Raw genomic sequence first — 288,358 nt, 5'->3', positions numbered from 1 at the left:
AAAAATATTGCTGGCAGTAAAACCAATACATATAGATTACTCAACCTCAAAATTGCATCTCAGAATGGACTTACCATAAAAATGATGAATTGGACAATATTATCAAGAACTCAAAAGACATAAATGTTTTACTTTTTATGAAAAAAACCAAACCGATATTTAAAATGCAGCAGACTCTTCTTCATTAGCTTAATTTAGTCTGAGTCATCAAAAATGTGGGTGGGGCAATTAGGACTAGTTATGAAATATTGTGGTTGAGATATTGTATGGAAGCCCAAACCTATAGTCCTAACCTTCGTTTCCACTTTCAATTTGGGTTGTTGTCTTCCAGGGTTAGAAATTTATGAAATTATAGTACCCTGCTATAGGACAACCAGATCCTATAGTACCTGGAGAGTTTCCAGTACTCTTACCAATCTCGGCTATGGGAAGGAGAGTCGAGCAGAGGCATGTCCATTCCATTCCTAGCTTGGGAAGTACCTAGCGAGTGGAAGGCAATCTGCTACAAGTCAAAACTCACCAGTGCTGGGCAGCAGTGACATGGGACAGAGTAGAGGGTAGAGATTCAGTTTACTGTGTGGAAGAAGAAACCAAGTCCATGTTTTTACCAAGAAAACTCTATGGAGACACTACCAGAATGATTGTAGATGGTGGTGGGGCACTCTGGGAGACGTGTGTCCATGGAATCGCTATGGGTCGGAAACTACTCAACAGCATAAAACATGACAAGACCCTACTAAAAGAGCAAAACCATCACATTACTTCTCTATTACGTACCTCACATTCTGTAGAATATTGAGCCAGGATCTAGACCAGATTGCCCATCCTTTTTGTTTGTTTGTTGTTTGTTAATGGCGTTTATTGAGCACTTACTATGTGCAAAGCACTGTTCTAAGCACTGAGGAGGTTACAAGGTGATCAGGTTGTCCCACGGGGGGCTCACAATCTTAATCCCCATTTTACAGATGAGGGAACTGAGGCAAAAAGAAGTGAAGTGACTTACCCGAAGTCACACAGCTGACAATTGGTGGAGCTGGGGTTTGAATCCATGACCTCTGACTCCAAAGCCTGTACTCTTTCCACTGAGCCACGCTGGTACATTTGGAGATTTGGGCAAATTCCCCTCACCACCTGCTATGAATCCTCTATCGCTTCCTACAAATTACTTGTAAAATAATGTGGTATATAAATTTTGGGCTTCTAATTCTGGCTTGAGGAATAGAGCAACATTAGGCCCAATGTGAAAAGAAAATTTAGGACTGGGGAAGAACTTCTGAGTAAACTGGCACCACTTCCCATGCCACACGAAAACTGAAATCTCATAAGCCATGAGTGTCAAATTATTTAGTGGTATATCTGATTATTTCAATTCAAAATGATGATTGTCAAGAAGGATACAAATTATGCAATATTTGCTGATAAATCAAAGATGGCTTTAAATATAGTAATATTATTTTTAAAACTTCCTGCATTTTATAATGAGAAACATCATTTATTATAAAGTCATAGCTGTGGTCAGCTGATTCCCATCTCTGTTGACGGCACTACCATCCTTCCCGTCTCACAAGCCCGCAACCTTGGTGTCATCCTCGACTCCGCTCTCTCATTCACCCCTCACATCCAAGCCGTCACCAAAACCTGCCAGTCTCAGCTCCACAACATTGCCAAGATCCGCCCTTTCCTCTCCATCCATACCGCTACCCTGCTCATTCAAGCTCTCATCCTATCCCGTCTGGACTACTGCATCAGCCTTCTCTCTCATCTCCCATCCTCGTGTCTCTTTCCACTTCAATCCATACTTCATGATGCTGCCCAGACTATCTTTGTCCAGAATCACTCTGGGCATATTACTCCCCTCCTCAAAAATCTCCAGTGGCTACCAATCAATCTGCGCATCAGGCAGAAACTCCTCACCCTGGGCTTCAGGGCTGTCCATCACCTCGCCCCCTCCTACCTCACCTCCCTTCTCTCCTTCTACAGCCCAGCCCGCTCCCTCCGCTCCTCCGCCACTAATCTCCTCACCTTACCTCGTTCTCGTCTGTCCCGCCATCATACCCCGGCCCACGTCATCCCCCGGGCCTGGAATGCCCTCCCTCTGCCCATCCGCCAAGCTAGCTCTCTTCCTCCCTTCAAGGCCCTGCTGAGAGCTCACCTTCTCCATGAGGCCTTCCCAGACTGAGCCCCTTCCTTCCTCTCCCCCTCATCCCCCTCTCCATCCCCCCATCTTACCTCCTTCCCTTCCCCATATCACCTGTATATATATGTATATATATATATATATATGTTTGTACACATTTATTTCTCTATTTATTTATTTATTTATTTTACTTGTGCATATCTATTCTATTTATTTTATTTTGTTAGTATGTTTGGTTTTGTTCTCTGTCTTCCCCTTTTAGACTGTGAGCCCAATGTTGGGTAGGGACTGTCTCTATATGTTGCCAATTTGTACTTCCCAAGCACTTAGTACAGTGCTTTGTACATAGTAAGCGCTCAATAAATATGATTGATGATGATTATGATGATGATTAAAACCCCATATGTCTAATACTGTAGTAAAGGGTAGTGATGTTATCCTGATAATTCATTCACAAATAACCACTGCTTAAGCTCAATATTTGATGTTATGTTATCCTACAATACCTCTAAAAGGCACCATATAAAATAATGAAATCATAATACAAGCTGTTTGGCTAAAGTAAATTTGACATAGCAGAGGTAGTAATTTAAGAAAACATCAGTTCTTAGATGACGTTTAGTGGATTTCAGTGGTGACTGCAAATAAGGTGAGTAGTCAAATGGAAATTGGAGCTTAAAAGCTTAACATGTGTGAGTAGACTGAGCATGTAATATTCTGGCAGCTAAAACTATGTGAAAGGCAATCCAAGCACAGTCAGACAGTCATCTGAACATGTTATAGAAGATGTAAATGGAGGTAAAACTTTCCTGCTCCCTTCCCTTTTACTCTCTCCTCTTCCTCTCCTGCTCTACAGTCTGTTTAAACTGATGCCACCAAAATAAGAATAGGAAACATGCAAGGTATGTTAACTCTGGATATGTGATTATGTCACTGATGATAAAATCCTGATTTTAAAAAAAATTCCCCCAATTGAGAATACTCAGTCATTTTATGTTGACAAAGTAATGTTAATTAATAACTGGTTGCCTAGAAAAAAGGAACCTACAAAGCATGGCATTTACTGGTTTAAAAAAATCTATACCTTTTAAGTGAAGTTGGTTGGTGGTTATAATTCCGGCTCTTTTAAAACAAATTTCTGATTTCATTCGGACCTATGGAAAAAAACCCTATATCCTGTGAGATTTTACAAATTATAAATATCACTTTGCTAATATAAGCACGACACTTTCAATTTTAATAATTTTCAACTACTTTGAATTCTTACCACATTAACATCAATAGTTCTCTTTTGCCACTGAGAGTGAGTAGAATATTTTATAGTTACATTCTTCATTGGAAAAAATGTTTAAAGACATCCCACAATTGTTAGAGACAAGTTTCTGCAGGGAAACACAGGCCTTTTCTAAAATCAAAGACATGAACTGCTATTACTGAACATAAGGACTGGATGTTAAGATGGAAAAGAGATAACAGTTAAGTTCTCTGTAGCAACATAAACCCACTCACTTTGAATACCAAGCATACATTTTAAAATCCAAGAAGTATGGGAAAATATATTCAGTCAATAGATCAACCAAAGAACAGCAGTCAAATTCATACGGTATTGCATTTTAGCTTGCCATTTGCTAGCATAATAACAATTATAGATTGGAAACGTATCCTTCAGCTGGTCTCATTTAACAAACTAGACATATTATAGACACAGCATGGCCTATGGGACAGAGCACAAGAATGGGAACCAGAAGGACTTGAGTTCTAATTCTGACTCCACCAGTTGTCTGCTGTGTGACCTTGGATAAATCACCTAACTTCTCTGTGCCTCAGACACTTCATCTGTAAAATAAGGATCAAGATTGTGAGCCTCAGAGCTTAGGGCAGATCCTGCTGCATAGTAAGCACTGTAACATACCACAGAAAAATATATTAATGTCTACATTCCCAATTTATATTTAAAAAATGTGAATGTGTATGCATACTGGTAGTAGAAAAAAGATAGTACTTCATGTCAGACCATTAGGTCATGGGAACTCATAAGCACTTTTTCCCCAACCAATAATTGAGAAAAAAAATCTCCTCTGAGTGTACATAAAATTGTTTCTTCATCTGTGGAAAAATCTAATCTTAAAATTAACAGAATGTTGTGTGTTTCCTACAGAACAAAACAAAAACATGATGAATTTGGCTGAAAAAATATTCATTTGAACATAATGTTTACTGTTTGAGCTACAGGCTCATTAATCCAAATACAAAAATACATATTATTAGTGAGGCTAGCATTTTAAAATATTTTAAAAAAGACTATTTTATGATGAATTTCAATTAAATTATCTAACATTTTTCAGAGTTTTTTTAATGTCTGTTTTTCATCTTATTTCAGTGGTTTAAATTTTCAAATATTTATCTGTGGTTAATATTACAACTTGTGGTTTTAACTTCACAGAAGTGAGAGTAAGACGTGTATTCAAAAATACATACATACAGAGTTCTAGGTGTGGCTATTTGTTTAATGTGAGTGTCTTTCTAAATTGTCACAGACTTTATGGCCACAAGTAAAAAAGCAACTGATTGTGACATAATAATAGATTTCCTATAAGCAGAGACTGTGAGAGCTCCCAGCAGTAAACAACAACTGGTTAGGGAAGTAGGGGGTAATGACTCCAAAGATCAAAACAATTTACAGTGAAATGAGCATTACGTCAACAGGTTCAACAAGGAATGCTGAGGCAGAAGGGACATTTGACTACTCATGCAGAAGTCAAACCAAGAAGTGCTACACATCTCTAAAGAATGTATCCCAAGCGCTTAGTACAGTGCTCTGCACACAGTAAGCACTCAATAAATACGATTGATTGAATGAATGAATGAATATGGACCCAAACACTTGCACAGTATCACGGAAGACTAGAGCTGGCTTATCCCTCATTACAGACCAAGGGAGAATTTTAAAGAGAGAGAAACAATGCTTCAAACATTCTCCTTAACATATTTTGCCACAACAACGAGGATATTTATTCAGGGTAGTTTGCCTGACAATATTCAAAGATACAGCTTCTCTTCCTACTCTAAAGTCACCATTGCCGTAAGAACCATGAAGACTGAATCCTGGATTTAATAGCCTACCAATTTTACCTATTTTCTCCACCAACTCTCCCCATCCTACATATCAGCTATCTTCATTATCATCATCAATCATATTTATTGATTCCCTCAGTACTCCCAGCTTGTATTCCCTACTTGCATTATTCTTACTTCCTAACATAGACTTCATCCCCTTGCTCACACTGTATCCCCTGCATCAAAATTCTTCCCGTCTTCCCAGGAATCTGATGGACTGCAGCTTTTTACAAATTCAGCATCCCTCTAAAATCCCATCTCTTCTAATAAGCTTTCCCAAATCAACTTTCAACACCCTGAGTCATATCAGCCAGGCAGACTCTTCTATCACTTACAGCTATATTTATATCCTTTTCCAGCAGATATGAGCTTGTGTATATAAGCTTAACCAATTGTAGGAACTATCATTTACTCTGATTCCTCATTTGTATAAATACTAATTATTTCTTTATATATCTCCAAAACTAAATGGTAAGCATTTTTGTGGGATGGAAACTTCTCTCGCCTATCAGTTTTACTTTCAGTACACTGCACCCAATGAGAGCTCAATCCATATCATTAATACTACTGCTACTACAGTGTGGCTCAGTGGAAAGAGCATGACCTTGAGAGTCAGAGGTCATGGGTTTGAATCCCGGCTCCGTCACTTGTCAGCTGTGTGACCTTGGGCAAGCGACAACTTATCTGTGCCTCAGTTACCTCATCTGTAAAATGGGGATGAAGACTGTGAGCCCCACGTGGGACAACCTGATCATCTTGTATCCCCCCAGTGCTTAGAACAGTGCTTCACACATAGTAAGTGCCTAACAAATACCATTATTATTATTATTACTACTATTACTGTCAGTCAGAATCTACAAATGGGGGAGTGCTCTACATTATCTCTTCTTTGATACATGGAATACTGAATACATTCTAAATGCCATGGGATTCCCCAACACATCAAACCCAGATTTCCCAGCAGAAGTGACAGTAACTACAGAAGTTCTATGAAACCAATATCTCTCCCTTCTAATACAATTCATGGCTACAAAATGCCTGACACTCAGCTAGTTTCCTTGTCTATAGGCCCAAAAGTAGCTATATTAAATAGTTAGTTAAATATTTAAGATCAGTAAAGAGAAAATGGAAGACGAATCCATTCATAACTATCTTCAATTATCATGATTAATAATAATTATTATTATTATTATTGGAGTCAGAGGTCATGGGTTCAAATCCTGGCTCTGCCAGTTGTCAGCTGTGTGACCTTGGGCAAGTAAGTTAACTTATCTGTGCCTCAGTTCCCTCATCTGCAAAATGGATGTAACATATGTATGGAATGGATAAAATGGATGTAATGTAAAAAATGTATAAAATGGATGTAATGTAAACTGTGAACCCCACGTGGGACATCTTGTCACCTTGTAACCTTCCCAGCACTTAGAACAGTGCTTTGCACACAGTAAGCACTCAACAAATGCCATTATTTATTATTATTATTATTATTATTATTATTATGCATTTACTACATCCCAAGCACTGTTCTAAGCACTGACATGGATAGGATAATTGTTTGACACTGCCCCTGTCCCTCATTGGACTTACAGTTGAAGGAGGGACAACAGATGAGGGACCTGAGATACTGAGAAGTTAAATGTCTTGCCCAAGGTCACATAGCAGTCAACTGGCATGCCAGGATTAGAACCCAGGTCATCTGACATCCCAGGACTGTGCTTTTTCCAATAGGCCATATTGCTTCTTCAAGAGATTAAAACCAGGAGATAACTCTAGTTAAGAAATTTAATGTGCATGGAGTATCTCCTTTCTGTCAAACAGAATAGTTTGATATCCAACAGTGACAAAAATGTGTTTATAAGTAAAACTGTTACCTTTATTGTAATTAACAATTGCTAAAATATATTTATCTTTCAGAAAAGTTCTTATTTCTTTGTTTAATGTCCACAAGATTAAAAGGCAAGGGAAGGTAGGCTGTTTTCTGAAACAATTACAAGAATCTCTAAGATTCAGTAAAGGTCTGCAGGGCACTGCTGTTTGACCAGTGCACTTATAAAAAAAAACCCAGGCAGGTAGAATCAATGAGTTAGTATCACTTTTATTTTGAGGCTAGCCATATACCAAATTACTTGGTGTTTCAACATAAGACATTCTTAAACTTTGCAAATGAGAACAAAGTTGAAAAAAATGTTTGCCTTGGGTAATGGAATTATGAAACATGCTAGTTTTGACATGTAGTTGGGGCGTGCTGGTAGTTGCTCAGAGGTGCTTTGCTCCTGGCTTCTTTTGTCCCATTTTTATTTTATAAATAGTAGGAATGCTCAGCTTATGTTAGTGATTGAGTACTATTAAATTAAGAAGAGTTAGGAGGAGTTCAACAAATCTTTACTGGTGGCAAATCTTTAAGTCTGAATGTTTATTGTAATAAAGGCATTTTAGAATCATGGCTGAGAACTGTTTGCCTCATAACTTTTCTCTTCTTTTGGGCTTTTACCTGGTTCGGTTGATTAAATGAGGATTCGTTTATTTGAGATGAAAAAAGGAAAACATGGAGGAAGAGACAAGGCAGAATAATCATAAATAGGAGAGAAACTGTGGGCATTAGTAGATTAGTGGAAATTTTAAAATGTTGAACCAAAGAGATAATAGAGGCCATTTTTTTTTTTCTTTAGTTAATTGCTGTCGTAGAAGTTTCCTTTATACTGTTGGAAATGTTTCCTTTAAATAATAATGGACAGCCTTGGCCCTGAGATTTCAAGAACAGAAACTTATACAAAGGAAATGATTACTTTGATAGTGGTTTGCCCAGTGCCATCTTGTTATCTTTCCAGTTAGCTGTGTTCCCGCTGGGTGCATGGAGGGCACTGAGCTAGTAGGTGCATGTTCTTGGTGGTTTTCTGTACTCTCATCCATTGCTCTTAAGCAATCACCAAAAGTTGAGGTTTGTTGAGTATATTGCTTATCTGAGGGGAACATGCTTCTTCATCTATGAAATGTTAACTAATTGCAAAATGACACTAGATAACTAGTCAAAATGTGACAAGTACACAGTTTTCAGAGATCATTTTCAGCAGTTTCAGAAATGAACAATTCTGCACATGAACCATAATATACTTTCTCTTATAGTTAGGACAGATAAGTATGATTTCGGTGATCACTTCTGAAAATGTTCTATTTATAATTTCTGCTTAGCTGCTGCAAGGCTCAGAGTGAGGTGGTAAAGTCAGTGAAGTAAATAGATTTCCATCAGGGATATGTTCTGTTTTATAGAGCCATGACATAGAGTGTAAGCTCCTTGTTTGCCGTGAACGTATTTCATGCTTCTGTTGTATTTCCGCAAGGATTTAGTACAGTGAAAAGCATCCAGGAGTTGCTATTTTATAGTTTCACCTGATCTGTTTAAATAGTAATAGTAATAATAACGATGGTACTTGTTAAGCACTTACTATGTGCCAAGCACTGTTCCAAGTGCTGGGGTTGACACAAGGTAATCAGGTTGTCCCACGTGGGGCTCAGTCTTAATCCCCATTTTACAGATGAGGTAACTGAGGGACAGAGAAGCTAAGTGACTTGCCCAAAGTCACACAGCTGACAAGTGGAAGAGCCGGGATTAGAGCCTATGATCTCTGACTTCCAAGCCCATGCTCTTTCCATTAAGCCACGCTGCTTCTAAATGAAATCATTACCCATTCACATTGTTCATAAAAACTTGGTACCAGGTCTTATAAGTACCAAAAATAATAGTCAAAACATTTCTTCCAGAGACAAACAATAAAACTGTGGCATCTGTCAACCACTATGTCCAAACACTGTACTATGTGCTGGGGTGTATATAAAATAATCAGGTCACACTGTACTGGTCCCATAGGATCTCAGAGTCTAAGTATGATGGAGAATTCCCATTTTACAGATGGAAACAGTGAGGCACAGAGAAGTCAAATGACTTTCCCAGTGTTATACAGCAGGCAAATGGCAGAACTGAGATTAGAGTTCAGGTTCTCTGATTCCCAAAACCATGCTCTGGTCACTTGGCCACACTGTTTCTCACTTCTCAAAGCAAGCACCCATCTGTTGTATTCTTCCAGCTGGTTCTTTCTATTTTGTCTCTTGCTTAGTTTTTAGGGCTAGACAAACTTATTAGTGGACAATTCCAGAAAACAGGGCCCTTAAATAACTGGACCAGACCACTGGTTCTTAATGGGGAGTGTGTTGAACAATGTTAATGTTAGTCTGGTTGGAAATCCCAACCACTTTAACAATCTCTACTCCCCTGTTTAGGGTGTTCAATCTGGGATGGATGGTGGAGTCTTCTGAAGTCAATAGGAACTGGGGAGCTGCTGCATTGTTCCATTGTCTTATATGTGTAATTTCCCTTATGGCATGCACATGTGGCAGCATTCTATGCATTTTCATTTCAGTCTGAATTCACCCTGGAACGTTAGGGACTGAGAATTTCTTTGAAGTGGGGAAAAGTCATGATTTGTTTGCATTGTTGGGCCATATTGTTGAGTTGGGAATTTTTAGATGGGATCAGGTCCATTTAATCAAAACAATTATTAGTAATGTAAGGACATTTATAGCATTTTTATTTTTCCTAAGCACTTTTCCATAATGTAGCATATGCTAAATATGTCGTGACAACCCAGGGTGTTAGGGAGAAATCTATAGGACCTATTTTTTTTTTCCTCGAATGAAGGATCTTATCCTTAGTTTAGTAAACAACATTCAGTGATGTTAGAGGAAGCTATTTTCTGTTCATTACTACTGAGAGAGGAAATTATGAAGAAATAAGGAGCACTCAGAGGAGCTTTCTTTAATATAGTTCATAGCAGAATAGTATTTTTCATCTGCTTCAGAAAAAATCCAAAGGGGTAGCTTTATTATTATCATTGCTAAAGTTCTACTCTGCTCTATGCCAAATGCTTTGGAAAAATCATAGAGATGGCCTTGGTTATTGCTGTGTATCAGAATTGCAAGTGGTGATAAGATGACAGAATTCCCATCTGCTCTCACTTCATGGAAAATGTTAAAATATAACTCTGAAGATAGTATTAGTGGGATATGGAGTTTTTCTTGATTCTCTATAGGTGAAAAAAGGAAACATAAAATTACATTAATTCAACCATTTTTCTTTGCCATGGGAAATTAAGAAAATTTCAGGACTGGAAGACCCAAAGCGTAATGTTTCTATTTTCAAAATGCATAGGAGAATCTGTCTGAATCTAGTCCATTGTTTTTCTGCACATCAATTAAAATAAAGACCATTTACAGTATTGTAGATTTGAGAATTGAAGTGAGAATTCAGACCCTGAATTCTAGGTAGCTGACATATAACAAAAATCAAAGGTAGTTATAAGTATATTTGGCTTGTGGTCAAGCCATTGACTGGATAAAATCATAAGAAGATAAGAATGATTCATACCATCCAGCATTCTGTCTTTGGCAGTACAGCAGGATGCTTGGAGACAATAATGATTGACCTCCTAAATTCCAAATCTAACCCACAGCCCCAAAGTAAAAGTTTGTAAACAAGCTCTTGTCTTCTGCTTTGGAAGGAAAAACAGAATGGAATAGGTAAATAAATTGGCCTTTCTATTCTTAAATATAGATATTGACCTTCACTGAAGAGAATGATAGAAGAGCTCAAATTGTCAGTGACAGTAGCCCACCTAATCTATGGGCAAACAAGGAATTTGCAAGCCAGTGCTGTCCCAAACTGAATTTGATTATTTTTTTTTTAATGCTACAGTGAGTGAAGTGTGAGTGCAGGACTTTTTTTAAAGTTATTAAAAATATGTTGTACTATCATTTTAAGCTGTCATGCTTTCCAATGGTCTTTCCAATTTAAATTTAAACCCAAAGTCTTTAATACCCATTTTGCACAAAACCCATTAGTTTCCCATATGCTATTATTTGAATGATTGGAGCATTACAAATATCATTAAAAATAATTGAAAAAGTTATTACAGCACTGCTGCACCGAGTATGTTTATAAACGATTAAAACTTTTTCATGAAATGAAGCCAATCTGAAATATAGGATTTTCTTTTTGTTTTGGAAACCACGTTGCTTTTAGCCATGCTAAGACCTGACAGACCTGAAGTAATAACACCATCAGTCAATTGTGCTAGCTTTTTAGTTTTTGTGTGTTTGTTATGTCTATAACTTATCAAAATGATTTATTATGAAATCACCCATTTTTATGGCATTTGTTAAGCTTACAATGCGTCAGTCATCATTTGAAACTCTTGGGTAGATATCACTTTACAGACTGGAAACTGTCCCTGTTTCTCATGAAGCTCAATCTAAATTGGAAGGAGGGGGATTTAATCCCCATTTTACAGATGAGGTAACTGAGGCACAGAGAAGTTAAATGACTTGCCCCAAGAAACACAGCAAACAATTGACAGAGCTGGGATTAGAACCCAGGCCTTCTGATTTAAGGCCCACCTCTTTCCACTAGGCCATGTGTCTTTATTTTTTGAAGTCTGCTATTGTGAGCTCCTCCATGGACTATTTAATATGTGGCCTAATGGAAAGAGCACATGCCTGGAAGTCAGAAGACCTGGGTTCTAATCTCATTCAATCACATTTATTGAGCACTTACTGTGTGCAGAGCACCATACTAAGCACTTAATAATTATGGTATTTGTTTAGCACTTACTATGTGCCAAGCACTGTTCTAAGCACTGGGGTAGATATAAGGTAATCAGGTTGCCCCACGTGGGGCTCACAGTCTTAATCCCCATTTTAAAGATGAGGTAACTGAGGCACAGAGAAGCTAAGTGACTTGCTCAAAGTCACACAGGTGACATGTGGTGGAGCCGGGTTTGAACCCACAACCTCTGACTCCCAAGCCTGGGCTCTTTCCACTAAGCCACGCTGTTTTGAATCTGCCATTTGCCTGCTTGTGACCTAGGGTAAGTCACTTAATTTCTCTGTGCCTCATTTCCCTCATCTGTAAAATTGGGATTAAGATCATGAAACCCACATAGGATATGCACTGTGTCCAACCTGGTTATCTTGTATCTACCCCAACACTTAGTATATCTATAATTCTACTTATATTAATACCTGCTTACTTGCTTTGATGTCTGTCTCCCCCCTGTAGACTGTAAACCCACTGTGGGCAGGAATTGTCTCTCTTTATTGTTGTATTGCACTTTCCAAGTGCTTAGTACAGTGCTCTGCACACAGTAAGTGCTAAATAAAAATGATTGAATTAATGAATGTCTGGCACAGAGTAAGCACTCAACAAATACCATTTTCCCTCTAGACTGGAAACTTGTGAACAACAACATGTCTATAAACTCTGCTAAATTGTACCCTTTCAAGTGCTCAGTGTAGTGTTCCAAACACAGTACGTGCTCAATAAATATGTTATTATTATTATCAATAATAAATATTGTTTGAATGACTAATATTCATTGTACCCAGGTAAAACCAATGAGTTATGTGGTTTAGTAGTATTAGTAAGAGTATTTATTAAGGTCCTACTCGAGGCAATATATTGTCCTGAAAACTTGAAAAAGTATAACAGAAGCTCACAAGTTTAAGTAATCTTGCAGAGAGCTTCCCAACTAGAGGGTGTAACAGGAGTTTTATTATTTCGAAGAACCTTTTCTAATTTGGATCCTCTAGATGAAACAAATTTGAAAGGTGAGGAGGTTCATCAGATTTTGAATTGCAAAAGGCATTCATTTCAATATTTCAATCTCTATGCAAATCCTTTTTTAAATGATTGGAATATGATAAATCAATGCCAATTAAAAGAGAGTGCATAGAGGGATTCCAAGTCCAGAAAAAATGGACATAAAAAGATTCTCTGCATTTCTTCCTGTATCTAAAATATCTCTACTTTTATACTTCACAGGCACCTCTAGATCAATATGTCCAAATATGAACTCATAACAATTGTGATATTGTTAAGGACTTATTATGTAACAAATGTATAAGGTGGTCAGTTTGGATATAATCCCTCTCCCAAATGGGGTTTACAATATAAGTAGGAGAGAGAACAGCTTTTGAATCACCATTTTAGAGATGTGGAAACTGATACACAGAGAAGGTAAGTGACTTGTCCATAGTCACACAGCAGGCAAGTGAAACAGTGAGGCCTAGACAAAAGAATACAGGCCTGGGAATCAGAAGACCTGTATTCTAATCCATGCTCCATAATTGTCTGGGTTACATAATTGTACTGGGTTACCTTGGGCAAGTCATTTAACTTCTCTGTGCCTTAATTGTAATGATATTTACTGAGTGCTTACAATGTGCAGAGTACCGTAAAAAAAGTGGTAGAGATGGGACTAGAATCCAGATCCTCTGACCCCAGGCCCAAGCTCTTTCCACTAGACTATCCTGCTTCCTGAATAATAATAATGATGATGAAAATAACAATAGTAGTAATAATAATGATACTAATGGAATGAATGGGAGTGAAACCAGATTGTAGTGGGTCAAGAAGTGAGGTAGAAGAAAGGGTGTGGAAACAGCACCTGCCCACAGCAGCAGATAAACAAAGAGTCCTTTACCACAGGAAGTTGGAGGTTGAAGTTATCAGTAGATTCAAGAAATTTTTGGATTAACCTTGGAAAAATAGGAAGTAATATATTACCAAAGGAAAAGATTGAATATATCCAATCATAATACATCCCTAATCATTAGAATTGATGTCAAGAAGGGCAACCAACTAACACTTCCTTCAAACATCATTCTGGTATCAGAGATGAAATCCAGAGAAGGATTAAACAGCGGCCTAATAGTAATGAGAAATCTCATGATCTTTTGAGTGTCTTGCTTAGGTTAATGGGAGAGATGGTGGTGGAAATCACAAAGCCAAGGGACCCAGTGCTATCCCAAATCCCTTAGAGAGCAACTACGGAGACACTGGCTGTGGTGGCATAGGATGATCAGAGGAAACAGGTTGCAATCTAAGAGCAGGATGGGGAAAGAGCTATCTCAAATCTACCACTAGATCCAAATTTATTTAAAGAAAGTTTCCATCACTGTCAACAACACCACTATCCTCGTGCCTCACAAGCCCATAACCTTGGCATTATCCTTGACTGATCTCTCTCATTCAACCCACATAGTCAATCTGTCACCAAATCCTGTCAGTTCACAACATTTCTAAAATCTTTTCTCTCTTCTCCATCCAAACTGCTGCTCTGCACTTGGATCATCAAGCACTTACATTTTGCTTTGATTACTGCATCAGTTTCCTCCCTGGATTCCCTGCGTCTTGTCTCCCCTACTCCAGTCCTTTACTTCACTGTTGCCCACATCATTTATCTGAAAAACATGCAATTCACATTTCCCCACCCCTCAAAAATCTCCAAATGTAGCTCACCCAGTTCTACTTCATAAGAAAACTACTTGAAGCACTCAGTGTGTTCTCTTCCTCCTATTTTAGCTATCTTAATTCTTATAACCCTGCTTTACTCCTCTAATGTCCCCTATTCACTAAAACTCGATATAATCAATCTTGCAAACAACCCCTTGTCCACATCTTCCTTCTGGCCTGGAACTCCCTCCCCTTTCATATGAAATTGACCACCACTTTTCCTACCTCTAAAGTCTTATTGAAATTACATCTTTTCCAACAGACCTTCTTCAACTAAGCTCTCAATTTCCCTACTCCTCCACTCTTCTAGGTCACCTATGCACTTGTATCCATACCCTTCTATTCATCCCACCCTCAACCCCATAGCGTTTATGCAGATATCTATAATGTAATTTAATATCTGTCTCTAAACTGTAAGCTCTCTGTGGGCAGGGAACATGTCACTACCAAATTTTTTGTATTATACAAGCTCTTAGTAAAGTGCTCTGCACACAGTAAATGCTCGATAAATGTCATTAATTAGTTGACTGATTGAATTGTCAAATACAGCGATTGTTTTCTTTCAGCCGATAAAGTGTATCATTTGAAACATACACAAATTGTCAATTTAATCAATCTGTTCATGATCCCCAAGTTAACTTAGAACTAAATGGAATGATTTAAATAATTTCAGAATGGTTTTTCAGTCTGTACACAAAATAATTTATTTTCCAGAATTTTTAAGGGTAAAAATGAAATGTCCACAGGTGGGGGTTTATCAGAAATCATAGAATGTAAAACTGAAACAGCTATCAGTGAGATCCTGATCATAAACTGGTGCTTGGAAAGTTGTTACACCTGATATTTGGGTGAACTCAAAAGGTTCCCAATTAAAATTCTGGGAAACTAACAAGAAAAGATAGAGGTCTAAAAGGAGAAATAAAAAGCTTGGGGTCAATTTGGATTTTTCACAAGTTGGTTCTCTGCTTTAGAGGCACGTGACTTGATTTTAGCTGAATCTGGGCTTCAGCTTCCTCAAAGTATAGCTGGGGAAGTTAATGAGATAACCTGTGTCTGAGGACAGAGACCCCCATAGTTGTGCTAAAAGAATATGCAGAGACATTTTTCTATGAGCACAGAGTGTTTGTCATACCATAATAAGAAATAATAAAAACATTATAATCGTTCATGCATTCAATCTCATTTATTGAGCACTTACTGTGTGCAGAGCACTGTACTAAGCACTTGGGAAGTACAACATATAGAGATGGTCCCTACCCAACAGTGGGCTCACAGTCTAGAAGGGGGAGACAGAGAACAAAACAAAACATATTAACATAATAAAATAAATAGAATAAACAGGTCCAAACAAAATAGAGTAATAAATACATACAAACATATATACAGGTGCTGTGGGGAGGGGAAGGAGGTAAGGTGGGGGGGATGGGGAGGGGAAGGAGGGGTGGGGAGGAGGGGAATCCATTCATTCATTCAATCTCATTTATTGAGCGCTTACTGTGTGCACAGCACTGTACTAAGTGCTTGGAAAGTACAAGTTGGCAACATATAAAGACTGTCCCTACCCAACAACAGGCTCACATCATGATACCAAGGGATTCGTTCATTCATTCAATCGTATTTATAGAGCACTTATTGTGTGCAGAGCACTGTACTAAGAGCTTGGGAAGTATAATTTGGCAACATATAGAGACGGTCCCTACACAACAGTGGGCTCACAGTCTAGAAGCGGGGGGGATTTACTATAAGCCATGTGTTACGGTAGATTCAAGATAATCTGGTCAGACATAGTCCCTTTCCCAATCTAAATAGGATGGAGAACAAGTATTGAATGCCCATTTCACAGATGAGGAAATGGAGGCACAGGGAAGTTGTGACTTGTCCAAGGTCAGCCATTGCAGGCAAGCGGCAGAGCTGGCAATAGAACACAGATCTGCGGATTCCCAGGCCAGTGCACTTTCCATGAGGCCACACTGCTTCTCAACATGGGACTCCATTTGAAATTATGCATGCCGAGTGAAAATAATATCATATGAATTTAATTATAACAGTTGAAAAAGGTTTTAAAACTTACCTAGGAGAAATAAAAGGGGCCTTGCTCAATTTCTGTTCAGTAGCGTTGATGGCAATTGGCCCATATTAAAAGTCTTTTCCATGAAACTCTCAAAAGTGCCTTGACTCTGAAAAAGAAGGCATTCCTATTGCAGGAGGAGATGGTTTTCTCCTGACTGGCATTTCAAATGCCTGCTGAGATGTATTGAGTTTTAACTCCTTGTTAATGACCAGAAATCTACCTTTGGATTCCCAATGAATCAAAAAGTTGCCACAGCTTTCTCAACTCCAGAAGCCTCTAGTCATCAATGACCCAAGTAGAACCTTGCACCTGGCATCCCAAGCTCTACCAGATATAAGCATGTTCTAGAGAAATGCAGAAGTAGCCTAGACTCACAAGCTTTAGGTCAATGTATTTATGATACTTTTTAAAAATAAATCACCCCAACCTACCAAGGATTTCTAGAAATACTAAGTGAGATTGATGTTTGTTAAAGCTTTCTATCAGCTGCAGGTAAATCCTTTCATTATTACCATTATTATTATTAATTATATTTGTTAAGAACCTACTATGTGTTCAAAGTCCTGGGATAGATACAAGTCAATCAGGTAGCACATAGTCCTTGTCCCACTTGGGACTCTCAGTCTAAGTAGCAGACTGGTCTGCTAAATCCCCACTTTACAACTGAGGAAACTGAGATACAGGGAAGTTAATTGCCCAAGGACACACAACAAACATTTGACAGAGCTACATTAGAATCCAGGTCCTCTCATAATCGGACCATCCTTCTCACTAGGCCATACTAGAACTGGGAATTGAGAAAAATCCAGCCCACAGTTGTTCATATCTCAGGTTCAGGTCTACTGCATGGACATATTTTATTGCTTCAATGATCAATGCAAGGTACCACATTGATATCTGAGTTTATCTCAAATATTGTTAAACAGCCCCTGAATTCTATTGAATATTTGTCTTTACTCTTTATGCAGCCAAACCCTGAATAAGGTGAAATGTTTAAATGTAATGGATCAGAAAGGATATTCAACTCCTGAGCTATAAGTAATCATGAATGAATTAGGAAGTAGCATGTCCTACTGGAAATGTCACAGGCTTGGGAGTCAGAGAACTTAAGTTCTAATTGGGCATTGACACTAGACTGCTGTGTGACCTTGGGAAAATCACTTTACTTCTCTGTTCCTCAGTTCCTTTACCTGTAAAACAGGGATTAAGATTCTGAGCTCTATATAAGACATAGGTTGTGTCCAATATGATTAGTTTGTATCTACCCCACTGCTTAATATGGTACCTAGCATATAATAAGTGCTTAACACACAAAAAAAACTTGGAGCCAGGAATTGTTAGCCCATTGGTGAATGTTGGAAGTTGATCATATTGAGCCATAGTTTCTCTGAGAACCAGCATGTTCTAGGAAATCTTCCTGGGTTTGAGCACCAATCAGATACCAACCTGGTTTGAGCCAGAGCTCACTGGAATTCCTCCAGTTTGAAAGGATAATCCTGGAAGATTCCGGGCCAACAAGCCCCATATCTAGATCAGGCAACCCTGGTACAATAAACCACCAGCTATGATCCCTTATGCACCACAGTAGCAAGCTAAAGGAATTTAGCCATTTGTATAAAATATTTTTTGTCTTCAGTCATGGACCAAAAAGCTCTTGTTATGTTTAGGAGTGCTTGTGTGTGTGTCTGTATGTGCATGCATGCATGTTCAAATGTGGTTTGTATCGGATGGCAAAACGTCAAACTCCTGGAGCATAAAGGCATCTGAAAAATGCTTTGTGCCAACGATGAAGCAGCTCCATTGCACAAAAAAAATCGCTTTTACATCTACAAATGTGACTAATGACAGGTTTTCTCTGGGAAATATTATTCAACAAGCAACTTTTAAGAAAGTGGACACCATCAGATCCGATGTAACCAGTATGACTCTGATATTAGAAATCTCTTTGCAGCAAAGCAAGCAATGCATTACCAAAATCTTAGCGCTCCTTATAATTCTACAAGAGGAGATGGCTATAAAAGCTTCGTCTTATGTTATCCAGTTGTCTCCAACCCATAGTGATGCTATGGACACATCTCTCCCAGAATGCCCCACCTCCATCAGCAATCGTCCTGGTAGTGTATCCATAGAGTTTTCTTGGTAAAAATATGGAAGTGGTTTACCACTGCTTCCTTCCGTATAGTAAACTTGAGTCTCTTCCCTTGAGTCTCTTCTGTACCACTGCTGCCCAGCATAGCTGAGTTTTGACTTGTAGCAGATTGCCTCCCACTCACTGGCCACTACCCAAGCTGGGAATGGAATGGATATGGATCTGCTTGACTCTCCCTCCCATAGCTGAGACTAGCAGGATACTGGAAACTCTCCAGGTGTGATTCTGAGAGGGATATGGTCCTGGAATATAGAAAAAAGCCTAAGTCCTGGAATACAGAAACAATATTAGTAAGCATGTATGGCAACTAGTGGGAAGGAAGTAATACCTAAATCATCTCCCGAAAATACCTTCCACCACTGAGTCTTTAATCTGTGAAAGACAGTTAACCTATTAACATGTGAAAACATGATTTTTCCCAGAGTCCATATGTACTACTGCCTGCACACTCTGAGTGCTCAATAAATATGAATGAATGAATTGGAGCCTGGCTGCAGAATCCCCTTCTAGACTGTGAGCCCACCGTTGGGTAGGGACCGTCTCTGTATGTTGCCAACTTGTACTTCCCAAGCGCTTAGTCCAGTGCTCTGCACACTGTAAGCGCCCAATAAGTACGATTGAATGAATGAATTGGAGCCTGGCTGCAGATTCCCCCTTCTAGACTGTGAGTCCGCCGTTGGGTGGGGACTGTCTCTGTAATGTTGCCAACTTGTACTTCCCAAGCACTTAGTCCAGTGCTCTGCACACTGTAAGCGCCCAATAAGTACAATTGAATGAATGAACAATTACTACGTGCTTCAAGAATTGCAAAATAGTTTGACCCATATTTAGACACTGGTGGTGTAATCTTTGCAGCATGTCAGATTCAGGAGAAGCACAGAGAACATTGTCCAAACCTCTATGTGATGTTCATAGAAATTTCTTATGTCACAGATATATTTTATTTGTCAATTTGTGTTCCAAATTATTTTTTCAGTTATTTCATACTCAAGCCTTTATATTATTTATTGTTTTACTATATTTCTTCCTGTTCCGTTATTTGTATCTTTTTCTCTGTACACTCAAATTGTAAAGAACGTCCTCAAATACTGTTGCTGCTCTTGTTGATAGTGATGAAGATGATGGCTTCAAACGTTTTATATTATTCTAAGAGCTTAGTACAGAGCTCTGCATGCACTAAGCACTCAATAAATATGATTTACTGATTGATCGATTCACATCATCAACAGCCCTGAGGTCCGGTAACTAATAAGGTAATTTGGCTTTTCTGGAAAGTTGTTTGTTCTGTTGACTGCTTTTAGTTAGACCCAGGGTGAAATTGCCAGAAACCTCAAGTTAGAAAAGAGCAGTTTTTCTCCATTATACTGCTGCTCTCCAGCACCTTGGCATATGCTGACCCTGGCCACATCAACCAAATGCCTGAAGCTGCTCATTTCAGAGATTCCGACAGACCCTGCAGGTGTATTGCTTCTGCTCTGCTACCATCCTTGGGAATGGCAGAGAACTTTTGTTTTAGAGAAGAGTCCTATAGCTGGTAATAATAATTACGGTACTTTTAAGTGCTTACTATGCGCCAAACACTGTTCTAAGCACTGGAGTAGATACAAGTTAATCAGGTTGGACACAGTTCCCGTCCCATAGTGGGCTCACACTCTTAATCCCCACTTTACAGATGAGGTAACTGAGGCCCAGAGAAGTAAAGTGATTTGAACCAGGTCACACAGCAGACATGTGGCAGAGCTGGGATTAGAACCCAGGTCCCTCTGACTTCCAGGACCATGCTCTATTACAGGAAAAGAAGCATGCACTATTACACTAGAATTCAACTGAATAAAGATGAAGGACTTAAATGCCTTCAGAGAGATGTAAGGTCTGTGCACAATTCTCTATGTACACAACAGAGTTAAGAGTCATTTTAAGATTCACTAAAATATCATTCAATCCCCATGATCCCATCAAAAATGTGAATGACTAGGTAAAATGCATATAGACTGAGAACCCATTGTTGGATAGGGACTGTCTCTATATGTTGCCAAATTGTACTTTCCAAGCGCTTAGTACAGTGCTCCGCACACAGTAAGCGCTCAGTAAATATGGTTGAATGAATGAATTACCTTGTAGTAACAATGGCTGCAATATGAAGGAATGTCTATGAAAATGTCACAGTTGAAATTCAGAACATCTGTCCCTACTAACCTCCTGAAAAAACTCTTTCAGAGTGATTGGTAACAGGGATCCTATAAAACCAAAGGACATTCAAAAAAATAAGAACAAGTTTTGTCCTAGCTAATTAACTCACTCCAAGTTCCATTAAAAAGCACCAACTGAATTATTGTTAAGCATTTACTGAACCACATTGTATGACCCAAATGTATTTGATATTTCTACGCCCACAACTACTGGATAGTAACTCTGGACTAGCCCTTTCTTAGAATGTCACATTGTCTCTGGGCTACATTCTCTTGTTTTCTAAATATTTCTCTTTTCATTCTCCACTTCAGTGGGATGTTGAGAGTGTAAATAACTTACTTTGGTAAAATGCTTTGTAATTTACAGACAAAAACCATTATAAAAATGGAATTTTTTTTCTACTATCAATCACCTTTGGATGCTTCAAATATAAATGGTACCAATTTAAAAATCAAATTACAGTCCATTGTTTATTTCAAACTCTTGATTCAAATAGCATCTGGACCAGCAGGCTCTCAACTAACATCCCACTTGTATATGTTTCCTTCTACATAATCTTTTGCAGAGACAAAAGGTTAATTGCCAGTTGTTCTAATGATTTGTTGTTATTGATTTAAATGTGTTATTGCCACAATTTGTAGATTTACTGTTAAATAAAATTCCACTAACCCTTTAAAGAGAATGCAACACTTATGAAACATTCCAAGGTAATAAAAACAGTCTACTCAACTGTGGGCAAGAATTATGTCTGTTTACAGTTATATTATACTTTCCCAAGTACTTACTACTGTTGCGAGTCCCTCTGGCTCCTACCAACCAGGGCCTTCCTGGACCTTGGGAGCCTCAGTGACAGTGAAACCACACCTCTGATCACCAAGGTTACTGGGGCAAGTTTTTTACTTACTTTTGCCAATGTGCAAGGGAGAGACACATACACACTCTCACACACTCCATCACTCCACTTAGAGAAGCAGTATGGCTCACTGGAAAGAGCACGGGCTTTGGAGTCAGGGGTCGTGGGTTCAAATCCCAGCTCCACCATTTGTCAGCTGTGTGACTTTGGGTAAGTCACTTAACTTCTCTGTGCCTCAGTTACCTCATCTGTAAAATGGAGATTAAGACTGCGAGCCCCCTGTGGGACAACCTGATCACCTTGTAACCTCCCCAGTGCTTAGAACAGTATTTTGCACATAGTAGTAAGCACTTAATAAATGCCACCATCATCATCCAACAAGGGTCTAATACCCATCTGCCGGTCAAGGGAGCCTGTTCTGTCAATTCTTCTTCTTTCTGCTTCCAAGTGCTGCTGCTTTCTGTTGGTTCGGCTGTTCTCTTCTTCAAAGCTTGCTTCTGCTCCAGGTGTTTCCCTCTGCTTCTCTGCGTGCCTTCTATGTGTGCCTCCTTGTGATTCAAAACAACTGCCTTCCATCTACCTTAGGTGATGCAGCTGGGGCTCTACTTGACAGTCATTTATTGGTCCAGGCCTGTTACTGGGTAGAACAGGAAGGGAAGGCCACGTCTCCCTCCATGCTCTGCCCCCACAGGCCACCTGTCCCAGGTAGCGCCCATCAGTGCCACTAATAATAATAATAATAATAATAATAATAATAATGATGGTGATGGAATTTATTAAGTGCTTACTATGTGTAAAGCACTGTCCCAAGTGCTGGGGAGGTTACAAGGTGATCAGGTTGTCCCACAGGGGGCTCATGGTCTTAATCCCCATTTTACGGATGAAGTAACTGAGGCACAGAGAAATGAAGTGACTTGCCCAAAGTCACACAGCTGACAATTGGCAGAGTCGAGATCTGAACCCATGACCTCTGACTCCAAAGCCCATGCTCTTTCCACTGAGACACGCTGCTTCTCATAGGGCAGGAAATAAGGCAGCTTGTTGTGGGTTCACAAATAAGCACTCAACAAATACAATTGAATGAATGAAGGAATACAAGAAAATGCTCCCATGGACAGTGCTATAAATGCTCCTGAAATAGCACACACAAAAGCAACCTCTACTGGGAAATCAATGGACCATGCAAGGAAAGGTTACTAGTAAACTCATTTTATTCTACGGTTAATATTTTGAAAGGCAGTTGAATCCAGAGTGGGAAGAATTCTTCTTTTGAGCAACGAATGTAATGAGATAATTTTCAGTGAACAAGAGAAAGAGCAGAAATCCTAGTGGAATGTTTCAATAGGCTCAAACACTTTTGAATCATTCCCCAATCCAGCTGAAATGAAGCTCAAACCAACAGTAAAAAATGGGAGTCAACTCTACAGGAGTCCTGTAATGGAGAATACGTAGAAATGTTTCCTACAGACAATGCCGCTTAGCAATGGAACATTTTCTTCTAAGTACTTAAGAAAAAATGGATCCTCAATTACTCTTCAGGCATAATTAAGAGAAGTCAAAGCATGGAAAAGGAAGCGTATTTGCATTTCTTTTATTTTAAAAAGGAAGCAATAAAAGCCACAACACCTAGTCATAAAAATATAAAGAATGTAAATTAAGTTTTGATTCCAAATGGAATTCCATGCTTCAACAAATCCAGAGTTTAGAATTGTGGGCCTAAGTGACTATGATGAAGAAATTATGAGTTGACTACAATTTGAAATAATCAAATGAAGAATGAAAATATTTTCAGACAAGAAGTCAAACCAAAGAGGGATTAAGACACTTGAGTATTTAAAGTGTGACTTCAGCCACATAGAAAATTCTTTGAAATGAGAAAAATGAAAGTTTACTAACCAATCTTAGAGATTTAGAAAACTCCTAAAAATGTCAAACTCTTTAATAGCCTTCTGTACAGAGAACACCCTGGCTCTTTAAGTGAACTAAGAAGACCTTCAAAGCCTTTATGAAATGATTGTTCCAGTGTGGATTGACAGAAACAAATGCTGTAAAATAAACAATTGGAGATAATTTGGTGAAAATGGAGATTTGCTTTTAAAAAGACTTTTGCTTTTACCATTAAACTTTGTCCTGTAATTAAATGATTCATTTCACAAGATAAAGCTCTTCCAGAAACTATTACATTTGCATTTCAATTAATTATTCTGATTGCAGTTATCTTGAAAACACTCCACCTAAATTATTGAGGCTGTTTTTCCTGTTCATTTCAGCTTTTTCATCAGAACAGTGATTGTTCCAAGCCTAAAATTACAGAAGTCTGTTAAAACAAAAAATAATAATTAAGGTGTTTTACACTCTTCTTCCTTAAGTTTCAAATACAGATTCTATTTCTTTCACTTTATTAGTATTCACATTTTATTGTTTGAGGGCTTGAAGGGCTAATGCCCTTCACATCTGAAATTCCCAGAAAAGGAAGCATGTGTTCTTCCTCTTTCTGTTTCAAATATGACCCTAAAGAGACCTTGGTATGGAAATCGCCTGCTGCTTTTTGATAATTACTACCCTAAGCAGATTTTGATTATTATTGTTGAAAACCACCTGAGGTACTTTAGTAGACTGATATCAATATATGTCATCTAGTTTCAGTTTTGGTACACAGATCCATAAAGATAATTTTCATATTGAATTTGGATAAAACATTATTTTCCTAATATGCCCCCAAAGGAATAGAACTTTTTTCATAATGAGTGTTCTTTTTCAAAAGTCCCAGAACAGATTAATTCTTTGCTCCAAATTCCTGACTCCACACCCATCTGTTTGACCAGTTGGTTGAGGGTAAAGTAAGATTTCTCATTAAAGTCATCCAAAAGACCAGTACTGGAGATTTAGAACAGTTGTTCGTAATAAAGCAGGCCAACACACCTCTTTGTTCATTCATTCAATCTTATTTATGGAGCACTTACTGTGTGCAGAGCGCTGTACTAAATGCTTGGGAAGTACAAGTCGGCAACATACAGAGACGGTCCCTACCCAACAACGGGCTCTTTAAAAAACCCTATTCCTTCAAATTATTTTTTCTCAGTCTGAAGGGGCTTGGTGTCTTGTGACTATTGATTATTTATTAAGAACCTATCTGTTTTTCATTTAATCCATTAATAGCTTAAAAAATAAGGTACTGCCAACTACTTTTTAATGATATTTGTTATGTGCTTATTATGTGCCAGGCTCTGTACTAAACTCTGGCATAGATACAAGTTAATCAGGTTGGTCGCAGTCCATGTCCCACATAGGGCTCACAATCATAATCCCCATTTGACAGATGAGGTAACTGAGGCACAGAGAAGTTAAGTGACTTACTTGCCCAAATTCACAAAGCAGATAAGTGCCAAACAGGATTAGAACCCATGTCCTTCGGACTCCCAAATCCACCAAGTTACTGGTGTCTCACTGACCTACTGCCCATTTAATTAATTAATTCACTCATTCAATTGTATTTTTCAAGCACTTACTGGGTGCAGTGCACTGTACTTAGTGCTTGGAAAAATACATTACAACAATAAACAGTGACAGTCCCTTCCCACAACAAGCTCACAGCCTAGAGGGGGAAGACAGACATCAATAAAAATAAATAAAATTACAGATAAATACACATGTGCTGTGGGACTGGGAGGGGGATAAAGAGCAAAAGGAGCAAGTCAAGGCAACACGGAAGGCAGTGGGAGATGAGAAAAAGTGGGGCTGAGTCTGGGAAGGTCACTTGGGGAAGACATGCCTTCAGTAAGGCTTTGAATAGGGGGAGAGTAATTGTCTGTCAGATTTGAGGAGGGAGGGCATTTCAGGCCATAGGCAGGATGTGGGTCAGGGGTCGGTGACAGGCAAGATCAGGCACAGTGAGAAGGTTAGCACTGGAGAAGTAACATAGTCAGGTTAGGTTGTATTTCCTTCCTCTGGCCTGGAATTCCCTCCCACTTTATATTCTAAAGACCATTATTACCCCTCCTTAAAAGCTCTTCTAAAATCACGTCTCCTCCAAGACATCCTTCCCTGACTAAGCCCTCATTTTCCTATGTACCATCCCTTCTGTATCACCGACCCATTTTGGTCTGTACCACTAAGAACCTACCCCATTCCCATGGCATTTATAAACATATCTTTATACTCTTCCATTTCCCCTGTCCGTAATATATTGTAATATCTGTCTCCTCCTCTATATTATAAACTCTTTGTGGGCATGGCAGGCAAATATTGAATTTTTCCAAGCAGTTAGTACGTTCTCTTTTAGACTGTGAGCCCACCTTTTAGACTGTGAGCCCACTGTTGGGTAGGGACTGTCTCTATATGTTGCCAATTTGTACTTCCCAAGCGCTTAATACAGTACTCTGCACACAGTAAGCACTCAATAAATACGATTGATGATGATGATGATTCTCTGCACACAGAAAGCCCTCAATAAATACCATTGATTGATTGATTAATTGATTTTTTATCATATGTGTGAGGCTAGGTTTTTTTTTTCTGAGAAAAAAATGGCACTATAAATCCCCAGAGTAACTTATCATATCCATAGCCTATTACCTACCATAAGTCCTTATTATGCGAAAGGAGAAAAATTTACTATACATCTATAGACGGAAGCATCCAGGAATAAAAAGAGACAGAGCTTCAGAATTTGAGCAGTTCTTTAAAAAATCTTACCTCTGCCCCAGATGTAGGTGTAGTGCAATATAGGCAATCAGTCCCTTTCTTTCCTGTGATATGCATTTTTTTTTTCTGTTTATTCCTTTTCCTTCCTTACCTGACTTTCAACCATGCCTCTTATGTGAAGACTGACTGTGAACTAGGAGTGGGATAGGTGGTACAGTAAGAATGCATTCGAGCTTGTTAAAACCAAAGCAGAATAGTGCTTGGCACGTAGTAAGCACTTAACAAATGCAATTGTTATTATTATTATTATTGGTCTGAAGTGTTAGAATTCATTGGAAAGTGAAATAAAAATAAATGTAAATGTTTCTCTTTTCTGCTTAATTTATCCACTGCCCATTGGAAAATTATTGGGTTGGCCAATTTTATTTCACTTGATCTTAACGCCGTTAAAGCTTCCTCTACAATGTAAGCTCCTTGTGTGCAGGGAATGTTCCTACCCACTCTATTTTATTGTACCCTCCACAGTGCTTAGTGCTCTACACACCATAAGTTCTCAATAAGGACCAGTGATTGATTCTGATTCCTTTATGTGGAATTTCTCTCATGGCCTATTCCCCAAGCATTCCTTTGACTCGGTATCTCTTTCTAACCTCTACCTTTTGTTTCCTTTTCTCAGTGTGCCTCTTATTGACTCAGAAATTCCTAAACTCTCAAGTTCTTGACTACCATTTATCTTAACTGGAAAAACTCCTATATTTTTCCAGTTTCCCTTCAATGGAACATACTATTTACAAGAAGCTATATTTTAAACCTCCTCATATTTCATACTTGATTCTTCTTCCCAATAGTTCTATATTATGAGAGAAACCACTATAAATTTGTAATGCATCCTCTTTTATGTAGTTATTGCTCATAGTGCAGAATTTGAGACTGTTTATGGTATATGGTAAGTGCCAGGCACTGTACTAAGTGCTGGGTTAGATACAAGTTAAGCAGGTTGCAGACAGTCCCTGTCCCACATGGAGCTCACAACCTTAATCCCAATTTTATTATGAGGTAACTAAGGCAGAGAAGTGAATTGACTTGGCCATGACCATCCAGCAGACAAGTGGTAAAATTGGGCTTATTCATTCAATCGTATTTATTGAGCACTTACTGTGTGCGGAGCACTGTACTAAGCACTTGGGAAGTACAAGTCAGCGACGTATAGAGACGGTCCCTACCCAACAACGGGCTCACAGTCTAGAAGGGGGAGACAGACAACAAAACAAAACATGTGGTCAGGTGTCAAGTCATCAATCAATCAATCAATCTTATTTATTGAGCACTTACTGTGTGCAGAGCACTGTACTAAGCACTTGGGAAGTACAAGTTGGCAACATATAGAGAACCCAGAGGATTAGAACCCAGATCCCCTGACTCCCAGACTTGTGTTCTTCCTTTAGGCTATGCTGCCTCTCAAAACTGAAGAGTAATTCAAGCCAGAATTAAACCAGCCATTTGAGGATATTTAAGGACATACAACTAAAGTTCTCTGCTCTACCAGCTGAGCTATTGAAGGCGCCAATATTTTAGAAAGATAAAAATAAATTATCTTGACAAAGATGAAAGGAAGTACTATCAATTTTGAGTGCAAGACTAGCAGAAAAAAGAATCCCTCATTTCTTGCTTTAAAACCAGAAATGAAATAAAAGAAGATCAGGAAATACCAGTGGTAATAAGTTTGAAATGTTCACAGGATTTCCTAACTTGATGTTTTTAAAATCTTTTTAAATATCTGAGTTACATGAAGTCTCTGCCTTATTAAACTCTATTAAAGTATTTTTAAAATAAAGCTATTTTATTTTGTTTCCTGTAATGGGATTGAATTCCCCAATGGAACTTCACCTTGTATGAATTCCTAAACTCTATTTTACTAGTTTACTAGGGTCACTTGTAAGTAGTAGTAATAATGACAATAATAATAATAATAATGGGATTTATTAAGTGCTTACTATGTGCAAAGCACTGTTCTAAGCACTGGGGAGGTTACAAGGTGATCAGGTTGTCCCACTGGGGGCTCACAGTCTTAATCCTCATTTTACAGATGAGGTAACTGAGGCCCAGAGAAGTTAAGTGACTTGTCCAAAGTCACACAGCTGACAATTGGCAGAGCCAAGATTTGAACCCATGGCCTCTGACTCCAAGCCCGTGCTCTTTCCATTGAGCCATGCATGGGCTTGGGAGTCAGAAAGACCTGGGTGCTAAACCCAGATGTGTCACTTGTCTCTTGTGTGACCTTGGGCAAGTCACTTGACATCTCTTAGTTAATCAGTTAATATTGGCCTCTAAATTTCCTCATCTGTATAATGGGGATTAAGATTCTGTCTCCCGTGTGGGACAGGGACTGAATGCAAATAATTAGCTTATTTCTACCCCACTACTTAGAACAGTGATGATAATGATTGCATTTGTTGAGCACTAACTATATGCCAAGTACTGTTCTAAGCGCTGGGGTAGATATAAGGTAATCAAGGTGTCCCACGTGAGTCTCACAGTTTTAATCTCCATTTTGCAGATGAGGTAAGTGAGGCACAGAGAAGTTAAATGACTTGCCCAAAGTCACCCAGCTGACAAGTGGTGGAGGTAGGATTAGAACCCAGTACCTCTGACTCCCAAGCCCTTTCCCTTTCCACTAAGCCACTTACTTCTCTAGCAAGTGCTTAACAAATGCTACAAGAAAGAATAAAAATAGAGGCCCAAATCATCTTCCTTGCCCACAGAGGGCTTACACAGTAATGGGGAAAACAGATAACAATGGTATCTACAAATAGAGAAAGTCAGAATAAATATTTGGTTATACAATTGAATATACAATATGTACCTGAAGAAGGGTGTAAATAAATGTGTAAATAAATAGTCTAGCTCTTGAGCTAACCTGAAGAGAGCTACAGTTTATTGGGTCAGTGGGGTGGAGGTAGCTCCGGTATATGGGAGCCTTAAGGACATCTACTCCATGAGGGCTCCCTGATTAAGTCCTTTTTTCCCTAGCTCTCTCTTCTTTTTGCATCATCTATGTACTTGGTTCTGTGATACTGTCATTCCCATGTCAGACATGGACTGTATTCAACCTGATTACCATGTAACTACCCCAGTGCTTAGTACAGCGTCTGGCATGTAGTAAGCATTCAAGTATCATTAAAAAAGAAAAGACAGGTGAGATCAACATACACTGAGAAGGTTGGAGTTAGAAGAGCTAAGTGATGGATAATTTGAGTTGTAATAGGAGATAAGTGAGGTAAGAAATAGGAGAGCTGATTGAGTGCCATAAAACCACTGTTCAGAAGTTTCTGTTTTATGTGAAGATGGATGGGCAACCATTATAGGTTTTTGAAGAGTGAGATGTGAATGGAATACGTTTTTTATGAAACTGGTCCAGGCAGCAGAGTGAAATATGGACTGGGCAAAGAAGAGAAATGTCAGGGAGTCAGCAAGGTGTAATCAAGGTGGAATATTCATTCATTTGATCATATTTATTGAGCACCTACTTTTTGCAAATCACTGTACTAAGTACAACAAACAGACACAGTCCCTGCCCCTAAGGAGCCAACATGAAAGGAGCCAACATGATGAAGTGATTGGATCAGTTTGCTAGTAGTTTGCTTGGAGAGGAAAACCAGGATTTTAGAAATGCTGTAAAGGTACAACCAACAGGATTTGTTCACAGACTAAACATGTAGACTAAATGGGAGAGATGAGGATAGTGCCAAGGTTATGTGACTTGTAGTACTTGGGTAATGGTATTGTCTACAATTGTGGGGAAGACAGGGGAAGACAGGGTCTGGGTGTGAGGAGGTGAGTTCTCTTTAGGACATGTTTAAATTTTAGTTGTCAACTGGACATCCTAATAGATATGTCCTGAAAGTAGGAGAAAATACGAAGCTGCAGAGGAGGGAGGCTGCGGAGGTAGATTTGGGAATCACCCATTTAGAAATGGTAGTTGAAGCTGTGGGAGTGAATGGATGCAGATGGGGTACAGAAAGGGAACCAGAACTGAACCTGGAGGGACTCTCATAGTTTAGGATTGGAAGGCATAGAAAGTGCCAGAGTGATGAGGAGAACCAGGAGAGGACAGTGAGAGTGAAGCCAAGTTTAGAGATAAAAAGTTGTCCACTGTGTCCACTGTGACCAGCTTAGCAGTCAAGGAGGATTAGGTGGAAGAGACCATTGGATTTGGCAAGAAGAAGGCCATCCTCAGAGGTGCAATTAAAATCTCTGTATGTGACATTCATTTTAATCTCTCCTTATGTTCTTTTTTACAATTTTAAAAAATATATTTCCTTAGCCAATGTGTAGCAAGAGTTTTATCGCTCTTAAAAATAATTAGAGTTTTTTTAGGCCTTGAGCAAATTCCATGTCTCCCTTATTCTTTCTAATGTCCTTAGTCTAGCACTGTTTGTTTTTTTTACAGTATTTGTTAAGTGCTTACTATGTGACAAGCACAGTAGTAAGTGTTGGGGTAGATATAAGACAATCAGGTTGGACTTAGTACCTGTCCCAGAAGGGGCTGAAAGTCTTAATCCCTATTTTACAGATAAGGTAACTGAGGCACAAAAAAATTAAGTGACTTGCCCAAGATCACACAGAATACAAGTGGTGGAGCTGTGATTAGAACCCAGATCCTTTTGATTCCCAGGCCCATACTCTACCCACTAGGCCACACCAATTACTTATGCTAATAATAATAGTGACATTTGTTAAATTCTTATATGTGCCAACCCCTGGATAGGTAAAATACAATCATATCAGATACATGTTCTGTCCCACATAGAACTCACATTATAAGGAAGAGAGTAGCATGTTAATCCTCAAATGAGGGAACTGAGGCATAAAGAAGTTAGTTGACTTGAGCATGTCTAACTACTCCCAATCCTGGGTTCTTTCCAATAGGCCACGCTTTCCCACATAGAGCTCACAGTATAAGGGAGAAGGAGAATAAGCATGGCTCAGTGGAAAGAGTGCAGGCTTGGGAGTCAGAGGTCATGGGTTCGAATCCCACTTCCCCCACATGTCTGCTGTGTGACCTTGGGCAAGTCACTTCACTTCTCTGTGCCTCAGTTCCCTCATCTGTAAAATGGGGATTAAGACTGTGAGCCCCACATGGTACAACCTCATCTTCTTGTATTCACCCCAGCGCTTAGAACAGTGCTTTGCACATAGTAAGCGCTTAACAAATACCAACATTATTATTATTATTATTATTATTAATAAGCATTTTAATCTTCAAATGAGAGAACTGAGGCACAAAGAACTTAACTGATTTGGACAGGTCTACCTACTCCCAAACCTCCGTTCTTTCCACAATGCATATGCATTTAAGGTAATCAAGGGAAAAGGGGTAATTCCGCCCAATATCTCTCAACTTCAACCTCTTGACATCTCCGAGAAGTTGGGGCCACTGCATCTTAGAACGTTAATGAGATTCTTCTTAAACCCTATGCTCCAATACAAAAATCAGTGGAGTAGTTCTGATCCTGCTTTAATGGAGATAAACTTTCCATTTTGGGCTATCAATCAAATCCATTTTGTAAGATCCCTTTTCTCTACCCTTAGTGGTCTCAAAAATTGAATACATCCTCTGAGTGGAGTGATTTACTTTCCTCTCCCAGGCAATATATATCTAGAAATAGGTTAAAGATGAGCATGAGGTTAAGCAAGTCTCCTGACACCAGTAGAAAGAACCTGATTTAATAGGCCCAGTGTTCCAACACTCCAACATTTGAAAGAGATAAGTGAATGATTCTTTAAGGACTTTACAATGCCTTTGTATCAATTGGTGAATCCATTACTTAAACTAGGACAATCACTACAGTGCTTAAATGTTGAATTCTGCTCCGGGAGTCAGGCTCCTTGCCAAATCTGCCTGAGTAAAGTGCAATAACTTATAAAAGGCCATTAACTTGTAAAATGTTACTGCCTTATTTGAACTCTCTTCAGAGTAAAACAATAACAATAACTTTAAAAAGTGAAGTACTACGCCGCAGGAAAAGGCTTGGGGTCAGGTTCTCTTGAAGGAATGGCTGTGAATCTGTTTCCCTAAAAAGACAAAAGCTTTTCAAAGGTTTTCATTCAAGTCTGAACACTATCAGAATGTCCACTGAATTCTATATAGCCCTTTTTTTCCTTGCTTCCTGACTTGGAAGCAGCATGGCCAAGTGGAAAGAGCACAGGCTGGGAGTCAGAGTACCTGTGTTCTAATCCTAGCTTTGACATTTGCCTGCTGTGTGATCTTTGATACATCACTTATGTGAGCATCAGTTACCTCATCTCTAAAATATGGAAGAACCCCTGTTTTCCAGCCTATTTAGATTGTGGGTCCCATGTTGGACGGGGACTTTTATCTGACCTAATTATCTTGTATCTTTCCTAGCCCTTACTATAGTTCTTGGCACATAGGAAGCTCTTAACAAATATTATTATAAAGTGAATAGAGAATTCAAATGACTTTCTGCTTAGCTGTTCAGAACAAAAAGGTAAAATGGCCTGGAGTTGAAACCAGAGATGAGCATGAAGTCACGGGCTCAAACATGGTTAAGCTATTTCACTAATTTTTAAATAATTTTTAAGGACTTCATTTTTAAGATGACCCTATTGCTACTGAGATTTTATCTGTTCTTTCTGGTGTGGCTGAATAAATGAATACAAATCCAACAATGCATTGCTTGAGGAAGGGACATATCAAAAAGTCTCTGGATGTTTGATTGTCCTTGCCTCTTGCCTCACCTGTTATTGCTCTTTGGTCAGCCTTTTGGTGTTCCAATCTTTCCAAACCTGTTGCTGTAGAGAGTGCTCTCTCTTCTATTTGCCACATTCCAGACTCTTCTATAAACTACTATGTCTCCCACCAGTCAGCTGCCTTGCCATGTTGTTTGAAATAGCTTGACTATGTCCATTTACTCTGCCTTCCTTTCATACTCTGCATAGAGCAACTGTTAAAGTCTCTACAGAGGGCAGAAGTGGCAGGAGGACTGGAGAGAAGCCTTTAGCTCAACCTGCCTGTCCCTAGTCCAACAGGACCAGGTGTATATTTTTTTATTGTATTTGTTAAGTGCTTGTTATGAATCAATCACCGTTCCAAGCACTGGGATAGATACAAATTAATCAGGCCAGATATAGTCCCTATTCTAAACGGAGCTCACAGCCTAAGAAGCAGAGAAAAAGGCACTAAATTTCTATTTTGCAGTTGAGAAAACTTAGGCACAGATAAATTAAGTAACTTGCCCAAGGTCACATAATAATCCAGGTCACATAATCCAGAGCCTGGATTAGGACCCAGGTTCTCTGGCTCCCAGGCTACTGCTTCATCTATTAGGCCATGTTGTTTCTCCATAGATTTCTCCACGAACCCATCTCCCTATTCTTTGAAACTCTTCAAGGCTAGTATTTCTCAAACACCTCTGCAGTTCTTTGATAGGAATGGAGAGGTGAGGGCAATGACAAGACAGATGTCAATAGGCCTGAACACCGCAAGGCAATCAATCAATCAATCAGTGATGTTTACTGAGCACTTACTCTGTGCAGAACTCCTTACTAGGCATGTTGAAGAGTATAATAAAGTTGGTTACACCCATTCAGAATCCTTACTTTGTAAATGCAATAAACTGCTTTCCTTTGGGGTTTGAAAGTAACAATATTGCTGAAGCAATTTTTATTCATGTGCATGAATGAGGTTCAAAAGAATGATGCATAACTGAAAAAATCTATTTTGTGTCAAAGGCAGGAAATGAAGCAGTAGTCCTTTATTGTGCCATTTTACATATGTTCTTGGTGTTTCAACCTCAAAGATTGCTGCTCCAAGGAAATTCACTGTAATTCCTATTTCCCATAGCCTCAGCAAACATGCCTTGGTGCTGCTATCTCCCAGTTTTCCAGTTTTCCACAGCTGTGGCATAGAATCTGAAGTTTTGGTTCACTGGGTCTTGAAACATTTATTTTGTTCTTCTTGATTATGGACCCAGTTTACTACCTGAGAAGCAGCATGGTGTATTTGATAGAGCCCGGGCCTGGGATTCAGAAAGTCATGGGTTCTAATCCCAGCTCCATCACTTGCCTGCTGTGTGACCTTGGGCAAGTCATTTTATTTCTCTGGGCCTCAGTTACCTCATCTGTAAAATGGGGATTGAGACTGTGAGCCACACGTGGGACAGGGACTGTGTCCAACACAATTTGCTTGTATCCACCCCAAGGCTCAGTGCAGTGCCTGACACGTAGTAAGTGCTTAACAAATACCACAATTATTACTATTACTGCGTGCAGCAGCTCTTTGAGTGACTGTTTTGGGTGACTGATTCCTGGGATGACCAGTCCCAGAATCATTCTGTTGGTCTGCCTCACCTCCGCCCTTGGAAGTCTCAGGTTTGTTCACCATTCTGATCTCAGAGATAATCAAGAACCACCCACCATCATCACAGGGTACATTTTATTGGAGATCCATTCTCGATATCCAGTAGGCACTGTGGAAGAGCGCATGGGGAAGGTGCAGCACATGCACTCGAAGGATTTAAGATTGGGGTTATAGTTAGGGTTAGGGGAGCATGGACCCTTCAGAAGCCAAGGACTCCTGTGTGAACAGCCAACAGTCTTTCCACGGGCAAAAAGAGCCCCAGAGTTATACCTTGGGAAGGTCATTCCTTGGGTCCATATTTCTACAATTCTTTATCCTTATCACCTCTTATCCTATTTCTTTGGTCAATTTCACACCTTTTTCTCCTTTGTCCCTTCTACCCAAAGAGGACCCCCTAGCAGCTTTGCAGTTATCTCTTCTGTTTTAGGTCTTAGTGCTGTAAACTCACGCTGATTCATTTGGCCCCTTGACTTCCACAGAAGTCCAAGAATCCTGAGCCTAGTGTCTTCAGTGGTCAAAACTTTACAACTTCCCCAATAACCAGTACAACTGTTTTGTCACAGTTAAAACATTCTTCATTTCCAATTATTGCTATAACATAGAATTTACACATACTTGCACAGTTTTTCCACAAAGACTTTCAGGGATCAAAACATCATAACTTCCTCCAGTAACCAGGGTAAGTGTTTAGCGTTCTTCTTCATTTCCAATTATTGTTGTAATACAGAATTTTTCAGAAAACAAGCATACCTCCCTATCATAAGGAATTCAAAATATTGTAAATGCTGATCCTACCCTTACCTATTTTAGTTTTTATGTTCTCAAGCTACGTATAACTTAGTGGCCCTCATTCCTCTTAACTTAAGTAGCATCCTGGGAAATAGACAATCTGATTCATTTAGTATACATATGCACATCTGTGAATACTTTTGAGGACCAGCAGGTTTATATACCATTTCTTCCAAAGAAAAACTGTTTTTTTATCTGATCAAAGACTAAACACATGATTTCACAAGGATTTGTCTCAGAATGGTAACAAGGTGCTTACTATGCTGAATCTTTGTGTTCTCAAACACCTTGAGAAATGTAATATGCAAAGTTACTACTTATGAATACATTTTATAAAAGACTAGTCTTATTTGCATTTTCTGTTAGTTCAGAGACAGATTTTACATTTACAGTCTTGAAAAACCTTTGAATATGAAATCTTTAGATTTTTTTTCAGCTGTACTGGAAGAATAGGCACACAATAGATTATATTTCCATAAGAATGAATGTTATAGCTTTATTATTCCAAGCATAATTTCCACAAGAAACAGATTTAACACATAAGCACATTATCAGCAGTGGTTCTTCGAGCACCACATAGTTTAGAAACAAATTTGGCTTAATGGGTTGAATGAAAAATGGCATTGGAAGCATTTTTCACCCTGTAAGGGTATTAGTGAAATTTAGGACTATTCAAAATGCTGGCAGTCACCAAATGCTATTACATTTAAAAATTCATTTTGAAACAAAGGAAACTGGCTGAAAAACAAAAGCAGATATATACTGAGTCTTTTTCTAATTAGTTTATTTTACTTTATAAGTGGGTACTTCTAAAGGTTAACATGTGCCGCCTCACAAATTATATAGTTTTACCCTTAAAAATCATCATAATCAGCAACATCATCATCGTCATCAATCACTTTTTTTGAGTACCCACTGTGTTCTGAGCACTTTACTAAGTGCTTGGGAAGGTACAAGGGCTAGAATATTTTCTGGCCTTAAGTGCTTGGGATAGTACAACGATTTAGAAGATCATTTAGAAGACCAATTCCCAAATCTACCTTTTTAGCTCTGGACTCTCCTCGAATTTAAAATACCATATTCCTCTGAAATCCAGAAGAAGTTGTTCAATGGTCCCATGATGGATTGGCACATTTTTCACTACTACCCACTCATCAGAAGTAACCCTGATGAGGAAACAGCGTGGCATAGTGGATGGAGCACACACTTGTCATTCGAATGAATGACATTCATTTATTCATTCATATTTATTAAGCGCTTACTGTGTGCGGACCACTGTACTAAGTGCTTGGAAAGTACAATAAAGAGAGACAATCCCTGCCCACTACGGGCTTACAGCCTAAAGGGGGAAGACAGACCACAAAACAAGTAAACTGGCAACAATATAAATAGAATTATAGATTATATTCATAAGTGATGTGGGGCAGGGAGGGGACGAAGAGCAAAGTGAGTGAGTCGAGGTGACACAGAAGGGAGGGGGAGCTGAAGAAAAGGGGCCTAGTCTGGGAAGGCCTCCCGGTGGAGGTGTGCTTCAGCAGGGCTTCTGAGGGGGCAGAGTGATTGTTTGGCTGATTTGAGGAAATAGGATATTCCAGACCAGAGCTTCGAGCCCCGCAGGACACTCAGCTAAGAGCACTGAGGGGGAGCTGACAGGGCAGGCGTGGGGACAGGCAGTGGCTTGTCTTGCGGCGGACTGCCAGCTCAGAAGGCCTGGGTTCTAATCCTGGTTCTGCCATTTGTTTGCTGTGTGGCCTTAGGCAAGTCACTTCACTTCTCTGTGCCTCAGTTCCCTCACTTGTAAAATGGGGATTAAGACTGTGAGCCCCATGCAGAACAGGGACTGTGTCCAATCCAATTTGCCTCTATCCACCCCAGTGCTTAGTATAGTGTCTGGCACATAGTTAGTGCTTAACAAATACCACAATCATTATTATTATTATGTTATTACTATCATTTAAGAAGATATGATAAAGACATGCTTAACAATTTATAGTGACTACTGATCTATCATCTTCATAGTTTGAATTACTAAGTCACCAGATCTTCTGACTGAGGGGCAATGCCAGGAAAGAGGGAGGTGGGACTTTCTGTGGAAATCCTTAGGAGGAAGGGACTCAGGCTTGCTACATGTGTTTGTGCATCGAGGAGGGGCTGTGCACGTAGGGAGCAAACAGTCCACTGGGAAGGTAGGGGTAGATAATCCGGTCAGACACAGTTCAAATCCCACATGGGGCTCATTCTCTAAGTAGGAGGGAGAACAGGTGTTGAATTCCCATTTTACAGATGGGGAAACTGAAGTCCAGAGATATTAAGTGAATTATCCATGGTCACACAGAGTTGGCAAATGGCAGATACAGGATTAGATCCCAAGGCTACTGACTCCCAGGCCTGTGGCCTTTCAAGCAGGTTATGCTGTTCTTCAAAATTGTTGAGCACATGTGTTGGCAATATCTTTTGAGGCATGCATACTACAAGGCAATTTTCATAACTCAGGGTTCACTGATAAAGTAACATTCCCATGCTATTAGACAACTGACTGTATCCATTTTTGAGTATTTTTCATTTTGAAAAAACCTCATACATTGTAATCTTTTTGAGGCAAGAGATGATCTAATTATTAATACAATTAATACACACCCCAAGAGTGTAGTAGAATATTTGCCCTATGAGCAATTGTTGAATTTTTGTTGGCTGATTGTCAAACTGTTCCCTAGTCATTTTCCCTCCTAAGGGAAACTCTTAATCCAACATAATGCATTTGAGGGAATTTGCATGCTGTGACATACTCTTAAGCCATGTTAAGAAGGGAGAATAACATATTGAAATTTCCTTTCCCAGGTTTCTTTCCACACCCTGTACCCTTGAATTATATTTTTTCCAATTCCTTTTCAGGAAGTCTCCTACTGCTGCTGAGCCCACCTGCTCTGACAATATGCTAAATCAACATTTCTGGCACCGATACTACTTTGGACAGCTGGTTGCATTTGCATTTGTTCCAGTCAAATACAGGGTGCCTGGGTTGGGGGTCAAGCAGACAAGGCCAGTTTTGGTGTCAGGAAAACCCTGTCCCATACAACCGAATGTTATGAATAGGTCAAAATCAAAGGATTTCAAAGTTCTGCCATGCCTTTCAAGAGACCAAATGAGGAGCTTGTGTTCTAGCCCTCACCAACAAAGTACCTTATCATCATCCTTCATTCTCCATTTTTCTGGCCTATTAATTAAAAATTACATTATCCTCTGCACTATCATTTATGGAAGAGTATCTTTCCAATGACTAAATCTTGGCAAATTATCCAACAGAGGGCTTCCTTGACTCACATACTGCCCAAGACAACTGTTGCATTGTCAGTGGCAAATGGTTTTCCTGCAGTAATTTTCTTTAAATGGGTTTGGAATGGGGATACAGTCTTGTTTCTGTGGAGTCTAAAAATCAAGTCTTGTAACTACACACCTGGTTATGCTAAGAATTCAGATATGGTAGTTCCATGTTATGTCTTCAGTGCTCTGGATTCACTACTCATGCATTACCAAATAAAAAGAAAAATCCCTTTAAAATTCTGTACATACTCTTATTTAATTATGCACTATTTAAATAGAGTAAACTTTTCATAAGTGCTAGTACTGACTGCAAGAGTCTTGGTGATGTGAGGTATTTGGGAAGATTCCGTGTTGTAATACTAATAATGATCATAATCACAATCATGATCATATTTGTTAAGCGCTTACTATGTGCCAAGCACTGTTCTAAGTGCTGGGGTAGATACAAGGTAATCAAGTTATTCCACTTGAGGCTCATGGTCTTAATCCCCATTTTACAGATGAGGTAACTGAGGAACAGAGAAGTTAAGTGACTTGCCCAAAGCTGAGATGTGATTAGCAATCCCAGCTATATACGGGTGCATTGTTATCAGTTAAAATGCATTTAATTATGTTTTCAAATCTAGCCATTTATTTATCACTTTAATGTCCATTGAGAAAAGCTCTCTCTGTCCAGAATTTCTTTATCCATTCAGTTCACTCTGTTAAAATCAGTTTTCAATAGTTTTTCATTGTCATTGAATTTTTCTCTGTAAATGCTACAAGAAAGACACATGAAAATACTACCTGAGATTAAGTTTTTGTGTCTGAAATTCCAGACCTCTCATATTAGAGGTATGCTAACCCTCAGTTATTCAGGAGGATAGTTTTTCCATTTTTTAACCTTTCTAGGCTTTAATTTGCTTCACTTTCTTTCCAGGGTTACTGTATTATTTGTTTGCACCTTGCCACAGGTAAACAGTAAAGGGGGCACGTAAAAAATCAGACCTTTTGCTACTCTTTAGCTAACTGTTCCAGTAAGATCTTTGGGAAAGTTTTTATTGGGATTCTGGGATTACCTGTGGGTTCAAGTATCCCAGCATTTAATTTTCTCCATTGCTATGAGTAGTTGAGAGGTTGCGGTATTATGAATCATAAAATTCCCTTTTTCCAAACTACCAGTATGCTCCCTTTCATTTTCATTGTTTTATACTGTTTCTTTCTCAGTCTTTCTGTTTTCCCCTGTTCCTATAGTGCCAAAGGGAGGGGACAGTTTCATTGTCATTAATGAGTCATAATGAGTCATCAACATCTAGACTGTGAGCCCACTGTTGGGTAGGGACTGTCTCTATATGTTGCCAACTTGTACTTACCAAGCACTTAGTACAGTGCTCTGCACACAGTAAGCGCTCAATAAACACGATGGATTGATTGATTGATCAACCCTTTCACTCAAGTGGAGGAGGATTCATACGAAGGACCCAGGAAGGCCTGTCCAATGTAATGCATTTGAGGGAATTTGCTTGCTGTGACATACCTTTGTACCTTATCAATCATTCACTTATAATTTATTTTCTTTATTACTCAAATATGCCATAAGTTTTCTGATCCTTTCTAAATAACCACCTCAAAACTATTGATTAGCAACTCAATTTTGATCTTCTTCTTTCCTCCTAAACCCTGACCCTCAACTTCTCTCTCCATACCGACATTTTCACTCCAATCCATACATATGGATATAGTTTACCATTCATTCATTCATTCATTCATTCAATCACATTTATTGAGCTCTTACTGTGTGCAGAGCACTGTACTAAGTGCTTGGGATGTACAAGTTGGCAACATATAGAGACAGTACCTACACAACAGCGGGCTCACAGTCTAGAAGGGGGAGACAGACAACAAAACAAAACATATTAACAAAATAAAATAAATAGAATAGTAAATGTGTACAAGTAAAATAGAGTGATAAATCTGTACAAACATATATACAGGTGCTGTGGGGAGGGGAAGGAGGTAGGGTGGGGGGAATGGGGAGGGGAAGGGGAAGGAGGGGGCTCAGTCTGGGAAGGCCTCCTGGAGGAGGTGAGCTCTCAATAGGGCTTTGAAGGGAGGAAGAGAGCTAGCTTGGCAGATGTGCAGAGGGAGGGCTTTCCAGGCTAGGGGAAGGATGTGGGCCGGGGGTCGACAGCGGGACAGGCGAGAACCAGGCCCAGTGAGGAGGTTAGTGACAGAGGAGCGGAGGGTGCGGGCTGGGCTGTAGAAGGAAAGAAGGGAGTTGGGGGAGGAGGGGGAGAGGTGATGGACAGCCTTGAAGCCAAGAGTGAGGAGTTTTTGCCTGATGTGTAGGTTGACTGGCAGCCACTGGGGATTTTTGATGAGGGGAGTAACATGCCCAGAGCATTTCTGCACAAAGATGATCCAGGCAGTGGCATGAAGTATAGATTGAAGTGGGGCGAGACAGGAGGATGGGAGATCACAGAGGAGGCAGATGCAGTAATCCAGTCGGGATAGGATGAGGGATTGAACCAGCAGGGTAGCGGTTTGGATGGAGAGGAAAGGGTGGATCTTGCTGATGTTGCGAAGGTGAGACCGGCAGTTTTTGGTGACGGATTGGATGTGAGGGGTGAATGAGAGAGCAGAGTTGAGGATGACACCAAGGTTGCAGGCTTGTGAGATGGGAAGGATGGTAGTGTCATCTACAGTGATAGGAAAATCAGGGAGAGGGCAGGGTTTGGGAGGGAAGATAAGGAGTTCAGTCTTGGACATATTGAGTTTTAGATGGTGGGCAGACATCCAGATGGAGATGTCTTGAAGGCAAGAGGAGACACGAGTCTGAAGGGAGAGAGAGAGAGCAGGGGCAGAGATGTAGATTTGGGTGTCATCAGCGTAGAGATGATAGTTGAAGCTGTGGGAGCGAATGAGGTCACCAAGGGAGTGAGTGTAGATAGAGAACAGAAGGGGACCAAGAACTGATCCTTGAGGAACCCTTACAGTAAGGGGATGGGAGGGGGAGGAGGAGCCCACAAAGGATACTGAGAATGAACAGCCAGAGAGATAAGAGGAGAACCAGGAGAGGATGGAGTCTGTGAAGCCAAGGTTGGATAATGTGTTGAGGAGAAGGGGGTGGTCCACAGTGTTGAAGGCAGCTGAGAGGTCGAGGAGGATTAAGATAGAGTAGGAGCCATTGGATTTGCAAGAGGAGGTCGTTGGTGACCTTTGAGAGGGCAGTTTCCATGGAATGTAGGGGATGGAAGCCAGATTGGAGGGGGTCGAGGAGAGAGTTGGTGTTGAGGAATTCGAGGCAGCGGGTGTTGACGACTCATTCAAGGAGTTTGGAAAGGAATGGTAGGAGGGAGATAGGGTGATAACTTAGAAGGGGAGGTGGGGTCAAGAGAGGGTTTTTTTAGGATGGGGGAGATGTGGGCATGTTTGAAGGCAGAGGGGAAGGAACCAGTGGAAAGTGAGTGGTTGAAGATGGAAGTTAAGAAGGGGAGGAGGGACAGGGTGCGAGATGTCATAACATGAAAGGGAATGGGGTCAGAAGCACAAGTGGCCGGAGTAGCACTTGAGAGGAGGGAGGAGAGTTCCTCTGAGGATACTGCTGGGAAGGATGGGAGAGTAGTGGATAATAGTTGCATCTCCAAAGAAAATTAATACTAATATATATGTATATGTGAATGCTTCAGTGAAGGACTAACTTTCATCCACCCTTGTCCTGTTGCCAGTTTTAGCAACAAGCCTGGGTGCCATATCAGCAAAATTCTCTCTGACTAAAGCCGAGAGCCATGACACACATCAAAATATTTCCGTTGGCATACATTTACAAGAAGAGGAAGCAATGTATTTCCAAATAAGAACTATATAAGTGCATTTTTGTCATTTCTTTGGGTCTCTTCTAAGGAACTTACATCTCCTAGACCAAACCCTTTAGGTTCAGATGATTTCATGAATACTGCAGCAGACATAGCTGGGAGTTAGGAGAACTGGGTTCTAAGACCAGCTCCACAACTTGTCTATTCTGTTTCCATGGGAAAGACACTTAACTTCTCTGTGCCTCAGTTACCTTATCTGTAAAATGGGCATTAAATCCTCCTTCCTCTGACTTAGACTGTAAGCCATATGTGGGACAGGAACTGTGTCCACTTGATTAGCTTTTATCTACCCCAGTGCTTAGAACAGTGCGTTACACATAGTAAGTGCTTAACAAATGCCATAAAAAAGTTTTTGTAAGGCCTTATACAATCAGATGAGGGCAAGAGATCAATATTCTCACTCTGATTGGATTCCTCATTACAAGGGCTGCCCTGAATAATAATGATGGTATTTGCTAAGTGCTTATTATGTGCCAAGCACTCTTCTAAGCGCTGGGAAAACACTGCTTGTTCCACTTGCCTAAATACTAGAAAAAATTTAGACATATTACTGGTCCATCTGTTCCAGAAAATCCGTTTAAACCTTCTGAAGTCAGTAACATTTAACACTTGCTTAGTTTAAACCACCCACTGGTTTCAGTGGGCTAGGTTTGAATCAATTAGTTAGAGACCCATTTTTGCTACAGACTCACAGCCTTAACCAGACAGAGTCCTCAGAATTCTCCCAAAAGGTGTGGGAGGGAAGGAGAGGGGGAGTTTTGTTGCATTTCATGTGGTTCTGGTTGCTTGGGAACCCACTTTCTAGACAAGTGCCAAACATATTCAGGACATCCTTTTACTTATCTGTGTCTTAAACTGATAAAAAAAAAGACATGCAGGAAGAAAGAAACAGCTACCCTAGAGGAAAGTAAGAATAAAGCAAATTCTGACAGAAATTATAATAAAAACTACAATGCTGCTCCCAAATTCTGATTATTATTGATAAAAATGTTGTTTCCAGGGAGAGAGTGGCTGTTTGTGTGTGAAAGAGAGAGAGAATGAGAGAGCTTTTGTGTATGATTGTGAGCTGTTAGTGTATCTGTTGGTGGCATTGAGTCCTAGTAGAATCAACCTATCAAAATCAAAAGAAAATGCTGGATAAGTACAGGATCAGGACACCTTCAATATGTAACATTAGATTTTGTGAGTCATTGGTCTCATGTTTTCAATAAAGTCTGCCAATGTCGAGCCCATTCTTGAGGCTTAGATTCAGTGGCACGGAAAGAAATGTTCCTTTGAGCAACGGAGTGTAGAATGAAGCCTATTATGTTTTCTCTTCCCTCTGGTGATCATTTTTTTCATTTTATTGAATTGCATATGCATACCTTTGTGTTCGTATATACTTTCCAGAATCCTAATTTTCAGTTTTTAGAGATGATGTTCTCAGTAAAAACATAAGTAGAAATGCTGAATGAGTATTGATCCCCATAGATGCCTTTGGCACACAAAAAATGAGAAATGAAATAGCTTGGTTGTCAAGCAGGTTCCCTACATTTTTTGACAGATGTTGCTACCTAAATTCCAAATGCCCTTTATCATGTTTTTATCTGAATTATCACTGAGACAACCCATTATCCACAAATCGCTGCTCTTCTCTCTCCTGTTTTCCCAAACAACTGCCAACTCTGTTCCTTTGTTTTTCATAAGAACCTTCCTTTGCCCTCTATTTCAGATTCTGTTTTTGACTGCTGCAGCAGAATGTTCTGGGCAAGGCATCCCAAAATCTACATATATCATTTGGCGGCAATCAGAATTTAGACAATCCAGAGAGAGGTAGAGAAATGATGTTCAGAACGTGTTAGATGGAAAGATCACAAGCAAAGTGATGTCTTTCAAAATCCTTTGAAACAGGTCTGACAGAAGAATTACAGGTAAGAGAAGACAGTAAAATACAAACCCTATAGTGGGTCTACCTGTGAGCTCGTTATGGGCATGGAATGTGTCTGTTGTTGTTATGGACTCTCCCAAGTGCTTAGTACAGTGCTTTGCACACAGTAAGTGCTCAATAAACATAATCGAATGAATATAGGTTGATTTTGCCTACTCTTCCCTGGAGCTATTGGGCCACAGGCAGAACTTTGGTTTCTATACCAATATTGGGAAAGCTCCAGCTCCATCCTCCTGTGAGTTTGGTACTATTCTCCAGTAGGGATTTGGGGAAAAAAAAAAATCTTATTTTTCTAGGATAAGATGCTTTTCAGCTTTGGATCTGCTTCTGGTTGGGATCAACCAGAATAAGACTCCCATGTAAAAGTGTATTTCACTATTTTTAAACTATATCTGCTTTATTTGGAGCTATTTTAGCCTAAATTCTATTCCATCCATTCCCTCAAGCAAAGCTCACATGACTAAGCATAATATGAGTGCTTTCGTAGACAGGCAATCAAGAACAACATTTACAGTTTTACCTCAATGGGTAAAATGTTATTTTAAGCCAGTTTTATATCTGCTCTTGTGATTCTTCCCAATTTGTAATTTTAAGTAAATTTTGGCTTTGGATATTTTTCGGTTTGGGAATCTGATTCTGTGATGATTACTCCTTCAACTTAGGCTGTGAGTCCCATATAAGACCTGATTATCTTGTATCAGTGCTTAGTACAGTGTCTGGCACATAGTAAGCTCTTCACAAATATCACAATTATTATTATTATTGTTTGGGCTTTAACAGAGCTATCAACTGGATCTTGATAGAGTTTCTAACCCACTACTTACTTGGATTGTTCTGAATACAAGGTTGAAAAACTTTCATCTACTTCAGTATTAAACAGTTGAATGGAAAATCGCAAGTTCAAGCTTTTGAGTCTAAAAGAAGGAGGGAATGTTTTTTCCCCTTAGTCATATTGTCAAAATCAGTCCTCCAGGTATTACTTTGTATCGATGCAAAGTAATAAATGGATAATACTTGGCAATCATAAAATCAGCACCATCACAATTATATATACAATTTCCAGAACATTGCATTTTGGATAGACTGTTAGTGGGTTGCAGTGACACCCTCTTCAGCAAACCATAAATCCCTCTTGCCTCCCCGCGCTTGCACCTGTGATGATGTTTCTGAAAGTGGGCAAGAATGATTGGTGGCACTTTTAGGATTGGCAAGGACTTGAAGAGAAGACTGCACTGGAACTGCTTCGTTCGATAGTCTAATAAATGAAGCTATTTGGTATGATTTTTCTGGAGGTTTTTATAATTGGAGTCATTCCTTAGAAGTGATTAAAAGAGCCATTTTGTTAAAAATCAGATCTCACTCCTTTTGATTACATTGGCAATTATAATGTATTAATTGTGCCGCTGTAAAAGCAGGAGATACATATGCTTCTGATGCAAGAAAGCAATTGTTGAAGCAATAAGCTTAATGATTGAGCTCCTACTGCAGTTCAGTGCTAATTAGACTGCGTTTCTGTACAATCATCCATGAAATATAAAAGGGGCAAAGGAGGTCAGATTAAAACATGTCACAGGAACAGAGGTCCCCATGATGACCTTACTTTTCCTGGTAGACAAGTCATTTTTCTACATCCATTTACCATCGTGGAATATGATCTCACGTTACTTGAGCAAAACCTTTAGGAAGACCAGGCTCTTGAGACAGATTTTAAAACAGTGCTTGATGCTGAAAGTGGTGATTGTATCATGACAAAGAACATTTTTACATGCCCTCAGCAAGATACGGATTTGCAGTCACGCATCGGTCTTCTCATCTCTGCTCAGTAGCATGGATAGAATCACAGCAGCAGTGGCATCATCTTTAAAAACAAAGAACAACTATTCTCGTTCCCCAGGGTGTTGAAGAAACCATCAAAAAATCCTCAAACATGAACCTGTAGTAGTAGTAGTAGAAGTAGTAGTAGTAATAGTATTTATTAAGTGCTTACTGCATGCAGAGCACTGTTCTAAGTGCTGGGAAATAATATGCACAAGTGGGAATTAGATACAGTCACTGATCCTCAGAAGGCTCATAATCTAAAAATTTAAAGGAGGAGAGGGTACTGGTGACAGACAAACTAGGGTAGATAAAGCAAAACACTAACACAACAGAAAGAGAAAGAACAAAGATATTTGTGATTTTTCGAGCTCCTTGCTCCAAGGATTGCATTGTCCCAAGGATACACTCTGTTCTCAGGTTAGATGTACGAAATTAAGAGGTCTGGTTGAAAACTAGGACTTCATCTTTCGTTAGAGTTTGTGTCACACTCCCTACTTCTGTATTTAAATTTAAAAGTCTGATAATAAAAACAATGTTGTGTTTTTTGATTAACAGAGCCAATTTAGTAAACTCATACTTCCCAAGGAAAGCAGCATCATCTGCAATCTATTCAGTACATCCCTACCCCTAATCTTTCCATTATTGAATTCATTTTAGTTCTTTCCATAGTAACAGGCTTTCTTTCAATGGGGTTTAGGACTCCAGTAAACTGAGGCACCAAAGGAAAAAGCAAAGGTATAACAAAAGTTGCCATCCAAGCATAACTTGATAGGTGTGTTTGAGCCTTAAAAAACTATCATTTCCAGATTAGCTGGAAGCAAAGATGAACCCACATCTTTGAGCCTTAAAAACATCATTTCCAGATTAGCTGGAAGTAAAAATGAACCCACATTTTCATTCCCTCAGAGGACATGGCTGTATTTAAGGTATCCCTAACCTTTCCTCCTCCTTGTCAAGCCTAATGTGAGGTACTGCAGACATCCTCTGGAGTCCTCAAACACTTTCCATTATTGGAAGCTGTTGACTATGTATGAACTTAGATAAGAGTTTATCATTCTGGGTTTTTTTAGTCCACAAGACCAAGAGAAAGTCTAACTTTGGTTTTATGATTCTTCTGTTCAGCAAACCACTCGTCTCTATATACCCTCCAGACTTTTGGCATTTCCTCTAAGATCATTGAAAGTATAGGGATACTGTTATAATGAATCACACTTAGCTCTTCTCTTCAATAACATCCGAAGAAATGAATGGATCACTGTGGAAAGTCATCACTTGAAAAACTGAAAGGGAAATGGTAAAAGACTTTAAAAGTGTTTGCCAATGTGCCATCCAATAATCTAGTTGTTCTGCAGAAATATCTGCACTGAGCCTGATCTTAAATGAGTTTTGTAATCCTTGAGTTTTAAAAAACTGGGAAACTGTACATGACCCCTTGACGATTTTATCAAACCTTACAATGATAATAATGACATTTATTGTTGTTAAGGACACTGTACTAAGTGCTGGGAAAAGTTAAAAAAGGACACTGATTTAAACATGTTTCCTGGCCTGTAGGATACCATAAATTAAAGGAGAATGGAAACAGAAGTGAAAGAAGAGAGATACACAGGGAGAGAATAATGTTATATTCAGCAAAAAAAAAATAAGCTAGAACAACAATAAGACATGGTACATTAATGGAACACTAATGCTGTGATGGAATAGTTTCTGCTTCTGACTGCAACTGATAGCCCATAAAACTTAGTAAAAAGGGAATATATATAGAGGAAGCACAAATTAAATCTTTTAAATTCATTCTGTCAGGAGTTCCATACTGATTTCATTCAACACTGAACTTGATAGAAAGTTCTTTACTTTCTTTACTGATCTAAACTATTTTATTATTAGAGATCACTTGAGATTTCCACTCAAGAACTTACCTGGGAAACCTGCTTATTTTACTGTAAAAAAATTCCTTTTAATCTTCTCTAAGAGCCTGAAAGGATAAAATTCTAATATTGTATTTATTATTTTAAAATCCATCAATAAAAAAGTTGGAAATCTTCCTTACAACCCCACCATAACTCCTGCTCATTATAAAGAAAGGTAAAGCTTCGAGGAAGACATCTCAGAACTACAAAAATATCAACTAAACAATCAGGTACAATTTTCTGCAATACAATGGATCCATATTCAGCATTGCCATTAAGGGGCCATGGCATAAGGAAAATTGGTTTTCTGATGACCTGGTTTACCTGCCCTTCTCTATTATACAAGTTCAGGAAAAGTTTACATTTTTCACCTTCCTATAATATGTTGATCTCTGCTCAGGGGAGGAATTGTTACTCCTTTTTCTCTGAGTCAGCATGTCTCAAGGCAGGGTGAGGCATGAACCTTCATTAGCTCAGCTGGTAGAGTGGACTGTAGTGTACTTAGACATCCTTAGGTCACTGGGCGATTCTGGCTTGAAAGAGTCTGTGCTTTTCCTTGAACGAGTTGTCTACACACGCTGCCTAGAATTCCTCAACAACAACTCTCTCCTCGATCCCCTCCAGTCTGGCTTCCGTCCCCTTCATTCCACGGAAACTGCCCTCTCAAAGGTCACCAATGACCTCCTGCTTGCCAAATCCAACGGCTCATATTCTGTCCTAATCCTCCTCGACCTCTCAGCTGCCTTTGACACTGTGGGCCACCCCCTTCTCCTCAACACGCTATCTGACCTTGGCTTCACAGACTCCGTCCTCTCCTGGTTCTCCTCTTATCTCTCCGGTCGTTCTTTCTCAGTCTCTTTTGCAGGCTCCTCCTCCCCCTCCCATCCTCTTACTGTGGGGGTTCCCCAAGGTTCAGTGCTTGGTCCCTTTCTGTTCTCAATCTACACTCACTCCCTTGGTGACCTCATTCGCTCCCACAGCTTCAACTATCATCTCTATGCTGATGACACCCAGATCTCCATCTCTGCCCCTGCTCTCTCCCCCTCCCTCCAGGCTCGCATCTCCTCCTGCCTTCAGGACATCTCCATCTGGATGTCCGCCCGCCACCTAAAGCTCAACATGTCGAAGACTGAGCTCCTTGTCTTCCCTCCCAAACCTTGTCCTCTCCCTGACTTTCCCATCTCGGTTGACGGCACTACCATCCTTCCCGTCTCACAAGCCCGCAACCTTGGTGTCATCCTCGACTCCGCTCTCTCATTCACCCCTCACATCCAAGCCGTCACCAAAACCTGCCGGTCTCAGCTCCGCAACATTGCCAAGATCCGCCCTTTCCTCTCCATCCAAACTGCTACCCTGCTCATTCAAGCTCTCATCCTATCCTGTCTGGACTACTGCACCAGCCTTCTCTCTGATCTCCCATCCTCGTGTCTCTCTCCACTTCAATCCATACTTCATGCTGCTGCCCAGATTATCTTTGTCCAGAAACGCTCTGGGCATATTACTCCCCTCCTCAAAAATCTCCAGTGGCTACCAATCAATCTGCACATCAGGCAGAAACTCCTCACCCTGGGCTTCAAGGCTCTCCATCACCTCGCCCCCTCCTACCTCACCTCCCTTCTCTCCTTCTACTGCCCAGCCCGCAACCTCCGCTCCTCCACCGCTAATCTCCTCACTGTACCTCGTTCTCGCCTGTCCCGCCGTCGACCCCCGGTCCACGTCATCCCCCGGGCCTGGAATGCCCTCCCTCTGCCCCTCCGCCAAGCTAGCTCTCTTCCTCCCTTCAAGGCCCTGCTGAGAGCTCACCTCCTCCAGGAGGCCTTCCCAGACTGAGCCCGTTCCTTCCTCTCCCCCTCGTCCCCCTCTCCATCCCCCCATCTTACCTCCTTCCCTTCCCCACAGCACCTGTATATATGTATATATGGTTGTACATATTTATTACTCTATTTATTTATTTATTTATTTATTTATTTATTTATTTATTTATTTATTTATTTTACTTGTACATTTCTATCCTATTTATTTTATTTTGTTGGTATGTTTGGTTCTGTTCTCTGTCTCCCCCTTTTAGACTGTGAGCCCACTGTTGGGTAGGGACTGTCTCTATGTGTTGCCAATTTGTACTTCCCAAGCGCTTAGTACAGTGCTCTGCACATAGTAAGCGCTCAATAAATACGATTGATTGATTGATTGATTTTCCAGCGCTTTGTACATAGTAAGCACTTAACAAATACCATTATTATTATTATTATTATACAATTCACAGTGCCTTGAGTACCTTAGGTTTACCTCCCTCATCATGCACAGCATTCTAAATATCCACCATTATCTTGTGTGCATAATAAATTACATTATAATGCCTTGAAACTCCTTGTGGGGGTGGTGGTGATGGAACAACGAGATAGTAAAGTGATGTGAAAATCGTGCCATGGATTTCAATCTTCTTCAAAGTACAGTGGAAGCATATCACTACTATCCCTTGAATTATCTTAAATCTTATCTGATGATCAGAAAGTATTATCTAAGGTTGTGTAATGAGAACTTAGTTTGTGATCTTTGTGATTCCTCCGATGAGTGGAGGAGCTTCTCTCTTGCCTGCTGTAGACCAATCTGGTCTCTTTATTGTAGTGGTTTCCCAACAGGTACACTGTTGTCAAACTGTCTGAAGCTGTGATTCACTAGCCTCTAAGTCATTTTAATGTGCTCCCTGCTTGTGTGCATTTTTTTCAGTTCACCAAGAGCAGTTGCTTGAATAGCCTGCTGTCATACATTCCACAGTTAATTCTTGTCCAGCTGAGCAGTGTTGCTGTGAGCAACACTCCTGGCGAATGCACTGCATTTTGGAACCTTATTTTAGGTAATCTTGTTAGTCTGAGTTTTAGTTTGAGTTGCATGTAAGTCTGGCAAAATTGTATAAGGAAACTGCATATATATATATATATATATCACCATCCACCTCCGCACACTAAAGCAACACCATCATAATGATTTATTAATCTCTGCAATATGCCAATCACTTTATTTGCTCTGGAGAAAATAATCAAGTAAACCAGTAAGTTAGGTCTCTTGCCCTCTAAGAGTTCACACTCTGAAATGAATTGGGGTCAAGGAGGACAGAGACAGATACATACCGAAAATATCTAATTCTCAAAAATGAACAAAGTCAATAACTAACAAATAAGAAACTTCTGTAGGTTTTCTAGGTGTCATAGAACCACTCCAGGTCATATAGAAGGGAAGTCTGGACATCTGCCTTATAGACTTTCAATTTGGTATAGATCAAATGCTCCATTGTTGCCATACTCTAGTCATGTAGTCTTCTGAAAGGCAAACTGGGCGTTCTGATTTCATTTTCCATCTCAATTCATGAGTCACTGGGCAATGTGTTGTCTAGGTGTCAGAATTGGGGGCCTGCTTTATGTTCTTCATTGCCCAAGGAAAGTTTTGATTCCATGTAGGTGTTTCCTAGGTATAAGCTTAAATTTGCCCTATGTAACTACAGTCTGGTTTGCAATCTGCCAGTATAGTACTGCCACTAGTGTACTCACTAGAGTTCAAATGACTGACACCCTAGACTTCTTTGGACTTGAATGCTCTGGGAGTGTGACTGTGTTAAACCTACTATACTTGTTTCAATGAGAAGGAAAAAGGAATGTATGAAAAGAGGTAGAAAATCCCTTAAGAGGTCAAGTGTCCTGTTCCTCTGCTTCCAAGAAGGTCAGTAACTAAGCCATTCAGGGCAGATGGCAGGTGGATATCTGTGATACCTTTGGTGATGGTGTTTGGCTTAGAGTTTCCAAAATCTCTTTTGGGTGGTTATTCCACTCTTTGGTAACCCTGACAAATTATTTCTTATGTCCAGTTGCCTCTTTCCCACTTTAAACTCACTTTCTTATATTAAGTCTTTCAACCCTAATAAAATCCAGCTAAAGAATTTGATGTAAATTCAGGATTTTCCTTGGTTCTTTGCTGCTAACAGGTATAGTGGTCCACTAACCAACCAATACGATATTTGAGCAGAATTGCTTGTCTTAAAATGAAAGAAAAAATTCCTGAATATTTTAAAGTCCTGCTTATGCTTACATTTCTGAAAAAAAATGTGGGAACAGATTCTCTCTAAAAATGTGATGCCTTAGCTAGTTTATCCTCCCTAAAGCAAATTTAAACTTATGAAAGTTCAGAAGGCATAGCTCAAAGTTCTTAAAGAAATGCTGACTCTATTACATCAATCATTAACTTTATGTAGGGATACTATTCAAGTTACAAAATAAACAACATAAGCTTGGAAATACTTTCTAGAACTAACTAGTTCTTTTGTTTGCTTTTCTGATTAAGCTTTAAGCTTCTCTTTCTCTATTGTAAGCTCCTTGGATGCAGGTGCAGTGTTTATCAACTCTGCAGTACACAGTAAGTACTCTGCACACAGAAAGTGCTCAATAAATACCATTGATTTATTGTTTGTGCATACTCTAAATGCTCTGTACCTTTTTAACTTCTTGGAAGTGATGCATCATGCAAGCTTATTTGGTTCCTTATGCTAGCATAATTTTAGGGTTGAAAAAAGAGCGAAGTTCTATTCTAGTCTTATTGCCTCTTTCTACCTAAAATGGAGCGGAAAGGCTTAGGTGTGCTTCCTCTCTCTTTAAAAGAGGTTGAAAGATATTGTTCTTTGACCCATCTTCCCTGGAAGCATTGTCCCGGCTCTGCCACATATCTGCTGGATGACCTTGGGCAGTCACTAAGCTTCTCTGTGCCTCAGTTACCTCCTCTGTAAAAAGGAGGATTAAGACGATGAACCCTGTATGGGATACGGACTGTAACCAACCTGATAAACTCGTATCTATCCTAGGGCTTAGTGCACATTGCCAAGCATATAGTAAATGCTTGACAAATTCCATTAGAAAACTTGTGCCTTGAAGAAGGTTGTCCATTGGTACATTCAGAGTAAGAATATCAAATAATGCCAATAGCATTTGCCCAAATTTGCCCCAAGTAGCTATTAACTTTACAAGAGCAATTAAACCAGGGATCTTTCTTTTTTTGTGTTAGGGAGATGTTGGAGGCATATTGTACTCTTCCAAGCATTTAGTACAGTGTTCTGCAAACAGTAAGTGCTCTATAAATAAAATTAACTGCCTGCCTGACTGAATGGGGAAGGGAGCAAGTATGCAGAACAAGAGAGAAAAAAATGCATTAATATGTCCTAGAACAATGTAAAAGGGCTTAGAAAAGGGATCACTTTGTGATCACAGTCCACCTCCATACACTATCACAATGTTGGGTAGGGATCGTCTCTATCTGTTGCCGAATTGCACTTTCCAAATGCTTAGTACAGTGATCTGCACAGAGTAAGCACTCAATAAATACGATTGAATGAAAGTAAGCACTGCAGTTTGTCAGGCACCTTACTTAGTTCTGAGAAAATATAAAGTAAACAGGTTCCTGCCTTCAATGAGCTCACACTTTGAAATGAGTAGGGAGAGAAAGACAGCAGCCACAGGTAAACACTGAAAACATCCAATTCTCAAAAATTGGCAAAGTCCCAAAATAAGAAACTAAAAATGCTAAATCACACTTCCTGGCCATTGTCTCAAAGTGCTCCATTTTTTTCCAAAATTGTGCTGGCCCCAAATTACCTGTTTCTCATCTCCTCCTCTTCCAGGTCATAGCGGAAGGACCCATAATCAAAACTTTACTTCCAGGCCTCAATGTTATGGCCCCATAGCTCCATTGTCAGGGGTAAATATAATGATGATGATGATGATAATAATAATAATAATAATAATGATAATAATAATAATAATAATAATAATATTTGTTCTGAGTTTACTATGTGCCAAGCAATGTACTAAACGCTGGGGTAGATACAAGGTAATCTAGTGCTATATAGGGCTCACAGTCTAAGGCAGAGCAGATGTGTTGAATCCCCATTTTACAGATAAAGAAAATGAGGTACAGAGAAGTCAAGTGACTGACCCAAGGTCACACACCAGCTAAGTGATTGAGTCTGGATTTGAACCCAGGCCCATGATCTTTCTACTAAATCATGCTGCTTCCTTTTATTTCTATGGAAAACTATGATAGCTGCTTCTGAGCGGGGATTGGAAAGCAAGAGTAAAGATGGCTCATATAATAATAATAATAATGTTGGTATTTGTTAAGCACTTACTATGTGCCAAACACTGTTCTAAGTGCTGGGAGAGATACAAGGTAATCAAGGTTGACCCACATGGGGCTCACAGTCTTAATCCCCATTTTATAGGTGAGGGAACTGAGGCACAGAGAAGTGAAGTGACTTGCCCAAAGTCACACAGCTGACAAGCAGCGGAGCTGGGATTAGAACCCATGACCTCTGACTCCCAAGCCCGGGCTCTTGCCACTGAGCAACAGTAAGCTCTCCTATGATTTTTCTTAGCCATTGAAATGATTATTACAATGGCTTTCAGCTACTGACTCAGTAATAAAGGATAAAAGTTTAAAACATGGCCTACTGGAAAGAGCATGGGCCTGCAAGTCAAAGGGCCTGCGTTCTAATCCCATTTGCCTGGTGTGTGATCTTGGGCAAATCATTTAATTTCTCTGTGCCTCAGTTGCCTAATCTGTGACATGGAGATTAATACTGGGAGCCCCATGGGTGACAAGTTTTTATCCCAGTTGTTTATCTACCCCAGTGCTTAGTACAGTGACTAGCTCATAGTAAGCACTTAAATACCATAAAAATACAAAAAAACTCACAATAAAACAAAATATAAGAACATATAAAAACGACTCTTTACTCTCCAGACAACATTCATTGAAAAGGGCTTTAGCAAACCCAATCAATGGTACTTACTGCACACCTACTATCTGCAGAGCACTCCAGCCCAATTAATAATAATAAATATTATTATGATTATTATTATGGTATTAAGTGATTACTATGTGCAAGGCACTGTACTAATCTTTGGAGTAGATACAAGCAAATTGGGTTGGACACAGTGCTTGTCCCACATGGGGCTGACAGTTTTAATTCATTCATTCATTCATTCATTCAATCGTATTTATTGAACAATTTGTACTTCCCAAGCGCTTAGTACAGTGCTCTGCACATAGTAAGCGCTCAATAAATACGATTGATGATGATGATGATGATTGAACACTTACTGTGTGCAGAGCACTGTACTAAGTGCTTGGGAAGTACAAGTCGGCAACATATAGAGATGGTCCCTACCCAATAACGGGCTCACAGTCTAGAAGGGGGAGACAGACAACAAAACAAAACGTGTAGACAGGTGTCAAAATCATCAGAACAAATACAGTTAAAGCTACATGCACATCATTAACAAAATAAATAGAATAGTAAATATGTACAAGTAAAATAAATAGAGTAATAAATCTGTACAAATATATATATATATATAAGTGCTGTGGGGAGGGGAAGGAGGTAGGGTGGTGGGGATGGGGAGGAGGAGAGGAAAAAGGGGGCTCAGTCTAGGAAGGCCTCCTGGAGGAGTTGAGCTCTCAGTAGGGCTTTGAAAGGAGGAAGAAAGCGAGCTTGATGGATGCGTGGAGGGAGGGCATTGCAGGCCAGGGGAAGGACGTGGGCCAGGGGACGACAGTGGGACAGGCTACAACGAGGTACAGTGAGGAAGTTGGAGGCAGAGGAGCGGAGGGTGTGGGCTGGGCTGGAGAAGGAGAGAAGGGAGTTGAGGAAGGAGGGGGTGAGGTGACGGACAGCCTTGAAGCTGAGAGTGAGGAGCTTTTGCTTGATTAGTGAGGAGTTTTTGTGAGAGTATAATCATTATCCAAACAGAGCTGCTTGCAGCCATCCTGGTGTCAGAAAATTTAGGATGTTTTCTTTTTCCTCTTTATCAGGGAGAAATATCCTTCCCTTCCATTCTTACCTTTTTTAAATGGTATTTTTAAAGTACTTACTATGTGTCAGGCATATGTGCCCCACTCTAGACTGTAAGTTTGTTTTGGGCAGGAAATATGTCTGTGTATTATTGTATTGTATATTCCCAAGTGTTTAATACAGTGCTCTGCACACAATAAGCGTGCAATAAAAACGACTGAATGAATGAAAGATTTAACAGAATCCATGTCCCACATGGGGTTCACAGATCAGTTAACTGAGGCCCAGAGAAGTAAAGTGATTTGCCTAAGGTCACACAGCAAATAGATGGCAGAGCTGGGATTAGAATTCAGGTTCTCAACTCCCAGACCTATGCTCAGTTATCTACTAGAATACTGCTAGTGCATCTCAACCACCTAGGACTTCAAAATAGTGTCACACTGGACATTATGAAACAGTGCAGCTGAGCTCTGTTAACCTTTGTGTCAGGACTACTAATTCTTTACCCATTAAAGCATTTCTAATGATTTTCTTACCACCTGTTGTTCCAAATGCCTATTGATGTGAGGACTCTCAGAACCATAATATTTCTCTGACTCTGAAGTCTGCTGAGCTTTACATGGTGACAAGAAAATTGCAAGACCACCTCCCTTCCCACCTCCCTGTGCCTGATCTATGTTAAAGTAACAGACCATAGAGAGAGAAAATTGGCAGAAAACTGACAGATACCAACTAGGAAGGAGCTAAGTTTTCCTTTATAGTTCATGAGCTAAATGCAGAAACATTCAGGGGAGTGTTATTCAAAAACTTCAAAGTTCAAGTGAGTCAGAGCAAAGTACTGGCCTGTGTGCCTGAGGAAAATTTAGCATCTTTCACAGTATTATGTATGATAGCAATCTTATGATATTTCAGACCCAGAATGCCCCAGGAGAAAGACAATAATTTATAATAACCTAGGGGGAATAAATCATAGTCAACAGAAAATGAAGTATTTCAAAGAAATGAGGTCCATTGATTTGTCATGGTGGGAGAGTTAGGGTGGGCTAGTGGAAAGAACACAGACCTGAGATTCAGAAGACTTGAGTTCTCATCCTTCCTCTGCCAGATGCCTGTTGTGTAACCTTGGGCAAGTCACTTAACTTTTCTGTGGCTCAGTTTCCTCTTCTGTAAAATGGAGATTCGATGCCTGTTCTACCGCATTCTTAGACTGGGAGTCCCATGTGGGAAAGGGACTGTGTCTGACCTGATTAACTTGTATCTATCCCAGTACATAAAACGGTGCTTGAAATGTCGTAAGGATTTAACAAACAACATAATTATGATGAAAGTCCTATTGAAGCCACTTCTTGTATAATTTTACAAGGACATAGTAAAAGCAACCTAAAATGCTATTTTTTTCCTTCCCCAAGAACTTGCCACTTTTTTTCTCAGTAATTAAATTAAAACAAACAATAAGGATGCCAAATTCAAAATTCCGCAACACCCTTTGGTAAGAGGCCCATACACAGAGCACTTTCCTCTTACCCTCACTAGGACTATATTGTTATTAGTAGTAGCCAAAGTGGTGCCTAACCATACCAACTTCAGCATTTAGAGAAAAAGAAGAATTATCCAGATTTGTTTTAGCTTTCATGGTTTCAAAGGAAAGTTGTACTCTTTGATGGGCAGATTTCATCAGGTCAGCAGAGGACACCTGCACTTATTTGCAAGATAAACTTCCCACTTTCCGTTATCTGTACTACTCCTTTCTGACTGTGCTATATAAAACAAGGTGTCTCCTTGGAACAGTGAATCCTGAAATGCTGCCTGTAAGCAGAGAAGCAGCATGGCTCAGTGGAAAGATCCCAGGCTTGGGAGTCAGAGGTCATGGGTACTAATCCTGGCACCGCCATTTATCAGCTGTGTGACTTTGGGCAAGTCACTTAACTTCTCTGTGCCTCAGTTACCTCATCTGTAAAATGGCAATTGAGATTGTGAGCCCCACGTGGGACAACCTTTTATCCCCCCAGTGCTTAGAACAGTGCTTTGCACATAGTAAGTGCTTAAAAATTCCATTAAAAAAAAAAGCAATAGAAGAAGATGGAGTGTTGATTCCTGTGCTCAACCTCTGGATGGAAAAGAGAGGGGAATTTCACTGCCTCTTTAGCAATAATAATAATAATGTTGGTATTTGTTAAGCACTTACTATGTGCAAAGCACTGTTCTAAGTGCTGGTTTTAAAATTTGGAGAATGTGGGCACTGCCTGTGGACAGTTCACCTCCCTGGAAAAAGAGATCATTGCCCCTAAAGATCTATGACAATTGTCTACACCACCTCCTGAAAAGAGCTCTTCATAATGATCGCCTATAGCACAAATGCACAGCACATGTGATGTGGCCCCTTTGCAATGACCATAGCTTAATATCACGAGGATTCAAAGACTGGAAATTTTATTTTTCCACATTCTCCCTTTGTTGTATGTAGGACTGCATTTAAATGATCCATTGGATGTGTATTTCTTGCCTGCTTTTAAAGACCTACCAGTTGTTGTCCTAGAATTGAAATGAAGCTCTCCTTAGATAGCTTCTCTGTATTGAATAAAAAGCATCTCTGGATCCCACTACATCCTACAGCTATCACCCATTTACCCACTCTCATTCCCGAAAAAATAACTGTGGGAAGCAACACGGCCTAGAGAATAAAGCATTGGCCTGGAAGACAGAGGTTCTAAATACACTTGGGCAAGTCCCTAAACTTGGGTCGGTCACAACCTTGGGCAAGTCGCTAAACTTCTCTGTGCCTCAGTTTCCTCAACTGCAAAATCAGGATTCAATACCTGTTCTTCCTCCTACTGTGAGGCCCATGTGAGACAGAGACTATGCCCGACCTAATTAACTTGTGAACACTAGAGCTTAGAACTCTGCTTGACACATAAGTGCTTAACAAATACCATAAAAAGGAAAGGTATCCATCTATATATATATATATATGCATACCTACCATCTGCCTTCACTTCCACCCCCAGCAACTCTCTTCACACACTGCATTTAAGTTTTCACCCACTCCACACTGTTGAAACTGCACTCACCAAATTCTCCAATGACCTCCTCATGACCAAGATTAATGGGCTCTACTTTGTTTCCAATGTCTCTCCCCACAAGGCCTGTTCCACAGCACACTGTTGGGGGATCTTATCGAGGTACAGAGAGTAGGTTGGTGTTCGAAGAACGTACCTTATCTCATACTGCATCGCCTTCTTCACTGGTGTACCTGTATCCAGATTCTCCACTCTTCAGTTTATATCACACTCAATACCATCCTTCTTAAACATTGTTCAGCAAATGTCTTTCTCCACTCCTTTAAAACCAGCATCAAGTCAGACAGTGGAATGTCATCCTCCTTTCTTAATTGGGATAAGTAGGTCCAGCTGCTGGGTTGCAATTCCAAACATCTCGTTTAGCTTTCTACATGGCACTACACCTTTTTTAGGTATGGAATAGTTGCTACTAAGTTGCCCCAGTTATATAATAATAATAATTATGGAATTTGTTAAGCACATACTATGTGCCAAGCACTGTTCTAAGCACTGGGGTAAATACAAGGTTATCAGGTTGTCCCATGTGGGCCTCACAGTCTTAATTCCCATTTTACAGATGAGGTTACTGAGGCCACAGAGAAGTGAAGTGACTTGCCCAAAGTCACACAGCTGACAAGTGGTAGTCGGGATTAGTACCCACGACCTCTGACCCCCAAGACCATACTCTTTCCACTATGCCACGCTGCTCCTCTAAAAGTTACAGCAACCTAAAGCTTAGGATTTAAAAGAATAGAGATCAGGCAAAGAAATTAACAAGGATTCTAAATCATGTTTGTAGCAGAGGAGAGAGAAAAGGCTTGTAACAGCTCTTTCATAAAGGATGAAAATATGAGTGGCTAAAAATTGATTCATTCCTTTGATTCCAATTACACCCATAAGCAAAAAATGACCCACCACATTGCAGCTTAACTAAATGGCAAATCTGGAGTCCTTGAGATACCTGCAAATGGAGTTATGTGAAAAACTGGTCTAATTCCCATCTGACTTTCAGGGTATCTCTTGAAGATAGAGGAGGTGATTGTTGTAAAACAACTGGCTGTTACCCTTTCATCTGACCCATCCCTAATATCCCTGGACAAGTGATATTTTTCATCATGTAATGAAGAGTATATGATGTAAGGGCAGCAGTACTGAAAATGATTCAATTACCTAATGTAGTCCATTGCTGATGCCTTGATTTCCCATGTTAGCACTTACATTTGTCTTTATGTTCCTGTATTTTCATTATTTTTTCATTTGTTTGGTAATTTCTCAATGCAGTTATACCCAGAAGGACAATTATCAGGGTAGTCATTTACAGTGAAACGAGCTGTTTCCTAATGCAAGTAAATCCATCATGTTCCCTTTGTTTGGTGATGCTTTGGTTTCTATTTACACCTCCATGCCCGGTCCCTGTAGGGTTCCCATCAAGCAGTATCTAAAAGATCTTCCACATACTGGCATGTGTACAGAGGGCTCCATTATGTTGCAACATGTTCACAAATACTAATGCCTTGTGGTGGGGGAAATGCCTGTCTAAATCTGGATCAAGGAAATAGAAACCTAAGTCTCAAGAGTCTGTCTCCACACATCAATCTCTTAAATTTCTGTACTCTTGAGAGATTGCATTCTTTACCAGGCATAAGAAACCTTGATCATCAAAATGTATGACCTTGGCAATAGCATTTTCCTAAATACTATCAGGAATTTAAGTCAATGATATACAGAAAGTTGTTATTATCATACTTAAGTGCTTTCTAACTACTAGTACTAGTGTCCTAGCACTGGGGTAGACACAAGTTAAACAGGTTTGACACAGCTCCTATACAACATTGGGATCATGATCTAAGTAGGAGAGTAGGATTCAATCCCCATCTTGCAGATGAAGTAACTGAGGCACAGAGAAGTTAAGTGACTGCAGACATGTGGCAGAACTGGGATTAGAACCCAGGCCCCTGACACTCAGGCCCATGCTCTTTCCACTAGGCCACGTTGCTTCTCAACGATGATCTGGTGCAGTTTCAAATACTCATTGTCACAGAACTACAAACTCCAGAATAATTCATTTACTTGCTTTCCTTTGTAGCAAGGAACAAGAAACTGTCCTGTGACATTTTAGCAGCTGGAGGACAAATATGGTTGTACTCTGTAGACCCAGAAAGCTTCAGTGGGAAGAAACGCTCATCTCATTTGAAAATTTTTTATGATAGAATCATTGTGAGCATCAAATTCATAAGAATTAGAGAAGCAGCGTGGCTCAGTGCAAAAAGCCCGGCCTGGGGATCAGAGGTCATGGGTTCTAATCCCAGCTCCCCCAATTGTCAGCTGTGTGACTTTGGGCAAGCCACTTAACTCATCTGGGCCTCAGTTACCTCATCTGTAAAATGGGGATTAAGATTGTGAGCCCCCCCGTGGGACAACCTGATCACCTTGTAACCTCCCCAGCTCTTAGAACAGTGCTTTGCATATAGTAAGTGCTTAATAAATGCCATGTGTTATAAGGAAAACACATTATTGATAAAGCTTCAAAGACAAAAAACATGAAAGCAAATCCCTTTTCTTTAAAAACAGCTCATTCTTTGGAGCAGTTTCTTGGGGAATTTAATGTGGCTGCCATGCAGTATAGTTAGGCCACAGAAGTGTTGCACCGAGTTTCAATTAAAACCTGTTGTTTTCCTTGAATGTAAATAAATGATTCGGCCTAATGGGATAATTAAAAGTGTGATGTTTTGAGTATGTTAGTTAATGAAGTTCAGAATACACATGCTAATTGTGCAGTTATAAACTTAAATAACATTTCACTGGTTATCACTGCACGATTGCTCTCATAAACATCAATGTAAGGAATAAGTCTTCCTAACCCAATGAAACTCCATAAAAATTATTTTATGGTTCTTTATTCATGTTTTTTAGATCAAGAATTACACACTAGCCAACATTATTATATATTTACATGCGGAAACTGGCTGCAATAAGTTTCAATTCAAGAAAATATCTCTTATGTGCTACTCATTTACAATCATCATTTTTACTCCCTCATTTATCCCAGAGGTTAGCAGTCCTTTTGAGAAATACATGAAAATCTGATGCAATGATATCCACTAGTATTTTGCATTTTCTAGCCATTGGAAAATGTGCATTATGTGCATATAAGAAAGGCTACAAGGTAATTAGTAAGGCTGATGATTACTACATTGTGAAGTAAATAGTACCAAGTAAAAAAGAGACAAATCAGAACTGTGCAGAGACAGTACTAACAGAACCATTTAAACACCCATGCAAAGAAAAAAAAAGATTAAATCATTCAAATCAGATGTAGCTTTGTAGAATTAATCAAAAAGGCCACATTTTAACTCAACCCATTGAACTAACCTTAAAAAATACAAGCAGATGAAACTGTTAATGCCAACAACAGTGCAAACATAGAGAGATGAATATTAAATCAGAATAGATGACCACATGAGAGCAAAACAACAATTTATTTGGGGGAAAAACAGAAATATAAATGTTTCCCATCATATTCACTTTTTGTCATGAAAAAATTATGAAAAACTTTATGTTATGAAAAAACGATTACAATTTTGCATATATCTGCAGTTGATCTATTTCAATTTATCAATCGCTAATCGATATTTAAAAGTTTTCCTATTTTTTTTTTACAAAGTAGAATAGGGCAGTATTTTGATTGGCATTCCATTTGCTCCTAAAATTTGAGACAAAGTTCCTAGTGCATTTTAAAAAGCTTTACCTTTGGTGTTAAGCAGTGACTCGTTAGTTTTCCCTTTTTAACAATTCTGATGTCTTTGGCTTTGGGGGGACTATATAATCTAAGGACAGTAATAAAGTGTCATCCTTTAAAAATGCTTTAAATCTACTAGTACATACTGTTTATAGCTGATTTCTGTGGCAGGCATGAAAAACAATCTTTTTCTTTAGTGAAATCAATACAAGCCTAGGTTTCTCTGAGTATCAGCAAGTGTTGAATTAAAATCCTGTTTCACGAACTCTCTGCCACACAAGAGTTTGAAGGTCCAGACCAAAGACTCCTTCTTGTTTCCTGCAAGCTGATGTGGCTTTAATATCTTAGCCGTTTAACGGAGTATTGTAACACTACGGCATTTCCCATGGATTTTTATAACAAATTGAAACTCTATTATCTGGAACTCCAAACCATTTATGCAAAAGGGTGTTTAAATTTCTCTGCTAGAGCACAGCAATTATTGTACTTAGTAAAAAGAAAATCACTAAACAATTACTGTATCTACTGACCGCTCATTTACAGCTTATTGAATTATTTACATGATTTTAGGACACATTGACCTAAACCATAAAGAGAATCAGCATTTTGCCTTACCATAAAATACAAATTAGAAGTTAAAAATGTTTAAGAAATTCGATAATATTTACACGCTCAGCTGAAATTATGATTGCTCACATTATATGTTCCATATACATACAGCAAAATGGTATCCTTAAGACTGTTTTTTTTTTCTTAATTACTAGTGGACAATCTGTTTTAAAATAAAATGGGAAAAAATAGGTAAGCAATGAGAGGACTAATCTAATTTCAGACGCTAAGAGGTACAGTACTATCATAGTGTCAGACTGTGCAATGTTTTTTTTAAAGAACTGTATGCACTGGTTTGCTGATATAGAAATGCCCAGTTACCCTGTATAGTTAGTTATTTTAATATATTGATTTGCTTTTTCCAAAGTAAAAATATCATACACTGTTTAAATGAGAGAAACAAAATTTATTAGCTTATTCCTTTTCCTATTCAACATATGTAGTATGTGTGTATACATCTATATTGATACATCTACACACACATATGCACATGGATAAGTTGTTTAGATTTTCAGTTTACTTTTCAGTTTAGTACTGCAAATTAAAGGACTGGAACCCAGGTAGATATAGAAATTTATATTTCAATGCAAATTTGGCCTAAAATAAAGAGGATTCATTTCCCAGTTATAGATTCACCCTCACACTCTCCATTCATTGTGCTTTTGTACCTGACAGATTTTGTGTTCTTTGTACTAGGATGTTAAATCTCTTGGAAATGTTCCTAAACACATTTTTCACTTAGAGCTACTTTTAAAGGAATGAGAAGAAAATGGTCTAAATGACACCGCTGGAGTCTTTTCTCAGTTATTAAACTGCAGTAGAAACATAACATTCCTTATGTGAATACAGAAATGTGGCATGAATTTTCAATTCTGAAAATGCATATCATACTTACTAGCGGTCATATACAATGTTTATTTACAGATTGAGATCATAGATTTCATTAAAACTGTGCCATTATAGTCAGAATTTGCCCATGAATTTCACAAAGATGAAAAACACCTTAATTGCTGGCTGTTTGGCTTTTGTATAGTTAAAACAAAATATATACTAATAGTACCGACAGTAACTTATCATTATTACCTCGGACAGAACTTTTTGCAAGTCATCAAACTTAATCTTAAGAAATAAGCATGAATAGCTTTGCAATCGATTATTTGTTTAGGTCCAGGATAAATGCACATTTGAATTGTTGCATTTCTATTCAGTCAAACTGAAAAAAGCAGTTCAAGATAAAGCTCAAACCTACCAACTCTGGGCAGGAGGGCTAGTTTGCTCTCAGGTGAGGCATTAACATGCCATTGAACCTTACTCGGGCTTCAGGTTTTCTCTTACTGACTCTTGATTTTTCTCTTTCCCAATGGTTTTACTCCTCTATGAGCAAAAGGGTGATGACCCATACATAGGACCCATATATCTCACCTAACTTGTTTCCCGATCCCTCCCATCATCTCACCTGGCATCAGGCATTTGATTATTGCACCTACAGAACGGCAATATCAAGGATTAGGTATGGCTTGTAAGCTGGTATAAGAAAACAATCCAACTTCAGAGTTCCGGGATCTAGAATCACCTCGTTAGAATTCAGTACATTTCTGTTCTTCTGAGCCATGGGATTGGAATATGAGGATGCATTCCACCTTACTTATTCAAATTTGACATCCATGCCACAGGTAAAGGAAAGGTTATTTGCGAGAAGAAATTGCTTAAGGATAAGATATCATGGAGAATTCCAAGAACGTTCTTCATCTGGAAATGGTAGCTCTGAAAAAAATAGCCTTCAAATGGATTTTTCTTGGAGGTATAAAAGTGAGTCTGCATGCACTATCCACAAATAAAAACTCTGTCTCCTCAGGCATGGACCCAAATTTTCCCTACTTATTGCTCACATTCAAAACTTTGATGTGAGAATGAAGAACCACTACTGCTCCCAGGTTACCAAGAAAAAAAAATCCTGACCAGAATTGTGGATATAGTGCTCCATCACAAATCACATTCCATTCTGAAGCTTCAGGAAATGAAAAATGAAAGAGAATCAATGCAAAATAAACACAGGCAGGCACTGGCATACTGTCTCTCTTCTTCTAAATGGTTTTGTTTTCTTTGCTTTTTGTAAAACTGAAATGCTACTTTGTAGAAATAAAGAGAAATATTTGAAATCACTCAAAGAAAGCATTTCAAAATCAAGTTTAAAGGAAAACGTTGTTGCTTACATTTGTTCTATATTAAATGACAAAATGAGGTCCCCTAGGTGAAACAGCCCGTGTTTCAAACACAGTTATGAAATTTAGAGGTAGAATCATTACAATGCAACGAGGTCGTGGCTGGCAACTATTTTCTCCTCAGTGATGGAATAGAAAGTCCCATGAAATGCGTCATATGAGTATTATTTTGCTGTTATCCTTTGCCAATTTTCATTTTCCCTTGAACAGACAGTTTTCCCCCCACACACCATGAGTGTTGCCTTTTTTCATTAATATCTTATTCTCTATATGTAGAGAATCTATACGTAGAGAATGTAGAGAAAAATCTTCATATGCTTCACAGGAACGGTGTTCTAAAGGTGAATTAGAATTTAATTAAATATATGGCAGAACAACTTGCTGAATTTAAAAATAGCCAATTTATGAAGGAAATGCTTTACTTTGTGTTCTAGGAAGGTAATCAGGCCTTCAGAAGCAGAAAAGACTGAAGAGAATAGTTAATCTCTTAAAGCAATGAAAAAAACCCTTCCCTCTGAAAACCCCCTATTAAATGCAGTAAATAAACATATTCAGTAAATATGCAGCATGGCTACTATTGCCTAAGAAAAATAAGCAGTTTGTAAACTTTTCTGCTGCAATATTTGACACTGGTGACATTCCAAAACGGAATTCTTGAACAAATATCATAGGAGCCAAATAAATCCCATAATTCTACTGGAATTACAGATTGCTTGTGTCAGCTCTCTGATCTCAGGGTTACTATTCAAAACCTTCAAACCTGAAAGCAAATCCCATTCACATTGCCATTCTACACAGCATCCAATATATAAAGGCCTGATGCTAAACAGGCCCTATCAGAGATACGAATAATTTTATCTACTACAATAGCTTTTTTGGATTTCCCTCTCTGTTCTTTTAGGTCAATCCCTGTTCTACCTGAAAGAACAGGGCGAAGACTCTCAGACATCTATATAGCTTCTCATTAGCAATATAGCCTGGACAGTTATCTCAACAATGCAGATCCCCCTCAAAACTGAAGCTCCACAATTTCCTGTATACCCTGGTATGGGGTAAAATAGTTACAATGCTGTGCAAAACATTTGCCAATAAAAGAAAAGGCTAATATTGGTTGCTTTCTTTTCTCTTATTCCTATTAGTGACAGGAGCATTTCATGCAAAATGCATTTAGTTCTGCCTCAGGAAGAACCACAAAAGGACAGGAATCACTGGACCATCGATATCATCACTGCAGCAGATGATAGGCACTGACGAATTTCAGGTTCCCACATTTTAAATGTACCATGTATATGTTTCATAAGCATGATAGCATCTTAACATATTTTCTTCCTTTGGAAATAAGATGTGTGTTGACCGGATGCGCCGTTTCATAAGAAATTGACTCAAAATGCTAGAAAACTCCAGAAGACTGTCTCCCATATTATTCCCTTTCACGCAGGGTGAGCACGTTTTAAGAAGATCAAACTAAATTGGTTGTCAGAACCTAATTTTGCCTCTGAATATCAAATGCACTTGTCATTTTACTGGGAAATTGCACATATTGTAATTTAAGGAAGTGTATACTGTGTAGCTCGAGTAACCCAAATGGTATAAAATAGACCGTAGAGTGGGCCAGCAACTAAGGTGTTTTAAAATCATTTTTGTCCTGAATATAATTTTTTCTAAGTCCCACTTTTGGCTGTACAACCGATTTGAAGAGCAATCCAGTCCTTGCTTTCTGTGTGACTCCAGGATTTAGTTCACATAGTAAAGCCAATAGACAATATTGAAGAAGGAAAAAACAACGGGAAAGAATATGCGGGACCATCGATCTATGGCATTTACATCAGTCAAGTCAGGGATAGTGATTTTCAGCTGGGAGGCACGTCTCCGTAGCCGGCTTTTCTTCTGTGCCACGTGTCGCTCCAGGGCATTCCGGCCAAAGCTGTGCCGGGGCAAGCCAGGCTTTCGGTACTGGATACTTGATGTGTCGTAGGACAACATGGTGCTCCTCGGATCCCCGAGTCCCATCACGGCCTCGGAGGTGGCCATTTCATTTTTGATCTCGAGCGTGCTCAACAAGATATTTTCATGGGGATCCATCTGGAAGAAATAAGGAGCTGGTCTTAAAGCAGAGAACAAATAACACATGTGAACTAAGGACACTTGAGCTAATTCATTGAACTTTATAAAATAACAGTGATAATATGAAGCTTCTTTTAATGTGGGTAATGTTAATAATAAAAATGGATGATCGGCCCTGCAAATAATTCACTTGACTTCATCCTGGCAGTTATCATGGTGTTTAGCAACCATTATATCCACTATACTCATTATCTGAATTTCGGACATGGAGAAACTGAGGTGTACTCTCCTCGTGGGTTAGGATCAGGTCTTCCAACTCTACTGTATTGTACTCTCCCAAAGATTTAGTCCCAGTGTTCTGCACCCAGTAAGCACTCAATAAATACCATTGGTTGGTTGACTGACCAGCAACTTGCAGAATGGCCACCTAAAGAAGTGAAAGAAGGAAGATAATCCTGAATCCTAATTCACAGAGTAGTGCTAAATCAGGGATACATCTCCCTAAATTTCCTTCCTATCTGGAACTAACAATAATAATAATAATGATGATGATGGCATGTATTAAGCGCTTATTATGTGAAAAGCACTGTTCTAAGCGCTGGGGAGGTTACAAGGTGATCAGGTTGTCCCATGGGGGCCTCACACTCTTCATCCCTATTTTACAGATGAGGTAACTGAGGCCCAGAGAAGTGAAGTGACTTGCCCAAAGTCACACAGCAGAGATGTGGTGGAGCAGGGATTTGAACCCATGACCTCTGAATCCAAAGCCCTTGCTCTTTCCACTGAGCCACGCTGCTGGCACTGACCTTCCTCTCAATCATTTTTTAGAATAAATGCTTCTGAAAGTGCCATCACCTGCAGGTCAGGTCACAAATATAAACCAAGGTTTCTCTTTAAATGTGCTTCTCTTCTGAACAACAATTGGCATTCCTAGAGACAGGACAAACTAACACCATAAAGACTCTCAGCCTCTAATTGCTGAAGCCTACTTGGGTGAGGGGTGTTCAATAGAAAATACTATTCTGTTTCTGGCCTGGATATCACTTTAGAAGCACAGATGTGTAGACAGCGAGTGGCAATCAGTATGGGATGGGATGATCTACTGGAATGATATGATCTTCTTTGATGTGATCCTTTAACATGAAGAATTGGGAATCCTGAGATCGGGAAACTATATTATCCTCATCTAAAGCAGGGTATTTGGGTGACCCTAAAAGCCATGTTGGATTCAGGCAAGATCTTTCAAGGCTACCCATTCTGGGCTATAATCCAACCGATTTACGAATGACGTACTTGTTTTCCTGTTTTTATGGGTTTATGGGTGCTGGATAGAGAAAAGACTTTTAAGAAGTCTTTATTAGTGAAATTACTCAGACTGAGGAAATATTTTCCTTTTCCATAAATGGTTAAGATACTACTGCATTACTTGGCCAAAACATCCAAGAGAGAATAGGTATATAATCTTTAAACTCCCTTAATGGAGATCTGGAAGTTATCCATATCCAGCTTCAAGTTGATGAGTGAGTGGATTGATCTCACAGCCAAAGAAATTTAAAGGAGAAATCAACTAGTACACTCAGTCCTTTCTGCGCAATCAATGAGAGAAAGAAAAAAAAAACCTGTTTCTGACTGAATTACTAGGAGTGGCTATGTGGATTACCTCCAACTCAGTCCAAATTATTTAACCTGCTTCCCGAGCCCACTGTTGGGTAGGGACCGTCTCTATATGTTGCCAACTTGTACTTCCCAAGTGCTTAGTACAGTGCTCTGCACACAGTAAGCGCTCAATAAATACTACTGAATGAATGAATGAATGAATTTATGCTGTATAATTATAATATAGCTTTGGGATGTCTACTATGGAGTTTCTTTTCATAAATCAATTGGGTAAGTAGATACTATGATTATAAAAGGAGACCACTAAATTGTACTTTCACTTCTGCCCAAGCCCATCTATGAAAATTGTTGGTGGGTTTTTCCCAAAACAATCTGGTGTTGGATGAAATATTCTTTGGAATTAAAATATTTCATGAATACACCTAAAAATACAATTCCTCACTCTCCTTAATTCTTCCCTTCTCTTCCCGAATTTCCCATCACTATTAACATCACCATCTTCCGTGTTTCAGAAATCTTGGGCCATGCTATCACCTTTGATTCCTCTCTCATTTCTTCCGCACACATTTAGCCCGCTTTCCAATCATGCCTGTATGTTCTTTAGAATATTTCACTCATCTACCCCTTCTTCTCAACCTTAACAGTTAAACAATAACTTCATCAACTGGCTCTTTCTTAGTCAACTCTTTCCTCTTCCTTCCCACCATGTCCTAGCTTGTGTCTGACTCTCCCTCTTTGCAAACCTCATTCCTTAATCTCCCAGCTCTTGCCTTGTCCTGTCTTATGCTGTTGAGTCACCTCCGACCCATAGCGACACTATGGCCACATCTCTCCCAGAACACCCCACCTCCATCTGCAATTGTTCTTGTAGTAGATCCAGAGAGTTTTCTTGGTTTTTTTTTTACCAAGTGGAAGTGGTTTCCACTCAATAAATTTAAGTCTCCTCCTTGACTCTCTCTCCCATGCCACTGCTGCCCAGCATGGATGAGTTTTGACTTGTAGCATATTGCCTTCCACTTGCTAGCCACTGTCCAAGCTAGGAATGGGTAGGCTCCTGCTTGACTTTCCCTCCCATAGTTAAGACTGGTAGAGAACTGGAAACTCTCCAGGTGTGTCCCTGAGAGGGAGCTCCCAGCTCTACCCACTATTTATGCATACCCCCACTGTCTGGAACATGCTTCCTGATCAGCTTAATCAAATCACATCCCTTTCTTCCTTCAAATCAGTTATTTAATCAGTAAATAATAACACACATTAAGTGCTTAAAATATATGTGGTATGAAGACTTGCTTCCTTTGTTCCCCCCCCCCAACACAGCCTCACAGCGCTCATGTAAATAACTGCAATTTATTTCTTTTTATTAATGTCTGTCTTCCCCCCTCTAGATTGCAAGCTCATTGTGGGCAAGGAATGTGTCTGTTTATTGTGGTATCGTACCCTCTCAAGTGCTTAGAACAGTGATCAGCCCACAGTAAGTGCTCAATAAGTATGACTGAATGAATGAATGAAGTTCTGGGACAAAATACATGGTCTGCCCCTCAGAGAGTTCACAGTCTAAATGGAAGGAAGACTGACACACATAAAAACACATATAACACGTTTTAAATGCTGAGTATGCAGGTTGGCTCCCGTGACTTTGGCCAGGAGTGCTCTCAAAGAAGATCACACAGTCCTTCTACAAAGCCATTTCATCCATGGAAACCTTCTTGATTACTTCTCTCTTGGTCATGCCATCCATTATTTACATCAGTATTCTCATCTTATCTGTTAATACTTTCAGGTTATGCAGACTGAAATAAGACTAAGATTTCCATGCAATCCTGAAGGGTGTTTGCCTCCCTAACTCCAACACACACAGAGACACACACACACACCCCACTACAGCAAAACTACAGAGTAGTAACAGCTCTGTCCTGATAGTAGACAAAGAAGGCATTGTAAAGGGACAGTAACAACAATTTGCTTATATTCTTGATTCAGCTACTACAACTACTAAGGTTGATGCTTCACTAAGAATTGTGCGCCTTCCAACATGCATAGCTAAGACCTTTATTTCAACCCTTGATGAAATTTCCACTGTAGTCAGAGGCATAAAGAATGTCAAAGCTCCTGGATTGATTCTATACCAATTGAAGTCTACAAGCAAATAATTCATCTTATTTGCCTTCTCAGAGTCTTCCTTACGTTATGAAACACTGAAAGAATGCTAGAGGATTTCAAAGATGCCACAGTCTTTCTATCTTAAAGAATAAAGGGGAGAGCAGTAACTGTGGAAGGTACTGTAGTATCTCACTGCTCTTCAAGATAATATCACCTGCCATGTCAGAACTGGAGGAATCTTGTCAGATACTTTCCCCTTTACCTCAAAGTAAAGTAGGGCTATGTCTTACTCCTAACCTTGTTCAACATATTCCATGAAGTAATGTTCAACTATGCCATGACTGATCAGCAAGCTGATGTCAGAATATGATTTCAGATACCAGATTTCTCTTCAACTCCACAGGCTGAGAGTATCATCAAATGTCATAGAATGGAGGTTTTGGGAAGATAATAAAACCAGGAGGAAGAATAGAAAACATCAGGCACTGTGACTAACAATGGAACAATGCAGCTAGAGGCTTCACACACCAATAAAATCTCATTGCCAGCGGTATTCCCTTCAAACTTGAAGGATAATATATATGTGTGTGTGTATGTGTGTGTATGTTAATACTTAGTCCAGTGTTCTGCACACAGTAGGTGCTCAATAAATATCAGTGAATGTCATATATATATATATGTGTGTGTTATCTGAACTATTGTTATCAAAAGTCACGCCAGAACATTCAGTGCTGAATTAGATGATCTCTGGAACATTGTCAGTTTTAGGAAGAAAAGGTCCAGTTTCCTCATGTTTAATTGGCAATATTTAGCTATACATCCTTGTTGACTTAGTTCTCTTGTAACATGGGGGTTATAATCCTAATCAAGTCGAGGCTTAGGAGGTTTATATATGTATGTTTGTGTGTGTATGTATGTATATATACATACACATATGTATACACACACACATATATACATACATACACACACAAACATACATAGACATATATATCCCCACCTGAGTTTAGCTCTTTGTGAGCAGGAATGTATCTTCCAACACTGTTGTACTGTTTCTACCAAGCACTTAGTATAGTGCTGTGCACATAGTAACCACTCAATAAATCCCACTGACTGACTGATCACATAGCAATTTTCTGTTGTATTTTCACAGATCTGTATATTTGTCTGTCCCCCTAGATCATAAGCTCCTCCAAGGAAGTCTCACGTTTTAAAATTATTTTGTGTTAGCCTAGTAGAATTCTCTCCATACAGAAGACAAATACCCTCAGTTCCCCCATAAAATGGGTCTTCATTATATGTTTCTGTTACAGTGTTGTTAGAAAATTAGGGATTGTTCTTACCTAAATGAATGAATGCCTATATAGAATGCCTACATAGAATGGCTCTAGTCTTGCTATAGTATGAGTTCTCCTAAACCTCGACTTGATTAGAATTATAACTCCCATGTTACAAGAAAACTAGGTCAACAAGGATGTATAGCTAAAAATTGCCAATTAAACATGAGGAAACTGGACCTTTTCTTCCTAAAACTGGCAATGTTCCAGAGATCATCTAATTCAGCACTAAATGTTCTGGCATGGCTTCTGATAACAATAGGCCAGTTGCATCCAATGGGGAAGAACAGCAAATTCCAGACCTTGAACAATGCCCCCTTTTCCCAGGTATGAGTCATGAGGTTGCTGAATACACATTTTTTTTCAATCCACAAACAATTGCTTTTTAAACCAGAAGTTTTCCATCTTCACTAGCTCCTCTCTTTTTTGAAGGAGAAAGGAGTTTATTGGACCATTTCCCATTTTATTTAAATGGGTGAATGCATATCCTTAATACATTTTTGTTATTAAATAATGTGATTTAGAAATATTGTAAAGAGGAATGGATTATCTCAACCAAAGAAATTACTTGTCTAAAACTTTAAGCAAACCTCAGGTTTGTTGAGATTTAGTTTAAATTATGACAAAGATAGGGCTGAATGGAAAGTCTTATTTTACTGGATTGATGCATTAGTTATCCGAGCATTTCTGTGCCTCAGTTTCCTGTGTAAAATGGGGATTAAATACTGTTCTCCCTCATGCTTAACCTGTAATCCCTGTATGAGACAGTGAAGTGAAGAGCTATCCTAATTTAAATGATACTGATTTTCTCAGGTAATGGATTATTTTTCACTTGAGGATTTTCAGAGTGCTTTTTCAGTGGCAAAAAGATGCTACTGGTGGTGAATCTGTTGAATGGAAGGAGAAGGAAATTCTATTCCACTCAATTCACAATAAAGATTATTGTTACACAATATATGTGCATGTGCATTTTAGCCCATTCAACCCTTCCTATTTTGGATCATTGACCTGCCAATTAAATCTTGACATGTTTATGTCACTCTTAAGGTCATCAAGCAAATGATGTGTTAGATCAAGGTTCATGGGATTTCGTTAGGCAAAGTTACTGTAAATTGGATTGTAGGGGGTACTTTGGGAATACTCGCTACTCTGGGTATTTTGGGAATAGTCTCTCCTTTTTGGAGAAAATTCTTCCAGAACTGAAAGCAGCTAGGGCTATTGGAAGAAACACAGGACTGGAAGCAAGGAAATCTGGGTTTTAATCCCAGATCTGCCATTTTGCCTTCTGGTGACCCAAGCATTTCTGTGCCTCAGTTTCCTGTGTAAAATGGGGATAGTGTAAATACTGTTCTCCCTCATGCTTAACCTGTAATCCCTGTATGAGACAGGGACCATGTCTGATCTGATTATCTTGCACCTACTCCAAGACATACCCCAGTGCTTGGCACATAGTAAGCACTTAACAAATACCACAATGATTATTATAAACTGAGCTTGGAAACTCTTCCAATCAGAGCATCAATATCATTAAATCTGGGCAATTTATCAGTTAAAGATAGGGAGATAGGCATTCAGGGGTCCAAAATTATAGAACCTTGGGCCACTTAAGTCAAAAAAAATGTTCAGGCAGTCAAACAGTAAGAGAGTATAGGGGCCCTCTTCCCAAGGGAGGCTATTTGCTGAAAGAAAGCAAAGTTTGAAAAAATGATCCATTCTCTGTTTCGTTTTTGGGGCCAGATAACAATGACTGATTATTGCAAGTACAGTTGCCAGATATTTTGAACATTTGCTATTCAAAACACACCATTTGATATATTTTGGATTAAAATGAACCATTGTTTTTTATCCACACAACTGAGAGCTCTGTAATTATAAAATGCTCATTTTATACATAGAATAGTGTAGGAAGTTTTATTTAAGCATTGATATTTCTGGCTGGGAATTCTGGAGCAACAGAGCTCCTGAGAAAATAATGGATTTAGAATCAGAGCCTGCTGTTATTCCCTGTGCTAGAATCTCACTGGGCCTAATTTTGCAGCATACGTTCGTGCCTGAATTTCCTGAACAGCTACATTTAACTGTTCGTGTCTGAGTCATGCCTTTTCCATTCTCTCTCACTGCATCTAATCAATTTCTCTCTGAGTAGCAGTCCATTTTATCCAGATGAAATGAGATTAATTAGTCTTTGTACAAAAGGTGCTTGTTTTAGGGCCAATCAGCTCTAAAATATTAAGGCAAAATGAATGTTTAGGGTTTTTGTTAAAAGTAGTTTGTAATTAATACTATTAGCATGAATAATACAATTATATTATGTAAGAAAGCTTGGTAGTTTGATCATATAAAGCAGAGGGAGGCCCAAGAAGATTTTTTTGTTTTGTTTTCTGTTCAGAAGACTCAACTTAAATTTCTAAAGCCAAAATAAGTTGATTCAATTCAGCTGGAAAAGTCAAAAACTACTTTTCTTTCTTCCCTTTATTTTAAAGCTGGATTCAGAGACATGGTTGGTATTGAACCTCCCCGGAGGAATAAACAGTTTACCACTATTTATTTTATTTGAAAACAGATTGCTATATTTACCCATGAAGCCAGTGCCGTAACTTTTCATAGATCCTGCAGAAGCCTAGAGTGAACACACTTTTAATGAAATGAGTTTGCCTAAGACCAAATCTATTTCTCACAACTTCCAGGGATAGATAGAGGTGTGACGTGAGTCCACAATGCCAATAACCCAAAAAGCATTTAAAACCTGAGAAACATATAAAAAAAATACAAGACCAATTTTAATCTGACACTGACTCAAATCTAATGTCAATAACCCAAAAATCTTTCAAAGCCTGAGAAACTTAAATCAAGAATAATACAAGACCAATTTTAATCTGACTGACTCAAATCTCATATTAGATATAGGTGTCTGAGCTAATCATTTCAATATCTAATTCCGACAACTCAGTGTATTATGGGTGATGACTATCTAAATAGTTTTATATAGATCATCTCCTATTTCCCAAATCATTTCCCCACACTGGACATTACATTCTGAATGACTTTGTTTGAAAAGCTCAAATGTCTACACTGGATTTTAATTAGCAATAGAGTATAATCAATCAATCAATCAATCGTATTTATTGATCGCTTACTGTGTGCAGAGCACTGTACTAAGTGCATGGGAAGTACAAGTTGGCAACATAAGAAGGTATTATTCTCCTAAATTTTAAAGTCACAATCTGAGAGTCGGGCTCTCTGAAAACTAAAATGACATGTGATTGACACATTCTATTCATATCCTGGAGAATCATTAAAAGTGGAGGGAATTTGAATATTGAGTGAGGCACGGGCGTAAAACAATTAGCTCTCTAAAATAAGATCAATTGGCTGGAAGCCATTGTTTACACTGTGAATCTCATATAGAACAGGGATTTGTGTTGTACAGGATGATGATAATGTTATTTATTATGCACTTACTGTGTGCCAACCACTGATCTAAGCGCTAGGGTAGATCAGATTGGACATAGTTCCTGTTCCTCACAAAGCTCACAGTCTAAGGATTATCTTGTATTCCATCATATTTATTGATCGCTTATTCTGTGCAGAGCACTGTACTAAGCGATTGGGAAGTACAAGTTTGCAACATATAGAGACGGTCCCTACCCAACAGCAGGTTCACGGTCTAGAAAGGGGACTAGACTGAAATGAGATGAATTTCATCTACACTAGACTGTATCTACCTGAGGGTTGAATACTGTGCTTGGTACATAGCATGTGCTTAGCAAATACCACCATTATGATGATGATGATGATAATGATGATGAAGAAATCTAGGTTATTTATTCCTCAGCCTCCCAAGGTTTGCCTTTAAGAAATATGCTGCAGCTTTCTCTGTTGTCTGGTACCCACACAAAATCCACCTCTCAGGGAAATTGAAAAGATTGATCTAGCCTTGCAGATTGATCTAAAAATGATGGTTTTTTAATGGTATTTGTTCTAGGGGCTGGGATAGATAGATTATAGTGTTGGACACAGTCCCTGATCTGTATAGGGCTCACAGTCTTTATTCTCATTTTACAGATGAGGTAACTGAGGCAGAGACATTAAGTGACTTGCCCAAGGTCACACAGTAGACAAGTGAAGAAGCAGGAATGAGAATCCAGGTTCTTCTGATTTCCAGGCCCATGCTCTTTCTAGAAGTCCACACTGCTTTTAGAAACATATAGGTTCATCAAAGAGTTTACCTACTGGGATTGTGTCTCACTTCCATGTATCAATGTCACCCTTTTCAACATATAGCCCACTCATCTTCTACCCATAACAAATACAGTCAGATTTCTCCTATAAGCACAAAATTCCAGGAACACTTAACAAAAGTTGTCATGAACTATAAACAATTACATTTCTTTTAGGCCTTAGGTAATTTGAAAATCTGCATGAGCAGTTCATATCTGGCTTGCTAAATCATCCAGTACAGTGTCTGGCACATAGTAAGCACTTAAATACCATAATTATTATCCTTTTGCTGTCCTGGAGAACCACAGCTTGAAAAGAAGAATGGTCTAGTGGCAGAGCAAAGGGCTGGCAATCAATCAATCAATCAATCAGTGGCATAAATAAATAAATTTATTTATTTTACTTGTACATATCTATTCTATTTATTTTATTTTGTTAATATGTTTTGTTTTGTTCTCTGTCTCCCCCTTCTAGACTGTGAGCCCACTGTTGGGTAGGGACTGTCTCTATATGTTGCCAACTTGTAATTCCCAAGTGCTTAGTACAGTGCTCTGCACACAGTAAGCGCTCAATAAATATGATTGATTGATTGATTGATTGGTATTTGATCAATCAGTGGTATTCATTGAGCATTTACTGTGTGCCTCACACTGTATTAAGTGACTGAGAGAGTCAGAAGACCTAAGGTCTAATACTGGTTCTGGCTTTGACATTTACGATCCTAGACAAGTTACATAACTTCTCAGAGCCTCAGTTTTCTTATTTGTAAAATTGGGATTAAATACTTTTCTTTCTCTCTTCAGATGGTGAATCCCATGTTGGATAGGGACTGTGTCTGATCTGATTGCATTTTATCTATCACATGGCTTAGCATACTGTTTGGTACATAGCAAATGCTTTCTAAATATGATCATTCTCACTAGCATAGGAAATGACACAAAATTATTTAATGAATATGAATCTCCTTGGGGGCCTTACAATATACTACCACATCTTTTTAGGCTAGGTATAGTACATGTGTATGCAAAGACACTCCCTCCCCAACACACACACACACACACACACACACACACACACACACACACACACATTCCCACCCCCACCCCAAACATACATGGAGATAGATAAGGTACTAAAGTTATACCAAAGTTATCCTGCTGATCAGAAATGTATATTTGCATATTTTTGTTTGGTAAATATGCATGTATTCACACACTTTTAAAAATAACTAAAAATAGTTATTGCTATTATAAAAATTATAAAAATAGTTATAAAAATAACTATTGCTTGTTGCATAGTCTATTGAGTCATAGTCTATTTGAGTCTATTGCATAGACTCAGCCAGCTAGGAGTAAGCTTAGAAGATCATCTGATCCAGTGCTCTGATTCAATGCAGATGAAAACTGAACGCTCTCCAAGAAAGAGAACTCTACAACTTTCTTTGATTACCTCTTCCAGGGTTCTATCACTTAGAAATCCAGAATCTCTCCCTTTATATACTGGAAGGCAGTTATGGTTAGCATGAACAGAAATCTATCCTTTCCTTACATATTCTCTATCCTTCTGGCTTCAACTGAAGGACCCGGTGATACTTGGCTTGATATTATGGGTGAGATGTTAGAGAAGTTACTTTGCTAGCAGAAAGAGTGCTGATCCTGAAGAAAATGTTACTGAACAGATCTTGGAAGGGTAATGTGGAAAGGATGAGATACAACACATTGGAGAGGAGGGAAGTAGAGGTGATTGCTGTTGCGGACCAACTGCAACAGTTCACAAATGAACATTCAGATTCTGGCTTCAAAATCAGCAAAGGAATTTTAGCTTAATATATGAATAAGTTTCAGAAGAAAATTAAGATGAACTACAATGGTCTATTTGGGAACTATATTACTGTGGATGTTTTAATTTTGGTGTATTCCCGTGAGAGACTTTCTTGGGAAATAGCTTAAATACTGATTAGAATTTCATGAATAAATTTAATAGAACTGTGGCATGGGGGGAGGGAAGGGTGGGGAGAGAGGGTTAAAGGGTTAAAACAAACGACTAATTACAAAGACTGTTGGGCAGTGATCCCTTTCTGGAAGTCTGAGAAGCAAGGGTCTGGAAGAGAAACCCAGGTCAGGTCTTGAACACCACTGAGATTAGAGGTAAAACTAGCACCTCACTTCAAATTACAATGGAAGATTTACTGGCCTTAAACATAGCCCTGTAGAGAAGCAGCGTAGCTCAGTGGAAAAGAGCCCGGGCTTTGGAGTCAGAGGTCATGGGTTCAAATCCCGGCTCCACCAACTGTCAGCTGTGTGACTTTGGGCAAGTCACTTCACTTCTCTGTGCCTCAGTTCTCTCATCTGTAAAATGGGGATGAAGACTGTGAGCCCCCAGTGGGACAACCTGATCACCTTGTAACCTCCCCAGCGCTAAGAACAGTGCTTTGCACATAGTAAGCACTTAATAAATGCCATTATAAAATGGAGAGACAGGAGCTGGGAAAAGGGATTTAGGACTGAGGAACGGCAGCAGCAGCAATGTGCGTGTATGTATGTGTGTGTGTCTGCCCATCTTTCTTATCCTTTGTTTCTTCTTCTTTTCTTGCTATTCCAGGCTTCCCCTTAACAAACAGCTGGAAAGCAGTCAGGTTCACATATGGCCCTTTTCTGTACATTGACCAAGTATTTTCTGACAGATGCAGGTCTAGTGGAAAGCATATAGGCCTGGGGGTCAGAGGACATGTATTCTAATCTCAGCTTTGCCACATGTCTGTTGTTTGACCTTGGACAAGTCACTTCACTTCTGTGCCTCGGTTATCTCATTTGTAAAATGGAGATTAAGACTGTGAGTGCCATGTGTTTGGCACATAGTAAATGCTTAATAAATACCACATTTATTACTAAAGTGTCCCCTGCACCCATGAGGTTTAAATGCAGCCTCTCTTGAATTACAAAACCAAAGCAGGCGGCAGGGTAAAGAGAGGGCCTATACACCTGTTTAATCATTGCATCAATCTGTCATATTCATTGAGTTTACTGTTTGCAGGGCACTGTACTAAGTGCTTGAGAGAGTACAAAACTAAAATATAACAGACACATTCCCTCTCCACAATGAACTTACTCTAGATTCTATTAGCCAAAGCAGAATATCATTAAATCATATTTATTGAGCGCTTACTGTGTGCAGAGCAAGGTGGTAATAGCAGTCATCTCATAAATTTTCATCTTGGGACCTGATTTGACTGCATTTTTTTTAACGGTATTTAAGTATTTAGTATTTTCCAGGCACTGTAAAAACCCCTGGGTAGATACAAGCTAATCATGTTAAGTACAGTCCATGTTCCACGTGGAGTTCAGAGTCTGAATCCTGATGAGTTAGCTAACTTTAATGATGAGTTAACTGAGGCACAGGCAAGTTAAATGACTTGCCCGAGGTTACGCAGCAGATAAGTGGTGGAGCAGAATTAGAACCCAGGTCCTTTTGATTCCCAGACCCATGTGCTTGAAATCCATTAGACCACGCTGCCTTTCACATCTGTGTGCATGTGAGTGTGTTCATCTTGTGTGTTTTCCAAGGTTGTTTTTGTAGGAATATTCCTACTTAACACCCCTTGGCTATATATGAACCTCACTGCTTTCCAGCTGTTTGTTAATGGGAAGACTGGGATAGCAAGAAAAGAAGAGGAAACAAAGGATAAGAAAGATGGGCAGACACACACACACACATACACACACATCAAGCAGGGATACACCTGATAAGGATTCAAATCAGGGCTCAAGAAAACTCTAAAACAGATCAGGGAGAAGAAAGAAAGGAAGAAGCGGGGATAGAAATGAAATTTCCTCACAGTTCATTATAACACTTTAAGAATGTGTGGCAACAATCCTCTGATTTCTTCTCCTGTTCACTTTTTTCATTGTGGAAACACCTCAGAGGGAAGGCAAGAGAATAGTAATCAGTCCATTTGGTTCCTAGGGATAGCTCTGGATATGATTGTTCAGGGGAAAAAGGAGAAACTCCAGGAAGAAACCTGACACTAGATATATGAAAACCTATCCATCAGTGGCAATCTCAGGTCCCTGGGGGCTGCCCCCATACCTTCTATCTCATGAATTGCCAGGACAGCCCAGAGGAAACAGCTTTTAAAATGTAGAGAAGATGGTGATAGTTTGCATACGACACCCCAGTGAGGAGACAAGTAATACATTGCTGTCTTTCACTGTTGTTAATTTGGATTTTTGATTTTGTTTAAATTTTAGTTGTTATTTATTTTTTCCCTGAGTACAGCCCTTCCCATTTTGAATTATGAGGTCCTTGTGGGCCAGAAACTGTGCCTGAAATTAAATAGGTGCATTCATAGTAGAGTGAATCAATCAGTGGTATTAACTGTGTGCACTCCAATACAACAGAGTTGGTAGGTGTGATCCCTGCCCACAAAGGTAGGGAAGTAGTGTGGCCCAGTGGATAGATCACAGATCTGAGAGTCAGAAGGACTTGGGTTCTTATCTCAGATCTACCACTTGTATGTTCAATGACTTCACATATTCTCTGTGCCTGAGTTATCTCATCTGTAAAATGGGGAATAAGCCCTTAGTGAGTCATAAGTGGTTCACGGACTGTGTTCAACCTGATTAGCTTATATGTGCCCCAGCTCTTAGTACAGTGCGGGACACGTAATAGTTGCTTAACAAATATTATTTAAAAAAAGGTGAGGTTTGGAGATTTTCTGAAGTTTTTCTCTGTTCATTTTTTTTCTACATCTGATCCCCATAGCTTTAGCTAACTGACACATTTTGAAGGTGGGGGTTTCATTATCACCATTATTATGAAGCCACGGATTTGGGGGTTGGCCAAATGCTATCCCACCTATTTTCAAATCCATCTGGAAAAAAATGATAAAAATTCAATCCTAACACTGGCAAGATGTACAAGCCAATTATTGCTTCAAAGTCTCCAGAGCAAAACCAGTTACTATGAGCACAGCATTTTGTCTGTTGATTTCAGGAGAAGCCCACACTGTTATTTGTTGTCTTAATTTTTCCATTAGTGAACATGATGAAGGAGCATTTCAAACTGCTATTCTCTTGGGGAAGAAGATTAAAGTGGCTAACAATGCCTAGCACAAGCTGCACAAGTGTAGAAAGATAACTGCAAAGAAAACTTAGAATTTCAGGATTCCAGACATGCAATAGTATGTCTGATCTCTGAAAAGAGTCAAACGTTCCTCTAGGCCTGACGCCCTGAAGTCACCTTTCCTTTTGACATCAGACCTTGTCTTGCTCTCCTCACCATGGCAGAGTGAAGACACAGAAAGAGCCTGAGGCTGTGCATAATGTTTAAAATGGTGGGGTTGGGGTTCTTATGGCAGTGGCTGTAGTGACTGAAGAACCCTACCTCAAGGGAGTGGAATGTGAAACATATTCATTGTTGTTGTATTCTATTTATGTCATTCTCTTTTTATTTTGTTGCACTTTTCATGTTAGTCTGTTTCCAACACCCAGCTTCTGACTCTCCCCGGACCTTAGTTTTAGATTATAAATTCCTTTAGGGCTAGGGCCTCAGTCTTAATCAGTGTAACTTTTCCATTATTTAGCTTAGTGTTTTGTACATAAGTAAGCAGTTAATAAATACTACATGTGCAACTATAACTCTAACTATTAATACTACAGGGTTCATCCACAGACTATGTACTTCTAATTATTTATTTTTTAAATTCCCTGAATTTTCTTCCTTGTTTGGGTCCATTTAAAGCACCCACAAGGAATCAAGAGCTTTCAACAACTGAAAATGAAAAAACTTAAATGGCAGATCTTAATCATCGCAGTTATAATTCAGCCTAAGTCTATGAAATGACAAATATGTTTCCCCAGTACCTATTGAAGGCTGGAAGGTTTTCTTTTAGATTAGACTGTTTGGATTAAAAAAGGACCTAACTAACCCCTAAACACAAACCACTCAGATAAAGAGGCTGTCTTGATAACTGTAGAACTCAGACCATGGAAATAGGAAATGTCCTTTAGGAAGATCAAAGGCAATTTCCCAGATATATTAATACTTGGTTTCCTTAGAGCATCATTCATTTAAAAACTTCAAAGTGAAACATACTTTCACATACTTTGGAAATACATATGTCTTTCCAACATCCCCATAATTTAGGAAAATGCAACATAGTCAAACCATCATTAAACCATCATTAAAGTAGCTATTCAGACTGTCATTATTACAGTCAAATCAAAGTAACTCCTACAGGGTAAGGTTAGACAATTTAGGATGGTGGCAGAGTAATAAACTGAAATGCCCCTAGATGAGGTATTGAATATGCTACATATGGTATTGTATCTGTCTTATGCAGTTGCAGCCAATGCAGAATCGGTTGTAGCAAATGCAAGATTAATGACCATGAATTCTTTGTATGGCAGCATTGCTCGTATTCTAATAAAGGTTCTTAATTTGTCAGGGATATATTTTAATCAAGACTTCGGCTAATCTGAAGCACATGGCAGTATGTAAAATCATGGGATGCCCACAACTGCAATATTGACTCATTTTCTAAGCCGTGGAGACATAATGGAACTAGACAGGGAAGTCTCACAAAATGGTCAAAGGCATAGATCAATTTCCAAATAGGGATAGTTACAAAGGATTGGGAATATTCCAAATGGAAATATGAAGATTGATAGAGAACATGATGCATCTTTTAATTTTACATGGCAATGGAGTTTGATCTTACCTTCACTGAAGACTGTCTACTCATCACTAATTTTTCTAAGGGTTATTGAGGGAATAGACTGGAGCAATCAATCAATGGCATACATTGAGTGCTTACTGTGAGCAGAACATTGTCCTAGGCACTTGGGGAATATAATACAATAGAGTTTCTAGGCAAGACCCTCGTCTTACATGAAGAGCTTACACTCTAATGTGAAAAGAACCTAATATAAAGCTATTGCTATCAGCTTCAGGAACATTAGCCAGGAAGTTTCCAAATACATGCTCATGCAGACAAGGAAAGCCGTTAAATTCTACTGTACCACCTCCACGTCCAGGACGGTATCTTCCTTCCAGTTATAACTACATTTAGATAAGGGAAGAATCTGGGCAAGTAATAGCAAAATCTAAGTTCTCAATGCCAACTGACATAACCTTTTCACCTTGATGTCTGTTAAGGTTAACCTTTTACTAATGTTTCTCTATCTAAACTCAGTGTCATTTATTTAGTAAACATGTGACCAAAATTACCCAGATCAAAAGACACTAAGGATCTGAGAAAATTGAAGATATCTTTGGTCCCGGAAGAAACCTAATATGAATGTACCATCTGAGTAATCCAAGAGCTATTCCAAGGTTTGGGAAAGTCAAGTGAATGAATATGTTCCCAGGGAAGGGCAAGTTATAAATTCTGTCTTCTATCTGCCCCAGGCAGGTTGTGGAAAGTTACAATGATAAATCGAGGTATGATAATTATATTCCAACCACATGGACACTGTTTACTGAAGGGGTGGTCAGTCTTTCTGAGGGATTATGAGATCCAAATGTTTGGGGAAGTGGTGGCCAACTCTGGGTTCTATGAATTTAAATCAGCTTTCTTCCCCATCTCATGGAAACTTCTCTGCTTTTTTCCAACCTACCTTGTAAAATGGTATGATACCTAGAGGAAATTTACTTGTATTTTAGGTTGGTTTGCACTGGAGCAATTATGGGTGTATAGAGGATGTGAGAATTGCTTTTGGATATCACTGCGGTGAGCCACTGAACTGGAGCCCCTTTGCTGGATTAGTTGGAAAATTACAGTGGGTCATTGGGACCTCCATGCAAATGTCTCTTTAATTTCACAATACACATACAGTGGCTTCTCATGAGTGGGGACAGGCATGAAAATAGTCACACAGCCTGTGACCCCTAAGACCAACTAAAGAGTGGCATGCCAGAACAGGAGGCTTTCTCAACAATAGAGTCTGAATACAGCTCTATAGTACTAAAACTGGAAATTTAGTCCTGGCATAGACATCCAGGAGAATACTCTCCACCTAAACAATATGCAAGTGTGACAAGAAGTTTATTAGAAGGACACTGAATACTCGTGATAGTGGGTACTCTTGCAAGGACACCAGAAAAGTTAGGAAGAACTTATTTACCCAGAGCAGTGAAAAAAAATCTAAGTGCCTATCTGAGTTATTTCTTATAAGATGCCCTTCACAAAAATTAAATAAGCATTACAGACTCTAGTAGACATCCATTCTGTCAGCCTGTTAAAAAATTTCTAATTCATTAGCGTTACTAGACTTGATTTCTTATTAAATATTTTATCATGAATAAAAAGATGCTTAATAGAAATTTAATACCAACTTTCAATTCCCAACACTACCTATTAAAAGGAGAACATTTTTCACACACCTCATTAACTTTCATGGGCCCATTTTCTACATAGCCAGCTTGCAGGACTCCTTTCCATAATCACAATCTCCAGGCAGTGTGATTCACTTTCAGTATCCCTCGGAGGTGTTTGCTTTTCTCAAGTCCTCTCTCAGTACCTCTATTTTGGGCTCTTTCTCTTTCACATTCTCAATACCTCCTATCCAGGTGAGAATCCTCTTAGATGTTCAGAGCTAAAGCGAACCCTGGTCAATTTCCTATTTTTTCCTATTTTCTGAGCTTCTCAAATGTTTACCATCACTCTTCTCGCTCTGATCCTTTCCACTTCCATAGAATCCAGAAATTTTCCAAAATCTGACAGGTGAAGGTAAATGATCTGAAGCTCAAATCCTCAGTCCAAAAACTAACACTTCTAGTAGAAATCTAGTAGCCTCCTAAAAGGAAGGCCTAAAAAGGGTGATTTTTGCATTCCTGGGCCCATAGCCCCATAAATAGGAGATGCTCTTCCTTCTTACAAATTGTGAACTACTACATGAGAATCTGAACTTTCAATATATGGTGCTCATATGCCATTTTGTTACTTGTACTTCTTCCTATATTATAATAATGTGACAAATCACATAAAACCAACTTTGGAGGAATCAAAGGCACAAATCTAGCCTCCTCTTTTATCTTATATTCTTGTCACTTATCCCTAAATCCAATTAATATTATTAGTAATAATAATTCATAATAATATTTGTTAAGCACTTAGTATGTGTCAAGCACTGTACAAGCAGAGGGGTGGTTACAGGATAATCAGATCCCACAAGGGGATCACAGCCTAATTAGGAGGGAGCACAGGTATTTATTCCCCATTTGGCAGGTGAGAAAACTAAGGCACAGAAAATCTGAGTGCCTTGCCCATGGTCACATCGCAGATGAGTGAAGAAGCTAAGTTTAAAATCTAAGTCCTCTAACTCTGAGGCCCATGTTCTTTCCACTATGCCACACTGCCCCCCACTAGTCTACCCTGATGCCTGTCTTCCCCTGTGCACTGTGAGCTCATTGCGGGCAGGGAATATGTCTGTTGTTGTACTGTACTCTCCCAAGTGCTTAGTATAGTGCTTTGCACACAGTAAGTGCTCAATAAATACCATTGAATGGACTCCTGCTTTACCAAGCCTCTCCAACTTCTCTTCTACCTTACACTTGCAATCCTGATCCTGAGCTCAATTGAGCCTCAGATTCCACATTTAAATAAGTTCCCAGTGCCTCAACATTATAGGAAAGATGGAGATAGAGATTACCTGGGCCCAGGCTCAAAACAAATTCTCTGCTAAAGGTTCTGCGAAGTCTTTGGTTTGATAAACGTCCCTGTCTGCCCCATTTATTTAAAACCTCCCTCTAAAAGAGGCAATATTATTCATGGATTAGATTCTTCTTTTATCCTAACAAGTCCCTCTGGGCATGATAAGTAACTAGGAACCGACTTTGATTTCAAAATGAAACCTTCAGCTTTATATTTGTATTTGACTAGGGATGATCTCATTGTCTTCCCTTTCCCATTTTCTATCCTGTTCCCAATCTCTTTCCTACTACCATTTCTCTCACTTCAGTGCCAGCCCTGAGTCCCTTACTCATGTCTAAATAGACCTAGGCCACTAGCTGTTGATCTCAGGGATGCTAATGCTGGAAAGGGTTGAATGCTTAACTGCTTCAGCAATGAACAGGTCCCATCTACTGGAACTGGAAAGCCCACAGAGGAGGAGAAATTGCATCTTCACTCTGCAATTTCATTGAGCTTCAGGAACTGGTTCAAGAGGAGGATTCAGCAGGACCTTCTGCACAGTGAGCTTGTTGTGGGCAGGGAACATAACTATCAACTCTGTTGCACTGTACTCTCCCAAGTGCTTAATACATAGCTCTACACACAGTAATTGAATAAGATTGATTGATTGATTAAGCCTCTCTAGGTGTCAAGACCTCATAAGGCATGAAATCACAGTACAAAATGCCGGTACCTCATCCTTTGTACTCCTTCAAAATAAGAAAAAACATCTGTCTATGCCATTTATCAAAACAGAACTCCTTGTCATTGTCCACAACTTATTTCTCTCATTGAACCTATATACTCAACAAATCTTGTCAGTTCTACTTCCACAGCATTGCTCAAACCCACTGATCCAAGCCCTTCTCCTAACCCACTCTGAGTACTGCAGCTGCCTCCTTCCTGACATCACTGCCTCCTGTCTCTCCCCACTCCAGTCCACAGTTCACTCCGCTACATGGGTCCTTTTTATAAAAAAAGTTCATTCCAGATCTCCCCATTCCTCAAGAACTTCCAATGGCTGCCCATCCACCTCTTCATCAAACAGAAACTCCTTACCATTCAAAGCAATCAATCAGCTCATACCCTCCTGCCTTGCCTTACCAATCTCCTACCAACAGCCAAGCCTGCACACTTGGCTCCTCTAGTTCCAGCTTACTAATTGTGCCTGGATCTACATTACTGGCACCCTATGAGCACCATATTCATGGGGTTATTCCAGGAACCCCTTTCCCATGGCTTCCCCCTTTTCTTGGAACTCCTTCCCCTCTCCAACAAGCAAGACCAACACGGTCCCTACTTCCAAAGCCTGATTAAGGTAAAATCTCCTCCAAGAGGAGCATGCAGCAGTCAGGAGAGGGGTAGATTTTCAGTGAAGGCTTCAAAATATCACTATTCAAGAGCCAACTTCAAAAATGGTGCCACAGTGAACAGTGACATATATATCCTTCATTTCTCCTTCATACATATCCTTCATTTTTTAGGACGACACTACTGCAGGTGAGCTTCTATTCAAGTGGAGCTGGAAGGATCAGTGTAAGACTGACGCACTCTCCTGCACTGTTTACACACTGGGTCTGTTTCTGTTTTCAACTCGTGTTGTTTGTGACCAATATTATATCTTAATTTTTTTTTCTGCTCTTTCATCTCACATGAGTTCCCTTTCACACCCACATAAGGAAGCTTCTTGGATATTCTGTTTGGATCAAATTTCCTCACATGTCCTTGTCAGTGGAGCTGCGTTGCTATGAATGTTGCTTAGATACAAGAGAGCTGGCTGTATTCCAGGCCTTAGTGACTCAAATTTTATCCTGTTTGAGTGTGAGTATGTTTCATTGGTGACACCAATAAAACTGTTCCAGGAGGAGCTGGATGTGCTTTTTGTGGTAGGTCCTGGTTGGACACCACAATAACCTTGAAGAGTTTCAACTTGGACAGAAGCTCAAGCTCCCATTGCCAACACACTGTGAACTGCAGTCTTTTGAAGACCAAGTGGGCCATTTTGTTTTGATGTTCCATCACCTTAGATAGTGTACTATCAATTCGATCAATCAATCAATCAATCAATCAATGGAATTGAGAGCTTACTGTGTGCAAAACTAAGTACTAAGCCCTTTGGAAAGTAATAATAATGATAACTATGATATTTGTAATTGCTTTTACTACATGCCGGCACTCTACTAAACACTGGGGCAGATCAATTAATCAATCCTTCAATAAATGATATTTATTGAATGCTTAATCTCTTCAGAGCACTGGACTAAGAGCAAGGGAAAGTGCAGTACAACACTGTTGGTGGACACATTCCCTGCCCACAGGGCGTTTACAGTCAGCCTAAAGGAGAAGACAACCATTTAAAGAAATTACACATAGAGGAAATGGCAGAGGATCAGCATATGCACTGCTCTGGGTGTAAGGATAGGCTGAGAATCAAAATACTAAAGGGGTACAGACCCAAGTGCATAGGTGATACGGATGGGAGGGTAAACTGAGTGGAGAAAGGAGGAAAGTCAGGGAAGGCATCCTGGGGGAGAGTCATGCACTGTCAGATAGTCAATTCAATTAAATTTATTGAGCGCTTACTATGTGCAAAGTATGTATCAAGCACTTTATGAAGAAAGAGCATTATAGGCCTAGGGAAGATGTGTGTGGACAAGAGGCCAGTGGAGAGAAAAAAGAAATTGAGGTACACTCTGAAGGTTGGAGGTAAGGACAGAAATGAGTGGGTTGGGTTTTAATACATCAGGGACAGCAGGTAAAAGTGGGGTAGTTGATTGAGTTTTCCGCCTAGGAGGTAGAATTTTGTGACTGCTTTAAGTTTCTGCATTGCCAATATAATTCAGAGTCAAAAACCTTTGGACTTAAAAAGCAAGGCTACATCCTTTCTGATCAGGCAGGTACCCAGCCTAATAAAATGCCGGTAGTGGGTCTAAAATACACTTAAAATAATATGCCTATCACTTCCTTCGCCTTTCTGCATGTGTTTCAGGAAAAGCTGTTAAGCAGAACTCTGAATGCATTTCTGTGTGATGGGTTTTTTTAACAATTGCCCAGTAAATCTTGTCTGAACTATGAGGAAGAAGGAGGAGTAATTAAGGATATAAAGACATGAATTGGCAAATGTGGGTAAAACAAGATTAATGTTCAAGCAAAACATAATTTGGAGGAATAATGATTTGAAACATATATGTCCACACAGTGGATTTTTGGACTGATGTGATCCACTAGATATGAAACATTTCCTGTACTACTTCCAGACCACAGTTCAGCGAATTGTATTTTCTACTTGGACATTTCAATTTCTAAATTTTTTAACATGAGCATAAGTAACACACAAGCAAGCACCAAGGAACAGCTGGAATTGATGAAATATCCGCACAATGAAAAATCTGAAAGACAAAGGCTTTTCTCTGAAAGACTAACTTTCTCTTGGGCAAGTATGCCTTCTCTACTATCACTTACCTAGAAAATGGGAATGGCCCACTGAAAACCTGAACCCACTTCATAAGTAGATTCAAGATTTGGGAAAAACATATTGGACATATCAACTTCCATACCATCTGGATATGGAATTTTACCATCTGCATAAATGCAATGTAAGAATACATTTTCTCATAGTACCTTGAAGGACTAACAGAGTACTCTTCCAGACACTTAATACAGTAACAGCCCTTGATTGCTTCTCTTAGCACAAGCTAGGCTATTTAAAGCACTGGCATTCATCTACTACTACTGTCTACACAAATCTTGGTTGTTAACTGACCCAATGTTTTCACAAGTCACTTCAGCAAGTCCAAACTTTAGTTCTGATTTTCATATCACATAAGCCATCTATGTCATGGAATTTAATCATTATAATAAAAACAAAAATGCACAATGATCCTCAGAACCATTGTTTCAGTAACTTCCCCAAAAGTCAGTGGCAAACAAAATATTTAACATCCTAAAGATTACCTAGTATGGTGGAAGGAGTTTGTTCTTCCATCAAGCATACCGTAACACAAACATAGTATGCATTTGAATATGTCAGTCCATACAGATAAAAACTGGACAGGGTTAAGTAGCCCACGATAAGATCAAGTATCAGCAGGAGGTAAGAGAATGAAAAGAGCACAGACCACCACAGTAATGAAGGATTATCTGGCATCAAGTCCTTTTAGAAATGTTTAGAAACAGATCATGTACTGTTCAAAAACTGGCAGCTAAATACAGATATACCAGATAATGGTGTTTACAAAAGGACTAGAAAAACAGAAAAAACACAGTGATAAAGTTTTTTAAATGAGTTATGAATGGCAATATAAATATGCCAAGTAGTATGACTTCAAATACATGAGGATCAAGTCAATCGAATGGACACTAACAAAAAGATAGTCCTTTTAAATCTCATGAGGGAATCCAGATAAAATCAGGAGATCTTACATGGCAGAATCTCAACTGACTCTTCTCTAGTTTTAGCAGCTGCAAACGATTGTGGGGTTGCTTGAATTTCAACTAATTTGTGTACTAAATAAAAACAGTATAACAAGGACTTGATGCAAGTTTAAAGTTTCCAGGCATATATGAATACCCTAAGGCCATAAAATATAATTTCCTTAATTCTGAGGGCATCCACAAAAGACATTTTTGTGCCCATGACCTATCCTTATGAAAAGAATACACTCAGAAGCAAGAAATGCCCAGGGAATGAGACTTTTATCTTACTTGAAAAAAAAAATTAAACCATTCCTACAATCCCTTCATCTCTTGCATGTTTGAAAATATTATAGGTATGGGTTCTTAACAATATGGGTGTATTAAAACATAAACCATGCCAAACCCATCGAAGGCCCTTTTTTTCTAAGATAAAAGTGCCAGTGGATATTCAGAGATATCCCATGTCATTAAGGCATCTGATATGAACATCATACATTACTTATGGGAAAAACTAACACAAATTGGTTCCAAAAGAAATACAAATAAATCGATCAGAAACTGGCTATCTAACCGTATACAGAGAGTAATCGTAATTGGTAGTCCGTCTAGTTGGGGAGAGGTTTCCAGTAGGGTCCCACAAGGATCGGTATTGGGTCCCATTTTGTTTAATATCTTTATAAAAAATCTGGAAGACAAAGTAGAAAATGTGCTAATTAAGTTCACTGATGCCACTCTGTTAGGATTGGTGGTTCAAGTTAGTTTGGCTATAGATAAAAGCAATAATCTTTTGAAAACATAAAAAAGGCCAAAAAGAATAGGATTTGTATTTACCTTTCCCTAAAACCAATATTTTTTTTCTTATTCTAAGCACCATTAGAAAGTAGAAGGAAAAGTCTAAGTGACTTTAAACTACAAAAGAATTGTGTATGCTAATAAAAGAGACAAGACAAGGACTTACAATGTAAAACAAAAGGCACCAAACACCCATCACGCTGGGTTGTACAATACACAACACACGGAAAAAGAGAGAATACTGTTTTGAAAGATATTCTTGGTGCACCTGTATTTGTCAAACTGTGTGCAACTCTGGATATTCCACAGAAGCAATAAATTGAAAGCAAGTACCAAGATGGTACAGAACAGAGTAAATAAGTTATTGGATGTTTACGTTCATATATTCAGGGATATGTTTAAAAATAAGCAAAAACTATCAGAAAATTTGAAGTTGCTGGAGTTCACAGCTAAAATACTAATATAAGAATACTGCTTAAGCAGGACACATTGTATTAATGAAAAAAACAGTAATATGGAAGCAAATGGGGAACACTCTGCAAAGTCAGTATGAAGACTACATTTTCAAACAGGTCCTAGTTATGTTGACAGAATACTAGAAAACTGGTAGGCCTACTTTTTATGCTGCACTTTTTAAGATACAAAATAGAACATTAAGAAATACAGATGACTAATTTTAAGTTTTGGAGGACGATTGCCCATAATAATGTACTCTTTCATTTGTGTTCAGTTTTGATGGGTCAGCTTGCATGGGGAAATATGTGAAATTATTTTCACTTTCATGATTTTTGCTGTTAAAACATTACTGGCAAACAAATCATCCTGGATGGGGAAAAAAAAAACCCGGCTATTTTCCCTTCAGCTTGCAGAACAGAAATGGACCGGGTTTTCCTAGGATGTAATGTTTGCAATACATAATCCCTGCATTAAGGGAAACTGGCAGTTTAGCAGTCACCGTTTCCAGCATGTGCACGCGTGAAAACATTTTTTCTGACACTATGGCTCACGGTACTAAAACAGGCTTGCCTCATGAGATAAACATTCCCTAATTCCCTTACAATGTACTAGCCAAAATATGTAGTGAAAATAGTGAAAACATACATTATGGCAGAACTGAATGTGCCAGAGAAGGGAAAAACAGTTAGTTGATTATATGTAAGAGGCATCCGAAGCATTTGCTTTTGAAAATTATTGCTGGCATTTTTAGCTCACAGAAAGGAAGGGATATTCCCGATAAGAAATCAAATGACATTATTTAAGTTGCACTCAGCAAAAGAAAGTGCAGAACAACAAGCAATTGATGAAAATCATTCCTAACTCCTTTGCACCCTGGGTTAAAAAGGAAATCAAGGATTTTTGACTTCAAAATGCTAAAACAGGCACCTATTGGCTAATCAAGTGAGCCCAAAAAGTTATAAACCCTAAAATATTCTGTGACGTTTGAAATCACCATTTTCAGATAGATTTTTATATTGAAATCACAATAAGAAATATAATTTCTCTCTTCAACTATTAGGTCCAATTCATTTTAACAGATTATCCAGATAATTTATGGCAGGAATTATCCTGATAGGATTCTATTGAATATGTGAGTATGTATGACCATAATGTGAAAAAGCAATTCTGGGGTTATATAATGAATAAAAAAGAAATTACATGTTTTCTTTTATTATTTTCATCTAAGCCCTGAGGCCTATGAAGCCTAGACTAAAAAATCAACTGTGTCTGATAAAATTCTAATGAGGGGAAGGCTGAATGTTCTTTCTCAGAAACTTTTAATATCATATGGAGCTCTGTTGGGGAATGGCTGGTTTCAGACTGCCTGAAGGAGAAAAGGTAAAGGGAAGGATTGCTTACCCATGGAGTTTATCTTTATTATTTCATGGTCATATCGGCTCTAAAAAACTCCACAAACTTTTATTTTAGGTTAATTCAATTAAAAAGGCTATAAAAAATTGGATGGATGTTGAAGGCAAGGTGGCATTTTATGTTAAGTATGTCAACATCATTGGTTGTGTTTCATTTCAGGCTAAAGGATTATTAACCACAAACATTTTTTTTTTTATTTGGCTTCCTAAGGCCACTTACACTTTGGGAGAGTGAAGCCATGGCTTTGGAATTGGCTGCACACAGTTAGGTTAAAGTCTGCCGAGACCATACGGAAATGCCAGCCATGATCATGGAATTGCTTCTTCTACATTGCTATTTTTGGGTACAACTAATAGCTGGGTCCTCATGGAATCCTCTCCCCCTTTAAAAATATCATTGCACTGGCAACAGCAGCCTTCCAATGCTAAAGGCTCACAGTTCAGGTAAATGCTACTATAGAATTTGTACATTCTATGCTACATTGCTACATTGTCATCTGGGATCATTGACTCTATTATTTGTTGTGGTTGAAATTCATTGTTACCACTGTCTTTATGTGCACCCCATGTGGGCCAGGAATTGTGTCTTATTTAGAATATTTTTATCTACCTCTGTGCTTAGAACAGTGCTTGAGCACCTGGTAAGTGCTTACCAAATATGATTAACTGCACCTACAGAATGAATAAGGTAGGTGGGGGTGAATGGTTATAAGAAAAGGGAGGCAAGTATCTTGGTGGATGAAGAGCTGTGAAATCTCTAATGGGATGAACTTCAACTAGTGGACTACTGGTGACTGAGTACTCATGGGGTGAACATCGACTATGGGACTATCAATGACTACATTATGTCACCACTTGATTATTACCTGTGCAATTTTCTGTGATATTTTTTATTCTGCCATGATAAACCAACAGCAGATTCAAAATCCTACACCAGTTTGTAAAAATAATTTAGGAATAACTTATCAAGCCATTAAGTCTGGTTTACATTGAATTTTTTAAAGTGTCTAAACAATGATCCAATGGAAGTGCATAAATTGTAAAAGGAAGTTGGAAAGCCTGATTTCTGCTTAAGGAAAGAGTGCATTATTTAAGGCAACAATGTCTGGGATTTGTAGAATTTAAATTGTTCGAAATATGCCTTCAGTTATGACAAACTGTCAAATCAACCATTCAGATCATTTGATAAAACTTTGGGTAATACTTCCAATTTACCTTATTGACATCCATTCGCAATTTCTCATTGTTGGCAGTGGCAGCTTTCTCTGCTGCTTTCTTTTGACGTTGTGGTCCCCTGCCAAAGAAGATGTAGTTGACCAGAGCATATTCCAAAAGTGCCATGAAAACAAAAACAAAGCATCCCATCAGGTACATATCAATTGCTTTCACATAAGGAATTTTCGGGAGAGTTTCTCGAAGATGGGTGTTGATGGTTGTCATGGTAAGTACAGTTGTGATTCCTAAAGAAAAAAAAGGACCATTCATTAGACTTAAATGAAATTATGATATTAGGGAACATCAGTTTATTAGGGGGTATCCGATTGAGGAATGAAGGAATAGAAATAACAACTCCTAGTTTTAGCTTGATGGGCTCTTGAGCAATTACAGTTCCTTTGGCACAATGGAACTGAGTGGTCTTACTTTATCTTATACTTGACATACTATTTTGGGTACTCTGAAGAAAATTACAGCTGTTGTAAATTTAACTAATGTAAAATGCAGGAAAAGCTTCATCCTTTGGAGTGTGCTTTGTTCCTTGGGGATGCAGAGGTGATATTTGACATGAAATATTTAATAAAATGCTTGATTGTTCTGGTCTACTTTTACTCACAGTGAGGAGACTCTTGGGGATAGATTTGCCCATTCATTTATGGTCCAGCTTCATCTTTCTCTGTTGCACACTTGGGAAAAGTTGGGAATTAAATCCCATTCTTTAAATTGGGAGAGCTCTTTCTTGGACACCAGGAGAAGAAACAAATTAAATAATTCTCAGAATAATGAGATATGAAATATAGTCCCATGCTGAGATAGAGACAAGTGGACTAATTGGGCAGCTACACTGGTTAGCTAATTTTGACATGAATAATTATTTATTGTTATTAATTGATTTAGTGCTGAATCATAGCTCAAGTCATCTAACAGCTAAGGAGTCTTAGGCAGGAAAAGAACTGTCATCATCATCTTTTCACATTGGAAAGGAATCAATCAGCTTACCTAAAGCAACTCTTGCTGCTGAAGCGTCATAGTTAATCCAAAATGAAACCCACGAGAGGATGGTAATTAAAATGGAAGGCATATAGGTCTGCAGAATGAAGTAACCGATGTTTCTCTTAAGCTTGAAGCTGAGAGACAATCTGGGGTAAGAACCTAAAATGGAACATTTTGAAAACACTACTGTCAGGGATTTTTAATATATACTGAGTGCACTGCCTTTGAATGCTTCAAATTACATGAATATCTTTTTACTCCTCAATTCAATTATGAACAAACCTATACTCGAGGGGTGAGTGACTCACGTGCCTACTTCAAAGAGATTTCTCAAAGAGGTGTCAGGGTTTATGAAGTCTTTCATCAGCAGTACATAATTGGTAATCAATAGCCACCATAGCAAGTTATCTGTTGGTAAAACCTGGGATGGGCTTTCTCTATCTTTTCAGCTGATATGAGGGTGAGAATAAATCAGCCAATCAATCAATGGTATTTATTGATTGCCTACTGTGCACTTTACTAAGCAATTGGAAAATAAAATGCAATAAGGTTGGTAGAATAGTTCCCTGCCCACTAGGAGCTTAAATTATGAATATGTACCTAAGTTGTATGGGGCTGAAGTTGGGGTGAATGGCAAGTGTTTAAAGGGTGTACCAAATGCACAGGTGATGCAGAATGGAGCAGTATGGGAAATGAGGGTATAATTGGAGAAGGCCTCTTGGAGGACACTTTGAAAAGGTTCTGAAGGTGGGGAATATTTTGGTCTGTCAGATATGAAGAGGGAGAGAGTACCAGACCAGTTAGAGATTGTTGGCAAGAAACTGTCAGCAAGATGGATAAGATGGAGGTAGAGTGAGTAATAATAATGATGGCATTTGTTAATCGGTTACTATGTGCCAAGCACTGTCCTAAGCGCTGTTGTAGATCCAAGGTATTTAGGGTGTCCTACTTGGGGCTCACATTCTTAATCCCCATTTTACAGATGATGTAACAGGCACAGAGAGATGAAGTGATTTGCCCTAAGTCACACATCTGACAAGTAGCAGAGCCGGGAACAGAACCCAGGACCTCTGACTCCCAAGCCCGTGCTCTTTCCACTAAGCCACGCTGCTACTTTAGTGGGCTCGGATGAACAAAACATGCAGCCTGGGTTGTAGGAGGAAATCAGTGAGGAGGGATAAGCTGGGCAAGCTGATTGAATGCTTTATAGCTGATGGTAAGGAGTTTGTGTTTGATGCGGAGTTGATGGTCAACCACTGGAGGCTCAAACAAGAGGGACGTGGGAGTGGCAGGGAAATTTAGGAGCGAATTAAACACCTGATATAGCCTGATAGAGCTGGCATGGGAAATGGGAATGGGAGTCAATAAAGAGTCTTCTAGACTGGGAGCCCACTGTTGGATAGGGACTGTCTCTATATGTTGCCAACTTGTACTCCCCAAGCACTTAGTACAGTGCTCTGCACACAGTAAGTGCTGAATAAATACGATTGATTGAATGAATGAATGAATGAATGAGTGAAAAAATAGTGATGCCAAGCAGAGGGGAGGCAGGGTTGAATCAGGTAAGGGTTAATCTGAGATGGACGAGGTCAACCTGATATTCACTCATGAGACTCATCCACTCAGTAAGTGCTTAGTACAGTGCGCTGCACACAGTTAAGTATTCAATAAATACGACTGGATGAATGAATGACAACATTAGCACTCTGGACTCTTCCTAGACAACTTAATCCTAGTGGACCTCTGGCTCCACATAGCCTAGATACCACATTTAGAGTTAGGGTACCTTGGATGAAATATGTGAAAGGCTCATAATAATAATAATAATGATGGTATTTATTAAGCGCTTACTATGTGCAAAGCACTGTTCTAAGCGCTGGGGAGGTTAAGGTGATCAGGTTGTCCCACGGGGGGCTCACAGTCTTAATCCCCATTTTACAGATGAGGGAACTGAGGCACAGAGAAGTGAAGCGACTTGCCCAAAGTCACACAGCGGACAATTGGCGGAGCCGGGATTTGAACCCATGACCTCTGACTCCAAAGCCCGAGCTCTTTCCACTGAGCCACGCTGCTTCTCAGCGTGGTCCTAGTATAGGTAATAGTCATGATGGTTCATCTAAAACAGTTGGGGTCTCTGTTTCATCCAAGGCAGCAGCAAACTGTTGAACAAGGGAACTAAATAAAAACACAGGCTATGTAAAAATTGGCTTCAAACAAACATCCCAACACTGGGAAAAGGAAAAGCCAGTGTCTACCAAGACTGCAAGAGAAAAAGTAATTCCATAAATGTGACTCCAAGTAGCTATAGAGGAAGATAGACTATTGATATTAGCCATTTAGATGCATTTTGAAAGGGGAATTCATCTGCTGAGCTTATTAGAAGCTCAGGATACCTCTAGCCTAGAAAAAGGGCTATTTCTGAAGTCCCTTATATAATTATAACACTACTTTCACTCCCGCTCCAGTCTCAAAGTTTTTGCTTTGGGTAAATTTCAGGGTATCGAAAGGATTAGATCTTCTACAAAGGAGGAATGAGAAAAATCAGTTAAAGCCAGTTTTTCTGTTTCTGTGGCCAGAAATTTAATTTTCACTTAAGACCCCTTTGACCCATGATGAGGCACAAAGGCAGAGATGTAGTCCTGTGGGATAATTTGCTTTCTGGTAAACTGGGTGTTTTAGGCTATTTTCATAGCTTCTGGGAAAGGAAATTGAAAATCAGGGTGATTATTATAGGCTGATCACCCTAATAGTAACTCTGTTTCCTGCTGATGCAGAAAGCAACGCTTGATATACGGAAGAGTCCATTAACTGAAAAATGATATGTGAGCTGTTGTTAAAAATGCTCTTTTGTAAACTGAAATGTTTGGGAAGGAACATTTGCATTGTGACCTGAACCAAAAGAAAGACTCTAACTGACCCACTGGCTCTTCCATTTTTCACGTACTAGGCAATTTCTTGGGATGCTTTTTATCTGGTGGTTTAAATGCCTTTTTTCTGGATTAAGAGGCTAAAACATCTTAAACTGTCCCGGCTAACTTTTATCACATAACATTTTAGGGATAATGTAATGTATTATTCATACCCCTAGTTTCAGACCCCACTTCATTACCGACTAACAACTCAAGTAGGGTTGGAAAGAAAGGGAGGAGAGCTAAAATTCAAAAGTGCCAGTGGGAGTATCAGTTCTGATAAAAACTGGACTAGCATGAAGACTGAAACTTTAATTCTGTCTAAATTGGATTGTGAGTTATTTATTGATATCCACTATTTGAAGTGGTAGTTGCATTCATAGACATTTTTCCCAAGTATGCTACCCTGCTACATTACCCCAATTCCCTGAATTCCTCTCCCCATTACAAACCTGTAGAGAATACAACCTTCTTGGTGATAAGTTTGTAATCTACAATGGAGAACTGTGGCAATTCAATCTTGGTCACCCCAGTCACAGCATTATCATCCCCTCGCCAATAAAATTCAATGTCATCTGTAGTGTAACCATCTATAAGACAAAGAATACAACCTTGAAATATAGCACATGATACTGTAACATCACTGAACTCCAAGAGGAGTAAAAAGTAACAGGCATCTCCGTTCATGCTACCAGTAGAGCCTCATAAAATGTAATGCTTTTATTTCAAACACTCGGTACCCAAATTTATTTGGACTTGTGCACTTGTGCAATGCAAATATTTCGCTCTCTGGAAGTGGTCCCAGTCAACAGGTTCCAAACATTTCAAGAAAGCAGGTGGGAAAGTAAAAGACTACTCTGAATATCAATTCTGATCCAGACACCAGCTTGAAGTGAGATCTGAAGCACAACCTGCCCTCTCTTTAATTCAGTGTCCTCACTCAAAAGTAGATATAAAAAACTCACACCCACCACAGAGACACTGAGAGAAACACATTGTTCTATATAGACAATTGTCAGAACAAACCAGTCTTGCTTTTGAATAATGGCTAGTATTCTGTGAAAGGTTTCTTTTTTTAGCAAATATGTAAGTCAAAAGGTTATCATTAATCTTGACAACTTCCTCATGCAACAATGCTTTACCAATTAAAATGGTTTTCCAAAAACCTTATAGGATTATGAAATTAGACATGGAAATCTCTATTTAATCAAATTAAATTTTAGTTCAAAAATAACTTCAGAGCTCTTTCCTTGTACAAAACTGAATATCTGGGAAGTAAATTTGTCATCTAATTAAATTCTCCAGTTAGCTAGGCAGACTACCACATGCTAGTCATCCTCTGTCTCATCTGGAGTTTGCAAAGACCTTTAACCAACGTATTATTCATGGTGTAATGTAATTAATTAATTAATACAATGTAAGAGCCAGTCCTATTCATTCTATTGAAGACTGGCATACAAAGCTCCAACTGAAACCACTGATAATGTGTTATCCATTCCACTTTGAATTGGGGGAAATAATATCCAACACATGTTCAAGTGGAAAGAGCATAGAACTGGGTATCAGGAGATGCAGGTTCTAGTTCAAATTGTCCTACTGGCTTGCTTTGCATCCCTGGAAAAGGTACATAACCTCCCGAGGCCTTGGTTTCTTCATTGGTCAAATGGAAATCAATTAGACTGTAAGGCCTGTATGGGATAGGGACTGTGTTCAATCTTATAATCCTGTGTCTATCTCAATATTTAGCACATTTTAAGTGCCAATATTAGTACATAAATCTGTCCCTCTTTTTCAAAGATGATGATGCTTATGGTAAGATCCTATCTCCCTTTAAACTGCAAGCTCTTTGTTGGCATCAACATGTCTACAAACTCTCTTATATTGTAGTCTCCCACGTGTTTAGTCCTATGCTCAGGACACAGTTAGTGCTCAATGAATACGACTGATTGATTGATGCTTACAAGTGTGGCTGGAAAGATAGAGGTGTGTTTGACATACCTTGCTGTTTTGTTTGCATTTAACAATAGGATCCTTGATTAGCTAATAGATTTGTCTCATTCAGGATCAATCTCTGATTTTAAACCTGCCTCTTGGCATCCCAATATTTGCCAAGAGAGAAAGGAAAGAGCCCAGGTGTGGGGACGAAAGGTAACGAGGAAGACAGGAGGAAACAACAGCATAGCCTAGTGGATAGAGCACAGTCCTGGGAGTCAGAAAGACCTAGGCTCAAATTCCAGCTCTGCTACTTGTCTGCTGTCATGACTTGGGCAAATGGCTTAACTTCCCTGTGCCTCAGTTACATCTTCTGTAAAATGGGGACTAATACTGTTAGCCCCATGTGGAATGTGGACTGTGTCCAACCAAATTAGCTTGTATCTAACCCAATCCTTAGTACAGTCCCTTGAAAAGAGGAAGTGGTTAACAAATAATATTAAAAAAAAAACCAAAAAGCAACAAAAATGCCTCCTCCTGGAGGTTTCTGGTTCCTGCTCGACAAGTAGAAGACTGAAGAAGGGCTGGAGTGCCTAACCTCCAATTCCAGTTCCTGCCTCTTTTTGTCCTGTCCTTCTCCCACCGGCATCCCCTCAATTTCAATTTTTCAATCCATCCTTACCCCTGAAATCAACACATTGAACTGCATGCTTGAAGTAACCTCTGCGATATCATGAAAGTACAGGTACAACTTTCCTCTTGTTTTATTCCTGGATATGATGTGGTGTAAGGCTCACTCTAGTATACCAACTAATCTGAAGTTGGTTTGCATTCAGGCATTGTGCTCCAGTCTCAGTTCTAGGCACCAGAAAGTACCCAGAACACTTATATCGCTGCTGTTTTCAGGAACTGTATTACTTAAAAGATGAAAAATGTTTTTATAAAGCTTCAAGACCTCAAGACATTATTTATTATGAGCTGAAGCATTCGGGTATATCCGATTAAGAGAGAATGCACACCTTACTGATATAATAAAATGATGAAATTAATCCCAGGAGATGGATAATCTAAGCAATTCAATAGGAAAAATTCTCCTTAGAGTGAAACTTGCAAAATCCTCTGGTACAGAGTTTCTTAACAGGGAGCCAGGAAAACATATGCATAGCTTAGTGAAATGTAACTCAGAATGATAAAAAATAAAGGCTGCTATAAATACCTTGATATGATTGCTGTCCCTGCTTACTACTTTTTTCATGTGTCTTCATGGTACCTGCCATTAGCTTTAATTCTGAGGATCTTAAATTCTGATATGTTAGTGGCAAAGTGCTTGTTAGTATGGTATTCTCTGAGAATTCTTTTCTCTGGAGTTTCCTTTCACTACAAAAAGCAGTAAGTCCTGGGTGGAGAGAGCATGGGCTTCAAAGTTAGAGGACCTGCAATGTTAGTGTGGGCAGGTCACAACTTCTCTATGCCTCAGTTTCCTCATCTGTGAAATGGGGATTAAACACTTATTCCTTCCTCCTACTTTTATAATGACTTTTATAATGACCTATAATGTATCTGACATGTTCACTGTGCATCTACCCCAGCTCTTAGAATATTGCTTGACACACAGAAAGCATTAAACAATTATCATTTTTAGGCTGGTCTGACATATTGATTTTGCTGGTTTAGATAGCACTTGCATTATTAGTCAATATTTCTATCTACCTACAATCTGCATATAGCTTAAAGGAAAAAATATGATACTGGTGCTCAATCAATTTTCATATATTTACAGGTCAGGAGACATATTATAGATTAAAAAAACATTTACCAAATATATAAAACATTGTTGCATAAGAGTAATGAAAGACAACACAGAAGAGAATGGAGTGATGAGAAAGTAGAGATGGATGGTAAACTATCTATTGACTCTGAAAGTTCTTTTGGTTAGTCTTCAAGAAAAATAGTAAGTGTATCATTAGAAGTAAAGAAGTATCATGGATAGCCTGAAAAACCACTGCATTTAAAAATAAGAAATTTAAACGGCCATTATGAAAATTAATTAGACATCAATAAGCCCTACTCACAAATTACTACGTAATTTCAGCAGAAGTCCTAGTTTGAAGTCAATATAAATGCCAGTCAACATTATTACAAAATGCACAGTGCTTTCCTAGAATAAACAGTTCTTACATGCCTCAGTAAATATATGCAGAGCTCAACAATGAACATAACTAAGGAACAGCTGAATACTTGACATCTGTGGATCCTGAATCATGAAATAAAACATTTTCCCTTTTTATGTTAGAAAAAAGTAAAATTTATAGCTCTGACCAACATTTATGTTAATTTAACCTTTCTATGTTCAAGTATCCACTCTTTTGGCTTCATGTAGGGGAGGGTTAGAGGTAAGGGAAGTTTATTTTAGATTCCCTTTATATGGTTTATTTTACTTTGTGAAATATCAACATGCTCATTTGAATGCAGAGCTAGGCCAAATAAAAAATCCTGCATTATTCAAACTTGTTGGTAAATTCATACTTTAAAGAGTTGGATTAAAATAAAAAAATTCTACTCTTCCAAGTGATAGGAACGATGTCTAATTCCCACCAGTGTATTCTATCCCACTGCTTAGTACATTGCTCTGCACACAGAAAGCACTAAATAAATATTCTTACTACTCTTACAACCACTAATGCTAGGGTTCATATAACAGGCCTGGCTATAAGATTATCACTGTATTGTCACTTTGTATACTGGACCCTGACACGGTTCAGGTTTTGAAACTCTAAGCAAATTTTAGCATTAGCACTTAATAATAATAATAATAATAATAATAATAATAATAATAATAATAATAATAACTGTGGTATTTGTTAAGCATTTATATAGTGCCAGGCACTGGAATGGCTACAAGAAAATCAGGTTGGACACAGTCCCTGTCCCAGGTGGTGCTCACAGTCTCAATCCCCATTTTACAGATGAGGGAACTGAGGCACGGGGAAGTAAAGTGACTTGCTCAAGGTTACACAGCAGACAGGTTGCAGAGCCAGGATTAGAACCCATGACTTCCTCAGTCCCAGGCCCATACTCTATCCAGTGTTGCTTTTCACTTGTCAACATCTGTGATAAAAAACAGCATAGGTTAATATATACTAACTATATCACAATTGAGAAAAGCATAGAACACTAGCTTTGAGTCCCATTTCCATCACTGGTCTATAGTGAGATCTTGGGCAAGTCACTTAATCTTTCTGGGCCATCGTTTCATCACCTGTAGATGAGGATCAATCAACCATATTAACTGACCACTTCCTGTGTGCGGAGCACTGTACTAAGGGCTTGGTAAAGTATAATATAACAGAGTTGATAGGCCATGAACACTGTGAAAGCAAGGGGCCATATCTGATCTCCTAAACCTGTCTCTATCCCAGAGCTTAGCAGCTAGTTGTCACTTAATAAATGTGATAAAGAATAATGATGAAAGTACTTATTATTATTACTCAATTAAAGAATAAAAATAGCAACCATGACTAAGCTTGGGCTTTCAGTATGCCATGTACAATACTTTCACATCTTAGAGGTCAAAGCCTGCGCAGCACCTTGATCTGATTTTATGTTGCTGATGATCTCTGGCTTTCTGAGTGTAGGCTGGTTCAGTACTTTATATGTCCTATTTATCTATCTATCATCATGTATAATCTACCTATATATCTATCTTGATACCGCTATTCATATAGAAAAATAGATAGATTTATGTCTAAATAATATATACAAACATGTGAATAATTCACCATAACCAAAGAATTTTAGAGAGTAGGATACTGAATTATATGGAAAATAGTGTCTGTACATTACTCCCTATGTCTGCATGTAAAATATTAGATCCTAACTAAAAGATACAATTCAGCATATTCTGAATTCCTGAAAAGAAAAGAAAATCAGAGATAATTAACATAAATTACATTTATAGATTTCTCATTTCAGTTTTTAAAATCTAGAGGAAACTGACTCATTTTATAAAGCCTATTTTTTGCCTTCTTCAGGCTAGTCCAGTACAAATGTCCTTTAAGTAAGCCCTAATTTAAATATCAGAAAATTCTCTTACTTTTTAGAATTATTTTGCTACAGTTTTAGTTCCTCTGCTCTGGGATAATTTTATCAAATATTTCCAGCTGAGATTCAAATGTTGAGTGGAACGCAACAAGAGCACTGAAGTGAACATCATATTATATAGCACAAAATAGAAAAGCCAAAGCCGTAAATGCTGAAATCAAAGTCAAGAATGCAAACTATACATTTAAATTTCTTTCAATGTTTGATCAAGAAAGTAAAAAACACTTTTATGATTTAAATTAGCCTCTTCCTTCAAAATTGAGCCAGACCAAACAGGGGGATGAATACATTTTCTCTGCACAGTCTGAAATGATTCTGCATCAAAAATTTTAGCTGCTCCAGAGTAGTTAGGCCACCAGAGAAATTTGAGTGAAAATCCTGGAGTAACTCTACAGTCAATTAGACATCATTTTATAAGAGATTACGAGACTTGTTCATAATATACTGATTTTTTTTTTGGAATGTTGATCTGTTTGTGTGTAATTTTTCTAGTATTCTTGAGAAATGCTTCAGAAAGAAATGCGAAGAAGCAGCATGGCTTAGTGGAAAGATCATGGGCTTGGGAGTCAGCAGTTGCGGATTCTAATTCTGGCTCCACCACTTGTCAGCTGTGTGACTTTGGGCAAGTCACTTAACTTCTCTGTGCCTCGGTTACCTCATCTGTAAAATAGGGATCAAGACTGTGAGCCCTACCTGGGCCAACCTGATTATCTTGTATCTCCTCCAGCGCGTGGAACAGTGCTTGGCACATAGTAAGTGCTTAGGGACCATCTCTATACGTTGCCAACTTGTACTTCCCAAGTGCTTAGTACAGTGCTCTGCACACAGTAAGCGCTCAATAAATATGATTGAATGAATGAATGAAGTACTTAAGAAATACCATCATTTTTAAAGGGAATGACTGTTTTCTCTCAAACCAGATCCCTAGGGAGAGCATGCATGAGCATAGATTAGAGTTTGCAGCAAGCTTTTGATCTTGAAAATTAAAATAGGAGCAAATGTGTAGAAAATAAATGCTAAAAACCCTGACCCTAAATAAAGGTCACCTTTCCAGACCTCTGAACCTTCCATGGCAAACCATTCCCTTTCCCTTTTGGTAATATACTGATGCCTCAAATTCCCGGCTAAAGAAAATATATAAATAGTTTGCGGTACCCAAAGTTTCATCTCCAATCCAAACTGCGGAGGTTTCATTTGCTTCTCAGGCAGGATTCCAGCTGTCATCAGTAAATGTCAGTGTGAGAAACGTGTGCTGAATCAAGATCCACCAGGCACATAGACAAAGAAAGCTTGGAACATTCTCTTACATACACTCTCACTGTTGATGCACTGCAACTGGTATGACACAACTACCTCTCAGCACAACGAAAATTAAATTCTTTTAGCTGTCAAGGGAAAACATACTTTCATTCTTAGAGCACCAGTCACATTCAGGAGTCTTTCCATAATTGTAAATCTAGGATCACGATTTAAACGAACGATTAGAGATGTTATATTTAAAGTACGAATATGATCTTAATTTTCTAACGCGGTTGCTTGCAGCTTGGCAAAGTCAGTAGCCACATGCTAACGGACTGCAGCAGAAGAACCCTTCCGAGAACTTGTTCTGAGGATCTAGTACTCTTTCTGCTGATGGGAATCTTACAATTCTGCAGCACTTCATGTTTGTAAATTGTGATTGCTTCTGCCCATTTGCTCAGATTCAGTTACCAGATGTCCCGAATGCACAGATTGTCCATTATCTCATTGCCTTGTCCCATTTTCCCAGAAAGGTCTGGCTGGAAATAATGCATAATTGCCCCATATTTAAGTGACACAAGCCCTGCCTTTTTGCAGGAGCAAAGGATGGGTGAGGCCAGACTGCAGCTGGGTGCCCCATATTCTCAAAATTGAAATCTGGCAACCTTATCTCTGATCATTTATTCAATTACATACCAAATTGAAAAGCAACAAAACCTTTTTGTTAGTCAATTTCAATGCCTATGATATTCAATCTCCACAACGTACGAGGTCGGGAGAATGGTGGCATTGCCCCCACAGAAGGAGATGAACACAGAAATCAGCACACAGGTGCCAAAGCCTAAATCTGTACTCAGGTCAGGATACTTGAATCCCAAATCCACTGTCAGCATGCAGAGGATGTATGCTGGTTTAAAAATAACTAGTGATTGGCTACAGACAAAACTTGGCCAAATTTTGCTGATCCAAGCAATCTAAATCAGCGTTTCAAAAATGCTCAGTTTTTCTCCATAAAACGAAAGCATTCATCTGTCATCCAACAGTAACCTTCATTCTGGGGCTCTGATGATTTGGATACAAAGAGGGGAAATGCAATTTTCACAACAGTGAAACTCAATTGATTTTCCTATTAAAGTAGCAAGACTCCCCCAAATCCTATCTTACGGAACTGTATAAATTGATGCTATGATGAGAATGGAGGGAAATGCTCTAAATCACCAGGCACCACAAATTGTTATTTTTAAAGAAATACTTTCATGGGCAAGTGAAAACCACAAAAGCATGCCTAGACATCAAGGGGGAGCCTGCTAGAGTGCTAGTAAAAACTGCATTCACTTTCACATGAGATATCTATCAGGACCTGTTTAGACCAAGATAAACTTTCTCAAGAAATGGGTTGTGTCATGGTGCAAATCAAAATGCTTCTCTTCAGCACTTCTCTTGTTCCTAAGTCAGTGCCTTGAAGGTTATTTCTTCAAAGTCATATTAAAATTCATATTTTTCATGGGGGGGAATCTTCAGTCACAAGAGCAATAAGAACTGCACTGACTAGTGGGAAGTGGTAGTGTTCTCATCACAGAACAGCATAAGGAATGGTATACCACTGTGCTTTACAAGTCTAAGGACCTTTTGAACTAGTTAAGGACATTCAACTTGAGCATACTCATGTTCTATTAATTTCTGAAAATTGAATCTCTCATGTGCCTTGATAAGACTCACCTTACAATTGTCCCATCTAGCTATTTGGACATGCTTAACTTGATAACTTTACAGACTTCTTCGAGTCTATTTCTTCCCAAGTGCCACGTGACCAAAGTGCCTCTAATGCTCTAGAATTTCATCACAAAAAAAGACACACTAGATATTACAGCAATTGGATGCCATTTCTGTGATATAGCCACACACTCCAGCATTCCCCCAAAAAGCACTGAAAACCTCCTTCAGGTTTCCTGAATTTCCATGTCATGGAGCCAAAAGCCAAATGGTGATAGCCCTTTCCTTTTAAATGAGACAAATTTTATTGATATGCATTAGCCTATTTCCAATAAAAAGCATTTTTTATTTTTTTCTCAAGAATTATGTATAATTTATATGCCTTCTAAGTGAATTATGATATGATTTGTTTTATTTAGTATTAGTTCACAAAATACATGATAATATTTGATGTACTGAAATTCACCAACATATGATTAAAGAAAATCATATGCTTCTTCCTAAATCAGAATGAGGTGCTTTCAGAGGTGCATAGAGTTCTTCAGGAGCCTGAAATCATTTTCAGGACACCAATTTGATCCTTTTGTAATCTAGGCTTTAAAATATTCAAGTGGTTTTAAAAAAATTCTTATCATGTCCAATACTCTGATATAAAAAAAGGTGATAAATTCAACTCAACTAACTGTAATGTATCACACATGCTGGAAAAGAACATTTTTATCTCTGTGAGAAATTCACTCTCTAAAAAAATGTCTTCCCAGAAAATTCCATTAACATTTAAGTCATTAGAGACAGTTGAGAATGTAAATCCAGGAAGTTTCCGAGTCCGTTTATACTGTCTTTGCACTTTACTTCCACCTCATTATTTTTTAATTGTGATGTATTCATGGGCTAAGATGACACACTTTTTCAATGCTGTGGACTGAGAAGTTATATTTTATAAATAGAACCATATATAATTTTATATAGTACATATGCATACATGTATATATGTACTATATATACATGATTATGGAAAACAAGCTCACAAAACCATAAAGGTTTACTACTTTATGGCAGATCTAAGAGATGAGAACATAGAATTTTAAGAAATCCCTTGCTGGGTTAGATTAATGGCCGATCCAACTAGGCAGTCTGTCTCCAGCAGTGGTAACAAGATGTGATGGCTCTTTACTTGACTCCCATTCTCATGGTTATGGATATACTGTTTACAATCTTAATTTTCCCCTGTAACAACCCAATTGTTATGCTGCTGCTTTTATTTCATTTTAAACAAAGATAATACTAGTTTTTTTTTAATTTAGCAATGCAGAACATAATGACTAAAGTAAAAAAAATACTTTCCATACTTTCTAGCAGCCAAAATATTTTCATGCATTTTAATGGTTCAGGAAAGCTGAATATCATTTTTCTCTGGATTCAGAAAAGTATACCCAGTCCCATGTGAATATATTATCAATCATTCTAAGAAAGGCTTAAAATGGGATACAGATGAACCATTAGTTGCATACACAATTCAAAGGCAAAAAAAATGAATATTTATTTTAATATTTTTATTCTATATTGTAGTCTATGATTATTTTATCTACTCCATTCATTTTGATAACATGAACAGCATCTGAAGCAGTGTGAATATTAGAACGGGCATGCTTATCTTAGTACAATGCTCTCCACACAGTAAGCACCCAATAAATAAATTGAATGAGTCAATAGAAAGTCCATCTAACCCTGCATTCTCTGTCCAATTATGGCACCAATGATTGGAACAGTGTATAATGGTTTCAATTTTTACATCCTGCCTTATGATTAGTAATCCACATTTTTCCCCTTAGCTGTCCATCATGGAGTGCTTAGAACAGTTCTTGGCACATAGTAAGTACTTAACAAATACCATCATTATTATTTATTTACATTTATTGAGTTTTCAAACCCCGTTAACTTTTCTTCTAAACAATACATTATATACTTCTTATATATGCACTTATCCAAATCTTTCTGAATGCTATTCTGACTGTATAACCTCTCGAGGTAACAAATTCCACATGATTTCCACCATCTAGATGAAAACTTTTTTTTTTTTGCCTTTATCCAATTACCGTTAACCTTACAGAGGTTTTCCTCAATCCTTGTTTTATGAATTTGGTGGACAGAATTCTGTGTTGCCCTATCTATCACCTTGTAATTTTGTATTCTTCCATCTTGTTCTATCTTAGCCTTCATCTTTACAGAGTGATGAATATATTTTTTTCCATTTGTCCTCATAGAGAAGCTGTTACATTTCCCTGGGCAGAGAAAAGTCAATTTTGCTATGTATGTGTTTTGTATATTTTTTACTGTAATATCTAAGTTATTTGGCAAGCAAAGTATTTCTTAAAAGATTCTTGGATTTGTCTAAATAGTACACCAGAGAGAGAGAAGCAAAACTCCTTTCTAAGAAAGAAACATACATTCGGCATCAGTTATTTGTTTAAACATTCTAATCTCTAATATTGGCAATATTAATTGTTAGCAGTGGTGTTTTATCCCAGATAAATGCACGCACACACACACACACACACACACAAAAACCACACACACGCGCATGAAAATCAGAGGGCTATTGGGTAAGAACCGCATAGGAAAAGAACTATTCCAGGACCTTGTGGAGTTAATTCTGTCACTCCCAATGCCCATATATCTCCTAATGTTTTCAGTAGTTCAGAAACCTCCAATTACAGGATTTCATCACCGCAGTCCACTTTGAACTATAAGGAACTTTCACATCACTGAAAGTCATGATTTCATTAAGTTTTGGGCAATAAATGACTGCCAGAACATGATATGCAATGCAGAATGGTGGAGAATTATAGCTCCAAGTACTTGCTCCCTAAAAGTCCCCCTGAATTCTTATTCTGCAGAGTATTCCTGCTGAATTAGTGTGAAACTATATAGTACTTTATTCAGGTAGGGCACAGTTAATAGTATTCTTCAATATTCTGTACAAAACGAGTAGGAGAGGTTTCCTGAGGTCAAACTCAGAATTACAATCATCTGCCAGAAGGCCAAAGGGCAGTCACGGTCAGCTCAAATTCATCCATCTCTCTTTTATATTAATATACTTTTTTGCTCCATAAATGCTTTTATCGAAAAGGTATTTGTACTGGCTTCCACTCCCAGACTGTTCTATAAGAATAAACTGAAAAAGAAATGATTATAATGTCCTATTCTTAATGACCAACTAGTTTTTGAGTTTACTTTCCATTTGAAACTTCACACGCATACTGAGAAGTCTTGCCAAATGGAAAGGTTGCGGTAGCAGACTAGACATTTCTATGGAATTGAACTCTGAAGGATTAATTAGGTCATTATACTTAATATTGTGTTAAATCAGTGGACAAATGGTATCTATTATTGTGTGCAGAGCACTGTACTAAGTGCTTGGGAGAGTACAATATAACAGAATTAGTAGATACGAGCTTATGTACATAAGTACAGAGAGGCTGTACATTTTTAAAAGATACAGATTGAAGTCCATAAGTGACACAGAAGGGAGAAGGGTAAATGAGGGTCGTAGGGAAGGCTGCTTATAGGAAATGTAATTTTAGAAGTTCCAGGACAAGAGGATTTGGGAAAGAAGTGGCTGTGAGAAATATGAGACGGAGGTACAATGAATAAGTTTAAATACTTCATCTGAATTTCTGCTACAAATCTGAGGTGCTGAAATAATTGAACTCTATGGCCCATCATCAGCATTAATGGTATTTACCGAACGCTTACTGTGTATGAAGCACTGCACTAAGTGTTTGGGAGAAAACAATACAATGGATTTGGCAGACAAGTTTCCTATCCACAATGAGCTAACAGTCTAGACAGAAATTAATATAAATACATAGCTTATAATATTCAATTCATAGATATTACTTAAGTGCTTACTATATATGTATAGTCAGATTTGGGTGCTGCCTTTAATGCTATGGTTACATTTTACTTTTCAAATATAAAAACCAGCACTCATTTGTTTCAAAAGGAAGAACAAAGTTCATGATTTATAGTGATTTATACAGTTCAAGATCTATGTTTCAAAGTGCTTGGAAGGCTTATCATCCTTAAATTTAATTGACCATCGTTGCTAAATTCTACCTAATGGGAATTCTACTTAAAGTTGTATTGAATATAGACATTAATCATATATACATATTCATTTTAAATTACATATTTTGAACAAAATATTGTATTCCTCTTCAAGTGAAGAAGCCTGGGAAATGGATTTATATATGTTTGAGAGAGTTACAATGATATTTAAATATTTAAAAGGGTAACATATGCGTATGAGTAGTAATCATGCCGTTATGATTTTAACATTAGGTACATAAGGATACTGTTACTAGTATTTCACTGAATTCCAAAAGCACAGTGGCCCTGAAAACTTTGTTTACGCTAAGAAATGTCCTGGTTTAATTAGAAATTCCTAGTTTCCTGAATCCTATTCGCAAATTAAATAACATCTCTCAGGAGACATGGGTTAATTTTGCAACCCACTTTCAAACAAGCTCTCTAATTCATTTATGAGCAAATTCACAAATAAAAATGTGAAATATTTTTTTATGTATCCTTGCATTTTGACCCTCTTTTTTTTTTAAAAAAAAAAAAGCAACAACAATACACACCTCTAAATTTCAACTTAAAAGAAAATAATAATTTTAGGTTTTGGAAATGTAGTTAGGAACATTTTCTTCAAGATTCTTTCATTTCTAAATTAAAAAATAAAATACTCTAGAATCCTTGAGGTAGTAATAATGCTGATCATCCACCCACCACTCAGACATGTTGATAAACCATTCCAGACAGCTAAAAATCTGTTGGATATCCGGAGACATCTTGAGAACCTTTATTTCATAACTCATTCTAGGGAATGTTGACTGCACTCTCTATTCTTCAGATCAAGATATCTGGTCAGAAGAATGAGGACCTATTTTGTCCCTTCTAGGTTTTAACTACAAAGTCATATTGCATTATGAACTAGGAATATGGTCGGAATTCTACATTTCAGCAGTTTCCAGTGGTAAAGAAGTTACTTTTGTAAGCAGGAACTGAAAGTCAAGAAGTTATTTTTAATCTAACCCATATCCCTCAAATTACAAAATTACAAAATTAACACTGCACTGGCAGAAAGATTATTCTTGTTGTGGTTTCCCTTTTACAGATAAAAAAAGAAGCATAAAGAGCACAAATTTTCAGGGTACTCCGAAAGTGAGGTGAGTAGCAAAACCTGGAGCAGAATTAAAGTTCTCTGACTATTGATATTGGTCTCAACTGGACCTTTCTGTCTTTTAACAAAAAGCAAACCTAGATATTGCTATTGCAATCACCAAAGTCCTTATCTTATTATTTCTCTCTCTCCTCTCTCTCTTTATAAACTATAAGGTTTCACTGGTAGTCTACTCATTGTTAGTTTTTTTTTTTAATTCTTAATTATCTGGTAACAGACTATGACCCTAGTATGCCAGACCCTGAATTTCAGTAATGTTTCAAAGATGCAAAACCAGTGTAATCTGAAGAAGCAAAATTCTGTTGACCAAACTGTAATAGGATTCTAATTTGTAAAAAAATATTTACCTATTAAAATATGTTCAAATAAAAAGGACTTAACTCGATTAAATGTCTTTAGGTATTGGTCAGTAATGGTTGAGAATAATAATAATAATGCTGGTATTTGTTAAGTGCTTACAATGTGCCAGGCACTGTTCTAAGCACTGGGATGGATACAAGCAAATTGGGTTGGACACAGTCCCTGTTCCCCATGGGGCTTACAGTCTCAATCCCCATTATACAGATGAGGTAACTGAGGCCCAGAGAACTGAAGTGACTTCCCCAAGGTCACAAAGCAGACTAGTGGTGGAGCCGGGATTAGAACCCATGCCCTTCTGTATTCCAGTCTCATGCTCTAGCCACTATGCCATGCTGCCTCTTATGCTGAATCTACATCTGGAATGGAAAACACTGAATAATTACCACTGCTTTGGTTAGCTACAGGAATGAAAAAGAACCATTTATTTTCTGGTTACTTGGGGGGATGTTGTCACTTGAGCACTAGTAAAATTATGTCATTAAGAGAGATATTAAAATGATTTACAAAGAAATGTGTTAACTAGTCTGCTGAAATGGGGAGGATATATATAAATATATATGTGTATATATATATCTAGATCTATCTATATCTATCTATCTATCTACCTATAGATAGATAGATAATTTGCACAGGGAATCTGCTTTATAAATTGGAGTCAACTATCCAAAATTGTAGTTTTCCACAATGGAAGAGCCAGTTTTTTTGGATACAGTTGGGTAACCATGTTATTCTGTATCTACACATCATCCCGACATAAGATATCAACTATATATCTAATTAAAAGGAGGACCATGTCATCATATGATTGCCTTTGCTTGGGTTGCCAATTTAAGATATCAATCATCCCATGGTATTTATTGAAGGCTTAATGTGTGCAGAGCACTGAACTAAACACTAACAAACACATTCCCTGCCCACAATTCAATCTGGCCTCATTTAATAGATTTCAGTTAGAGAATATTATCTAGCAAGCAGGACCTAGTGAAAAGAGTACGTGCCTGGGAGTAAAAAGATCTGAGTTTTAATTCCAGATCCCCCACTTGCCATGGGCAAGTCACTTAACTTCTCTGTGTCTCAGTTTCCTCAGCTGTAAAATGGGGATTCATTCATTCTTTCATTCAATTGCATTTATTGAGTGCTTACTGTGTGCAGAGCACTGTACTAAGCACTTGGGAAGTACAAGTTGGCAACATATAGAGCCGGTCCCTACCCAACAGCGGGCTCACAGTCTAGAAGGGGGAGACAGACAACAAAACACAATAACAAAATAAAATAAATAGAATAGTAAATATGTACAAGAGTAAATATGTACACGTCAGCTGTGTGACTTTGGGCAAGTCACTGAACCTCTCCATGCCTCAGCTATCTCATCTGCAAATTCAGCTTTGCAGAGATTCAGTATCTGTTGTTCTCACCTAGATTGTGAGCCCTATGGGGGACAAAGCCTGTGTCTGATCTGCTCATCTTCTATCTACCCAACACTTGCCCAGTTCTTGGCATGTAGTAATTGCTTAACAGAATTGTCATGATCATTTCTAAACATTGCTCCAGTAACGAGAGGGCCTACTGGGAGTGAGGAGGATGTGGAGAATGGGTGAGATAACCAACCAGCCACTGAAAAGAACTTTGAGCAGGTAGGACCCCACAGTAGATTTTACTAAGAGAGGCAAGGCTGCAGATGCCGGAGACCAGAGACAGCAAGCAACAAGGATGAGGGCTGGGCTGTCGTGCTTACTTGGAATGGTAAATGTGCTTACTCTCTTTTTCTCTACCATTCTCAATCACCCTTTTCCATTATGCTTTTTCCATTATGCTGCCCTGTGGAATGTAAGCTCCTTGTGGGCAGGGAATATGTCTACCACCTCTCTTGTATTGACACACTCCTAAGTGTTTCGTACAATAATCAGCCTGGTTCCGGGTTGCTTCCAGCACTAGGCTCCCCCTTCCAGGCTGTGAGCCCATTGTTGGGTAGGGACTGTCTCTATATGTTGCCCATTTGTACTTCCCAAGCGCTTAAGTGCTCTGCAGACAGTAAGCGCTCAATAAATACGATTGAATGAATCGTGGTGGATGAAAATAGATTTTGGGCATCTAAACAGTGCCTTTCCCTTCCCGAAGCACCTGACAAATAAGATTTGGGGATACAAAGTCTACGGAATAGTACCTGCTAACATTTCTTTTAACCAATGAATAACAGAAAACTTGTTGCAAGACACATCAGAAAGTTCTTAATCTCTTCTATGCCATGTGTGCTGATTAGCAATTGCTACGCAAAGTCTGTCAGCAGACTGAGTTTCCTGTTAGGTAACTGGCAGCTCATGCTGTGAGACCTCAGAAGCTTTTTTGGAGCTATTAAATATGTCTGCTCGTTGTTGGGTAAGGACCGTCTCCATATCTTGCTGATTTGTACCTTCCAAGCACTTAGTACAGTGCTCTCTGCACACAGTAAGCGCTCAATTAATATGACAATGAATGAATGAATGCTGATTTTAAAGCAGCTTTTTTTTTACAAAGTTAAGTTCTACTTTGCTATAATGGAAGACAGAACAAGCTGTATAGTATGTATATTTCTTGTATCCACTTATATTCATGTATGTTCATTCTCCTTTTTATCTCTATATATACCTTTATAGTTTGCTAAGATGGTAGGCTACATAACATTTCCTTTTCAATTGTGTAGTTCATATAACTTATCAAAACTATCTATATAAATTGGCGGAATAGAGCAGAGGCCTAGGAGTCGGAAGGACCGGTTTAGAATAGGCTATTCATAGAAATAAATTTGGGACCTCAGGTAAAATGGTGTGAACACAAAAGAAGAATCAAAAATTTTGAATAAATAAATTTCATTATGTAGGCATTAGAAATCAGCAAGCTGCAAAGTCTCAGAAAATACACTACGACTCAAGAATAGATTTGCAAAGCAATATACAGTGTTTACTACATGTCTCTCATTCCTTCATTAGCATGAGGATAATTTTATGTTAATTTAATCACAAACCTAAGATCCTATGAACTGCAGCACATTCAGTCATCAATGCATTTGCCTCTCTTCCCTTTCCCAAAGTTTAATAGTAACTGATGACTTTGACAATGCACTGGGATACCTGGAAAATTTCCTCATTGAAAAAGATTTCCTTGATTGGTCTTTTTTATCCTCCCTCTTGTTATTATTGAAATTATTCCTCTTTGATTTTTTTCCCCTCTCACAACTAAGTGCTTCCATAAACCTGAGTTCAATCTATCACAATCAGTTACTATTGAAACTACTGTGATGTTTAAACTCAGGATAATGTCTTATAGTAAGGAATCAAGTAGGAGGAGAAGATGAACTAGGAAAGACCCAAGAGAGAAAAAGACAAAATGCAAAAAACTTGCCTTATACTGATGCTAATTAGTGGCAAGGAAAAATATCTAAGTACTAATATTCATTCAAGTTAAAAGAGTAGATTTTTCAAGTTCTAGGAAATCTGCAACAAAACAAGACCACACTTCCAAAATCAAATGAACTACAACTTATTGCCATGCAATGTGGACTGTGTTGGAAAGCTTGTCCATTTCATGTTCTGGGCTTTGTAAGATAGCGGACAACTGTAGTCACCTGTTTAAATATTAATACCCAGAGAACCACCCCCAACACCAGAAATGGGAGACCAATCCCATTCCTGGTTATAAACTCTGTTTGACATCATTGTAAGGGCCCAAAGCAATTAATCTTTCTCTGCTGGAGGAAGGTCTGATCCCAAACAGTCAGAGGGGCTGTCCATCAGTGGTGAAGCACATCAGAGAAGTGATAATTGCACAAGGCAAAAGTGCAGAGGACCTAGTTGCCAACTTGTACTTCCCAAGCGCTTAGTACAGTGCTCTGCACACAGTAAGCACTCAGTAAATATGATTGAATGAATGAATGAATGACCCAGTAGTCAGTTAGTAGAAATATTTCATGGAATGACCTGGCCTACTCACCACTGGATATTACGGAACTACAGTATTCTAAAGTGCCCATGTGGGTTCTACACATCGCATGCAATGTGGATGACTTCAGAGAAAATCACCTATATCTTCTACTCCTATTTTTTTTAATTCAACATGGAGGCACGTATGCGGTGAATTGATTTTTTTTTAACTTACTTTGCAAAAATGGTTTCCTCTTTGGATGAGTAATCCAATTGGTTATTTAATACTGGATATCTGCATTTTCTAGACTGTAAGCCCAGTTTGGGCAGGGATTGTCTCTCTTTATTGCTAAATCGTACTTTTCAAGTGCTTAGTACAGTGCTCTGTACACAGTAAGCACTAATTAAATCCAACTGAATAAATGAATATTCACTCAACCATCAACCCCACATTTTTTCTTATGGTACTCGTTAAGTGGTTACTATGTGCCAGGCTGGAATAGATATAAGTTTATCAGTTTGGACACTGTCTCTGCCCCACATGGGGATCACAGTTTTAATCCCCACTTTACAGATGAGATAACAGAAGCACAGAGAAGTTAATTGATTTGTCCAAGGTCACACAGCAGACAAGTGGCAGAGCTGGGAATAGACACTGGTCCTTCTTACTCCTAGGCCTCTGCTCTATCCACTAAGTCATACTGCTTCACTATCTCTTGTGCATTTTGGTTTTCTAAATTACACCAATACTACACCTGAATTTTGATCCCCTGCTGCACAGAGTCAATATTTGGGTGCCATCTATAGTGCAGATAAAAAGATGAAGAAATAGCAATTTTCAGGCTTAACAGGTCCAGGGTTCCAACTGCTACTGCCTAGTGTGTAGAGACATCCTTTGGCATCCTGCCTCTTCCTCACCCCGGACACCTCCCAATCCCATCCCACAAACTCCCAGACCTCAGTGTCCTCAGCCTGAAGAAGCTGTCATTCCATCCCCTCTTTCTCCACCCCATGGCCTCGGGGGCCATGTGGTTTATCTACTATCCTATGTACCGGGAACATGTCTACCGATTCTGTTGTATTATAGTCTTCCAAGTGCTTACTGCAGTGCTCTGTACACAGAAAATACTTAATATTCACTAATGTCACTCAGAGTATGCCCATCACTAATTTGCCATTATGTGTAACCTAGACAACCCTAGGGCACAAATAAACCAGGGTGGGAATGACCTAGCTGGATAGCCCTGCTCTCTTTCCCAAGCATCAGGATCCTTTGCCTGAACCTGCTGAGCCAGTTATTTGCCCTTCAAACTCTATTCCAGCTATCAGTCTTTAAGTCAGAACAGTTTATCTGATGCCCTTTGAGCCCCAGGAACCTCAAAGGGAGACAGTTGAGGCTGGGCAACCCACTTGCACTATCTCCTGACGACCCACACAAGGATGAAAATTAATTCTGGGACCCCTGAAACCAGCAGTTCCCTGGAATTCCCAGGACCTGGGAAATGAGGGAATGGGGATGAAAGATGGGAAAATTTCTCAGTGTTTCTCAGTGGAAACACTGAGGGTCTTTATAAATAAAGTCAAACCTTTATGATCCCTTTGCTTCTATGGGTTGGTAAGCATAAATTGCTTGTAAAAATTAAAATTAAAGATGGCTGTCACATGTGCAGAAGGAGGAGGCAGTGATGAATCCGTACATGCATGTCTGTCACCTTGATAAGGAGGTCTCATTCATTCAATTGCATTCATTTAGCACTTACTGTATGCAGAGCACTGTACTAAGTGTTTATATTTGGGTGCCGTCAAATGTGCTCATATGGGTGCCATCTTGAATTTATCAAAGCACTGCAGCAGCCACCTTGGGTGATTCACACACATTACAATAATAAAACTGACATTTATTAAGTGCTTACTATGTGCAAAACACTGTTCTAAGCGCTGGGAAGGTTACAAGGAGATCAGGTTGTAGCACGTGGGGCTCACACTCTTAATCCCCATTTTACAGATGAGGTAACTGAAGCTCAGAGAAGTGAAGTGACTAGCCCAAAGTCACACAGCTGACAAGTGGCGGAGTCGGGCTTTGAACCCATGACCTCTGACTCCAAAGCCCGGGCTCTTTCCACTGAGCCACGCTGCTTCTCTCCATGTGCCGCCCTGAGGCACTTTATTTAGCATATAATACTATGACACTATGATGCAAGTACTACGATACTACGATACATAGCATAGCGTACTTTAGCATATGAAGACAGTTGTGCCTCTAAGATATTTTTATCATTAAGATAAGATGATTACCAACATTAACTTAATAAAATGTTTTCAGTTACTTGAATAAGGTCTAATTAAGTATAACAAAACTTGAAAGCTAATTTTTTGTCAAACATAATAAAAATGAATGGCTAAAAGAAAAGCCGCTTTGGGAATGAAGTAAGAAATGAATCATTCTGTGCTGTATTAGTCAATTACCTTTAGTTATTCTAATGTTAAAAAGATGGCAATGTAGCTAGGCTTCCATACATGAAAATTATGAATTGGAAACAAGAGAACCTAATAATGAAAGATGCACTGACACACAGATAGGTTTAGATAATTTAAGTACCTGAACTAATGGATGGCCAATATGGCCTAATATATATATATATAAGTAGAAAAAATAGGTATAGTACTAGAAGAGAAATTGAAAAGGATGTACACTTCATAAAGATATGAGTGGCTTAGCCTTTTGATATGCAAGATATTTGAGGATTTCTTAGAAAATACTTAAAATGTTCAATCTTATTTGAGTCTACTTGAGATGACCTGCTGGATCATATTGTACAAGAAAAACAAAAAGTGCTGGAGGTGCACATTTAAAGATGATTACAATATATGAGAAGTTTATTACACTTGACACCTTGAGCCCAACTTACAACATAGATCTAAAATGAAGACAAAATTATCATAAATATCAATTTATAGGTTTACTGTAAAAAGTTAATGTAAGAATAGTTTAATTTTTTTCCAAGATACAAAATTTTCCCAGGCACTTTCTTATGACTCTAGAGACTTTTGAAGCTGGTAATAACAAGAACTGGTATGCAAGATACTCAGAAACTAATCTTGACTCTATAAATGACCTCTTTGTGAACAGTGAGTGTTTATTTGGCCTCCAAGTAAAATTATTCCAAACAAGACAAACAAGTGGAATGCAGAAGGAATGAATTTGGACAAATATGCCCAGTCAGACTCCTTTCACATTAGGTAGACAATCATTTGGAATGAATAATAGATTTTGATCACCCTATTCAATTATGGCCATGACAGACAATGAGGACCATACGTTTTGTCTTCCTTTGGTATAATGAGCTGAAACTAGGCAGTTGAAAGCAAGGAGAAAAGAGGAAACATTTTACAGATACAGTAAAAAAAAAACTTCATCTAGTGCTGCATCCTAGCTGAAAACTGAAATTCAATTGCTACAGCTGCAGTACCATAGGTCCTGAATTGCCCTTTATATATATATATATATACACACACACACACACACACATACACACATACACACACACACAAACGTTTGTTAATATCTTTACAACTATCACCCTAATTAGTGTTTAAACTCTTTATGGACAGAGAATACATCAATCTTTGTACTTCCCAAGACTTTAGTATTTTTATACTGCTCCATGTGGACAATTGATAGATATGACTATAAGTACTACACTTATGACAACTGCTGCTACTACTACCAGTAAGTGCAGTAGGAAAGAACAATCTCAAAGCAAATAATACCGTAAGTGTGGATAAACATGCCTTGTGGAAACACTGACTAAATTTTCACAAAGAAAGAACAATTCTCTTTAATTACTAGTTAACAATTCTGCCCCATGCTAATAAGGAATAAGAGGATTTTGAACCTCTTCTAACTTATTTAATTGAAAATATAAACCCCTCAATTTAGCTTAATGAAGTAAGAGTGCTTTCAAGGGTCAGTGTTTTAATTCAATTCACAGATTTAACTCCCATTAATGTTAATGAGTATTATGTATACACACCTACAGGAGAATAGATAGCCAAATATTCAGTGATGGCATTAATAATCAAAGCTGATCTCTGAGCTTCTGGTAGTATGGTCTCCGTTATGGTTTCTTTTTATGTATAACACACTGAAAGAAAACATACTAAGAATTCTTAAGAGAACTTTAGTTTGTAACATTACTGAAAAGAGCATACTCAGCTATCAATAAAGCAGAAATATGCTTATGTCTGTTCAGAAAATCACCTGGGCCATCCAGATACTTCTGTTAACAAGGATGGGGATCATCTCAAATGGTGATGATGGAAATGACTGATTTTGAGATCGTGGACTCAGCCATGACAAATTCATTCAATCGCATTTATTAGGCGCTTACAGTGTGCAGAGCACTGTACTAAGCATTTAATGTGATGCAACAAAGCCTAGAAATGTTCAACAGATTTTCATCTTGCTGTTGCCTACTCTCAGTGATGAAGGACAGTCCCAAAATGAAACTTGTCCTTTTCTTTTGTTTATAAACCATTATATAAATTGTAAAGTAGAAAAAATATTTTCAGGGATAAGAAATTCCTTAGAGAAATTCCTTGATCATGCTGTGCAAATGTCGCCTCCCAAACTGTTCATGGCACAGGCATCTTGACTCGGGGATTATTATTCCTTTTTTTTTTTTTTAATAACATCTGTTAAGCACTTAATATGTTTCAAGGATTATGTCTAGGCACTGGGGTCCAACACAATCTCTGCCCAAATGTGGTTCACAGTCCAAGTAGGAGGGAGAACAAGAAAGTATTGAATTTCTATTTCATAGTGGAGGAAACTGAGTAAAAAAGAAATTAAGTGATTTGCCCAAGGTAGCACATCAGGCAAGTGGCATTACCGTGATTAGAAATCTGGTCCTATTACTCCCAGGTCTGTGCTCTGTTCATTAGGACACACGGCTTTTCTTATTCCACAGCTCAAATTAATTATCAGATAGATGATGGATGATGGGGACTTTAGTTGGGGCCATTTCTAAGATTTTACCCCCAAAGTTGCACAGCTACAAAAATATTTTAAATTATTCCCACTGAGATAAATTTAATCAACACACAGAACAATACTTTTCTTTCTGGTGTACATCACAAGTAGTCATGATAGCATACTTTGAAAGGCTACATGTCATGTTTCATTAAGTTAAAGAGATTCAATTTCTTGTTTAATATTTTAATTTCTTGGTAAAAATGATCATAATCAGTGATACTGTTAAAGCTTTGATGACCTTGCAGAGATAGATGGATGAAAAATAAAACTGAAAGCTTCTACTTTGCTTCATGCCCTGTTATTATATTATACTCTCCCAAAAGCACTTAATACAGTGCTTTGCACCCAATAAGTGCTCAATAAATAAGAATTGAATGAATGAAGGAAAAACAAGAAGGTCTATTTTCATCTTTTTATCTTTTTAAAACAATTCATAAATTAGGCTAGATGTGCTATGTAAATGTCATCTGCACAACTGTTCTTGACACAGGTATTTTGACTCATGGATTTTATATTTTTTATGGTATTTGTTTAGTACTTATAGCTATCAAACACTGTTCTAAACATTGGGGTAGATACAAGTTAATAGGGTTGGATGCAATCCCTGCCCTACATGAGATTAACTCTCGAAATTGGAGGACAATTTACTACCCATTGTACATATGAGGTGACCGTGGTACAGAAGTAACTGAGGCAATGTAGCTTAGACTATAATTAATTTGTTTTTAAAAGTGATGTCAATTTCATTGATAAAAATCATGGAAATAACAGAGAATACTAAATCTGAGTAGTAGTAATTTAACCCAGGATTTGACAAAAATTTTCCCGCGCTTAACTAATTGTTCTGAGTTATTCAGGGTCTGATATTTTTTTTTATTTAACAAAAGACTGTATTGGCCTAGGGTCCAGATGTCACATCCTACAGTCTGATCAAAAAAGACATCATCTTCTATTTTACATGAATGACATTTCATATCTGTGCTATACTGTCATACACTAAAACTCATGTTAGACAATATCAGATATTGGATATGAGAAAAACCTTACAATATTCCTTTCTATGCTTAGAATGCTTAGACGTGTTTAACTATTTTACACCTCTAAATCTATGGAAGTATTTCATGTAACAGTTTTTTCCAAACTAAGTTTAATGATTTTTGCTTATTCAAAAGATTTACAACGCAGACATTCATTTTTAAAAATCATCAATCAGGAAAATTGTTACAATGGCAGCAAAACAAGTCAGGAAGAGTTCCCTTAAGTTGTCAAAAATATCATTTTTCCTTAAGGTCATCCTTTTATATTTAAAAGGAATCCCTTCTCTCTTGTATACAATGACTCCTGGAGAGCATATTAAATTCTTAAAGAAATGCATTTTTTCTTTCAGGCCAATTTAACTGAGGTAACAGAAACCATGTTCAATTTCTTTTATGTTTTATTTCATTCATTATGTTTTCCTCTTGGAAAATATCTGTCCTTCAATATTTGTAATATTAAATACATAGTACACTGCAGCTATCTGCTTTGGGATAAATTATTTTGTTATAAAAGTAACGTTCTGGTTAAATATAGTTTTATGAGTAAAGTATGTCACAACTTGACTCTTCACCTTTCAGTTTAAGAAGAATTGTGTCACAGTGAATGAGAGACGGTTTGATATAATTAGAAAGAGGAACATTTCAATCAATCGATCATATTTATTGAGTATTTATCATGTGCAATAAACTGTACTAAGTGCTTGGGAGAGTACACTACAACAGAATTAGCAGGCATGTTCCCTGCCCATAACGTGCCTGAACTATTTTTACACATTTTGAATAATGCAGAATTTGGCTCTTCTACTTATTCTATAAATATAACGTCACATGTATTTGGTTTTCCCACAGTTATGAAAAAAGAAAATGCATAGATCAGAGCAAATACAATTGCTGTAAATCTGGCATAACACAATTTGGCAAAAGATCAATAGCCCACAACATTTTACAACTAGGGAAAGAATGGACTTTATTGAATGGGCAAAAAAAGGTCAATGGAAAGGTATAAAAATGTCAGCTAAGATGAAACGGTAGGAACAGAACCCTTTAGCTCATTGTGTGGCTGTTCAGATAAACCTCTGGGAGGAGAAGTGATTTCTATGAGACTACCGGTTCCTAATCCATCCCCCCAGAAATATACTTTACTTCCTTTTCTGCATAGGGCACTTTGTCTTGAATATTTTATGTTTAGCAGTAGGCAAAAAGTTACACCTGCACTCTACCTTTCCAAAGACACCATTTATTTCCAGTTAATTTTTTGGAGTGCAAGTGGAAATCAGGATTGCAGTAACTTTTACTTTGAGTAGTCCTTCCCACCCTTTTCAACAGCCCTGATAAATCCTATGTCTTCTGAATACTAAAAGGGAACTGAGTCAGAGGATCTTCAATCAATCAATTAAACAATCGTATTTATTGAGCACTTACTCTGTGAAGAGCACTGTACTAAGTGCTTGGGAGAATTGCAATATAACAGAGACATGTGGACATGTTTTCTTTGCACTCTGAGCTAGCGGCTATCTTGATAATCAATCAGTGGTATTTACTAAGCACTTACTGTGTGCACTGTTCTAAATGCTTCGGAAAATACAATGGAGTAAGTAGGCACAATCCCTTTCCTCAAGGAGCATACAATCTTGTTGGAGAGACAGACACTTAAATAAAATACATTTGGAGGAAGGAAGCAACCACATATAAGGACACACATTTAAATACTGTAGGGGGTGGAAGTACAGTGAGTAACAAGGTACTCAGGGCCTGTAGACAACTTCATAGACAGATCAGAAGGGAAGAGAATAGGGTGGGGAGATGATAGGTTAATCAAGGAAGACATACTGGAGGACTAATGATTTTAGTAAGGCTTTGAATAAGGGGAGACTCATGATCTGCCAGATATGAAGGGGAGGGAGTTCCATGAAGGAGGGAATTGAATGTTTGGAAAAGCTATAGGGGATTGCAGACTTGGGAATGAATTTTCAATGTCTAGTGGAAAATGGAGGTAAGGAATATTAAGGCAAAGAGACTTTCTAATTGCATGGGTGTCACTGTGTCACACAATATAGCAATTGTCCCCTCCTCTAAGGGCACAGTAAGCTTGAAACTTTATGAATATACTTAGCTGATCCTGAGCCTGATCTTGGCAATCTCCAGAGGAGAATAGTGGCTGAGAACCTGGTAGTGCAAAGTAATGTCCATGGCAATAGAATGAGTGAATACTACAGCACAAGGTTCAAGGTTTTCTTAGCACGGGGTTTTCCAAGAATGCAGGCCTCTCATTATATAAGACCTACATTCACGCATACTCTACACAAAAGCTCTTAATGTTACAAATTCACAGGTACCCAAAGTTAAAAATTCTAGTAATATAAAAAGATGAATTTAGTTTTGAGGTGCCTAATGTGCCCACGGGTATCTTAGACCCTGGGAAAATATGGTTCAAATTTTTCTCGAAAATTATTTGAGTCATCTAATTACTGGGGAAAATACAATGAATAGAATATGATGTATCAAAACTGACAATGCAAAAAGCTTTTTAAAACCTATCTTTTCATATTTTTCTTTAAAATATAAGCATTGATTCTGACATTTGCTTTATCTATAAATTACAGACATTTATCACACTGATAGGTGTAATTTGCTAGTGATATTCTGACTTTTGTATCACACAATGAATGGTATTTATTGAGCACCACTTACACTGTGCAGAGCACTGTACTAAGCACTGGAGAGAGGCAGTGAATAGAACAGTGTTGGTAGACACGTTTAAAATGAGCTATAGTCAAGAGATGGAGACTGACACAACATAAGTAAATAAATTATGACTGTGTACGTATGTGCTGTGGGTCTGAGAGTGGGATGAATGCCAAATGCCCAAAGGGTACAGATTCAAGTGCACAGATGACATAGAAGGGAGAGGGAGTCAGAAAAATGAAGGCTTAATCCGGCCTCTTGGCCATGATGCAGTTTTTATTTTCTACTCACAGAAATAAATAATATTCAGCATTATTTTAACAGTAGTCAAAAGATTACCTTGTATATGTTGTCACTAATAGTTTCATTTTTCTTTTTCTATAAATTATCAACTGGAAAAATCAAGACACTGTGCTTTAATTAAGAAAAACCTCTTCAGAAAAATAAAAAATATATTACCCGAACCCCTGCCAAACTATGAAGCACAGACTTATCTCTATGATGTAACTGTCTTAAACGTACTGTATGCTCTCCATACTCTCGCCCCAGTTTTCATTTTCAGTAGAAATTCCCTTTACCTTTGCTGATTCAGGTAGAGGCTAAGAATACTTTGAATATTCATTATAGTAAAGTCTACTACAAGCCCCTATTTCCTGCAAATCAGAACAGAAAAGTCAGAAACCTGTTCTTAGGTTACAGTCTTCTTAGCTTGTCAGAACTAAGTCTAATAAAAAAGCCTCAAGCATGTGTGTGCCCATCTGAACAGAACCTTGCTGCTTTGATCTCTCACCACACTAAATTCTTCATATGGTCCATTTTAACGCTCTAAGGAGCATATTGGTGACTTCTTGCCACTTTACCAAACCACAGTCATTTGTTTTTCACCCTGCCAAAATACACTTGCTGAAACATAACTTAAGGTGAATCTCATGATGATGGTGTGAAGAATTCAACAGATTACAAGTGTGACTTTTAATGTGGAGATTGGTACAGTCTTCCTTAGAGCATCAACCTTCCCTTGAACAAAATATCTCTTTTACCTCAACTGAACTAGACTTAATTTGACAGCACTTTATCCTTCACGTCTTGAACGAAATATGTTAGATGCATTTACAAAAACCATCATGACAAATAGGTTTTTTGAAACTCCAATACAGCAGTGTATAAGAAACTCCAGGACTCTAGTCCTCCTCCCCTGGGAAACAGCTTTACTAAGAGCGTAACAAGTACTCTTCACTAGAGGGTACAGATATAAACCATATTCCAGTTCACATTTTCACTCTTCCTGCTTAAGATCAGTGTTAATAAAAGATGTCATTATAAAGTAAAACTCCTGATTCAAAATGGCAGGATCCTCTGGAGCAATGTTTGCTTATAATACATGACATGAGGTTTCTCTTGGCCTGTGAGCCAGAGGACTCTTGAACTCTCATCACAGAATTTGAACTTCCTGGCTATTTTAACCTCAAAGCCAATATGAAATAACGACAGGGGATAGATATGCATGAAACAATATTTCTTACGAAACTCAACATCACTCATAAACCCAACATAATGAGTCACATAGGGAGTATTGCTTACTGTGAATATTCTTCTCAAGAATATAGAAATTCATATCAAAGCTTACTGCTAAGATAGTCATATAAAATCACAGATAAATGAGACTTTAACTTCTGCTATGGAAATCTATTATGTCAATAATAATAATAATGATGGCATTTGTTAAGCACTTACTATGTGCAAAGCACTGTTCTAAGCGCTGGGGGGGATGCAAGGTGATCAATTTGTCCCACGTGGGGCTCACAGTCTTAATCCCCATTTTACAGATGAGGAAACTGAGGCTCAGAGAAGTGAAGTGACTTGCCCAAAGTCACAAAGCTGACAAGTGGCAGAGCTGGGATTAGAACCTATGACCCCTGGCTCCAAAGCTCAGGCTCTTTCCACTGAGCCATGCTGCTTCTTCTATTCCTGAAAGCTCTCTCCCAACAAAAAATCATGAAACAGATTATGACCACTTGTAAAAGGTGATTTCTGCCATTCATAAAGAGGAACTCTTCTATCTTGTCTTTGTCAATAGCATTTACTGTGTGCAGAGAACTGTACTAAGCACTTGGGAGAGTACAATACAACAGATATATTCCCTTCCCACAATGAGTTTATTTACAGCCTAGAGGGGGTCAGAGAGATTGATATAAATAAATTACAGATATGTACATACTAAAGGAGTGTGGGTTTGATTTTATAAATGCTATAGTATAGAATAGTTATCCTTCATATTTGAAGAAAAGATCACTGATGGGGAAGTTTACCTAGAGTGTGTGTATGGCTGAATGGGCAAATGTGGATCTCACAATGGGCACACAAAAAATGAGTCACTTGTGAAGATGTACTTAATATGCCCGGGGCTGTTTTTCTCTTTGTCTCCTTGTCTCTCACCATGCGAAGCTTTTATTCATAAAGAGCTACTTGCTTCTTGATGGTAGTGTGCCATACAGCTCACCAACTAGGATGCAGCACTGTTACTGGTTTGTTTTTATCATGTCCTTAAAATGCTTCCTCTGCCCTCCTTGCTTCCAGTTTCCCAATACTGGGGAACTCCTTGTAATCAGGAAATGTGTCTAACAATTCTGTTGTATTGTACTTTCCCAAGCACTTAGAAGAGTGCTCTACACACAGTAAGCCCTCAAATACCACTGATGGACTGATAGAGCAGCTGTTTAAGTATAATAATAATAATAATGGCATTTATTAAGCACTTACTATATGCAAAGCACTGTTCTAAGCACTGGGGAGATTACAAGGTGATCAGGTTGTCCCACAGGGGGATCACAGTCTTAATCCCCATTTTACAGATGAGGTAACTGAGACACAGAGAAGTGACTTGCCCAAAGTCACACAGCTGGCAATTGGCGGAGCCGGGATTTGAACCCATGACCTCTGACTCCAAAGCCCGTGATCTTTCCACTGAGCCACACTGCTTCTCTCAAGTATCCTGTCATCATTCTCCTCTCAGGTACTGCCATACATAGCTGTGTTAAAGTGAACATAGTTTCGAAGCTAGGAGACTGACTGTGTTTCAGAACTTCATTGTTTATGATCTTACAAATACTGACTGTGTTTCAGAACTTCATTGTTTATGATCTTACAAATAAGAACATGACTATGTCTTCAGTTTGAATTAATGCATTTCCGCTCCTATAAATAACCCAAAGAGATTACGAAATGGTATCACATTAGGCTCTTTGTAGTGTTCTCAATCCCTTGATACATGCACAAATCTTTATCTCGTAATTTTCATAAATAAAATATAGTGATAATAATAATAATTATTGTGATATTTGTTATGTGCTTACTATGCACTAACCACTGTGCAAATGCAAGACAATTACATCAAACACAATCTCTTTCCACACGGGGCACACAGTCTAAGGGGCAGGGAGAACAGATATTTAATCCCCATTTTACAGATGAGGGAACTGACCCACAGAAAATTTATGTGACTCATCTAGGGTCACAAAAGGCAAGTAGCAGAGCTGGGATTAAAAGCCAGGTCCTCTGACTCCCTCACTCATGTTCTCTTTTTTAATTAATGGTAGTTTTTAAGTGCTTACTATATGGTAGGTGCTGCACTAAGTGCTGGGGTAGATACAAGATAATCAAATTGGACACAGTCAGCCCCTATCCACACAGGACTCACAGTCTTAATCCCCATTAGAAATGAGGTGACTGAGGCACGGAGTTCTTGCCAATGGGCAACAGTGGTTAATATTTCTCTGAATCATCCTATTTGCCCTGCTCTTGACTTGTTAAAATGGTAATAGTCTATTACCATTTAACAAGCTTGCTGCTATTACCTTTGAGAAGCATGAGTGAAAAATCATAAAATGGTAAATGAAAATACTCAGATTTATAATGATTAGGACGTTAAATAATGAGATAAAATTTCTTAAATATGTAATGCTTAAGGAGAATTAATAACCATTAATTCAATGACCTTATAATATTTTGTGCTGTCATTACCCTTTCACTTCAGTGGAAAGAGCACGGGCTTGGGAGTCAGAGGTCATGGATTCTCATCATAGCTCCTTCACTTGTCAGGTATGTGACTTTGGGCAAGTCACTGGACTTCTCTGTGTCTCAGTTACCTCATCTGGAAAACGGGGATTAAGGCTGTGAGCCTCACATGGGACAACATGATTACCTTGTATCTGCCCCAGCACTTAGAACAGTGCTTTGCACATAGTAAGTGCTTAACTAATACTATTATTATTATTATTATTATTATTATTATTATTATTATTATTTGGAGTGCTTTTAGGATGACACAGAATATTCTGCATGCCTCTGTTGAGAGAAGAAAATGAACTTGCCACTTTTCCATTTTCATATTGTCCTCCAGTACAGGAAATATATTATTAAAGAGGAAGATGAGAAATGGCATGTGCTGATGAAGAAATGGCTTTATTTCCTCTACGTCTCTGATTCTGTGGACTTAAGTAAGAGCATACCATTGTGTCAACCAGCTGAAAATGAAATATTAAATCATTTTATTATGACAGTAAGGTCTTACTATGTGCCAGAGGATCTTGTATATATTCCTAAGAAATGTGATACAAACAACATAAAGTCAGACATTGTTGTCCCACACTGAACAAAGAAAAATCTAAGATGAAGAAATTGAGGTATTGAATTGCCTAGGATCAGTGGCAGTGATGAGATTAGAACCTGACTCCCAGTCCTGAGATTGTGCTAATCCACCAGGCTGCTTTCCACTGACTTTCTTCCATAACAAGTAGAACTTTTGATCCCCCCAAATCAAAATAAAAAAATATATGAATATTTTTATTTAGTACTTGAAAATATTTAAAATGAAAATCTTTGCATTTCAAAACTTTTGGGAGCTTGAAATATAAAAGAAAATCAAGGAATGCATTGTTTTGGCCCACTCACTCGTTCACTATATCACACCTCCAGTATCAGGCACATTTCTCTGGCTATTAATAAAAATGTTGAAAAAGATGAAAGCTGAGCTTGGAACAAAGGAAAAACTCCCTTTGAAAAAAAGAGACTGGAATCATTGACTAACACAAAGAAACAATAAGTGGTTTGTAGGTACAGGCAACATAAAAATATGTTTTACTATTTCATGAAACTAAAAGACGTACTTTGGGTCATTCACTAGGAGTCAAGAGATCTTATCACCCTGGAAAACATAGGTCTACATCATTGCTACAACATAGCTAATTGTTACTACAGTTAATGTTTCAAAGATGTATTCCAAACCTCTGAAATGCCAAAAGGCAGTCAGCTTACATTCTTTACGCCACTAAAGCAGACAGGTGGCCTGGAAGAGAATCAAGTTCCCTTGGGGTACAGATACAGACTGGTACTGTGAAATCTGTCCAGTCAAATAATTTGAAGCTAATTTATCCCTAGGGTGCGTCAACTATAAGACATTCTACAGGCTAATTCCTGTCCCTTTGAAGGCTCACATTATTTGTTCTTCTTCCCTAATTTTAGATGGCAATTGTTCAAAAATGAACAAATTTCTTACTTTATAATTCCATTTTAAATCTCTGGAGTTCTTGGATTGCAGCATCAAGTGGTATCATGTCCTCGTAATTAGGATTTCCTTTCTTGTTATTTCACCTTTTCCCCGTAAATATTTGTTCTTCTTAGAATAGTGGAATCCTCTTTAAATTATATATATTGTCTATCCTTTCAGATTGTAAAGGGCTCGAGGGAAGGGAACAAATCAAATTCAGCATTTGTACTCCTCAGAGGTCTAATTTGGTGGTCTACATTAAATGGAATTCAATAAATAAGTACTATGAAGTTTTCTGTTGATGAAGAAAGAAAAGGAAGAAGCAGCAGGTAGAAGTAAAACATCTGCTGAGTAGCTTCTGAGATGTTGCGTGGCTCAGTGGAACGGGCATGGGCTTTGGAGTCAGAGGTGATGGGTTCAAATCCCGGCTCCACCACTTGTCAGCTGTGTGACTTTGGGCAAGTCACTTAACTTCTCTGTGCCTCAGTTGCCTCATCTGTAAAATGGGGATGGGACGACTTGATCACCTTGTAACCTCCCAAGTGCGTACAGTGCTTTGCACATAGTAAGCGCTTAATAAATGTCATCATTATTATTATTATTATGTCTACTTTGCCTGACATTACATATGCCATGTGGAGTGAGGATGAGGCAGCAAAATAGGGGCAATTAATCTGATAACTTGATAAGTGCCTTCTTTTTCAGAATGCCTCCAGGTAATTAATTGAGTGGCACTGAATCTCAGCAGCTACTACTCTTATATGAGGTGCATCTATCTCATAAACAGGGTTTGTATATCTGCTAATAGCTCCTGAGCCCTGTTTAGCCTTAACTAAGCCCTCATTCTCTAAGAAGGTGTTTACTGAATTATAGGAGACTGGAAGAGGAGTAAGGGGAGATAGGGAAAGAGCACAGGCTTTGGAGTCAGAGGTTGTGGGTTCAAATCCTGGCTCCGCCACTTGTTATCTGTGTGACTTTGGGCAAGTCACTTAACTTCTCTGGGCCGCAGTTCCCTCATCTGTAAAATTGGGATGAAGACGGCGAGCCCCACGTGGGACAACCTGATTACCTTGTATCTACCCCAGCACTTAGAACAGTGCTTTGCACAGAGTAAGCACTTAACAAATACCAACATTATTATTATTATTATTATTATTATTATACGATTACTGCAGCTGGAGTCTGAGTCTGGGACAAAAATGAATCAAAACGAATTATGTTCAATACCAGAAAATGAAAAAAAAGCTATCTCTAAACTGAAAGAATTTCTTTCTGTCTAGCCATATAAACAAGTTTGTCCTCGGAAATACTTCCTGCTTGCATAGGAGCCAAATTTTAATTGGTGCATAAGGGAAAGGTATTATAGGAGGGATAGTGGCTGTGAGGAGCCATGTTTTCAAACTGTTAATACCTCATGAAGTTACCATTTTGGATCTTTCCAGCCCTGGCTGAAAGCTCTTGGGTCTTGTCAAACAACTGACTTGACTGCAACTTAAGGTCAAGCTCAAATGCCCCTACATGGAAATATGACTCGAAATAGTCTCATCTGGAATTCTATCATTTACTCCTTCTTAGTTCAAAAATGAGGGAAAAGGGTGTGAACAGGAAAAAGATGCATAGGTCACAATGCTTGAATTAGGATGGATTCCTTCCAGGAGTGTAACAGGCTTAGTTCTTGGAGGAAAACACGGAACATAGGTTATATTCTCATTTTCCTATTCTCTGGAATTCCTACTAACGCATAATCATTGAATATTTGCCCCAGAGCTCCTAGACAGTTACAAGGGTAAAGTTCCAGCCTCTGGAATAGACATAGACGACCTCAAGAGCACATTCCAGTTGTTTTAGGCCTATCTCTATCTCTGATTTTCAGTGCTTTTAGAATTTATTGAATTCCTACTGTTTAAGGGTACTATTATAACTGCTATTTTAATTTTACCATGCTCTTGAATCTTCTGCCTCCCACCCTTTGCTCCTGCTATTCACAATTGACATGAAACTTGCAAAATTAACTATATCATAGCTCTATTCATCTTCAAAGCCCACCTCCTTCAGGAAACTTTCCCTGATTAATTAATTCACAACCCCAGTCATGTCAACCTTAGGCCACCTAGCCCGCTAGCCTTTATTTCTAGTCTGAGCACTTACATTTACTGGCATATTCTGATATTTATATTTATTGGTACATTCAATTGTTTGTTCAGCTATTTCATCCTGAGATGTTGTACTACTTCCTGTTATGTCCTTGATCTTTCTCCTATCTATTCCTTTCTAGTCTCCCAATTACACTGTAAGCTCCTGGAGGGTAGTGAATGTGTTCTTGCTTCTCTGTGTGTTCTAGAAAGGGCTATGTTACTATGGTGCTTTACACTCACTGCTCAATAACACCAGTAATGTCACTGATGGTATTTATTTATTTATTGTACGGTATTTGTTAAGCACTTATTATGTACCAGGCACTGTACTAAATACTGTGATAGATGCAAGATAATCAGATTGGATACATTCATGTCCCACATGGGGCTCCCAGTCTTAATCCTCATTTTACAGATGACTTAAGAGAGGCACAGAGAAGTTTAGTGATTTGCCCATGGTCACACAGCAGACAAGTGGCCGAGTCAGGATTAGAACCCAGGTCCTCTGCCTCCTAAGCCCATGCTCTTTCCATTAGACCACATTGCTTCTCATGCTACTGGGCCCTTGGGAGAGCAATAAAAACTGAAGACAATCACAATTCTCTTGCTCAGAAGGGCTCAGAAGAGAAGGGCTGGATGCTGATTACAGTCTAATCAATACATAACCACTAATTCACGCAATGTTCTTCCAGAGAGATTCAAAAGGAGAGAGTTTATTCAAAGAAACCTCTAATGGTTGTTTGGCAATTAACAACTTATAAGTAGTCAGGCTGAGATACACTGACAAAGGGATATAAGGGACTATGGGATATAAAGGGACTAAGACAGATATTTGTATAGGCAATAGGATATGGTCTCAATAACTCCTACTCACAATTTAGATACCCATGATGCATTTATAAGCGAGAACAGACACAAAACAGCCTCAGGGAACATTATGCTCAATATGTTTTGTCCATTTTTCTCCCAACGGTTTGCAGAAAATTTCATTATGTCTGGATTCCAGTTTCTGCATTTGCAATTGTTTGGATACAAATGAAATATGTCTGAATGTAGAACCTTGATAAACACCATCTCAAGGAGATGAAAATGGGTATAAAAGATCAATTACTATTGCGATGTAGATCCTAAGGTTTTCTTATAGTCAATCTGTCTTTTAAGCTGCAAGGTTGCTTTTCCATAATTTCCTATTATCTTAGAAAGCTTTGGAAAAAGAATGTCATAAAAATGATTTAAGAGAAAAATTGACATCTCACTGAATTATTTCACAAAGACTCAACAAAAATAACACAGGATGGTCTGTTGTTTACCAAGGCTAAAACAATACATTGCTTAGGGATAAATTTGTTGAATGTATATTGAAACAATACCATCTTTCCACAGCAAGATGAGATTGTAGCTCAAGAGGAAAGGGAGATCAAATACCGGGTCTTGGTTCACCAGACAATTTGCACTGAACAAAAATATCAGCAGGCTCCTGAAAATACTTCAGAGGATCTCTATAGGTGTATTTATGATTGAACTTTCAGCACTCATACAGGGCTTCTAGAAGTGCTCTCAGGACCTCACTTGAAAGGCTATGAGAACCTCAAATATGTCATTTTCATTTAATTAAAATAAAGACTAAAATGAAACAAGCTATGCATATATATTTTCAGGACTGTAGTGTCGTTGCCACAATTCCTTGATATAAGAAAATTAAGTAAACACAATTTTTCATACCAGACTGACCTTAGGTAAGATCACAGTCCGTTGCTGGGTAGGGACTGTCTCTATATGTTGCCAATTTGTACTTCCCAAGCATTTAGTACAGTGCTCTGCACACAGTAAGTGCTCAATAAATACAATTGAATTAATAAATGAATGAATTTTTCTGAGATAGCCCTAAACAATATTTAGTGAACATAATGGGCAATTGTAGTGTGAGGAAAAAATAAATGGAGCTGAGCTTTGAAAAAGAGTCCTATTATTCTTACATACACAAACAGTAGCATTGTATATTCTTCCCACGTTTCAAACACTCCAAATCTGTAGGGAAATAGGCTTGTTAAATCTTTTAAGAAAAAAAATTCACCTTTACAAAGCTATAATATGATTTGGTTTTCTTATAATTACTTGCTGCTGTTTCTTGATGTGAGATCTGTAAATGATGCCAACATATTCACTGCCTGATGACAACAGCTGGGCTTACCACATGATCATAAAACAAAGTTATGCTGTTTGGCACCATATTCTGCCAACTACACAGAAGGTTGTACATGACTATGAGATGAAGCCCATAAAAGGCTGTTTGATTAACTCACTGATCTGATTATCCCAGATAGGGAATTTCTGTGAGGTGTAGAGTACCCAGGGAAGCGGCAACTGACTTGAGTGTGATTCCCCTGTTAGAAACAATGAAGCCCCAGCCTGTTTCTTAACAAATAAACTGAAAAAAAAATTCAAATGCAGAATTTGGAAAGAGGTGGGGATTTCATTTGTTTTGGATGAAATACTAAACCACAGAAGACTTGAGGTGGGAGCCAGAAGCAGAAATGAAGAAAAGTGAATCTACATTACAATAATTGAAATATTAGGCAAACCTACAGACAATTTTCCTAGAACTCGCTACTAGGAATTTTCCTAGAACTCTCTACTAATCCAGATAATTGATCTACTTATAACCAATATAAAACACCTGAAAAAGTGACACACTGAGCAATACCAGGTAAATCGCTAGATAGATTATAGATGGATTAGATATGACTGATATGATAGATAGCTACGATAAATATCTACATATACATATCTATCATACGCTGAGATGGATTAGATATGACTGATATGATAGATAGCTACGATAAATATCTACATATACATATCTATCATACGCTGAGAAGCAGTGTGGTTTAGTGGAAACAGCATGGGCTTGAGAATCAGGGGTTGTGGGTTCCAACTGCCACTTGTCAGCTGTCTGACTTTGGGCAAGTTACTTAATTTATCTGTGCCTCAGTTACCTCATCCGTAAAATGGGGATTAAGACTGTGAGCCCCATGTGGGACAACGTGATTACTTTGTATCTCCCCTAGTGCTTAGAACAGTGCTTGGTACATAGTAAGCGCTTAACAAATGCCATCATTAACAATATTATAGATAGATGTTAGATAGACAAATGAGGGTGAAATGCTTACAGATGACAGATATATGGTTGATTATCATTAAGGGTATTTGATAATAATAATAATGATAATAAAGGTATTTGTTAAGCACTTACTATGTGCCAAGCACTGTAGTAAGAGAAGTAGCCTGACCTAGTGATAATTATAATAATGATAATAAAGGTATTTGTTAAGCACTTACTATGTGCCAAGCACTGTAGTAAGAGAAGTAGCCTGACCTAGTGATAAAGTCAGTAGGACCTTCGTTCTAATTCCTGCTCTGCCACTTGTCTGCTGTGTGATCTTGGGCAATTCACAACTTCTCTGCGCCTCATTGCCTCATCTGTCAAATGGGAATTAATACTGGGAGTCTCATGTGCTACAGAGACTGTGCCCAAAATTCTTAATTTATATCTACCCCGGGACTTAAAACAGTGCTTGGCAAATATTAAGTGCTTAACAAGTACCAGCATTATTAAATTATTATTATTACTGTGCACTGAGGTAGATAGAAGCTAATCTGTGTTCCAGAGTCACTGTCAGAAATAATGGGCTGGATAATCCATTGATATGAGCCAGCGTGACATTTTTTATGTTCTTATCAGAATCAGTGGGTGGCAGTTTTATTCACAGCTCAAAGTTCATCATCCAGAAGGGTCTATCTGGAAATCTTCAACAGGAAATGATACAGCACAACCTGTTCTCATCATACCTGCCTAATGTGCGTTATATCCACCACAGTGCTTGGTACACTGTCTGGCATATAGTAAGCACTTAACAAATATCATGATTAAGGGGAAGCAGCATGGTGTAGTGGATAGAGCAGGGGCCCAGGAGCCAGAAGGTAATGGGTTCTAATCCCAGCTCCACCACTTTCATTCATCCATTCAATCGTATTTATTGAGCGCTTACTGTGTGCAGAGCACTGTACTAAGCACTTGGGAAGTACAAGTTGGCAACATATAGAAACGGTCCCTACCCAACAGCGGGCTCACAATCTAGAAGACTTGTCCGCTGTGTGAGCTTGGGCAAGTCACTTCACTTCTCTGTACCTCAATTTTCTCATCTGTAAAATGGGGATTAAGACTGTTAGCTCCATGTAGGACAAGGACTATGTCCAGCCCGATTTGCTTCTATCTAGTCCAAAGATTACTACAGTGCCTTGCACATAGTAAACACTTAATACCATAATAATAATCATAATAATCATTATTATTAATTGGGCTGGAGTTTGCTGAAGCTCAATCTTTGGACTGAGAACTGTGTCAGTGCTCTGACCTTCTCATGAAGAGCTGGCAAAGGTTTGGGAGTTTCGTGTTGGCCAAATCTGTGAGCTTCTGGAGGAGTCATCTAATAGGAAATAGAGGAAAAGTATCTAAAATTGTACCTATTCATTCCCACAGGCTTTCAAGGTCTCTGGCCTAGCAAGTTCACCAGGCAGCAGGAGAGAAGTTCTAATATTCTCAAACCAACATCACGTCTGGGGCATATTAAACACTAAGAACAACATAAAAATCTCTACTTTGGTAAGATCAATCAATCAATGGTATTTACTGAACCCTTACTGCTGTATCACTAGAATATCAAACAATCCCTTCAGATTGTAAACTCGATCAGACGGACATTCACCCTCTAGACTAGAAGCTCGTTGTGGGCAGGAAATGTCACTGTTTATTGTTGTATTGTACTTTCCCAAGCGCTTAGTACAGTGCTGTGCACAAAGTAAGCGCTTAATACTATGAATCAATCAATTACTAGTGAATCACTTACAGTGTGCAAAGCACTGTACTAAGTGCTGGAGAGACCACAATATACCAGAGTTGGTAGATTCATATCCTGCCCACAATAAGCTCTATTTCTGACAGTAGCAACAATGCAGTATTGGGAGAATAGTTTGATAACTATTCTACTGGATATCCACCTAGTTCCTAATTTTCCTCTAACGACTTAAGAATTTATCTACGTCTATTAGACTCTTCACAAATTGCCTAACATTAATACATTTCCCTCTACACTTTTTTTGTAAATTAATTCTTAAACATCTGCTTGTAAATTAAAATATTTCTTGACTACTTATATTTTCTACCTGCGGAATTTCAATTGTCAAAAATATTCCAAATGCTCACCCAAGTACTGTGTGAAACAGGTTTCCCTTTGATTTTTTTTGAACCTGATGCTTTTAAGTGTCAGTGATTAATTTCTTGCCCCAATGTTCCGATTTGGTGAACAACAATTTACACCTTGTTCATTTTCTTCATGATATGTAGACTTCAATGATGTGCCTATGAGCTTTCTTCTTTCCATACTACACTGTGCTAATCTTTCTAGTCTAGCCTCAGATATGCTCCTGCTCCAACCTGTTTAATGACTTTAGTTGCTCATTTCATCAGTTGCTTCTACAAATTGATGATACTTTTCCCAAAGTATGTCAACTAGACTGCATGCAGCAATGCAGATGTAAATAAACCATGGTTTTATTTAGTGTAAAACTATGTTTTTGGTTTTGCTTTCTGTACCCTTCCTGAAAATAGCAAAGGGGAAGTGAAAAAACTTGCAATGCAAATTACTATTCTATGTAATGATAAAAAGTGACCTATTTATAGCGGACTTACTTTCCTCTAAACATATCACCATTACCCAAACCTACTGAAATAGGAAAGGAAGATTTATCTGCAGAAAACAGTAGATCAAAGAGCATCAAACATATACTGCAGGTTTCCTATTTCAAGGATGACTTCTGAAGTGCTCTGGATACCAAAAGGAATAAAATAATTCAAATTGCTCATTAGAAGAAATTCATTCATTCATTCAATCATATGTATTGAGAGCTTACTGTGTGCAAAGCACTGTACTAAGAGCTTGGCAGAGAACAATATAACAATAAACAGACACATTCTCTGCCCACAGTGAGCTTATCTAGAGATGGTGAGACAGACATTAATATAAATAAATGAATTACAGATGTGTACGTAAGTGCTGTGGGGCTAGAAGGGGGGATGAACAATGGGAGCAAGTCAGGGCGATGTAGAAGGGAGTGGGAGAAGAGGAAAGGAGGGCCTAGTCAGGGAAGGCCTCTTGGAGGAGATGTGCCTTCAATTTGCCCGACAGGATTCTCAATCATATAAATCCCAAATTCAAGGAAAATTAGTATGAAAAGACTCAGGCTGCTTTCCAGATTAATGTGAAAAACCTCATGTCAAATTACTATGACTTTTTTTCGGAGTGAAACATTTCAGTGAAGGTATGACACCAAGTCACATGAAAACCAAAATTACAAATTGTAATCAAATGGCTATATCCAAATTGAAATTCTACAGCATTCCCAGGTCCATTTTTCTTTCATTTCCATTGGACAATTATCATTTTTATTCTCAGTTTTATGAGAGCAGGAAGAATCCTTTGAAGTAGGATTCAAGTTACAACCCAATAACCTCTATCAAACTTGAAGAAGCAGTTTGCTGCCTCAACTACAGAAACTTGAATTGAATGTTGACAACTATTGCATCCTTTGGCCATCTTTAAATGAGATTCCTTGTAAATTAAGGCTGCTATCAGAGGACTACTCTATTCTATACATTTTATGCCATAACATAAGGGCTATTCTTTCCTAATACAAAATTCTATAATCTTTGAGTAACATAAATCACTGACAAATAATGAATGGGCCTCAATATTTACCTGATAGACTGTAAACTCCTTGTGTGCAGGAACATATCAACCAACTCTGTTATACTGTACCTCCCAAGTGTTCAGTATAGTTCTCGGCATGCAGTAAGTGCTCAGTAGATATGATGGATTGATTGATCTACATTTGCCCATCCTATCCCTGAGTATTATCTTTATCTTGTCCTTTTCCCACCTTGTTGACTCAATATTCAATATTGAAAAGTTCACCTAAGGTCTTAACAGAATAATAAGAATACAGAAAACACCCACTCCCCCCACAAATCTGTCCCTTTCCTCCATATAGCTCTCCGTTCTTTTGACTCCCACCAGTAATAATAAGGATGGCATTTATTAAGTGCTTACTATGTGCAAAGCACTGTTCTAAGCACTGGGGAGGTTACAAGGTGATCAGGTTGTCCCACGGGGGGCTCACAGTCCCCATTTTACAGATGAGGTAGCTGAGGCCAAGAGAAGTTAAGCGACTTGCCCAAAGTCACATAGTTGACAAGTGGCGGGGCCGGGATTTGAACCCATGACCTCTGACTCCAAAGCTCGGGCTCTTTCCACTGAGCCACGTTGCTTCTCAATCTACAGCCATCCTACCCCATTTAGTCTCCATACCCACACTACCTTCTCCTGATGCACAAATTGACATACTCTCCACTGAACTGCATTCCTTTGCTCCTCTGTCCCTCTGCTGGTCTCGTCCCATCCCACTAAGCCAAAATCCTGTATCACCTCCAGAGTATGTTTCCTCCTTCTTGTGCCAAACACAGAGTTGAACACTGTTGGAAGAAATCCAGATGTCTCTTTGACCGTGTCCACTTTAAATTCATTCTTATTTTCAATTCAGCCCTCTTCACTGTCCAGCAGCAATACTTCTCCTTCAAGTCATCTATGTACCCTTCACCTTGTCGCCTTCAAGACAGGGATTTCTATGTGGGTGTCCTGTGAAAACTCAAATTAAATATGTCCAAAACTGAACTCCTTATCTTCTCACCCGAACCAACACTGTAGACCACACAATTCTCCACCCTATCTCACAAACTGTAACCTTGGCGTGGTCCTCAATTTATCTCTCTCATTTCACCCTCATATTAAATCTGCCACCAAATCCTGTCAGTTCTACCATTACAACATTGCTAAAATCCGCCCTTTCCTCTCCACCCTAACTGCTACTACACTGATATAAGCACTTATCCTACCCTTCCTTGACTACTGCATCTGCCTTCACACTCATCTCCTGACCTCTCTCTCCTGACTTCAATCTCCACACCACTCTGTTGCATGGAGCATTTATCCACAAAAACGTTCAGCCCATGTCTTCCTCAATAATTTTTAATAGTTTCCCATCTTCCTTCAGGTCAAACAGCAACTCCTAACGTTGGCTTTAAAGCTCTCACTCAGCTTTCCCCATCCTATCTCACCTCACTAATCTACTACAGCCCAGTCCTCACACTCTGCTCTTCTAGACTGTGTGCCCACTGTTGGGTATGGACTATCTCTTTGTGTTGCTGACTTGTACTTCCCAAGCACTTAGTACAGTGCTCTGCACACAGTAAGCACTCAATAAATATGATTGATTGATCCAGTTGCCAGTTTACTCACTGTGCCTGATCTCATCCTCTCCCTAGCCTGGAACTCCCTCCCACTACATATATGCCAGACCACCATTCTCTCCACCTTCCAAGCATTGTTGAGGACACATCTCCTCCAAGAGGCCTTCCCCAATTAAGCCCTCTTTTCCCCAGCTCGCTCTCCTTTCCAGGTCATCTTTGTATTTGGATCTGTGACCTTTGTTTGGGCCTTTGATAGTCACTACACTCCCAACCCCACAGCACTTGTGCACAAATCTTGAATTTATATATTACAAATTATTTATTCATAGTAATGACAGTCTCCCCATCTAGACTGTTAGGCCGAACAGGGAATGTGTCTGTTAATTCTGTTTTACTGTAGTCTCCCATGCACTTAGTACAGCACTCTGCCCGTTGTAAGCGCTCAATCATCATCATCATCATCAATCATATTTATTGAGCACTTACTGTGTGCAGAGCACTGTACTAAGCACTTGGGAAGTAAATACCATTGATTGCTTGATTTCATTATTACTAAGAACCTGTGTGTGAATGGCCCTTTTATATATTCTCCACAATTCCACTTAATGTTTCAAAACAGTTTCAATAGCAGTTGTGTATGTGTGTTTTTAACACAGTGTGAAAGCACTGTAAAGGGAAAAAACTTTGGAAGAGAATCACTCTAAACATAGTTTTTATATCTGAATTTCATTTATAAAATACAGAAATGCTTCATTATAGGTGTCATTTGATGAAAATATTAGAGAATGACCCTTTATATAAAATGTTCCTTCCATGTTCCATGAAAACCTTCAGAGCACGTTAGCATGGAAATCGCAAACAAATTATTTCCAACAACATTTTAAACATATTAATTTGTGAATTTGGAATGTAAAAATCTTTTTTTTACAGTATTTGTTAAGGGCTTACTATATGTACTAGGCACTGTACTAAGCAATAGAGTAGAAACAAGCTAAGCAGTTTGGACAGAGTCCATGTCCCATGTGGGGCACACAGTCTTATCTCCATTTTACAGATGAGATAACACAAACAGAGATGTTAAGTGGCTTGCCCAATGTCATATGCAGTGGACAAGTGGCAGAACTGGGATTAGAACCCAGTTTCTTCTGATTGTCTGGTCTGTGCTCTATCCACTAGGAAATGCTGGTTTTTTGCGTTAAAATTTCCTCAGACGGTTAAAAAACATTTTGTATTGCAGATGCATATCCGCTGATGCTCTCAATACACACACTATCTCACACACGGACATACACATACCCAAAATATCAGGATTGTACCTGAACCATGATTATTTAATCACATTTTGATGTGATGTCAAATTTGGGAACTGAGTGTTTCTTTGTAACAGAAAGCAGAATTCTATAGTAAGCATCAAATTTTACATTGCTTTTTTAAATGGTATTTGTTAAGCACTTACGTTTAGCCAGGCACTGAACTAATCAGTTTGGACACAGTCCATGTCCCACATATGTCCCACGGTCTTAATCCCCATTTTACAGATGAGGTAAATGAAGCAAAGAGAAGTGAATTGACTTGCCAAGGTCACAAAACAGACAAGTGGTGAAGGCAGGATTAGAATCCGGGGTCTCTGACATCCAAACCATAGACTTCTCACTAGTCCATGCTGCTTCTTAAAATCCTCTTTTTCCATTGCTCATTCCAAATTAAACCTGACTTCCAAATATATTCATTCATTCATTCACTTAATGGTATTTATTGTTTATAACTAACCAGTAGCATATCTCTCTTTTCACTTCAGGGATTGATACAATCCACTATTAGAAGTGTTTTCCTTTGTTCCCTTGAGGCAAATTGACGATAAATAGACTGAATTAAAATTCTGAAGATCTTGTAAACTGATACTGTTTTCTTCGATGAATGAAGCAATTAGGTTTCACTCGTACTATACCTCATTGTACATATTTACTATTCTATTTATTTTGTTAATGATGTGCATTATTCATTCTGATGGTTTTGATGCCTGTCGATATGTTTTGTTTTGTTGTCTGCCTCCCCCTTCTAGATTGTGAGCCCGTTGTTGGGTAGGGACCGTCTCTATATGTTGCCGACTTGTACTTCCCAAGTGCTTAGTACAGTGCTCTGCATACAGTAAGCACTCAATAAATATGATTGAATGAATGAATGAATATATTAAAATCATCATTTCTATAAAAATCAAGCATACGTTCTTTGTGAGTTATGTTTCGGTATTCAGGTTAAAAAATCTAGCTTATAAACATGAAGTGATTTGTTACAGTTGCAGGTATTAGAAAACAGTTTATCTAGGTTTTTGCTTAACCACTCTTCCTATTAAAGAATTCTGGACAGGTTATTTTCAATAGGGCTTACATATCTCCTGTGAATCTGATTTGAGAATATTAAAAACATACTGATTTATAAACATTTTTTATGATTTTGTGGCACCAAATATTAATTTATGGTGCAACAAAATTAATATAATGTTTTATCCTTTAGTTTGTTTACCTAATTAGGTAATTGTGATTTATTTTACATTTCAGCTGAATGAACACTTTGAAGAATGGTCGAGAGTAATGCTCCTCCTAAATTCTGCCTTAAGTTTAAAAAGCACAGATATCTCTCACCACCAGCAAGCATTTATTTTTGGGGAATCTACATCCAAACCCTTTTTTTTCATATCTACATTCCTTTGCTTTGCATGTTACTCTCCAAATACTATTAAAACTCTAGTCATTTAAAGAAAAAAATGCTTCCTACAACCCTATATTCAGAGAAAACTACCAAAAAATCTATGTAGTGTAGGTGAACAGAACTGTGGAAGGTACAAGTACAAAATAACTGTCATTTAAATGGCCAGAAATTCCATTATCCATACTCATTGAAGACATTTCCTACATAGTAAAAAATCTATGTCATTAATACCATATTCTGCTAAGAAAAATGTATTTCAGCCTAAATGTATGTCTCAACCTTAAAGTGTTCACAATGGAAGCAATGACACAAATGAGATACATAAATACTCCAAAAAATGCACAAGTTCAACATATTTAGAATTTCAAGTTCTGCATTTATTCTATCCACATGTAGGACTTGACCCTTGAAACGAAGATGAGTTATTGAGTCAGCATGCATAATAGTCAGCCACCTTACAGTAGAAAAATCCTAGAACTACATAGGTAGAGAGCCAAGAAGTAATACCTATGTATACTATAAAAAATAGAAACAGTACAATTAGTTAAAGAATAAGTTAAAAAATCTTCTTGGTCCACAAGTAAACTCCAACAAGCCATCTGACTGAGTCTTTAAAGCTGAAAATTGTCTATCAAAACACAAAATAAATTGTTCTAATCCATGTTCCATAAATTAATAACCCATCTGGAGAACTCCATTTGTTCTGTATTTATAAATGTCATCAGACAGCAAGGCTATCAAGACCGTGACAGTCTATGCATTTGAAAAGAAAATAAGGAACAGTTTGGCCGTATAAAAAGTAGGATTTACAGAAAGACTTACAACTTTCAATCTCCAGGGTACAGTTTTGTTCATCAAGTGGGTATCTTCTCAGATCCATCATGCAAGCAGCAGTTGTCGTAATTCTAAGAAAGGAGTAGAAACATGAGTCTTTCTTAATATTCAAACATATATGGGCTTACTGGCCTTGAAAGGGAAAAAGTAAGGGATTTTCTTATATTGAATTACATAGCTAAACTCTAGACTGTAAGCTCACTGTGATCTTGTTTATTGTCCTATTGTACTCTCCCAAGTGCTTAGTACAGTACTCTGATGTCTGAGTCCACATCATCATTGCCTACTCTTGTCCACCACTGATTCACCCTGACAGTAGGAACACACAATCAATCAATCATATGTATTGAGAGCTTACTATGTGCAAAACCTGGAAAAGTACAATAGAACAGAGTTGGCAGAAATGTTCTGTCATTCATTCATTCATTCAGTTGTATTCATTGAGTGCTTACTGTGTGCAGGGCACCGGACTAAGACTTGGGAGAATACAAAATAACAATAAACAGACATATTCCCTGTCCACAATCAACTTACAGTCTAGAGAGAGGAAAAGACATTAATATAAATAAATGAATTACAGATATGTACATACGTGCTGTGGGGAAAGGATAACAAAGTCAGGGAGACGCAGAAGGGAGTGGGAGAAGAGGAAAGGAGGGCTTAGCTATAGAGGACCTCTTGAAGAAGATGTGCTTTGGAAGTGGGGGAGAGAAATTGCCTGTCAGATCAATCAATCAATCAATCGTATTTATTGAGCACTTACTGTGTGCAGAGCACTGTACTAAGCGCTTGGGAAGTACAAGTTGGCAACATACATATAGAGACAGTCCCTACCCAACAGTGAGCTCATAGTGGGCTCACAGATTTGAGGAAGAAGCATGTTCCAGGCCTGAGGCAGGTTGTGGGCAAGAGGTCACAGTGAGAGAGACGAGTCTGCGGTACAGTGAGGTTAACAGGAGTGATGTGTGTGGGCTGGGTTGTAGTTGGAGAGTACCAACGGGGCAAGGCTCTTTGGCCCTGGGTGTTTTGACCACTATGGAGCTTGGGGCATCCTTAGGAGGGCCTCCTCACACTCCAATGAGGACCAAGTTAGGCTGCTTCCTGGTTTGTGCGACCCTTTGTGGGGGGCACGGTGGCCAGGGTGATTCACCAAAAGTGTTACCTTTGGGAATCTGAAACCCAAAAAGGGTTTCAGCATAAGATGGAAACTCTGGTCACTCAAGGCATCTTTAAGCCTCTGTCAGGCTTGATAAGTGACAAGGGCACTTGGGGACCTGGAATCTTGTTTGCCTTTACAATGCACTGTAGAATTCTAACTGGCCCTCCACAGGTATATCCGTCCACTTTCATTCATTCAATCGTATTTATTGAGTGCTTACTGTGTGCAGAGCACTGTACTAAGCCCTTGGGAAGTACAAGTTGGCAACATATAGAGACGGTCCCTACCCAACAGTGGGCTCAAAGTTTAGAGCCCACTACTTGTGTTTGTGGACCCTAGCTGGGTTATGAAGCAAAACACGGGAAGATAAAACACTAATAGAGCTAGACATTAGTTCTCTTAAAAAAAGGTAGGAAGAGGCTGTTAAAACACAGACTAGAATAAAAAAGGTATTTTTTTCTTACAAAACCAACATTCTTTTTATGCTTCTGCAGTAAAATTGAATTGCATGGATAACCATTTTTAAAACTACAAAATATTTATTTAGTATTGACATATTTAAAGAGAAGACAGCAGCTGTAATTGTTAATACCTGTACAATACTTAGTATATATATAATATATATATATATATATATATATATATATATAGGCATGCATAAACACACACACACACACACACACACACACACACATACAGTGCCTCATTGACTTCATCTGTAAAATGGAGATTAGTACGGAAAGCCACACGTGGGCAGGGACTGTGTCCAACCTGATTATCTTATATCTACCCCAACACTTAGTACAGTGCCTGGCCTATAGTTAGCACTTAATAAATGCCATTGAAATGTCATTTTAATCTCATTAAAATAAGATAAGCATTTATTGAGCACCTACTTACTGTATGCTCTGCACAGAGAGTGGGAGAGTACAGTAGACATGTGATACCTGATGAATAGTTGCTTACAATCTGGCCAGGGAGACAGACAATAAAATAAATTACAACTAGATAGTTATGGAGTAAAAAGATACGTACAGAAGTGCTACTGGAAGTTGTGAATACTTAAATGCAAAGATGGTGCCATGTGCTGAAATGGAAGCTCTGGATTTCCCAAGCCCGACTTGTACTTACCAAGTGCTTAGTACAATGCTCTGCACACAGTAGGCGCTCAAGAAATACAATTGAATGAATATAAACTGGCAACACTGCAAATCATTCAGGGGATGCCATCCTGGAGGAAATATGCAGAGTTTTGAAGATGGGGAAACTAGTGATCTTCCAGATGTGAAGGAGGAGAAACTTCCCCTTAAGAGGTCTACTTAATTAGGCCTAATTAAGGCCTCCTTTCCCTACTCCCTTGGCCTGTGCCTGTGTTGCCTATTAACTTCATATTCACCCAACTCTCAGTCCTTATGTACATATGCATAATGTATTTATTTATATCAACATCTGCCACCTCTGGATTGTAGGCTCCTTGTGGGCAGGAAACATGTCTACCAGCTCTGCTATATCGAACTCTCCCAAGTTCTTAGTATAGTGCTCAGTAAATACCATTGATGATGATGATGATGCACACAGTAAGTGCTCAATAGATACCACGGTTTGATTGATTTCCCAGTAGGAGGGAGAGCATGAGCCCAGGTCAGCAGCAGGAAAAATGAGAATGAGACACAGTACATAAGCTTGAGAGAAATGAAGAATCAGATGGGGTATATTAGAGAAGAGAGTGATTAAGTAGGGTGGAGAGAGAGGAGAGGGGGCACTGATTAAGTGCCTTAAAGCCAATGCTTGGGAACGTTTCTGCTTGATGTGGAGAATTATGGGAAATTGTTGGAAACTTTTGATGAGTACAGTAGAGAAGCAGAAGCCTAATGATGTTTTACAAAAGAGTTCCAGGAAAAAGAGTCAAGTATAGATAGAGAGGAGAAGAGAATGGAGATGGGAAGATCAGTGAGGAGGAGGATGCAGTATTAAAATGTTTCAAGTAGTATTATGGCCTGTGGAGCTGTGGTCTGTGTACCATCCTTCCCATCTCACAAGACCGCAACCTTGGTGTCATCCTCGACTCCGCTCTTTCATTCACCCCACAGATCCAATCCATTGCCAAAACCTGCCGGTCTCACCTCCACAACATTGCCAAGATCCGCCCTTTCCTCTCCATCCAAACTGCTATGGTTCAATCTCTCATCCTATCCCGACTGGATTACTGCATCAGCCTCCTCTCTGATCTCCCATCCTCCTGTCTCTCCCCACTTCAGTCTATACTTCACTCTGCTGCCCGGATTATCTTTGTACAGAAAATGCTCTGGGAATGTCACTCCCCTCCTCAAAAATCTCCAGGGGTTGCCTATCAACCTTCTCATGAAGCAAAAACTCACCGCTATTGGCTTCAAAGCTCTCCACCACCTCGGTCCCTCCTACCTCACCTCCCTTCTCTCCTTCTACAACCCAGCCCGCACAGTTCACTCCTCTGCTGCTAAGCTCCTCACTGTGCCTCGTTCTTGCCTGTCCCACCATTGACCCCTGGCCCACGTCCTACCTCTGGCCTGAAATGCCCTCCCTCCACACATCCGCAAAGCTAGCTCCTTTCCTCCCTTCAAAGCCCTACTGAGAACTCACCTCCTCCAGGAGGCCTTCCCAGACTGAGAGCCCCCTTTTCCTCTCCTCCTCCTCCCCTTTCCATCGTCCACCCCTCCTTCTGCCCTTCCCCTCCACAAAGCATTTGTGTATATTTGTACATATTTATTACTCTATTTATTTTATTAATGATGTGCATATTGCTATAATTCTATTTATTCTGATGGTATTGACACCTGTCTACTTGTTTTGTTTTGTTGCTGTCTCCCGCTTCTAGATTGTGAGCCCGTTGTTGGGTAGGGACTGTCTCTATATGTTGCCGATTTGTACTTTCCAAGTGCTAAGTACAGTGCTCTGCACACAGTAAGTGCTCAATAAATGCGACTGAATGAATGGATGAATGAATGAATGGAGACCGGATAGAGTATGGAAATCAATCAATCAATCAATCAATCATATTTATTGAGCACTTACTGTGAGCAGAGCACTGTACTAAGTACTTGGGAAGTACAAGTTGGCAAGATATAGAGATGGTCCCTACCCAACAGTGCTCACAGTCTAGAAGATGTCATGGAAGAAGAACCAGGAGGATGCGGTCGCAGATTGAAGAGTGGAAGGCACCAAACGTTTGGGCTCAAGAAACAGGGAAGGTAAAATAGAGAGGCAGTTTTGTCCCGTTTATAGAGCATGAGCCTGGGTGTCAGAAGAACCGGGGCTCTAATCCTGGTTCCACTTGTCTGCTGTGTGACCTTGGCATACTAGTAACAACTTCTCTCTGCCTCAGCTGCACCATTTGTAAAATGGGGATTAAGGCTGTGAGTCCTATAGGGAAAATGGACTGTTTCCAACCTGATTAGCTTGGATCTACCCCAGTGCTTAGAACAGAGCCTAGCACACAATAAGAAGCAAACAAAAAAAGAGATAAAGATATGATGGGGAAAGTTAAGTGAAGAATTTGGGAGGGATTTTCAGTTTGGGACACGTTGAGGTTGAAATGATGACAGGACTCCTAGGAAAAAAAGTTTTGGAGGTAGAAGGAAATGTGAGATATTAGGGAAGGAAAAAGATCAAGGATAGTGAGGTAGATTTGGGATTCATCATCAAAGAAATGGTAGTTGAAGCCCTTGAAATGATTAAACTTTCCAAGGGAATGAATGTGCATTGAGAACAAAGTGACCTAGAACATAGCCTTTGAGGACACCCACAATATGAGGTATGCTAAGTAACAATGGGGTAATTGGTTAAGACTTTATTATATTTCAAGCAGTGCACTAAGTTTTGGGGCAGATAGAAGATAATCAGGTCAGACAGAGTCCCTGTGCCTCCTCAGGCTCATAGATTAAATGACATGGAAAACAGGAATAGTTAAATGCTCTACAGCATTTAAAATAATCAGACCCTGTCCTCTGGGAATTTACATTCCAAAGTTTAATGCACAAATATATTCTTAATGTTATTTGTACAGTTTAATAATTATATACTTTCAGGTAGCAAGCAACATTTAATTTGAGTATGCATGTATCCACATGCATATATATCTAGACATACTTTTCTGTACATGAACACAGTTATGTTAAATGGAGAATTGCCTCCAAAATATATATCCCCAAATAATAATAATAATAATGGTATTTGTTAAGTGCTTACTATGTGCCAAGCACAGTTCTAATCACTTGAATAAAAAAGTAAAACATATTAAGAAAAATTATATATGCATTGTGAATTTCCTAAGAATAGTTTTGTTGAAAATCAAAAAGCTAGATATAACAAACAATAAATTTCTATGATGTCATATTTCAAGTTTAATGCATTTTCATTTCCATTTAAAGTTAGAAAAAATGAAACAGTTTTCAGCACTACTGCTTACTGAGTAACTTTCATAAAAATTAGAAATGTTAGTTAGCCCAAAGCCCAAAGAATAGACTTCAACAGGGAAAAGTCAATACAACAAATATGCTTAATGGGCTTTTCAGGAGTTATGCCCCTTGTTGCATCAAACACACTGATAAAGGTGCTGTAATGGATTTAAATTACCAAAGACCTTATCCAGGATCCTTTACCATTTGAGCAGAATATTATTAAGCTATTCTGTAAGCAGGAACCAAAAAGATATTTTAAGGAAACTTTTAAAATGTATCCTGATAACACAAAAGTCAAAGAAATGAAATCTTTAATGGTAATGCCAGAGCACAACCCATTTATGAACTAGCTTCTAATTAGTATAAAACAACAAAAATGGAAGAGTGGGCTTTGTCACTCCAGCAGAATCTATGACACTTTTGAAAACTTTAATATTCCAGCTTAAATTTGGCATTTGTAAAAAACTAGAGGATACCTAAGCAAAATTTCAATCCAAGGCTATTCTTTTGCTATGAAGACATTTTTCAAATATCAGGAGGGTAGACATATAAAGGAATAAGTAAATAGTTTAAAAAGGTCTAAAGATGTTTCTCTCAGAACTTTTAGCAACTTACCCTTAGCCAAGTGTTCTGCATCCAAAATGACAACTCATAGTGACATTACCTATAAATGTGTGATGATACTAATGTATGATACCATTTTTGGATGGATCAAAGACTTCAGAGTAATGCCAATCACTCAGCATGAACCTATTTAGTACCGTAACCACTGGGTCACTGCTTGAAAATTCAAACTTGGAACTAAAATCTTTATTTCTCATGTGAAGAAATAATGGTGCTCAAGACACCATGGAGGAGTCTTTGGGAACATCTTACCTGTTTTATAATAATCATCATGGTATTTGTTAATGGTTACTATGTGCCAGCATTGTTCTAAGTGCTGGGATAGATACAAGGTAATCATCATCATCATCATCATCAATCGTATTTATTGAGCGCTTACTGTGTGCAGAGCACTGTACTAAGCGCTTGGGAAGTATAAGTTGGCAACATATAGAGACAGTCTCTAACCAATAGTGGGCTCACAGTCTAAAAGGGGGAGACAGAGAACAAAACCAAACATACTAACAAAATAAAATAAATAGAATAGATATGTACAAGTAAAATAAATAGAGTAATAAATATGTACAAACATATATACATATATACAGGTGCTGTGGGGAAGGGAAGGAGGTAAGATGGGGGGGATGGAGAGGGGGATGACGGGGAGAGGAAGGAAGGGGCTCAGTCTGGGAAGGCCTCCTGGAGGAGGTGAGCTCTCAGTAGGGCCTAATCAGGTTGGACACAGTCCCTGTTCCACAGAGGGGCTCACAGTCTTAATCCTCAATTTACAGATGTGGTAACTACGGCACAGAGAAGTTAAATGACTTTCCCAAGGTCACACAACAGGGAAGTGATAGAGCCAAACTCAAGTCCGTGCTCTTGCCACTAAGCCATGCTGCTTAGTTGGCTTCAAAGCTCTTCATCACCTTGCCCCCTCCTACCTCACTTCCCTCCTCTCCTTCTACAGCCCAGCCCGCACACTCCGCTCCTTGGCCGCTAACCTCCTCACTGTGCCTCGGTCTCACCTGTCCCGCCATCAATCCCTGGCCTTCGTCCTATCTCTAGCCTGTAATGCCCTCCCTTCTCACATCCACCAAACTAGCATACTTGCCCCCTTCAAAGCCCTACTGAAAGCTCACCTCCTCCAGAAGGCCTTCCCAGACTGAGCTCCCCTTTTCCTCTGCTCCTCCTCCCCTCCCCATTGACCCGACTCCCTCCCTTTGCTCTACCCCCAACCCCACAGCACTTGTTTATATATGTACATATTTACTATTCAATTTATTTTATTAATGATGTGTATACATCTATAATTCTATTTATTTATATTGATGCTATTACATCTGTTTACTTGTTTTGTTGTTTATCTTCCCCCTTCTAGGCTGTGAGCTCATTGTTGGGCAGGAATTGTTTCTATTTGTTGCTGAATTGTACTTTCCAAGCACTTAGTACAATGCTCTGCATACGGTAAGCGCTCAATAAATATGATCGAATGAAAGAAGGAATGAATGAATGAATGCTTCCTCCTCCCCCACCTCCCCCTCTCCATCCCCCCTGCCTTACCTCCTTCCCTTCCCCACACCTGTATATATGTATATATGTTTGTACGTATTTATTACTCTATTTATTTTACTTGTACATATCTATTCTATTTATTTTATTTTGTTAATATGTTTTGTTTTGTTGTCTGTCTCCCCCTTCTAGACTGTGAGCCCACTGTTGGGTAGGGACCGCCTCTATATGTTGCCAACTTGTACTTCCCAAGCACTTAGTACAGTGCTCTGCACACAGTAAGCGCTCAATAAATACGATTGATTGATTGATTCCTGAGTTTTAAGTTTTTCCTAATGTTGATCTAAACTGTGCTTGTAGAATATATCTGACTCATTGAGAAAAGTAAGTGTTCATTCTGTAGCTCTGCATTCTGGCCTATCATGCAAGACCCATAAGTTCAAATACTAAGTGTCTCATAGGGACATTTTGTTGAGGTTAATTGTCTTGTCTTATGCCGTCTAGTCATCTCTGACCCATAGCGACGCCATGAACACTTCTCTCCCAGAATGCCCCACCTCTATCTGATCGTTCTAGTAGTGTGTTCGTAGAATTTTCTTGCTCAAAATACAGAATTGGTTTACTATTGCCTCCTTCCACACAGTAAACTTGAGTTTCTGCCCTCGACTCTCTCCCGTGCCGCTGCTGCCCAGCATGGGTGAGTTTTGACTTGTAGCAGATTGCCTTCCACTCTCTAGCCAAACTAGGGAAAAAATGGATAGGCCTCAGCTTGACTCTCCGTCCCGTAGTCGAGACTGGTGGAGTACTGGAAACTCTCCAGTTGCGACCAAGAGGGTGAGGTTAATTACACTAATAAAATAACTGTTAACAAGCAAATATAGACCAAACTGTCAGTGTTCATGAGATTCCATTTAATCCTCTTTCCAGATGCACTGTAGTCTTTTTCACAGTAACCTACACTTTCTGGACTCTGAACCTTTGTTCACAATGTACTTCATAAAATAAGATATTTAACATTTTATAGGTTATAGACTAACTGTAAACCTAATTTGGGTAGTTTCATTTAAAAAAATCATGACCTTCCACCAAAAACTCTAAAATTTGGGAGATAAGGTCATGAGTAATCATGATTCCACTTTACTACTCCCAAGCACTTAGTACAGTGCTCTGCACACAGTAAGCGCTCAATAAATACGATTGATTGATTGATTGATTTAACACTGTAGACTAGTATTATTTATATTTGGTCACATGCGCTGATTCTTCGCCGGAAAAGTCATTATTTGGTGAGCAAAATTACCCAATTTCCCAGCAGTGCTGTGTAAAAATCAGATATAGAGAAAATGTGCCCATGTTATCACTTGACATACATTATAAGAGAAAATAAAAACTGTAGTTACATGTTTTGAAGACAGTAATATATAGCAAAATAAGCTTTTGATTATGATTGATATTTGAGTAATATTGAAATGGAGTGAGGCATAAGATAGTCTTATTTAATAATTTGAGGAATACTTTAGGGGAATGAGTAGTCCCTAATGGAGAGATAGCTCTGAATGCTTGATTTATGTTTAACACTGATGCTATTTCCACATAATATTTTATGTTAAACAAATTAAATTCTATTTTCACTAGTTAATTAAATATGCTTGAAATACCAATTATTTGTTCATTCATTTAGTACTTGTATTTATTATTCCAATTTTTTTCCAACTAAAATTGATTGAATGCTCTGCTTGGATAGAACACATCATAAACAGTGATCAAAACTCTTTAGGGAAGGGCTGTCTTGGTTAGATAAAACCAGCTCCTACATGAGGATTTTTGAATTGTTGATTACCACTCTCAGGTTATGATAAAGGGGCAGGAAGAATTCTCTTGTGATCATCAGCAAGAACTAATAACTCACAAGAACTGTTACTTCTATAAGATTTATTTCCCCACCTTTTCAGGCTCTATTGGTTTGAAAAACAGACTGAACTCTGGTTATCCACTAAAACTTAATTTGTCTAGTGTCTGTTTGCTCAGACTACAGCCAGTTTAACTAATTTATTTGGAATTTCCTGATCCTATAAAAATGTTCTCACCATAGAATCTCAAATTCAAATCTCAGCTTTAAGAACACTCTATTCCTTAGGTTGTCCATAACACCTAACACCGTGGAATAGATCATAAGGACCCTAAAACACTTGAAAATGATACCCCCATACATTCAAGGGAGGAAGCTCAGGTTAGTGGAAAGTATATGGAACAGACTTTGAGGCAACTTTGACTTTACTCTCAGTTCTGCTACTGGTCTGCTGTGTGATCTTGGGAAAGTCACTTAACCTCTCTGGACTTGTTTCCTCAACTGTAAAACATGGATGAAATATTAGTTTGGGAAAGTGACTGTTTCCAGTCTTATCATTTTGTATTTACCTCAGCACGTAATTCAGAGTAAATGCTTATTACCATAATATAGATTTTACAGTAAATACTCTCACTAGTTAGAACTACCATCAAAGCCATGATCTCATGAAATATTTATTCATCTCTTATTTATGGCTGCTGTTGTGTTGGGATCTGTTAAAAGTTAAACGGACAAGATGCTTAGTCTCTGGGAATTTACAATCTCAAACATTATAATAATAATTATAATTTTGGTATTTGTTTAGTATCTACTTTGTGCTAGGCACTATTAAGCGCTGGGATGGATACAAGCAAATGAGACTGGACACAGTCCCTTGTCCCATGTGAGGCTCACAGTCTTAATCCCCATTTTAAAGATGAGGCAACTGAGGCAGAGAAGTTAACTGCCTTGCCCAAGGTCAGACAGCAGATAATAATAATAATAATGATGGCATTTATTAAGCACTTACTATGTGCAAAGCACTGTTCTAAGCACTAGGGAGGTTACAAGGTGATCAGGTTGTCCCACGGGGGGCTCACACTCTTCATCCCCATTTTACAGATGAGGTAACTGAGGCGCAGAGAAGTGAAGTGACTTGCCCAAAGTCACACAGATGACAATTGGCAGAGCCGGGATTTGAACCCATGCTCTAACTCCAAAGCCCGGGCTCTTTCCACTGAGCCACGCTGCTTCTCTGATAAAATAAGTGGTGGAGCCAGGATTAGAACCCATGACCTTCTGACTCTGAGGACCATGCTCTGTCCACTATGCTACACTGCTTCTTATGCTTGCAAATACAACAGGTGAGGCCAAATCATGAAGGAAAATCAAAGTCTGTCCAGCTGATTCCCCATCATAATTCAAAATTAAATGTAAAAAACAACATAGCTTCAAACCAACATTAGCGGACAGAAAGTATCTGTGAAGTTAACACCCCAAATTAATGATATTGGGATTGAAGATATTTCTTTATAGAATAAACTCAATTTCCTCTAAATTCTGAATCAAAGGAAAAATGTTTTACTAGGCAACGTTCTTTATTCTGAATTATATTTGTGAAGTCATTACAAACTAAGTGAAGAAACTTGCTTACTTGCCCTCTTTCATTTATTTTCCCACAGTACGAAGTTGCTACTACTATAACTACAACCAGCACAGCAAAACAATTTTTTTATTAGGAAAAAATAATTACTTAAAACTGCCTTCTGTCACACACTGGCACCATTTCTGTAATTGGGCAAAGCCTAGCAAAGTCCAAGGCAGCTGCAATGTTGAATCTATAAGCCTCCAACTCCTATCTACTCCCACCTATTCCCATTTACTTACTGAGTACTTACAGTGTTCAGAACACCTTACTAAGTGCTTGATACAATATAACAATAAGCAGACACATTTCCTGGCCACAATGAGCTTCATGACATTACCCCAAAATATAAAATGCTTAGGACTTGAGCCTTTCTGAAATTTATTCTCTGATGCATGCTTATAATAAGTAGAAGACTAAGACATAGGATAGCATTTCTTCCAAACAACTTCCTCTTGGAAAAAGGAATATATTTTCCACTGTGTTTTTCTTTACATAATTGTAATGCGGGATAAGTTATTCTTCACTTAAATTTTACAACAAAACAGCTTTATGTTATCTATGATATTTTATCCACATTTATCCATTTTCTCAACAAATACAATGGTTCTTAATAGATCCCCGTGTGGAAGAAGGACTGTGTGTGATCTGATTATCCTCTAACTACCTCAGCGCTTATAGTACCATGTTTTTGTACATTGTTATCACTTAACACATACCACAATTGATTTACATGCCTCAGGCTGCTATTATCCTGGTCTTCACATTTGTCTCTTGCCTTTCATCCTGCTTAGGCTCCAAATTCCACAATGCTTTAAAATCTTCAGAGAGCTTGAGAATACATTAGAATCTGGACAATGCCTTAATCAGCCTGGATTCTAAAAAGAGCAGGTCTTCAAAAATCAGGGCATTTACCTGGAAATTGCTTTTCTGGAGGCGAGGACACAGAAAAGGGGGGTGAAGCAAACAGAAAGTACAAGACTTCTGAACTGATGATCTTAGGAAAAAACTTGGGAAAATATCAACTGCCACTTCAAAGCAATATACTGTGTGCATCAAACAATATTCTTTTATTGTCCCTAATGAAGAAGCAGGAATGTTGAAGGAGCAGTTCATTCCTTCTGTTCCTAAATCCAACTAATGCACAGATAAAAATAACTCTGAATTTATAGAGAAACTGATGAAACAGTTAAGAATAATGACAATAAAGACAGAATGGAAGATGAGAAAAAAGCATGTTGCTTGAGGGCAGAGTTAATTAAGGAAGCTTCCAGTGGTTACTAAGGCATGTCACACTGGATGCTTCTGCCCCGGGCTTAACCAGTACTCATTTAGGAAAAAAAAAAATCCCAACCACATCTTTCATAATGGCACAGATGTAAACAGATTCATTTCTACTCAAATGAAAAGGAATCTACACCTAGGTCTTTTAGCATAATTTACATTAATCAGATAAACTCCATTCCTTAGTGGCCCTCAAAACCTGCTTATTTTTATGCTATGATATTGTGTCCTCTGGCAAAACCTCTGGTGGTCCTGAGAGTCTGCCTTATTGGTACTGCTACCTGAGGGTTTTTTTTTTTCACTTTCATTCATTCACTAATTCATTCAATCATATTTATTGAGCACTTACTGTGGGCAGAGCACTGTACTAAGCCCTTGGGAAGTACAAGTTGGCAACATATAATAATAATAAATAATGATGGTATCTGTTAAGTGCTTACAATGTGCAAAGCACTGTTCTAAGCTCTGAGGAGGTTACAAGGTGATCAGGTTGTCCCGGGGGGGTGGGGGGGAATCACAGTTTTAATCCCCATTTTACAGATGAGGTAACTGAGGCACAGAGAAGTTAAGTGACTTGCCCAAAGTCACACAGCCGACAATTGGTAGAGCTGGGATTTGAACGCATGACCTCTGACTCCAAAGCCTGTGCTCTTTCCACTGAGCCATGCTGCTTCTCAGTGTGGCTGAGATGGTCCCTACCCAACAATGGGCTCACAGTCTAGAAGGGGGAGACAGACAACAAAACAAAACATGTGGACAGGTGTCAAGTCATCAGAATAAATAGAAATAAAGCTAGATGCACAACATTAACAAAACAAATAGAATAGTAAATATGTCAAGTCATCAGAATAAATAGAAATAAAGCTAGATGCACAACATTAACAAAACAAACAGAATAGTAAATATGTACAAGTAAAATCAATAGAGTACTAAATCTGTACAAACACATGTACAGGTGCTGTGGGGAGGGGAAGGAGGTAGGGCAGGGGGGATGGGGATAAGGAGAGGAAAAAGGGGGCTCAGTCTGGGAAGGCCTCTGGAGGAGGTGAGCTCTCAGTAGGGCTTTGAAGGGAGAAAGAGAGCTAGCTTGATGGATGTGTGGAGGGAGGGCATTCCAGGCCAGGGGGAGGACGTGGGCTGGAGGTCGATGGCGGGACAGGCGAGAACGAGGTACAGTGAAGAGGTTCGTGGCAGAGGAGTGGAGGGTGTAGGCTGGCCTGGAGAAGGAGAGAAGGGAGGTGAGGTAGAAGGGGGCGAGGTGATGCCTTGAAGCCGAGAGTGAGGAGTTTTTGCTTGATGTGTAGGTTGACAGGCAGCCACTGGAGATTTTTGAGGAAAGGAGTAACATGCCCAGAGTGTTTCTGCACAAAGATGATTTGGGCAGCAGCATGAAGTATAGACTGAAGTGGGGAGAGACAGGGGGATGGGAGATCAGAGAGAAGGCTGATGCAGTAATCCAGCCAGGATAGAATGAGAGAATGTACCAGCAAGGTAGCCGTTTAGATGGAGAGGTCAGGGCGGATCTTGGCGATGTTGCGGAGGTGAGACCGGCAGGTTTTGGTGACGGATTGGATGTGAGGGGTGAACGAGAGAGTGGAGTCGAGGATGACACCAAGGTTGTGGGCTTGTGCGACTTCTTATCTATTTCTGATCTGCTAATATGTGATGTGGTAATTCTTCATTAACTCTTAATTTTCCCTTCATTTCCTTTTAACTTGGGATAAACCAATCTTCTGGTGATCAAAGAAGCAGGAAACAATTTGAGCTGGGGGCAGGCAGGGGGCAGACAACACTGTACTTTCTCATCCTGGCACATCATAGATTAGGTTATCACTACCCATCCTTTGCTGCCCATATGCTATAGACAACCACATCACCTTCCCTATCACTTCTGCTGCCTTGGATCACCTGTTGAGAGATTTTTTTTTATTAAACAGGAGCCAAGTCCTGGCTCAACTTACTTCCCCAAAACATTCTCATTCATACTCAGAGAGCCTTCCGCTTCCACCCAACTACCAACTATGCCTATTTGATTAAACTTATTCAGGTTCCAGCCTCTACAATGACATTATTCTTGACAGGTAAAAAGTCCTTAGGGATATCACCTTAGGTAGGAGGTGGGGAAATATTTGAATTAATCTGACAAAGAGTAGGGGCAGGAAAGTACCCCAAGGACTCAGAGACTGCCAGATGGGATGTTTAGGTTGAGAAAACACTCAAGTTTCTGAAATTATGATCTAGCATGGAAGGAGGAAAAATTACGGGAAGGAATAGAATAACAAAGCCTTTACACAAACACATATTCACTAGATCTAACCATTTTTTGCCTATTTATTTTGTAGCAGTTAAGTGTTTTCTATGAGCTAAAGAAATAAGGTTATGAGATCTGGCACAATCCCAGCCTGTTCAGGACCCGAAGTCCATTTTATCACCACTTTACAGATAGGCAAACTGAAGGTCAGAGAGGTTAAGCAATTTGCCTAAAGCCACACACTAGGCAAGCTACAGAGATGGGACTCAAAGTTGGGTCTCCTGGCCTACTAGTCTCATGCCCTTTCTACTAGGCCACACAGCTTCAAAGGACGAAAAATCTAATTACTGTCAAATACAAACACTAGCAATCATATTGGAACTTGTGATTCTGAATTATATAAAAGTAGGCAAAAATCGAGGAAAAGAGCATTATCAGGTTTATGGAGCCCTAGTTCATTCAGAGAGGCAGCAGCAAAAGGAAACAGGGATGGAGATGGTGGAAAAGTCTGAAATCAGTCAATTCATGGAGTAGGTTTGCTAATATAGAGTTCCTGAGTGACCTGATGATTTATGTCTCCAAAAGCGCAAGCTGTCTGCAAATAGTGATCTCTGCAGATGTTGTTTTGACACCTGTGGTTTGTTTTGACCCATGTAGAGTTGGAACATTTCTATTTGAAAAATACTCTCCCCAAATACACTTACAATGACAAAGTATATTATCACTGTGTTGTGGCTTTCTGACTTGAGGGAAAACTATCTTACTCCTAATGGTTTATACTAAAAATGAACAATTAACACAAGAATTGAACAATAACAGCAAAATACTAGGACCAATGATCCATTTTGAGAGATTCAACTCTATATTGTCTCTAACTGTCTCATGTTCCTATTCCTAAAAAAGCAGAACTTGTTCTCTTATCTTCCCCAGATATCAAATTTCAAGAGTTAAGGATATGGAGAGCTACAAATTTTAACCTAAGAAGCATGATGAAAGTACGTGGTGTAAAGGCTACAAATGTCTGAATATTTTTCCATAAGAGTTGTTTCTCTGAACAACTATAATGTAAGATGTGTTGTTATTTATTCTGATTCAGGAGTAAATTGTTTTTATTAATTTGCATGGAATTCGGGAACTCTTATGGAATTAATCCTTAGCTAGTTTAAGTCAATTTTTAAAAGCATTTTGATAAATACTATAACGGCATACCTTTCAACAAAAGGAAGTTGATATTTTCATATCATTTATTATTAGCTTAGATGAGCACTCAACCAACTTCCTTTGCCTTTATCAAATTTGTTCCTAAAAACCCGAGATAATTTAATTTGATTTTATGTTTGTTTATTTTTTATCTCAAAATCACCCTCTGTAAAGTTTCTGTATGATTTTTTACTTCTGTAAAATTTTACTTCTTTAATGGAAAGATCAAATATTGGAGAAAAATTACATGCAGCTTTTTAAAGGAAAGCTTTTTCTTCCATTCTTCCAAGAGTACTGCAAGGGTTAATCTAAATCCAAAAGGACTGGCATATTTAGAATCTTATTCGTTTTCTTGAATATATAAGTTGAGTATATGTCAAAACAAAATCTTATTTTATTCATTTACTTTTGTTGTTGTTGAATACTGTGCTTGCCTTTATGATCTTCATCTTTTTCCCATTTCAAAGGGTATTGTGGCATTAAAAGGGTATTTTGGCATTATAAGAAGGAAATTCAGTGTAAATATCTGTTATATGTGGCAGAAACATTTTATGCACATATTTCCCATTTCTCTGTAGATCAGCATCAGGTTTCCATCCCTGAGACTCTTTGTGAGGCTGCAAAAGGTAAAACAGGAATTTCTGAAGGTATACAGGAGACCTTAGGCAGGACAAGTGGGAGTACATATATGCATGTTTTTGGAAAAATATTTTAAGCTTAAATCTTCTGCAGCAAGCCAAAGGTTAAGCATTAATGATGGTAATAGGGTTTGGGCTGGCCTCTCTATATAGTAAGAACTCAATAATTACTGTTGATTTATAGATTACACACTGAATGTTTATAATCCTAGAGCAGAGTTTTCTTCCACAAACAGTACTCTCTCAGTGGCCATTATCTGAGTCATATTGTGCTTGGTCTTAGCAGTTTGAATCATTATTCAAATATTTTTACATATAATTGCTTCCTTTCAACTTCAACCTGGAGCATCTCTAAATTTTGGGACATGTCTGCCTTTTCCAGAGCTTAGAACAGTGCTTGACACATAGTAAGCGCTTAACAATTACTATTATTATTATTATTATTATTATTATTTTATATGTATGGCATGATTAAGGAAAAACTCAAAATATCGATGTCATAAACTTCCTCTCTATTCAATCTAGGCTAGAAATTTGAAGGAAGACTAATTTATATCAGCAGAAAACTATAACGAAAGGGTGGCTCAGGGGAAAGAGCATGAGATTGGGAATCAGGAGTTCTGGTTTTGAATCACAGCTCCATCATTACTGACCTGTGGTATGATATCAAACAATTCATGTAACCTCCCTGAATCACAGTCTCTTTATCTGTATAATGAGGTTAAAATACATTATGAGCCCTGAATCGAACTGTCTCCTATCTACCCCAGCACTAAGCAACATACTTGTAACTACTTATTAAAAGAGAACTAGGTGTGATTTACAGACCTGAAATCTCATAGTCAGCAGAAGGAACATTCCTGATATCACTGTCAATTTTGAATTTGCATACCACTCAAAGAAATATTTTAAGGGCAATAGCATTTCTCTGCAATATGATTTCTATGAAAAAATTACTATATTTCCCAGAATTAAATTAAAATAAATCTCTGCCTTTTGTTATAACTGTTACAAATGTTTTCATACCCAGGAATGACATAAAAGGAGGGCCATCACAGTAAGTGCTTAATAAATACAACAATTATTACTCTGCTACCATTACTGGTTTATCACCATTAGTATATGCCTGGGGAAAGCAACACAGTGCAAGAAAACAAGAGATGCAGAATATCAAGACAGGTTTTAAGTTTATCTACTTTTCAGGAAACTTGGATGTACAAATGTTATGGCCAGTCTTGTTCTTGCTTTTTTTTTCCTGTATTCATTTAGTGCTTACCATGAATTAGGCATTGTACTAAACTCTGGGGTAGAAACAAGCTAATCTGTTGAACACAGTCCATGTCCTACATGGGGCTCACAGTCTTATTTCACATTTTACACATGAATTAATTGAGGCAGAGAAAAATTAAGTGCTCTGCACACAGTAAGTGCTCAATAAATACGATTGAATGAATGAAGTGGTGGAGCTGGGAACAGAATTGAGGTCCTCTGACTCCCAAGACCATGCCCTATCCACTAGGCCATGCTGCTCTTCTTAGTCTTCTCTGACTGGTTCATTCCTGGGACTGGAATCTTTCAGGTTTTCCATGAATTTTTTTCCTTTTCATCCATGACCACAATGCGTGCCTTTGCAATATGGTCTATGTTCCCAGGAATTATTATATAGGATGAAGGTGAGGAAAGATTTCCAATGGCAGGAAAAAACAATCATTCTTTCATGGTAGAAATAATTGTTAGGCAATAGTGAAGTAATTAAAAGTGATTATGGTAGATAATAATATTGATAATAATAATAATGACGATGATAGTAGTTTCATTTAAGTCCTTACTATCTGCCAAGCAATATGCTATCAGTTTAGACACAGTCCCTGTCCAAATGGTGCTAACAGATAGTATTTCTGGCATACGTAGCCAATTTGACTACAGTTCTGTACTGAAACTCCAAGTGCAAAGGGACTAAATGTACTTGGAGCTATTAGGAAAAATAGAAATGTACATCAATCAATCATATTTATTGAGCGCTTACTGTGTGCAGAGCACTGTACTAAGCGCTTGGGAAGTACAAGTTGGCAACATATAGAGACGGTCCCTACCCAACAGTGGGCTCACAGTCTACATGTGGGAAGAGCGCCGTATCTGTGAATTCCCCCCACCTCCCTCTGCCTGAGCAACCCACAGCAAGTACACAGAACTGCTACACAACAAGGTTGTGGAATGGGAACTGTCCCAATCAGATAGACAACCTGGGAATACAGGGAGGGCTAATCGGTACCAGGGGGCTTCGTATATAAGAGGCATTGCTGCTATTTTTAGTTGTAGTTGTTTAGACCGAGCCCTGAAGAGCCTGCCCTGCTGATTAGGACTCGGACCCTGTCCTTCACTTGCTTTGCTGCACTACACCTATGTAAGTACACCCAATAAAGAAGCAGAACTGATCACTCTGGCTCGATTTCTGGTCTTTGGCTCATCGTCGCCCAATCTAAAGAAACTGGAGCTGCCCTCTGATCGGTGACCCCAGCTGTCCTGGGGGGCATCTCCCCACAGTACATAACAATCAAAAAGAAAGTCCTGTGAAAACAGGATTACTAGATATATTTACATATTTATATATATTTATATATATTTCACAATTTCATGACATATACACTCAGGCAGAATGTAATATAATAAAGTCCATGATGATACAATCAATTAAATATTTCTGTGTAGTTTTTTCTGATACTGACTGCAAGTCAGTTTCTCCTCAAAGAAATAATGAATGATGAATAATGGGTAGAAAGGAACACCACATTGGTTGCAATGAAATTTCAATTGCTTATAATTAGAAATCCTAACTCAAAAATTGTATCGCTCCCTGAGAAAGGACTACAGAGCACCTGCTGTAGTCACCTACACTTCTCAATCAATGAATCAATCAATTGTATTTATTGAACACTTACTGTGTGCAGAGCACTGTACTAAGCCTTTGGGAAGTACAAGTTGGCAACATAAAGAGATGGTCCCAACAGTGGGCTCACTTCTTTCCATTTTAACACCAAAGGGATACATCTATATTAGATTGCAAAGGAAAGAATAATATAAAAGGAAACCATGAAATTGATGTTTGTGCACTGACAACTTATATTTGTATTTGTCACAATTCAGAAAATTTAATTTATGGGGGTCCCTGACCCTTCTTTTTTCCTTATAAGAACAAAGTCTCAGTACTAATGGAGTTTTCTTGCTAATTAAGAATAAATGTCACCACTACTGGATTTTTTTCACTTCACTGCAGTATATTAATCTTTGATAACGGGGTCTCTAATGATATCGATTCAGCTTAATTTACTTCACAATTCACCTACAGCTCTTTTGATTTAATAGTCATTTGGTATTCAAGAACAAATTTTGTTTTTTAATAAGTTGACTGTTAGAAACCAGAGGATGTAAACTGAATAAACCCTAACATCTCAGTATAGTCATCAATAAATAGTATTTATTTCCTGAGTAACTACTGTTTGCAAAGCACTGTAGTATGTGCTAGGGAGAGTACAATGGAATGAGTAGATGTGATCCTCTCTCTAGTAGAAGAGAAAGACACGCAAATAAATTACAAATAGCATGCAACTGACTTTAAGCAATAGCACACTCCCGGATCTGTCACTTGTCTGCTGTGTGACCTTGGGTAAGTCACTTAACTTTTCTGTTCCTCAGTAACCTCCTCTGTAAAATGGGGATTTCGACTGAGAGCATCATGTGGGACAACCTGATTACCTTGTATCTACCCCAGCACTTAGAACAGTTTGCCAAACAGCTTGCCAAATACTATTATTATTATAAGTGGACAGGATGCAACTGAGAGTAAAGGGTTGTATTGTGTCTATTGACTCTGCTGTATTGTACTCTTCCAAGCACTTAGTATAGTGTTCTGCACCCTGTAAACTCTGAATAAATACTATTGATTAATTAATTGATTAGTTATTCCAGTAGCGCTGAAAGTGAAGAGATTAGAAATCAGTCGGGGATGGCTTCCTGGAGGAGATGTGATTTCAGAAAGGCTTTGTAGATGGGGCCAGAAGTGATCTGCTGGGAGTGAAGGGAGAGGAATTTCTAGGCATGAGGTAATAAGGTATGAGCAAGAGGTAAGGTGTCAGCAGTAGAGATGAGAAAAAGGCACAACGAGTATGACAGCTGGAAGGAAATGAGGAAAGTGGGCTATGGTGTAGTGGGAGGAGAGTAGACAAGTAGGAGGAAGAGATCTGATTGAGTGTTTCAAAAAGGCCAGTGGTTTTGGAGTCTCTGAGGGGAGAAGAATGGGTAATGACTGAAAGTTTTGAGTCAGAAGATGTACCACTTATGGAAAAAAATACATTTTTCAAGGTGAAAGTCTGGTGAATTTCAAAATGAGGGGAATTGGGCATACTGCCAGCATTTTTCCCTGGGTTTAGCCTTTCCATTCTTCTCTTTTCCACAGGAAAGAAAAGTACAGGTAATACACTGCCTCATTAACTTCAAAATAGCTGCCAAGGAAATTCACAACCCCCTACAGAGAGTTATTTTAAGCACATGAGCCACTGATTATTTTCCTCAGCAATTTTATTGGCCAAATTCAACTCTCAATTACTCCTACAAAACTGCCATTGCATTTAATGCTTTTAATCATTCCCAGTGCTGGATTTACCCTTCAGTTGGCAGAGCATTTTGTAAAATCCAAGGAATTGGAAAGTGTTTATTATACTTAGCATTTGGAGCATTTATCACCAGGCATTGAATGGTGGATCTTGATTCTAATTTCTAAGGGAAATTAAGATCACATGTTCTTCTTCCCTTATTACAGAATGGGACCGTGAGAGATTACTCGATTCAGGCTCTTCCTTTTAGAGTGAAAGTTCACTGTGGGAGGGGAACACATCTTGCGCTTCTTTGCTACTTTCCTAAGGACTTGGGTCAGAGTATTTCACTCAGTAGATACTTGATAAATACCATTATCACTACCAATACCTTAAATACCACTTAAGGGCAGCTGAACCTGTAAATCATTCAGAAAAATGTTAGAGTCTTATTTTTGAAAAGGTATAGGAAATTCACAGTTTTCTTTGATAGCTTCAGGTGCTTTATACTTCTCACAAACATGGTATTTATGTGCAAACCAACTTTATCCCTGGTGCCATTAATCTTCCATGTTTAGAGAAAACTGAACAATAGGAAATGGGTTTGATCTGTCCTCTAGTCTGAAAAACTGAATCGCTTTGTTTTTTTTTCTCAAAAAGCAAATGTAATGTAATGTAATTTTCATATTAATGACTGTAATGAATGAATATAATTTTCATATTAATCAATCTGTCATTGGAATGTATTGAGCATTCACTATTTGCAGAGCACTGTACTAAGCACTTGGGAGAGTACAATACAATAGATTAGGTAGACATAATCCCTGCCCTCAGTGTTTCTCCCCCCTACTTTAATCATTCTGTCAGGCTTTCTCTGGATCCTCTCTCATTTCTTCCCATCTATTTTGAATGATATGTCTTAAACCAGGGATCAGCAACTTTTTTGTCAGAAGACACAAACAAAAATGAAACCTTTGAAGGGTTGATGAGCAGTGAGTCTATCAATCGATTTTCAAACACATTTATATATAGTCCTCTGCACACAATAAACAATGTTACTACTACTACATAACATTTCAATATGGAGAAATCATTACTGAAAAAGAAATTAATGTAAAAGTAAAATTGTACTTACAATGCATTAACAAAGAGGGGGAGAAGAGAAAGAGGAGAGGGGAGAGACAGAGGGAGAAAAAGAGGGATAGAGAGAGGGGAGAGAGAAAGATGGCCACAGTAAGGGCAGATCTTGCCTCACTACCCTAGCAACCACCAGTGATGCATAAACACCTTCCCTGTCTGGTTTGACTTTCCTGCCTTCATAGGCGTCAAGGAAGGAAAGGAGAGGGGCAAGAGGAGATGAAGCTTAATCTGCTATTTTGTGAAGATGATGCGAAGCTACCTCTTCCTGATAGAAGGCAAGGAGTAAAACTGCTGCCTTGGCTCCAATTTGATCCCCTTCTAGCTCAAAATAGGAGGTAGGAACAGCTATTTCATTCAATTGTATTTATTAGGCACCTACTGCATGCAGATCACTTTATTAAGCAATTGGGAAAGTACAATATAACAATACATAGTGACAATCCCTATCCACAACAAGCTCACAGCCATAGTGTAGCTCACTGCTACTTCCCACCCAACAATCTGTGGAGACAAACCTAATCCCGTGGTGCCCAGTTACTCACTGGGAGTCACCGCCTCTACAGAGTAGGAGGCCTATATTCAAGAAACCTGTTCAGTTTCAAAAAAAGCCAATTATAGGTGCAAGTCACGGGTTGCCAAAATCTGCACTTGCCAGAGTATGGCAAATGCAGAATAAGTGGAGAGATCATATCCTGATTCTTGTATGTCTTTCTACAGTTAACATAACGAGTACCATAATGGCTTTTAAAATTCTATATACCTTGAAGCAACTTCTTTAGTTCCCCTATCCAATCAGAACAATGCATGTTTTTTTTTTTCCTTAAGGCACATTATACAGTTATTGGATTGATTTTTGCCTTCTCTCATGTTGGACTGTGAGATTCTTAAGAGCAGGAAGCTGATCTGGAGAATGCACCTGAAGCACCTAACTGAGTGGTAAGCAAGAAGAAGCATTCTATAAATACTTACTCACTAATGGGCTTTTTTTTGAGATACTATCTTGGACCAAGAGGTTAGTCTCTTCTTTGGGGGCCATAAACAAAAATTAACTCATAGTCCCTTCCCAGCTAACATCTTGGATACCACAGGGTGGGTGAAAGTTCTAAACAAGCAGCAATGATTTAGGGCTTTTAATCCTCACTACAACACTTATGTAGACTATGGCCCTGTCTGCAACAAATGGCACAAAGTTGCTTTTGGCAGTTGAGAGCTATTTCCCAGTCTTTTTAGTAGTTCTCCCTGTTGTTCGTCAGGTCATTATTGTTATTAAAATGTAAAGACTGAATTATTTTCTCCATAATGTCTGGCAAGAACAATCCACAACTGAATTAGTACTTACCTCCAAGGACCCATTGTCATTTAACATTGCAATGCCTTTTATTCTGTCCATCAGATTGTACAGATAATGAGTGGCTGCTTGGGAGTTCAATAGCTCAAGAAGTTAATAATGCGGTGAAAAGATTCGCTTTATTAATGTATTACAGTGATATTCTCCATGTAAAAAGTCAATTTACTTTCAAGAAGTTATCTTTGAATTCAGAAAAAATGAAAGATTAAAAATAATATAGAAACTTTCACTCAGAATTCATTTATTCAATCATATTTATTGAGCGCTTACTGCGTGCAGAGCACTGTACTAAGCGCTTGGGAAGTACAAGTTGGCAACATATAGAGACGGTCCCTGCCCAACAATGGGCTCACAGTCTAGAAATCATTTAATCAGAATCATTTAACTACCATTATTTATGAGAAATATATATAAAGGATACCTAACACTGTGTCTGATCTGATTGTCCTGTAGCTGTACCAATGTTTAGCCCTGTGCTTTGGCACACAGTAAATGCTTAATAACTACCATAATTATTATTCTTAACACCCCACATGTTTTTTAATGGAGGAATGCTAGGAAGTTGTTCAATAAATCTTATTCTAGTCATTTAAAAAACAATTAGGGTTTTCTCTTTAGTGTTCTTCCAAGCCTTCCTTTCCCAACATAATTAGGCAGCTCCAATACTAGCAAAATAACAGGGTTTAGTTTTAGAATAGAAGATATTTGCCACTCCTCAATTTTCTTTATTTCTTCTCTTTCCCAACACCCACTCACCCAAAAGCTGTGGGTTAGTAATGAAAAATATCAAATGACAACTCAAGGCTCAAACAGTTATAAAAGAGTACAATTGCCGCACATTCTGGCATTTAAGCTTCAAAATGCACCTTCCAAATTGGGATTGCTAGTTATTCTGAGGATGACATAGGAATTTCAAATTTCAAATGACATTCACCACTGCTGTTTCAAAATTAAGAAATTTACAAAGATGTAAAAAGGTTCATTTTAACTCTCCCATTTAATAATTCAAATTAAATTAACCTTGACTTACCGAAAGTGGCCTAGGACTTTCATAAGTGAATAAAGCTACGTCACAAGTACAAAATAGCTCAGATTAGCCTATTATAATGTATGTCTCCTCCTGAAGACTGTCATCTCCCTGTGGGCAGGAAACATGTTTACCAACTCTGTTGTATTCTACTTTCCCAAGTATTTAAGTTCAGTGTTCTGCATACAGTAAGTGGTCAATAAATACTACTGATTGATTGTTTGATCGATCAAAAATTTAAACACATTAAATAATTGACCAGATAATGTTGGAGCACATTACAAAAAGCACTGTACTAAATGCTTGGGAAAGTACAACAGAAGCAAGAGATATAGATCTTGATCTCAAAGAAGTTAAAAAATTTAAAGATAATTTGCTTATACATCAAATTAGAGTCAACATGCTTTAAAATGTGTTAAATATAAATAATGACTCAAAACTCAAATCAAAGAGCAAATATAATTCCTTATGAGTCATGAATTGTTTCTGCTCAGTCTCTGGGACCTTTGCCAGAACATTCAGGTTCTTTCAAACTCACAGTTTGGCTGCTGGTTATCCCAGAACACCAGGAGTTCATCCACACATCCATGCTGCTCGTGTGACATAATGGATGCTTGTTTTTTGCTTGATAAAATATCTGCTTCTGAGATGAGAGCACAGGACCAGTGCCTATTCTTGTGAGATCTTGTAGGCTTAGGGATTTTTAGGGAAAGTCCAATTGCCTTCCAATTTGCTCTTTACAAATACCCAATATCCTCACTGTGATGTAGTTATTGCTGAATCAAACCAATCAATAGTATTTGTTGAGTTTTTACTTTTTGCAGAGCACTGTACTAAGCCCTTGACAGAATATACTAGGATTCGTAGATATGATCCCTGACATCAATAAATGTACAATTTATCAGGATAGAAAAAGCTTTATTTTAAATGAGCGTCAAACTTCTTTTAAATTAAAGGGCAACCCATGCCAGTATCTGGGCCCATCATCTTACACATGGTTCAAAAGGAAGAGGAGAGAAATGATCAAACATTTCTGAAGATCAAAATTGGGATCAAAATGTACAAGGTTGATCACGATGCCCAAGGGAACAAGAATTACTGAAGAAAAAACCACAAGGAAATGGCCTTATATCACAGAAAAGGAACACATGTTTCTCTTTTCGGTTACGAGACACCTGAGTAGTTTACCAAGGCTGTGTGTTGTCTCTTCCTGTGAAAGTTTTAATGAAGGGAGACACTCATATCTGTATGGATGTCTTCATTGCATGTCATCCTAAAGGCAAGGGAGTGGACTGGGTGGTCTTTGGAAGATCCTGGGAATAGCCAGATGAATTTGGTCACTACACTCTTCTTCATTTATGCTTAAGGTACTTCTGCCCTCTGCCTGAAACAAGAGCCCTTGGCCTACCTGGAAGGGAGGGATTGACTGCCTATCTTCTGGGGTGAGCCAGGTCACATTCGAGTGGGTGGTCCTGGGAATAGAGTCAGGAAAAAAGTAGCCAGGAAACACAGCCTTATTCAACAATAAGCAGAGGGAGCAGAGAAGACGCTCTTCACAGAACAATCATGTTAGGGGTGAGTGAGAATAAGGGCTAGATTTAAACCAGTGAGAATGAAGCAAACCTCTGTACATGTGCTTTCTGTGTACCTACCAGGGTTACTGTTATAAATGAATAAACACTCAAAGAAATTCATAAACCATAATTTCATCTGTTTTGTACTAGAAACAAGGTCACTAGCTACAGTTTCCCCCAGGTAGATATGGGCACAAACTATCACTGTGGCAACCAAGGTCATAATAATAATAATAATGATGGCAGTTATTAAGCGCTTACTATGTGCAAAGCACTATTCTAAGCGCTGGGGAAGTTACACAGTGATCATGTAGTCCCACAGGGGGCTCATAGTCTTAATCCCCATTTTACTGATGAGGTAACTGAGGCCCAGAGAAGTTAAGTGACTTGCCCAAAGTCACCCAGCTGACAGTTGGCAGAGCGGGGATTTGAACTCATGACCTCTGACTCCAAAGGCTGTGCTCTTTACACTGAGCCATGCTGCTTCTCCTTCGCAAGGTCATCATTGCGGTCACCCCTGATAACCTATTTCAAAAAGTCAAGTTATACATGTTTTTGCAGTCAGAAACGGATGAAGAGGGTTTATATTTTCAGTGTGTGTCTCGTGACGGTTGTTCTTTTTTTTTTTTTTAGCTACGTTGATATTCTACTCAGGTTTATACCCACAAACTCTGATTTAAAAAAAAAAAAGGTTTATGGTCAGTCACCCAATTTGATCCAGATGTACCCTGCCAGCTGATGCTACCTAATGATGTGCTTCAAGAATTACATTTTGTTAATTAATTTCTGGTTTTGTCTGCTTATTTCATGAAATAAATGAATGTCAGCAGGGCATTTTCAATGAAGCGTTTTATATTCCAGTTCAAAAGGTTCTGGATTCCCAACCTGGCAGAAATTTGCTGTTGAACAAAAACATCAACACCTGCTACACTTTTTATATAATGTACAAGTGGAATTGTTTGCATTTCACATGGCATAGGCAAAGGGGGATTCAGAGGAACATGAAGAGCCTACTGATTTATTATCCAAAAACATAATCCAAAATATTACAATTCCCACCTCTCTGCCTGTCTTCCTTTCCCTTTCTTTCTTTCTTTCTCTCCCTCTCTCTCTCTCTCTCTCTCTCTCTCACACACACACACGCATACACAAACACACACTCAACATTGGCATTTCCCATGTGTGGAGTTGAACAGCCACATCATGACCAAAAAAAGAAAAGAAACTACATTACAAGAGTGATGATGGCTCTAGTTTCACGGATGCTTGGCACATCTTCTCTGCTTCTTTTGGTTTGGCCAGAGTTCTCACCTCCACCAGGAGACCAGTGAGAAATGGAAGGGCAGGATTAAATAGAAAACTAAAACTGCTGCTTCCACCACCGTTGCCACCACTGTTACTGCCAATGCACCCACCACTGCTATCATGATCATGTAATTTTTCTACGATGCATGTGCTTTCACACTGGGGAAAACCAAGACTAATGGATGCATCGTTTTGTTTTTATACATAGATGAATATTATTATTCAACAAATTGAAGGGACATTCATCTTTTCCCTGCTTTTCATGATTAGCAGCATGGCTCAGTGGAAAGAGCACGGGTTTTGGAGTCAGAGGTCATGGGTTTAAATCCCAGCTCCGCCAACTGTCAGCTGTGTGACTTTGGACAAGACACTTCACTTCTCTGGGCCTCAGTTACCTCATCTGTAAAATGGGGATTAAGACTGTGAGTCCCCCATGGGACAGCCTGATCACCTTGTTACCTCCCCAGCGCTTAGAATAGTGCTTTGCACATAGTAAGCGCTTAATAAATGCCATTATTATTATTACTACTATATCTTTTCAGAATATTCTCCTCTACTAACCATAAAAGTTAGGCCTTCAGAATACACTTCAATCCTTCATTATTAACTAGTATAACAATAATGACAATATTTAAATATTTATTTGATGATGATAAGAATAAATACATTAAAGAAATATTGAATTTAATAATTTAATATTTACTTTAAACAAATATTTAATGTTAAGTATTTACAATGTGTTAAACAATGCACTTGGCATTGTGCTAATTTAAATTGTGAGGCCCCAGGGCAGGGGTCAAGTCTAATTCCCACCTGTATATTCTTTCCAACACTCACAACGGTGCTTTGCACACAGTAAGTGCTTAATAAATGCCATTACTACTACTAATACTACAGCAACAACAACAAGACAACGAGAATGGACATGGTTCCTGTCCCACTTGGGCCTCACTGTCTGAGGATTGGGAAAAACAGTTTTTTAAATTTCTACTTTTCAGATGTCTTCAAGATTACATAAAAAACAAGTGTCAGGGCTGAGATTAGAACTCAAGACCGCTGGCTCCCAGACTTGTGCTTTTTCTACTAGGTTATGTCCCATTCACAAGCGCTTAGTACAGTGTTCTGCACACAGTAAGCGCTCAATAAATACGATTGAATGAATGAATGAAGGCTTTTCCTTCACGAGTGAAGGGTAAGTGGAAGATCCATGAAATAATACAAGGAAGAAGTATTAGGATTTCATAAGATTTACTAACACAGCATGCAAATTCAGCAATACTTACAACTCTAAGAAGCCTCTATCTATATTATTTCAAACCTCTAAGAATAACTCTGTTAAAAAATCTCAGAATAGCACTGCTTTCATGACACCTTCCATCGTTGTGTATGAAATGAAGATCTCACATGCATTATTTCACATTTTCCCCTAAATCTTTTAAGTAGGGAGGGGCAGGTATTATTATCCTAATTTTGCAGATATCCAGGGCAGAGAAACAGAGAGTAACTGACAAGCTCACAATAGTGGGGCTGACCTATCTTAAATTCTCCTTTACAAGCTCTGCATTAGTCCAAATGCTTCTTCTTCTCTCTTTCTGAAAACTTCATAAACGAATCAGGCAAAATAAATGTAAATTTATATAATTATGAGCTTACAGTTTAGTTAATTTCTTGCCTAATTATTTCTGGTAAATACTTGAAGAAGTTCGTGAGGGGAAAATTAATAAAATCCAAGCTGTCAAATTTCATTATGGGCTCATCTCTTCTTTTCATTTTTGGCAGACCATTGCAGGTGGCTGCAGCATGGGCTTCTGCTCCCTGCTGAATTTCACTCATGAACATTAATACCTAATCATATGTGACATGTTTATGATTGAATACCTACCACGTATGCATGCTGAATGTATGTATGATGTCATACTCTCACCAGGAGGTCGAAAGAAAACAACCTAATGCTAAATCGTTCCTAACAATCTTAACCAAATTCCTTAAATGAATTTCCATTTTCAGGAAATATTCTCCAATTTCCATATTCTCGAAATGGAGAGGACCAGTTTGAATTAGGATGAAAATTTGAATTGGATAAATTACTTTTCAAAAGCAAGTATTTTTTACTGGGTAGCTCTCTCTTCTTCATATTAAATTTAAGGGTTTTACAAAGTTTCAGTCAGAGGAGTTTAGTTTGAAGTATGGAAAAAGAATGCAATTTCAGCAAGAAAATAAGAAATGCAAGGCCAGAAAAGTCAAGTTCAACAATAGACCCAGACATGAAGGGCAAAAAGGTAACAGATTCTACTCTTCAGTAGAAGAGTAAAACATAAGTTGTTTTCTTTCGACAACTCTTGGTAAGTTCAGGGCTAAATAAATTTGAACACAGAAATGATTTGTCAGAGAATGCTTCCTTCTTCTTCAAGGTATTTGTTATGCACTGACTGTGACAGACATCGTACTAAGTGCTGGTGTAGATACAAGATAATCAGGTTGGACACAGCTCATGTCTCACATAATAATAATAATAATAATAATAATAATAATAATAATAGCATTTATTAAGCACTTACTATGTGCAAAGCACTGTTCTAAGCACTGGGGAGGTTACAAGGTGATCAGGTGGTCCCACAGGGGGGCTCACAGTCTTAATCCCCACCTTACAGATGAGGTAACTGAGGTAAATGCAGTGACATGAATTGCCCAAGCACTTCAGGAGACAAATAGCAGATCCAGGATTAGAACCCAGGCCTCTGACTCTCAGGCTTATGCCTTTTCCACTAGACCAAGCTCCTTCAAAACTTGAATATTCTCATTTCCTCTCCCTAGCTTCCTTGACCTCACCTCCCTGATTTGCTTTCTCATTGGATCGTGTGTTAATGCAGCGGTCTGTACCTGTAAGTGTTCAATAAACATTATTGATTGCACTAGGTGCAGAACACTGTACTAAATGCTTGGCAATGTGCAATATAAAAGAGTTAATAATAAAAATAATGATAATAATGATGGTATTTTTAAGTGCTTACTATGTGCCAAGCACTGTTCTAAGCACTGGGATAGATACAAAGTTATCAGGTTGTCCTACGTGGGGCTCACAGTCTTAACCCCCATTTTACAGATGAGGTAACTGAGGCACAGAGAAGTTAAGTGACTTGCCCAAAGTTACCCAGCTGACAAGTGGTGGAGCTGGGATTAGAACCAATGACCTCTGACTCTCAAGCCCTTGATCTTTCCACTAAACCACACTGAGATGATAAATGTGATCCCTGCCCACAAGGAATTTACAGTCTACAGGGATGAGATCCCTCCCATCTCTCTCTCTCTCTCTCTCTCTCTCTCTGTTTAATCCTGCTTCTTTCTCCACTCTTTTTTCTATCCTCTCTATTTTGGAAATGACTGCCTACTTCTTAGAGAAGCCCATGTGGCTGATTTCTGCAGGAATTACTTTATATTCTTGTAGAGTAGACATCAGACTAAATTCAATTACAAATTCAAAATTCACGGGGTCCAAATCTGTTAGGATTTATTGTATTGCCAATGACATTAGTTTGCTCAACATGAGGCTACAAAATGGATTATATATTTGACTTTCATGGTTTAACTCTGCAGTTAGAACAAATGATGAAATGTTGGGTTGAAGAGGGAAGAGGGAAAAGGGATGGTGGAAGATATATATTAATTCCCTCACATGTTCATAAGATCATTCATCTATGGATTTTACAGCATCCTCTTTCTGAGAATACAGGAAAAGAAAATATAGTTTATTAAGTTTGCTCAAGTAAAGGTTTTTCCAAGATGGGTCCCACTTGGAGTCCTGGTGAATAGACAATGAAAGTAACTATGCCGCAATCATTTTGAAAATTGATATATATCAGGTCTATGGTCCATTTGATAGTGAATTAGGTCAGGGTGAAAAAGCAAAATACTGATAATAATCAAGTGTCTTCAATTAATACTTCTTTATTCCTGAACTTACAGACTTGATTTACAATAATCATTATTCATTTAATAGAAAGGTTTTGAAGATTTCAGTGAATAATTTCTTATTCAGAGAAACATTACCTAAATATTGATTTATTGCTTGTGTTGTGTCAGGCTTGGCACAGAATGATAAAAAAAAAACCCTAGTCATATTGAAGGATACCTTATCCTTCAGATATCTTATATTCCAAGAACTTCATTCATTCATTCAATCATATTTATTGAGTGCTTACTGTGTGCAAAGCACTGTACTAAGCACTTGGAAAGTACAATTCAGCAATAAAGCAATAAAACTTCAGTGAAGTCAGAGGGGATCAAACCATTGATTTCCCCCAGCATAGTTTTGGGTCTCCAAAATTAGTGGCAAAGGAAGGACACTATACAACAATGCGATGGTTAACCTCACTGACATAAATTCTTGTGGATTACCTCCCTAAACTGTCCTTCCATTAATGTTTCATGCACTTGTTTTCATGACTCTATGAATAACTTCTAGAACCTTCTAACATCCCTAGTTTCTTCACCTAACATTGTCAACTTTTACCTCTCATTATATTTCATAAACATATTTTCCCTTAATTTACCCAAAACCTTCTTAAGTTGGATACTTTCTGTTTAACAATTCCACATATTTACCACAAAGCACAGTGAATTACAAGTATAAATTTTCATTGAATTTGAGATTTGGGCTGTTATTCATTGCAGGCGTGTAAGAGTTCTTCAAAACTGCTTCATCAGTAAAATAACTTTTATCGTTAAATTGGGATCATTGATGCTGATCTTTCAAGAAGGTTTCCCATAAAATTATGTCTCTTTAGATACCTCAACGGTGCTCTATTCAATGCATTGAAAGATGTGATTAATTTCAGATATTGATATAATTAGGTAAAATTGAGTTAAATATTGCATGTGTGGATGACACTTTTAGACATGTAAAATTATAGCAAGTTCTAGTTCTGGATGACTTTCCTGCTATGTGATCATGATGGGTAAGTAACTGAACTTCTCTGTGCCTTTCCTCATTTATAAAATATGGATAAAATACCTGTTCTGCTTCCCGACTTAGATCATGAGCTCTGTGTGGGACAGGGGTGGTTTATCCAACCTGATTTTCTTATATTCCAAAGCTTAGTAAGCATTTAACGAATACTACAGTTTAGAAGTAGTGGTAGTAAAAAGGTTAAAAGTAAAACAAATGGTAACACACACAATAGAACTTCATGCACACCTGCATAGGCATCACATTTCCTCAAATATTTTTGCCTTTGTTCTCACCTGACTACTCATTAGGGAGGGTATGCAATAATGAGACACATGCTGAGCCCTCGAAAGAGCAGCTGGTGCTTTATTTGGAGGATAGTTACTATCCAAACATAATATATCAGCATGATTAGATCCAGTTGTGTCTCACATCTAACCTCAGGCAACAACTGTATATGAACTCCCCCGTCACGTTACCAATTTTGTTATTATATTTTCCTTATATGTCTTTGAATAATCAATACTAAGAATATGAAATCTTTCTTATACTATTCAGTTCATAATCGAACTCATTATAATCAGGTTTGTTGAGATTAAAATCTCCTGGTTATAAAACATAAATACAGAAGTCCTGATTTTAGAATTGGGGCCAGCATAATGAATCCCTTGAAATATTTATGCAGCAAAAGACAAATAATATCAATCATCAAGATATACCTTTACCTTTTACTATTGTTAGAAAATTCATGGTTTTCCTTAGATTCATCTGTTTTACTGTATTGTAAAAATGGGAAATAGTCCTGGTTATATGACAGATATCACCTTCTCAGTAGAGATGGCATTTAATGGCTCTTGAACTCCTTGGAATATCTTTTCTAGTTTATGAGAAATTACCCCCCAGAGCTAAGATGATTGTTTTTTCATTGCTGTAGTTCAATTTCCCTACTTGTTTTTAGTCCTCTATTGAAACCACATAATTATTCATTTCATCTGCAAATGAACTTGGAATATGTCTGTTTAGGGGAGGAACTATCAATGTTTCATTTTAAAAAAAATATTTATCAAACAGCAGAGTGTCTGTTATTTTTGCCAGGATTTACAGACCTGATACAAAGGTGCTGTCCAAGGTACAGTTATAACAGCAGTCTTCTATCATATCCATTGTAATATGGCATTAATCCAATCAGTAATTTACAGTCAAAAACTAAATGATGTTATATAATCCTAGAATTATTATATTACACAATCACAGAAACATTATTGTATAAGAACTAATTTGAGCATAACATAATTTTTGTCTCCCATCGTTAGTGTATGATCACGATGGGCTGGGAAAATGCCCTGTGCTTCTCTTGATATTTCCAAAGCATTTATTACAGTTCATTCCACTCAGAAGATAGATGCTCACTAAATACCATCACTACCACTATTATTGTTGGTTGATTGATTATATTTGTTAAGTGCTTTTGATGTGCAAAGAACTGAACTAAGGATAGTACTTTAGACTTCACTCCCAGCAAACAGAGGGTTCATTATTTAAAAATTTAGGGACTAAAGATAGATACACAAGGGTATAAATTATAAGTAAATTTTTAGAAAAAATGAAGCAGAGGGAAAAGGAGGAATAGCAACTCTTGGATGTATAAATGCAGCTCTACCCACCTCTTGGTTTTACCTACTGCAGCAAAAGTAGATCCTACTTCAATTTCCTTGTCAATTATTTCATTTGGGGTCAGTATTCATTTGCCTCTATCATCATCATCGGCATTTACTGAGCCCTTACTATGTGTAGAGCACTGTATGAAGTGCTTGGGAGAGTACATACAACAGAGTTGGTAGACACATTGCTTGCCCACAATACATTATCAGTTCCTTTAGTATAAATCATAGATCTTCTTTCAGCTATAAATGGCATTAGAGCTTACCTTCATCATTTTACATATTCATTCAGTGGTATTTACTAAGCCCTTACCATGTGCAGAGCAAATAAGGCAAATTCACAGGCTCCTCAAAATAGAAGAGAGCTGAGTTAATCATTAATATAACTTTCTTAAAAAAATAATGAATAATGAATTCATTTCACCTAATTTGATATATGAGTAGATTATAGTTATGGTTAGGAAGAGAAAAAGGAGAGGGCAAGAATCTTAATGAGGTGTTTATGGATGGAGGGAATTTTAAGAGAAGGTGGGAGATCTCTTGCAATTGTGCTGTGGAAGGATGGGACATTTGAAGAGGGAGCAGGTACACAGTGAGACTGGAGAGGTGCAGGGTACGTGTTAGGGAGATTAATATTTTACTTTGAAACTGCTGCTGTTTCGGCTTGGGTGATTATTTTGAACGTATCTGTTCATCATAGCAGGTAATCAAAACAATACCAGGCATAGTCGTTTCTATTTGGATGATTCCTATCTCCAGCCTGATCTTTCTCCTTCTCTGCAGTGTCGGGTATCCTCCTGCCTCCAGGACATCTCTACTTGGATGTCCCAACAACACCTCACACTAAATGTACCCAAAACACCTTTCCACCTAAGGTTTACCTTTCCCCTGACATTCCTAGATAGCACCACCATCCTTTCTGTCTTACAAGCCTGTAACTTCGACATTATCCTTGAATCATCTCTCTCATTCAACATTCAATTCAATATTCATTCTGTCACTGAATATCGTTAGTTCAATTTTCACAAAAATGCTAAAATCCACCCCTTCCTCTCTGCTCAAACTGCTACCACATTACTCTAAGTGCTAATCCTCTCCTGGATTGATTGCTGCATCAGCCCTCTTGCTGAATACTCTGCTTCCTGTCTCTTCCCAGTTCTGCCCATACATCACACATTCTTCTACAGAACCATTCAGTTCATGTTTCCCCACTTCTCAAGAAGCTCCAGTCATTGCCCATCCACATCTACATCATAGAGAAACTCCTTAACATCGGCTTTAAAGCACTCAATCGCTTTTCCCCCCTCCTACCTTAGCTCTTTGATTTCCTGCTACAATCCAGCCTGAACACTTTGCTCCTCTAATACCAATTTATTCACTGTACCTCAATCTCATGTTCTGCCTCTGGCCTGGAATGTCCTCCCTCATCATATCTGACTCTCCCCACCTTCAAAGCCTTATTAAAAGCACATCTCCAAGAGCCCTTCCCTGACTAAACCCTCATTTGCCCTTCTCCAACTCCCTTCTGAGTCACCCTTGCCCTTTAATTTTCACCCTTTATTTCCCTCCCTCAGCCCCACAATTGTGTCAGGGCTTTGGAATGAATTTCTGGGCTCTGAACCCCAATCCTGGGACTAAACTCTGGTCTATTCTAGTAAAAATTAAGAATTACTAAATATCTAAACCTTATTATATGACATTCCAAGACAAACCCTGGTGGAGATGGTTCTTCCTTACTTTTCATGAAACATTCTTTTTATAGAATGGAAGTCATGGTTACAGATTAGACAGAAGCAAGATGGAGAATTATATCATTTAATGGTATTTATTGAGTGCTTACTGTGTGCTTTGCATCTTCTATGTATATGGACACTTTATATAAATTAGAATTTGTTAGATGATCAAGGTCTTAGCTCAAGTGGTGTGATTTCAAATCCTTTCAAACAGCCTTGACAGAAGAATTGTTGGGAGGGGAAAATGGTCTTTAGTACCCTCAGGGCAAAGTAGACTGGTTTCCCCTATGCCTCCCAGAAAAGTGCTTAACAAATGCCATGATTGCCATTCTTAATTATTACAAAGGAAATAAAACAAATTGCAATACATGCTATATGATAACTATAGATCCCTAACATTAGTGAAGACAGAAGTACTTATATGATACTGGACAAATATCCAAAATAGTCTGTTACTACAACCAAGTTGTTTCATTGTTTATTCTTAGTAAACCACATGTTTCTTAAACAATATTTTGGAACCCCACAGGAAGTGAGAATCATTACTTCATGTTATATAATCAGGAACAAATTTAGCAAGATGCCTCTCACAAATTATGATTCCTTTTTCCATTTTCATGCCTGGTTGGTACCTCGCACTCTTCACCATCAGGATAGCATATGATTTCATCTGAGAAGCTCTGCTCAGAAATCATCTATTAAGCTTAATATCTCACATTTCCAAATAATCAGGTTGGATGCTTAATACTGATATTATTCTGAGTTGATAATACACACTTCAAGAAAACAATTCTAAAACTGAAGGCAAATCCTGGCAATTGACTCACCAAATCTCCATTATTTCTATTGAATATTAAAATATCCACCTCAGAGTGCTGCTCTAAGATCACAGTCATTCATTCAAAAAGTGTCTGTATATTCATAACAGCAGGACCGAAGATGGGATAATGAAAAATTGCATCCACTACTCTTCAGTATGTCAAATAAGGCTATGATTATTTTTAAGCAAACAAAATTGTAAATAGTTGCTACAGACCTTAAACCATAAAGGACTGTCCCATCGGGATGAAGTCGGATCATCCTATTCTTGACAGTCACTCCATGCACAAATGACTTCTTGTCGTTCAGGAAGTAGGTGTCGGGAACCCAAAGTTGATCAGCTACTCTATTGTCCAATGTGAGATTTAAAGGTATTACATTATACGACAGTCTTTTATCTCTCCAGGCTTGCTGAAAGTACATTGTCAAGGTATAGTCCTGTGATTGTAAGAAGAGGAAATTATTATTTGCATCAAAAGAGACTTTGTACGGAGGCAAATATTATAGTGAGCAGACATCAAAATAAAGCTCTGAACCCTAAGCATACCAGTAAATATATTTCTCACCTCATGCTCATATTATTACTCAAAATGGGAAATATACTTAAATATATTCATTTCAACTTGATCCTCGAGGTTACTCTTCAGGATGCTATCAATTAGAGACTTCGAATTTTCTCAGCCTGGAGATGAACTTTGCCAGAATGATTTAATTACCTCTCTGTGAGATTCCAGATTTCAGTATGTAATACATACTATATAAGACAGTGTTTGATTTTGAACATTTTAAAAAGATGGAATAGGGCTCTTAGAATAGGTTACATATCTTGATAAAATTAATTATTGCTTCTAAACAAAAACAGAAATGTCCATTCTTGGCCCTTGGTCTGAGTCTGAGCTATATACGGACGATATTATATAAAGTTTGAAGTTTCAGATTAACTACAGGAAGTTCAATCTTCTTTAAGGCATGTCTTCTTTTGACCTTCTCACCAACAGATTTCATCTACGGATCACCTTATAATAAAATGTGTGATTTCAACATTGTTTTACATTAAAAAACTTTACTTACTGATTACTTCTCAGGTACAGAGCATATTTCCTAAACGTTTACTGTAAGAGACTTATAAAACACGCTAACAAAAGACAAGAAAGCTCATGAAATACAATAAGCAACCAGTATTATCTTTGAGGAACCGTATTTAATGATTGACTTCCCTAGTGGTAATAACTTGAAAATGTGATTATTGTTCATTTTAGAAGATGCATTCAGCCAATAAAGCTACTTTGATTCTGAGTCCTATTGGGATTTCAAGAATTTATTTTGAGGGTGTTGGATCTATCCATCAGGCAGAGATACCAGGGGACACAGGAAATGAAATTTTAACTCTCATGTTGGAGGAATGGTGATGTCCTGAGCTCTGCCTCACATACTAATTTTCACGATACATCTGTGAAAGTGGCACATGCTGAAAAATGTTGTTAAATATCATCTTACTCAATTTTACTTTACAATTACATGACATGGCAGTATCATGAGGAGGACCTTCCTTTCTCTACATCCTCTCCTCTTCTACTCTCTGTGATACTCCAGTATAAAAGTGATAGCCTACCAAACCTTAGAATAGTAATAATAATAATGGCATTTATTAAGTGCTTACTATGTGCAAAGCACTGTTCTAAGCGCTGGGGAGGTCACAAGGTGATCAGGTTGTCCCACGGGGGGCTCACAGTCTTCATCCCCATTTTACAGATGAGGCAACTGAGGCACCGAGAAGATAAATGGCTTGCCCAAAGTCACACAGCTGACAATTGGTGGAGCTGGGATTTGCACCCCTGACCTCTGACTCCGAAGCCCGTGCTCTTTCCATTGAGCCATGCTGCTTCTGCTTTACCCTTAGAAAAGGGTAAAGGGTTCGAAATTAACCAATGAAAAACATGACTTCCCCAGCTTTTTCTATTTTGCACAGTCTAGGTCATAACATTAATTAAGGCTAAATGAAAGACCCAACATGGAAAGCAGCAACAGAAATTTCTAGGAAAACTTGAATAGGTATTTTAGGTATTTCCTTATTTTCTCTGCCTATGCATCGCCTCATGAGAATCTTGGAGATGGCTTATTTTTCTTACTAGAGAAGCAGCATGGCTCAGTGGAAAGAGCCTGGGCTTTGGAATCAGAGGTCATAGGTTCAAATCCCAGCTCCACCAATTGTCAGCTGTGTGACTTTGGGCAAGTCACTTAACTTCTCTGTGCAACAGTTACCTCATCTGTAAAATGGGGATTAAGAGTGTGAGACCCCGTAGGACAACCTGATCACCTTGTAACCTCCCCAGCGCTTAGAACAGTGCTTTGTACATAGTAAGCTCTTAATAAATGTTAAGAATAAATAAATAATAAATAATAAATTAATAATAAATATTTTTTTATTCTAGGCTTATGAATAAAGTTGCATATCATTTGTAATTCTTGAATTATTGAAAAAGAATAATTTATTTGGTGGCATTGTCACTGCATTTCTTACTATGGTCTTAATTCACACTGTGGAAACTGTAGGTCCTTATTTTAACACTCATTTTAAAATCTATGGATATGTGGAGAAACAAAGCATTACACAAACACATATAATAAAACCCAACAGAATACAATAAATAAATAAAATTATCTCTAGGATGCCCTGGGAAACTGATATCTGTCTTTAACCAATGGCTCTTAACACCATCAAAACTGTGTGCGTTTGCATCTTCTATGTATACGGACACTTCTATATAAGTTAGAATTTGTTATATGATCAAGGTCATAGCTTAAATGGTGTGATTTCAAATCCTTTCAAACACGCTTGACAGATGAATTATTGGAAGGGGAAGAAAATTCTATAGTACCCACAGGGCAAAGCAGCCTGGTTTTCCCTACATTTTCCAGAAGCTTTTGGGAAAAGTTTGGTTCTTCTGCTAATAGTTGGCGACCCCTACCATGGACAGAGTTTTCCTCAACAATAACTTGGAGAGGAAAGTTAGTTGAGTTTCTTGTGATGTGCTCTGTGCTTCTGATCTGCTTCTATCGTGTCGTATCATGTGGGAACTTTCCACATGGTAATGCATTTCTCTCAAGATTTACCAGGGCTAAACAAATAGCTAGGATGAGCTAATTTGGACACATTTTAGTCTAATCCCTGTTCCAGCCACTTCCCCAAAGCGAAGACTTTAGGTAGTCAAAGTGAGCGATTTTTGGCAATGATTTACTTCCATTTGCAGCTTAAGTCTCAATGACTTTAAATACAATGCTCTAAACATTCACTTTGGCATTTTATCTTACTTTAATTTTCAATTTAATGACCTGGGTTGTAATCTCGGCTCCATCACTCATCTTGCTATGTGATTTTAGGCAAGTCACTTCATTTGTCCAGGATTCAGTGACCTTATCTGTAAAAGACTATGAGCCCCATGTGGGATCTGGACTGTGTCTAATATGATTAGCTTGTATCAATCCATCCCAACACTTAGTACCTTGTCTGGCACATAGTAAGTGTTTAACAAATACCAGCAAAAATAATCTCAATCATTGGTCATTATCCTATTTGGGAATCTGGTTCAACCATGATTATAGAGTTCTTAGAACTGATAACTGAATCATGGCTGGGATTTTTAATCATGCCCTTTCCTTGGATTGCTCAAAATGTAGCATGGCTAACTTTGGTTCTAGTTTAGGGTACAGATTAGCAACCGTAATTTCAACCTCATGAAAAAGAAGTTTCTGAGTCTAATAATATTATCTCAAATAATTAGGAATATTTTAATGTTGTACAATTCCTTTTTCACATTACTTTAAGGTCTTTTTTTATTTTTAATGAATTTAAGTCAGGATTTAACATTTGCCATTCTCAATCCACTGAGTGGACTGTTTTAATTCTAAAGTTTTCTTTTAAGTGCTATGACTGTTAATAGGAACATTATAACCTGAAAATGTGCCCAATTTCAAGTGACATGCCATGCATCCAAGTTCTTTAGCTTTTTAATCAGGCATTCTAATAAGCCCTCTCACTGTCCTCCGGTTTCTAAAGTTTTGCTAATTAGAAGGAGCTTTTAAATTTTGCCAAGAAGCTGAAGCAGACATTCTAAATATGAGTGCTTCATCTACCATTGTCCTTTTACTTCTTTCAGATCTTACACTGAAGGAGGTCTATTGGCTCCGATGATTGGTATCTCAGGATTCTACCAGAGAAGCCTCATTTAAAAAAAAAGGCAATTAAAAATAGTGTGATTTAGGAACTGTGCATGAACATTTAATTTAATTGTAATGCATAAATGTGAATGTGAATAAAATTCAATGACTGTTTATGTGAAACTTGGTGCAGTTATAGCTCCTACTATTACTCGAGGCTTAGTAATTTACTTTGGAGATGTTTAGAAAAGGCTTTCATGGCTGCTAATTTTTGTATATTGAAAGACATAAATGCAATTCAATGAAATTGAACTCTGTTAGCTAGGAAGCTATTTGGGTATCACCATGGAAAACACACCAGACCACTGGACCACAGGCCTGCACGATCCTAGATGTGTTCAGAGGGAGAATCTAAAATCTGTTCTTCATTTCCTTTCACTCTTCTTCTCCTCCTCCATCACACTGTAGATTATTTGTGGGTGGGGACTAACTTCAATTTCTATTTTTTAATGTCTCTAGCACTTAGTACAGCAATACGCAAAATGTATAACTCAATATATTAGAATAACAGAGACAATTTGTGCATACTTCTCTGTCTTCTCTGTCTTTAATGAAACCAAAATGTTCCTTTTTTCCCATGCTTTGTAAATCACTGAAATCAGCTAACAAGGAGGAAAGTGAGTCAGGGAGGGTAGCACATGAAGACTGCTCTGGCTACACTGAAAAGAGATAATTCAAAGAATCAAAGGACTAGCAGGGCTTCTCAAAGTAATCAATCAATCCTATTTAATGAGCACTTACTGGGTGCAGAGCACTGTACTAAATACTTGGGAGAGCATATTACATCAATATATCGGACACATTCCCTGCCCACAGTGACCTTCATCTTCTATAAGAGGCATATTTAAACCAGCCCTGAAAGTTAAGAATTCATCCTGTTTTTAAAGACTCCAAAGTATGGAATCCCAGTTTTCCCTGCATCATTTAACACATCTTGCTGTCAAGAAAGTTTCCTTTTCTCAAAACTAAATCCTTCACTCTTTCTCTTGTCCACGTTTAATGGAAATGCACTTGAAGACCTTTTATTAGTAAATCCTTAACCAGCCATTCTTCAATTTAAATAATCCCAGAGTTCCTGTAGTCATAGGTTTTACTCAACACTGTCATCATCCTTGTAACTTTCTGAATCCTCTCAGCTTTGACTTTATTTTTCTCCCTGTGCCAGCTAGGTATTTAATAATGGCATTTATTAAGTGTTTACTATGTGCAAAGCACTGTTCTAAGCGCTGGGGAGGTTACAAGGTGATCAGATTGTCCCACGGGGGGCTCACAGTCTTAATCCCTATTTTACAGATGAGGTAACTAAGGCACAGAGAAGTTAAGTGACTTGCCCAAAGTCACATAGCTGACAATTGGCGGAGCCGGGATTTGAACCCATGACCTCTGACTCCAAAGCCCATGCTCTTTCCACTGAGCCATGCTGCTTCTGAAAGTATCATAGGTCCCGCTCAGACATTTCCGCCCTCCTTCCTTGATTAGGATGTTGGGATACCGTAATGCAAACAACACTGCCAGCAACTATAAGGGCAAGTCATCTTATGCTTCTTAAACACAAACCTTTTAATGCCTCCTTGTACTAATAGGATACAAGGATAACACATTTCCGCAGAGAAGACGATCATGGGACCTACATGATTGGTGAAAGCAGAGGCACAACCAGAAGGCAGGTGTCCAGGTTTTCACTCCTCAATGCCTTCTTCCCCTCTCATTTCCCATCTTGAAGGGTAATTGGTAACCATTATAGGTATAGGTAACCAGGGGAACGTATAAAGCATTCTGAGCACTCTTTCTTCCCAATTCAAGTCTCACAGGTCTAACCCAAATCCAGCCATGATATAATTTCCCCAAACGTAACTACACCTCATTAGAATGTGATAGAATAAATCTTATTAGAATCTACAGCACCAGATGTTCAATTGCATACACTGGAGGAAATCTGTGGCACCAACCCTGACTAATTGGTTCAGACGAGTTTGGGACACACGAGTAGGGCAGAAGATCACCCATAAGGGAAATCTGAGTTCAGAACTGTGTTTAATTATTTTTCCTGCCAATTTTCAAGTACGCTGAACAGAACAGCACTCTGTCAAATGCAATATCTCTGACACTTCTAGTTTACTCATTTTGCATCTCATTATTGACCCTCCCTCTCACTTACAATGAACAAGATTTCAGGAATGAATTCACATTAATGCAACTGGATATCTATGACCACTGTTCCACAATCAAATAGGCAGCAAACCTCAACATAACGATGACATTATGACATTATTAAGCACTTACTATGTGTCAAGCACTATTCTGTGTTCTGGGGTATATATGAGTTACTCAGGTTTGACACAGTACTTGTTCCACAAAGGGCTCACAGTTTAAATTGGATGGGGACCAGACAGTAGGAGGGCAAACACTATGCTGAATCAGTTACACTCAATCAACAATAAACTGAATCAGGCCTAAAGCCTTCTCCAGGATTGAAAAACATCACTGTGAAATGTACTCCATCATGCCTACAGAACAGATGCAACCTCATGGAAGCTTTAATTTAATGTTCGCTGAATGCAATGAAATTACTCAAAATGCCTCTGAAACAGCACAGATTTTCACAAAAAAAATGACAGAAAGTACAACCAACCTCTAGCTCAAAGGCCTCTATTTTGGTAGAGGGAGAAGCAGATTAAAATGGACTCAGTTCGCGGGCCAGTCATTTTGCAAATATTTTTGGCAAAATAAGGTAGTTCGTGTAATGGTTAAGTTATTCAGTTTGCTTAATTGTGAATGAACCACCTCAAGCTCCAATTTGTTGGTGATTCACACACACAGACACACACATATACGTGCACTGATACATATAATGTTTATATGAGGAAGCAGAATTTTTTCCTGTTACAAAGACAATGGAATTAACATGATTTATTTTAGTAGAGTTGATGCACTCGCAAAAGCTCTTCAATAAATATTTAACAATAAAGTAGGAAATACGGCTGAGTGAAGGGAGATTTTATTTTGAACTCCCTCTGCCTTGGTTATCGTAAAGCAGCCAGAGTATACTTCAGCTTTGAACTCCAGAATGATTATTATAAAAGAGTCTCACACACACTCCATATTCAAGTCAGCTCAGACTTAGCATTTTACAACCCAAATATTCTATTTCAAGGCGAAAAAAGGACATCTAATAATGCAAATGTGCATTAGAATACACATCCAGATTAATTTATGTCATGTCGTACTACTAAAAATACGTTTTGTATTTGTATCTGTTGTCCAACATATGGAATCAAAGAGCAACTGGTTTCACATTCTAGACTGTAAAGCTTGCTACGGGCAGAGAATGCGTTCACAAGTCGGTTTACTGTACTCTCCCAAATGGTTAGTAGAGTGCTGTGAACTCAGTAAATGCTCAATACCATTGATTTATGGATTGATCTATGGGTAAAAAATGGTAACCACTTGCTTTAAGATGCAGACATTTTGATATCTTGAAAGAAAACTCTATCTACTTCATGGAATACCTGAAACGTTTGCTTGAAATGAAACTTCATCTGACAGACTACCATCTCTTAGACTGTTGTATGCTTTGCTTAAATTAAACTCGAATATCACACAGTGATCTGCACACAGTAAAGAATTAAATAAATGACAAAAATAATAATAATTATGGCATTTGTTAAGCGCTTACTAAGTCCTTTGGTAGATACAAGGTAATCAGGTTGTCCCACGTGGGGCTCAAAGTCTTAATCCCTATTTTACAGATGAGGTAACTGAGGCACAGAGAAAGTCACACAACTGACAGGCGGCAGAGCCAAGATTAGAACCCACGACCTCTGACTCCCAAACCCAGGCTCTTTCCACTAAACCACGCTGCTTCTTAATATCCTCTTTAGACTATAAGCTTCTGGTGGCAGGAAATCAGTCTGTAGTGTTGAACTCTCTGAAGGACTTAGTCCACTGCTCTGCACACAGCAAGAACTCAATGAATAGTATTAATTGATTGCATCCTGATTGTATCAGAGTTTGAGGACTATAGTCTGAGTCTTTGTACATCACCATCAGATTAAGCAGGATTTGGGGCAGACTCAGTACTCAATCTCTTCTCTGCTGCGCTGTTTGGGAATCTGACGAAGGATCAGGAAACTGGAGTTAGGAAATTGGGAGAAGCAGTGTGGTCTCATGGAAGGAGCATGGGGCCTGAGAGTCTGAAGCCATGGATCTTAATCATGACTCTGTCAGTTGCCCGCTGTGTGCCCTGGAGCAAGTCATTTAACTTCTCTGTGATTCAGTTTCCTTATCTTTTAAATGGGGTTAACTACCCTTACTCCCTCCTATTTAAACTGTGAGGTCCACATGGCAATAAATATGACCGAATTGTTTTATATAGTAATAATGGTGGTATTTGGAAATTTTTTGCTGTGTGCCAGGCCTGTACTAAATGCTAGGGTTGATATAAGCAAAACGGTTTGGACACAGTCCCTGTCCCACGTGGGGCTCACAGTCTTAACCCCCATTTTAAAGATGAAATAACTGAGGTAGACAGAAGTTAAGTGACTCGCCCAATGTCACACGGCAAACAAGTGGTGGAGCCAGAATTAGAACCCATGAACTTTTAACTCCCAAGCCCATGCTCCATCCACTTTGCCATGCTGCTTCAGTAGTACCCCAGAGTTTATTACAGTACTAGCATGTAGTAAATGCTTAACAAATACCACAGTTGTTATTATTATGGAGTCAGAATGCACTTCCAATTCATCCTCCAGTTCTTCCATTTTAACAGAGAATGAGAATCACAATCAATCATAACTAATAATCTTGGAACTGCTCATGTGCTGAAGTGTCTCACCTGCTCTCTAGACACATCTCCTGCTATCCCTACCCACATCTAACCCACAAAAAGATATACAGATGATTAAGACATTGCAGAGTCACACAGAGATAACGACTAAGAAATATCTTGAAAGAAACCAAAGTTTTATACTAGCCATACACACCAAAAGTAAGCAACATAATCTAGTGGAAAGAACATGGGCTTGGGAGTTGAGCTGAGTTCTTATTTTGGCTCCTCTACTCGTCTTCTGCGTGATCTTGGGAAATCACTTTAACTTCTCTGTCCCTTCAACTAGCTCCTCGGTAAAATGGGGATCAAATCCTCTTCCCTCCTTAGACTGTGAGCTCCATGTGGAATAGGTACTGTGCCCAAACGGATCATTCTGTCTCTACCCCAGTGATCAATACAGTACCTGGAACACAGTAATCGGTTTAACCATTAAAAAATACCCAGAAAGCTTTCCTCCAAAAGTCCAGAAGTTAATATCGTCACTGTTTTCAGGTACCTTTGGCAGTACACTATCCAATGTTAAACGTATAGCCAATGAAAGACAAAACAGAATCAAGAAAACCAACGTGTTTTGGAGAGTGGCATTTGAGAACAATGCTACATTAAATTCTATCTCAAACTACAGACATGTAAAGCTAAGATGGTGTACAATTTTTAGAAGGCTGTGAAACCTGGACCTTCCACAGAAGGCATATATCTATTTCCTCAAGCAATTTATTTAGTGTCGTTTACAGCAATATTTAATGAGATGCAGTCAGCTCAGCGTCAAGATAATTCACTGCAACAGTGCTTTCTGAACATCTTAGGGATGCAAGATGATTTTCACGACGGATTTTAGGGTAAAATGAAAGCAAAATATCTTAAAATTAAACTGAGCAGAATTCTAAAAATGTGTGACATGAGTTTGGAATTACTGTCCATCACTGCTAGAATTTTTCAATTCTTGCAGGACTGACTCAGAAAGGAAGGTGGGTGGAAGTAAGAGTAAGAAGGAGACATGAGTTTTGAAGTGGAGAGAGGAATCGCTAAGAATTTTTTTCATGCTGCATATCAGAATTGCACATTTAAAATTTAGAAACCCAAGCAGAAACCTAGGGTAGGTTTCACCGGCATTATGTTAAAAAAACAAACAAACCTAATGGCTCTCTCCCTAAGTGGAGAGCCCACCCATATCTGCCTGTCTCAGAGTGTCTAACCAAATGCATGCATCCTCTTCTGTGCCTTCATTACATTTATTCTTGGCAACTTATGATGTCATTCTGAGACATTAGAATGCTTCCCTTGACATGAAAGTGCTGCAGTAGGAAAAACCCAATTTTGGTGAAACCCTAAACATTTAAAAATGAGTAATATTTTTTGCTTAACTAAAACTGCTGTTAGGAGCAATCAATCTTAATGCTTTCATTGTAGATACAGCCAAAAAGTATGCTGTCAATATCATTCACTTACACTGAAGTGGAAATGTAGCTATCCAGCCAGTTGGCTTACTTCCACTAAACAGTAAACTCCTTGAAAACAAAGGTTTGGCCTACCAACTCTACTGCATTGTATTTTCTTAAGAGCTTAGTGCTCTGCACCCAGTAAGTGCTAAATAAATGCCATTTATTGATTGTTCCCTAGGGGTTTCTTATCTAAGTTATTCACTGTTGTTAGTGTTTCCTGAAAGAGTCCTTCTTACCCTGGGAGGAGATAACAGATGAATATCTTCAAGCTCTGGGTAAAGTATACTGTTACCAGCAGGTACTCTACATATACTCTACATCCACCATTTTACTATTAACTAGGTAGGTTATACTCAGCAGCAATATTCACCAGGATTCACACCCTTTTTCTGAAAGCACCTAAACTCTTCAACCTTTGATAATCTTTTTTTCCTACGAACATAATAGGATCTAATCAAGAGCACAGATTAATTTTGCTCAATGAACTCTATTTCCATTCCCTATCATAATTTGGTTTAAAAATATTTTTAATGCACTCTTCTAGATTCCACAATTGAACATTAGACTAGCAACCCTTACACAGCTCTAATCACTGTGAATGCTCATAAAACATCATCGCCTATGGAAACAAGGTGACTTTGCAACTATTAAATTCCTTTTTGATAATAATGATAATAATGGTATTTGTTAAGTGCTTACTATGCACCAGGCATCGTACTATGCCCTGGGATGAAAACAAGAAAATCAGGTTGGACACAGTCCCTTGTCCCACTTAGGGCTCACAGTCTCAATCCCCATTTTACAGATGACGTTATTGAGGTACAGAGAAGTTAAGTGACTCGCCCAAGGTCACACAGCAGACAAGTGGTGGAGCTGGGATTAGAACCCATGACCTTCTGACTTTCAGGCTCATGCTCTATCTACTACTGAGAACTGGTGAATATCTAATTTGCTATCCACTATTTTATTAACAGATTTTAGTAATCCTTTAGCATTCACAGAATAAGAATACTAGTACAAAATCAATGTAATTTATAGTAGGGAACAGCCTACAGTCCTTAATATTATACAGTTATTCTTTCTTTACCTTTACTATACCTCCAAGGAGCCTCTTTTGAGAGTTGATAATAATAATAATAATAGTAATGTTGGTATTTTTTAAGAGTTTACTATGTGCCAAGCACTGTTCTAAGCCCTGGGGGGGGATACAAGGTAATCAAGGTTGTCCCACAAGGGACTCACAGTCTTAATCCCCATTTTACAGATGAGGGAACTGAGGCACAGAGAAATTAAGTGACTTGCCCAAAGTAACACAGCTGACAAGTGGTGGAGCCGGGATTAGAACCCAAGACCTCTGACTCCCAAGCCCGTGCTCTTTCCACTGAACCACGCTGCTTCTCTAGGGACTGGATCTTAAATCGAACTTTAGTTTATCTTAATTACAGATGCATAAATCACTCATTATCAGAATCTCTGTGAAATGTCTCAAATGTAGCTAAAATGGGCTGTTGCCTGCTGGAAATGGAAATATTCAATCCATGTTGAATTTCTCCTGTTAAAAATACATGTATAGCCATAATTAACCTAGAGACTTTAAATAGAGTTTAATACATATTAATAAAGTTTTAATAAAGTTTGTTGACCACATTCTGCAAGGACAGTTCATATTTGTGAGCTACTGGCTTTAACAATGTAAACAATAAACTATCAAAAAATTTCTCCCAATATAATATACTTCATTTGTTCCTACTGTCTACGTTGTTCCACTCATTCTGTTCACTAGTACACTTTGGAGGGATCCCAACACATCAGAATATAATTCTTCTAATTTGATTGGTCTAATTATACACATAGGAGAGGAGATTAGGAATTTAGATTAAGAACTATAATTTTTCATTTGATTAATGAAACATCCACATTTATGGTATATAGGGTTGTACATGCCAAAATTCAGAATGTAGTAGTAATTTTAACTGGTTCTCACCACATTTGCCTCATAATCCTACACAGCTGAATTTTTCAACCTTTCTAAACTAAACTTCAATTATTTCGTATTGGTTTATAATTATCTTGATTGTGAAATACAAAAATCAAAAATAAGTTTCGCACATCAATTAGTCATGCATTACTAGTAAATGCTTTTTAAAGATTCTATTATTTTTTTGTGCTTCTATAGCCTGCTGATTCCCAGGAATACTCCTACATTAATCTGTTAGTAACAAACTGATATTTCACAAGATGCAGTATTCCTGAGAAAACAGCAATCTCCCACAGACAAGTTCCTGGCCTTGGTTATTTATTGTTGAATTCACCCAAGATCTTATATTTTATCCTCAGCCAATTTGTTTTTCCCTATCTACACATAAATGTGGTGAAAAGGGTTACCAAATATCTGCTCTGGCTTGATTTCAAATTCACCCTTTCGCTGAATCCTTCAAATAGATTGAGAAATTTCAAATGAAGTTGAACAGCAAAAAGCATAATGGGAATGGTAAGGAAGGCAAGCCTACAAGGATGACCCTTGTAGTTCTTATTCAATATATTAAATAATTCGATTCCACCAAAGAGTATTCTAGCTTAATTTTTTTTCTGAAGAAGTCTGACGGTTCTAAAGCAAAAGGATGAATTAAAATAAGTACATATGATTACTTTTATACCTCTGATAAGCCCATGGAAACTGATTCGACAGCCAATTTCCATTGCAACTCCACACCTTAATAGAGGAAATATGCCTAGTGGTAACACTTCCTGGAGAATACCTAAGGTGCTGAGATCAATCAATTGATCAGGGGTATTCATTATTTTAAGGTATTTGTTAAGAACTTATTATATGCCTGGCACTATACTATAATCTTGGATAAATACATGCTAATAAGGTAGGATACAGTCCCTGACCCACATAGTACTCAGAGTCTTAATTCTCATTTTACAGATGAGGAAACTAAGGCACAAAGAGGGTGACTTGCTCATAGTCACACAGCAGACAAGTGTGAGAAGCAGCATGGCTCAGTGGAAAGAGCCCGGGCTTTGGAGTCAGAGGTTCATGGGTTCAAATCCCAGCTCTGCCAATTGTCAGCTGTGTGACTTTGGGCAAGTCACTTCACTTCTCTGGGCCTCAGTTACCTCATCTGTAAAATGAGGATTAAGACTGTGAGCCCCCTTTGGGACAACCTGATCACCTTGTAACATCCCCAGCGCTTAGAACAGTGCTTTGCACATAGTAAGCGCTTAATAAATGCCATTATTATAAAGTGTCACAGCCGCGATTAGAACCTAGGTCCTTCTGACTCTCAGGCCTGTAATCTATCCATTAGGCCATGCTGCTACTAAGCTACTAACAAAAACATGGAAGCCAATAGTTACTGCTGGTACGGAGTGGTTTGAAAGAGAGAAAAGAGGAGGAAAATGATCTAAATTGAAATCATATTTCATGGTTCCACCTTCCCCCGATCCACAGAACTTATTGAGGTCTTACAGTGTTTACAGCACTGTAATAAGTACTTGGGAAAATATGAAACAAGAGGTGGCTCACATGATCCCTACCCTCAAGGAGCATACAGCATACAAGACAGATATTAAAATAAATTTTAGATAAGAAAAATAGTAGAGAATGCGGACATGATCAAAGGACAAAGGAGTTTAGAAATCAGAACAGTCCTGAGATTCATTGGAGATATGCTCTGAAGTTTTGTGAACCTATCAATTCTGTCTCTTTTTGCTAAGGCTTCATGGCCATTTCATAAAACTCACTATCTGGAGAGAACTGTCTTTGCCATAGCAGAATCAATCCAGCAAACTCTCAATTTTAACAATTATTGAGGAACTGCCAGCAAAAACAACTTATTAAGCATGGTGAAATAAACCACTTTATTACTCAAATAATTTAATACACTGCAGTTAGATTCCCAGACTATGATGGCCCAGTGAGAGCAGATTCCTCATGATGACTCCAATAATAAAATATTGGGTTATTTTAAATGAAGATCAATTGCTTATGAATGAAAAAGGCACTGGAAATGTTAAATCGAACCAGGTCTCATCACTTGTTAGATACTACCCATGATCAAAAGTATTCACAATGGATTGAATCCAATTCTTCTTGTACGACCAGCTTGGCCTAATGGAAAGAGTCTGAACCTGGAGTTAGAAGACCTGAGTTCTAACCTTGGCTCCGCCACATGGTCTGCTGTGTGGCCTTAGGCAACTCACTTCACTTCTCTGTTCCCTACCTGGGACAGGGACAGTGTCCAACCTGATTATCCTGTATCTATCCCAATGCTTAGAACATAATAAGTGCTAAGTACTAAGTGCTTAGTACATAACAACTATCATTAAAAAGTCATTTTGTAAATAAAGCAAGCAGGCACACTAATAGTCTGGGTTAGGAAGATTCTTGGAATGCAGATCCAGGATGGCCCCATGCCTGGAAGGTACTCTGGGATCTAATAATAAAGAATAAGACACTGTTGGCAATAGAGTTGAGAAAGGACTTAAAATTACAAGTCAATTTTCAAAAAGTTACAGGAAACGATGTCAGGAGTTAAGCAAGCTCCAAATCTCACATCACATATTTAACATTTAGAATCTTCACATTTAACTTTCTTTTATTTTTAACTTTTCGTTATTCTACAATTATACAAATTTACTTAAATCATTGGGTGAGGAGCCAAGGTTGAATTGCAGATCTGTGTACAATACATAACTATTAAATACACAAAAATAAGGTCAACCGGGAACATAAACATAGTCCTTATTTCATGGATAAAAATATCCCCTCATCTTGACACAATAAATCTCTGAAGCTAGGTGTCATGGATTAATGAGTATTTTCAGGGTTCACTGAATCATTAATTATATAGCCACAGATAATACCAACTGCTCCAATAAATTACAATTCAAACTGTAATTTGAAATTTGCACTCTCTGTCCCTATATATAGGAGATGTTTATTCAGAACATTTTTCTGCCATGCGAAGTTGCCATTTTGTAAAAAGGAGGAAGAGAGGGATAATATTTCAGTAAATTCACTTAAATATACTTATAGAAAACAGCAGGAAGTTAGGTAACATACTCACACTGGATCTAATTTTCTAAAATTAATGAAAAGCTGTCATCCCATATTATTCAACGCAACCAAAATGACAAAAAAGACAGCTATTAAGAGCTCTTCCAAGTGCTTAGTATAGTTCTCTGCACACAATAAGGGCTCAATAAATACTACTGATTGATTATTCATCTAATAAAGTACTTAACTCCCTTCAAAATTAATTCAGAGATTTGGCCATTTCACTTTTAGATTCAATGGAGCTGGAAACATGGGATCTTTTCATTTCAGTCATTCCACATTAGGTTCCAGCCGAAGAAACGGAAACGAAACCATCCAAACTGACTCACCAGTCCTTACTGACATTTTAAAAACAGAATATCTGTTGCTGCACCATGAGAGTTCTACAGTTCAGCTGTTTCTTGCAAGCCGTGATTGAAAGTTCAGTTGTATGAAAAAAATGGATCCAATTCCCCATTTATTTCCTTTAATGGTAGCAGAATTTTAGGACTTAATTCTTATAACTGCAAGGAAATTCTGTGATGACGGGGTTCAAAGCTACTCCTTTGAAACAGCTAATCCTTTCTTTTATCTGAGAACATCTTTCTTAGAAGTCTTTTGCATCTTTCAAATCCATCAATTTGTAACTGGATTCTCAATTAAAGTTGAACAGATCTTTTTGTATCTCACCTAGACTTCTCCTCAGCATAATTCCAAAACATGCATCCAAGAGGCAGATCCACTGGCCTTTCGTCTTTTAAGATTTCTCTCCCAGGTCTAGCAATGGGCACCTTTTACCTCCAGGTATTTTCATGAGGGCTTCAACAAATCAAAAAAGGCTCAAAATTTGCATTTCTTTCACTTCACATCCCTATTTCCTCGGCCGCCATTTTTCAAATCAAACCTTAGGAGGTGAGGGATAAGGAGGTAAGCCAAAACTCAACAACTGCAGTCTACTTTCAGTGTTCTCCCCACAAAGGGTGTACTAAATTGATATTTGGCTATTATAAATAGTATATCAAAAAGCAGCCTAAAAAACAAAATCAGGTACTGGATGTGGAAGACCATTTCACGCAGCAGGACGTTTCCTTAAGCTAACACAATATGGCTTTTGTCACATCACTCTTTTCAGTTACACTTATATACAAGGTTAAGATTATACCATCAGTAGCATCACCTTCAAGATTGAAGAATGCATGTGTATGCATGTACAAATGTGTATAAATATATGTATATATGAAACAGAATAGCCTCAAAATCGTACCGTATTTTTTAAACTATCCTTGAAAACTGAGATTTTTTTCATATATTTAGTAGTTTATTCAAAGTCATTGTGGCTAAATATATACTTAAAAATGAATAAAGAGCAATCCTACTAGAAAATAAGGCAGTTAGACCCTTCAGAAATGAAAACAAAAGCACACACATGCAAAATGAATTGAAAGAAAAAAATCAAAATGTGCACAAAGGCAAATACATACTAGACATAAACAAAACATTTTTTATCCATTAAAATTAACTACATGAGAAAGAGCCCTTCAAAGGCACCAAATATGTGACAATTCCAAACTGTGAGTCACATTATAATCATCATCATCATAAATGACATTAAGTGCTTACTGTGTGCACAGCACTGTACTAAGCTCTTGGGAGACTATAACAGTGCTGGTAGACACATTTCCTGCCTACAACAAGCCTACAGTTTAGGGGGATATACCATACTATGCATACTATGTATGCATTTTTATTGTAGATTACCTTGGTCTGCTCCCATGCTTTGACTGCTATATACCAAACCTTCCCTTTAACACCCTCTCAATGATATCAACTGAAGTCAATATTCAAACTTTTTCTAATGGATTGCATTTTGAATGTTCTGCACATATTGTTGCATCAGAAAAGAAAACTGCAGGCTCCCCAGGTTCCACATATTAAATGTTTCACATTAGTTCATTCAAGCACACCACTTTATTTCTACATGACTACACAACAGGTTAGCTGATAAGAAGAGCACATTGATTTGAGCACATTGGTTTGTGGCTGGTTAATTCAACCATGTAGCACATAAATGTATACGCCTACCCACTTTTATTTATGGAACATTACACTTTTGAAAAGAACAGTACTGTTCTTTCCTTTTAAAACCTTCTATAGTCCAAGAATCCCAATGGAATTTATATTTAAAATGTCTCCCAACTGGTGTAAAAACTGGGTTATCTCCAAATGCTACATAAATTGACATAATGAACTTCCTTTTGCAAAACTCTTCTGCTATTTTCAAAATTTTCTCCTAAAAGATATATATGAGAAGCAGCCTCTTACATAAACGTCAGTGACATTTCTCTGCCTGTGACTTCAAGGCACTGAAGGTTAGAGCCACTATATTTTCACGGGAAACTACTGAACATTGATTCATATTCTATTTTTCATATCTCTAGATTTACTTCAATACCTCAATATCTAATGTATACTAGTAAAATGTACTTCCATAAAGGAAAGTTTCATATATCCAAATACATCCAGTTCTTTCATAACATGTGTTTTTTGCTCTGTGGTGCATTTAGAGCAATGTTAAAATAACTAGAGAATGTGTTTCTGACAATGTTCAGGCACCTGGATAGAATGCAGTTGTGATATCACAGGAAATACTCTACTCATGCAAAGGACATCAGTCAAGGTGCACGTATCACAACACAAGGGCTTGTCGAGAATGTAATCCCTATGTCACTGGAGAACTGACAGTAATGTGTACATACATAAATCTCAAGATTCATTGGTAAATCCTCTAGTTTCTGACCAATGAACAATGATAGGTACTTTTCTCCCCAGGAAAACTTTCTGTATGAGGTACCTCATCTCATGGTTAAGCAACCGTAGAGATGTTTGTACGGGGAGAATCAGACAGCTGTCAAACTTTCATTCTCCCATGGGGATTTACTTTTCTACTCAACCGACACTCAAAATTTGCTGATTCACTGCAGTCATGTTCTGCCACAATTTTTGTCATGCGTCTCAATTTAAATAATATAGAAGACTAGATCAATATGTTATAAGTCCTTAGCCACTTCTGTACTTAGGTGTGTTCTACTGGAGGAAAAGCACTTAACTATCCTTGGAGTTTATGTGGGCCATTTGTAAATACAATCATTAAGTTCATTCATTCAGTTGTATTTATTGAGCACTTACTGTGGGCAGAACACTGTACTAAGTTCTTGAGAAACTACAATATACCAATAAACAGACACATTCCATGCCCACGATGTTAATATTAAAACTGGAACATATACATATATATACACACGTACACAAACACACATACACACATACACTCACACAGGCACACCCATATACCAATGCCAATCCTAGTTTTTCGGAAAGATTTCTCACAGACACTGAAGATAGGGCCCTTAATTTGTAGTACACAATTTACCCAAAGGTAAATTCAGTATTGATAGGTTCCTAATTTCATAACTATGAAACATTTCCCATAGTTCAGAACTTTTAAAATGATCCATTATCGGAGGATCAAAATTTCTTTTAATAACCAAGATTAAGTACAATAATAATAATATTTGTTAAACATTTACTATCTGCCAAGCACTGTTCTAAGCACTGGGGTAGATACAAGGTAATCAGGTTGTCCCACATGGGGCTCACAGTCTTACTCCCCATTTTACAGATGAGGTAACAGGCACAGAGAAGTTAAGTGACTTGCCCAAAGTCACACAGCTGATGTGGCGGAGCCAGGATTAGAACTAACGACCTCTGACTCCCAAGCCCGTGCTCTTTACACTAATATATGCACAAATATAGGTTCTGAATTACCTGACTTGTACTTCCCAAGTACTTAGTACAGTGCTCTGCACACAGTAAGCACTCAGTAAATATGATTGAATGAATGAATGAATGAATGAATTTAATTATCTAAATAATCTAATTTGAATGTTGCAGATCAAAGTGTAATGTTAAAGTCTGTTAACATTACTCTGGATGTTGGCAATCAATCATATTTGAGTGCTCACTGGGTGCACAGTACTGTTCTAAGAGTTTAGGAGAGTACAAAATAACATGTCCACAGCCCACAACCAGGAGGGGAGAATACTAGCATTAGTATAAATAAGTAAATTACAGATGTGCACATAAATGCTGTGTGGGGCTGAGGAAGGGTGATTAAAGGGTGCAAATTCAGATGTAAAGGCAATGTATAAGGGAATGGGAAAAAAGGAAATGAGGGCTTAATTGAGGAAGGCCTCTTGGAGAAGATGTGCTTCAAATAAGGCTTTGAAGGTGGGGAAAGTGATCATCTGTCTGATTCAAAGAGTGAAGGCATTCCAGACCAGAAACAGCATGTATGGGAGAGATGTCGGCGTCAAGATGAAATCGAGGCACAGTGAGTAGGTTGGCACTAAAGGGGTGAAGTGGTTGGGCTGGGTTGAAGTAGGAAATTAGGAAGGTAAAGTGAGAGGAGAAAAGAAGATTAAGTGCTTTAAAGCCTACCGTAAGGAGTTAATGTTTGATGTAGAGGTGGAAGGGCAACCACTGGAGGTTCTTAAAGAGTGGGGAAACATGGACTGAAGTTTTTACAGAAAAATGACCCAGGCAGCAGAATCAAGAATGGACTGGAATGGGGAAAGACGGAGGCAGGGAGTTCAGCATGGAGCTGCTGCAGGTATAAAGATGACATAGGATAAGTGCTTGGATTAACATGGAAGAAATTCGGATGCAGAGAAAAAAGTGGATTTTAGCCATGTTCTGGAAGTTGAAACAACAGAATTTGGTGACAGATTGACTATGTTGTTCGAATGAGAGAGATGATTCTAGGATAATGCCAATACTATGGGCTTCTGAGGCAGGGAGAATGGTGGTGTTTTCTTCCTTCAGTGTTGGGAAAGTTAGGAAGTGCAGAGGGTTTGGGTGGAAAGTAAGGAGTTCTGTTTTGACATGTTAAGTTTGAGGTTTTGATGGGATATCCAAGTAGAAATGTCCTGAAGGCAGGAGAAAAAACAAGACCAAAGAGAAAGAGAAAGATTAGGACCAGAAATGTAGATTTAGGAATCATCTGCCTACAGACAGTCATTGAAGCAATGGGAGCAAATGAGTCCTCCATGGGAGTGGGTATAGATGAAGAATAGAAGGGGACTCAGAACTGAGCCTTGAGGGACTCCCACAATTAGGGGTTGGGAGGCAGAGGAAGAGCCTATAAAAGATGATGAGAAGGAGAGACTAAAGAAATAGGAGGTGAACCATGAGAGGTCAGTGTCTGTGAAGCCAAGGTTGAATAATGTACCCAGGATAAGGGGGTGGTCAATAGTGTTGAAGGCAAATGAGAGTTATGTTGCCAACTTGTACTTCCCAAGCGCTTAGTACAGTGCTCTGCACACAGTAAGCGCTCAATAAATATGATTGATTGATTCAGAGATTGAGGGGGATTAGAATGGAGTAGGGTGACCTTTCAGAGGGCAGTTCTTGTGGAGTGAAGAGGGTCGACTGGAGGGGGTCAAGGGGAAAGTTAAAAGAAAGGAATTGGAAACAGCAGCTATGATTATCTGTATCCCCTTGGCAGTGAAAAGCCTTTTCCTTTTCTTTTACTCCCTCCGGTTGTTTTAAGTTCAGTCCACCACATGCATTTTAGTGGTTTCTAGACTGTTGATTTCTTGATGTGTAAATACTGCTTTGTAGTTGATAAATTACTTATGGATCCCTTGGGATGTCAAGAATTATGACTAAGAACTATGATCCAGATAGTTTTATTACTACTGTTTTACCATTATTCAGGTTATCCTAAAGCAGGATGTTAATTGCTTAACTACCTGAATGGTAAAAGACATTTCTCTAGTTAGATTTATTTCCAATTTATTCAGTACTCAGCTATCTTACAGCCCAACACATAAAATGATTATACGCAAATTTGATCATTTACAAGGAATGATTGGCCTATATAATCACCTATTTTCATAATTATATGTGCCAGATTTCCACAACTACATTGTTAACCTATGTTTATTTTAATACAGGAAGAATGATGTAAATGGAGACACAGATGATTCACTCAATCAGTGGTATTTATTGAGCACCTGCTATGATGTGCAGATCATTGTATTAAGCGCTTGGGAGAGCAAAACAGAATAGCAGATGTGACCTCTGTCCTCAAGGAGTAATTATGATGAAATAGTATCTGTGGAAAAAAATAAAGGTTATAACTAGCTAGGTACAAATATCAGGTAGATAGAATAAACATAATATCAAGGAAAAATGGTGATCTTGTTTTGAAGTGTAACATTTATTTGAAAGACTAAAATAGTTAAGACCTAGGGTTTTTAGTGACTATGAGTAAAAATTATTACAAAACCATTTAAAATATAATAAAAATATATGGAATCCTAATGCTCTGAAAATTTCAGAACTGAACAATCACTTGGGTACACTTCATATCATTTGAAAGTAGTACTAACAAAAGCTGAAGTAAACAAAATTGACAGAATTTTTGGTTAATAAATGAAAAAATGGGTGCATAATCCGTAAATGAAGCCCTCATATCCAGTCACTTGAGGCTGTTTTCTGATAGGTTTCCTATTACGGTGTTTGAGAATTTTCTTGACATACTTTGGGGTGGGGGTACTCTTCTACAGAGTTCATTGTGCACTCCAAAAAAAGTCTAAAAACTATTTTAAAAACATTCTAAAATACAAAGAAATGACAATCAGTTGGGGATTGAACAAAAAAGGAAAAATATCAGAAGAGTAAAGGTTGGGTCTTATATTTGCACTACTAGGGTTTTGTGACTCAACTAGGCAAGCCTTCCTGGAGGTCACATTTTTGTAGGATTTTTAAAAGGGGGTCTGGTGGATTTGAAAGAAGAGGAAGATCTAGGCAGAGAATAGAATATAAACTTGGGGCCAGAAGCAGGAGAGATAGAGTCTGATGAAAAATAAAGTATGGTTGAAAAATATGGCGATGCCTTGCTAATAGCTGGTGGGGCTTTTTTTAAAGCATAATAGAGGGAGAAAAGGAACACTAATATTATTTATGCCAAACATCTATGGAGGGGAGTGAGCTTTTCATCGTTATTTTTACTTTGATAATTTTTCATTATTAAAGGTGTTTGCTCAGTAGTTTGTTTCTATTTTTATGACATTTAAGTGCTTATTATGTGTCAAGCACTCAGGTAATCAGGTTGGACACAGTCCACGTCCCACATGCGGAAAATAATCCTCATCCCCATTTTACAGATCTAGGAACTGAGGCACAGAGAAGTTAAGTGACTTGCCCAAGGTCACACAACAGATAAGTGGCAGAGCAGGGATTAGAACACGGGTCCTTCTGACTCTTAGTCCCATGCTCTATCCACTAGGCTATGCTGCTTCAGTAGTTGTTACAAGAATTACATCATCTAGACAAATTCTATTATTCTTGCTCGATCGTCTTCCTATTTAGAGATGGATTCTAAACTCCAACACTGCATGTGGAATTCCACACCTACAAATTTATTTGTGCTTTTGTAACATCCTAGAAACTCAACTGTTGTCCCTAGCAGGGGAAGAGTCAAGGATTGCTGTTACATGAAAGTCCGGGCCATAAAGCCAATGTTTGTAACAATATTTATGAAAAATAGGATTGTCTAGAGTCTGAGAAAGTGCTGTAGGAGCCAAACAACTATTCAAGTCCATGAATGATTTAGCCTTCATTCTGTTTCCTGACAAAGAAATGGTTTTATTTTAAAATAATTTCACAGGTTCTTCACAGCCTGGGCTGGTGCTAGAAAGACTAAAGTAAAAGGCCCTTTAGAAGTTTGAAACATGGAGAAATATTGGAACTGGGCACTGAAAGGTACTTCAACGTGGACTCCCAAAATGTGGCTTTATTTTCTTCTCCACTTTCAGTCCACTTCCTAGTTAGTGGGCAACACAGTGGGAATCACAGTGCAACTAGATTTTGCATATTATCAAAAAAGCATGTCTGATGTGCACTTGAAAGTCAACAATACTCAGGGGAATTTTGGTAGTGCCATAAAACAGAAATTCTAAATAATGATTAAAAGTTTCTATGAAAAGAGACATCTTGTCTTTCCAGCCCAAAGGGAAAAAGAATCTGCATTGGTATTTTGAAAAACAAAAATCCCGAAATTTACACATTTAATATAAAATAGAGACTGAAATTTAAGATCGCTGATCCTCAGCCATGCAAGGAAAACAGTTTAGGATAAAAAAAAAACAATTTCTTTATTCATTTACCCTGTGTGAAATTAACTGCATAGTGAATAATTTAGGAGAAGAAAATTGTTGCCGCATGTGTAATAAAGATGAAATTGAAGAAGCAGCAGATGGAAAACTAAAAGTTCCTTCCTGTAAGCAATAATAAGGTGATTCACTAGTATTTATAATAAGGAAACAAATGCTTTTGAATGTTTTAGGGCATATTTTATAAAAGGGAACTTTGTGTTTACAGCCAGAAGTCCCAAAGGGGGGAATTAATTAGTTATGAAATAATGAGAGTGGCCAAAAGTATAATAATGTTCTGATAGTATTTGGGGTTTGAGGAACACTCTTAACCTTGGAAGGTGACCACATTTTTGGGGGTGGTCAAATTTGGTTGTTATACTTTTTTTCCCCCCAGGAAATGCTGGTGTTATGTACATCAATCCAGGTCAAGATTAGAGGTTAGAGAAGTAGCATAGCTCAGTGGAAAGAGCACAGGCTTGGGAGTCAGAGGTCATGGGTTCTAATCCCAGCTCTGCCACTTATCAGCTGTGTGACTTTGGGCAGATTACTTAGCTTCTCTGTGCCTCAGTTACCTCATCTGGAAAATTGGGATTAAGACTGTGAGCCCCATGTGGGACAACCTGATTACCTTGTATCTTCTCCCAGCACTTAGAACAGTGCTTGGCTCATAGAAAGCAATTAACAAATACCAAAATTGCTATTATTATTATTTTTGTCAAGCCCTATTACCTGGACTACTTAGAGTGACCACTCTCCAGTTTTATACTGAACAGACTAGTTTTCAACAGGGCTGTCTGGTATGGATATGGAACTGATACTTCATCTTGCACTTTGATTTTCAGGACCCAATCTCCCACTATGAAATTCAACATGTAAAATAACACTCACGCTCAGAGGTTCCTGCAAAGGCAACCCAGTATGGCTATGGAGCAAGTGAAGAAGTGTGTAAATATGTTCAGGAACAGTCAGTACAGTCCAAAAATTGCCCTTATATCATTACATTACACTGTGCGTCTGACATAACCAAGAGATGTCCCTTGACATGGAGTGTCAAGCATTTTTGTGCTGTCCATGGCCACCCTAAAATAGCACAGAAAGAGATTATAATTTCAAGTGTTGGGCCTAGGATGAATACGGTTTAGAAAAGTGACCTTTGATTGTCTTTCACTTTAAGGAAGTTATTTTATTTAGCTAGGATTTTGTTCTTTGCCCCATGAATTGAACCAGAAACCTAGCATTATTACATTACTTAAGGCTATTACATTGTTTATTTTCCCCTCAACAATGGACACCTTTCTGTGGCATAGAAAGGACATCACAAAAATGTTATCATGTTTTACAAACATGATGGGGGGATTATTACTAATGCATTTAATTAAAGGCCTGTATTGCCACTCCCAGACTGTGCAGTCCAGGGAAGAGAGAAAATGTCAGTGATATTGAATGGTCATGTCTCACTTGCATGCATATGTATCTCAATTTGTAATACCACTTCAAAATGCAGAAGGGGTATATTTGCTGATTTTTTTTCCTGCTTAAAACAGATTTATGACAATCGTCTCTTCCAGCTGTTTATCATTTTTATTTCCAAGCTTAGTCAAAATGCTTTATCTATCTCTTTTCAAGGATAAATGTAAGAACATAGTCCTCCACATAAAAAGAGGCACCAGATGTGAATATAGCTTTCATAGCAAAAAATGTGTAAATCTACTTTAAACCTCTGTGGAGAGTTTGATTACTTTAAGTTGTTGAGCGACTCTCCTTTTTTACAATAAAATTTTTTCAACGTTATTCTTCCCTCAGATTTTGTTTAAGGCTGCTTAAGAAAAGATCCAAAGAAACCAATAAGCAAATCTACACATTAACCATATATCTCCTCAGAAATGGCTTTTTTGTGTGTGTTTTTACAGAGAGAGAGTGCGCCTCAGTGGAAAGAGCATAAGACCCAGGTTCTAATCCTACCTCTGTCACCAATCTGCTCTTTGACCTTAGTCAAGTCACTTAACCACTCCAGGTCCCAATTTCCTGAGGGATTTTTTTATTAGTGGTATTTAAGTGCTTATTATGTATCAAGCACTTTTCTCAGAACTTTTCTGATACCAACTCTTCTGACCTCTTAGACTGTGAGTTCCCTTTGAGATAGGGTCTGTGTTGCATAGGTGTTCTGCGCACAGTAAGTGCTCAATAAATACGATTGAATGAATGAATGAATCTGATTATCTCACATCTACCCCCAGCATTTATCACAGTGGTAACTACAAATGCTTTCTGCCATTTCAAAATCCTGGAATAATTGTTTCACTATTTTCTATTTCCGTCCTCTCTAATTCTGTCATTGAAAAATGTAATGAGTCCACAGATAATACCATGATCTAGAAATTTTTTGGATTATTTAAAGATTAAACATGGAAATCAGGTCGTTGACCTCACACAGTGCAAATAATCAATAATTCCCAGATGTGGTAGCTCTTTTGCAGATCTCTCTGCATTTTCTTGTTAGCTTTTAAAATACATTGACTGTTTGTCATCTTAGCTAGCAAGTAGACAACAAACATTCAGCTCAGAAGCCTATTAATCAATACTTTTATAGAGTTATATAGCTGGAAAGGCATACTTGAAGAGGCGTAATTTAGATTGGGAGATAGCAAAGCCTACTGAAAAATTCATAGAACTGGAAGTCAGGAGGCTTGGATTTTAAACCCAGCTCTGCGACTAATTTATATATCTTAGTTTTCCCACCTGAACTGTGCATATACTTAGATTATAATAATAACAATAATAATAATATTGATGGAATTTGTTACGTGCTTACTATGAGGAAAGCACTGTGCTAAACACTGGGGAGGATACAAGGTGACCAGATTGTCCCACGTGGGGCTCACAGTCTTAATCCCAATTTTACAGATAAGGTAACTGAGTCCCAGAGAAATTAAGTCACTTGCCCAAGGTCACACAGCTGACAAGCGCTGGAGTCAGGATTAGAACCCATGACCTCTGACTCCCAAGCCAGTGCTCCTTCCACTGAGCCATGCTGCTGTGTTAGCAGGACTAATCTGATGATCTATTATCTATCCCAGTGCTCAGCAGAGTGTCTGACTCACAGTACGCACTTAACATATAGACCATCATCATAAGGACTTATGGAATACAAATATTTGTATTGGACTTGGGGAAACAATATTTTGGGGAATCCACTCTAAGCTACAGGCTAACAAAGAGAGTTTAAGGAAGGCCAGAATAGCTGCCAAATTCAGAATCCTATATAGGGCTCAATATTTTCTGGATTTCAATAGGTCATAATTGTGGTGAACAAGTGAAGCCATTTTGTAACACAAAAAATTAGTTAACACGTGAATTTTCTTTGACCCCATGAACAACAACAGAAGGAAGACCTTGAACTGAACTGTCCTGTTGTCAGGCAGAAGGAATGTGCACACCAGACAGGCTCAAAAACAGCCCATGGGGTGGGTATGGATGGAGAAGTAGCCTTCCCTCCCTGCTTTACCCTGAAACGGGCCTGGAGCAAAAAACAACTGCTGCAATGCTCAAGGAACCAATTTGGAAACCACTGTGAAACCCAAGGCAGTGAAATAGGGACCATCGCTATGCCCAAGGCATCGAATATGGAAGGACTTTTTTACTTAAGCAAGTGAGGATAAAAGGGGGGAGAACAGGACCCCTGGGGGGTGGTACCACCTAAGACGGCCAGCCGAAAAACTGAAACAAGGTCGTCACCATGAGCAAAGAACCAGACCCTGAGTGGCGGTAAAGACCACCTGTGACCCAAACCGAGACACCCGCGGCAGAGCCGCCAAGAACCACCTAAGACTAGCACCAGGATGCCATGCTGCTGGGAGCTAGACACCTCAAACTCCTCCAAAGTGTGACCATCTGCACAAAGCTGTGGAAAACAGTTGGCCCATTTGACCACCCCTTTAATTAGACTAAGAATTGAAACAAGCTCATCACTACATAAAGTGGTGGTTTGGTTTCACTTTGAACTTGTCGTTTAGCACCTCAAGCTAAATTAGGGATGAATCCATAAGGGACCTCAGCTAGGTAATCCTTATAGGACCTCAGAGAGGTGAATCCCTAGAGGACCTCAGAGACAGGCTTATTACATAAATTAGAGGTGAATCTGTAAAGGACCTTAGCGAGGTGAATCCCTAACGGACCTCAGAGAGTGGCTCATAACTTGAGTGCCTGAAAATACCGGGAGGTGAATCCTTAGTAGCTCAAGCCATAGGGGTCAAGCGGACTAGGGGGCATGGTGCTCCTTTAGGAATCTGGGAGGAGGAAGACCAAGGGAAAGACCTCAGAGTTGGTTTCAAGATAATAGGCTCTTTCCAGGCCGTTCAAAACATGTTCTGAGAATGCCGACTGAATTTCTTTCTGATATAATCATTTTTCCACCTTAAGGATGAAGGGCAGGACTGGCAGACAATAATGCAGAGAAATCAAGCATCCTTCTAACTCCAATCTCTCAGGCTTACTTGAATTTTTAAGTGCCTATACCGACTAAATGACTGTCCAACAGTACCCTGATAGGGTAAGAATGAAAACGATCATTAGTACTTCTCTAGAGAGAAAATACAGATGTATTTTACAGACTAAATGATTGCTGAGGGACCATGAGCTTTGGCCACTATTACTGATGACCAAAACAGGGGGAGGAAGTAGAGGGGATACTTCCATAGGAAAGGAAATCAGCACAGCTGGTTTGACTGGTTGACAGCAGCCAAGGATCCCCCATCTGGAAGACACCTTCCACAATTTTCTCTTGGCCTGACAGGACCTCATGATTCTTGCCTCCATCTCTGCCTGCCATTTGATTTAGAGAGGCATCTATCCCAAGAGAAGGAGAGTAGCAACCCGTAATAGAGACCTTTATCCTTGTCATCCCAGTCCCACCACCTTCCTTTAATCAGCTCTGACTCAAAGTAAAAAACATCGCTAAAACTAATACCACCACAACTACACAGGAATTCCAAGATCACTTGCTAAAGAAGCTTCCTGCCCTAAGTTAACCCCATTTTATAACATCTGTCTGGTTTCATCCCAGTTTCCAATTGTAGGTTCAGAAGCAGTAATCAGTACTCCCAATATTCACAACAAGGAAAACAGAAGCAGTTGATATCAGTTGTTCAGCCTGACTGGAGCAAGGTGTGGAGTGAGGTAACACTTTAAGAAGGACAGTAGTTTATAAATTTGGACACTACAGCATACAATTGCTTGGTGAACCAACAACGCCCTTTGAGAGCTGTGAAGACATTTCTCTCAGGTCCTGGCTACAGCTCCTAGATGATTCAGTCCTGGATGCAAGACTTTTCCCCAGTGCTTTACTGAGTTTCAAGCCCCAAATGGCCAGTCTTTCATATGGTCCCAACATCACTCGGGATGCCACTAACTTGTGCATTATTCTCTGCCTCTGTGATTGAACTTCATGTGAAGAGTTCCTTGCCCTTTCACTCTATTGAGTGCAAAAGGAACCTTTAGGCAATGTACTATTTGTATCTAGAAATGTTGATCATTCAGGAGAAGCAGCATGGCCTAGTGGAAAAACACAGGACTGGGAGTCGGAGGATCTGGGTTCTAATCCCAGCTCCACCTTTATCTGCTGTGAGACCTTGTGCAAATCACTTAACATCTCTGGGCTCAGATACCTCATCTATAAATGGGGACTAAGACTGTGAGCATTATATGGGACAGGGACTGGATCCAACCCGATTATCTTGTATCTAAGTGCTGAGTACAGTGTCAGGCATATAGTAAACACCTAACAGATACCATGAAAAAGAGAACAGAATGAAACGACCTAAATGGCCAGTTAGAGAAATAGCTGAAGATACCCAGTGCAGTGGCAATTGACTGTGAAATTGTATCAGGCTTTTCCTTGGGTCATTAAAAATGTATGTGCAAAACCCAAAAACTCTGTGTATGCCAAAGGCCTTTCTGGTCTATTACCTTAATATATTTGAAACATCATCTAAATGGATAATAATGATAGCATTTACTAAGCGCTTACTATGTGCAAGGCACTGTTCTAAGTGCTGGGGAGGTTACAAAGTGATGAGGTTGTCCCACGGGCGGCTCACAGTCTTAATCCCCATTTTACAGATGAGGTCCTGAGGCCCAGGGAAGTGAAGTGACTTGTCCAAAGTCACACAGCTGACAAGTGGCGGAGCTGGGATTTGAACCCATGACCTCTGACTCCAAAGCCCGTGCTCTTTCCACTGAGCCAAGTGTTGAGAAAACACCCCAAAATGAATATTTTGAAATCTTCACATATCATCAATTAAATGTTATATTAAAAAAAGCTTATAGTCATCTTGCTTCAGACTTCTCTCAAAGATCATCAGCCTAATTCATTGAGGACCAATAGTGGTGTTGGCTTCAGTATTTTTTTCTACTTTTCTTTTCTGAGGCCTACTTGTTGAGGACAAACTATTTTTTGACTTTGTTTTTTTGAAAAATTGTGAATCCTTGAATTGCTGTAGTCCTTCCTGCCTGTCAGATAAATTTTCTTTAGTTTCAAGTTGAGATATCATCTTCAGGTCCTTCCTTCATGAACTCCCCTATAATCATTTATCATTTGGGCAGCATGAGAGAGGAAAGAGCACGAGACGGATAGTCATGAAAACCGAGTTGCCTGCTGTGTGATCTTGGGTAAATCACTTAACTTTTGTATGTCTCAGTTTCCTCAACTGTGGAAAAGCGATTAAATACCTGTTTATCTCTATCCTAAGACTCTGAGCCATACATGGGATAGGGCCTGTGTCTGATATGACTGAATTGTATATTCCCTAGTACTTTATATGCTGCTTGGCAGAGGGTGAAGCCCAAATATCACTGTAATAATTGAAAAGAAACAGTATGATAAGTAAAGGCACCAAACTGGACCATGCCAAGCCTCATGACAGAATTTTTATTAGCCATATAATACACCTATATGGCCTACCAAATCAATGCCACATCTAGAAAAAAACACAAGGAAACATTTTTCATTGTGGATTACCATAAAGAAGGTTGACAAAAGGTTGGGGATGTAAGGAATGGAGTATTTACAAGGATGAACACATAATAAACATTAACAGTCAAAACTAATAATTGAGGGTTCACTGCTGTATTTTGTAAATCACTTGCAAGATACTCCCTTTACCCTCTAGAAGTGTATTTAAAAAGCTATTTCCTTTTCATCCAAATTTTGTGCTACTCCTCTCTCTCTAGTAACTTAAAGGAACACCAGATTCATTATTTCTTACTGCTATAAGACTTAACTGTGAGAGGGCAGCCAAAATAACCAAGGGAATGGATTACATTAATAAAATCATGATGTTTTGCACTGTTAGAAGAGAGTTGTTATTTACTAAATTCTACAAGACTGACCCTCGCAAAGTCTGAAAATGAGTTTCCAAAGAAAGTAAAGGAAAAGCTTTTCCCTACAATAGGCTGGAAAACATTTGGGATTTGTCATATCAGGATAATGGCCAGGCAGAAAATAGTTACATGATGATTGATAGAAGAAAAAAAGCTAGATGTAAGGTGGATGACACCTTCCTAACCAAAGAGGAAAGCTGAAAAGAAATTGTCCTTTGTTGCCACTGTTGGAGGCAGGATACTGATCTGGGTAGACTACTGATCTGAGTGAGTAAAGGCATTGCTTCTTGTCTTATGTTCTAATATCAAACCTTAGATCTTATAATAATAATACTAGTGATATTTGTTGAGCATATACTATGTGCCAAGCACTGTACTACCACTGGATTAGATAGAGTATATACATGTCAGATACAGTTCCGGTCACAAATGGGGCTCAAAGCCTAATGTAGGAGGGAGAACAGGACTTGAATTCCCATTTTACAGATGAGGAAACTGAGGCACATGAATTTAGGTGACTTGCCCAAGCAGGCAAGTGGCCAGCTGAGATCAGATCACAGGTCCTCCGATTCCCAGGTCTGTTCTCTGTACATTAGATAATGATGCTTCTGTGTCCTCATTTCTCTTAGTAACCCATTAACAAATGTTAGGTCTTCTACTTCCCCAAATGACTGAGCAAGATTTAAAAGCCAAGTAATTAATAATGCTCTCTCCTCGTAGTCCTCATTGTTTGCCAAATGTAGAGAAATTACATAAACAGTTTTACACCCAAATTTGGAGATCTCCTGAAGGACTGGCACAAACAGCCTAAAAAAGACAGTATTTTTATATATATTTCAAAATTTCCAAAATTCTATATTATCTAGCCACCTTATCCAAATACAAAATGACTTCTTTTATGTATGAGGATAACCATGAATGTATTGTAGCTGAAATGATCAATTGAATTTTTTGCTCAGGGCTTAAAACACGAAGACTTATTTTGATGTGCAGTGAATCCACTGCTTTCCAGGTCTGAATTTACTTCTCTGATCTTTTGCTTTGTAGTCTTCCTGGCAGTTGTGTTTGAAGTAAACCATCTTCCCTCTCTAAAGTGGCATGCCATCATTACTAGCAGCAGTAGCAGCAGCATTTATTTGGCTCCCACAAGGCACTTGAAAGTATTAGAATAATGAAGTGACAAGTTCTCTGACACAGGTTCACTCATATGACGTTGGGTCCTAGCAGACCACATCTATGCAGTTCATTCATTCATTCATTCAATCACATTTATTGAGCGCTTACTGTGTGTAGATTACTGTACTAAGCGCTTGGGAAGTACAAGTACAAGCTCTTATATGTTCTGATATTGTTTCACCTGTTCATCCTATTTGTAATTGCATTTTATCAATTTGTGGTATGGGACTTGTTATGACTATGAGCTTGTTATGGCAACTCTCCATGAATGTTCAGAATCATACAGTAACCCCTCATACAAATTCTGGTGTATTGGCAGGATAAATTATACAGTTTTAGGAATAATAATAATAATACCAAGTAAGGATGTATGTATTTTTCAAAAGCAGGAAAAAAATGAATAGAGTTAAGTGCCTACTGTCAGTACTATGTTTTGAACATCTACCCTGTGTAGAACAATGTCTAAATGTTTGGGAAAGGGATATAGAAGTAAGGGGCATAATCCTAGCCCTATGCAAGTGAGTGTCTTTTAGGAGACTAATTGATAGAAAACAGTGTGCATGATGCATTGTTCCAGACTAAAGCTGGAGAATTACCAACCCTCTGAATGACTGTGACCTTAAACCTGATACAGATGTCACCATCCGACTCAAGCTGCTTTTGTCAGCTTCACTGTGAGCCACGATGAACAGTAAATGGCAAAACTGGATTTCTTAAGAGATATAGCACAACCCCTGAAAGTAAATAATTGGTAGAAGACAAGACACACATACGACATAAAACCCTAGCTGTTCAAAAAAAGGAAGAAAAGCCAGAATACAGTAGAAAATCAGAGTAGCTTATCACTAGTACAAGCTATTAAGTTATAGGTTTTATTATAGTAATTACCGCTCTTTATACAATAAATGGGGAGTGGGGGACATTTTGGGGAAGACATAAATCATACAAAATGAGATGGAGTGAAAGACATAAGATGGAGAAAGAGAAGTCCAGGATAAGAGGAGGGAAACAACAATTTGAAAACATGAAGAGATTAAGGAAATCAGAAAAGAGTTAAAGGGAAGAAACCAAACCATCTACAAAAGAAAGACCTACAACTATAAATCTCAAAATAAGAGGGAATATCAGACTGAGTGCCACTGCTTCACAGTTCCTAAGTTCATCAAATTGCTTAGGGGTCAGTAGCAGAATTCTGTGAAGAAAAGCAAATATAATGTTGAAAAGGAAAGAAAGCAGAAACAAGAAATGACAAATAACTATAAGGAATATTTTCAAAGAAACAAAAATACCTCATATAGAAAAAAGAAAAATATAGCCCAGAAACTACTTACAAGAAAGATGGCCAGAGAGAATGGAAAAGGGATACAGATAGATAAAGCAGGAGAAGAAAACATCATCCACAATCCACTCAAAGAATAGACATTCTGCTCAATATAATTCGACCGCAACTATTCATAGGCTTTGCTCTTTGAAGGAAAAAATCAGTATGTAATTTGGAATACCACTGTATATCCATATATCCATTTTTTTATCCATAAAATCTAAAATCAGAGCTTAAAACATTGATTATATTACAAGTCTTCGTAACAAAGCACTTTGTAAATTGTACTCAGGTGATGAGAAATTAATTCTCCTTCTGTGAAGTAGAGTTAATCACTTTCAACCACAGCTAGTTTGAAATTTAATTTAAAATTGCAATAGTCCTTTTTATTTCTTAAATGTTAACTAGGTCATCTTGTCTTTTGCTTACTTAAAACATTGTGACCTGATTCTCTGCTACTATTTGCTCAGTCTAGTAGAGGCTTGCCAGTTTTATATATGCTTTATCTTACACTTGTCCTACATTTATGTAATATTAATGGAACAATTAGTTCATTATGAATTGTTGATATATAAATTAGAGAAAATTTTAGAAAAAAATTGGATGCAGTTTCAAGGGATCTTTGAGCAAAAAAGGGAAGATAGATTGAAAATTTAGGATATGAAAGGGAATTATCCTTGTTCTAAGATTTTTCACAAGGGTATTTGTTTACTAAAATATAAAATCATCGCTTCAGCTTGTGGGATCCCAAATGTCACAGCAAAAATTTGTGAGAAAAGAAGAACTAGTAAAACTATTTCAAAATAGGGCAGAAATAACTTTACTACCATTAGAGATACAAGAGCCGACAATTTCTTCTTCTCATGAGTAATTATTGAGAATTGAACTTCACATTTAAAAGAAGTCTACATGTTGATTTTCCCCATCTCCCTGGAGGCCAGGGAGAATGCACTTCATTGCCTCCATTACCTAATATTTTATTTTGTGCAAGTTAGGTGCAAAACAAACAGGTGATGGTGGTGGTAAAACTAAATAAACTGCACACCCAATGCTATAGCCACCCTACCAAACATAAAGCTGGATATGTGGTCATTATCAATAATAATAATGATGGCATTTATTAAGCACTTATTATGTGCAAAGCACTGTTCTAAGCGCTGGGGAGATTACAAGGTGATCAGGTTGTTCCACATGGGGCTCACAGTCTTAATCCCCATTTTACAGATGAGGGAACTGAGGCACAGATAAGTTAAGTGACTTGCCCAAAGTCACACAGTTGACAAGTGGCGGGGGCAGGATTTGAACCCATGACATCTGACTCCAAAGCTTGTGTTCTTTCCACTGAGCCATGCTGCTTCTGTTATTGCTGGTCAAATAGACTTTCCAGCCAACTACCACTGCAGGATGCCAAACCAGATGAAGTTAAATTATCTTCACTACCAGCTAAGATTTTGTAATCAAGAAATTTTGCATCAATTTTAAACTAAACAGATGGAGTTATAAAAAAAAAGAGGTTAAAGATCCAATGGAGAAGGGAGTGTGAAAAATAATAATAAAAATAATAAGTGATGATAATGGTATTTGTTAGGTACTTATTCTCTACCAAGTGCTTACTTTGTTCTAAGCTCTTGGGTAGATACAAGGTACATTTACTGTGCACAGAGCACTGTACTATAAGAATAATAACAATGATGGCATTTGCTAAGTGCTTACTATGTGCCAAGCACTGTTCTAAGTTCTGGGGTAGATACAATGTAATCACGTTGTCCCAAAAGGGCTCATAGTCTTAAACCCCATTTTACAGATGAGGTTCCTGAGGCACAGAGAAATGAAGTGACTTGCCCAAAGTCACCCAGCTGAGAAGTGGTGGAGCCAGGATTAGAACCCACAACCCCTGACTCCCAAGCCTGTGCTCTTTCCACTAAGCCATGCTGCGTTTGGTGATACTTATTGTAACAACATTTAGTACATGAAAAAATTTCATATTTTTCCAGTGGTTTTAGAGTAGATCTCAATTTATGATATGTAAGCATCATGATACAGCCATTTATAATTCTGTCACATTTTCAAGGAACATAATCCTACCTGTACTTGAACATGGGAAGAGGGGACCCAGAAAAGGAGAGAGTTGAACATGGGGTACTGTGGAAGGAGAGGAAAAGGAAGGGGCCAAGAAAAGGGATGGGAGGTATTTTCAGCGTAAAGTTAACTTACCTATATGATTTAGTCAACATGTCAGTGCTGTTTCTGGAAAGGAATTGCATGTAAGTCTATGGGAAAACACCCTACAATATAGCCATTCACGATACAGCCACAATTTCAGGGAACACATCATTTCTGCATAATGGGGTATAATTGTAATTGATTTCTCAGGGTATCTCTAGTGATTCAAGTCTTATCTCTTCTGTCACTGTCCCCAGATTTCCTTGATATGATAGGAGAGAAACACAGGCTTGGAAGTCAGAAGGTCATGGGATCTAATCCTGACTCTGCCATTTATCTGCTGTATGACCTTGGGCAAGTCACTTCACTTGTCCGTGCCTCAGTTACCTCATCTGTGAAATGGGAATCGAGACTGTGAGCCCCACGTGGGACATGGACTGTGTCCAAACGATTTGCTTGTATCCACCTTAGAGCTTAGTACAGTGCCTAGCACGTAGTAAGTGCTTAACAAATACCACAATTATTATTATCATGATAAAACAATCTTGTGCCTGAACTGAATAAATGTTATATGGAAATATTTTAGGGGTATATCCAAGCTTCAAACTTACTGGTAATCGTAAGTTTCAAGGAAAGAAACTTATGGCCATGGGCACCTGGCAATAAAATGTTATAACTTCATTTCATAAAAGGAGACAATTAATGTAAAGCATATACATCATCTGAAGCAAGGATAAAAGCAATAGAGCAGCTAGAATATTTAACAGATGTAATATATATTCTACTCTGGCAATGTTAAGTCACTGCTAGGTCATTCTAAGGGCAAAGTGTTTACTCTGGTTAGGGATTGATGACTAGTACTGCTGCCAGCAAAAGACACTGCCTTACAGCCACTTGCCACCACCATTTCTAGAAGGAAAATGTGCACCTCAGCTACAGACTGTAAGCCCCTGGAGAACCAGGAAATGTGTGTAACTCTGACCTGCGTATTTTTTCCCCAGCACTAATTGCTCTACACACTTCGTTACACTAAGCAAAATGCACCTTCCTTCTCCTTACAGCTTGTTTATTCATTCACTTACTACCTCAAGTGGTTAATTTATTGATTGTGCCATAAAGGGTTAATATTATTTTTAAAAGTGAGAAATAAAACCAATTATACATTTTAAATAGAGGTGAAGCAAAATAGAAATATTTAATTTCCAAAAAAATGAGGCTGAGGAAACTCTGAATCCTAATAAATTAACCCTCGAGGTTGAACTGTTCAGTATTTACATCTCAAATTGCACGTAAATTTTCAAAGATAAATACAAGGTGGGACTCTTTTTAAAAAGGTCTTTCATTTTGGTTTATATAGGCCTATTTTCAGGAAATGAATCAATTCACTCAGTGGAATTTATTCAGTGCATGTACTAAGTACTTGGCGAATACAATACCAAAGAGTTGGCAGCCACGTTCCCTCCAGTGGTTGCCCATCATCATCATCATCATCAATCGTATTTATTGAGCGCTTACCATGTGCAGAGCACTGTACTAAGCGTTTGGGAAGTACAAATTGGCAACATATAGAGACATTCTCTACCCAACAGTGGGCTCACATCTACCTCTGCATCAAACAGAAATTCCTCACCATTGGCTGGAAAGTAATCACCTTATCCCTTCCTAGCTCACCTCACTACTCTCCTACTGCATCACAGCCCACTTCACTCCTCCAACGCCAATCTTCTCAATGTACCTGATATTATTTATCCTGCCACTAACCTCTAGCACACATACATCCTGTCTCTGGCATGGAATGCCCACCCCTTCTCATATCTGATGGACAATTACTCTTTCCCACTTCAAAGCCTTGCTGAAGGTATATCTCCTCCGAGAGACCTTCCCTGACTAAGCCCTCCTTTCTTCTTTTCCTTCTCCCTTCTGCATTGCCCTGACATGCTCCCTTTATTCATTCCCCCTCCTAGCCCTACAACACTTATGTACATATATGTTATTTATTTACATTAATGTCTATCTCCCCGTCTAGGCTGTAAGTTCATTTTGGGCAGAGATTTTGTCTGTTTATTGTTGTACTGTACTCTCCAAAGTGCTTAGTACAGTGCACAGCAAGTTCAAACACGATCGACTAACTGCGCAAAATGACCTTGTGGGAAGATACAAAAAATTTGTAACATGTAATTTAAATGAATAATGCTTTCCTCACTAAAAGTCTTTTATGAAATAGAATTTGAAACTTGAAAGCAACTATAGTCTTGAGGAACTAAAAATTAGTGGTTTACTTTTTTTTACATTTTACATTTTTTGGTCAAGACATTGAATTTTGGAATGTGTATATAATCTCACTGACTCCTCACTGGATTTAAGTTTCTTTGGATCCCCCTGATTTTTAATTTGTAAAAAGGTGCAATCCCAAATTCTTCTCGTAACAGACCTTAAAACAGTAGAGAAATCCCTTCAGTGCTCTTTTCCCTTCCATTTCAACTCGTGCTATTAATTTGTTGTTATTACTTAGCAATCAAAGCAATTATATTTACTGAGTGCTTGCTGTGTGCAGAGCACTGTACTAAGCACTTAGGAGAGCATAACACAACAAAATAACAGAGACATTCCCTACCCACAACGAGCTACATTAAGTTGACAGAAATATTAGGGAGAATCAGAACTATCTTGAGATGACACGAAGGTAGCAGTGGGATTCCATATTAAGTAACGGATGTATTTTAATAATAATCTGCTTCTAGGAGGACTTATGGATTTAACCTATAGGTGAGGATTTGAAGGTGGTTTTAATGGCTTAATTTAACTACCTTAATTAGTCTCTTGAATGTAAAACTGCAAAGGTTTTTTAAAAAAAAAAATTCAGAACCATTTCTAATGCAAAAACATTCAGACAGAGAAAGAAATGCATCAGATTATTTTACCGTATTTTTCATCAATTCCACGTTGCCCAAATGCTAAAGATGCTGCTTAGTGCATTTCTAATTTTAGTCAGTTTCCTTTGTATCTGTCAAATGAGGTATTTGTTTAAAACACAAATGTGTTTTTCCCTGGGACTGCCAACTCAGTCAGATAGTTGGGGAACAAAAATTGTGGGTGCACAGTACTGTACCTAAGGTTGAGGGAAATTAAAAAGGAAACAAAAGAAACTTCTCTTGCCCTCCAGGAGCTTAGAAACAGAGGTATTTTCTAAATATTATAATTTTTCATTCTACTTTAAAAACTGCACCACAACTCAATAAACTAGATGATCATCATTAAATAATACATTATGTGAGTATGCATTTGTGGGTGCTCAAAATACATCGGTGATAGGTTTGTGGAATGAGCTCCTGGTTAAAATTGGAAGCATATTTTAATAAACTTTCAATTGGATAGACAGATAAAATATTCAGAAGCAGGATACAGATAAGTATAGCATAAGCTTACATAACTTATTTCGTTAATGATGTGCATATAGCTATAATTCTATTTATTCTGATGGTTTTCACACCTGTCTACATGTTTTGTTTTGTTGTCTGTCTCCCCCTTCTAGAATGTGAACCGTCTCTATATGTTGCTGACTTGTACTTCCCAAGCGCTTAGTACAGTGCCCTGCACACAGTAAGCGCTCAATACAGTGCTCTGCACACAGTAAGCGCTCAATAAATACGATTGAATGAATTAATGAATGTTGGTTTTTCTGTTTGTTTTTTTATGGGACTTAAGTGTCAAACTATGGGACTATGTGTCAAACACTGTACTAAGCACTAGAGTATATACAAGATATTCAGGTTGGAAACAGCATGTGTCCCACTTGGGGCTCATGGTTTAAGTAGGACGGAATTTAATGTCCTTTATATTTATCTTCCAAATTTGACTGCATTCTTAAAAGTCAAATACTATTGTAAACTTCATGAGGGAAATTTAAACTGCAGTGTATTAATGTAAATCATGAGAATTTTACCAAGGGTCAAAAAAAGCTTCTTCTAAAGTGCAAAGAGTAAATAGGCAAAAACCTGATTAAACGGAATAAGTAAACAGGAAGAAAATAGCAAGAAACTGAAAAGATAATAGCAAGTCCTTAACACAGTCCCAAAGGAAAACACAGATATATACATATGCCAAATATTCAATTTAAACTGGTAGGCCGGGAATAGAATTAGTTTGTCAGGAATTGTTTTCCTTTTGCTTCAATCGAATCATTAAAGGAATTATTCCAGGGAGCTGTTAGTGTTAGTGTTAGCTGTTGGTTAGCTGTTAATGAATAATGTGAATTAAATGAATATTTAATCCACTTTTCCTGTGGTATTACACGTTCCGCTTTTGGGTTTTGTCCAGAAATCTGTCACAGTTTGCTTTCTATAGAGTTTTTGACCCTTTTTTATATTGTGGACAAAAGAGAAGTACATCTTACAGTCATTGCGGTGTAAAAATATACCTTATTATGGATGGGTATCTCATTCTGCATAGATGAACCAAAAATGAATTAAAATGAAATATCGGGAGGGAATGATTCAGACATCAAACGGCTCAGAGACGCTGTCTTTGAGAGCTGCGTCTGCACACTTCTGCTCCCTGTTAAAAAAAATAAGTGATACTTGCCTCCTGTTTGTAACAAAATATAAGTATTTATAATATAAATGATTTCCCTGATAGTGGACACCAGAATTGGTGCTGAAGAAAATAAACTGAAAATGGATGCGCAAACATGAATAAGAAAAACAATATTTTGGCCAAATCAATCATAACCTTTACTTTGAACACACAGACAAATCTCAACTGATCGTGACTTCACAACATTCTGCTTTGTAGTTTTTCAGAGTCATAACTACTGCAAACAGAAAATCAGATGATTGTAAACACCATTAGTTCCTTCACCAACTACTCAATTTTGTTTTCTCCAGCTATCTGAAATAATCATTTCATTGGATGACAGATATTTAAATGTAGCTGAAGTTGGGACAATAATGAAGCAATCACTGAACTGAGAAATTTGTATCTCACCAATTGAGCATCTCTCTATTATTCCATAGTTTGCTGGAGAAATACAAATTTAGACTACAATTTTATATCAGTGCTTGAAAATCAATGCTAACCAATCTACAGAGGACAAAGTCCGGAGGTGGCCAAACTGCCTCACAGGAACCACATGTGGCACTTCTTCACTTGCTGTGCTGCTCATTACTTTTATTATTAAATTACTTTTAAAATGCACATTACATCGATTATAGTTGCTTTGATTACGTGGAAATGGAGATTTCTTTGGAGGTGTGACCAAAGTTTCTCAATAATATTTCTAGGGCTTAAAAACATATAAAACAAATAAATGCTTATTTCGAGTTGCCAATAAAATGAAAACAACATTTTAAAACTTCAAAAATCACTCTTTTCACAGCTAACCTTAGCTATGGAGTTGAAATTAAATGTCAAATTAAGGTTCAAAACCGCATTTATAATGAGAATCTCTTGTAAAACAGGCATTTTAAATAGCAATACTGACAGACATTTTGACCTTCGTTTTGGGATCACCAATTTGGCTTTCCTAAGGTTGAAAAGAGTTGCAGTGGGCTGTAAAGCACTATGTACAAAGTACTAGTGAATATTTTTCAATACTGTCATTACTAGAAAGAAATACTGGAGTTTTTATCCAGTATTTTTTAATACTGGAAAGAAATGTTAACAGCTCTATGCCAGTATTTTATCCCTAGCTATTTTCTCTAGTAAATGGTTAAAGATAAATAGCTAGGTCCAGGTTCCATATTAGATACCTTGTGCCACAATTCTATTTTATAGGCTTTGAGGACATTTACTGGCTTTTTCTCTGCCTGCAGGCAAATCCACATATGTACAGTGTGCAAAAAATTCTGTTGCAATTTAAAATGCCCTACCCAGGAATCCAATGGTGATAGGCTGTCAAGATATTCTCCAGTATCTGAACAGAAATACATCATCCAGAAGAGCACACTCACGAATGCTTGCAGCTGACTGCACATAAAATATGGGGATTTTTTATCACCTAGGTGCCCAGCTTATGGGAATTCCTCCACCACTAAAGATAACAGCAAAATCCCAACTTCTGATTCATAAGAGGAAAAAAAAAATCAAGAATCATACTAAAGTGGATTCAACAAGATAGTTCACAATAGAAGATTTAACCATATGCCGGGTGGATGCAAACCTGAATTTTTCTCACCTTTATTTATGTCATAAGAGAGATGGTGGGACTTACAAATTAAGGTCTTTAATCAAGACTACTAATAAGATGGTAACTAAGAATAGTCAGTTTAACAAAGAAAAATAAAAGTAAAACCATCATTAATGACACATAAAGCCCAGAACTATTTGATTTAAAATTGAAAGATTTAGAGGGGAATAAAACATTCAATGAGCATTTTGATTAACATGAGCGTGACTAGCACAATAATAGAGATAATGAAAGATGAAATTTGCAAATCATTCCCTTGTGAGACTTGAAAGAAAAAAAAAATCTTAGAATGAGAAGATATTATGAATCCATTCTCAAATGAAGGAATTCCTACAACAAGCTCAAAGTCATAATGATTTTGAAGAATGCATCACTCTTCGACCTTCAAATACTATCCAGTGCTAACAGGACTATCACTTTGTAGTTGGCCAACTTTCTACTATTCCCTTTTATAGAACACAGGATACAAAATGGGCCACAAATACTCATTTTTATAACAATTTGGATCCAATTAATAGGATATTATCTACAAAGACAGTAGACTTGTAACATAACTAGATTTGCTAATTGGTGGGGTGTTTCCCAACATTACTACTACTAAGCATTTATTTGTTTTCAAAACTTTTATGGTCATTTTAAAGCTATAAAAGTGCCCTCTTCCAGGATCGCTCATTTAAAACGTCTTGCCAGATATGAAAATCTGTGCTTTCTCCATAAAAAACAAGAAAGAATTGAGATTCCTTAAAAACATAAACTGATTGAAATACAGAATAAATGTTGATAGGATATTTACTTTTATAAACTGGAAGAAGTCATTTATACTCTTTTCTTCTCCACTAAGCTGCAGAGAAGTGCCTATATTCTTCTTGATGACCTCTTCCTGTAATGCCTTTTTTCCCTTTATATCACTAATCTTTTGGGATGTCACCTTTAAAAATAATCAAATTTTGATTAGTGTTTTGCTGTAATTGGTGAAGCTTACTGAGATAGAAACATTAAATGTGCTGGGACTGTATCTTAAATATTTCTTTTATTGATTTTCCCATTACGGTTTAAGATGTACAGACCATTAAAGCAAACTGAAAAGACCTACCAAGTGTCTATCCAACAAAATATGTGCATTACACTCAGATGGTTTTAAGGTCACATACACTAGGCCTTGTAGCATAGAACATAACTCACTGGTCTCTAACCAATGGTGAAAGTCATTATATTGTGCGTCAAAATAGCAAATATTTTTTAGCGTCTAAATAAACTCAGCTTTGATCCACCTTAAATTGCATGAGGTGTCTTTGCTCCCCCTTTTTTCCATCCAACCAGTTAAATTGCAGGTTTCTGGTCCCTTCTAGTGTTTTCCACACCGTAGCAACAAGGAAAGGGCTCTGGGACTTAATGGGGTTCCCTAAATATTGGTTGATGTTCAGTGACAATTCAAGAAATTTAGTAATGATGTTGAACCACAAAGCTACTGGAATGAAAATCTCAAAGGACAATTCCCTTTCATTTCTCATATTTCAGGCCAATTCACATCCAGTTATCAAAGCCAATAGTTACATTTTCTATTTGTCTCAATGGTTTAGGTGAGATGGCTGGATGAATAGACCTTGTAATGAGTTATATTCGGAAACAAGAGAAGAGTCTGACAAAGCAATTCTTTTATGCTGCCAAATAAATTTGTCTTGAGAATAAAACATGGCAGCTACCCATACATTAATGAAAAAGTAACTATGAAAATGTTGCTGTGAATAAGTTACCAGTCTTTAAAAAATAATCTTTGGTTTTTTTCCTCCCTCTACAGTTATATTTAAATATTATGAGCAACTTTTTACACCACACCAGGCAAAATCATTTTGTAGATGCACATGTGGCTTTTTTATGTCATATATTTTTTATTATTGTTGCATCATTTATAATTTCACATATACTAATGTGAATACTTATCTTTCTCCTCACTATTGATACTCAGTCCTCTCCCACAATAGCACAAGTCTCATGCTTCACTTCTATCAATCAACAGCATCTTCATCACCCTCACCACCCATTTTTGCTCACTATCTGCCAGGAACTCCCTCTCCGTTTACATCCAGCAAACCACGGGGAAGCAATATGCTGTGTGACCTTATGCAAGTCACTTAACTTCTCTATGCCTCAGTTTTGTCACCTGCAAAATGGGGATTCGATAACTGTTTTCCTCCTACTTATACTGTGAGCCCCATGTCGGATCCATTTATCTTGTGTCTACCCCAGTGCATAGGACATTATTTGGCACATAGTAAGCACTAAATACCACAGTTATTATTATTATTATTGTATTATTGCTATTACTAATGCTCTTCCCAACTTCAATACCCTGAAATCTAATCTCTCACAGGAAGCCTGTCTTGAACAATCATCTCCCCAACCTACCTCACCTGCTATCACTTCAGAACTTCTAAACCACCTAAACACTCAGTTATTTGGTCCCTTCCCAGCTACCATATCACTTATGTTCTTATTAAAGTTGCTTTCGTGTACCTGAGATTTATGTTAATGTGTTTCTACCCCACTTGACTGTAAATACTTTGCAGGTAAGGATTGTCTCTATGAACTTTATTGTACACTTTCAAATGCAGTATTCTGCACAGATTAAGCACTCAATAAATACTATTAATTGGTATGCTTGAAGAATTCATCTGCTCTAGCTGTTCATTCTCCCCTGTGACATCTCATGTGGCTAAAATAAAAGCCACAAAATTATTACAAGGGGAAAATTGTAGTATGGAATAATATTAAAGAAGCCTTTAATATGTCACAGATATGTCTCTTTTCAAATGGAATACAAACATTTGAATGAAAAAGCAGAATCATTTAATACAAATCCACCACAGAGTATTTAGCAATACTCAAAAGACATACGTGACTTTCAACTCCCAACTCAAAAATCCACTTGCCTCTAGAGAATTTAGTCATGAGATTGGCTTTTCTATTGGCTATACTACTGCATAATACAGATATGCCGTATGGGATGAGAGAAGCATATGGGATGATTCAAAGCATTTTTTAAAAAAATTGTGAAGGCAAGAAAAACAAAAAATGAACTCCGCACAACATTGGGAAAATGTTTCTGTTTTTCAACTAAGTTACTTTTTAAGTTACTTAAAGTTGAGTTACTTTTTCATTTCTTTAAAATGAACTACTGGAGTTTCAGCCTTCATTAACATCGTCTGTGACATGACCAAGTGAGATATAATTCAAATTACAATTCAACCCTGGGAACAAATCTTCCTTAATCCAATTTTCAACCTTGAAATTACGATTGTTTTCCAAATAACAAATTGATTACATGTCTGTGATTTCCATCAATAAAGGGAACTATATGCTGAAAGGGAAGGATTGACATATTTAGTGATATGCACTTCAATTATATTATTATAACCAAAGACCTGGTAGAAGAATTAAAAAGTGTAGAGATTAAAATATTCATACACAGTTTGTGAACCAAACCAGTTTTCCAAATAATAGTAGTACAGAAATTGCAAAGTTATTGACAGCTTAAAAAGTAAAACCAATCATGAATTCCTTGAATTTTCAGTTAGTGGTAAAGCTGGTAATTTATACAAAGTACACTCAGTTCTGCCAAAACCCGTGTTTTCACTACTCATTTTGGATAGTACATGACAGCAGAAACAGAGAACTTTTTTCCCCAACACTGCGCATCAATCTGATTACAGCATTATGTATGGTCAGACACTGAGTTAACGGTGTTTATGGAGCATTTACTACATTGCACAGCACTGTAGGCACTTGGAAGAGAACAATATAATGAATTAGCAGACAAGTTCCCTACCTAAAACACGCTTACCGTCTAGAGACTGCTCCAGGTTAATCACGCACCAGATCCTCGCTAGTCTCTCTGGAACCAACCTCTCTCTCCTCTCCAATCCATACTTCTCTCTGCAGCCTGAGTAATTTTTCTAAAACTATTTTTTGCACTTTCTCCTCCACTCTTCAAAAACCTTCATTGATTACTAATTCCTTTCTGAATCATGCAGAAGTTCATGAGCCTTGATTTCAAGTCATTCCATGAGTCATCTCCCTACTGCATCCCAAAATGCATTCTTAGCTTTTCTCATCAAACAATTAACAGCATATACTGAGGCTGAGCAGAGCAATGAACTAAGCACAATACAAGAAAGCTGTTATACATGTTTCCTACCCACAAGAATTCTGGACTGTGAGCCCGTTGTTGGGTAGGGACCATCTCTATATGTGGCCAACTTGTATTTTCCAAGCGCTTAGTACAGTACTGTGCACGCAGTAAGTGCTCAGTAAATATGATTGAATGAATGAAGAATTCATGTTGATATGCTCCTATCAGGGGACTATTTCTAGGGTAATCTGCACCACGCTAACAGTAGGAATTTGTTCCGAGAGATGTGAACAACTCCAAGACAATAGCCAGTTAAATTTGCGGGTACTAATGGGAAATTGACCAGAAGCTACCCTGCTTAAGGGGAGGTATTGTCCACGAATTACCTGACCTAAGTCCTTGATATAGCAACCAGACATGCACAGAGTGACAGAGATTACATCTTTACTTAGTGAGACTTCATTTAAATGGTTACACAAATTCATTTAATATGCCAGTGCATGTTAATATGCCAGTGCATGTCAGTGGACATGTGGGCAGAGAAGAAAGTGACCAACATAGCTTTACCTTCTAGGGGTGCTTATACAGAACACAGGAGATAAAGTGTGAGCCCAAGAGTGGTACTGATGCATCTTTTGCCCTTGGACTCTCACTGTCGTGCCTTCTTGCCTTTTAATCCATGCATACTGCTGTTCACACACCAGGGTCTGGGCACCAGAGCCCTGGGCCTATTGGTCTTTCAACAGAGAAAGGCAATCTGCCAGGAGACAAGGGTCATCAGGGAACCCGGGCAATTAGTCAGCTATATTCGCATAACTGGTGTTGCTTGCTGTTGGATAACTGCTTGGACGGGAACAGGGAAGGAGTCGCGAGGGGTCTGGGCTAACCCTAATTCGCTCACTACACATGGTTTTCCTATCTCCTTCCTCAGATCCATGGGCTCCTACTCTCCCACTCACAGGGAACTCCTTCCTGTTTCAAGTCTGCAGTTCATAACTGTCCTCATCTTCAAAGCCTTTCTGAAATCACATCTCCTCCAAGAGGGCTTCCTTGCTCAATTTTTCTTTTCCCTAATTCAAATCCCTCTTTTGTCACCTCACCACTCACACATGCATACACCAGTAGCACTTCTGTACATATCAACTTATTATTTAAGGAGTTAACTCTATATTCCATCTTTTAGTCTACCTCTGAATTGTATCATTTCTACAACCCCCTAAGATCCTTCAGGGAAAGAATCATGTCTTCTAGACTGTGAGCCCACTGTTGGGTAGGGACCGTCTCTATGTGTTGCCAACTTGTACTTCCCAAGCACTTAGTACAGTGCTCTGCACACAGTAAGCACTCAATAAATACGATTGATTGATTTTCTAACACTATTTTAACTTCCCAAACAGTGCAAAGCATTGCACAGTTCTTCAATATATGCAATTAATTGACTGAAGACAAAATTTTAAGTTTCAATCAAAATGGTGCATGGAAAAAGGTACCAACATATGCATAAAGAACTATGAAGTCATGGGGTCGATGAGAACACTAATTGTGGCATTTGTCAAATGCTAACTCTGGGCCAGGCACTGTTCTAAGCACTGGGATGGATAAAAGCAAATCAGGTTGGATACAGTTCCTGTCACACATGGAGCTCACAATCGTAATACCTCTTGACCCCCATTTTACACCTAAAGGAACTGAGGAACAGAGAAGAAATGACTTGCCTAGGGTCACACAGCAGGCAAGTGGTGGAGCCAGGATTAGAACCCAAGTATTTCTGACTCCCAAGCCTGCACTGTATCAGCTAGGCAATGCTACTTCTCTAGGCCATGCTGCAATGAACCTTCTTAAAATCTATAAAAATGTAAAAGGAAATTAGAAGAAAAGGTCAGCTAAGTCTTAAAACACCTGATAGGGCCTTGCCACCAATTTTTTCTCATTATCATTTTTCATAAATGGGGATTATAGACATCTTTTATTCACTATAAAGTGGGAACAAATTCATCTCTGAATTATACCACCCATATGCACTTGGGAGCATCATAGTGTTATCCAAAGGCCTAAGGGATGTATTTTGTCTCTGGAAATATTTTCATTAAATATTAAAAAAGGGTAGAGTCAATGAAACAAATGGAGAGTATGCACTTGGGTGCAAATGTGTTACCTTATAAGAAATCAATAACTAGTTGTCAGGTCCTTTTCTGAATACTAAGTATCTTTAAAAACAGTTTACTTGACATATTTGGAAGGATATTTAGCAACGATGAGATCAGGCATTGTGAATTTTCTTCCAAGTCTTCACTGTACTGTTGTCAAAGGACATCCACTCTAGACCGTAAGGTCTCTGGGAAAAGGGAATGTGTCTACCAACTCTGTTACATTGTTCTCTCCCAAGTGCTTCTTAGTATGGTGCGCTATACATAGTCAATGCTCAATAAATATGATTGACTGACATGACATTTAACCTGTCACTGTTTCTTATTAACTATTAAATTGAAGACAGTAACACGTGCAAAACAATTGCTCATCTTTACAGAAAAGGTCTCATATCTGAGTACATTTAATTTAATGTCCTTCTCTACATCTCAGCATTTTTAAAGCGTTAAATCTGAACCAAATTCCACCTCCATAAATCTACTCTTTAAAGTCTAAATCTTAGGTTGACAACCCCCTAATCAATTTTCAAAAATAAAGCTCTAATTATTGTACTAAGAGAAGAGACAACTTAACCATTTATATTTTATCATATCAAACTGTTCTCCTGAACATTTGGAGATAATAGAATTCTTTCAATTACCAATTAAAAGATAAAAAGTAAAGAGTTTGGTCAGCCCCACATTTAAAAGAGATCTTAAACAAATTTCTGAGTCATTTCACAATAATAAAGACCTTTAAGCTTTGTGATTACAACTTGGGTTTTTTTTTTTTACTAATAGATTAAATTAGTTCATGGTGTTTTCTTTCTTTCCTACAGTTGAGAAATTGTGGCATATTTGCTAACTGTGAAGTCACAATAATTATACCTCATTCTCCTTAGAATAGCTCTTGAATTCCACCCACAATCTCAGTGGCAGAGACTCAAAATGAATTCTACCAGGTTCCTCGGGTCATTCGCAGACTTCTGGGCTTTACATATCTACCTTCAGCAGGTTTCTGACATGAGAACAGAATTTGGGATCAGTGACTCAGAGTCCAGACTAAAATATAGACTATCACATGGACTCTTAGGCAAATTGATTGTTTTTCTGTACTTTTGTTCACTTGCAATGATATTCACTATCAATCCAATCCACCAGTGGTATTTACTGAGCACTTAGAGTGCTCAAAGTAGGGTACTAGGAGTTTGGGAGAGTATAATACTATGGAGTTGGTTGACACATTTCCTGCCTACAAGGAGCTTGAAGACTAGAGGGACTATAAAACAATTACTTCCTACTCCTGGGAGAATTTTCAACTGTTCTGTAGTAATAGCATACAGTGAACATCAATCACAATGCAGACATTTCATTAGTCATGAAATACATCCTAGTCAATTAGGGATGAAGGCAGATCATCTCAACAATTTAAATATTTTTAAAAAAGATCCATGTGCATAATGATGAAAAATTAAACACTCTAAAATGGCCCTTTGAACAAAGAAGCAGCATAGCCTATATTTCACACTGCTGCCCGGATCATCTTTGTGCAGAAACGCTCTGGGCATGTTACTCCCCTCCTCAAAAATCTCCAGTGGCTGCCTGTCAACCTACGCATCAAGCAAAAACTCCTCTCTCTTGGCTTCAAGGCTGTCCATCACTTCTCCCCCTCCTACCTCATCTCCCTTCTCTCCTTCTACAGTCCAGCCCGCACCCTCTGCTCCTCTGCCGCTAACCTCCTCCTCACTGGGCCTCGTTCTCGCCTGTCCCACCGTCGACCCCAGGCCCACGTCATCCCCCTGGTCTGGAATGCCCTCCCTCCCCACATCCACCAAGCTAGCTCTCTTCCTCCCTTCAAAGCCCTACTGAGAGCTCACCTCCTCCAAGAGGCCTTCCCAGACTGAGCCTCCTTTTTCCTCTCATCCCCCCTCCCTACCTCCTTCCCCTCCTCACCTCCTTCCCCTCCCCACAGCACCTGTATATATGTTTGTACAGATTTATTACTCCATTTATTTTACTTTTACATATTTACTATTCTTTTTATTTTGTTAATGATGTACATTTAGCTTTAATTCTATTTGTTCTGACGACTTGACACCTGTCCACATGTTTCATTTTGTTGTCTGTCTCCCCCTTCTAGACTGTGAGCCCGTTGTTGGGTAGGGACTGTCTCTACATGTTGCCAACTTGTACTTCCCAAGCGCTTAGTACACACATTTTGTTTTGTTGTCTGTCTCTCCCTTCTGGACTGTGAGCCCCTTGTTGGGTAGGGACCATCTCTATATGTTGCCAACTTGTACTTCCCAAGTGCTTAGTACAGTGCTCTGCACACAGTTAGCGCTCAATAAATATGGCTGACGGAATGACTGATAGAGTACTGGCCTGGGAGTTAGAAGGACCTGGGTTTTAATCACGGCTCCTCCACTTGTCTGTATGACCTTGGGCAAGTCAATTAATTTTTCTGTGCCTCAATTACTTCAAGTGTAAAATGGGGATTAAGGCTGTGAGCCTCATGCGGGACATGGGCTGTGACTAACCTGATTTGCTTGTACCTACCGCAGCACTTAGTACAGTGCCTGCCACATAGTAAGTGCGTAACAGACACCCTTAAAAATAGTCCTGTGTGTAAATATAAACATAGGGTTCTTTTCTATTTATCAAGAGCCAGGCTGTCTTCACACTGTGCTATTATGAGGCACTTCCTGGGATTATACTGCTCATTACATAATGTAACCGACTTCTGAAAGTTTAAAGGGCCATTTGGTTACAAAAGTGTAGCTCCATAAACCTGATACATACTGGCATAAAATTTCCACTTTCTCTATCAGTTAGATTAGTTAAAATAGAGTTAACTCCCGGGGGACAACCTGATCACCTTGTAACCTCCCCAGCACTTAGAACAGTGCTTTGCACATAGTAAGCGCTTAATAAATGGCATTATTATTATAGAGCCAACTAGCCATTATCCTGAAGCCCTTACAAAACTGAGGTATTTGGAAAATCTAGTCAATAAATGATAATGCACTGATTATAACCACTGCAATATGAAGTTCAAATTGAACTAGCCAACTTGGAAATGCTAACTTATCTTCATCTAAATGGAAATACAGAAATCTTCTTTTGTTCTGTGAAACATTTTCCATAGTCAACAGCTGTCTTTGCAAAGTCAACTAATACCTGTATACAGGCTTGTTTTCATTAAATTATTTTCATCATGGCATTTCTGGACCTGTTTTAATCTGTTTTAGTGAGCCCATTCAGGATGGGTCTTTTCCTTGTCTGTTGTCAGTCAATTAGCGATGTTTACTGAGTGATTACAGGTGCAGAGCACCTCAGTACTAAGCACTTAGAGTTGTACAACAGAGTATACATGACCTTTGTTCTCAGAAGGATAGCATCCCAGGTGTGGCTCCTGATTTTATCCAGGAGTCTAACTGATTGACATTTTGTCTCTCTGAGTTTTCCTTCTTCTTTAGAAAAGGCAAGGTTACAAAACCTGAAATCATCTTATTTTGTTCCAGAGACTCTACAGTCAAAGATTACTTTGATTAGTGCAACTAAGGTGTGGCATTAAGTTTAAAGTTGAGTATTTGGGAAAGATGGGAGATGTAGGAAATGGAAAAGTGATATGATCTTTAATTTGCATATTAGATCCTCTTTCCTTATACAGCCTCTATCTCCTCTTGCTTTTCCTCCCCACCTTTCTCACCTCTGTCCTGCAGTGAGTGGAAAAAAAGAATGAAGAAATAATACAACAAAAAACACAAAACCCCAGATTCCTAACTGAAATAGCATCAATAATCACAAATAGAGGAATCCAAAGTGTGAATGGAAAATGACCACAAATCAGTGAAATCTGTCTCTCAGGATGAGCACGGTGACATCAGCTTTCTTATGGCCAGCTACACGTGAGGCTACTGAGATACTTGTCTTCCAAATGGTAGCGTTGTCTGCTTGGGGCTGGTAATGTGTGTTTGGTCCTTGAATGGATTCAGGTTTTTAAAAAAGGTACATTACCTATCATAAAATACTGTCAAAAAGCATTCATCCCATGTAGATAGGACTAATGCTTAAATTTAAAAAACCTGGCATTAGTGATGATATTTGGAATTGCTCTACAGAAACTAATTTAACCTACAGTTAACGTCTTCTTTTCAGTCCCGTATCTCATCCTGCCTTCAGGACATCTCTTCTTGGATGTCTTACCAACACCTCAAACCTAACAAGTCCAAAACAGAACTTCCTACTCAAACACTGACTTTCCTATCACTGTAAACACTGCCATTATACTCCACCTCACAAGCCCGTAACCTTGACATTATCCTCCACTCATCACTTACAGAAAACCCACATATTCAATTTGTCATGAAATCCTTTCAGTTCAACCTTCACAGCATGACTAAAATACACCCTTTCCCCTTCCCTTCCAAATTGCTACTTTGTTAATCCAAGCACTAATAATAATAATAATAATTCTATCATACCTTGATTATCAACCGCTTTGCTGACTTCCTAGCCCTACCTTATCTCTCCCCACTTCAGTCTGTATTTCACTCTGCTGCCCAGATCACTTTTCTACAAAACCTTTCAGGCCATGTTTCCCTACTCAAGAACCTCTACTGATTGCCCACTCCCCTTTGCATCAGAGAGAAACTCTTGACCATTGGCTCTAAAGTATTCAATCATCTTGCCCTTTCCTACTTTATCTCTGATGTTCTACTACAAACCAGTTCAATCACTTTGCTCCTCTAATGCCAACCTACTCACTCTACCTCAACTTCATCTATTTCACCACAGACCCTTCTCCCTCTGTACTAGGAACTTCAGAGAGTAAAATATAATAGAGTTGACCTTGTTCTGGAAGCCCCCATTCCTGCATATCAAACAGACTATCACTATCCACAGCTTCAAAGCCTTATTAAAAGTATATCCCTCACAAGTGGTCTTTGCCAACTACACCCTAATTTCCTCTTTCCCCACTCCCTTCTCCATCACCCTTGAATTTATATTTGCACCCTGTATTTATCCCACAGCATTTGTGCACATATATGTAATTCATTCATATTGAAATCTCCCCTCCCCAATTCTTTGTGGGCAGCGAACATGTCAATCAACTCTATTATATTTTACTCTCTGAAGTTCCTAGTACAGTGCTTTGCACACAGTAAGCACTCCACAATCACTTATTTCATACACATACACAAGATAGTTATAGATGTCCAGACTGCCTTGACAAGAATTAAAAGAAAATTACATGTGAACTTTCAGAGACTGATGATAAAAGTAAAGGTCAGAGGCATTCATTTTTTTGTTAAATAGTGGGCAACATCCAAAAATCCGTGTGTGTACTAGCCATGTTGATTTTTTTTAAAATTGATAACATTGACGTATAGACTCTTAGCTCTTCAATATGGATTTTTGTATTAGTAATGAAAAGTTTAATAGATTAACTCAACCCAACCTCTCCACTGAACTAAATTTTCTTGCTTCCCGGTCCCCATGCCATTCTCGTAATCACTAACCCACAACCCTGAATCTCCTCTACAGTATGCTTTCTCCACTCCTGTGCCCAAGCTGTGGGTGGAAATCCAGACATCTCTCTGATCTTGTCGACCTTAAATTCATACTTATGTGCTTCAATTTGGCCCTCTTCACTGCCCAAAAAGAGTACTTCTCTTTCCTAATTCACTCCCCATACCCACTGCCTTCATCAGCTGTTCCAGACATTTACTCTCTTCTCAAACCTCCTGTCCCTCTGCCCCCACCATATGTTTCCCTGTAGTGATCTGGCCATCTATTTAATCAACAAAATCAAAACCATTAGGAGTGATCTCTACAATCCCCCACTCCTCCCTCACCCTCTTTGACTCTCTCTATATTCTTTCCAGTAAATCATAATGAAATCTCTCACCTCCTTTCTAAATCTACTCCCTCCACCTGTGCTTCTGACCCCACCCCTTCATACCTTTTAAAAATACCCCCTCACTTCTTTCCTCCTTGACTGCCATCTTCAACTGTTTACTTTCCAATGGCTTCTCTTCCACTGCTTTCAAACATGTTTATGTACACCCTATCCTAAAATAACTCTACCTTGACCCTGCGGCTCCCTCCATTTATCATCCCATCTCCCTCCTACTATATCTCTCCAAACATCTTGAGAGAGTTGTTTACACCTACTGCTTCCACTTCCTTTTCTTGAAATTTCTCCGAGACCCTTTTCCAGTCTGATTTCTGCCCACTTCACTCCACAGCAACAGGCCTCTCTAAGGTAACCAATGACCCTCTTCTCGCCAAATCTGATAGACTTTAACACATCCTAAACCTCCTAGACCTCTCAGACACCTTAGACACTGAAGATCACCCCCTTCTCCTTGAAACTTTATTCAAACTTGGATTCACTGACACTGCCCTTTCTTAGTTCTCCTCCTATCTCTCTGACCGCTCCAACATAGTCTCTTTTGCTTGTTCCTCCTCTTCCTCCCACCCTGACAGAAGGGGTCCCTCAAGGTTCAGTTCCAGGTTCCTTTCTATTGTCTCTCCGCACCCACTCCCTTGGAGAACGTATTCACTCGCATGGCTTCAGTTACCATCTCTACGTAGATGATTCCCAATATAATTCTATTTATTCTGATGGCATTGACACCTGTCTACTTGTTTTGTTTTGTTGTATGTCTCCCCCTTCTGGATTCTGAGCCCATTTTTGGGTAAGGACCATCTCTATATGTTGCTGATTTGTACTTCCCAAGTGCTTAGTACAGTGCTCTGCACACAGTAAGCACTCAAAAAATACGATTGAATGAATGAATAAATCTACAGCTCCAGGCTTGATCTCTCTTCTTCCCTGCAATCTTGCATTTACTCGTGCCTTCAAGACATAGCTACTTGGATGTCCCACCAACACCTCAAATTTAACATGTCTGAATCTGAACTCCTTATCTTCCCAAACCCTTTCTTTCCCCACATTTCCAGCCCCTGACATCTCTCCTCCTCTGAAATACCATATTACCTCCTACTTTCTGAGCAGTCAGCTACTTAGATGGCTCACTGGCACCTCAAATTTGACATGTCCAAAACAGAACTCCACTCAAACCTAGTTCCCACCTAGTTTCCCTGACTTTCCCCATTACTATAGGCAGCACCACCATCTCCATCTCAGCCTGTAACCTTGGTACTATCTGTGACTCATTTCTCTCGTTCAACTCACATATTCAATATTTCACCAAATCCTGTCTTTTCAACCTTTATAACGTTGCCAAAATCCAAACCTTCCTCTCCACCTAAACCACTACCCAGATTAATCCAAGCACTTATTCTATCCTGCTTTCATTACTTCATCAGACTCCTTGCTGACCTTCCTGCCTCCTACCTCTCAGTCCATTGAGTAGGGACTTCAAGAATCTCCAGTGATTGCCCACCCACATCCACATCATTGGCTTTAAAGTATTTGATCATCTTGCCTCGTCCAGCTTACCTCTCTGAATTCCTACTGCAACCCAGCCCCAACACTTTGCTTCTCTAATGCCAACCTAGTCACTATTTCTCTACCTCTTCTATTCGCCACCAACCCTTTGTCCACATCCTGCCTGTAGTTAAACTCCCTCGCCCATCATATCCAAACACTCTCCCCACTCTCAAAGCCTTATTAAAAGCATATTTCTTCCAAGAGGCCTACTCTGACTACCTCTCATTTCCTCTTCTTCCCCATGTGGGACAGGGACTGTGTCCAACCTGATTATCTTACATCTACTCCAGCACTTAGTACCATTCCTGACACATCGTAAGCCCTTAAGTACTATGATTATTATTATTATTAAACTTGGATTTGTACTCTTTATTTACCCCACCCTCAACCCCATAGAACCCCATATGTGCACAAGCACATATCTGTAATTTCTTTACATTACTGTCTGCCTCCCCATCTAGTCTGTAAGCTCATTGTGACCATGGAACACTTCTATACACTCTGTTATACTGTACTACCCAAGCGCTTAATACAGTGTCTCTCTATTGTATTCTACTCACCCAAGAACTTAGTACAGTGCTCTGCACAGTGCTCAATAAATTCCATTGATTTTTTTCACTCTACTGCCCGAATCATTTTTCAGAAACAGCAAGTACATATTTCTCCACACCTCAAAAGCTTACAGAGGTTGTCCACTCTTCCCTGCACCAGATAGAAATTCTGGATCGTTGGCTTTATGGCACTTAATTCAATCATATTTATTGAGCACTTACCGTGTGCAGAGCACTGTACTAAGTGCTTGGAAAATACAATTCAATCAGCTTTCTTCATCTTAATACTACTAACTATAGTGATAGTAATAATGATAATAGTGGCATTTGCTAAGCACTTACTATGTGCCAAGAACTGTACTAAGCCTGGGGCCTTGTTTTGTCTTATGCTGTCGAGTCATCTCCGACTCATAGTGATGCCGTGGACACATCTTTCCCAGAACACCCTACCTCCATCTGCAATTGTTGTGATAGTGTATCCATAGAGTTTTCTTGGTAAAAATATGGAAGTGGTTTATCACTGCCTCCTGCACAGTAAACCTGAGTCTGCACCCTCTACTCTCTCCCATGCTGCTGCTGCCCAGCACAGCTGAGTTTTGACTTGTAGCAGATTGCCTTCCACTAGCTAGATACTGCCCAAGCTAGGAATGGAAATGTCTCTGCTTGACTCTCCCTCCCATAGTCAAAAGTGGAAGAGTACTGGAAACTCCCCTGAGAGAGGAAACAAGATACAAGATAATTAGATTAGTCATCAATCTAAGTATAAGGGAGAACAATTCTCATTTTACAGATGAGGAAACTGAGGCACTGAGAAGTTATTTGCCCAGTGCTATGTGGTAGGCAAGTGGCAGAGCCAAGATCAGAGGCTAGGTCCTCTATCTCCAAGGCCCATGCTCTTTCCCCTAGGCCAATCTGCTTCCAATTCATTCTTTCCTCCCACTACACTCCAGCTTAAACCGTTTGTTCCTCTCTCTGCTAACCTACATATTCTCCATATGGCTTATTCCAGTGCTCCTCACAGAGGAGGTACTAAAACACATATTCATGATTGAGCCATATCATCATTGTTTTATACAAAGTACATTACACAAGCAAATACAGCTGATTTTTTCAGATATAGAATTAAATATATGCATAGGCACATGCGCTCTCTCTCTCTCTCTCTCTCTCTCTCTCTATCTATCTATCTATCTATCTAGTATGGGCCATCCTTTGGTTGTTCTTGGGAGAGAACTACGACTTCTCATCTACATTTTACCAGACGTCTTCACTCTAGCTCTTCAGAAAATAAATGAACACGATATATTGATTCTCCAGTCTCCTGCTAATCTGCTCTGTAAATCCAATAAACATTTAATGTGGTGCAATCTATAGAGAATAAACCAAAGGTGCCTGGGTGAAGCAATCCAAAGTACTCAACAAGGTGCAATTCACACCTTGGAAATGAGAAAAATATAAAGCTTATGCATGCATTATCAGTATCTATGAAAATCTATTCATACTTATCCACTATTTAACAAGAATTTGAGTCAAGTAAACATTCACAGTGTCCAGAGAACCATCTTGAAGATACCCAGTGAAACCTAGACAACAGTGTGAAACTACCAAGACTACCTTCGGGGAGAAAAGACTAGATTTGGCCTCTCGAATGTTCTGTTGGCTAAACCGTGGCATTCATGTGCCCAAATTTTGAGGCAAAAAATTTAATAAGTAGCTATTATTTTTCAAAAATTGCTCAGCAAGTATTTTTTTAAAAGGGCATAGACTAGGAAAAGAATAATTCAGATTTCATTTATAAATAAGGGTCACTATACCTAAAAACAAATTTTGTTCAACTAAAAACAAAAGTTTTTGGGCCATATGTCAAATATAAGTACAACTTATTGTGACAATCATATGCATGTCTCCTAGATCTACCAGATAAATAATACCGGAAACTAAAAGCATTTAACAGGTGGACATCAATAATTATTCCCGAGCATTTAGGTTTATTAGCTTAAAAACACACTTAGCAAGAAGAAGCTAAATGAGAATTTGCACAATAGATCCTAGAGACTTACGAAGGACCAGTAATAAGTATTTCTAGGAAAACTGAACTAGTCATCCTTTAATGTAATAATGTCTTGGAGCGATTACATTCTTTTATGTCAATAATGTGTATTCTAGAATGGTTACTTCATTTTATGAGTGTCTTTCTTCTTAGTTCAACAGCTAAATATATATTTTATTCTTGAATCTAGGATCTCTTACTGTTTCAAGTAAATGATACATTTTTTAGGTCCCTTAAAAGAGTTCATATAAGTAGTTGAAACAAAATTGTGACTTTTTAAATTAAGGAAATCAGGATATTATGCAATTCATAAAGTTAAACGTTCTGCTAGACTCTACCCAAACTATTAATATGCCTTTTATTTCAAATATAAATTTGGTCATAACCCAAAAGCAAAATTGATCGAAGAAGGTTCAGAATGCCAATCCTTGTCCCATAAAACTGCCAACACTATATTCCTTATTGAAATCGCATCTTCTCCAAGGGGCCTTCCCTAAAAATTCCTCATTTCCTTTCTTCTCTCTTCTGTGTCACCTTGACTTGCTCACTTTATTCATCCCCCCTCTATTCATGTACATATGCGTAGTTGACATTAATGTCTGCATCTGCCTCTAGACTGTAAGCTCGCTGTGAGCCTGGAATTTGTCTGTTATTTTGTTATATTGTACTCTCCCAAGTGCTTAGTACAGTGATCCGCACACAGTAAGAGCTCACATAAATATGATTGTTTTCTTACCTATTTCTGATTTGGCTGAGGGGATGGAGCTAATATATAAATATTAACAGATTTAATATTTATATGACTGATGCACAGTGTCTGAATTTTGATCACAGTCTTCTTAACATTATTCAATCAACCATTTTTGTCTGCAGGGAATAGGTTTTAATGGGCCTTTAATGTCATTCCTCCACTACTCTGTTTCCACATGTGAACAAAAGCAGTGAATAAATAGATTAAAAGTCTGAATTAGGCACAGAATGAGTTGGATAAGTAGGTATGAATTCAAAGTTCAAAAAAGGGTCAAAGAAGATGATGTCACATGATTGGAGTTGTTTCTGATTTAGGTTTTATGCTGTGTGTAAAAGTGTGTATAAAAAAAGTCATTGGCTTGTGGAACCATACAGTGCGAATTATGTTCCACAAAGGCAGCTCTGGATCATTTTGCAAAGTAAAAAATGCAACCCAAATTGTAAACAAAGAAGCTTCAATGATCACCAGAAACTATGATCATTTTCATTGTTATTAACAAATGTTTGTGAATCACTGTATACACTTTCATAGGCAATCTCATTGACAACCAGGACTGACAAAGTACTCAAAAGATCGTGTGGTATAACGTCTCGAGTACTATTGTACCTAACATTCCAGTTAGCGTAGTCTCTTTCTGCAGTAACTCATTTCACTTGTTCAAAACACTGGTTTTTGTTTGTTTGTTTGTTTTTTATTACAAGAAGGCCACTCTGAATTTCGGAATCATGGAGAAACATCCCATGTGTGAATGTATTTGCCTTGAAAAGTTACATTATCTGTTGTGCATTTTTAATTGCCCCAAAATTACTTCCACTCTGAGACTTCTTGTCTGCCAAGCTTCATCCCAGAGCAGACATTTCTGGCCAAATCATAAAGCACAGAAATGCCTACAGACTCTTAACTAAAGAAGCATTATCAAAGGCAATTATAATAAATGAAGCTCCAAATTGTTACATAAAAATATAGACTGCATGATATAAAAACACACATTTCACTTTTTTTCTATGGTTAATGTATGAGGATTTTACATAATTTTCAATAACAAAGTCATGAAATGAGGCATTCCTGTAAGTGACAACACATACTGCATATTCATTTCTAAAATGGAACCCTAAGCCATCACCCCCAATGCTACTATATTAGGGAGTTGAATTCTCTTTTTGACAGTTGGATTTTATGGCAATTAATTTGTCATTTGCATTATGAATTTATTTTTGTCAGTTGTATACAGTACTTTTGTATACTGATAAGAAAGTAAATCAACTGTAATATTATATGAATACTACTAATAATAACAATTATGGAATTTGTTAGGCACTTACTATATGTCAAGCACTGTTCTTATCTCTGGGGTACATACAAGGTAATCAGACTGTCCCACATAGGGCTCACAGTCTTAATCTCCATTTTACAGATGAAGTAACTGAGGAACAGAGTAGTTAAGTGACTTGCCCAGGGTCATACAGCAGACAAGTGGCAGAGCCAGGATAAGAAGCCATGGCCTTTGACTCCCAAGCCTCTAAGCCATGCTGCTTTCAATTCAAATACATACCTACCAAGCTCCTCTTATATGCCTTATTTAAGGTTTGGTTTCTCTGCTAATAGCATATAAGTGAGATTTTTTAACCTGGCATGTACCTAGCTATCACGCTGCATTAATTCTTAAACACTCTTGCCCAAACTTCAAATAACATCAGAAAAATGGACTAGCATTGTTCTTGAAGGTCACTGACAAAGAAATCCATCTTTATCATAATGAATATATGTTCATACGTATATAGATATCATTCACTAAAATACATATATGCATACACACATAGTCTACTTGCACGGTGAAAATCATTGATTATACTAATAAAAGCAGTCCTACGTTATGATGGCTTCAATATTTTAAAAAATCAAGTGTTTTTTGGAAGATACAAGCTAATGAATATGGTTTGGGTAATAGCGTCTTAAGGTGACTACAGAATATTTCATTTTTCTAAAAGCTGTAGGTTCTGCTGAAAGGAGAGAAGTTTTATCAATGACACCTACTTCATGTTGCTCTTAACCTGTGGCTGTCAATGGTATCCTGAGCTACTTTCGACTGTAATTTGTCACTGCAACAGCCAGTTCCAACTGGGATTCCTTCATGGTTTGATCATATTCATTCATTCAATCGTATTTATTGAGCGCTTACTGTGTGCAGAGCACTGTACTAAGCGCTTGGGAAGTGACCCAACCACATAGAGCCCACTGATGCAACTCACTGATTCCACATAAATTCCACATAAATCTGCAAGGTGAAATGGCTGCGTGTGTTGTGACACCCAATGGACCAGGTTTTCACCTTCCTTGACTCTAATACACTCTGTTGTAAATGAACGCAAGGAAAAGGGGGGGAAAAGTTGGCATCAAATCATTTTGAAACTATAGGTTTGAAACAGGGCTGGTTTCAGATTTTAAATAGCAGAAAGCCACCTTGAGATATTAGGCCTGAGAAGGTGTCTGGCAACTTGAAATTATGTGAGGATTTTTTTATTCAGAGCTTTGGAAGCACAAGCAATTTCAAGATCAGCTAGATCAATGTTGTTAGTAGACTGTAGTGATCATTTGCTTTAACTATACTCATTAGTTCCCGGAGGACTTCCACAAATTGTTTTGTATGTCATTACATTTTCCTGAATTCCTGGAATATTGAATGCAGTAATAACGATAACGGTGTTTGTAAGTGCTATGTGCCAAGCCCTAGGGTAGATAAAAGATAAACAAGTAAATCTAAAGGACAGGGACAACAGCTACTTTATTCCATTTTACAGATCAGGAAACTGAGGCACAGAGTTTAGTGACTTGACTAAGGCAAGTCACTTAACTTGTCTGTGCCTCAGCTACCTCATCTGTAAAATGGGGATTAAAACTGCGAGCCCCCTGTGGGACACCCTGATCACCTTATAACCTCCCCAGCACTTAGAACAGTGCTTTGCACATAGTAAGCGCTTAACAAATACTATTATTATTATTATTATTATCACACAGCAGATACGGAGTCAGAATTAGAACCTAGGTCCTCTGACTGCCAGAGGTGTGCTCTTTCCTTTAGACCTTCTGCTTTTCAAATTGCCAAATTACTTCAGTATTTGTTACACTTATTGCAAAATAATTTGCAGATATCATATTTGGTAGTTTAATACATTTCCTGAAACAGAAAGTTGGAGGTGACCAAACCCTGTGCAACTTTAAATGACTAAATGGTGGTTAAGGTTTCAGAGTCAAGTGTAGATCAGTCTAAATCCTAATAAGTGGATGAAACCAGAATTTCCCAATGTTCAGGTGACATGTTTGAAAGCTGCCTGATTAGTACTCTGGAAACCTGCACAAGTAAATGCAGTCTCCAAAAGGACCTAGTGAGCAGCTTGGATATGGAGAGAATCTGGTTTATTAGTTGTAGGCCTGATAACCAAGATCCATAACTGTATGGCTATTTTTCTAACTTAAATGATCAGAAGGAAGGGCTATATTTTCCATAACATTCATTCACTCAATCATATTTATTAAGCACTTATTGTGTGCACAGCACTGTACTTGGGAAAGTACAATACAACAATTAACTGTGGCATTGCCTGTCCACAACGAGTTTACAATCTAGGGGGGGAGACAGAATCAATACAAATGAATAAAATTACAGATATGTACCTAAGTGCTGCGGGGCTGGGAGGGGGAAAGACCAAACGGAGCAAGTCAGGACGATGCAGAAGGGAATGGGTGATGAGAAAAAGTGGAGCTTAGTCTAGGAAGCCTTCTTGGAGGAGATGTGCTTTCAGTAAGGCTTTGAATGGGGGGAAAATCATTGTCTGTTGGATTTGAGGAGGGAGGGAATTCCAGGCCAGAGGCAGGACGTGGGTTAGGGGTCAGCGGCAAGACAGGCAAGATCGAGGCACACTGAGAAGGTTAGCACTAGAGAAGTGAAGTGCATGGGTTGGGTTGTAGAACGAGAAGAATGAGCAGAGGTAGCAGGAAGCAAGATGATGAAGTGCTTTAAAGCCAGTGATGACTTTTGGGGGGGTTTTTTGATACGGAGGTGGATGAGCAACTGGCATTTTTTGAGGAGGGATATGTCATGTTCTGAATGTTTTTGTAGAAAAATGATCCGGGCAGCAGAGTGGAGTATGGACTGGAGTGGGGAGAGATAGGAGGCTGGGATGTCAGCAAGGAGGCTGATGCAGTAATCCGGGCAGTAATCCCATATAAAAACCTATTCTCCCTCTGAATCTCTCGTCAATCCAGTTGGAAGTTCTATAGGCTAGAAAAAAAAATCCCACAAATGTCAGTCATCTCATTAACAAACCAAAAAACCCATTCCCATAAACAGAAGCAAACCCCTAAGACTGTTAAATATCTAGCGTTGGACACAATTTGTAAATAGGGTTTTTTCAGGACTATTCTAGAGTGAGAACTGAGAAAAACAACAGAAACACTTTCAAGTCTCAATTTGTGTAAATACCCTAACCGTGCACTAGCCCTTCAGATGACTCAGAATGAAACCAAATAATAGGGAAGCAAAAGAAAAGATGCCCAAGGAAACAGAATGAAATTCTTGGAGGTCATGTTTCTGCAAAATAGGCTGAATCCTGGAGATTTGATCTCCAACAGAAGCATCTGGTGGCATTTTAATGCCAAAAGGATCTGGTTTGCCCTACTTTCTGATCCTGGTCACTTTTTGGGGTTCCCGGTTTTAAAATACTGTGGCAAGGAATTATAGCATTCTTTATCAACACTTTGTAATGATTGATCCATCTTTTCTACAAAAGGGAGCTGCAATTTGCTTTTTCCTCCACTTTCCCTGCCCAAATCTGCACTTAGTTTGTTTAACGTTTTCATCCAGATAATAATGATGGTATTTGTTAAGCGCTTACTATGTGCAAAGAACTGTTCTAAGCACTGGGGAGGTTACAAGGTGATCATGTTGTCCCACGGGGGGCTCACAGTTTTAATCCCTGTTTTACAGATGAGGTAACTGAGGCACAGAGAAGTGAAGTGACTTGCCCAAAGTCACACAGCTGACGGTTGGCGGAGCCGGAATTTGAACCCACGACCTCTGACTCCAAAGCCCGTGCTCTTTCCACTGAGCCACGCTGCTTCTCCTGACTCCAATTACCTCTGAATTATTTTCCTCAGTGTCTTACTCTGCCCTTATTGACCTTTGTGTAGACCTTCCCTTTTTCTTCATCTTATCTCTCACCTCTTCCATCTACCCCTTGCCCTTCCATTTCTTTTTCTCTGCACTTCATACACAAAACATGAACATTTTCCAATGTCCAATGTGAAAGCCCTTCTGCTGTTCCCTGTTAATTCATTACCCTTTCTCTTTCAGTGAGATCAACCCATTCCACCTTGCTTCATTCACACAGACTGAACTCCATGTGGAACTGACCTTGTTCCAGCCACTACCCATGGTTCCTCTTTCCCTTTCACCCGACACACAGAAATGAAAAACCAGGACAAAATACACAACTGTCCTGAAGGATGGCAATTCCCTATCCCATCCCCCATTTGGCTGTTCTATGTATTCTGCACTTTCTTTGCCTGTGGAAATTTTACATGAGCCATTGGAAACTTGGCACTCTGATCAAATTCTTAAAGGAGATGCAACAAGTAAGCTTACTATAGCCAGGGAATGTATCTGCTAATTCTGTTGTATTGAACTCTTCCAAGTGCTTAATAAGTTCTCCGCATGTAGTATGCTCTCAATAAATATACTTAATTAAATTAGTATAATGGCGGCTCCCCCAAAGGCCTGGGATAGTAGGAGTTAACTCATTTATGAAAGGAGAGTGGACATGTAAAGTATGAAAGGAATGGTTAAGGAGACACATTTTGAAGAATAAATTTGGGGAGCTTGATAACAACCCAAATTTACCAATGCTAGCTTTTAAATTCAAGGCAAACACACATATTAAAGTGTACAAGTGAGAGAAGAAGCAGCGTGGCTCAGTAGAAAGAGCCAGGGCTTGGGAGTCAGAGGTCATGGGTTCTAATCCCGGCTCCACCACTTGTCAGATGGGTGACTTTGGGCAGGTCACTTAACTTCTCTGTGCCTCAGTTCCCTCATCTGTAAAATGGGGATTGAGACTGTGAACACCACGTGGGACAACTTGATTACCTTGTATCTCTCTCCAGTGCTTAGAACAGTGCTTGGCACATAGCAAGCACTTAAATACCATCATTATTATTATTACCATTCTCAGACAACAAAGGCCTGCATTAAGGATTTTTCGACATATGCATATCTATGGAGCTGGTAACTTGTCTTCTCATCTCCTTTATCTAGAATTCTTATTAATGGCCTATAAGATTTTGATTAAATCTATAATCCATCACTCAGGGTGTGATAGGTATCAAAGAGACAAAATAACCTCTATTGCTCAATTCACTTATATTCCACTCAGTTGACATCTTAATAATAATAATAATAATGATGGCATTTGTTAAGCGCTTACTATGTGCAAAGCACTGTTCTAATCTTAAGCAAAACTCAGATCTTGGAGAAGAATGGAGGGATCTGAGTGCAAATCAGAAAGCACCATTTCTTAATACTTTTGAGAACAGGCACAATGTTGAAGTATGGTAACAAGCACCTGGAAAGTTTCTTGAGCATCCTGCATCCGTTCGTAATAGATCTTAGTTAATGCAGAATCCAGTATCACGAAAACATCTGGGCTTCAGAATCTAAGATCCTGCCAGATTTGTCACCTACAGTACAAAATTTCCAAGCATATTAAGAGGGGGGAAAAAAAGGAGTACCTAGCACTCAGGATAAGAATACTGATATCAGAACACTGGATTAGCAGACAACTTTGTTCCTGAGGAAAATGTAAGACTACATCAGAAATTAAGACATTATAGCTTCACTGTCTCGGCACCAACTTATATGCATTTTTAGATCAGACCCATACATCGGTTGACCACTCAATTCTTGAGTCCAGATTTGCAGACAACTAGAAATTAGAAATAATCCATGTCTTGGCCCTGCTCTTATCTCCCCACAACCGAAATAGACACCTAAATATTCACAGGGGCATGAAAGGAATCCCGAGGGATAAGCTCAAACTGAGGCAGGCCCAACCCAATTGAAATGGACCAATGGTTTCACCATCTAAGATCCCCTTCTCTTTTATGCTGCACTGCACACATCCTTCTCCATGTTACATCAGCAGTCCTCAAAAGTTCAAACTAGGGTACTGACTACTGAAACTTACAAATAATTTCAAATCAAAAACCAATCCAAAGTCAACATCAGCTTTCTCCTTTTCCAAACCAGAATAATAAACAAGTGATCAAATAGACTGATCTGAACTTTAATGGACAGAAAGGGGAGGCGAAAGCAAAAAGAGGAAAGGAAAATGAAGAAAAGGAGGAGAAGTTTTTGATTAGTTCTTTACTAGCATTCTCTTCCTGAATTTCAAGTTCAAAATATCATTTCTCTCCTTTTTTCAGGTCACTCAGTAAGCTTAGTAAGCATTTTGGCATTTCATTATTAGAAATATTTCTTAAGAAATGAAATATTTCATTTTGGTTGGCAAGTCTGTCCTTTCAAAATGGAGAAGCCTCAGCTTTAAATAGAGAAAACGCCTATCGCTCAAGCAGAAATGCAAGGCCCTATACTACTGCAGGCTCTAATCCTTCTAGTGAATTGTGGTTGTTAAAATGAACTTTTCCTCAAAGAATCTTAACAAAAGGAACGCTGCCAATTTAACCAAGCACCTAAAAATCTGTCATTTCAAATCCAATCTTTCTGCAGAGGGACCTTCTAATAAAGAAATGAACACTGTTCTTCAAAAAGATCTCCTGTGAGACTGACTGCCTCTGATCTGAGTCATATTACAGTGGTATCATTATCTCCTTGCAAAGTGAGCATGCACCTTTACCAGCCATTTTAGAATTTGTCACCTTTTAAAAATATATCTTTGGCTTCCAGATTTCCCAGGAACTAACTTTCGTAACATTCACAACAAGCATAACTACTCCATCCAATATGACTGATTCAGAATAATGAATAATAATAACCAAAGTTATCTAGCCTAAAAATTACAGTGGGCTAACGTTTAGTTCCTCGAAGGAAGTCACTCTAACAGAAGACAGACCAAAAAGAGAAGTAAAGACAACATACTGCAATTATCTGTTGTGATCCACTTTCAGGCCTTATTTAGAATCGATTATTCATTCTTTTAGAATAATGTAATCCTGAACCCTGGAGACCCTAATGTTCAGGATACAGTGGCACAAATATAGCCCCATCTGATAAAAACAACCTGTCCTTAGGGAACATTTTCTATTACTAATAGAGTATCACACATCTATTGCTTCCAAATGAATAAATCATAAGGTTAAAGTTATTTTTAGTACATTAGGGCTAATCCCAATCTGATTTGTTCTTAAATTACTGTTAATCTCCATTACACTAAAATTTATGTGTAAAGCTCAAAAACATAGAAATATCCTGGTGTGGGATTGTTTTTTTATAAAGCTTGAGCTGTAGCTCATTCTTACTTACAAACTAATATTTATAACTAGCATTCCATTGCATTTTCGCAACAACAAGTACTTAGATTTCAAAGAGGGCACCTCACCTTAACTCCTGGTACAGCTGGACTCAAGTTTTCTCTGAACTCTGGTCATACCACAGCTCCACTTTTGTATTACTATGCTGTATGCAGGTTAAACGTGTTTGGCACAACACTGAAAATTCTGGTACCTTTAACGTCCTTAGCAAAATTGCTTCCATAAAGCACTGATCTAACTACTAGTACCTGATACTGAGTATCCTCCAGAAAATAAGTGAGCACTAAAAGTGGTTGGCTCCTTCCCACTTTGAATTCCTTCACGCTTAGAATCTCTTTTCCAAGTTCCCTGGGGTAAGGAGAGGCAAAAGATGAGTATTTTCTATTATTTTCTTTCTTATATCTATATCAAAATAAGACTAGAAAGGCTATTCTGACTTCAACTTCATAGACGAGTACATCCCCATGACTGTGTTACCTTTCCACTTCCGCAAAACATTTCTAAGAGTATTCATGATTCATCACCGTAAAGTTGCATAACTGCCTGAAGGGAATGTTGTACATGACTGTTGTGCAGTTTTAAGTTGATATCATAAGATAAAAAGTAAAATAGGAGACATATGCTTGTAACGTGCAGAGATTATTGGTGAGAAATACATCCAACTTGTACTTCCCAAGCGCTTAGTACAGTGCTCTGCACACAGTAAGCACTCAATAAATACGATTGATTGATTGATCACTTTTACATGCATTCCAAACTTTCCCTCACTCGCAGAGAAATCATGGCAGGCTCTCAGGACTGGAAAAGTGGGTTTAGTTTATTCAGGGAGGCATTAATTTCACTCATTGCCGTAGAGTGATTCCTTTACTGTAATCTTCAGTACTGTTAGGAACAAACCTGGGAAATTCATCTCTACTTCACCTAATTTCCAAACTCCCACTTGTACTTGTTAATACGGCATACGCCTCTTGAAACCGAAGGATGGGCTTGCTGTTGGGCAGTGACGCTGAAATCCTAGTTCTGGGGCTAACCTCTTTAACTGAAGAATGGACATTTTCACAATACTCATACACTACAAAGAAGAGGAATAAATAATCTTCGAAACCATCAAACAAATCACAGGATAACGGAAGGCTTGGGAATTCGGCTTTCTAGCTTGCAGTGTCCCGCCGGCCCCGGCAGGGGGCGCTCTTGCACGAAGCAAAACAAGCCTCACATTGTTCTCTGGCCTAATTGTCCAGGGTTTGCTCAGTAGCGCTTATTTTACGTGGGAAAGAGGTATCTACTAAATAGCTGGGCCATCAGTAAGTCGTATGGGCTTTGATCAAGCAGTGAGCCATGATGAAACAAAAAAAAAAAACACCACTGCACGAAAATATCTCCTTCCTGCGACGCCTGGGTGGCCGGGCTTTGGGGAGGTTAGGGGAGATGGGTGGGATTGTGCTTATCCTTCCCCTGACCAACCCATCTCCCTCCACCTCCTCCTCATTTTTCTCTTTCCTTCCAAGCCGGGGAAAACATCTGATCGGCGGCATTTCCCCTGGAGCAACACAGTCCTTAGAACCTTGAATGTTTGGGTTGTTGGCTTTTTTTTTTCAACTCTTTCTATTATAAATCGCTTAAAAAATCCCGAAGACGATCCACCAAAAAGACCGGAGGAGTGGTTGAGGGGGAGTGGAAGAAGAAGAAATGGGTAAGCCAGTTAATATTACCTGGAACTGTAAATTCAATCCAATTGAGTTTGATTGAAAAATCATCCTCTCTCCACCTCCACACTTCCATTTCCTCCCTCCACCCCAAGAGGTTCTCAGAATCAGCAGAGGCTTCAGAGAGAAGACAGGGACCAAAACGAAATTCTTACCATATTGACTTCTGACACCATGTCAATGCTGGCAATGTCTATATTCATGCCTACAGCCACAGGGGGACCTGCAAAGGAATCAACAGAGCCCGCAATGTGATCTCGAACTCAACTCATTCTTCACGGAGTTCAATACTTCTCTGACACCACCAACCCCTCCGCCCCCCATGTTCATGTGGTCCAGAGAAAATGTTTCATTTTTCCGGATCCCCGGCCTTCCCCAACCCACACGGACACTTTATGTAACATGAACACACGTGTCTGGGATGGATGACATGTGTCTACACATGCGGATACACCAGAAATACGGAAACGCACACCCATAGGAGCTCTTTGGTCCCAGATTGTTCATTACGTTGACTATCATCCCCTTTCCTTCGCCTCCCTCCCCCAACGCCTCTTAACACTTTCTCTTCCTGGAGAGTCTAGATGGAATCCCTCCTCAGGCTTCTCTGCGAGATCCAGGAGGAAATATTCCGGAATCCTTTCAGTCGTTAATCAGCTCTAAGTGTCGAATGCCACCTGGTCAGGAGGTCTTGGAGGGCAAAGGATCCCCTCTTCCTAAACAGCCAGGAAAACTCTTTTAACAAGTAGACATGTGTAGGGGTTAAATGATACCCCCTAATCAATCGGCAGCACATTTTGCACTCCTAAATGCTCACGGGGGCTAAAGACGTAGGTGGTTCCTTAGACCCACTACGAGCTAACAGATATTAGCATCCCAATAGAAGCCAATTAGCCGGGGCGAAATTACAGGTTCATAAGAAACGCCGGAGCTAGAGGTGAGAGGGAAGGGGGAAAGGGGATCGCTTACAGATACCTTCACGTTCATATTACGACCTGTTCTAGGGAAATTGATTAGTAATGGGTTCAACTTAGAGAGAGAGAGAACGAGAGAGAGAGAGAGAGCACAAAGCTGGAGAGGGTGAGACATCTTAGGGGTACAGCTATTTGCAAAGCAACCAAAATTACCTCCAAAATCTGGCCTCAGACGAATGTCGTAGCCTTTCAGTAGTTTATCCACGGTCTCTTTTACCAGTGACATATTGCTAGGGTCATTGACACTGAAACAGTAATAATAATAAAAATGAAAATAGACAGAAGAGCAGACACAGGTTTCTCAGTGCCAGAGCCACCCTACATTCCTATTAACGGTGGCATAGAGACAGTGCAATTCAAAGTACAGGGAGAAAAAGGAAAATAGAGGCTGAGATCACTTACCTCTGAGCACAGACCACGGCTATTATCAAGGGGAATGACCAAATCCCAAAGTAACCCTTTTTCCGGACTCTCCACATCCCTTTAGCTTTAGATGTGATTTAAGGTTTCGGTGAAGAGGAGAAGAGATCCAACTTATTCCGGCCAGTGCAGTAATTCTAATGTGAGGCGCATGCGCACGGCGTACCACAACATCAAAGGAGCAGCGGTGGCTGCTGGAGATGGAGCAAATTTCCTTGCAAAAAAAAAAAAAATTAAAGGGGAAGAAAGAAGTGTATTATTTAAAGAAAAAAAAAAGTCATCCCGCCGGAGCATCAGGAGTCATTTTCTGGTGATGTCCTTTGGCTGGGATAATGTCAACTACGAGTTGGGAAGTTTCAGGAGTTGCAGGATGCAGCAGTTGTGTGTGTGTGAATGTGTAGAACAGGATTAGGGTGGGAAGAGGGGATGGGGAAGGCGCTGTCGGTGCAAATCCTACATAGGATGTGCTGGGCGGGAGCTGAAAGAGTTTTAACTTTATTTCCTCTGCAAGGAGAGACCTGAATCCGGGTTTGGGAGTCAGAGGTCATGGGTTCAAATCCCAACTGCTCCAATTGTAAGCTGTGTGACTTTGGGCAAGGCACTTCACTTCTCCAGGCCTCAGTTCCCTCATCTGGAAATTGGGGAGGAAGACTGTGAGCCCCCATGGGACAACCTGATCCCCCTGTAATCTCCCCAGTGCTTAGAACAGCGCTTTGCACGTAGTGAGCGCTTAATAAATGCCATAATGATAATAATAATCGAGCTCAGGTGGTGGGAGGGCGGGAGGGGAGAGAGGGAAGAGGGGATGGGAGGGGGGCATTGATCATCATCATCATCAGTCGTATTTATTGAGGGCTTACTGTGTGCAGAGCACTGGACTAAGCGCTTGGGAAGTACAAATTGGCAACATATAAAGACAGTCCCTACCCATTGATGGGAGCCGGCCGACCACCGCGGGATTTCTCGGGCAAAAACGAGAAAATGCCTGGGGGTCCGAGGTTCACTCATTCATTCAATCGTATTTATTGAGCGCTTCCTGTGTGCAGAGCACTGTACTAAGCGCTGGGCAAGTCCAAGTTGGCAGCATAGAGAGACGGTCCCTACCCAACAGCGGGCTCACAGTCTAGAAGGGGGAGACGGACGGCAAGACCAAACATATTAACCAAATAAAATAAATATGTACAAGTAAAATAAATAAATAGAGTAATAAATTTCCGGGGCGCCTCTCGGCGCGGTCCGGGGGAGTTGGGGGGCGGAGCTCAGTGGCAAGAGCCCGGGCTTTGGAGTCGGAGGTCATGGGTTCAAATCCCGCCTCCGCACTTGTCAGCTGGGTGACTCCGGACAAGTCACTTCACCGGGCCTCAGTGACCTCATCTGGGAAATGGGGATGAAGACGGTGAGCCGCCCCCCTCACCGTGGGACAAACTGATCACCTTGTAACCTCCCCAGCGCCTAGAACAGTGCTTTGCACACAGTAAGCGCTGAATAAATGCCATTATTATTATTATTATTATTTCCAGCCAGAAAATACCGTGAGCCTGCCGATTTCAAGCCACGCCGGCCGCTCTCGGGGTTCGGTCCGGGTGGGATGGGGGGAGGATTTGGGTTTTTTCTCCCTTTTTCTCTGTCTCCAGCGGCGGCATGGATGCAAAACGGGGCGGGGAGGACGCTCTCTATGTTGCCGACTTGGACTTCCCAAGCGCTTAGTCCAGTGCTCTGCACACAGTCAGCGCTCAATCAACACGATGCAGCCTGGCTCAGTGGAAAGAGCCCTGGCTTTGGAGTCAGAGGTCATGGGTTCAAATCCCAACGGTCAGCTGTGTGATTTTGGCCAAGTCACTTCACTTCTCTGGGCCTCAGTTACCCCATCTGTAAAATGGGGATTAAGAGTGGGACAACTTGATTACCTTTTAACCTCCCCAGCGCTCGGAACAGTGCTTTGCACATAGTAAGCGCTTAATAAATGCTATCATTATTATTATTATTATTCTCTGGGCCTCAGTGACCTCGTCTGTAAAATGGGGATTAAAACCGTGAGCCCCCCCACCGTGGGACAACCTGATCACCTTGTAACCTCCCCAGCGCTTAGAACAGTGCTTTGCACATATTAAGTGCTTAACAAATACCATTATTATTATTACGATGGAATGAATTCATTCAATCGTATTGATTGAGCGTTGACTGTGTGCAGAACACTGGACTAAGCGCTTGGATGAATGAATGAGGGGGGTCTTTAAACCGGCCAAGGGGAGGCGTGCTGAATGAATGAATGAATGAATGTGTGTGTGTTGGGGGGGATCTTTAAACCGGCCAAGGGGAGGCATGCTGAATGAATGAATGAATGAATGTGTGTGTGTTGGGGGGGATCTTTAAACCGGCCAAGGGGAGGCATGCTGAATGAATGAATGAATGGAGGGGGGGGGGTGTCTTTAAACCGGCCAAGGGGAGGGGAGGTAGGCTGAGCTGAAAGAATGAATGAATGTGTGTGTGTTGGGGGGGGGGTCTTTAAAGTGGCCAAGGGGAGGCATGCTGAATGAATGAATGAATGGGGGGGTCTTTAAACCGGCCTAAGGGAGGCATGCTGAGCTGAATGAATGAATGTGTGTGTGTGTGGGGGGTCTTTAAACTGCCCAAGGGGAGGCATGCTGAATGAATGAATGAATGGGGGGGTCTTTAAACCGGCCGAGGGGAGGCATGCTGAGCTGAATGAATGAATGAGTTGGGGGCGGGTCTTTAAACCGGCCAAGGGGAGGCATGCTGAATAAATGAATGAATGAATGGGGGTCTTTACACCGGCCGAGGGGAGGCATGCTGAATGAATGAATGAATGTGTGTGTGTGGGGGGGGTCTTTAAACCGGCTAAGGGGAGGCATGCTGAATGAATGAACGAATGGGGGGTCTTTAAACCGGCCGGGGGGGGGGGGCATGCTGAGCTGAATGAATGAATGAATGAATGAATGTGTGGGTGTGGGGTCTTTAAACCGGCCGAGGGGAGGCACGCTGAGCTGAATGAATGAATGAATGTGTGGGTGTGGGGTCTTTAAACCGGTCAGGGGGAGGCATGCTGAGCTGAATGAATGAATGAATGGGGGGGGGTCTTTAAACGGGCCGAGGGGAGGCATGCTGAGCTGAATGAATGAATGAGTTGGGGGCGGTCTTTAAACCGGACAAGGGGAGGGGAGGCATGCTGAGCATGGTGGAGATGCAAGTTAGTCCGCTGGACTCACACACACACACACACACGTGTGCACAGACAGTCCCCCCCCCCCCCCCCCGTCGGTTATCAGCCCCTTCCCCTCCTTACCTCTCCTCCCCCTGCCCTGCCCTGCCCAGCCGAGGGCTGTCGCCCCCCTCCCCTCCTCTGCCAAACGCTGCGTCCCAGGGGAGGGGGCCCCCGGGAACAGCCGGGACATCTACGTGCCCAGGAGAAGGAGGACACTCCCGGGACAAGATACCCAGAGGCAAGGGAAGAGGCAGGAGATGGGGAGGAGGAGGAGGAGGAGGAACCAAAAAAAAAAAAATTATCCCCGACTGTTGGGAGCGCCTTCTTCTTCCCCCACCTCCTCCTCTTCTTCTTTTTTCTCCTCCGGACCCCGCTGTGCCCTCCCCCTGCTCCTCTTCTTCCTCCTCCTCCTCCTCCTGCTCCTCTATCCCTGCCTCTCCCTCCCGCGGGCCTGGGCTTCCCTCCCCCTTCTTCCCGGAGCTCGGGGTTGGGCCGGGAGGGAAAGGGGGTTCGGGGGGAAGGGGGACTATTCTGAATCCTCAATTAGCCAAATAAATCCTTAATTCGGTGAACGGAGAAGGGACGGGGCAGAGCCACGCGTATAATGAAGGGGCCTGGGGCCGCGGAGACGTGCCAAGTCCACCCAATTAATAAAAAAATGGAGCTACCTTTAAATGGTTTTAGGCATCCAATAGTAATTTCATTATAAGTACTTAGTCATGTCAGTGTTTCTAATGTTCTGATGCTTGTGATCGTATGTCACTTACAGCCATGTTATCGACCGTACAGTGCTCTGCACACAGTAAGCGCTCAATAAATACGATTGATTGATTGATTGACCATTGCTGTAACACTTTGTTCAGAACCACGTTTAACATCCAGTAAATCCTCCAACACAGGACTATGCATTTCGCTTCATATCAATTAGAGAAGCAGCATGGCTCAGTGGAAAGAGCCTGGGCTTGGGAGTCAGAGGTCATGGGTTCTAATCCCGGCTCTGCCAATTGTCAGCTGGGTGACTTTGGGAAAGTCACTTCTCTTGGGTGCCAAGTCCACCCAATAAAGGTTTGGGCATCGAGACTTCGGGTCGGCCTGGGGATTCAAGGAGGATGCCCCCAGTCACCCGGCATCTAACCCTGATGGGCAGGGGGTGAGGGGTCACATCATCCATGCCTGCCTCTCAGGGGCAGGGAGCCCAAACAGTAGCCAGGGATGCGAGTCTTTTCCCTCCCTCTCCAACCTCTCGCCTGTCCTTCCCGCCCCCTTCCTCCTATCATCCAACTCCTCCTGCTCATCTCCCTTCCCCAGCCCTTGGCGAAGAAGAGCAGGTTCCCGGCTCTAAATCTAAGGCGGGAGCAAAATGTGGGCGGCCTCCCTGGGCGAATGATGATGATGGCATTTGCTAAGCATTTACTACGTGCGAACCACCTTTCTAAGCGCCGGGGGGGATACAAGGTGATCAAGTTGTCCCACGTGGGGCTCACAGTCTTCATCCCCCTTTTTACAGATGAGGTAACTGAGGCCCAGAGAAGTGAAGTGACCTACCCCAAGTCACACAGCTGGTAAGTGGCGGAGTCGGGATTAGAACCCATGACCTTTGACTCCCAAGTTCGGGCTCTTTCCACTGAGCCACGCTGCTTCTCTAGCACAATGACTTCCCGGACGAGCCAAGGCTGCAGGTGTATGCATGCTCCGCTGCTGCATCTGCATCTGCATCTGCTGCTGCTGCTGCTGCTGCTGCTGCATCTGCTGCTGCATCCGCTGCAACGCACCGAAGCAGGAGCTCGGCTGGGAGCGCTACCAGGAGCCCCATCGCCCACCTGACGGTCCTTCTCCCGTCCTTTCCAGGGCCACTCCCGCTCTGGGAAGGGTGGGAATGTCTGGAGCCCCTGAAGGGATTTGGGGGCAGGGGATCGAACGAGCAACCGCGAATTGAGACGGTCCCTACCCAACAGCGGACTCACAGTCAAGAAGGGGCAGACAGACAACAAAACAAAACGTAGACAGGTGTAAAAACCGTCAGAATAAATAGAATTGTAGCTATATGCACAGCATTGATAAAATAAATAGAGTAGTCCATTATAGGGTACTCTCCCAACCACTTCGTACAGTGCTCTGCACAGAGTAAGCGCTCACTAAATACCATTGATACTTTGTTCTGTTTCCACTGAAATAAAAGTGAAATAATCTGTGGTTAGCGATCTGGAGGCCAACAGATGGATGTAAAGGTTGATACCTACATATTTCTTGACAGAGTGGAAATGTAGATCCTGTAACTTACATTCAACTTAAACATCTGAGCAATGCACCTATCCACACATCTATTCTTCTTCAAGAATTGGTATCCTTAACACATGTTCCCACACACCTGTCGGATCTACTGTAACAAAATTATCAATAGATTACATAACTATTAATAATAACTGTCATATCTGTCAAGAGCTTACTATGTGCCAGGCACTGCACAAGCAAATCGGATCGGACACAGTCCCTGTGCCACCTGGGACTCAGTCTTAATCCCTATTTTACAGATGAGATAACTGAGGCATAGAGAAATGAAGTGACTTGCCCAAGGTCACCCTGCAGATAAGTGGCAGAGCCGGGATTAGAACCCATGGGCTTCTGACTCTTAAGATCTGTGCTCTATCCACTAGGCCATGTTGGTTCTTTAGCTCAAAGTAGATGACTGTCCTAGCTCACATCCACATATGTATTAGACGTTCTTCCATATGGATAAAATTTCAAGAGGCAAAAGGTTGAAGATGGTAGACTATACATTTTCCAAGGATCCTGAAATCAACAGTAGCTGAAGCCTAGACATTTAGGGAAGTTCAGCCATTTCTGACAGGAGTTACTACAAATTGACTTTTTTCCCCACTTCACTTGAACTGCATCATTTTGCGTCTGGTCTTATGGAATCGTTCCCAGTTGAAACTCGGTGAGAAAAAAAAACCTAGATAAGCACAGTAAATCACACAACACAACCAAAGACCCCCATTTTCAAATTCCCCTAAAGCTGACAGAGAACACAAGGAAAAATAGAATTATTGAAATGTTTGAGCAAAGTATTCACTAGCAAGATGGGAAAAAATATTCAAGAAAAAATTTCAGGCACACAAAAGGTTTGGGGTTGTCTATGACTAGTGAAACTCAGAGTTTGGTTTATTAATTTTGCAGATGGGATATCAACCCAGATGCACCACTTACCTAGATATTAATGATGCTGATCATGCAGGGGAAAAGGTAGGAAACAAGAAAGCGTAATTGTGAAAATGACAAGAGATGAAAGTGTTGAAGCCTGTCATTACGGGAAAGGAACGTGACTGCTAATTTTGTTGTCCTCTCCCAAGCATTTAGTACTGTGAGATGCACATTCATTCATTCATTCAATCGTATTTATTGAGCGCTTACTGTGTGCAGAGCACTGTACTAAGTGCTTGGGAAGTACAAGTTGGCAACATAGAGAGACGGTCCCTACCCAACAGTGGGCTCACAGTCTAGAAGGGGGAGACAGAGGACAAAACAAAACATATTAACAGAATAAAATGAATAGAATAAATATGTACAAGTAAAATAGAGTAATAAATACGTACAAACATATATACATATATACAGGTGCTGTGGGGAAGGGAAGGAGGTAAGGCGAGGGGGATGGAGAAGGAGAGGAGGGGGAGAGGAAGGAGGGGGTTCAGTCTGGGAAGGCCTCCTGGAGGAGGTGAGCTCCCAGTAGGGCCTTGAAGGGAGGAAGAGAGCTAGCTTGGCGGATGGGCAGAGGGAGGGCATTCCAGGCCAGGGGGTCGACGGCGGGACAGGAGAGAATGAGGCACGATGAGGAGATTAGCGGCAGAGGAGCAGAGGGTGCGGGCTGGGCTGGAGAAGGAGAGAAGGGAGGTGAGATAGGAGGGGGCGAGGGGATGGACAGACTTGAAGCCGAGGGGGAGAAGTTTCTGCCTGATGCGTAGGTTGATTGGTAGCCACTGGAGATTTTTGAGGAGGGGAGTAACATGCCCAGAGCGTTTCTGGACAAAGACAATCCGGACAGCGGCGTGAAGTATGGATTGAAGTGGGGAGAGAAAGGAGGATGGGAGATCGGAGAGGAGGCTGAAACAGTAATCCAGACGGGATAGGATGAGACCTTGAACGAGCAGGGTAGCAGCTTAGATGGAGAGGAAAAGCTGGATCTTGGCAATGTTGCGGAGCTAAGACCGGCAGGTTTTGGTGACAGCTTGGATGTGAGGGGTGAATGAGAGAGCGGAGTCGAGGATGACACCAAGGTTGTGGGCTTGTGAGACGGGAAGGACGGTAGTGCCGTCAACTGAGATGGGAAAGTCAGGGAGAGGACAAGGTTTGGGAGGGAAGACAAGGAGCTCAGTCTTCGACATGTTGAGCTTTAGGTGGCGGGCGGACATCCAGATGGAGATGTCCTGAAGGCAGGAGGAGATGCGAGCCTGGAGGGAGGGGGAGAGAGCAGGGGCAGAGATGGAGATCTGGGTGTCATCAGCGTAGAGATGATAGTTGAAGCCGTGGGAGCGAATGAGGTCACCAACGGAGTGAGTGTAGATCGAGAACAGAAGGGGACCAAGAACTGAACCTTGAGGAACCCCCACAGTAAGGGGATGGGAGGGGGAGGAGGAGCCTGCAAAAGAGACTGAGAATGAACGGCCGGAGAGATAAGAGGAGAACCAGGAGAGGACGGAGTCTGTGAAGCCAAGGTTGGATAGCGTGTTGAGGAGAAGGGGGTGGTCCACAGTGTCGAAGGCAGCTGAGAGGTCTAGGAGGATTAGGATAGAGTAGGAGCTGTTGGATTTGGCAAGCAGGAGGTCATCGGTGACCTATGAGAGGGCAGTTTCCGTGGAATGTAAGGGACGGAAGCCAGACTGGAAGGGGTCGAGGAGAGAGTTGGTGTTGAGGAATTTTAGGCTGCGCGTGTAGACGACTCGTTCAAGGAGTTTGGAAAGGAATGGTAGGAGGGAGATGGGGCGATAACTAGAAGGTGAGGTGGGGTCAAGTGGGGGTTTTTAGGATGGGAGAGACATGGGCATGTTTGAAGGCAGAGGGGAAGGAACCAGTGGACAGTGAGCGGTTGAAGATGGAAGTTAAGGAGGGGAGAAGGGATGGAACGAGAGATTTCAGGAGATGAGAGGGAATGGGGTCAGAAGCACAGGTGGCCGGAGTAGCACTTGAGAGGAGGGAGGAGAGCTCCTCTGAGGATACTGCTGGGAAGGATGGGAGAGTAGCGGAAAGCGTTGAGAGCCGGGAGGTTGGGGAATGGGGGGGAGTGACTTTGGGGAGGTCAGACTTGATGGATTTAATATTATTAATGAAGTGGGAGGCCAGATCGTTGGGGGTGAGGGAAGGAGGAGGCGGGGGGGGGGGGGGGAACTGGGGGCCTGAGAAGGGAGTTGAATGCATGGAAGAGCTGACAGGGATGATGGGCATAGTAAGTGCTCAATAAATTCCATTGATTAATAAATTGATTGAAGTGAGGAAAGGATTGAAGAAGGAAAAGCTCACCCACCTTAATGCAAATCTGTCTTCAGGTTCTGTGAAGAACAGGGGGGTTTGACCGAAGACAGCGTTGACATTACAAATCTAGTTACTCAAATTTGACAAAGGAAATTGGTGGGTAGAGCAAAAATTCATTCCTTTGAACTTCCAAGTATTACCCAAATATGATTTAAAATCCACCTGGTTTTGTACTTTGTAACCAAGAGTGTGTAAGCAGGTGAGTGAAAGAGAGAGAGACAGAGAGAGAAAGAGAGAGAATGAATGTTTGCTGGGGCGGGGTGGAGGAGGTGTGGATGTGGCAATGAAGTCGTGAACACCTTTGGCACTGCCCCGAGCAGCATTAAAAAATAATAATCTCTACTATTTAAAACAGGCACAAGGTAGACCCTGCAAGGGTAGCATTCGAAAGCCTTGGGTGTGCTTATAATCAACTTCGACTCGAGACCCACAAAAAAGCCTCTTCATAGGAAGGGATTGTGTTGTGTAAGGAATTTGTTGAATCCCTGACTCATCTGCTTACTCATTTCTGTCTAACATGAATCAATACTTTCAGCAAACACTGGGGTTTCAATAATAAAAAATGTATTCTGAGTATACCATGTGATCGGGAAGTTCTGTCAAAGCATGTACTCTTTTTATGGTACTGATTAAGCGCTATGTCTCAAACACTGTTCTAAGTGCTGGGTTAGGTACAAATTAATTAGGTTGAACGCAGTTCCTGCCCCACATAGGAAAAACGGGTATTTAATCCCCATTTCACAGTTGAGGAAACTGAAACACAGAGAATGGAAGTGACTTGACCAAGGTCAAATAACAAGGAATTGGCAGTGCAATTGGCAGAGACAGCATAGAACACAGGTGGGTCCTCTTTCTATTAGGCCATGCGGCTTCTCATTGGTCATTTCTTGTACTGTCATGACTGGTCTTGTATTATACATAAGACCAACATACATACACACACAGATATCTAACTCAGACCTATATGTGTACATTTTGTATATATGTATGTTTATTCATTGTGGTATTCATTGAGCACTTAATGGGTACAGAGCATTGTACTATGCACATAGGAGTACAATAACAATAAACAGGCACATTCCCTGCCCACAACGGGCTTTGAAGTCTAGAGTGAATGTGCTTATTAGCATAAAGCTTTGTATTACACTTGTTGAGGGGATGGGCCAAAGCGCATCCATCATTTGGGATAGGCAACACCATCCATTACCATCACTGGTAGGAAGAGTTACACACCAATAAGCTCAGGTTCTTCTTTAGTATTTAGAGTATTTGTAAATCAAAATCCCAAAGGGAATTGTCCAGTTTAAATCGCTACAACTTCCCCTAACAAGTTAATGAAAAAGAAGTAAAAATTTAACGCCAGCCAGGGCGCCACTGCACTTAAAAAAAAATCAAATGACTGATAGGAAGAGGTTGAGACCCTGAATTACTGGAGAACTTTTAAATAGATCATTCCTTTTAGCACCGTCTGAGACCAATCAATCCTAGGTGTAAAATGGAGTATGCCTTGATATATAAAATTAAATTATTGATGAAACAAATGGAGGTAAAACTGTTATGGGGGAAAAAATTACCAATGCTCTGGCTGTAAGGCAATGTTAATTATATGCAAACTGTCAGGCTTGTAATAAAATCTGAAGTCTGAGACACCGAATTATAAGGATAAACACTGAATGTCTCATCAAATCATGAAAGGTGACACCCCTGAAAAACACTTCTACTCAAGTGACATCATAAATAAATTAGTGTCACCAGGATCAAGACAGCAACTTAACAGGCACACCTTTATCGGGCATTCATTCACGTCTGTCTCAGGTTCTCACATAAAACAGTGCCAAATGACTGAATGGTCTAGCCCAATAGTGGGGCAGCAAAGCTTTTTCATTACGGTCAATCCAAAATTAATTCCCATGTAAGGCCAGGGATCCTATCTACCAACTCTATTCTAGTCTCCCAAGTACTTAGTACAGTGCTCTGCACACAGTAAGCACTCAAAAAGTAACACTGACTGATCGATCGTATATCCAAGGCCCAGGTTTAATGCAAGAAAGGCCTGGTAAAGCGTTTTTCCTAAAAACATCAAACAGGAACCAAGTGTGAAGAAGTCAGAGAAACCAAAATACTACCCAGAAAAGACTTTTGTGAAGTGGAAATCCAGTAATAAGTTGGGATGACTATTGTTTGCTTCAGTTTGTTTTATGACTGCACTGGAACTGCAGCTATGTATACCGCCTGCTGTTTCTATTATAGGGCAAATATCCTAAAAAATTATTTATTGGGGCTGATAGGGTAAATCATGTATTAGCATGCAAATTACCAGCAGTATGACCTTACAGAAAGGGCAAGAAGCAAGGAGTCAGAAAGCCTGGGTTCTAGTCCCAGCTCTGCCACTGGTTTTCTGATGGACTTCAAGCAAGTCACCACTCTGGACCTCAGTTGCTTGATTTGCTCACGTCAATTACTGATGTCCGGGCTTCCTAGAGATAAAAGTGGTCTCTCAAGTTCTTTGCCAAAATGATTACGATTACCAATAGTGATAAATAAATACAATTTCTACAGAGATCTAGATGGACTCATAGGTTTGACAAGCTCACTGCTGTGGAAGATTTTAATATTTGGGTTAGTATGTCAAGTCACAGGAAAAAGTCACTGATCATAGAGCGCTGGTAAGGTTTACTTTTTCCTCAGTGATAATGCTAAGCATTAACAGTCGTAAATCATTTTTTTTTCCTCCTACCGAATAAGAGAAAGATACCCTGGATAAATCCAAAATTGAATCAGTCACATTTCATTATTGATTATATCGTATGTTAGCATATGGAACTGAAAGATTTATGGAACACTACAGATAGGCAAGAAGCTATTTACTGGTAGCATCTAGGATGCTACCAATACTCACTGAAGAGTAGCTTCTAAATCACAAAGATGTTACAAGGAAGAGATAAAAAAGGGTTTTGTGACATCATACTTGAAGAATCAACACCTAGCAATTTGGATAATTTTACTTGCAAATCATATACGTTTTTCTGGGAAAAGTTAATTTTTGCAGCCCAAACCCTTGATTTACCCCGTGATAATAAAGTTTAATAAAAATAATAAGTTTAATAAAAATTAACTGTTCAGGGCTAGGATGGTCACTGTTTTGTGTTTTAAAAAAGTTAACAGAAGAGATTTTCTACTGAAAATTATGACTTGAGAAATTATGTCAGAAACTGAAACCTACCAAACTGTGTTTGTGGTGGGCAGGGAGCACATCTGCCAACTCTGTTGTACTTTACTCTTCCAAGCACTTAGTACAGTGCTTTGCACATAGTAAGCACTCAATAAATACCATTGATGGAATTAGCCGGAATACTACAAAAAAATATTTAGAGCTAAGGAGACAGCAGTCTTCTTCTAAGCCTGTTTGCAACAAGCTGAAGTGTGGAGCAAGATCTCCTCTAAATTGCAGCAGAGCCTTAAGCAAGTCACTTGCTCTCTCCTGCCTCAGTTTCTCTCTCTGTAAAACAGCAATAGTGCTAAATGCTTTCAAGAAGCTTATAGGCATCACAAGCTGATGAAATTTAAAAAGCTGAGAAAAAATTTACTTTGAGACTACGTTAAATAGCTTAATAAATGAAAATTCAGCCAATTGTTAATAGGTCTTATTAAACTGACAGAATGCAAGATTGAAATTACGAAGGATGAGATTTCAAAACCAATAGGTATATAAGGAAAGTACAAAAGGGAATTTCTAGGATTCTTTCAAGTGAAAGGAGGCAAGGTTTCTTAGGATTCTTTCATGCTTCACACTCACAAGGGAGCATAGCTAGTGGCCTTCTTCATTCAAAGGGAGAATATAACTGGTTAAGAATGACTACCATTTTCTGGGCAGGCTAGAAAAAGTTGTTAAGGGTCCAATAATGTAAATGAAGTATGATTTGAGAGAATATGGGAATATATATATATATTTAAAGAGAGAGAGAGAGGAGAGAAAGAGAGAGAGAGAGAGAGAGAGAGAGAGAGAGAGAGAGAGATAGGCAGTGTAGCCTAATGGAAAGAGCACAGGCATGGGAGTCAGAATCCCAACTCTGCCAATGTCTTCCTTGGCAAACCTGGGCAAGGCAACTGGCTTCTCTGGGCCTCAGTTTTTTCAACTGTAAATTGGGGATTAAATACCTGTTCTCTCTCCCAGTCAGACTGTATAAACCCAATGTGGCAGGGACAGTGTCCAACCTGATTAACTGCTATCTACCCCAGCACAGAGAGTAATAATAATAGTAATGGTATTTGTTAAGTGCTTACTATGTGTCAAGCACTGTTCTAAATGCAGGGGGAGATATAAACTAATCAGGTTGGACACAGTTCTTGTCCCACATAGGGCTCACTGTCTTAATCCCCATTTCACAGATGAGGTAACAGGCACAGAGAAGTTGTGTGACTTGCCCAAGGCCACACAGCAGACAAGTGATGGAGATGGCATTAGAACCTAGGTCCTTCCCAGGCCTGTGCTCTGTGCTCTATCCACTGGGTAATGCTGCTCCACAATAGATATGCCTAACAACTACCATAATAGGTCACAGAGTTTATATGTACATACCTAAAACAATCCAGGTAATTAAGGTCTAAAATGCCCACCTGATTTAGTTATCCATATACTAAGGACTAAAAGAAATACTAGTATCATATTCTCCACATTTATATTATTTCAACTGTGATCCCTTTTCTAGACTGCGAGCCCTTTTTTGGGTAGGGATTGTCTCTGTTGCAGAATTGTACTTTCCAAGTGCTTAGTACAGTTTTCTGCACATAGTAAGTGCTCAGTAAATACGATTGAATGACTATTAATATTTATGCTTGATACTTCAACGTCTGCCTCCCTAATTAGAGTACAAGCTACTTGTAGGTTGGCAATATCTCTTATTCTTCTATTTCATCTCCAGGTTGTTTACTAGAGTGCACAACAATCTGTCACTCAATAAATAACACTGCTGTTACATCTATAACCTCTTCCATGGCTCTGTGAAAAGGGCCCGGGCTTGGGAGCCGGAGGTCATGGGTGCTAATCCCGGCTCCGCCACTCGTCAGCTGTGTGACCTTGGCCAACTCACTTAACTTCTCTGAGCCTCAGTTACCTCATCTGTAAAATGGGGATGAAGACTGTGAGCCCCCCGTGGGACAACCTGATCACCTTGTATCTGCCCCAGTGCTTAAAACAGTGCTTTGCACATAATAATAATAATAATAATAATAATAATAATAATAATAATAATAATAATAATAATAATAATGATAATAATGATTAAGCACTTACTATGTGGAAAGCACTGTTCTAAGCGCTGGGGAGGTTACAAGGGGATCTGGTTGTCCCACAGGGGGCTCACAGTCTTAATCCCCATTTTACAGATGAGGTAACAGACTCAGAGAAGTTAAGTGACTTGCCCAAAGTCACACAGCTGACAATTAGCAGAGCCGGGATTTGAACCCATGACCTCTGACTCCACAGCCCATGCTCTTTCCACTGAGCCACACTGCTTCTCCTAAGTACATACTAAGCACTTAACAAATGCCATCATCATCATCATTCAAATTAGGTGTATAAATGGTGGAATATCAGGTTGTTAAAATACAGCCTTCAGCCTTCTAGTCAGTTTCTCTCATGCAGGTACTGCTACTTAATCTTCAGCCAATCATTTATTGAGTGATTTCTGCGTATAGAGCACTGAAATAACAATAATGATGGTGTTTGTTAAGAGCTTACTATGTGCCAAGCACTGTGCTAAGCGCTGGGGTGCATAGGAGCAAATGAGCCCACTGCTGGGTAGGGACTGTCTCTATATGTTACCAACTTGTACTTCTCAAGCGCTTAGTACAGTGCTCTGCACACGGTAAGCGCTCAATAAATACGATTGATGATGATACAGTCCCTGTCTTACATGGGACTTACAGATTCAGTCCCCGTTTTACAGCTGAGGTAGCTAAGGCACAGATAAGTGAAGTGACTTGACCAAGGTCACTCAGCAGACAAGTGGCAGAGGCAGGATTAGAACCCATGACCTTCTGACTCACAGGCGTGGACTCTTTCAACTGTACTTCTTAATTGAACTAAGTGTTTGGGAGAATACAGTCCTAAGGGATGCAAGACTTCCCAGACTAAGCCCCCCTTTTCCTCAGCTCTCCCTCCCCCCACCACCCTACCCCGACTCGCTCCCTTTGCTCTACCCTCCCCACCCCACAGCACTTGTGTATTCCTGTATGTACCTATAATTATATTTATTTATATTAATGCCTGTTCTACTTGTGATGTGTACATATATATCTCTAATTCTATTGATTATCCTTGATGATATTGATGCCTGTTTACTTGTTTGGATGTCTATCTCCCCCCTTTAAAGACTGTGATCCCCTTGTGTGCAGGGATTGTCTCTCTTTGTTGCTGAACTGTACTTTCTAAGCACTTAGTACAGTGTTCTGCATACAGTAAGCACTTAATAAATATGACTGATTAATGGATAAATGAATGAAATGCCTCTCTTTTAAATGGGCACATAAACAAACACTCAAAATTAAATGATACATATCAATAGGTGCAGATTTTCTTCCCTTTCGAAACAGAAGTACTTTTTTTAACCATCTGTAGAATGTAGTTTAATAATTTACATATCCACATAGCCAACTTTCCAATCTGTTCTTTCACCTATTGTAAGGTCCTGAAATCTTCTAACAAGTGTACTCTTCCAAGACCTTAGGAGAGTGTTTTGAACATGGTAAGTGCTCAAAAATACTATTAATAGATTGAATATTACTAATTAAAATATGTGATTTATGAATGTAAACAGTTGCTAGACTGGAAGTCCAGTACAGTTTAGTTACAATGAAAAAGGTGGCTAGTTTGTCCTAGAAATTGTAGATCACTAGGTCTTCTGCTTGTTAAAGAAAATTGTGGAGAAAATGATTAAAGGCTAGAATTATAATGCACCTTGATGAATAATTTCTAAAAAAAGGTCAATCCAGTCTAGCTGTGGAAAGATAAATCGTGCCTCCTTAACCTTTCAAAATTTTGAGAAAAGTTATCCCTTTGGATGAAGAGGCTCCAAGAGAGTAGGTTATTTAGAATGTCAAAAGGTGTTTCCACAAAACTCCTCAATAAGGTAATCTGGCCAACCACTGGGCCAAATGGCAAGCAACAGAATAAATTGGAGACCAATCGATGTGTTTGTGTTTAGAGGGCAGCAAAAAGTAAAAGAAAAATAAATAAATCATATTTATTGAGCGCTTACTGTGTACAGAGCACGGTACTAAGCGCTTGGGAAGTACAAGTTGGCAACATATAGAGACAGTCCCTACCCAACAGTGGGCTCACAGTCTAAAAGGGGGGAAAAGAGAACAAAACCAAACATACTAACAAAATAAAATAAATAGAATAGATATGTACAAGTAAAATAAATAAATTAATAGAGTAATAAATATGTACAAACATATATACATATATACAGGTGCTGTGGGGAAGGGAAGGAGGTAAGATGGGGGGATGGAGGGGGGACGAGGGGGAGAGAAAAGAAAGAAGAAAATAGAACAGATATCTTTCTCTAGACTGTAAGCTTGTTGTGGGTAAGCAATGTGCCAACAACTCTGTTGTGTATTGTATAGTACTTAGCACAGTGCTCTGCACACAGTGCACAACAATGAATTATTGATTTCTCTCTAAGTAAAGAAAATTAAGTATTAACAATGTATCTGTCTTAATTCTGGTGAAAAGGCGGAACATCTTTGGAAAAAAAACTTCAGTGACGGAATGCATAAAATAGATTAAGGGACTGAAATATATACAGAGTTTGAGTCGGTTTATTGTGCAATTGAGGTAGAAGGAAAATACTGATGTGTGTCAAGATGCATTTCAATTAGTCAAAAAGTTCAAAAACCTATCCAAGGCAATGCCTGTAAATTGATTTTTAGGAAAAAATACTTTCCCTCAGGATAACTAGAGTACATTAGAATGCTGAGGATATCTCAAACTACACTTTGATTTTGTTTTTATTCCCCTCTTGCTTCCACATTAATCCTCTGAATTTACACTGATTTTCAACAAGTATCTGGTAACTCCTTCAAGAATTGGTAGGCTACCACAGAATTCTAAATTGGTTGTTTCTTTAATTATGAAATATGGTTCTTTTAAAACTAATAAAATTTGGCTAACATCATGGTAAGTATGAGAAGAAACAGATATTAAGATATATTTTTCAACATTAAAACAGCCAATTCAGGATGGAGGGCTAAGGAGAAAGAGTCAGCTTGTTGAAAGCTCCTTGAAGTTAAGGAGCATGTCTCATTCAATTGTTCTATCCAAAAGGCTTAGAATTGCTCTCTGCACAATACACACTATTGATTGATTGAGCACTTGTGTGCAGAGGACTGTACTAAGTACTCAGAAGAGTACAACTTGGTAGAAATGTTCCCAGCCCACAATGACCTTACATCTACAATTACAGAATTTTAGAAGCGGATTTTATTCATGCCTATAGTCAGTATTTCAAACTCAAAGTTTTGGGATTAAAAGATAAAAGTCACCTGTTAAGCCCCAATAAAACTAAGTTCACAGGATGGAAAACAAAAAGCAACGTTCTTGTCTTTTCTATTCAGAAATCGAAACAACAACATCTCCAAAATGTGTGCATACAACCAAAGAGCTCCACTGGCAACAGAGAACTGAATTCTATTTTTTTGCTTACCTAGACAGCATATTCTCCAATGGCATAGTAATAGACAAGATAAAAAAAAAAAAACCTAAATTAAGAAGGCCTGAACTAACACCACCAATTTCTGATACTTTCCCAAAGTCTGTAGTACTGTCCAACCCCTAGACATGTCCTCCAAGATACGAGACAATATTCTTTGAACATGAGGTAAGATTTCCTGAAGAGTAACATGTAACAAGCTATTATTTGTTTTGGAAGCTCTAAGAAATGCCTGAGTAATAGTAGTAGTAATAGTATGGATTAAGTGCTTATTGTGTGCAGATCAATGTACTAATTGCTAGGAAAAAAATACAAAGGTAGGAATTAGAGATGTAGCCTGGCTGGGCTGGGCTGGGGAGCCAGAGATCATGGGTCCTAATCCCTGCTCCGCCACTTGTCAGCTGTGTGGCCTTGGGAAAGTCATTTAACTTCTCTGGGCCTCAATTCCCTCATCTGTAAAATGGGGATGAAGACTGTGAGCCCCACGTGGGACAACCTGATTACCTTGTATCCACCCCAGCGCTTAGAACAGTGCTTGGCACATAATAAGCATTTAACAAATACCAACATTATTATCATTATTATTATAATGCATGAAAATAGAAAAAAACAGATCATTCAGCCCTACAGACAGGGAAGAGGTCTTCTGATTTTACTGTACTTTCATAATGCTAAGGAAAGTGTTTTGTACTCAGTGGCACTCGACTCCACTAGTAATATGGCTACTAATATTATTAAAGGACGGTAGAAAGCACACTTGAATTTGAGCATCAGAACCACCTTCATTCAATTCCTTGACTAGTTCTATTTGCATCCATTAAAGGATTTTCTCAACATCAAATTCATTCCTTCAATCGTATTTATTAAGCACTTACCGTGTACAGAGCACTGTACTAAGCACTTGGGAAAGTACAATATAAAACACAGGACTGTGTCCAACCTGAGTTGCTTATATCCACCCAGCACTTGGTACAGTGCCTGACACATAGTAAGTGCTTAACAAATACCACAATTCTTATTATTATGTGGTGATAAGAGTTAAACACTCTAAGTAGAGCTGGGGTGTGGCAACTACTTAAAAAGTTTGGCTGTCCCAAAATGTGTATACATTTCTTAAGTGTGCTTCATAATGACAAGGCTGGATGCATCAGAATTATAAAGCCTTGTCCAATCATATCCCCATCACCACTGGATTTTAAGGGCTGAGCCCTTATCTAGTTCTTTTCAGCCTAGTCTATGCTCCTGTAGTTGAAAATGCTGGTGTTCAAATACAATTCTGAGTCTCTAGAAAGGTTTCAAATTAGCAATCTGAGAACATTCATTCATTCAATCGCATTTATTGAGTTCATACCATGTGCAAAGCATGGTACTAAGCGCTTAAGCACTGTACTAAGCACTACATCAGACAGACATTTAATCAGGAGCTCTTATATGCTGATGACCTTCAAAAAACATAGAGATAATTAGGAACTATTTCACCAAAATCTTATCCACTGGCCATGAAGAGCTATACGCAGTAACTGAATTCGGTTGTTTAGGCATCACCAATGAGACAAAGTAGAAAAACCTAAACAAGATGGTTATTAGGTCCTCTTGGAGACTATCATATTATGGCAGCACAGTATCCATATTCATAGAAATGTAAAGTCCAACTTCCTTTATGGCTATAGGTTCTGTACCTTTCACAGATCCCACACTTTTTAATTAATATCCAGAACAATTCCATCATCAACATCTGTGGACCATATTTAATATTAAATGCCAAAGCAGATTTAAAGCAATCAGATCCTGCAATGCAGCGAGTCCATCGGCATCTAAGCAATCCTGGTCACAATGCATCTCTACTCAGCAGGAAGTGTTAAGGGTGGGTGTTAACAGGACAGTCAAACAGCTGCACTACAGTGAGCCAGTATGGGGATAAGTTAAACGGCATAGGAAGAAGAAACACTTTAAAAACAAATGAAGCAAAACTTCATGCAATGTAGTGTAGCCACAGACAGTGGGGTGACAGCAGTAGGTGACAGATCAGCAAGGAGTACAGCAATTAGAGATGGTGAAATTGCCTTAAAGCAAAAGCTTTGGGAAAATGGGATCGAATCAAAGCAGTTCCAGGCAATAAAGGGCAACAAAGACAGGGGATGTTTCTGTTACAATGTACTCTTCCAAGATAGTACAGTGATCTGCACAGAATAAGTGCATAACTTTATGATAGCTCTGGAACCACCTTTTGCAGAGTGACAACAGCTGATACCAAGGTGATAGACCCTCCTTTCAATTGGGAAGTCAGCCCACGTAGATGGGTGGGCCCACGTAGAGGCTTTAGTGTTAGGCAACTCTGTTTAAATTTGTCTTAGAACAGCACCAGATATGGGTGAAGTATCTAGGTTCTAGGACATGGTTTTCCCTAAAGTACACTGGGTTGCCTATTTACTCTGATGAAAGTTCTGAAGCAACCTGGACATTTCACCTGTATCCCTCCCACCCCATTAACAGAGGGAAACAGCTGCCTTAGTTCCATCATCATTATCACCTCGAATGGAAATAGAACATAATCACTTTGTTATATGTGTCCTAGTAGTAACTGCATGGGCATTGAAAAATGCTGCTCCCCTCACACAGCCCTAATTATGAAAATTTTAAAATGGTAAAAATGTCATGAAACAGTCACCATTTATATTCATTCACTCGCATTTATTTCATTCAATTGTATTTATTGAGTGCTTGCTGGGAGGCAGAGCACTGGACTAAACACTTACATTAATGAAAAATAAATCAAAATAAATCATTTATGAATATTTACTCTAATTGTAGGCCTCAATGTATTGGTGAGCCCAATTAGCAATTGTATTTAAGTGTTTACTATGTGTAGGCTGAGACACACCTTCCCTCGCTGCCGCCTCCCATTCCCTCAGGATCTCCCATCTTCTCTCTAACTCCAGCAAGTTTTCCACCACCATCTCTTTCCCTAGATCGGCTCTTCCTCCCTTTCCTCCTCTTTCACATACCCCTCTGCTACTTGCTTTCACTCTGCCTGCTTTATATTTACTCTTATCTGCCCCAATCTCTTAGTGATTCAAACTGCATTCTATTTAGCAATAATTCGTTGTTGGATCACTGAGGACTACTTTGTCACTGAAGGAATAGGCACATTTTTTCTGGCAAATCGGATGGAGTTTTCTATATGAAACACCATATCTTTCACCACCAGCCATTCTTTGTTGTAATTTCTTTTGGTCTTTTCCCTTACCATAATAATCACAATCAAGCCTTCAGGCAAGAAAATTCAGAAACATGTCATGTTTTGAAATTATAATATGATCAGATTGATTTCAAAACCCTCAGTGATACTATGAAACTATTTAAGAATCCCAAGCAAGTGTATACTCTGGTTCTAGTTATTAGGGTAATCTAATAGAAAACACTGTTGATTTTCCAAAGCCTCGGGGCAACCAAAGATTTCATGAATTTTCTCTATGTCTTTGGCCTTCAGATTTTAACCAACAGTAATTATATAACAGCTGATTCAACATTCTAAAGGGAAGGTTACAATTCAGTGGTAATAGTGTTCAAATGAGTAAGGACAGTAAGTCATTAACTAGTTTCTACTGCACCTAACAGATAGCCACTGGGGAATGTGAATTGAGAGGGAATGGGAAAACAATATCCATTTTTAACATTTTATGGGAAGATACATTTGCCAAAAGACAAAAATTGAAAAACCCAAGTTATATTAATAGAAGGAGTATGAGAAATTGACTGCAGCGCTAATGGCTTTCCCAGAGTCTTCAACTATTCACCTTCCCCAGAATAGGCTCATGCAGGCTGTGGAGGGACTTAGATATTTAGCTGGGTGATGTTTACCTCTCCTATCCTCTGCTTCTCTCCACTGCTGGACACTCTCTCCCCAATGTGGAACAGTAGATTCAGCAATGGCAGCGTCACTATTGACTACCTTGGGAGCAGTCACCGTCCCCACAAAAGTTAAGGTGTTTTGTTCCCCGCACCTACCCAGAGCCCCCTCCCACTCCTGCAATTCCCCCACAACATCAGAACTGATAGGACACCAGAAGCTTTTGTACTTAAGACTTACTTGAATTTCATCCCACCTTCTCCCATCTCCACAGCACTTTTATCCTTATTCTATAGTCAGCCATTTCTTCTAGCTATAGTTTAATGTCTCACTGCACTGGACTGTAAGCTCCTTTTTAAGGACAGAGAATGTATCTAACACCTCTATTGTATGGTACTCTACCTGGTGTCTAGTACAGTGCTCTGCACACAGTTAATGCTCAATGTATATCATTGACTGATTGATTTATTGAGCCTTAAATCAATACTACCATCATCATCAAAATTTACCATCATTGTGGGGTGTATGGCATCCTACTACATCATCACTATCAGGATTTATTGAGCATCTACATTATGGGGTCCACAGAATTAGGCCCTGAGCCTTAGAGATGACTTTCCTTCCCTAGGCCTGTCAAGCTGAGTCTGAAAATTCATGGAGATGTAATGCAAAGAACCACATATTGTTAAGGAATTCAGATCCTTTTTCCTAACTGTATTCTGATTGAGATTATGGAGACAGGCAACCGCCTTCTAGAATATGTCTGTGCATGTACAGTCATCCTCAATGTACTTACTTTTTATTGCTTTTGCTTAAAGTGGTAATACACACTCCAGGAAACAAAACCTGGTGTTATTTTAAATTTGATTCCCACACTTCATAACTTTAGTATGTAACAATCATTCGTATTAGTAATTTCACCATATGAGAAAAGTATTTTCATATTTTTTGGCTTAGCATTTGGCTATACCAATTAGATATAGATAGAGCACTGTTGAGGTGAGTACACTACAACAATAAATAGACACATCCCCTGCCCACAGCAAGCATACTTCCCAAACGCTTAGTACAGTGCTCTGCACACAGTAAGCACTCAATAAATAGGATTGAATGAATGAGTGAATAGAGGTGGAGACAGACTAAAATAAATTGCATATATGTACATAAATACTGTGGGGTTAGGGGCTTGAGGGGATGAATAAGGGGAGGAAGGCAGGGTGATAGAGAAGGGATTAGAAGAAAAGGAAAAGAGGGATTAGTCAGGAAAGCCTACTGGAGATGTGCCTTCAATAAGACTTTGAAAGGGGGGGTAAGTAACTGTCTGTCAGATAAAACTGAAAAGCCACACAGAACTCAAGTTCCAAACATCAAATCAGCAACTAGAAGGGAATACATGATAGCAGGGAGCATTTATACATTTGGAAAGTGCTTCAGGGATTGCCTGCCTTGTGTGAGAAAGGATCGTCATGAGGCTTAGTCCTGCCTGTTGCCAAATGGAGTTTGCACCTTCTCTTAACTCCTCCCTCTGGCTGTAATATTGGTAGCTGCCCATACCAGCAGTCCCATCACTGGCATTTGTTTTGGGGATCTGCATTATGAGAATTGTTCCAGTTTGCTGAATAGAGGTTTGTGAATTTATCAACTTTTAGAAGGCATATCTAAACCATTATTACTCAATGAAGAAAGGATGGGAACCAGGTTTAAGAAGCTTTTCATATGGAAAGTTCAGTGTGTTTCTCTTGGAAAGCCATAAATGTAAGACATTGACAGCCTATTAATGAAACATAAAGGATTTTTTTTGGGGGGGGGGGAGGGAGACTCACCTTTCTTCAGGCAACTTTGCCAGTCCCCAATGTTTTCACCTTTTTCAATAAAACCCTTAGAGGTTCTTAAGTCTGAAAGCCTCCATCATAATAAACCAAATTTTTAGGCCATAGGAAGGCAGAAAAAGCTTATATCTACTGTTCTTATTGGGTCAGATTCTCCCAGAGCACACTGCTCCCTTCAAATCATTAGCCACTATTCATCTTTTCAGGCCACAAGGAACCAGTTGATAAATTATTGGGTCAGTGTCTTCTTACATTACAGTTGCAAGGCTCTGCTGTCAAAATTAGCCCATTTTGTTCCAGAAAAAATTCCCCACATTAATCTTGTGATATCGGGTTGAATTTTATGTAGCATCATATTCCAGTGAAGTGCAAATGGTCATACATGAGGGAAAGAATCTGAAGGATGGGTAATTCGTAGTAAGCTTTTTATAGTACTTTAACAGGAATGATTAAGAAATTCTAAAGACAGACTACAGCGAAATGACTATGCATATAGACCATGGATAATTTTTATCTCAATTATGTAACTTGTTTTGTATTCTGGGGCCCTGAAATCTCAGTCTTTAATGTGAAACATTTACTAAGTTATGGGAATTTAGCATGCTTAAATTCGGCAGGACATACATGTAACCTACCTCCAAGCTCTGTATAATTGAGTTGCTGATGTTTCACAGGAAATAAATCATTTGTAAATACGAAAGTATTTTGAGCAATATCTAAACACATATAGATTGACAACCAGTACTATGATAGTTTCAGATGCAGCTCTTGCAACAAAAGGCAGAGCTTTCTAAATTACAGAAAATCACAATATGATTGCTTTCAAGTACTATGTCCTTGAAAGATGTTTAAACAATGAATCAATGTATCTGAGAATGGCCATTTGATAAGTAAATACTAAAAAAACTGGCACGGCTAGATGAAGTAATTTAGACTAGAAATCTAATGAACTGCTGCTTAATCTCTTTGAAAAAAATAAAGAGCAAACCCTCTGTAGTTCTTTGTTTAATGGCCCTGAAAATGAATTGAACAATATGAGATATTCTTTTAAGTTCTCCTAGTGATATCTATTTTCTGCCTATCACCACTACACTTGCCTCACATCATACATGAATATATCAAGCAGTTATCCAGGAGGTGGGTTAAAAGAGGAAACATTGTTGCAGATAACTGAATCCCCTTCCAAGTTAAAATAATTCATTCTGCTATAATATGTGCTGTGTTTTCTGTATGCATTTTTGGGAGGATTCGCCTAAGGAATTAGGGGATATTGTTCATGTCACAAGTAGGACTAATAGGGCTTTTATTATTATTGTTACTATGTAATAATAATAGTATTGGTTAAATGCTTACTATGTTCCCAGGACTGGACTAAGCACAAGGATACAAAACAATCAGATCTGACTGTCCCTGTTTCACATGGGGCTCAGAGTCTAAGAGGGAGGGAGAACAGGGAGTTAATCCCCATTTTACAGGTAAGGAAACAAACACAGAGGAGTTAAGTGACTTGTCCAAAGTCACATAATAAGCATGTGGTAGGAATGGGATTAGAACCCAGATCTCCTCTCTTCCCATTAGACCACAGTGCTTCTTAATGGGGTTTCTTCTTTAGGCTGGGCTGGGATGACAGAAACCACAGCTGCTGTTGGCACCATACTGAGGGAGGAGGGAGGAGATGGCTTAGCTTCTTTCTCCTCTTCCATTTGGAGGAAGCAATGCCTGTCAGCCTATTACCATCTCTACCACAACTGAGCATTACGATCCCACCAGCTTCCAATGAGGTGTCCATTGTAGACATGACAGCAGTGGCTCCTGCTGTTGCGGAGAACAAGGATGTATTCATTGTGTTCTTTTCTGCCGGCTTCTGAGTTTGCCACCAATTTAGTCCAATGACAGCCAGAAGCAGAGGGGAAGGTGATGGCAGTAGCAGAATCCTAAATTTTAAAATACCTTTTTTAATAGGCACATGTTTAAAAAGAAATTCTTGTTTTAGAGGTACTCCCTGATCCTTGTCTTTGAATGAATCAAAAGTTGCCAAATCAAAGTAATATTCATTTATTCCCACAAAATTGTAATGGTGATATTTTTGTATAATTTCTAACAGATTTTCTTTGTAGCTCTTTCCATATAGAGCAAACCTGCAATGGCATCAATATAAAACTGCCAGCTTTGTGAATGCATATGACTGTTCTGTGGATTTCTAATTCTAACAATAACACTTTAGACAGACCAATTCAAGCGTTTTCAGCCCTAACACGAGTTTCCTATCCTACTGTTACACTGAGGAACCTAAAGATTGTTCTTGAATTCAGGAGTTCAGTGGTAGAGCCTGAGTCAATCAATTAATCGTATTTATTGAGCGCTTACTGTGTGCAGAGCACTGTACTAAGTGCTTGGGAAGTACAAGTTGGCAGCATATAGTCCCTTGTGGACATCATTTCTCAAGTATGTAGATTTCTGAGTCAAGCAAGCTGCTGTTAGCAGCAAGTAGGAACTGCTTCAATTCTTCATTTTTTTTTTAAAGATTCAATTTTCCCCAGGATTAACAGCATCTATTAAGCAACCAACTGGGCAACAATATAATATACTAAGCCCTTGGGAACTACAAAGTTGTGACGTTTCCTTCCCACAAGGTGCTTACAATTTAACAGAGGACAGAGAAATAACATTTACATAGTGCAATGAAAGTATAAGATTGCATGTTTAATTGAATAAACATTTTAAGTGCTGAGGATAGGTATAAATTACGTATAAAAATGTTAGAAGTGACTGATGGGATTATACATATCGGGCTACTAGGAATTCATCAGAGAAGGAGGGATTTCAAGATCTCTTTAAATATAGAAAGGCACTGCTGATTTGTCAAATTTTAGACCTGAGGTAACTCTAAGTTGGGAAACAGGATAAATGAAGGAGGGACATGGCAAAGTCAAGAGCGTAATACATATAGAAGGTGGAGGGATATTCGAGTACTAAAATCTAAGTGTACTTGGGAAAAATTGAGATTGCAATATTGAATTTAAGCAGATGGTAGATGGTGAAGGTTGGTTACAATTTTATTTGTAGAGTTCTCATGGTTTTGATCTTCCAGTCTGTATTTATTGTTAGTGTCAGCCTCAAAATATTAGCTCGACAAACAGCATCAAATTTCATGCCAGTCTGAAAGTGTGTGGTTGTGCCCAAACATCTATATACGTTAGCTTAGGTACCTACTATGGAAGGCAATTCTAACTGCTCTAGCTGATTCAGGAACATCAACTGGAAGCCATTATCAACTTGCAATATCAATAATAATAATAATAATAATGATGATGGCATTTGTTAAGCACTTACTATGCCTTCAAACATGCCCACGTTTCCCCCATCCTAAAAAAACCCTCTCTTGACCCCACTGCCCCTTCTAGTTATCGCCCTATCTCCCTCCTACCCTTCCTTTCCAAACTCCTGGAATGGGTCGTTCCTCAATGCCAAATCTCTCCTAGACCCCATCCAATCTGGCTTCTGTCCCCTTAACTCCACAGAAACTGCCCTCTCAAAGGTCACCAATGACCTCCTTCTTGCCAAATCTAGTGGATCCTACTCTATTCTAATCCCCCTCGACCTCTCAGCTGCCTTCGACACTGCACCCCCTTCTCCTGAACACACTATCCAACCTTGGCTTCAGAGACTCTGTCCTCTCCTGGTTCTCCTCTTACCTCTCCGGCCGTTCATTCTCAGTCTCCTTCACGGGGTCCTCCTCCCCCTCCCATCCCCTTACTGTAGGGGCTCCTTAAGGGTCAGTTCTTGGTCCCCTTCTGTTTCCTATCTATACTCACTCCCTTGGTGAACTCATTTGCTCCCGCGGCTTCAATATCATCTCTATGCTGATGACACCCAAATCTACACCTCCACCCCTGCTCTCTCTCCCTCCAGGCTCTTATCTCCTCCCGTCTTCAGGACATCTTCATCTGGATGTCTGCCCACCATCTAAAACTCAATATGTCCAAGATTGAGCTTCTTATCTTCCCTCCCAAACCTTGTCCTCTCCCTGACTTTCCCCTCACTGTAGACAGCACTGCCATCCTTCCCGTCTCACAAACCTGCAACCTTGGTGTCATTCTCGACTCCGCTCTCTCATTCACCCCACACATCCAATCCATCACCAAAACCTACCAGTCTCATCTCCACAACATCACCAAAGATCTGCCCTTTCCTCTCCATCCAAACTGCTACCTTTCTGATTCAATCTCTCATCCTTTCCTGACTACATCAGCCTCCTCTCTGATCTCCCATCCTCCTGTCTCTCCCCGCTTCAGTCTATACTTCTCTCTGCTGCCCGGATTATCTTTGTACAGAAATGCTCTGGGCATGTCACTCTCCTCCTCAAAAAGTCTCCAGTGGTTGCCTGTCAACCTACGAATCAAGCAAAAACTGCTCACTCTCGGCTTCAAGGCTGTCCATCGCCTCGCCCCCTCCTACCTCACCTCCCTTCTCTCCTTCTCCAGCCCAGCCCACATCCTCCCCTCCACTGCCGCTAACCTCCCCACTGTCCTCGTTTTCGCCTGTCCTGCCATTGGCCCCCGGCCCACATCCTTCCCCTGGCCTGGAATGCCCTCCCTCCACACATCTGGCAAACTAGCTCTCTTCCTCCCTTCAAAGTCCTACTGAGAGCTCACCTCCTCCAGGAGGCCTTCCCAGACTAAGCCCCCTTTTTTCTCTCCTCCTTCCCATCACCCCTCCCCTCTACCCTCCCTCCTTCCCCTCCCCACAGCACTTGTATATATTTGTACATATCTATTGCTTTATTCATTTTACTTGTACATATTTACTACTGTATTTTATTAATGATTATTTTGTTGTCTGCTGCCCCTTTCTAGACTGTGAGCCCGTTTTAGGGTAGGGACTGTCTCTATATATTGCTAACTTGTACTTCCCAAGCAGTTAGCAAATGCTCTGCACACAGTAAGCGCTCAATAAATACAATTGAATGAATGAATGAATATATTTCAAACATCAAGAGAGGATCAATAAAGTCCCGGGATGAAGTTACTTCATCAGTTTTGAAACAATGTTCACTGACACTTAGCTTTGCAGCAGGGTAGAATAGGTGAAGGGGATGGATGACAGCAAGAGAGTCAAGCAGCTGTCATTTGGCATACTGAAATGGGGATACATTTTAAAGATGAGGTGAAATAGACTCAAATAATGTGGTTCAGCAGAGAATGTTGCATGGCAACTGTGGCAGGCAGTCAAGAAAGGACAGGAACACCAGGATATCGGGAGATAAATTCTAGGAGAGTGGCAGGCACTGTAAATGGCAAAATCCTAACTACAGCAAGAACAGTCTTTATATGTGTCCAGTGAGGAAGAGATTTTCAATCAGTCAGAGACAAGTCATTACAGCCATGCTTGCAAAAATGCAGAATTCACTGTCAGAGTCCTCTTCAACTGCAAAATGGCAGTCATAAACATCATCATTTGTATTACTAATAATAGCTCTTTGAGGGGAATAAAGGCCATCAAATGAAGTGGAATTAAATGAGCAATAACCAACAATATAATGATGCCATGGGAGCTCAGAAGCAGCGTGGCTTATTGGATATAGCATGGGTTTGGAAGTCAGAAGAACTAGGGTTCTAATCCTGGCTTCAACACTTGTCAGCTGTGTGACCTTGGACAAGTCATTTTACTTCTCTATGCCTCAGTTACCTCTTCCATAAAATGGGGATTAATATTTTGAGCCCCATCTGGTACAAGGACTGTGTCCAACTGACTTGATCGTATCGACCCCAGCTCTTAGCACAGTGCCTGGCACGTAGTAAGCCCTTAACAAATATATTAAAAAGAAAAAAACAAAGAAAAAAAAACAAAAAAAAACCTCTGTCCTAACTTGCTGAAATCTCTTCCCTTGTGGCAGTGCTACCATGCTATCATCAACATCGTCAATGGTATTTATTGAGCCCTTACTATGTGCCGACCATTGTACTAAGCATTTGGGAGAGTACAACATAGTTGGCAGAACATTCCCTGACCACAAGCTTATAGTCTAGAGGGGAAGACAGATATTAATATAAATAATTTTTCATATATAATTTAAGTATATAAACATAAATGTTCAGGATAGAAAGAACATCGATTCTTCTGAAATGTGGTGTAGCAGAAGGCTTTTGTGAATATCGTGGACTGCCCAAAAGACAAACAAATGGACTTTAGAACAAATTAAACCAAAGTGGTCTTTGGAAGGCCAAATGTGACAGATTAGCTGTACTTCCCGAGCACTCAAACTTGTACTTCCAAAGCTCTTAGTACAGTGCTCTGCACACAGTAAGCGCTCAATAAATACGATTGATTGATTGACTGATTGATTAGCATATTTTGGACACAATCAAGAGGACTAATTCTCTGGAGAAGACACTATTGCTAGGAAAAGTCAAGGGAAAACATGGAAGAGGCAGACCAGCAGCTAGATGAATAGAGACAATAGCAACAGCAATGGAAGACTTAGACAGGTTGTGGATTATGGCAGAGGACAGGATGTTCTGGAGAAAGTATATCCATAGAGTCACTATGAATCGGAAATGACTCGACAGTACTTAATAACAAAAAATTAAATGCAATGGTATCAATAGTTTACACTTCTGGTTAATATTTCATTCATTCATTCAATTGCATTTATTGAGAGCTTACTGTGTGCAGAACACTAAACACTTGGGAGCATACAACAATAAACAGACTCATTCACTGATCACAGGGAGCTCACAGTCCAGAGGAGGAGACAGACATTAAAATAAATAATAAACTACAGATATGTATGTAAGTGCTGTGGGCTTAGAGTGGTGATGAATAAAGGGAGAAAGTCAGGGTGACACAGAATAGAGTGGGAGAAGAGGAAAGGAGGGCTTAGGGAAGGCCTCTTGGAGGAGATGTGCCTCCAATAAGGCTTTGAAGGTGTGGGGATAGTAACTGTCAGATTTAAGGAGGGAGGTGTTCCATGCTAGAGGCAGGACATGGGCGAGGGTTTGGCAGCAGGATGGATGAGATTATGGTACAGTGAGAAAGTTAGTATTAGAAGAGCAAAGTGTGTGGGCTGAGTTGTAGGAGAGTAGCAAGGTGAGGTGGGCAGGGGGAGGTGATTGTGTGCTTTAAAGCCAATGGTGAGGAGTTTTGATTTGATGCGGAGGTGGATGGGTATCCACTGGAGTTTCTTGAGGAGTGGGGAAACATGGTCTGAATGCTTATGTAGGAAGGTGATCCAGGCTGCAGAGTAAAGTATGGATTGAGGTGGGGAGAGACAGGAAGCTGGGAGGTTGATACATAATCAAGGCGCAATAGCATAAGTAATTGTATTAACTTGGTAGCAGTTTGGATGGAGAGGAAAGGGTGGATTTTAGCAATGTTGTGAAGGTGGAATCAACAGGATGGATTGAATGTGTGGGTCGAATGAGAGAGAGGAGTCAAGAATAATGCCCAGGAAGGATGGCATTGCTATCTACAGTGTTGGGAAAGTCGGGGGAAGGATAGGGTTTGGGTGGGAAGATAAGGAGTTCTGTTTTAGATACGTTAAGCTTGAAGGGATGGTAGGACATCCAAGTCTTGATGACCAATTCATTTTTATGTGTTCAGGGCCTTGCATAAGCATAACCAGGGTAGGGCATTCCACAGTGCCATTTTCCATGCTGCACTGCTAGTTAGGATGCAGCATACATAGCAAGAAAGGAAGAAATTTCTGATTTTGAGAGAATTGCCAATTCTCCCATAATGTGTGTTTTCATTTAGCATTTTGACTAGAGCACTGTTAAGAAATTAGGAAAGATTCTTCTGATAACAAACATCTGTCTCGATAGGATGTTTTTGATATGTAGGTAAAATAGTTGTGTGCATGCATTCAACGTCAGTCAAGAACTATGACAAAATGATTTGTTTATACAGATTCTGCAAGTTTATTATAAAAGAGAACAGATGGTGTTTTTTGCCTCCTTGATTCTCTCCCAGAGTGTATGCAATCCCAACCCTGGGACTACAGCTCAGGAATGATGTAGAAGAAAGCAAAATTTGAATGTCTCAAATTTGATTCCCACTCTCTTTCCCTTGGTAGTTTTGCATCAATATATCACTGAGCCTTATATGGTGTGTGTGGGGGTCACAATATTTTTGTTGAACCTCCATCACTACTCAGGAAATTCCTCCAGGAAGCCTTCCTGAACTTATCTCTCATTCTTCCACCCCATTTTCCCTGCCTTACTGCATCATATGTGCACTTGAGTCCTCACCCTCTAAGTAATTAGTCACCCATTCCATCTCCTAGAGCCTGATGCTTCCCCCTTCCATAATTTATTGCAGTGCTTGTCTCCCTTCTTGAGGGCAGATATCAGGTTTAATAACTATTGTATTCTCCCAAGTGTCTAGTCCAGTGCTTTGCAAAGTGCTCAATAATATGATTGGTTGACCTGTAATCCACTATGCTCCACTAGTGCTATAATCCACTAGTGATCTGCAATATGACCTTCTTTAAATCACCTGATGGGAAAGGTAGCAAGATAAATCCTCACTACTAAAGTCATGAATTTTATCTGAATCCCAGGATGATTTTGTGAAGTTTAGTTAGTACCCATGGCAAGTGATTTCATGGTAGGGCCGTGCCTATCAGGACTTATATCTCTAGGGAACTTACCTTCTCTGATCAACAAGAGAGATAGACTCCATTGGCCCCTCTACCCCCACCCTATTAAGTATGAAGATATGATAGAAGCAGAATTCATCCTTTAAGGACATTCTAGGGTCATTCAGGGAACTGGCAATTTTCTAAATGTTTCCCCAGTGTCCTGAAAAAAAAATATGAATGTAGATCCAAAGTGCCCAACTCACTCCATTGAGTAGTTGGGATAATCTGGCTCAATAAGACTCAGACAATAGGACTCATTAACCACAACAAGAGTATAATAAGTTTGTCCCAGGCAACAATGTTGAGATAAGTGCTCTGTTGAATCAGGGAACCTTAATGGGTTTGTAGCTCTATAGTAAATTTATGTGAAGACAGAGGCAGAAATCAGATAGCCCAAAGACTCTGAAAGGCTGCATTTTCAGTTTCTTCTATTCTCATCAAAACTAAATTTCGGGGATGGTAGACTCATATTCTCACTTTCATCAGTTTTGATTTTGTAGCAGGAACTCTATTAGATCCTCTGGGGAGTTGGCCCATAGTAAGTGCTTAATCAAACCTATAGTTATTATAATTACCACTGTTATACTAGAGAGGACAAACAGCAGAAGTGAATTATGTGATCCCTGCTCTCGAGGAACTTATGTTCTAATTAACACGAAAAGCTGACAAACTTATTGATATACAGGAGTTAAAAGCATGTGGGTGGGTATAAATTCAATTGGATAGATCAATAGCAAACATATAAAACAAGAAAGTGTTGAGGTGTTTTAGGGAATGGTCTGAGAAGGTGTGCGGATTAAATAGAGAATGTGTAAGCTTCTTCTGGGCAGTGATTGTGTCTTCGACCTGTATTGTATTGTACTCTCCCAAGTGCTTAGTTCAGTGCTCACTTAGTTCAGTGATTGACTGAGGATGTGGTGTGTAAGAAGGGAAGGGATGAGTGAATGGCAAGCAGGAGTAAAGTCAAGAGTAAGTCACAGGGAAAAGGTTTCTTTGGAAGAGTGATGAGCACTAGGTGGGATAAAGCCAATGAGGAGTCTAGAAGCCAGTGTTCAAAACTTCTCACTTTTCAATGTAAAGTGCTTGGATACTTTCTAAGCCTTTTTGCCTTCTGACAAGCCCGCAAACACTTCCACATATTTAGGAAGTAGCTGTGACCTGTGACTAAGGGAAATAACCTAATAGTCCGAATTTTGTTGCCATTGGTTTCACTAAAAGGAAGGCTGTTACTGTCCCAGCCTGCATCTAAAGTAGCACTCTTCTATGGTGTTAAAAGGAGTAGACTAAATGCAACTATGGAAACCAGAGACCAAAAAAACAGATCAAGGACAAGACACACTTTCTCCATATCTGTTATCTCTGCAACACACTTGTAGTGAAGTGTAGTGAAGTTCCAAGGTAGAAACCCATTACTGGGGTAATCCAATATGACATTTTATTCCCTCCTTTGTAACAATCTCATGACTTCAGCATAAAGGAGTGTATTCATCTTTCCTGGAATAAAAGGTCACCCTCAATTAAACCCCCTTTTCCACTACTCCCTCTTCCTTCTGTGTTGCCAGTGCAGTCAATAATTTATGGTATTTATGTGCTTGCTATGTGCCGAGTATCATACCTGTAAGTACTTGATATGCATCCCATCCTCAGCATTTACGTATATATCTATAATTTATTCACTTATATTCCCCTCTAGACTGTAAACTCCTTGTGGGCATGGAAATCAGCTACCAACTCTGTTGTACCGTATCCTCCCAAGCACTTAATACAGTGTTCTGCACACAATAATCCTTCAACAATAATAATAATGGTGTTTATTAAGTGCTTACTATATTCCAGGCATTGTACTAAGTGCTGGGGTGGAGAGAAACAAATCAAGTTGAACACAGTCCCTGTTCAACGTAGGACTCACAGGCTCAATACCCATTTCACGGATGAGGTAACTGAAGCACAGAGAAGTAAAGTGACTTGCCTAAGGTCACACAGCAAATACCATTGATTGAGTAATATAAGGTAAGCAGCGTGGCTCAGTGGAAAGAGCACGGGCTTTGGAGTCAAGAGTTCATGGGTTCAAATCCCGGCTCTGCCAATTGTCAGCTGTGTGACTTTGGGCAAGTCACTTCACTTCTCTGTGCCTCAGTTACCTCATCTGGAAAATGGGGATTAAGACTGTGAGCCCCACATGGGACAACCTGATCACCTTGTATCCCCCCAGAACAGTGCTTGGCACATAGTAAGCGCTTAACAAATACTATCATTATTATAAGGTAGAAGTAGAAAAGCAGCATGAGCTAGTGTAACGAGCACAGGTCTAAGAGTCAGAGGACCTGGGTTCTAATCTCAGCTCCACCACTTATCCGCTCTGTGTTCTTGGGGAAAAAAAAATCACTGAAATTCAGTGTGCCTCAGTTACCTCATCTGCAAAATAGGGATTCAATAACTGTCCCCCCTCATACTTAGATTATAAATCACATGTAGGACCTGATTATCTTGTATCTGCCCAGGACTTAACAGACGTGCTTGACAAACAGTAGGCACGTAAATACTATTATTATTATTTTTCTACCCAGACAAGTGTTTCATAGTCTTGGTCACAAATACAGTTATTCATCTCATTGTTCTCCTAAGAAATTTCAACTGCCTTACCAGGTATGTTCTATTTAGAAGATGGAAAAGGAAACATTACAATCAATAGTATTTATAGAGTTACTATGTGCAGAGGACAATGCTCTGCACATATAAGAGTTAGTAGAAAAGATTCCTCCTGCCCTCCAAGAGTGTGTGTGTGTGTGTGTGTGTGTGTGTGTGTGTGTGTGTGTGAGTGAGTGAGGGGTGGGGGGTTTGGGATGCGTGCAAGAAAAAATAACTAAAATATGTTACAGATAGGAAAAATAATGAGATCAATAATAATAATAATAATGATGGCATTTGTTAAGTGCTTACTATGTGTGAATAATAATAATAATAATAATGATGGCATTTGTTAAGTGCTTACTATGTGCAGAGCACTGTTCTAAGCGCTGGGGGGAATATAAGGTGATCAAGTTGTCCCAGGTGGGGCTCACAGTCTTAATCTCCATTTTCCAGATGAGGTAACTGAGGCTCAGAGAAGTTAAGTGACTTACCCAAGGTCACACAGCAGACACGTGATGGAGCCGGGATTCGAACCCATGACCTCTGACTCCAAAGCCCGGGCTCTTTCCACTGAG

General features: G+C 39.0%; 1 protein-coding gene across 2 annotated transcripts; it reads right to left on the bottom strand.

Annotated features, from left to right (window-relative positions):
* Positions 1-62,274: 62,274 nt before the first annotated feature.
* Positions 62,275-253,579, bottom strand: GABRB2 (gamma-aminobutyric acid type A receptor subunit beta2). Of its 2 annotated transcripts, XM_038739861.1 has the most exons (10): positions 253,352-253,579; positions 253,103-253,194; positions 252,131-252,198; positions 182,908-183,128; positions 145,985-146,067; positions 99,618-99,755; positions 96,263-96,415; positions 95,264-95,508; positions 91,960-92,073; positions 62,275-68,045 (listed from the first exon to the last, which is right to left on the bottom strand). In XM_038739861.1, the coding sequence occupies exons 1-10, from the start codon at positions 253,426-253,428 to the stop codon at positions 67,698-67,700; spliced, it is 1,539 nt and encodes a 512-aa protein (XP_038595789.1). In that variant the 5' UTR covers positions 253,429-253,579; the 3' UTR covers positions 62,275-67,697. The 2 variants fall into 2 exon arrangements, with proteins under 2 accessions (XP_038595789.1, XP_038595790.1); XM_038739862.1 differs by lacking the exon at positions 91,960-92,073 and having other exon boundaries at positions 253,352-253,572.
* Positions 253,580-288,358: the final 34,779 nt, after the last annotated feature.

Source organism: Tachyglossus aculeatus, chromosome X1, assembly GCF_015852505.1.
Source record: "Tachyglossus aculeatus isolate mTacAcu1 chromosome X1, mTacAcu1.pri, whole genome shotgun sequence".
Classification (NCBI taxonomy): Eukaryota; Metazoa; Chordata; class Mammalia; order Monotremata; family Tachyglossidae; genus Tachyglossus; species Tachyglossus aculeatus.
Note: the sequence above shows the minus strand (reverse complement) of the source record. Positions and strands in the feature narration are given on the sequence as shown.

What these genes read in the sequence shown, in the direction of transcription:
- GABRB2 (XM_038739861.1), bottom strand. Translation starts at nt 253,428, where the DNA reads ATGTGGAGAGTCCGGAAAAAGGGTTACTTTGGGATTTGGTCATTCCCC. An exon ending in GCCGTGGTCTGTGCTCAGAG is followed by an intron (nt 253,195 to 253,351) that starts GTAAGTGATCTC and finishes TTACTGTTTCAG; the next exon opens with TGTCAATGACCCTAGCAATA. An exon ending in AGCAGCAAGAGTTGCTTTAG is followed by an intron (nt 95,509 to 96,262) that starts GTAAGCTGATTG and finishes TTTTTTCTTTAG; the next exon opens with GAATCACAACTGTACTTACC.